Source organism: Podarcis tiliguerta, assembly GCF_965153285.1.
Source record: "Podarcis tiliguerta genome assembly, chromosome: 7".
In the NCBI taxonomy this organism is placed as follows: domain Eukaryota; kingdom Metazoa; phylum Chordata; class Lepidosauria; order Squamata; family Lacertidae; genus Podarcis; species Podarcis tiliguerta.
In genome coordinates, this window is record NC_139540.1 from 29,080,698 (window position 1) to 29,369,055 (window position 288,358).

The 288,358-nt window shown below is 42.4% G+C and overlaps 6 protein-coding genes and 2 long non-coding RNA genes across 19 annotated transcripts in view; 5 read left to right on the plus strand and 3 right to left on the minus strand.

The window, feature by feature from the left end:
* Window positions 1-1,063, minus strand: part of FABP5 (fatty acid binding protein 5) — an 8,862-nt gene extending 7,799 nt beyond the window's left edge. Inside the window, exon 1 of the mRNA XM_083450261.1 lies at window positions 903-1,063. Coding sequence (XP_083306387.1) covers window positions 903-981 — 79 coding nt within the window. The 5' untranslated portion in view covers window positions 982-1,063. The remainder of the gene's footprint in view (window positions 1-902) is intronic.
* A 2,415-nt stretch (window positions 1,064-3,478) lies between these two features.
* On the plus strand, window positions 3,479-48,039 carry LOC310682578. Its single transcript, XR_014514016.1, has 3 exons — window positions 3,479-3,855; window positions 40,706-40,993; window positions 47,894-48,039. It is a non-coding gene; the product is annotated as an uncharacterized lncRNA (long non-coding RNA).
* Window positions 16,070-20,907, minus strand: MRPL53 (mitochondrial ribosomal protein L53). Its single transcript, XM_083451456.1, has 3 exons — window positions 20,735-20,907; window positions 19,476-19,588; window positions 16,070-16,383 (listed from the first exon to the last, which is right to left on the minus strand). The coding sequence occupies exons 1-3, from the start codon at window positions 20,833-20,835 to the stop codon at window positions 16,256-16,258; spliced, it is 342 nt and encodes a 113-aa protein (XP_083307582.1). The 5' UTR covers window positions 20,836-20,907; the 3' UTR covers window positions 16,070-16,255.
* LOC310682570 lies at window positions 20,992-25,821 on the plus strand. Its single transcript, XR_014514006.1, has 3 exons — window positions 20,992-21,350; window positions 24,528-24,595; window positions 25,804-25,821. It is a non-coding gene; the product is annotated as an uncharacterized lncRNA (long non-coding RNA).
* Window positions 48,040-56,658: 8,619 nt separating the features above from the next.
* On the plus strand, window positions 56,659-160,376 carry PAG1 (phosphoprotein membrane anchor with glycosphingolipid microdomains 1). 8 transcript variants are annotated; one of them, XM_083451252.1, is made up of 9 exons: window positions 56,659-57,871; window positions 116,338-116,410; window positions 136,727-136,810; window positions 144,492-144,703; window positions 146,215-146,266; window positions 147,606-147,702; window positions 150,765-151,366; window positions 153,122-153,181; window positions 154,208-160,376. In XM_083451252.1, the coding sequence occupies exons 4-9, from the start codon at window positions 144,579-144,581 to the stop codon at window positions 154,556-154,558; spliced, it is 1,287 nt and encodes a 428-aa protein (XP_083307378.1). In that variant the 5' UTR covers window positions 56,659-57,871; window positions 116,338-116,410; window positions 136,727-136,810; window positions 144,492-144,578; the 3' UTR covers window positions 154,559-160,376. The 8 variants fall into 8 exon arrangements, with proteins under 8 accessions (XP_083307378.1, XP_083307381.1, XP_083307383.1 ...); XM_083451255.1 differs by having other exon boundaries at window positions 136,731-136,810; XM_083451251.1 differs by lacking the exon at window positions 56,659-57,871 and adding an exon at window positions 113,916-114,156.
* A 14,048-nt stretch (window positions 160,377-174,424) lies between these two features.
* Window positions 174,425-226,315, plus strand: ZNF704 (zinc finger protein 704). 4 transcript variants are annotated; one of them, XR_014513888.1, is made up of 10 exons: window positions 174,426-174,772; window positions 186,864-187,111; window positions 202,509-202,612; window positions 203,971-204,203; window positions 206,530-206,630; window positions 207,408-207,669; window positions 209,214-209,318; window positions 212,551-212,648; window positions 213,606-223,420; window positions 223,464-226,315. XR_014513888.1 is itself a non-coding variant. In XM_083451166.1 (9 exons), exons 1-9 carry the CDS (start codon window positions 174,461-174,463, stop codon window positions 213,715-213,717), a joined length of 1,575 nt encoding a protein of 524 aa, XP_083307292.1. In that variant the 5' UTR covers window positions 174,426-174,460; the 3' UTR covers window positions 213,718-226,315. The 4 variants fall into 4 exon arrangements, 2 of the variants coding, with proteins under 2 accessions (XP_083307293.1, XP_083307292.1); XR_014513889.1 differs by having other exon boundaries at window positions 213,606-218,180; window positions 218,595-226,315; XM_083451166.1 differs by having other exon boundaries at window positions 213,606-226,315.
* A 6,502-nt stretch (window positions 226,316-232,817) lies between these two features.
* Window positions 232,818-259,307, plus strand: LOC310682406 (uncharacterized protein). 2 transcript variants are annotated; one of them, XR_014513894.1, is made up of 11 exons: window positions 232,818-232,933; window positions 238,078-238,167; window positions 244,788-244,866; window positions 246,154-246,268; window positions 247,536-247,720; window positions 249,432-249,586; window positions 250,039-250,201; window positions 251,705-251,863; window positions 253,051-253,218; window positions 255,437-255,671; window positions 257,922-258,052. XR_014513894.1 is itself a non-coding variant. In XM_083451259.1 (10 exons), the coding sequence occupies exons 2-10, from the start codon at window positions 238,082-238,084 to the stop codon at window positions 258,087-258,089; spliced, it is 1,278 nt and encodes a 425-aa protein (XP_083307385.1). In that variant the 5' UTR covers window positions 232,835-232,933; window positions 238,078-238,081; the 3' UTR covers window positions 258,090-259,307. The 2 variants fall into 2 exon arrangements, 1 of the variants encoding a protein (XP_083307385.1); XM_083451259.1 differs by lacking the exon at window positions 255,437-255,671 and having other exon boundaries at window positions 232,835-232,933; window positions 257,922-259,307.
* On the minus strand, window positions 257,861-286,141 carry ZBTB10 (zinc finger and BTB domain containing 10). The gene is made up of 6 exons (XM_083451027.1): window positions 285,152-286,141; window positions 273,208-274,099; window positions 265,847-265,984; window positions 263,244-263,416; window positions 258,484-262,259; window positions 257,861-258,023 (listed from the first exon to the last, which is right to left on the minus strand). The coding sequence occupies exons 1-5, from the start codon at window positions 286,124-286,126 to the stop codon at window positions 261,954-261,956; spliced, it is 2,484 nt and encodes an 827-aa protein (XP_083307153.1). The 5' UTR covers window positions 286,127-286,141; the 3' UTR covers window positions 257,861-258,023; window positions 258,484-261,953.
* Between the last annotated feature and the right edge of the window lie 2,217 nt (window positions 286,142-288,358).

The window sequence follows — 288,358 nt, forward strand, 5'->3', positions numbered from 1 at the left end:
ATGTGCACGCGCGCACACACACACTGCAGCTCAATATCATATTTGAAACAATATTCATTTGTATTTGTGTGCCTGTTACTAAAGGCAAGCCTGGGAATGCCTCCACAGACCTTGGACAGAGCATTCAGCCTCTCAGGAGCTGAGAAAATGAGACACACAAAAGCTCCTAATCCCAGCTCCCCACAGGAGAGACAGATATGCGCTTCCAGGAAAGGAAAAATTAATTAATTCCTGTTCCCTCTTCATAATCCTCCACTCCTAATCAAGCCAGACACACCACATGTGCACAAAGTAGGAAGAAATAGGACTGTGTCTACTCCAGTATGACAGAATACGAGAAAGGCATGACAATTCACAAAACCCAAAGAATTGCAGTGCACAAAATGTGCATCACGCAGACACTGCTTCCCTTACACAAATCATAGAGAAGAACTTTTAAGTAAGTCACTTAATTCAAAGCAGCCATTTTAAAGACAATGCCACTATTTAAGCAGTGCTTTTTTGGGGTTGTTTTTTTTTTTAAGCTTCAGGCTGCAATGCTACATTTATTTTATTACAGATGCACAAAGTCACTGCATTCAGGAAGGCTACGTCCATGTAAATAGCTAGGTTGCAGTCGGCAAATTGGATGCAAAAATAAAAAATGCACACTCTACTAGCACTACTGTTCTTGTGATAGGATTTGCCCAACTCATTTATGGATTGGCTTACTTTTCAATCCTACTATCTGCCCTTCCGCCCCCTTTCTTTCCCCCCAAGTTTTGCCCAATGAAAGGAGGGAATCTCTAGTTCTGCTTCTCTGTTGTCATAAAATATCCTCATCATTTTAAACGGAATCCCCTAAAATTCTTACTCCCCTCCCCCCTCCCGCCCGTACTCCCCATCCATTCCCTGCTCCTTACCCAACTGCTTCATATACTCCTCAAAGCCGTCGCTGGAGACCAAGCGCCACCTGCCCAAGAAAGCCTCTGGGTTCGCCATTGCGCTGCGTTTGGATGGAGCTGTCCCGGCTGACGACCAAGAGAAAGAAGCTTTGGGAAGAGCAGCTGCAGGGGAGGGGGGAGGCCGGGGACGTCTTTATATAGATGTCCTGAGCATGTGCTGCCGCCAGGGGACCAATCGGGAGGGCTGACGTCACGGGTGCCGGCTCCCAACCGCGAGGACGCTGCCGGCGATGCGCTCCAGCTCCTCGCCGAATGATTGGGCTGCGCGGCCCAAGGGCGCCAGGCGGAGGGTCCTGTGCTTCAGCCCTCGCGCTGCGGGGCAAGGCCCTCGCGGCGGGAAAGCCGGGACGCCGGACGCGTCTACCTGCGTTTCTCTCACCCTCGTCTCGCTGCACAGCGCGGTGCCCGGATGGCGCGCGCCAGAAGCAGAAACCCCCGCGCGCCAAGGCTGCTCGCAAATAGGCAGCAAAGCGCCCTGAAGGAGTCGCCACCCCCAAAGCCACAGTGGAGTGACGCCTCTCCTTAGGAGGGTCCCCTCAGGTGGAGGAGCATTGTGCGCAGGGGCCGGGCATGGAGCGCCTTTCCCGCTCTGCGCAACTGCAGGGGGGCCGGGGCCCGTGTCGGCGGGGGCGGGCAGGACAAGTCTCCTCAGCCCAGCAATTCCCTCAGGACCGCGTTGAACGCCCACGCCGGCGTTGCCTCAACTCCTTCCTGGTTTTGTTCCTTGACTGTTGCATTTGCACCCCACTTGTCCTCCAAGCAGCTCAAGCCGAACTTTAGGGTTCCCCGTCTCCTCCTTTTGGCCTTGCAACAACCCTGTAAAGTAGGTCAGGCTGAGAGATGGCCCAAGGCTACTCAGGTAAGCTGCTGTGGGGATTTGAACCCTGGGCTCCCCTCCCAGGTTCCCCCGTCCAGCATTCTAACCATTACACCACCCTGACAATTGTGACATTTTTAGTCCATTTTGGTCCTGATAGTGCTGCCCCAGGGACACTGATGGCACTGTGGTCTAAACCACTGAGCCTCTTGGGTTTGCCGATTGGAAGGTCGGTGGTTCGAATCCCCACGACGGAGTGTGCTCCCGTTGCACTGTCCCACCTCCTGCCAACCTAGCAGTTCGAAAGCACGCCAGTGCAAGTAGATAAATAGGTACTGCTGCGGTGGGAAGGTAAACGGCATTTCCATGCGCTCTGGTTTCCATCACGGTGTTCCGTTGCACCAGAAGTGGTTTAGTCATGCTAGCCACTTGACGCGAAAAGCTGTCTTTGGACAAACACAGGCTTTCTCGCTCTGAGAGTTAGATGAGCACTGCAACCTCATAGTTGCCTTTGACTAGACTTAACTGTCCAGGGGTCCTTTACCTTTACTGCTGCCCTACTGCAACCTTTGGGAGTTTGTCTCATGATTACCAATGCAGCCACCTATTATTCTTATGTGTTTCTGAGTAATGAGCCTTCCAATGACTATCCAGGGACATTCTTTTTAGTTTGTCCCATCACTGGATTAAAGAAAAGATGGAGACCTTTTTTTTCTCAGCAGAGAGAAGGACGTGCTTTCCCCTCACGTCTTGTAATGGATATATGGAACCCATTGCTGCAAGATGTTGCCATAGTCACCACTTTAGATGTGTTGGAAATGGAACTAGACCTGCCAAGGGTGGGGGAAACAGGAAAGGCATTGCCTTCGGGTCTTCCTGTGGACTCCACAGACCATCTTACTGGCCATTGTGTGAGGCAGGATCCTAGGCTAGATGGATCCTTGGTCTGCATTCACATGACGGTTTGTTTTCCTGAGGTTTCCCTAACTGTTAATTTCCGCATTATATTTGAGCTTTTACGCAGCGTAAAAGCCACTTCCAGACTTTTTACTGGAATAGATGGCATGATAGATTTCCATGCTCTTTGTTAATTAAAAATAAATAAATCAGTTTGCAGCTCCCTTAACATGGAAAATCGTGGTAGTAAAGTGATGCAATTTGGGGCTGTATACCGACATACAGTTATTTTGCACAGTTTTCATGGGGGAAGTAGTGCTGTGTCCTACCACACTTCCTGATAGGAATGAAATTTAGCATGACATGCATTGCTCAAAAAGCCACCATTCCAATAACACAGCAGGCGCTGCAGTGAGAAAGGAATGTTGGAAAATGTGACACGAGTGCTATCCTTATCAGGAATAACTAACACAATATTCCCCACATCTGAATGCTCCCTTATCCAGCAGGGCTCTTTCTGTGTACTGATTATGCAATAGTCTCAGCCTATAGCCATCCACATGGTATTTATTCACTGTAAACACTCTTTACTGTACTTCCCCCATCCACCGTTAGTTCTACTGTTTACTAGGGGAGTATCCCTGTCAGGGTGTTTTAGCAGTCTTAAGTCAGAAGCGTACAAGTACTTAACATGGGAAAGTGGAAGAGTATGAATGCAGCTGAGTGGGCTACCCTCTATCCTGCTCTAAGGACCTACCATGATGAATGATACAAAATAACAACACAGTGACCAAATAAGCAACTTTCAGTTCACCTTTAAAACATGCTAAAAGAGCATGAGCGTGAGGAGTGTTGATCTTGCACAAATGTGCAGAGCTGACAGCACACAGCTCATGTGACCTCTCACATGGGCTGCTGCTCAAGATGGCTAGTTTCTTATCAGAATAAACTCCCCAAACCATCTCTAGGCCCATCACTGATTTCCTATAAAATGCGAAGCAGCCTCATGAATTTTCATACAGGAAATTGAATAACTACCATGTGATGGAGAAATACAGTGAAAGAAATGTCTGGGATTCTGACAAACATCCCACATGGGCAAAGGCACAGGATCTTGCAGCTGCCACCAACCAGCTGATCGGTGGTGCCTCCCAACCCTGCTTTCAGCAGGGACCCATGTTTTTACCTGCCATGCAGGTAGGCATGGCTTGGAGACAACAAAGGGAGGGGGGGTTATTGGTTTGTTTTGCTCTTGCTCTCGTTTTTAATTATGTATTATTATTTTTATCTTGTATTTTTAATGCTGTGAACTGCACGGAGATCTTTGGATGAAGGGTGGTATAAAAATAAAATAATAAAATAAAATAAACAGCCTCATGGGCTGGGCCTATTGAGGCTTGTGAACTAGAGGTTCTCCACTGCTGGTTGGGATACTCCAGCAAGGCATAGAGGCAGCAGCCCTGTTCAATTCCTGCTCCTGAACAACAAGCTTAACCGAATAGTCACTGTTTGTTGTGGCAGTGAATCCCACACAATCATTATGAGTTGTGTGTGGTACTTTGTATAAATCAAGGCCACATTCACACGATACATTTAAAGCACTATGATAAAGTCATTTAAAGTCATTGCTCCCCCCCCCCCCCGAATTCTTGAAGTTGTAGCTTGTTAAAGGTGCTGAAAGTTCTTAGGAGAGTTTTCTGTGAAGAGGGGTTGATTGTTAAGCTCTGTGAGGAGAATAGGGGTCTCCTAACAATTCTCAGCACTCTTAACAAACTACAGCTCCCAGAGTCCTTTGGGGGAACCATTGAAAGTCGTATTATAGGGCTTTAAATGTATGGTGTGAATGTGGCCATAGTCTGCTGCTGCCAGCTGCTGTGCAATAATGAATCCAGATCGGATTGTTTTGCTGAAACTGTATGTTTTTATAAGCACCTCTGCCTTGCTCCACCATTGGTGAAGTAAAGTAACAGGCATGAGGTTCCTTCTAATTGTTCCAAAGGGAGTAGAGATTAAAAATGTAAAAGGAAGAAGTACGATTGTTGCTTTGAGAAAATTCCACAGAGTTCTAGAGATTTGTGGTTGGATCCTGTGCCTGCTACACTTGTGCTGTGCTTTCCCTGTAATTTCTGAGTCACTCCTACCAACAAGGTGAACATAAACTTTCTGGTATTTTATGTTAATTTACAAAACACTACAAAGTGCAATAAACTCCAGATTAGGGATCACTCTTGCTTTTCTCTTGAACTGCTGTTGCCACCTACAGTTCCACCTGTAGTCACAGAAAGTAGTCTGCTAATGTGATAAAAGGCAACTGGAAATGTTTTCTTTAAAAGACGCTAAAAGGGGAAAGGGGGAATTGCACTGTTCAAAGCTACAATAAACTTGCATCAGAGCTTTGTTCCTTGCCCTGCCCTAATGACTCAATGGAAATTAGTCAGGCTTCTTCAGAATCTTCTGGATGTGCAATCATCTTTACTTGATTGGACCAAGGCAGCTATTCAGAAAGAAAAGGCCTTGGCTATATGTGGCAACCATTCATCTCACAGATTGCATCACTCCTTTACAGCCACGCTGTGTTTCAACTGGCAGAAATGGCAAAAATATTAGAAACAAAGTATTCTTGCGACAGCTACTTTTGATTCACTGTAAATGTAATCAGCAGCCCAGTGAGGAAAACGGACAGAGCTAGGTATTGTTAGCTTGGAGAAGAAAATGTTGTGGATGAACATGGTAAAAAGGTAAAGGGGTCTAATGGACCCCTGACCATTAGATCCAGTCGTGACCGACTCTGGGGTTGCGGCGCTCATCTCGCTTTATTGGCCGAGGGAGCCGGCGTACAGCTTCCGGGTCATGTGGCCAGCATGATTAAGCCGCTTCTGGTGAAACCAGAGCAGCGCATGGAAACGACATTTACCTTCCCGCCGGAGCGGTACCTATTTATCTACTTGCACTTTGATGTGCTTTCGAACTGCTAGGTTGGCAGGAGCAGGGATCGAGGAGCGGGAGCTCACCCCATCGTGGGGATTCAAACCGCTGACCTTCTGATCGGCAAGCCCTAGGCTCTGTGGTTTAACCCACAGCGCCACCCACGTCCCGGATGGACATGGTAGTGATCTTTAAATGTCTGAAGGAATGTCATATGGAAGATGGAAGGCCTGCTCTCTATTGCTCCAGGGCAGGATAAGAACCAATGGCTGGAAATTGCAAGGAAGCATATTTCAAATAAGCACTAGGATAAACTTCCTAATGATCCACAGCACGGAATTGCCTTCTTCATAACTGCTATACTCTGAACTGACATTTCCTTTGAGCAATCCACCACAACTTCCAAGACTTCTTTCTTTTCTAGGAAATCACCACCATTGCTAGCCACACTAATCAGTATATGTGAAGTTCATGGGTTTTGTCTCTATGTACTTCCCATCACACTGTAGTTTACCCCCTCACAGAGCTACAATTCTCAGCACCCTACATAAATTAAACTTCCCAGGATTCTCTGGGAGAAAGCTATGTGCTTTAAATGTACGGTGTGTGTGCAGACCTCATTTGGGAAAGGCTTTGATGTTTTTAAAGGAAACTCCTTGCCTTTTATAGCTTCCCTGACTCTTCTCGTTAACTACTACAGTATCACCTTGGTACCTTTCCTGAGCTGTGATATTCTAGCCAAACTTTTGTTAATCTGTTTTAAAACAAACAAACCCAACACTCCAAACTTCTTTGAGAGATTTCAGCCGGTTGGCTCCCATTTTCAGCTCCTTGTATTATTGAGAAGTTTCCTGTTTTGAAATCAGTATTACAGTGGTACCTCGGGTTAAGTACTTAATTCGTTCCGGAGGTCCATACTTAACCTGAAACTGTTCTTAACCTGAAGCACCACTTTAGCTGATGGGGCCTCCTGCTGCCAATGTGCCGCCAGAGCACGATTTCTGTTCTCATCCTGAAGCAAAGTTCTTAACCTGAAGCACTATTTCTGGGTTAGCGGAGTCTGTAACCTGAAGCGTATGTAACCTGAAAGTGTATTGCACTTTCTTGGAAAAAATTCCTCTTGTGTGTACATTGAATTCAATAGCACTGTGATCATTCTTGTTTGGTTCAACAACCCTCATATCTTTATCCAGGGCCAGGGAACTATTCAGGATTAATTCTCCTCCATGACCCAATTATTCTAAGGCAATTACGATACTGAGAACAACATGTTTTGTTTGCTATGACCCACATATTTATTTGCCCACATATTTATTTGCTCAAGTAGTATAAGCAATTGACACTGTCCATCATTACAACACTTTCCCCTAGGGCTGCCTCCCTGATTCCTTGATCTCAAGAGCACCTCCCTTTTATTCTGGTGGGAGGAATAATATGCAGCAGCATCTCATATGGTGACAGCAGGGCACCATCCCTCAGACAGCTGCTTATAGTTCACCACTGCTAACCGCCCTGGACCCCTTTTCTGGTACTCCAGTAAATATAATCAACCATTAGTGCAGTTATCCACAGTGCCTCAGAGCAAGGCTACAGCACTCTGGTAAATTGCACTGATGAATCTTATTAACTGCGCCCTTCCGTTGTCTTGAGGGTTCTGCGTGGGTTGCTGGTGTCCTTCAGGCTTTTGGTTCAGGAACATATTACTCTTTACAAAGTGCACTCAATGACTGTCACATGACAAGAGGGACTACAAGTCACACTAACTTCCCTTTTTGATGCTTTGTTCTGTGAAATAGCTCCTAGCAGAGTGCTAATATTAGTCCATTGACTTCAAAATCAAGAGGCATTTTTAGACCGCAAAATATAAGACATGACTGTGCTAGGCTGTCTTGCTGTAAATCCACTTGGGATTTACCTATTGCAACAAAACCTTCTCCTCAAGATAAAATGTACATTATAAAAGTTGGTTAACATAATCCCAAGAGCATTCGGCTCTATCAAAATGTGTTTTATCCTTAGCACAGTGCTCACAGTTGTCCTGATCTGCTGCCAGTCGCACAATATCTTGTCATTATATAAAGGGGGGGGGGGTACATCCACTGCTGCACCAGAAACCAGGTCTGCACAGCTCCCAATTGGACTGAGAACTGAGCATGCATGCAGTGCCAAACAAAGTGATCAGCAATGCTAGAGTTAAATAGTGGCAACCAAAAACCGTTCAGAACAAAACAAACAAAGCAAAGTGCATTGATGAAAACAAATGAACCTGCTTTATTTAAAACCTTTAAAAAAATGTCTCCCTTCACTAAAACTTCCAGGGTGCTTTACAGACAGTATAATTCAGCTTACATAGAAGTCGGTGCATTAAAACCATAAAACATACAGTATCCACAGTAGCTAAAAGCTCGGTATTGACATCCAGCAAATACTGCTGGATTACAGCCCCAGGAAACATGACTAATGGTCAGGAATGATGGGATTTATAGTCTGAAACATCTGGAAGGCACCAGATTAGGAAAGGCTGGTCTAATTACAATGTTGGAGTTGGAGCACAGAAATTATGCACTCTTAACACCATTATAACAGGGTGGTTATTCCATTATGTTAAGTACAAATTTAAACTGGGGGCTTATCCACACCTCTGTTTCCTCTGCCACTTTCTCCCCCGTGGAACCTGTGGTGTAGCACTGAATTGACACAAATGGTAATTGGGTTTTCTGTGTATTGTTGTTCCAATTTAGTGTTAAATTGGGGCAAAGTGGTGCGGCAAAGGCAAAACCATTCAGACCCATGCTTTCTAGACACGGGACAAAAAGAAGTGTGGATGAACCCTAAATCTGAACCAGTACAACAGTCATGGTTTCTGCCCTAGGAACCTGTAAATTATTTCAGGAAAAGGGATGCACATGAAGTACAATAAAAATCAAATTAAACAAAAATCCCAGGCCTTTCACTACAATTCCAAAGTTTCCTTAAGAGAAGCCACAATGGTTAATATGGTAGACATTTGAAGTATAGACATATCCTAACACTGTACTTGAATCCATTTGTAGAAATGGCAATCAATTAAATACCTGTCTGCTATGTGTGTTATCGTCGTCTGTCGTCCCCCCCCCCCACCGCTCGTGCTATTTAACATGCCTCTGAAACCACTAGGAGCTCTCATCAGGAAGGCTGGAATGAAGTGTCAACTATGTGTAAATTGTACACACACACCCTCTCTGTTCTATCTTAATTGGGAGAGGCAATTCATGTGCTGGACCAGTGCTTAGAAGTGGTGAAGGGCTGGTTGTTGACCAATAAATTGAATCTTTATCCTTTGAGGACAGAGGTATAATGTGCTCTGAGTTCTCAAGTCTAGAACGTACAGAGACAGACTGTTCTCAGTGGGAGTGAACACCCCTGAAACAACAGGGCGTGTTCCTGGATATACCATATTGTTGAAAAAAGCTGCATGGGCCCCAGCCGGCCAATGCCAGGTGAAATTGCCACAGCTCTCATATTGCGAGTTGAGGCATTTTTAACCCAGCGCCTCACTGGCTGTGGCCAATACAGCTGGCTCCAGCCTGCTGCTCAGCCAGGGGGGCAGGCGGAAAGGCTCCTGCCCAGGGCCTTGCAGAGCCAGGCACAGGCCTGGGCCAGGTAGATAATGTGCCCCCCCCCCTTTTTTTTTACCCTGGGGATAACTGAAGTCTTATAAGTAAGTATATAAATAATTTTCACAAAAGTTATGCTGACAAATAATTTTATTTCAAGGCTTGAACCATATCTGCATATAAAGACAAAATGGAAAATATAGATATACAATAGTGCTTAAAAAAAAAACATAGGGAATGCATGCTGACCGAGGCCCCCTTTGGAATCGGAGGCCCGGGCCAAGTGGCCCATATGCCCCCCCCCCCCACACCTCTGTCTGGGCCTGTTCCTGCCCCCAGTTGAGCGAGCCCCAAGGCCCCTTGGCCAGGTGCCGCTGGCCAGCGAAGCCAGCCCTGAGTCCTCTGCCACTCGCACGCAGGACACATGGGGCTCCCTGGCCAGGCTCTGCTTGTCAAGAGTGATGATTGTTTCACCAGCGATATACCACTGAGTGAAGCTGTCATTGCGGTCTGCCCCCACATATCTGGATATATCACCCAGGCCTACATCATAGAATTGTAGAGTTGGAAGGGACTCCAAGGCTCATCTAGTCCGACCCCCTGCAAATGCAGGAATCTCTAAGATATTAGCCAAGAAGCTTCTTCCTCAACCCATTGCTTGCAAACATGGCCTCCTGTTCCTGGGGGAGTATGGGGAGAGGGCAATACCTATCCATCTTGCCATGGCAGGTTACCCCCAAATCCTGGCACTAACAATCTCCTTGCACCCATCCCTCCTACTCCCCAGGTGGCCCTTCCCTGCAGTTTAGAAACCTAGGGAGTAACAGCTGAGCACAAACATGGCAAGATAAGAGCTCCACAAATCCCAGCAACAAGTCACGTACTATGACTGTACTCGTTCTGCAAGCTCGCTTATCATTGAGTGAAAAGACTTTCCCTTACATTGCACATTTCACATGCAATTGGGTCATGAAGAAGGTCCATGAAGCAAGGCCAACTGGCGGCAAGATCAGTCCAAATGTGGTCACTGTGACATTTCTTGCCAGTCCGGCTACATCAAGGGTGGAATGCTTTCAACATCATAATGGCTGGTGATCCCTGTTATTAGTGCATTCAAAACAGTTATTAAAAATGCCTCTGCACTGCATGTGGGAGGCACTTGGGTGCCCTTCCAATCTGATAGGAGCAGGTTTAGCATGGTGGCAATGAGGCTGAGCTATGGATCAAGGTGTCCTCCGCTCAAACCTTGCCTCTGCCACAAATTCAGTAGGTGCTCTTGGGCAAGTCAGTATCTCTCTGCCTCTGAACTATGGGCATAGTAATACAGTGGTGCCCCGCAAGACGAAATTAATTCGTTCTGCGAGTTTTTTCATTCTACGAGTTTTTTCGTCTTGCGAAGCACCAATGTGTATTGACTGTTTCCCATAGGAATGCATTGGCGGTTTTTTAAAAAAAGGCGCAAGACGTTTCGTCTTGCGAAGCAAGCCCATAGAGAAATTCGTCTTGCGAAGCAACTCAGAAAACGGAAAACTCTTTCATCTTGCGAGTTTTTCGTCTTCCGTGGCATTCGTCTTGCGGGGCACCACTGTACTGACTTACAGGATTGTTGTAAGGATCGCAGCTAGATACTGCATGTAAAGCACTGAACACATGAAAGATTATTAGATTCAAATGTCAGATTCCTAGTGATAATATAAGATGTGCTTTCTTACAGGTTTTGAACAGCTCTTACTCGAACTAATGATTTGCCTATATTTGCTTCGTTGCATTTCCCACTCATTGGGTCTAATTTTGTCCTCTGAGACAAGCAAGAATAAGTCTGCTCCAACTACATGATCACCCTTTAGATGCTGGAAGACAGTCATTGCATCTCCCATTCTCCTCCATGCTAAAACACACCAAGCTCTGCCAACTGTTCCTCATAATACCTGGTTTCCAGAAAGCCTTACCTGTCCCCTTATGAGAGGGAGATGCCCAGGAAGAAAGCCAGGCTACACATTCTAGGTGGTCCTCTTGATAGCTTCACTTCAGATTACTGTAACAAAGGCTTTGATGTCCTTTGTGATGAAATGCTATCCTTTGGCCCATTTATTATTACCAGGGCATCTTCAAAATATTAAACTTGGACCTCTTAAATTATTCTTTGTTTTCTCAGTAAGTAGGAAGGAGTTTACACAGCTGCATTCAAAAAATATTAGATCTTACTGAGAAAATATGTGCTCAGTTTTCTACCCACTTAAGTCAAAATACTTGGATTTAAAACTATTTGGGTTTGCAGTTCTAAATACACACTTCTAAGACATCCCAGAGAACTCAGTAGGACTTCCTTCTGAATAAACATGCATGAGCATCAGCCTGTTCCAAAGGAAGACATGCTTTTAAAAGATAATGCATTGAAGGCTATGGAAATAAAAGCTAGTTGTAAGCAATGGCAAGATACACATCTCAACAGGTGGCAAATGAGGGGGGAGAGATTTATGCACCCAGAAAGGTTTATAAAGTGTGTGGAGCTGACCCTTTATTTATGGCACTTCAAAGACTGAAGTTTTTTTACTTCCTGCACAATGAAGCCAAAAGTGAAAGAGCAAACCACGAGAGGCCTCGCTGAATTTGAACTAATGCTAATGAACTTTGATATAAGCTATTGAGGCCAAGTTAGCTATGGTTAGCAATGGATATGGGGAAATGACAGGGCATGTAACAGTATTGGGGAAAGGGCCTACAAAGACATTTATTGAAGTTGCCACTTCAACGAACAAGCTTTGGGACGGCACTGCAACATTACAGATGGAAATAAATTAATTTCAGTTTATGTTTAAATACTAGCTTCCCTGATGCAAGTGTTCCAGAATAAGGTGCAAACTGAAACACAAAATTCACGATTTTGCAGTTCTCCAGCCAAGACCTGTGTACAAAAAAATGCATATACTAGGGTACAGTGTGCACATAACTACATATATTAATGAAAACAGCATATTAAAGTCTGCTATTTGTGCTATATGGGGAAATTGCTATGTAAAAATGTGTGTACTAGGGGAAATTCCCTAACAACGTTATATGAGGAGACATTCAGAGTATAATGCTGATGCATTTTCAGGAGGGCTTAAAAAACCAATACATTGCAAACTGCTGTGGAAATGTGGAGAACTGACCTTAAAATTGGAAAAATGAGAAACCAAAATGGATATATTCAGCCATCCCTAACCAACACTCTCCATATCTACCCAGATCTGGGGAGCAATGCTAAAAGTTATCTATAGGTGGCATTACAAACCAGTAAAAATCTCTTGCATTTTTAAAGCATACTTGCACCTCTGGTGCCACCAGAACCTCAGGCAATAGCAGAGGAACCAGGAGTTCTTAGGAATGTCAGAGAAGCTGGCACAAAGGGTCCACTTGCTTATGTACAAAGCTCCCCAAAACAATCTGTTCAGTATGGTTTAATTTTATCAAGTTTACCTTGGCCGATAGGTGTTTTGAAAACTCCCAGCATGATACTGAGGGATTTGGGTATGTTTAGTCTGGAAAAGGAGGAGACTGGGAGGAGAGATGATAACCATCTTCAGATATCTCAAGGGCTGTCACATGAAGCAAGCATGTTTTCTCCTGCTTTTTGTGGAGTTGAGAGTAGTTCCTTATCCTAGACGGTTTGTTGGAAATTGAAATAATAAATGTCATAAGCAGTAAACTACGAACCTGTAGAAAGATCAGATTCATAAATATTTTTTTACTTTGCTTTGTAGCTTTACCTTTTGCTTTCTCATTTCGGGGGGGGGGGGGTTGTATTCGTATTTCTGTACTTTTGAAAATTCAATTTATTTAAAGACTGGAGTTTGAAGACTCCAGTGCCATTGCAAGGATAGTTATTGTGCACTTGAACCTTTTACTGTGTTTTCCCAAATCTTCCCTGCCAGTTTGACATGAATGTCACAAGTTTCCCAAGAAATCTTCGACCTCTGCCATTCCTCCAGAGAGGCTGCTAATCTAAGAAACATACTATTGCGATAATAACTCAGCTCGGATTCAGTAGTGTGGTGGAGCAGCAGAACCAGTCCCTTGTCTTCACAATGCTGTTTACTAGAAAACTGGAGGTGTCCCAACAGCTGGCATTGGTTAGGAGTATTGGAAACTGCTTTATACGAACTCACATGACACTCTTTCAGTATTGACTGGCAGCAGGTCACTCTTAAGTCTCTAAGCATTGTACCTCCAAGCTACACACTTGCTTTTTCAGAGGGCCTGAACCTCATGCAAAACAGACAACTGACCCATTTTCTGGAACAGGGAACCTCTCACCCACAGGGTCTCTGTCTTGCTGGGATTCAGCTTCAGCTTTTTGGCTGTCATCCAGCTCATTACTGAGTTTAGGCACTAGTGCAGGATCTGCACATCACCTTTTGCTTCAGATGCTACAGAGAATAGAGCTGTGTAAACTGCATACTGATGACACTCTGCTCCAAAGCTGCGAACCCAGCAGTTTCATACAGCTATTGGATAGCATTGGGGACAAAGTGGTGTCCTGCAACTCACAGAGGGTTAAAAGGCAATCAGTCACCCAATTGCTCCTCTATGTAGGTATAACACATTTCCCTGTTCACTCTCAGCTCTCAAAGCCGATCCAATAGGACAAATCAACTCCCCCTTCCATCTCCCTCCCAATGAAAGTTATCAGTCCAGAGCCGAATTGGTCTCCAAAACCTAGATTGAAAAGGGTCAGGAACATTGGTGTTATTCAAGAGTGCCAGCAGTTGTGCTGCCACTACCCTCTCAACTTCCCACAAAAGGGGTATTGGCAACTGGCAGGTAGTTTGTTTGTATGGATAGGGGTAGGTTTGGAATCCACCATAACCCATTATAATTATGTATAACAGGTCAGTGAAAATCTTATGAAAGCATTTTGTATGGCAAGATCCCTCTCAGCTCTCTGTAAAGCAGACCTCATGGCGGTAATACCTCGTCTAATTTCTCTGCTTTGTTGTTTATTATTTTTTCTTGCCCCCAAACCCAGTCACTGGGGTTTGTCAGTGTGTGCTTGCCAAATCCCCAAAATTCTTGCCCTATTTAGTTACGTATTGCACAATGAGTTTGCTGTAACACTTTGCTGATGTATAAAAGTCAACTGTCAAGCTTTATAAAGAACTTTTAAGAAGTTGAGCAAACCTCGTCTTTCAGAAACACAACATCATTTCTTTGTCCTAATTTACAAGTGTAGGGAAAGCAAATTAACAGAAAGAGGAGGATAGTAAGGCCAGGTGAGCACAAGTGATCAGAGGGAGAACAAGAAGCCTAAAACAGGGAGGTGCAAGTAAGATATTTGCCCTACTATAACAGAATCAGGGGAAGAGTGGGAAGCACTTGAACCCCGTATGCTTGCAATTTTTCAAGGGGCATATACACAGGCTCAAATCTCAGGTAACAACCATTTCCTGTATTTTACCTGTAGGCTATCAGAGGAAATCAGGAGGTCCAGGGGTCAAATGTGACCCTCTAAGCTTCTCTCTCCCTCTCTCTGACCCTCTACATTCTCTCCACAAATTGCACTCTGAAAAGGCAATCGTCTTTACCAGCCTTGCTTCACACCCTCCTTGAGTGTTTCTCCTTAGCTGGAATGTGTTCTTGAATACCAGTAATGCCTTTTGCTTGCCTGGATGGAGAAGAGAGAGAGGTGTCTGTGTAGAAGTTAGCTAACAGAACGAAAAGCAGTGTTTACATTTGTTGCTTCTCCCACTTTTGCTTCCGGCCCCACCCACCACTGGCCCATGGCACCCAGAAGGGGAACTGTCCAGAGGGAAACTACAACCCTCTGGCAGAAAACAGCTCCCCACTCCTGCTCTTGGCAGAAGCCAAAACACTCTCATGCATGCACACACTGTGGGGCAGAGATTACCAGGCCAGGTAGTATTTTGAACCTGAGTTTGGCAGTTCTCCAATTCCATGCAATTTTCTTCCTCTAGATATTTTTCCACTGAGCTGTATAATGCTGTGAAAACTGTACAAATCAATTTAGCTTTATATTGTGATCCTTAAAAGGAAAAAAAAAGCAACCAAAGAACACACTATTATTATTTTTTGGGTATGGTCAAATACCAAACACTTCCATGTGACCGAATTTTCTGAAGGTGCAGAATAGTGCCTATACAGTATTTTCAAAATACCCTAAATAAGCAGTGACTCTTGGCTTTGTGGACAGTCGCTCTATCAAAATTGGTTGTGATGTATGCAGAAAGAATAATCAGGGCACAATCCAAGCCCAAAAACTATCACACTGGGTGGGTGGGTGGGTGGGGAGAATGGGGTAAATCTACCTCTTTCCAGCCCACAGCAGCTCTGCAGGTGTGAAGCACCCCATCCTATCCAAAGGTTCAGGTAGGTGGAGGTAACGCTGTCAGCAGCCTGCAGAAAGTCCTGATCCAGCTCTGTTGCTGCCCCTTGACAGAATTGGGCCCAATCTGAGTCTGATTGCTACGCCAGGTTCAGGTTTCTTTCTGTTTCCCTGCTTTCTGCCCTGGTTGGCATGAACAATTGGGGGGACGGGACGTGTTGGTGGCTCCTGTCAGGTCATACTGCTGCCCAGCCTGACTCTTGATTGCTCTACATACCTTTATTGCTTTACCTAAAATTAATCACTCTGCAAATTGTGCAATTACTTCCTTTTGGTCCTGAAAGAGATTTCGTTCAATGGAAACAACATACATTCTCTGCTATAGCTGTAGGAGTCTTGAAGGAAACTAATTTTCTTAGCGACAACAAAATGTCAGGAAAAGGCTACTACAATTCCTATGTGCCACAGCAAATTTTCACTTTCTCACAGCTAATGTTATCATTCTTAAACCCCTTGCTCCAAGAAGTCTGAATAATACGAATAACACATGAGACTACTGCTTAATCAATTATTTTGCATGGAGTTTTATCTTTAGAGAAAAGGTCAAAGACACCATTCAGTAATTTGTCAGGACCAATCTGCACTCTGTCTGTATCCAACTTGGTAAAGTCCTGGCTGTCATTCCAAGGGAAGAAGTTACACCATAGTTTTCACAAGTTCATATGAAACATCTTAACTGTTCCTTGGTTGACTTTCAGGCACTCTTTTTCTGAGCCTTCTCTTGTGCCATATTCTCTTTGGCTTCACACCTAGAGTTGAAGGCGTTTAGCATTTCTCTAATGGTTAAGTTGGCTCCTTTCATGATCAGTCTGTCACCGTCAGCTGCAAAAGAATTAACATAGTTTAGAACAGAAAAAGCAATCGCCCAAGTTCTACATGACAACATCAAATGAATATTCTTGGTTAAATGTTCCAGATTTTTAGAAAACAACATTAGAGGTGTATTAAAACACCACAAGCACTACATATGTATACTGTGTGTGTACATATATAAGGCTGCAGATCATTCTTTGTACCATGCCCTTCAAAACGGAGTAGTGAGAGAACTTGGCTGGCACCACAGAACTCCCAAGTCTACACCTAAAGAACCTTGACAGGACTCAAAGCAGCAAACATTGGCGCTCTCCTGCTTTTTGACATTTGTTCCCCAGAAGTGCACAGACTCTCCTGAGTGATTTATCTGGGGTGGAGATGCTATAGGAATGTGGATCCCTTCTATATGGTCTATATGGAAATCACCTTGCAGTTTCTGGATCTTCCCTGGGTCTGCATCAAGTGTTTGACACGAAAATAGTCTAAATTTGCAAGTAAGATCATGGACATATGAAAAACTGGTGCACAGGTTTTAAGGGCTACAAACTTTGCGAATAGAGAACAGAGATAGAACTAAAGGGGGGGGGGAGGTAGAGCTTATTCATTAATTATGTTCCTGACCCCCCTGTATATCTTAGTATTATTTTATTGATTTGTTGCAGTATGTACTTGTCATGGCCTTTGACTGAAACAATAAAATATACTTATTGAAAATATAATGTGAGACAGTTAATGACAGAAATCGGCTGCCCCAATATTCCATTATCTGAAAGCTATTCTCACTGTTTCTGATAATGGAAGTCTCTGAGATAATGGAAGTTACAGATGGAAAGCTACAGTGACAACAGAGCTCATTAATTAAGGGTCTTGGAAAGGGGTGAAGAGCATACATAATTTTCTAAGAGTAAGCCCCACTGAACTCAGCAGACTTTTGAATAGACACACATTGTATGTAAGGGCAGAACTGCACATTTCAAGGAATAATAATGTGCAAACTACAACTCTGTGTCAAATGCTCCTTCTCCCTCACTAACCTTGCATGCCTATCTGTCAGTGACGTGGTTTTTTATGGTGTGTAGTTGCACACTAACCTTCCCATTAGAGCAGCTTAATTTGTAATAGAACTCTGGTCAGGTTTGAATGCAATGGCAAACCAGGCTTTGATCACATCATCACCATACATTTGGCGCCTACAGGTTCCCCCAAAGATGCCTGCAGGTTGTTAAGGGTGCTGAGAATTGATCTATGAAAGGAGTAAGCTACAGTTCCCACGATTATTGGAAGGAAGGAAGCCATGTGCTTTAACTGTATGGTATGGATGTGCTAGCTTACTGTGGTTCATCTTGAATGAGCAGCATCCAGTGAGGCTACTGTTTTTTTTCAAAAGCTACCATGAGCCATCTAGTGGAGTCAAAGCACACTGCCATTGGAACTATCCTTTTCTCAGTTCTTTTTATCTTCCTGGCTTAACTGACAATGCAGAGATACAGCAGATAGTAGTTCCAAACTTTGTTACAACCTTGCTGCCAGAAGCAACCTGCAGAACTTGAGTTCTTGCCATCTAGCACTGCTTAAGGAGTGGGGTGGGAATTTGCGGAAACCAAGGGAAAGAAAGTAATACTCTGATCACCAAGCCACTGTATTTACACATCAGAGGTACTTCCTAGAATAGCAACAGAAATGGTTAAAATAAAATAAAGAGGTTTTCAAGTAAAGGCATTTGAGGCAAGAGGCATAAATGGTCCAAAACGCTGGGTAAAATGTTGAATTCTTCTTCCATTAAGATCCCACAAGTAAAATAAGTACCGTATTTTTCGCTCTATAGGACACACTTTTTCCCCTTCAAAAATGAAGGGGAAATGTGTATGCGTCCTATGGAGCGAAGACGCCATAGCCCCGCGATCCTCTCCCGGCTGGAGATGTGAAACGCGGCTATTGCAGCAGCCTCTTTAGCCGCGCGCCACCACTCCAGCTGGGAGAGCGCGTGCGGGGCTAAAAAAGCCATAGCCCCGCGACCCTCTCCCAGCTGGAGAGGTGACGCGTGACTATGGCAGCAGCCTCTCCGCTGCACGCCTTTCTGCTGCTCCCCGACCTGCTCTTCGGGGCTGGTGGTGGGCTTCCCCCCGCCAGCCCCAAAGAGCAGGTCGATAGGAACCTGAAGCCTGGAAAGCGAGAGGGGTCGGTGCGCACCGACCCCTCTTGCTCTCCAGGCTTCTAAGGTAGCCGCCTGAAGGCAACTGAAACGGCACCTTGTTTTAGAGGGGGAAAACAAGAGGGGGGAAATTCTTCCCCTCTCTGCGCAGCGCCTCCTGCCGCTTTGCTGAAGGGGCGCTGGGCAAAGAGGGGGAGAATTTTTTTTCTTGTTCTCCCCCCTCTAAAACAACGTGCGTCCTATTGTCCGGTGCGTCCTATGGTGCGAAAAATACAGTAATTTTTCCTGAATTTGAAAGCCACAGAAGATCCCCAACTTCTTTAGGACAGGGGTGGCTAGCCTCTGTAGTTTTAGGAACTGAGAGTTATCAGTTCCATAATAATGTTTGCAGAATTATGCCAAAACCTTGCTAAACACTCCACACATTCACTTATCTGAACATCCAACTTCCTTGGTTTTTTTCCTGCTTGGTCAGCTGTAGCCACTTTTGGGCAGGGGAGTGAAAGCGGACAAGTCAGAATACAGGAAAGATCTGACAAATCAGACAGTGAGAGAGATCGGGCAAATCCATTTTTTTCCTTTGCCTCTCTTTTGCTGATTGGCTGCAGCCATTTCAGGAAGAAATTATGGAGAGTGTGGGGAAAGGGAGCAGACAAATCCTGCATTAGACAAGTTTCCGTGGGAAACAATGGAAACCATGGACTTGGTTATGCAAACACTTGCCTGACGAATGATTTCCAGAGAAGGCATTGGGTTTGTAAAGGGGGACCAGCTTGTATATCCAAAAAGGAGATGCCACATTAATAGTGGAAACTTTTTACAGCTTGACAGCTTTTTGAATAGGGAGGCTTCCAGGGAGCAGAAAATTATTTAGAGGGGGGTCATCTGGCCCAAAGGCTACCAGCTGACCATCTAGGCTTTAGTTTACAAATCAGGAATGCTTCCTTACCAAATGCGACGTCAATTACTGGTTCAGACCCATCATGTTTTACATCTGTTTTCACCTCACAGTTGCTGTTGGATAAAAAGGCTTTCTTTGTATACAGACACTGTAGGAAATTTCTGAAAAGGTTCAGAAATATAGATCAGAGCATGTTTTATCAACAACGTAGCAGTTAGAAGCATAAAATACAATGAACAATTTTTTTAGTCTAAAGATTTTATCTCAACAATCCACAAAGCACCTCATAGGAAGAATAAGAGTGGAACAATGTAATAATATCAGCTGCCAAAATCCAAAATATACATACAGCAAAGCTCTGAAACATAAGACAGACAATACAATCTTACAAGTTATAAAAACATCCTTGCAGTTTAGTAGCTTGCCATACCAATTGCTCAAAGCACTCCGGTGTAGAATTATTTACATTTTATTTATTGAATTTATATCCTGCCCTCCTTCTTGAAAGAGCTCAGGGTGAAGGAGGCAAATATCTAACTCAGTCATTTTGGATTAAGGCAGAGTGTGATTATTAGTACTAGACATGACTTAATCAGGATGCAAGCCATGTAAGGAAACATATCTGTATAGCATATCAAGCATGCACCTTGTTAAAAATGCATGTTCAGAGTCAACATACCAGGCATTAAGAGCCTGGACTGGGGCATGGAGTGGAGGGGTGGGATGCTAGCATGCCAACACTGCAGAAGCGGCAGCTTAAACAAGGTGTACAAAAGTTTACCTTCTATGCCCAACATCATACTTCCTAGGTCTAACAATAATTTAGGAGTGGCATGGCATGGCAGGGTTTTGTTTTGTTTGTTTTTTGTATAAACTATGCATGATCTCAGGTAGAAATTCAACAGAACAGTTCTCTTTCTCTCCTCCCTGCATTGCTTACTAGAAAAGGCCCTATCCCACACCAGATGAATTACTGCCTGCCATGCAGCAGGGCAAAGGCACAGCAGCAAAACAGTCAGAAATAAATGAGTCCTGCTAATCGTTTATTTAAAAAATCAAGCTAGGGCCCATTCTCAGCACGTAAAGGTATACAAAAGTACTTTGCACCCCCAGTACTAAGGAACCGCAGCCCAGCACTGGCAGCCAGATTCTACAATCAGAATGGGCAAAACCTGCCTATGATGCCACGTGTATTTCGTGCAGGTTGTGTGCATGGCTTGCCCATCAGTGCCCTGGGATGAATGGGTCCGGGGGTGGGGAGTCCTGTTTCGGATCCAGTGGATCCCAACCCCGTGGCCTCTCCTCACCTGGTGCTCTCCACGTTGGACTCGAAGGGGCAGAAGGCGACCAAGACGCTCTTCACCTGCTTGAGCGTCACCCCCGCCCTTTTCGGCACCACGAACGACATTTTCCTCCCTCCCTCCGGTAGGATCGGTAAAAGAGCGAGCGCCTTGCCCTCTGAGCGACCGGAAGGACTACAGTTCCCAGAAACCCTCTCGCCGCGTTCAGCACGAGGGCTCCTCCCCCCGCGCGCGGCCTGCCGGGAAATGTAGTCAAGCATCTCTTGGCTTTATAGTTTGTGCCATTCCGTGGGAATTCTGTTAGACTTCGCTCTTTGTTGCGCCGGGATAGCCCAGAATTGGCATTTCGGTTCTTTGAGAATAACTTTAAAGAGCGGGGTCAAGGGAGCATCATGACATAAAGAAAGCCTTGCTGGGTCCGGAGAGTATTTTATGCCTGGTTTGCACGCCGTGATCCTTACTTCTTGGAATTCTCTCACCTGTAGTCAGCAGGTGAGCGAAGACCACACACTGCAGAGTTTCTCCCCTGTGAAGCTAAGAAAATAAAAACGTACTGGCCCATCTAGCCCGGCATTTTGCTCTCGCAGTGGCCAACCCCATGCTTGAGATCTCCGAATGAAGGGTGGGATACAAAATTAATAAATAAAACAAAACAATATTAATACCAGTTTCTGGAAGGCATGGGCGGGGTGAGTGCTCTTGTGCTCGAATCCTGCTTTTGGAGTTTCCCACAGGAATCTGGTTGGTCACTGTGAGAGCAGGATGCCCTCCAGTATTGATAAGTTTCAGCTATTCTAGCCAACTTGTACATCAAGTTGGTGGTGGGGCATCTTTTTCTTCGTCTCAATCAGCTGAATCAGCTCTTCCCCTGGGAAGCGGGGGGGATGAAGAACTTTTCTTTTAAAAAACAAAACCCACAGACACGAATACGTTGTCATTTCCAGAGGGGTAGATTTGTTTGTCCATTGCAGCAAAAACCAACAAAGAATTGTTGAAATCTGACAATGTTATCAATATATAAACTTTTGTTGACTGGCATGGAGGGTGACATTCTTCAGGGCAAATCTATCTACTTATCAGGTTTCTTGTAGACGTAATGGTAGTGTTACTGAGGCTTGTGTGCATTCCGAAACAGGTTTACTCAAACGTAAATCCACTGAGTTCCATGAGACTTAATCCCCAGGAGTCACATTGAGGATTATAATAGAGAACAAATTTAAATGGCTGAACTGGGATTTGTAAAGTGTTTATTGTTATCATAGCATCAGAAGTGTACATAGCCATAGTCATAAATGCCTAGAAAACATAATTGGTTTTTAAGGATTTGAGAAATAGCTAATATGCAAAAAAACTAAGTACATTTCTATGGAAAAGGGAGGGTAGACAGGCTTTGATGAATGAAAACATGGATACTTGAGTGGGTTTTTTAAAAATAATAATATGTATGCTACCATTTTGCCAGAAAGCTTTTTGTAAAAAATAAAATAAAAATCAGGGCACTTCTAAATGTATGTAAGCAGTCACTTGAGGTAGCAGCACATTGCAAATGATGGAGGCCAGGACTCCCTCCAAAGTCCCAGAGTAAACCAGTCTGAGCAGCTCTTGGACTGTGTGAGGAACTGTGCAAATTGGTCAACTGTTGGATTGTGAGCTGTGCTCCATTATCCTATATTATAGCAGTCTTCAACTTCTTAAGACCTGGGACCCACCTTTAACCCATATGTGCAATTGTGGACTCATTTCATTTTCTACAATATATGTTGTATGGTGGCGGTGTGGTTTGTTTCAACCTGCCTTAGACAAGGCCACGGCCCAATAGGGAGTCCTGACCCACCAGTGGAAGACCAATGGTTTATTTCACTGCAAAGGATCCTGGGGTCAGCTTTGGAATCATGTACCACAGCTGCTTGTACCACCAAAAACAACAACAACCCCCCGGCACTCTGAACTTACTAAGCAATGGCTCCAGTTGAAATAGATGAGCATCTATTGAACACATGTAACCCTTCTGCCACAAGATGGCAGAAGACTCACTCTACATGTATTTGCTAAATGGTGAAGGCTCTTATGATGCATAGCTTTATTGTGACATAAGCTTCCTTGGACTATATCATAGAAAAATAGAGTTGGAAGGGACCCTGAGGATCATCTAGTCCAATGCCCTGAAATTCAGGAATATGCAGCTGTCCCTTATGGGGATCGAACTTGCAGCCTTGGTGTTAGGAGCCCACTTCATCAGGTGTATGAAGTGACTCTAGATCATGATAGCTTAGGCCACATTAAATCTATTGGCTTTTCTTGCTATAACAGATTAACATGGCTGCTACTCCACAAGTTATTAAAACAATGGCTCAATGTTCTTCAATAGTTTTTGTTTATTGGAGCAGGGGGCATTTCTGAGTGAGAAAAGCTTTACAGACTTTACTTCCTGAATATTGTATATGACCTATTGCAATTATTGTCATTCCCCCCCCCCCAAAAAAAAACAGTGGATGTTGTACTAGGTATTGTAGAATAAAAAATAATACAATTGATCACCACAATACATAAAAGCAGCAGCTTTCTGATATTTTATTCTGAAAGGCAGAATTATTTTTTTTAAGGAGGACGAATAATTAAATAGATAAAAAATGCATCTGAGATGGGAAGCTGTAATCTCTCTAGAGCATTGTAATGGTTCTAGGGGTTGCTCGTGCGTAAGCTGCCGTTACTCCTGGCTAGGTTGCCTGGTTGAACCCTTCTTGTCTGGACAGCCTCAAGTTCCGTGGCTGCCTCAGTCGCTGGCAGAATCCGTCAGTGGGCGTTTCTTGAACCTCTTCCAGCATAGAAGCTGTTTGACGCCCAGTCTCCTCCTACTCTGCCTGTGCGGAAGTCTTCTGCGCAAAGTGGGTGTGGGCAGCGGAGTACTTGTGCCCTCTCCGCTGGTCTCCGGCGAGGAGTCTTGGAGCCACCTCTCCAATTCCCCCATCTGCCCCCCTTCTCCACTGGTGTCACGCTGATTTCCTTCCCCAGCAGATGGGCTACCTCTCTCCCTACTGGGACCCTCTCCACCATCCCTCTGGAGCCTCCTCTCCGCCTCCAGCTCCGATGGCAGTTCCCTGACAAGCATTTATTATTTACAAAGTCATTTACTGCATCCCCAGTAGATTGCAGTGACCTGGAGGACTTAGACGAGAGAAGGTGGTCTGTTAATAAATTAACCTGTTAATCAGATAACCTGGTTCTGAGGTGTCTGGAGCAGGGTAGCCAGCTTTACAAGTAAAACAGGGATGGCCACAAAATTCACCAGAAGCTGTGCATGTAGTGTTGTGGACCCTATTTTAAGGAACTCCCCGTTTAATTCAGACAGGCCCTCTCCCCTCCTGAACTTCTGACACCTACTGAATACTTATTTATTCCAGCAGATATTTTAACTGATGCTTGATTTTGTTAAATGTTTTGACTGTTTTCTTTATTGTACCTTTGTAAACTGCTTAGAGACTGTTGTAGCTAAGTGGTACATAAATTGTTTGAATAAATAAAAAAATTAAGATGCTGCTGAACTCTAATCAGCCCCAGTCAGCATTGGCCAATGGCCAAGGATTATGGGAAGTTGTAGTCTAGCAACATCGGGATAGCACCCCTGGTGTAGGCCTTAAGGTTCCCATTTATGAAATGGAACAGTCCTCAGACTATATTTCCCCCATCCTTTTTCATGGAGAGTTGCCATTCCACTGGCAATCTTGCTTGTGTGTACAGGTGTGTCCCATTGAAGACCTGTGGTCCTCTTTCCTGGCTTTGCACTTTCTTTTTCTTTCAGAACTCCACAGGTGACGTGTGATGCTGCAATTAGCAAATCCTCATAATTGTTTCACACGCCCATGTCAGGTAAAGAGCCAGGGCTTTTTCATATATTAAATCCCAGCCTGTCTTATTATATCTTTGGGAACATCTTTTCTTGGCATCGCTGCCTTACTTTTCTCTCAGGTCTGCTTAATTAACCTACTACGCTTAAGAAGAGTGAGACTTCTCAGCTGACGTGTTTGGGAACGTTTTTGTGTTCCTGCAACACTGACAATCGATTTTGCTTTATGCTTGCTTCCAGTCCCCCATTTTTCATTTCGCTAAATTGTTGCCCTGCTGCTTGTTGCCGGTTCTGTTGATGACGAGTTGTGTTACAAGTGTCTCTCTCTCTGGCCTGAGATGTATCATTTGATATTACTTATTTATGACCTTGTTTGGCCCTTCTCTGAATAAGATATATGTCACCTTGGGACTCCAAGGTGCAAAGAGGCGAGGCGAGACATGGCCCAAAAGTTATGAATTCAGGTGAGATCTCCTGATGGTGTCAGAAAACAAGTCAGTGAGAATAATACGGAGCTAGATCAAAGCTCTCACTTGGTATATGGGCAGCTTCACGTATTCTCATCGGTTAGAAATGCCCATGTGCCTTATTTGCCCTTTCCCCTGAGTTCTAGAAATTCTCCGCATCACAGTCAGGCAAAAGATTTCCTAATCATAGATTCTACAACAAAGTAAGAAGAATATTGCCTTATTTTTGTTGGTTTTCATCCCCTTAAGCTGTACTTTGGAATCGGTGCTGCTAAATTTAGATATATGGACTGCTCTAAATCAAGGAATTGGAATTTGGGACTTTAGAAGAAAGCACTTTAGTGAGCAATGATTGCATTAAGGAAGTTGCACACAGCAGTCAGCAAAGTTGTGAGGCTGCAGTGCTAGGCACATTGGGTGGTGAGCTGTTGTGCCACTGAACTCAGGTGGACTTGCTTGCAAATCAATGTGCAGAGGATCAGGCTGCCTGTTCCAGTATTCTGTGGTCTGCGAGTGCAGGATTCCAAAAGGCATAATGGCAGAGAAATTCTGGAAATGATGATGACTTTCTTTTTGGTATGCAGCACTTTCAAAAATGTGCTCCTGGCATGAGCATGGATTCCAAAGTCTTTGGTCCATGGAACGTTGGGAAGGGACCAATAAATTCACTCCATGATGTTTTCCAGAATGCAAGAGCTTTAAAATGCTTCTGAATTCTTACGATAATGGATTTTCTTCCTTTCCTCCTTTTCGCGTGATTTCAGGGGAAATGCCACAGCTGTGTTGCACACCCCAAGCAAGCCTTTCTATGTGCACTTGATTAATGGGCACAGGGCCTTGGCTCCATGGCAGAACATCAGCTTTGAATGCAGTTTCGATCCATTGCATCTCCTGGTAGGGCTGTAAGAGACTCCTGTCCGAAATCCCCATAAAGCCCCTCCTAATCAGTGTAGCAAACACAAGCAAGATAGGACATTGATAAAGCCAGCTTCCTGTGTTCACAGACCGTAAGTAAATGGATCCCAGTTGAAGACCCAAGTTTCAGAGTACAGTGGTACTTCGGGTTACATACGCTTCAGGTTACATACGCTTCAGGTTACAGACTCCGCTAACCCAGAAATAGTGCTTCAGGTTAAGGACTTTGCTTCAGGATGAGAACAGAAATTGTGCTCCGGCGGCGCTGCAGCAGCAGGAGGCCCCATTAGCTAAAGTGGTGCTTCAGGTTAAGAACAGTTTCAGGTTGAGAACGGACCTCCGGAATGAATTAAGTACTTAACCCAAGGTACCACAGTACTGAGGCCACTTTGCATTTAACCAAAATCCTGTCCAGGATTTTGTGTACATCTATGCAGATGTGTACAGGATTTCCTGTCCAGTGTGTGTACCTCGGGTTAAGAACTTAATTTGTTCTGGAGGTCCGTACTTAACCTGAAACTGTTCTTAATCCGAAGCACCACTTTAGCTAATGGGGCCTCCCACTGCCACCGCGTGATTTCTTGTTCTCATCCTGAAGCAAAGTTCTTAACCTGAGGTACTATTTCTGGGTTAGTGGAGTCTGTAACCTGAAGCGTCTGTAACCTGAAGCGTCTGTGACCCGAGGTACCACTGTACAGAAGAGGACAACAGTTTTGTCAGTTTGAAGAAGATACCAGCTTTGCACATAGATGAATGGCTGTCTCCCTTTCTCCCAGCCACCCGGCCTTCCCACTGTAATATTTCTGTGATCAGCAGCAGCGGCTTCTGCATGTGACGGGAGCTGCAGCAGGTGGCAATGCAAGAACACCCTTTTTCATTGGCGGCTCCCTACTTGTGGGATGTCCTCTCCAGGGAAACATTGTCAGCTTTTAGGTGCCAGGCTAAAACATTTTTGTTTACCCACAACTTTGAACCATTAACCTGGGTCCTGCTATGTTTTAACTTAAGGCCCGTTTGGTGGCGGTTATCGTTCAGTGGTGTGGGGTAGGATTTGTGCTTTTTATAGTGATTGTTGGATGAGAATATTCAGGAACTTAGTTTTATTGTATTTTTATGTGTCTTTGGTTTTTAATTGATTATCAAGTTGTTTTGTATTTCATGGGCTTCTAAGTGGCTTTGAGACATCTTGTGGAAAGCAGTAAATAAATGTAGTTGTGGTTGGAGTAGAAATTTAAAAAAAAACACCAATGTTTTGTAGTGATTTTGCATGTTCAACGCATTTCAGCTGAATTACCAAGTTTACCCTGTAAAGTAAGTACAGTGGTATCTCAGGCTACATACGCTTCAGGTTACATATGCTTCAGGTTACAGACTCCGCTAACCCAGAAATAGTGCTTCAGGTTAAGAACTTTGCTTCAGGATGAGAACAGAAATTGTGCTCCGGCGGCATGGCGGCAGCAGGAGGCCCCATTAGCTAAAGTGGTGCTTCAGGTTAAGAACAGTTTCAGGTTAAGTACAGACCTCCGGAACGAATTAAGTACTTAACCCGAGGTACCACTGTATCATAACACTTGGTTCTACTTGCTAAATTTAGAATGGATGCAGCAACCACTGTCTATACCAGGGGTCAGCAAACTTTTTCAGCAGGGGGCCGGTCCACTGTCCCTCAGACCTTGTGGGGGGCCAGACTGTATTTTGGGGGGGGGGGAAATGAACAAATTCCTATGCCCCACTAATAACCCAGAGATGCATTTTAAATAAAAGCACACATTCTACTTATGTAAAAACACCAGGTAGGTCCCACAAATAACCCAGAGATGCATTTTAAACAAAAGGACACATTCTACTCATGTAAAAACACGCTGATTCCCCGACCGTCCGTGGGCTGGATTTAGAAGGCGATTGGGCCGGATCTGGCCCCCGCGCCTTAGTTTGCCTACCCATGGTCTATAAAAAGGTAAAGGACCCCTGACAGTTAAGTCGTGAACAACTCTAGGGTTGCAGCACTCATCTCGCTTTACTGGCCGAGGGAGCTGGCGTTTGCCCTCAGACAGTTTTTCTGGGTTTTGGCTTTTACTGTGGTGGCATCTACCCTATGGAATACTCTCTCATTATATGTCAGTTACAGGCTTCACTTTTACTGTTTTCGGGATGCCTGTTGAATATGTTCTTGTCCCAACAGGACTTTTAAGTGAAGGTTTTTCTCTGTATTGGACTTGAAATTGTTTTTATATATGTTTTTATTGCTAAATCGCTTTTATGGGAAGCGATTCACAAATGAAATTAATAAAATAAGCATCCCGTCTCCACTAGCTCTTATGCTTATATAACTGGAGGGGGGAAATGTAGAATTGCTGCATTGTGCAGCATTATAAGAAACTGCAGGAAACCTAAATGGTGCATTAATTGGTTGAATAAATTCCCCTTGAAATACAGTAGAAGAATTTTCAGTTGCATTAAATAAATGAAGGCCTTAATGGTTTTAGCTAATGCTCATGAGGAAAACGTGCCATGACTTCAATAATGCAGGCTGCAATAATAAAACAAACCACCCTGATATGTAACATACATATATATAGAGAGAGAGATCAGTAGCATATTTCAAAAGACTTTCATACTTTGTTTTCTAGTTACTAAAAGCCTTGGAAAGATGTTGATAGTGCTGAGCTCCCTGCTTTCTGATTTATTGAAGGTGACTATACAGTATTTCAAAAGTCTTACTGAAGCCATAGAAAATCAATACCAATTAAGCACATTTACCATTTTGCAATTTTAAGAAACCAATTTAACAGTTTTTGTGGTGCAGTGCTTTTGTTTGTGTGAGGTCATTTCCTTAGAGAAACACAATTTGAGGGTGGGGTCTAACCACTGAATGAGAGTGTAAGGAATCTTGTCATACTTGTAATTTCCCCTGTGAATACCCACCATTGCATTAGTGCTGATTCATTTAGGGCTTGGTACAGACCAGGGACGCGGGTGGCGCTGTGGTCTAAACCACTGAGCCTAGGGCTTGCCAATCGGAAGGTTGGCGGTTCGAATCCCCACGACAGGGTGAGCTCCCGTTGCTCGGTCCCAGCTCCTGCCAACCTAACAGTTCAAAAGCACACTCCGGCGGGAAGGTAAACGGCGCTTCCATGCGCTGCTCTGGTTTTTCCAGAAGCGGCTTAGTCAGGCTGGCCACATGACCCGGAAGATGTACGCCGGCTCCCTCGGCCAATAAAGTGAGATGAGCACCGCAACCCCAGAGTCAATCATGACTGGACCTAATGGTCAGGGGTCCCTTTACCTTTACCACTCTGTAAGTAAGTCAAGTTTCACTGTCTCTGCAGTTTTTCTGACTTACGTATGGAAAAGTGTATGAACCAGACCTTTGAAAAGTTTGCAAGTAAGCCATTTTTTAAAAACTTACCAAACATGTAGGTTCATTTTCCTATGCTGGGAGAAGAAGGGAACTTTGAAAGGAACTTAGAAGGGCATATTTTAAAGTTCTAACAGTCTATATTTCCATGCTTTACATTTGCAGCATATTTTGTGATGTTAAATCTTTGCTGGGGTTCTCTCACCAAAGAGTTCTTGCCTAAACTTGCATCTTGGCATCCAGGAATTCTCCTTTTCTACCTATCTTCTCTTGCACCAACATACAAAACATTTACCAGATGAAAATGGATATTCCCCCCACAAATTAAAATGCAAGCCTTCGTTTTGTCCATTATGAAATACCATGACTGAGGTTGATCACTTTTGCTCTTGCACACTCCATGGGATTTCTTTTTTAAGGTGCACACAGAAACAGGTACAGAAGTGTCCAGAACAGAACATGTCCAGAACAGAAAAAGTAGTGGAGAGCAAGGAAGGGGGTGATGTGGGGAGGGACAAAATTCGCTACCAAGGTATGTTCAGTCAAGCTCTGCCCACTGATGTGGACAGCAAGCAGCAGAATAGCAATGAATATTCCTGACTGAAAGAGGAGGAATGTGTGGGAGCGAGAATACAGGGGGAAAAATACCTTCCTGAATGCTTGTGATATAAGGCCCCTTTGGGAAGCACCCCGCTCTGAATTGTCTTTTGCAGCCTGAACATAAAATACACAGGAAGAAAACATACAAATCACTTCAGTCAGGTAGGATTTTCCTAATTGCAAACAATTATACATCCACAGTTGTAAGCCTCTCTGAATGAGTATTATATTTCTGAAGAATACCTAACAGTGTGCCTCCTAGATTCCTCTTAAGCATCAGAATAAATGATAGTGGCTCAGTCTATTGGGACCTCAGGCAGATCAACTGCAAATCAATGGGATGTTCTTCCAAGCAACTGTGTTTTAGGGCCAGGCTGTTGGGTCATATTTCACAGAGTACCCTGCCAGCATGGCAAACTCATTTATTTCAATAACTGCTTACAAAACTTTGGAGATTTGTCTCCAAAGCAAAGCGTTTACTCCTTTATTCATAGAACAGGTTTAAGCTTCTGCAGATGAATAAATCAGATCTGAGGGGGGAAATAAACAAAATGCAACAAACTATGCAGAGCAGGAGAGAGCAATTTTTAGCTCAGTAAAAATTTGATGCTTATGGAACTTGGCAGATGCTATTAGAAAGAATCAAACCCAGAGGGGTGATGTAACAAAGACCAACTGTGTGCCTGATCAGTCACTCCGTTCCATCTTGTAAGTCACCCAGTGTGCTGCAATCAAGGGGGGCAAGGGGGCATTGCCAGGTCAAAGGTCAAGTCCCCTTTGCCAATGATATCCAGATACAAATGGAGTATACAAATGGATTCGCTTCGATCTATCAATTCCTGCTGTTTGGTTATGGTAGGTCTAATTCAGGTGTTTCTCATTACCTTAATAAGTTCTTTCTGCCGGCTGTCCTCCTGGACCTTTGAGGGCTCAGTCAATATCCATAAATTTTACAACTGACAGGAGACCTCGTCTTAATAGAAGTCCCTGCAAATGGGCATTCTGTAGTCTCCCTTCTTCTGATGCTTAATTTGTGCCCACTGTTGTGTCTAGCTTTTAATAGAACTGTGGCCTGGATGAAATACTGTGCGGCTTAAGAGCTTGTCTAATCAAGTTCAGTGTAAGCCAAAACGTCTCTGAATGTTATCCATATTTTGCTTTCTTTCCACACTTCTTTCTATGACTGCACTCCTTCCATCATCTTATAACACCTTCATTCCCTAGATTATGACTGTGTGCATACCATACATTTAAAGGACATCTCTCCCCTGGCCAACAAAAAGAATCCTGGAAACTGCAGTTTATTAAGGGTGCTGGGAATTGTAGCTCTGTGGTGGGTAAACAGGTCCCAGGATATTTACTTGGGGTGGGGTGTGTGCAGTTTCAGTGGTACCACCTCTAATGTATATGTTATGGTTTTTCTTCCCCTTTTTCGAATGCTTGTGTGTTTTAAACTCTTCAGTAAAGCAAATATCCCAGGCACAATGATACAGCAAGTAATCACACTTATAAATACAGTTGCGACATAGTAATTATGCTGGACCACAACAAGCCTTTCTAAAGAAAATGTTTTCACATCATTGATGCTCCACTGGAAACATATAAACATCTCTGAGATGTGCTAAAATATGAACAAGATTACGACTTTAAAGAGCTACAGTATGTTAGCTGCACCCAATGTGTTACATTGTCTTGGTAGTTTCTATTTTACTCCCCACCACCTTTTGTACATGTTCCTATGACCCATCAAAAAACTGTTTTTCAAAACTCACTTAATTTGAAAGTTCTTTGCCATGTGGCACAGAGATCTGCTGTTTTGAAAAATCCACGCACACAGAGCTGGTTGGTTGCATTGTTCTTTGGAGCATAGCCTATAATTACAATTGTATTGTTTGAGCATGCAGTTAAATAAATGTAAAGACACCCAAATCTTCTGTAAGTATTAGCATTTAATAATAAGCCCAGATGCAGAAAAAGTAAGCATAGGCTATATGAGCAGGACTTCCAGACATAAACAAAGCAGCTAATTGCATACTTGTGCTAGCAAGCGTTGTGTACACTTCTCTTAAAAGAGCTGTACAAAGTAGAGACAGGAGGAGAACTGTGATTCGTTTTATATTTAAAGGCAATACACATTTTCTGAAACAAAAACAACCTGAGACCCTGCTCTCCTTTGAAATGTGCTCTTCTCTGAAGTCCTCCAGTCAAGTAGTGTGTACAAAAGCACATGTGTTAGGGCGAAGTGTGCATAAAATGCATACATTATTAAAAGGAACATCCAAAATGCATCAGGGGAAATTGCATACCAAATTTTGTATAGTAAAAATATTCACTGGTGAACTTTCCTGAGGTTTTAAAAACCCACTTGTAAATGTGGAGAACTGAACTTACATTAGGAAAAGACAGAAACCAAAAGAAACTTGAAGAGCATCATTGTTTAATAAGCATTCATCCTCCTTTCTTTGGGGGGGGGGGCGTTGATGACTGTTATGTCAAGCAACTGCTAGCCCATGCTTTTCCCCTGTCGCTTTCCTTATTGCAAAAGTCTGATCTTTGTGGGAGGTGGGTTTGTTGTGCGAGAGCTCCAAATCAGCTTTGATTGCACAAACTGAGTACGCTGGGATGTGATTGAATTCTGCCTGAAAATAGTGACAGACTGGAAGCACCCTAGGCAATTGGTTTGGCACTCAGCTATACCGCAGCAAATAAAATGTTTTAAGTGTGTTGTAAAGTGCAGTATACATATGTGACACTATATGGCAGTGGTGAGCTATGGCAAATTCAATATCTTTTTCAAAACTTTTTTTAAAAAAAGCATTTTTTTATATGTGTGTAGATTTCACCTTGGTTTATGCACCATCAGTGGCTTGCTCGAAAGCAGTAGCTGATGGCTGCTCCAGATGCACATTCTTTCTTTGGTTGTGTTTGTTTTAGGAAATGAAAAAGAGAGAGAGAAGTATGTATTACTGGGAGCAATGTACAAAATGAGAAGTTGCTTCAATTACTGTAAAGTGCAGTCATTGCACTACGAAGAAGAAATCAGTAACAAAAACCACCCGAAAATACTATAAAGTTGAACTCTCCACAACAAAAAGAAAAAAGAAGTGTGAACTGCTTACTTCATTGTTTTTTCTGTAATGAAGTTCCACCCAGAAGCTTACAGCCACTCAACGAAGTCTGGGAATCAGGAACAAACTCAGAATGACACAATATCTTATCATATGATTTTTGGGTGGTCATTCGGCTAACAGGCCCATTTGAGGAACTGCAGCTTGATATAATGAGAGGGGAGGGACAGTTTGGGGTTTGGGGGGTTCTCCTTTTTTAGCACACTTTTTAAAAGCTAGGTTATTGCTCTTTGGTTCCAGGGTTCCCATGGACTGGGTGGTGGTGGCTCCTCCCCCTCCTCTGACAGCTCCAAGGGTTCTTCAGCAGGTTTTTCTCCAGAGGGCCCTTCAAGGGGACTCTCAGACCTGGTTTCAAGGGATCTGCCTGCACCTCAAGTTCCTCAACCAGTGGATTGTCCGGTTCATCCTCTGTGAACATGTCTGGTACCACGTCAAGGCTAGGCATGGCACTTCTTCAGGGTTGCACTTTTCCTTCTATAGATAATATTGAAAATGTGGGCAGCCACATTAGGCAATTATCATTGTGAGTCAAGGACCCGCCACCTGCATAGGGATAAATAAGACACACGGACACATGTATTTAGGTTAATGGGCTAAATAAGGCCACAACTTTATTGGTTACATCATGTGAGAGGTATTGGCTTAGGCATTGGATCAAACAATCTATGCATGACTCCACCTGGCTCTGCGGGGGTCATTCGAGGGTTAACAGCAAGTGGGAGGAGCTTGTTGATGCAAATACAACTGGAAGCTTTCCCAGAGGTCACCAGGGGTTGTGCCATGGCCCTAGCCACCAGCAGGGCATCGGACAGGATCCATGACCGCCGGATTCCTTTAACGGAATACCCAAAAGGGGAGGGGTAGGTGATGGCCACAACCTGCCTTCCAACACACAACACATATTCCAATGCCTAACCCGGAAGTTGTGACGATTTGCTACAAGGTAGGCAAAAAACCAAGAGGCAGGTGCCAATTTGCCCAATGGATGAAAATTCCTACCAGGCCCCTTGGGCAACCAAGGCAACCAACCGAAGTCCGTAGCAAAGATCAAAAGCATAAAATTGACCTAAAGGGAGGGTGGGCAGGTGATCCGATGAAAACAGGAAGCCGAATGGGGCCCCAGTGCCGCTGCAGCCACTTAAACGTGGCTAAACCCCGCCCCCAAGCCAGCCCTATTGGCTGACTGAAGGACTTGGCACAGCATTTTGATCTAGCCCTTCCTCTATTCCCAGATATGTATATCTGGTGGTAATTTAGCATGAAAGAAAGGTACTCTGTACATGCCCCAATCACCCTTTTGATTATTACTTTACATTTCTGTGGCATGCAACCAGTTGTTAATTTAGTGGTCACTTACACATCTCCCCAAAAAGATAAAATACATCAACAAAAAAGGGGATGAGGACAAAAGAGGATACAGATTTGCATAAGTATAGGTGTAAATTTAGAAATAAGTACTATAATGTTAAGTAGGAAGACAGTATATCACACCACATCATCTGGGTGTGTGCTCAGTCTGTTGTCTAGGAGCTAACCATTGATGGGCAACTTTAAGGCTCCTGTTTTCTATCTCCTTATGCTTCTTTATTTTCAAATTGGACAGCACTTCAAAGAGAGGGTTGTCCTCTGTCAAGCAGGCCACACGACTGCCATACACTGATGCCAGGTTCTGCAGCATTGGCTGAAAAGAAGCTCTGGATTTAATCAATACTAATTGATGTGCCTGGTTGAGTATTTAAAGTGGCTTAGAATAGTGAGTACGCTCTAAAATTATGCACACTTGCAACCATTGGGAGGGATTCAAAGGGGATTAAATATTGTATTGTGATTAATTCTCATTATTTTCAAGCTTGCACAAAGAGGCTGTATGGTGCACTTCCTCTAGATTGCACACAGTGGACACAATCTTGCAAAGGCTGATCATGATGAACACAGCAACCCTAACCCTAACCTGGAGGAACAGGGCAAAGCTACAGATTGGCCACTGCATCCCAAGCCCTTTTGCTGGTGCTGGCTAGGGAAGAAGGTAGAGTTGTTGGGACTCCCCCCCCCCCCCCCCGTTGTGCTAGATCCATGGTGGCCTACCTGACTGCCCTGAAAATTGAGCCCCACAGGACTTTGGCTCTAGTGGAGCCCATGTTTCCTGTCCCCTTGCCCCAAAGTAGTCCATTTCAGGACTTTCTCCTGGCTACTAGCAGTGGATACCAGCTGACAGTGGCTTCCTACCTGCCAGGATGAATCTCAGGGTAGTCTTCTCTGCTGGTAGAGGTCAATGGAAAAGTGAACGACCATTCACCATCCTAAGCCCCAGCTCCACCACCAACAGTAAAGTGATTAGGGCTGTGCTCCAGTACAATTAAAATCAACCAAATTTATCCCGTGCACGCTTACTTTGAATGAAATGGAATTTGCTTATCATCTCATGATGAAGCTGGATGCTTTGCTCCATTGTTTCTAGTAGAAAAAGGGTTCTGGCTACCTTTTGTTTACTACCTACGAATTTTTGATTTAATCTATGGAAAGTGAGTCACAAGACTAACTGGTATTGAAACCATTGTATGTAGACTATTCTCCATCTCCATTATTGCTCCTGATAATAAGCACACTTGAACAAAAATTGCTGCTGGGAAGCCGTGAGTCTGTTCTGTGATCCTTTCCTGATACCATCTGTTCCTGAGCTTCATGTACTTAATTACATCACAACCTGTAATTAAATCAAACTCTCATGCGATCTGCATAGATGGCCAGTGCAGATCTTCCTTTTCTCATCTGGTGCTTGAGCAGGATGGCATAAGTGTCTTGTGCAGCTGTGGTTGAAAGGGAGCTGTGTCTGAACCAGGCAGGCTGTCATTCTGTATTTATCCATCTTTGCCCAAAGAGATAGGTTTCGGGATATGAAAAAAATTCCAAGTAGATTAAAAGCAAGAAACCATCGACTGAAACTGGGAGAGGAAACCCCCAAGAGGCTGTTAAATAAACCCAGTGCATATTTCAGAGCAGAATTATTTGGGTCAAGATTTATGCAGTTCAAGGATATCTCCCAAAAAGGAGAAACTGCTACTGCAGAGAGCCTTCCAATGGCTAAATTAGAGGCCTGGAGGGAATATGGACAGTGGCAAATGGAGAAATCCCAGTTGCTGTCTGGATAATGACAAATCCCTAGCTGGCAGATGTTGGAGCTTGCTGAACAGTAATGAAGGGAAGGGTGATTATTACATCCCTCCTTTGTACTGTTCTTTTGGCCAGTTATCAAGAATAGATTTCTTGGAATAAAGCAAGTTAATGCTATGTTCAGTGTAAAATCCCAAGGTCAAATCTTAATCTCAAGTTATGTTGCTGAGTGTCTAGAACAGTCAGACACAGATAAAGTTATTCCTGGCTAATGCTTTTGGAAAGATGCTCTTCCTCATCTGAAAACTATCATGGGCATTTTCCAATGTAAGTATGCAGGCAGGCAGGCAGGTAGGCAGGCTGGCAGGTAGGCAGGTAGGAAAGAAAGAAAGAAAGAAAGAAAGAAAGAAAGAAAGAAAGAAAGGAAGGAAGGAAGGAAGGAAGGAAGGAAGGAAGGAAGATTTTAGATAAATTGCTGCCTTCTTTAGAAAAAGGTTCAATTAATCTATGAGGGAAATGCTGTTAGTGTAGTAAACAATGACAGCTTGCATCTCCAGCAGCTGTAGGAAGGCGAAGGCCTTAGCTCAATGGTAGAGCATCTGCTTTGCATGCAGAAGGTCCCAGGTTCAGTCCCTAGCATCTCCAGGTAGAGCTTGGATAGATCCTGTCTGAAATCCTAGAGAGTTCCTGCTGCTCAGGGTACATGGACCAACCGCCTGGCTCTGTGAAGAAGCGGCTTCCTATGTTAGGAAGATGATGCATTTGTCTTCCACAAACAGGATTCAGAGAAATAGAACAGCTCTGCTACTTCTTACTAGACTTCAGTTCTGCTATCCTATTGCATCCTGTTTATTAGACTACCTGTCCAGACTGCTGGGCTAGAAGGGTTTCAGTCCTGATGTAGCCACCACTCAAAGACAACAGATGCTATGGCTTGGGCCAAGGTGGGAAATCCCTGATTTTGCAACCTGAACTTGTAATGCAGATTGGATCAGTATTTTGTGACACCTTTCCCACATTCCTCAGGAAGAGCTCAGAGCAGCTCACATATGGTTTCCAAGAGGTCCTGCTTCGAACCAGGCAACTTTCAAAACCTGACCTGCTTTGCTTCAGCAGTAGAGAGGCACCCTGTGACTTCAAGTCATGCTGCTCTGGATCAGCAGTGAAGCAGTTAACCATTTTTTAATATCAAAGTTGTAGTATTTAGTTGTTTTTAGGTTAAATCCTCCTTTCTCTCCCTTGGGATTAAATAGATTTCAGATCTTCCTAGTATGGTATGACAGGCTGTCTGCAGACAAAGGCTGGCCTTGCTTCTTGAGGTTTAACACTTTAGGGTGAGTTTTTAAACAGAGTGTTTTAAACAAAAATATCTAAGTATAAGATTTAAAATCTTTCTAAATCTTCTGGAATCATAGTATTATAGAGTGGGAAGGGACCCTCAGGGTCATCTAATCCAGGTTTCCTCAACCTCGGCCCTCCAGATGTTTTTGGCCTACAACTCCCATGGTCCCTAGCTAGCAGGACCAGTGGTCAGGGATGATGGGAATTGTAGTCTCAAAACATCTGGAGGGCCGAGGTTGAGGAAGCGTGACTAATCCAACCCCCTTCAACACAGGAATATACAGCTGGCCCATACGAGGATCAAACCTACAACCTGGACATTATCAGCGCCACACTCTAACCAACTGAACTATTCTACTCCCTTGCATGTTACCATACAGACGCAGTTTTAGGGCAATCACACTGGGATTTCGATATAATATAGGAGTTACTTAGCTGAGAAGGGAAGGTGAAGAGCAACCTTCTTAAAAATGCACTAGGTGCCCTCATCTTATGAAGGCTGGTGTCTTCATCTTAGCTGATGCTGATGCTCACATACAGAAGTGACGTCTTGAAGAATCAACAAAGTCCTGCAGTTTAAATCTGATGTGATTATACTTGATCCACAACATGTTTGTGGTATTTAAATATAAGGCCAGAGTCTATATTGCACATATGCTGAAAATTAATCTTAATGCTGAAGTGAAATGCTTTTATGGGTCGATGGCTGTCCTCGCCACCATATGCTAAAAGCCATATGTTCTAAAACACAAGCACTATAGCACCCAAAAGTGATCCATCTATAAAGATGTTTTAATTCATTGCTGCCCTTTGATCACCAGTTCTATAAAGGTGAAACCTGGAATAAGGTGGTTTTTGAAAATAATTTCACGAAGCCATGACAGTACAGTTTTCATAACTGCTAACTGGTCCACAATAATAACTAACTGTCCCATGCATCATGGTGACTTTTCCATGTTATTTAAAAAAAAAAAATCTGTTCCCATAGGATGCATTTAGAGAACTTCAGTTTAACTCCCAAATTATAACAAATGAAGGCCTTTCCACTCTTGCTGTCTCCACCCCTTGCCAGTTGCATGAGTAAATTATGCATTGATACAATGAGATGTCCCAAGCAAGAAACAGCCATTGGGAGAGCACAATGGGCCCTTGAGAAGAGCTCTTTTAGCACTTTTTCCAAGTCAGTCACAACCCAGCTGTTACCATCTGCCAACGAGAGAGTTTGGCAGGAGCATTTTTCAAATGTCTGCCAAAAACCAATCTGTTGGAAAGAGGGAGGGAGGGAGAGAGAGAAAGAATAGTCCTCAAGCTACATTTTCTTAAGATATGAGAAAGTTTGTATAACTGAGAACAATTGACAATATTGGCCATCAGGACAGAACATTAGGGCAGAAGTCTTTGGCCCCACTCAATATAATGTGGAGGAGTCCATCAAATGTTGTATACCACATACAGTATTTAAGTGAGTTAAATAATACACATTACTATCTGCTGGGAAGAACAATTGGGATGCACCCAGCTAAGTTTTTCTGAGAGCAGACCCATTTAAATCAATGCACCTAATTTAGTCATGCCCATTAATTTTATTGAGTCTGCTCTAGCTGGGGCTAACACTGCATAAAACTTATTAATTTCAGAGTCAAAAATGAGCTAAGTGCACTATTGAGGTTAGGTGCATTTTAATCACACAGCCCTTAGGCTGTTTGAAAATTATGAATTAAGGAACTAACAATATACTGTATAGAGATTATATTTCTCCACCTGTGTGCACACCAGCAAGGAAAAATAAGAAAACTGTAGGAAATGTTTTTAATTTGTCATAAATGTTACAGAACTCAAAATGTTCTTGATTTACTTCTATCTCTCCTCAATGCATGTGGACAGGTTCACCTCAGAGAAAGTCCAGTCCATTTTAATGTGCAAGCAGGCGTAAATGTGCAGTTCTACTGGTACAGTTCAAAAAATCAAGTACTGTAATGCAGAAGTTGCATTCCATTAGCTGATATAAAAAGTGACTGAACACTGTCTGAAAAGAGTATTACAGTGGTACCTCAGGTTAAGAACTTAATTCGTTCTGGAGGTCTGTTCTTAACCTGAAACTGTTCTTAACCTGAAGCACTGCTTTAGCTAATGGGGCCTCCCGCTGCTGCTGCGCTGCCGGAGCACGATTTCTGTTCTCATCCTGAAGCAAAGTTCTTAACCTGAAGCACTATTTCTGGGTTAGCGGAGTCTGTAACCTGAAGCGTATGTAACCTAAGGTACCACTGTATAGGCTTCTGTAGAACCCCAACTCTGAAGTTAGCCATTTCTCCTCTATCTACCTGATATACATATTTTGGTACACATTCTTGGGTTACAGAGCAGCATACAAGTGCTGGAATACCCATGCTAGAACCACAGGTTGTCCCCTATGTAAGGTTGGGTTACAGGGTCCCTGCATCTCTAATGGGCCGAAAGGACCAAGGAAGTCCATGACACTCCTGCAAATGTACCTTTGTTATGTGCTGCAAAAAGCACTGATACAAGAGCATTGACGCTTCCTGCTGCAATGCCACTTATAATACTGATTGCTATGAAAAGGCAACTTTTAGGGTTTCATTATTACTAATCAGCAGTCAAAAACGTTTCCGTTCCAAGTGGTTAGTGCTGTTCTATTTGCAGAAGAGAAACTGGGTATTTAAAGCATCTGATCTTGAAAGAAATTGCTTCCTTTCCCCACCCTTTCTTTATGCTGCCTTGGCTGCAGCTTGAGACCCCATTTAACAACAGCTTTGACTTATTTATAGCATTTCTTTGCATATTTAAATGGGGCTTTCCATATGGTGTGAGTACAGGCACCAAACAGTGTAGCAATTAACTGACAATGAGATTGATCTTCACAATGGCTCTCAAATAAAGGGAGAGACTACTTAATGATCTCAAATGCTCCGAAATACTGAACATTGCGTTTGAATTGTGGAGCCTCTGTCATTTCCTAGTCTGGTGTTTGATTGTTTGAAACCTCAGAATATTTGCTATGTACTTCTTGAAATTCAATTTATGTGAATGGAACGTTGGTGGTAAACCTGGATAAACAGTAGTTTTCTTCTAGACACACTATCCTATATGCCTAACAGAGCATGATCTACAGGCTGCATTTGCATCTTAATTCAATGAACCCTGGCAAAAATAGCTGCTTTCTTGTACAACTTGTATGTTTCTTTTTCTGCACAGAATGGACTCCCTGCAAGCAGTGGAAGTCCCGTCTTGCAAATGTCCAGCTTGGTCAACGGAGCTTGTGGAGATAAGGAACTTGGCCTACCAGGCTGAAAAGGTCTCTCCATCCCCAATCTAGGTGCCAGATTGGCTCTGCCAGTCTGTTTGCACTGTGCCAACCTCCTCACTGTTTCCCTCTCCTGGTATGGAATAGCAATCCACCTGTTGGGAAGGGAACCATAGCTCAGGAACAGAGCATCAGCTTTGCATGTAGAAGGTTCCAAAGTCCATTCTTGGCATCTCCAGGTAAGACAGAGAAAGGGTCTGAAACCCTGGAGAGCCACTATATGTCAGTGTCAACAACACTGAGCTAGATAGCCCAGGGGTCTCAGTATAAGTCAGCTTCCTATATTACCATACTCTGCCCCATCTGGCAAGCCATTTCCGGTTGTGCAGGTTCTAAGGTTCAACCTTTAGTTAATGTATGGCAAAAATAAGATCCAGTGCACCTCACCAGGGTGTCAAATGAACTCTGCACGCCCTGGAACATGCACCAGAATTTTCCTGCAACATGCAAGAGTTACATTATAGCTATGCAGAGGTTCAGTGCAGAAGGGTTTCCTGAAGATGTAGAGGTTGCTAGCCAGCAATATAATGTATTTCCTCTAGTAGGCTAACAAAGTTCATAATAATTCTATCCTCCTTAGCCTCTAGTCACTGTGACCACCAGTGTTCCTTGAAACATTGCATCCTAATCCTTGCTGAGATCTTTTCTTTGCCAGCTTGGAGATACATTAGATTAGAAAAAATATTGATAAATGTAAGAGTAATCATAGCCTATGCATTTGGGAGAGGCTCTAATGTAAGGCTAGGCTCATTATTCAGGCTGATCCTTAATAACATTTAATGGCTTGTATTTCATGGGCTCTGATAGTGCACAACAATGCTTGCCATATAAAAAAAAGTCTTCAAATTTCTCCTTGTAAGTTTAGAGCTTTACTACCACACAATTATGTATGCAAGCTGGGTCCTTTAAAGTATTTTATTTGCCATGCACACCAAAAATAGAATATTCTTCCCCAAAAAATGTACAGCTTGCCAAGATTTTTTTTCTTTCACAGGCTTATTCACTGGCAGGTGGCTAATTAGTACTAATTATTTCTCTATAGCATTTTCTGTTTTAATGTTTTGTAAGCTGCTTAGGCATGATGAGATGAGAAAGGATATACATTTTGAAATAAGCATATTAAGACATGCAAAGTGCTTTTCGGTCTTTTTAGTGCTGTCGCCTTCACGGCAAACTCATGTGGCACTTATATTATTCCCAAACTGCAAATAGGGAGGGGAAGATTGAGAGTGCATGACTTGCTGAAGATCACACAGTGGCCTTCTGAGCAGTAAGCCGTGCTCAGAAATAAACCGTGATGTACTGTTAATGAGCAGTGTGTATGCTGCTCAATTGCTCCTGCTCTGCTAGGACCAGCCCTACCATTAGGCAAAGAGAGGTGACTGCACTACAGACCCAAAATGTCTCCTGAAGAAACATAAGAAGAGCCTGCTGGACCAGGTTGATGGCCTATTTAGTCCATCACTCTCCTCTCATAGTAGACAACAGGAAGCCTATGGGAAGCCTACAGTCAGGATCTGAGCACAATAGGACTCTCCCCTCCTATGTTTTAAAGGGACCCGGGTGGCGCTGTGGTTAAAAGCCTCAGCGCCTAGGGCTTGCCGATCAAAAGGTCGGTGGTTCGAATCCCTGCAGCGGGGTGCGCTCCCGTCGCTCGGTCCCAGCGCCTGCCAACCTAGCAGTTCGAAAGCACCCCTGGGTGCAAGTAGATAAATAGGGACCGCTTACTAGCGGGAAGGTAAACGGCGTTTCCGTGTGCGGCTCTGGCTTGCCAGAGCAGCGATGTCACGCTGGCCACGTGACCCGGAAGTGTCTCCGGACAGCGCTGGCCCCCGGCCTCTTGAGTGAGATGGGCGCACAACCCTAGAGTCTGTCAAGACTGGCCCGTACGGGCAGGGGTACCTTTACCTTACTCCTATGTTTTCCATCAGCTGGTATTCAGAAGCATACAGCCTCTGACAGCATATAGCCACCAAACACAGCAGCCACTGATCACCTGATCCATAAATTTGTCTAAACCTCTCTTAAAGCCATCCAACATGGTGGCCATCACTGCCTCTAGTGGCAGCAGGTCTACTGTGTGAAGACATGCTATCTTTTGTCTGTGCTGTCTGCCACTATGCCAGACTTATCATCACGTGCAGAGCAGTCTTGGTGGCTTGTTCCTCCCAGACAACCACAAACAGTTAAAGCCAAGAACAAACCTTGCTGGCTTGCTCTTGTGGTTTGTTGAAGAGAGGAAGAGAGCATGAGCACCAGCTGACAGGTAACACTCGTCGTTCGTTTCTCCTGGAGGCAGGGCAGGGCAATGGATCAATGTGCACCAATTGTGGGAAGTGACTGTTTATTTCTGACTGTGATTTATCTTTATGCGCAAGCCAGGCTGAGGAGAGCAACGGCCACACATTATGCAACAAACACATCTGCTGCCTTTCCAACAGTGGAGAAGTGTTTCTTGCAGCAAACACACAAAGTGTGACAAAGGGCATATGCATATGTATTATTAAGCACTTGTGTGTATGGAATTAAAGGTAAAGGTAAAGGTACCCCTGACCGTTGGGTCCAGTCGCGCATGACTCTGGGGTTGCAGCGCTCATCTCGCTCTATAGGCTGAGGGAACCGCCGTTTGTCCGCAGACAGCTTCCAGGTCATGTAGCCAGCATGACTAAGGCGCTTCTGGCAAACCAGAGCGGCGCACGGAAACGTCGTTTACCTTCCGCCAGAGCAGTACCTATTTATCTACTTGCACTAGCGTGCTTTCGAACTGCTAGGTTGGCAGAAGCTGGGACCGAACAACAGGAGCTCACCCTGTGGTGGGGATTTGAACTGCTGAGCTTCTGATCGACAAGCCCTAGGCTCTGTGGTTTAGACCACAGCGCCACCGGCATCCCTGTGTATGGAACTGGGGACATGTTTATTTCTTTCATTCAAAGCCTGTGTTTTTTCAACAGAACTGAAGGGGGAATACATGGAGTGGCCAACTAGCCACCCTCAAGGCACTGAACAGACCCAGAACCTTCACAAGGGTGTGGTGTCACATGCCTGGAACCACACAGTTGCCATCTGAACATATTGCTGTGGAGCTAAGGTTAAGAGACTACATAGGTTAAGAGTCTACATAGGTTAAGAGTCTACCTTACGGTTAGAGTCTACATAGTATTTGAACCCAGTGTGTTTGCACTGGGCCTGCTGAACATCACAGGCAATGCTTTATTCCGCTGGGTGACACTGGTCCTGGTTAGAAGTGTGTGACCCCTTTTAGGACATGGTCAGATAACATGCTGGGGCAACATGGAATTTCTGTCTAGTCACTAAAGAAGAATGTATCCTAAGTAGAGTGAAGATTTGACAGACGTGCTGAAGCCACAAACCTTATAATCATGCCTGTCCATGATGCAAACTGATGCAGCTGCCTCGGGTGGCAGAATCCCATGGGCAGCTCCCCTGCAGGTGCACTGTTTGCCCCTTCTTCTTCTTCTTCTTCTTCTTCTTCTTCTGCTGCTGCTGCTGCTGCTGCTGCTGCTGCTGCTGCTGGAGGAAAAGCAGTGGTGGTGGCAGCTTCCGGTGATACCTTGTGAAAATGCAACAAGATCTCGCAAGATCTTGCCGGAAGTAGGGTTGCCGTATTTCAAAAGGTGAAGATCCAGACACAAAAGTTGTTGAGCTTTTCTCACCCCCCACCCCCAAAGTGATAGGCAAAACTAGTCTTTATTTATTTGAAGGAAAAGGTTGGCTAGGTGAGAATATTTGGCTTATTTATTTATTTACACAAATTAAAATTGCATTTTCATAATTTGCTTTCATAGAGCTTTGCAAATCCATATAGACACTCTCAGTTTTAAAAGACTACCAATATCTTCTTCGCTTGGGGTTCCAGTAGAAAGCCTTGACACTAGTTTTTTCCCCTTTAAAAGTCTTATTTTCATTCTTTCATTTCTGTGTTTCCAAAAAGGGAAAAACATTCAAGATGACTAATGAAAGTAAAAATCAGACAGCTTTGGGGTTGGCTTGAGACTAAGTCATGATTAGAATTGCTGTTGGCACCCGTCTGTCTCAGGAGATGAAGAGTGGTCATTCCTCTGCTGATCATTGCTGAGGATACACAACCTGGCTGAGTAAACCCAGTAAATTTCAGTGGATTAAGTAAGCATGACTAAGGCTAGACCTAACCTTTAAAATTCACCAGTAATGGCATCAAAACAATAAAACCCACAGTTAGACTGTTTTTAAGCAATCCAATCACCATAGATACCTTATGTATCTAAATGTGCCTTAGATACATTTAAATGTAGATACATTTCCTGTTCCTTAGATACATTTAAATACTTTATTTCTATGAAAGAAGGTCATTATGTCATTGTGAACTTTGAAGCCGAGTGTGTATATGTAAGCTGAGCTGTGAAATATGTAGACATACAAACCAGTAACACGCAGTCCACTGAACTGGGTCGTTTTTGGGACAGGAACAGAGAGGGCAAGGTAATCCGGCTACATCTCCGTCTTTTGTCTTGTCAAGCACTTAGACAGGAAAGAATAGGTTGCAATGCCTTTCCCCACCTGTTGGGTCTAAAACAGCCATCACACCTTGATGCCTTCCAGATGCAATTGTGCTTCCATCATCCCTGACTCTTGACCATGCTGACTGGAGCTAAAGGGAGCTAGTCCACAATATCTGGAGGGCACCATAAAGCTGTTTTAAATAGTTGGGTGCAAAACCCTTTAGAATTATACCTAGTCTGTGATTAGATAGCACAGCAGGTGAGTAGGAGAGTTGGTAAGTTTGCTCCAGCATTTTTTTTACTGCTTGACAGATCAGATGTTTGTGAGCAGGCTGTCTGGTTTTAATGGATTACTATTTATCATTCTCTGATAATAAAAAAAAACACCCCACTCTTACCCTGTCTGTAAGCAGGGTTGTTTCTTTCCATTGTTTGATAAGAACCAGCTCTTTAGGCTCAGCAAATGAGAGACCCAGGAGTGGGGTAGATGGCAGCATTACTGCTTTCTCCCCCTTTTAATGCTTTCTTTCTTTCTTGTCTTTCTCAGCAGAAAGCTACATCTGAACATTAATGGCCACAATCAGTTTGGGTTCATTTCACTTGGCAGGTGGGCCATTAATTGAAATATGAAATAGGAATTCTGAAGATCTATTTTTAATCTGCCCCTCAGGCAGACTTTGATGTGTTTCCAAGTATTCTGGCCAGACTGCTATAATGGACTCGCATCATAGCCATTTTCCTCTGTTGAAAGGCACACACAAACAAACACAAAAACCACACACACACATAAACAGACACAAAAACAAAACAGGCACACATCTTGTCAGCAATTCAGCATTCTCTACACAAGGTAATTCTGTGGTTTATTTTTAATTTGCCTTAAATGACAGCAGAAAATGTATAACTATATATAGGCTTAGTTTATTAGCCCATGCAACATCTCTGGAAAAAGGGTGTAGTCAAAAGAAGGAAACATTTGGAGGGATAAAGGAAAGGAACAAATGAAATCCTTCAGACAAAGTGGGATGCCAGTGATGGCTCCATAGAAAAATATTGAGTGAATGGAAGGCAAATGGGAAAGGAAAGGTAGAGCTCATCCTCTCAGAATCTCTTATTTTAAAGCTTCTCAAATATTATCTTAATACATCACAATAATATTCATAGCCTAAAAATATTTCCTTAGAAGTAACGCTGATATCAATAAGATTTCTATTCAGGTGAGTTTGTTATAGGATTATATCCTTGCAGCGTGATCCTGTGTGGGTCCACGCAGAAGCAAGCTGCACCAAGTTGAGTGGACTTATTCCTAAGTGCGTACAGAATTGTATCTTTCACTTAAATCCTAATTCAAGTTTCTAGGTTTTTCTGAGTAGTTTTATAAAATTTATGTATGTTCTCAATGTACAGTGGTACCTCGGGTTACATACGCTTCAGGTTACATACGCTTCAGGTTACATACTCCGCTAACCCAGAAATAGTGCTTCAGGTTAAGAACAGAAATCGGGCTCCGTCGGTGCAGCAGCAACAAGAGGCCCCATTAGCTAAAGTGGTGCATCAGATTAAGAACAGTTTCAGGTTAAGAACGGACCTCCGGAACGAATTAAGTACTTAACCCGAGGTACCACTGTACTGCTCAAGATTGATCCACTTACTCAGAAACACTGACCCTGAGTGGAGTAGTTTGGAACCCATTTCCCCCCAATTTTCTGTTTTATCTCTGTAATAGTTTAACCCAAATTTACAGTGGGGGAGAAGTGAAACTGGTGTTGTTTGAAAGTGATGTCATGTGGTCCATGCAAGTTAAATAGGAAGGCAAACAGATACAATCACGCAATAAACTCCAGTCTGGACAAGCCTTCAGATAATCCAGCCTGCAAATTAGGACAGACTTTTACAGCTTGCATGCCACATGCCACCACAAGCCAAGTGTGGTGGCCCATCAAACATTAATAAAACTAATGTTTTTGCTTCCCTTCTGACAGTTTTAAAAACAAGGTGTTACCCAGAAACTGGTGGATCACAGGAGATAGTTGGTAGGCTGCTTTCACCTTAGTGGATCTGGATTGTTTATTATTTATTTTAAAAATGTACACCCTGCTTTTCCCCTCCAACAAAGGAGTTGGTCAAAGTGGCTTACAAACAGAAATAATCTAACCATTAAAGCATTAAATACAGCAGCAAAACACAAATAGTAGCACCCACATTCAATTCTTTATGGAATTGCTGGCAGTATGCAAATAAAGAGGAAGATGATCTAATCTCTTGGGGAAGTGATATGAGGTGCCACCACTGAGAGGACCCTCTTGCCCACTGTCATCAAACCTTGCCTCAGAAGGTGCATACAAGAGGGGTGCAGCAGATATATATATATATATATATATATATATATATATATATATATATATATGTTTTATAATTAGGAACAGTAAAGAATAATACAAGCAATGATTTAAAATAAATGACATTAGTAAATAAGCACAGACCGTACATTCTGTATAGTTAGCATAAAAAGGAGTCACATCAAACCTGTAAAGAATTAAAAGACAATGCTAACACAAATAGCCTTTATTCATTTTGCAGGGGAAGTGAGCTGTTCAGTCAACAGACAGAAGCTTATGGAGCTTCATGAGTTTCTCCTTATTCTATTAACCACAACATTATAAAGGCTGTGGGAGGCAATCATTACCATATTCATAAGCAATAAAGTTGTCCTAGACTGACAGAAATTTGTCTTTACTCTTTCGACTTCCAGAAGATCTCAATTTATACATTACTTTTTGTAGTAAGGTTGCTTCCCATACATTTATATACCAGTAAAAAATAGCTGTCCCAACAGCTGATGTTTAATGAAAAGATGGGCTCTCTTAACTTCAGGTAACTCGGTCCCAAGCTGCTTAGGGTATTCTATTCAATGGTGAGGCTTCTCTGAAACTTAACTTTGATGCTAGAAGCTCTCAAGATAAATCTTGACAGTTGAAGGGCTTGGCCTCAAGGCAGGCCAGTTTTCAAATGGAAATACTAAATTTAGCAATCCATAAACACTTGGCATTAAAGAAGACAAAGAGCCAACAGTGATTGGTTCATTTAGATTGCCAGTCTTGTCTGGCAGAATTTATTTTGCACATATCAGCCATAATGCACTTTGTCATTGATTTGAGAAATGAATTGCCCTGCATGAAGCTATCCAGTTTTTCTGAAGTTCTTTTTTTTTTAAGGCTGCAAGAGAGCTATATAATATATATTTGCTAGTGGCAGTTTCATTCTGGTACAATGAAGCAGGTCCCTCCTAACAACTTGCACATTTTTGCCAAGGCCCATTGAGTTCACCAATCACTTGTATGGATGAACTTTAATAAAAATGGCCAAGAGTTTTCCCCTATTTCTCTAGCTCTAATCTTGCAGCGGTAGCATTATGGCATCAGCTGTCCAGACATAATAGATTTGGTGGGAACCTTGCTAGAGAAAGCAAAGGCCGTTGACCTTTGAAAATATTTGTTGATTTTGGAAATAGCAAAATGCTCATGCTGGTCACTTTTAAAGGAGTATCTGAGCACTTATGTGTTAAAGACCAACCTTTAAAGCAGATGTGGGAGAACCTTTGACCTTCCAGTTGTTGCAGAACTACAACTCCATCAGCCCTGGCAAGCATGGCCCATGGCCAGAGATGATGAGATTTATAGTTCAGCAACATCCAAAATGCCAAAGGATTTCCACACCTGCTTTAAAGAGTTTTTAAAAATAATAGAACTCCATGGTTTTGGTGATGATGGAAAATTGCATCCAGATACAACAACGTCATCATGGATATTGTTAATAAATAATCAATTACCAATCATGCAGCCGTCTTTAGTCACAGTGTATAAAGCTCAGTAAGATAAAGCAGTTGCAGACTTTATGTTGGATGGAAGGTCTTTTATTCTGGAAGGAATCTAACGTTGTGCAAGTTGACTTTTGCTTGCACAACGGGGCTTCACCTTCCTCTCCCCCACCCTGCCAAAATGCACCCCCAAATACTGCTTGGGGGGTCCCTCAAGCCTCTGGAGCAGATTTTGAGGGCATGTGTGTGTAGGTGGGTGCCCTGTGTTATACAACTCTGTCCTTAGCAAGCTGCAGAAAGGGGATGTCTCTTCCCCAATGCTTCCTGTCAGGAGTTTTGTTAGGGACCATGAGTCCTTGGTCTTTTGTCCTAAGCCCCAGATTACCTATTCCTTACCTCTTTTTTATTAAAAAAAATGCATAGGAGACCATTCCATCCTGTATCACTTCCCTAAACCACAAAGGTTTAAAAATCTTTAGGCCTATGTATAAGACCTCAAGACATTTAAGCCATAAGCTGAAAAAACACTTGTGGTTTGGTCTTTCATCAAACTCCTTAATTGTGATCATGGGACTTTTGACAGCTAGAATGCTATTGCCCATACTTTGATAAAAAATTTCATAACCCTTCACCACATACCAGTTTCCAGCTCTATGTTTACCCCGTCTTCTGCAGAGGAACATTGGACATCTCCTTGTGTGTAAACAAAAATGTGATCAAAATGTGCACCCTTGCTCCCCAGATTAGAGCCCTTCATGCAAAGGGATGTGAAAATCTTTCGATTTTGGTTCCTCACAGAATTGATTTACCGTTAGCTGTAAACCACAGGACAGATCTTGGCTACAGCCCATGGCTATCCGGGAGAGAGCTAAACCACAAAACCAGGTATGAATGACAGGCTAAACCAAACTATGGCTTAGATTAGCTCAACAGCAGAACAACTAGGGAGGGGGGGAAAGTCGCTGCAACTTCTTCTCCAGGAGCCTACATGTTGATGCTAATCAATGGATTTGGCTTAGTGTGATGTGCAAACCAGGCCACAACTCTGAAAAGAATCCTTAATCTGATGTCCCAGTCCTTGATATGTTTCACAACAACCACAGAAGAACCGCTAAAACAGAACACTGCTCTGGAATAAGCCTCTGCAGCATAGACAGAAGCACATGTGCTACTGCATTGTTGTGCTAGCAAGTCGTTTGGGAATTAACCACAAATTGAGAATAGCTGGGCTGCTAGAATATTCATAAGAACATTGAACAGCTTTTATGCAAGATGGGCCATATGGTAGGCTTCTGCACCTTCTACAGATATAAACACACACTTCCAACCTCATAAGCAAGCACGTGTTGTCGGTCGCTTTCCAGCAAAAGAACCTCAGAGAACTGCACAAATCTGTCCCTGCACTGTGTCATTTGGTAGCCTGTAGGCAGGAGTCAACTAAGGGTAGACCCACTCAGGGTAGACCCACTGAATTTAATGAGTATGACTAAGGTCCATTCATTTCATTGTATCTACTCTGAATGGAACTCCATTGACTACCACCCTTGCCATTGTGCTTCTAGATGTCGGAGGAGTCTAATACCTATTAGAGTATGTTGGAGATGGTAGCTGTCATCCAACAACATCTGGGAGACACAATGGTAGTGACCCTTGATGGATGGTAAAAAAAAGCCCACATACCTCCAAGTAGTGTTTATTTTAGCCCTATGTTGTCCACAGAGCTCAGAACTGGGAAGCAAAGATTTCTCCTTTCCTCACAGGGAGGTTTTTTGTTTTTGTTTATTTTGGCAAGGGTGAGGTGCTGGCCAAGTGCTTGCAAAGCCTTACATAACACAATAGTATGTGAGCTAACGCCATACAGGTGAACCTTGCCACTTCAGGCATGTTTCCGGCACACTGATTGTCACTGAGAGCCTTGCAAAGTGAGTCAGTGCATCTGATGAGTGCAAGAAGCACGTGCCCAATGGAACACACCAGCATGCAAATTTAATTTATTTTATCCATTGTATGCATATTATAATATTTATTTATTGCATCCATATACCACTTTTTTTCTCCAAGTTCAAGGTGGTATACATGGTTCTCTCCCTCCTCAATTTATCAGCACAACAACCCTGTGTGTTAGGTTAGGCTGAGAGGCAGTGACTAGCCCGAGGTCACCCAGTGAACTTCATGGCTGAGCAGAGATTTGAACCCTGGTCTCCCAAGTTCTAGTCCAACCACTATGCCACACTGCAGGGAGACTGCTTATAAGCAGTAATGATATAATTCAATGGTATGAAGTGAGTCAGGGTAAGCAGAGAGGACAGGCTGATCCCATATTTGCAGTTTAGTCTAACATTGCTATCCTTTGTTCACTGGAGCATCCAGACTACTCCATTGCCAATGAATTGCATTCCACAGCTTCTCCTCCCATGATTCAACCCATAGATCTGCCTTTATTTATTTCAAAGAACCTCAAGAGCTTTTTATTTGTGCTGGCATTTGGTAGTTGTGTTGATCCAAAATGCAGGGCATTAGCAGCTATGTCTAACTTCTCTCCATGCCTGCAGAGAAGATATATTTCGCTTGCTTCTTAGTGCCCTGAGCCATTGACATCTAGAAACTTAAAAACAAATAAATACATACATTATACATTTTCTTGTCTGTTCAGATGTGACAAGGAAGTGGCATGTAGGACACCACTAAAATCCCGTGCCTACAAAAAAAAATAAAAAAGCACTGAGAAGCCAATAAGAAGCAACATAATTACACTAGAAGTGATAAAGATTTTCCTAACTTACAACATAATTTGAAATGTGCATTTAAAACAGGACCTATCTTCTCCTTTAGGGTATTTCAATGATTGCTCGTTTCAGATTTGCCACATTAACTTTTCAGCATCATATAAGCCTGATAGGGTACATCTTTGTTTCCTTATTTCTTTTCTATTAGTCGGTATCATTCATCACCCTGATAAAAACTTGTAATGGCTGTTTCTCTCTTGCTTTTCTTTGTGTTATAAAAGCCCTAGGGCTAATTAAGGCACTGATCCTGAAACAAAGCTCTTTAAACTTTATTGCCAGGAACAGTCAGATTGAATTGGCAGTATAGTGAAGTGTGCATATACCTATTTACAAGGTCAGGTTGCTACCAAAAACTTTTTATTCTTTGTTATATAATAATGCATTAATCTGGAGGGGGGAAGTATATCCCCAACAGATAGATACAAAAACCCCTGCTCTTATTGCCCATCCTCATCCACCCTACCTCTCGCTGGGACTACCAGCTGCCATAGCACTGATATCTTATGAATCTGATATCCTTTGGCCTTAAGGTGGAAGGCAAAGAATGGATTGTGATGGGTAGCCATCATCATTTCCATTGGGGACGGGCCGTGGCTCAGTGGTAGAGCATCTGTTTTGCATGCAGAAGGTGCCAGGTTCGATCCCTGGCTTGGGAGAGAATCCTGCCTGAAACCCTGTAGAGCCATTCAGTGTAGACAATACTAAGTTAGATAGGCTAATGATCTCACTTGGTATAAGGCAGCTTCCTATGTTCCTGTGATTCACTGCCTTTGCTCCCCCCAGACATGCAGGGCTCCCTTCTTACTTGGGAAGCAGCAGTGAGGAATGCGTGGGGCTGATTCCCAGGCGCCCAAGGGAAATGACAGCGGATATTCCCCCACAATGACACTATCTCAGGCAGCACAATCAACTCTCTGTCTTTAATTCTAAGTTAAAGGGCCAGGGGGTCTGAAGATTAACCCAGAGAACCTGTCATAGCCTCTCTCTCATGCACGAGCTGCCTCAGTACAGTGGTACCTTGGGTTACAGACACCTCAGGTTACAAACACTTCAGGTTACAGACTCTGCTAACCCGGAAGTAGTACCTCGAGTTAAGAACTTTACCTCAGGATGAGAACAGAAATCGCGTGGCGGCGGAGCAGAAGCAGCGAGAGGCCCCATTAGCTAAAGTGGTACCTCAGGTTAAGAACGGACCTCCGGAACAAATTAAGTTCTTAACCTGAGGTGCCACTGTATTGTGTAGTTTCTTCTCAGGCTTTTATCTAGGAGCAATGGGGAAACCCCCAAGGGAGTGGAATGACCAGTGTTCTGGAAGGCAAGGCACAGGAAAGTGCTGCTCTGGGATGCTTTTCAGAGGAGGCATGATGGTGTCAGCTGCTGAAGCCTTGGGGTGATGACTGATCAACCCTCCTTGATCTGGCAGATGAGGGAGGTGAAAATGAAGCAGAGAGCATAGAATCATAGAATCATAGAATCATAGAATCATAGAATCATAGAGTTGGAAGAGACCACAAGGGTCATCGAGTCCAACCCCCTGCCAAGCAGGAAACACCATCAGAGCACTCCTGACATATGGTTGTCAAGCCTCTGCTTAAAGACCTCCAAAGAAGGAGACTCCACCACACTCCTTGGCAGCAAATTCCACTGTCGAACAGCTCTTACTGTCAGGAAGTTCTTCCTAATGTTTAGGTGGAATCTTCTTTCTTGTAGTTTGTATCCATTGCTCCGTGTCCGCTTCTCTGGAGCAGCAGAAAACAACCTTTCTCCCTCCTCTATGTGACATCCTTTTATATATTTGAACATGGCTATCATATCACCCCTTAACCTCCTCTTCTCCAGGCTAAACATGCCCAGCTCCCTTAGCCGATCCTCATAAGGCGTTGTTTCCAGGCCTTTGACCATTTTGGTTGCCCTCCTCTGTACACGTTCTAGTTTGTCAGTGTCCTTCTTGAACTGTGGTGCCCAGAACTGGACACAGTACTCCAGGTGAGGTCTGACCAGAGCAGAATACAGTGGCACTATAACTTCCCTTGATCTAGATGCTATACTCCTATTGATGCAGCCCAGAATTGCATTGGCTTTTTTAGCTGCCGCGTCACACTGTTGGCTCATGTTAAGTTTGTGGTCAACCAAGACTCCTAGATCCTTTGGTCCTCCAGATGTTGCTAAACTACAATTCCCATCCATCCCAGCAAGCCTGGGCAATGGCCCAGGATAATGGGCATTGTAGTTTAGCAAAATCTGGAGGCCAAAGCTTCCACACCCTGAGCACAGAGGAAACTGGAGAATGAGTAAGAAAAGCAAGCAGAGGCTGCATATGTCTTTTCTTTTAAGGTGTTCCTACTTTATGCTGTTTAAACGATAACACTTGCATTTGTTTTGTTTGCATTTGGTTGTTTGCATTTCTAATTTAAAAACTGAACTTGCATTTCATCTGGCTAAATATCTTTTGTTAAATCTCAGTATGTTTTGCAAGTTGAACCTATGCAGTTAATTCAAAGGTGAATTTATTTTGCTTGCTTGCTTCCAGGAAACTATATGCATAAGATTGCAGTCATGATGATCTTAATAAGTTGGGCATTATGCCACATGCTGCTGCTGTTGATGATATAATAATGGATCAACACAGACGTCTGCATTTTTGGATTCTCTTTGGGGGTATGACTGTGGGAGCTGTCACGATGAGTCCTGCACTTCAACATTTACCGTTACACCACTGGGAGTGACAAATTGCAGGCTGAGCTAAAGCTAGTTGGAGAAAAGCTTTGTGCATTTAAGTGAGTCCCAGTGCGGCTGCTGGTGTAGTTGCAGTGTCAGGCAAAAAAGTCATTAGATCTGCAACCCTGTGCCTACTTACCAGGGGGGAAGTGATCCACACTGAACTAAACCAAGCTTACTTCTGATGCTTGCAATGTATAGACTTGCAATGCTGGAGAGCCTAGTGATGCAATTGCTTTAAGAAAACACATGTGGAAATTCAATAACTATTTTAACTGTGCAAATGTGCACGCAGGATTAATTTTAGGGTACAGGATGGATGGATGGATGGCTTCTTTAATTCCATATAGTCGCTTGCATTTTATTGGAAATGTATTTAAAAATTGGAATGTAATAAACTTGAAACAAATTCTGCCAAAGTGCATGTACTTTAGATAACTCATTATTTTTATTGAGGCAGAATTCCAAACATTTGACAGTTGGCTCATGAAACAGGGCAGTTTTGCATTCAGTGTTGGGGGCTCATTTTCTCCCTGGTGGTGCTCTCTGCCATGCACAGAAGTGCCTAAGGGAAAGAAAATATCCAGTTCTATTTTTAGCCACACACCTTGGAATACCTTGCCAACAAAAAGCAGCCCAGTAGCATTTTCAAATCGTAGCCTCAGTTAAGCTAGAAAATAACAGGTCTCTTTCATTTTGCCGCCTGGCTTTTCTTCTGAATTAGAGCCAAAAGAGGTTTAACACAGAAATCCTTAGCATGATTACTCAGAATTACTAAGCCCCTCCGAGTTGTATGGCTGCTGATCCAACTGTCCATCCAGCTTTATTAAAATGTTACTTATTAAAGGCTATTAATTACACATTATTTATATGATTCATTTTGCAGGTCTGGGAATCACTCTCACATCTGCCTACAGATTGTATCTGTGTATAACTCTCTCACACCCTTGTGAATTCACTTTTGAGAAAGGCTCATGGCAAGTTCTTAAATCCACATCTGCTGTTTGATGGCTGCAAGATCAAGTAGCAAATATGCAGTGTAACATGGCTGGCGTAGTCCCATGGTACTATACTGGAGACCGAGAAGAAAAATGTACTAGAAGAAAGGGAAATCCGCTAGTGGCAGAGGCACATTGTTTTGCACATCAGTCTTCTGAACTCTGCTACTCTGAGCTGATGATTTTCTTATTTTCCAGCCTCACCTATCAATGATCAACAGAGACACAACCACGTTCCTCCTGTAGCCAGTTCTGAAACTCTGTAGTAATTACTCTGGGAGAATGCACCTTCTGCTTCCCATCATGGCAAGGGGATAGAGCAACATGGCCCCTAGCTATAGGCTATGGAAGGAACAACTGCTGTAATGCTTTCTTTCTTCTACTCTCTCTACTCGTTTTTAACATAGGTGCAACACTTCCAAAATGGTAGGTGCTTTGTGATGGCAATACGAATAAATGCGTCAGGAGGTTTGTCCATAACTATGAGAAAGCTTGCTGGGGACAGAGTTTGAACTTTTTCTTTTCACAGCGAGTTAAACCATCTCCCAGTTGGGGAACAGGGCCTCTCCACCGCTTGAGGAATGACAGGCAGTGCCTTTTCCATTTAGATTGCTGTTGTTGTTGTTTAGTCGTTTAGTCGTGTCGGACTCTTCGTGACCCTATGGACCAGAGCACACCAGACACTCTTGTCTTCCACTGCCCCCCGCAGTTTGATCAAACTCATGTTGGTAGCTTCAAGAACACTGTCCAACCATCTCGTCCTCTGTCGTCCCCTTCTCCTTGTGCCCTCCATCTTTCCCAACATCAGGGTCTTTTCCAGGGGGTCTTCTCTTCTCATGAGGTGGCCAAAGTATTGGAGCCTCAGCTTGAGGATCTGTCCTTCCAGTGAGCACTCAGGGCTAATTTCCTTAAGACTGGATAGGTTTGATCTTCTTGCAGTCCATGGGACTCTCAAGGGTCTCCTCCAGCACAATAATTCAAAAGCAATTTAGGTAGACTGCAGTAATCCATATGTTCTCTCGAGGCACGGTGCAATCTAGATCTCCATTGACTTCACGTCACTCGGGGACGCAGCACTGCCCGGCTGGGATCGCCCCCGCTCTATTTAATCACCTAAATGTACAGTATAAAGAGAATAATGCCTAAAAGCACGTGACCCTGGATTATCCGCAGGTCACCACGACGCCCCCGACGTCTCGCCCCACTGACCCACTAAATGCCGCCGCCGCTCTCGTCTGCCAGGCTGAGGACCTGGCAATCCCTTCGGTGTGCGTGTGTGTGCGTGTACCTGCCTCGCTCTCGTCAGACGAGCTCTATTTGCCCACCGCCCTCCCACAGCAACAGCAGCACGTCTCTGGCAAGCGTCGGGCATTGTGAACGTTGACCCGACTGAAAGTTGAGGAGAGGGTCAGCGCTCCTCCTCCTCCGCGCACGTCTGAACGCGGCGACTCGCGTTATCGAAGGCGACACGGTGCAGCGTGAGGGGGCCGGTGAGTGGAGAGGGAAACGAAAGCAGGCAGGACACCGGCGAGAGAGAGCGAGAGCGAGAGAGCAGGGGCTGGCTAAGCTGCGGGCCGGGGAATCGGACAGAATCCTCTCAGGGGGGCCAGAAAGGTGCCTGCAGCCTCGGCTGGAATGCCTCCTCCCTCGCCATTTGGCCGCCGCCAGCAGCGCCTGTGGTGTTGAGCCTCGCCGAGCTGGGCTCATGCGCATTGCCGGCGATGCTCGCGCGCTGCCCTCTCCGGCGCCACTTCTGCTCCTCCTCTCGCTGCTGCTGCTGTTTCTCTCTGTCTCCCCTCCTCGCCTGTGTGAGGGACTCCCTGAACTAGAAGCTGCTCGCTCTGGGGCTGCCTCTTTCTCCCTCAGCCCTGCGCCTCCCTTGCCACCGGGAAGCCTTTTTTGTGTTTGTTCTTTGCGACGTATTGCTTCCCCCCTCCCTCCCTCCATTGCGCTTTCCCACGCGCACCACCTCCCCGCCCGCGCTCCCCATTCTTCTCTTCTAAGCCAAGCTGAGGCGAGGGAAAGTGGGGCGCTGTGGGCTCGACGCTGCTGCTGCCAGGACCGGCTCGTTTGGACTCGGCGCCTCAGCCGGCTGCCTTTCGGAGCGTGGGGTCCTCACTCAGCCTTAGAGCTGCAGTGCGCGAAGCCGCCGGCGGGGGCGCGGCACCTGGAAGGATCAGAAAAAGCTCCAAAGAGAGGGAAGACTCTGCCGCCACTGCCTGGGGGACCTGCCTCTCTGGTAAGTGGAGAAAAAAAGGGTCGCAGCCTTGACTGTGTGATGCGGGAGAAACTGCAACGCTGAACTCTTCGTGAAAAGCCGAAAGTGTAGGGGAGAGAGGAGGTGGTGCTGGTGCCTAGCTGCGGATAGCCAGCAGTGTGGACAATGCACTCTGCAGATGCTCAGAGGCACTGCTTTTTTCCCTTACGATGGTTTGGCAGACGTGACTCTGTCGGTGAATATAGGGACCCAGGAATGGATCTCTGCTGAAATTAAAGCCCTAAAACAGGTGGAAGGGGAGATAATGTCAACTTTCAAGGGTGGGCTGAGCTCCTAAATGGAGGGTGGAAGGGATAAAGAGCAGTACTCTGAGAGGCAGGAGGAGAGCACAAATAGCCTGGGAATAACAGACTGATAAAAGATCCACAGTGTACTTCATTCCTAAGGAATCTCACGGATTTGCCATTTCTGCTGCGTGATAATGTTTCTAAACCAGTGTTTAGGGGACTGCAGCTTTTAGGCTGTGATTCAAAGAGCAGGTGCAGCCTTATCCTAGTTATACTTTTTGAGAAGCATCTCCCACGATATTAAGCGGCATTTGCGGTCCCAAGTCAGCCTGCCTAGGACTGCAGCAGCATTACTTGTACTGAAGAAAGTTCCATGGAAATAACTGCGACAGCTTGCAAGTTAGAAGTGTTTTAGGATTGTGGTGCTGGGTAATCGACATCAGCTAGCGTTTGTGGTAGCAGCAGGCTGTGTGTGACTATGTGTAGTGGTTTTATGTTCCATCTCAGCTCGCTGGGTGGTCTAGGGCAAATCTCAGTTTAAATTAAAGTGAAGGAAGGGATAAATGAGATAAGAATTGTAAACATACTTGTGGCTGAGAGGCACTTTGGAATGTGGAATAATAATATTGCAGTGAGCAGGGCAGCTGTAGTCAAGGGGAGAGAAACAGGCTGCAAAGCTATTTTCATTTACCAGGAATTCAACTCAGGGAGGCTTACTTTTGAGTAGGCATGTACAGGATTCCACTGGATGAGAGGCATGCATGGCACAATATCTACAGAAACTAGCTGACCAATCTCAGATCGCTTGATCTCATAGTCTCTGTTTTTGTTTAGGTGCCAAAAATTAACATCAAAATTCTAAAATCAGATTGCATCCTTTAAGCTTTCCAAGTTTGCATTCTTACTTGGAAGTAGCAACATGAGAGGTCTAGCAGTAGTGGTTATGCATTGGGCTGTCAGCTGTTTGATAGCAGTTTTTGTCTGTGATCTCATGCAATGCAATCAGCTTCAATGGAACTATCTCTGAGTAGTTTGTCGGTTGCGATACAAGCAGCCGGGGTCTGTAGTGACATTTAAACTGGGAAGTTGGGATGGGGCGGAGACTTCATTAGTAAGGACGAAAATCCATACTGAAGTGAGAAAAGGAGCATGTGATGAGAATAAGTGGGTGTACATAGCCAGTCTGTGCAATTTACTCTAGCACTGTGGGATTATTCACTTCCAGATTATCTGATCATAGATCATGTGGCACCTAATGGATTGCTGCCAAGTCTGAATAACCAGTTGCAAAGGAGCTCTCCTTGTTCGGGTGTTTTCTATACCAGTCTCTTCCATTTTACATTTTTGTTAACTAATCCCAAGTGTGCTCAGGATTTTGGGGTGGTGGAGAAATTTGATTCAGTTTGCATTCAAAGGCAAATTTGCCCAATTTCTAAAACAATATGCAAACTGAAACACAACAATCCTTCCAAATTTGTGTCATTTGTGTTTTGGGCTGGCCGAGTTCGAATGATGCGGAATGGGGTGCAGAGTTTGCTGAGGACCCAGGGGAAGGCTCCAGCAGGGATCAGAGATCTGCTGGAATTGGAGCAACTTGATAGTGAGGATTTTTTTTTTGGGGGGGGGGAGAGTCCCTTCAACTTGGTCATTCACCTTACCTGACTCCATGATGAGAGCCATGAACCCCACCTCCTTCTCCTTCTCCGTCCCCATCTTCCTCTTCACAGCCGTCAGCATTTTGGTGCCTGTTGTGCCACCTGCCCTGGTGCTGTCAGATGCTCACCCATTTCTCAGGGGGCAGAGACACCAAGAGGTACCAGAGAAGGAGAGAACAGATGGTTCCACCTACTAGGCATAGTGAGAAATTGTAGTAAGACTTGCTGCACTAAGTTTTGCCTGCCCCATTTCTCTATATGGGATAGCAAGGGTGTGTTTCAGTGCTGGATTAACATCTGAAACTCTGGGAGTTAGATATTTGTTGTTGAAATCAATTATGTGTGTTGCCTGAAGTGCCGTAAGCTAGTGATTTGCATATGTACTGCAGCAGTCTGAACATTACACAGAATCCTCCTTTGAGCCTTCATTCTTCAGCAAGGACAATTTGTACTTCTTTAAATTTTGCAACGCATCTCTCCAGCCATATACACAAAAACGTGTATGCTACAGTGTGCAAATAAATGCACAGCATTGTGAGTTTGAGGGATGGAGATAGGCTGTATGTCTGTCCAGTTTCTGGATTCAGCAGGGATTCAAATTGCCAAGTAAGTTTATTGGTAATGGCCCAAGTATGGGCCATTAAGGTAACAAAGGAAGTGGCTCTGTGCCAAAGGACAAATGGGGGGACTCTAATCCCTCAAACGTCTGTTAGTTCGAATGAAAGAGTTGAGTTGTGTGTGTGAACTAGAAGCTGCAGGCTGGGCAGCTGACAGAGCCATGCCTGATTTCTGCTTGAATCCAAGGTTGTGGCTATGGGAGAAGAAAGACCACAGTCTCTGCTGTCCCTCATTCTGAGGAAACCAAACCCTAGATAAGCCCCTGGAATCTCTCACCACTTGGAGATTGGGGCAGCATGCAACAATATATTAATGATTTATTTATTTTTAAAAAATGCATTATATTATGGAGAAATGCATATATAAAGATACATAGTAAAAAAACTTCTTGCAAAAATGCTGATAAAATTTCATTAAAAGTTTTTTGTTTTTTTTAAATTGAAGCTAATGAGGAAATCTGGAGAACTGGACTTAAGACTGGAAAAATGAGAATCTGAGAGAAACAGAAATTGACCTGTTTTGTCCCTCCCTAATTAGGATTTCCATTTCCTACTCAATCCAAATTAGTGTGCACACTTGGAACTTGACACAGATTAAAGCATCACATCATGGCTTGCACTTCTTTCTTTCCCCCCTCTTTCTATTTATTTATTATTAATGTTGCAATACATATATAAAATCTTTACATAATGATACATATACATTATATTTATAAATTCACATTTTCCCATTTCGTTATGTACCAACATTTATCCATTTATTATTTCTTGCCCTGTGTCTTCCCTCCACTGTGGTTGTGTGTGTTGTTTGCACTGAGCCAGTGAGTTGATGGAAAGATACATTTGCCATGTATTGACCATCATCTGTTTGTATCTAACCAGCACATACAGTTGCTGTTAGGAAACATTTCCACTTTCCCTCTCAGCTGCAATCCCTCACATGCTTTTTTCCAAGGTTAAGTTCCATGAGGCACAGGGGATTGCCACTGGAAGAATGTTGCTCCTCTCTGTGTGCACACGAGTAGAGCCACTTCCGCTTTCCATGTGGAGGCATATGTGTGCATGTGGAGGCCTCCATGGTAAATAATCCCACTGTTATTTGAGGGGCAAACCCTTAGCAATTCATGCAACGGAAAAGCTTTTCAGCTGCACAGCACTAATAGACCTAATTATCTATACACACAGCCAGTGATTTATAAGTAGTTGAACTGTAATGCTTTGAATAGTAGAGCTCTTTGACCTTTCATTCTGATCTGTCACCCAGGGATCTGGCTTTAAGCACAGTAATATATCATCAGTGATGCTGAATACTTGAACTGATTAAATATGTAACACTGAGCAACTGAACAACAAAAGCAGGAAAACACTTGTTTCTTGTTATATATATATTTAATTAAAAAAAAATACATTTTGTAGTTAATGCCATAGTATCATTTGATCTGCTTGGGCTTTCTCTCTCTCTGTGTGTTTTTTTAATCTTACAGAATATTATTTGCTATTTCCACTTGATAATGGTGAAATTCTTATGAGTACACCTTAATAACCTTGTATCACATTGGGATTCTGCCAATGCAAAGTGTTCTCAGGATAACAGCCCTGGGACCAAGCAAACACAGTGGTGAAGTAGTGATATAATACTATCATGAAACTGTACCTCTAAGGATGCATGAGGGTTCCTTTCATGTGTACCTCCTGCGGCCTAGTCTTTTGCAGCGACTTATGTGGTCCAGCAATTCAAAACATCACACTCGAAATAATGGTTTCATAGCATTTCAAGCAACTGTTCTTAGGATCAAGATAGTGTTCCCCTTTACTGTACAGTGGTACCTCTGGTTACGAACTTAATTCGTTCCAGAGGTCCGTTCTCAACTTGAAACCGTTATTAACCTGAGGCGCGCTTTCGCTAATGGGGCCTCCCTCTGTGCCCGCGCCTCTGGCACGCGATTTCCGCTTGCATCCCAGGGCAAAGTTCGCAACTAGGAGCATCTACTTCCGGGTTAGCGGAGCTCGTAAGCATTCACAAGGAGGACGGTTCGTAACCAGAGGTATTACTGTAATCAGCCGTAGACATGCTGTATCAAATTCTGCTGTGTTTTTGTTGTTGCCATAGTGTTCTAGCAATACCTTTTAAAGCTTCTCTTGCCTAGGCAAGGATATATTTTGGAGAATGTCCAATGTCTTTAACAACTCTCCATTTTACTTATTTAATTAGTGTTTGTCATTACGATTAATATGTGTATTACAAAAAGCTGCCCCGGAAGATTTTTATTCTAACAGTATAAAACCATACATACTTAGTTCTAGTCAGTAATGAAATAGAACTAAAAATGGAGGAAAGGAAACATTTTCCATGTGAAGCCAATTATTCCTATGGTTTACAAGTCCACGCACTTCAGGAAAACACAATATTAAACTGATAAAAGTCTTGGTTACTTTCAGCCCTGTAAGCAGAATTGGCTACACCTGAAGTTCTAGAATTTAAACACCTGAATCCTAAATGTCCCCATCAGAGCATTGCTGTGCAACCGGCTGTCAACAGATCTTGCAAAGAATGTGAGCCAAAGTAAGTCACAAGAACTGCTTGCATGACTAAAAAGCTAGAAAGATCTTTTTAATCCAAAAAATGCACATAAATGGTTTTCTCTAATTCCTTTTGTTAAAAAAAAATCATATAATGAAAAATTAATCTGCAGCCTAGTTCTTAATGCATCTCAAAACCCAGTGCTCTGCATAAATCTAATTGCAAGGCGTTTTAATGACAATGTGGGGGCAGGGGCAGGGTTAGTGCCTGCATCAGTTTCCAAAGGACTCCATTAAGTAACCTAAGCTCCACATTTAACCAGCCATTAAAATGATTTTAATTTGGTAGACGGCACCATCTGGAGTCTGCCTTTTAAGGGGAAAACAATTCATAATGTAAGGAGAAAATATTAAGAGAGTTGTGATTTTGTTTTGCTCAAACAAGAGGCTTCCACTGAAATCTCTTTATTGGCCGTGGGTGCTGTTTGTTCCCAGGAAATCACACCATTCACACATCAGAATGTTAAGAAAACCTGGACGCTAGAACGATTGGAAAATTGCAAGGAGAAATTTTATTTCTTGAATTTTTCAATTAGAAGTGGCAGACAACAGTTTCTTTAGGCCACATTTAAAATAAGCCAGTGCATCATTTTGCTCATTTCAGGGGAAGTTGCTTCAAACTTGGTGAATTTAGGACCATAGCTGATGATCAGTAGTCAAGTTTCCTTGAAGTCCACATAGCTATCATTGCAGGCATTTTTTCTGAGTGTTCTTTTTACTTGGCAATATGCTTACGATAATTGGTGTATGATTTATTTTAGTCAATAACAAAATAAAAGTTTGGAGAAAAGAGAGGAAAATATTTTGCATGTGAAGTTACAGTAATCCTTTTGTTTGTTTATGAGCCCATGCACTTCAGGACAACATGATAATAAACTGAGATAACTCTTGGTCACTTGTATCCCCGTAAGCTTACATTAACTGAAAGTCATTGACACAAGTGTTTCTTTTTAAATACATTGTTTAGAATTGAAATTCCTTCATTGACATATAGGAGTGCAGCCTGTAGAAAATGTGTTTGGTCTGTTGAGTACCTTTCGGATGATAAATTAGTAAAATAAGTGCACACAATGCAAATTCTCAGTCAAGTTTTGTTTCCTGAGGATCTGAAAAAAGGCACAAATAAAAAGAGACTGCTGGATCAGGCCAATGACCTATCTAGTCCAGAATCCTGTTCTCATAGCAGCCAACCAGATGCCTGTGGGAAACTTGCATTTTAAGCATAAGCAAATGTTACTGTCGCGGTCCAGAGGTTTCTCAGTATGGCTTCCTGTACTTATCACCCTCAGAAGTCTGTGAATATGCAACAGGGCTAGGGTGTATTTTTCACTCAGCAACCCAGACCTTCATCTCCCATCAACTCTGCAGGCCTGCTTGGATGGGTAGGCAGGGGTACACACTGGTCAATCATCTGATATTATGATGATGTCAGGTGATCGACACCTGTCAAAACTAGTTGTGGGTGCTTGGGAAGTATTGCGTAAGAGGCTTTGCTAGCCCTGTGCTTGGCACTTGGGAAGTGTTTAGAAAATAAAATCATTCATCTCTCTGCAGACCTTGATGTTTTGAGTGCAAATCCCACTTATAGGTGATGCAGACTGGTGGCAAGCTGGGCCAGAATGTTTCTGACCGTATGCCCTCTGGACCATAGCTGTCAACTGTTCCCTTTTTTAAAGGGAAATTCCCTTATTCCGAATAGGATTCCTCGCAAGAAAAAGGAAAAGTTGACAGCTATGTTCTGGACCCTTGCCCTTCTGGGCTGATTAAAGCTATCAGAGGTGGGGTTGGTGATTGACCAGACTAGTGGCCACTTGAGTAACTTCAGGTGAAAATCCACGAAGGCTAGAGGTTCAGTGTAAATATGGGTGTAATTATTGCTTTATTGTAAGAGCTTCCCTCCCTCTCACCAACCGTGCAGAAGATGTTGCTTTAAAAGTTGCCCGGGATTTATATTGTTGTAACAGAATGATTCGGGAAAGCACATTGTTTGCCTTTCAGGCTATGTGTATATACTGGAAGAAAATCTGTTTGTTTTATTTTAAGCTTTCTCCACTTCTTCATTCTGTGTATTGCAGGGCCTGTGTGTTCTTCAAGAGTCTCAAGTCTCAGACCTTACTTGTAGTCAGCTCCACTGATTAATTGGGATGCAAATTTTTAATCTGTGATTAAAACTTCAGTCAATTAATTAAACTGACTCAAGTTTGGAGGCCTGGTGATCTGTATAACAAGACAGCTCGTGCAAACTCCTTGTTCCAAGTATAGATATTTTACAAACCACTCTTTCTATTCTTAACTCTAGGAATTGGTGCCTCAGATCAGGAGTGAATGGGGGTTACAAGCTGATACTTAATCCAGACAAGATGGAGGTCCATACAAGAATGTTGTCGATCTAGGCGAGGTAGTACTTCTCAAAAAAAGCAGAAGAATACTCATTGATTCATCATGTTTCCTGAATGCTTAGATAGCTGCCGTGGTTAGGAGTGCATTTTATCAACTTTAGCTGATATGCCAGCTGCAGCCTTTGGAGAAGGCAGACTTTGCTTGAGCAAAGCATCCATGCTTTAGTTATATCCATGCTTGATTACTAATAATGCACTCTATGTGGGTCTGCTTTCGAAGATGGCATGGAGGCTTCTGTTGGTCCCAAAGATAGTTGTTATACTTTTGTCTGGTGCTTGCAGGTCAGAGAATATAACTCCAATCTTATATCCGGTCATACATCAGCTCCACTATTTGCTTCCAGGCCCAGTTCAAAATGCTGATTTAAAGCCCTAAACAGTTTAGGACTGGGTTATTTTGAGACCTCTTTCTCCTAGATAAACATGAAGGGCGAGCCCTTTATTTCTGGTAGTAGTGTGACAATGGAATGGTCTCCCACATGAAATTTGCCAGGTTGCCTCTTTTTGTGTCTTTCACCAGAAAGTAGCACACTTTTAATGAACTTTTATTCTTACTAGTTTTTTCATACCCTTACTGTTGGAAGGGTGTGTCTGTGTGTGTTGGTTGTATTATGTTCTTTGTTTTTAGAAGCTGGCTGCTGTACTTGCATTTTTATTGATTTTGCTGTATGCCAATCTGGGCAGCTTTTTGGTAGATGGGTGAGATATAACAAATTAATTTTATTTACTTCTTAATTTATTTTAAAAAATTAGAAGAATTTCATGCATAAAGGTTTTGAAAAAAAACAACCCCACACATCATAAAAATCTTGTACCATTACTGCAACAATTCTCGATGCCAAATTTGTTTTATTATAAAATAACTAGCAGCAGATGATTCTATCTTCTGATCAACTATCCTGAGTATTAACTAAGGAAGCTTCTTACGAAAGCTTGTTAAAAGTCTGTATGTGTCAGTAATTCCAATTATGCACACATTAGCCAGTTTAGAAATGGAGAAAGCACTTACAGCTCTATTCAGAATGTGAGCTTCTAAATTATGTATGGTCTATTATTTTTTCCCCCAAGGAAAAACTCAGGTTGCCTTGGGTGCTTTGCCTTGCCAGATAAGGGCTAGAAAAGACTTGGATCCCGACAACTTTGTGATACAGATAAGAATTTTTAGTGTCGGTGGCATTGTCAAATCCTATATAGGTTTTCCTGACAGCCTGAGACTGTATATAAAATGACACTTGTGTATGGTGATCCTTCAGCCTTTCATGTTTCTCTTTTGTGTAGATAAGCTTTCAAATCTCCATCCTCAGTGTCAGCCAATGATAGCTTTAAATATAATCTGACTTCCTGGAATAAAGATACAAACATGATTTAAAAACCCATTTGTTTGTGACAAAGGGAATACAGATATTTGTAACAAAATGCATAGACCGCAGCCTGCCATCCATTTAGTTTAAGAGCTTACTTGTAAGCGCCTTGGGTACCATTAATTTCAGTGGGACTATTTGGGCATAAATGCTTGTAGATGATGATGGCACTATAATGGTAATGGGAACATGTCACACTTCACAGTCAGTCAAGTCTTATAGTTCGACCATCGTAGTATGGCAGTGCTTGCAGAACCTATGATCCCCTAGCAAGTGGATTGTGGTGCATGTGTGTATGTCTGCAAAAGGCTGGAACTGGGGAGGAGGAGGAAACCATGTATGTGTAAAAAAAGGGGGTGTGAGTTAATGAGTTTAATCCCAAATGCAGCAGCATTTGAAAAGAACTCTAAGCCACTGGAATAGCCTCTAAAGTAAAATGTGCATTTTAGAGAAATCTTGGGGAGCACAGAAGAAAATAGAGGCAACGCCATAGGCTGTTTTTATGGGATACCCTTTATTTGATCTTGTTACATTTATATGACACCAATTCCATTGGCTCCCAGTTTGTTTCTGGAACCAGTTTTGATTCTCACCTTTTAAAGCTGTAAAAGATTTGCAATTTGGATACCTCCAGAACCACCTCCCGTCACATGAGCCTGTACCCTCTCGTTATGGTCGTTGGGGATGGTCTTGCTCCATGTGCTCCACTGTGTGAAGTGAGGAGCATAGAGACACATTGCCAGGCCCTTTCATTGGTGGTGCTTGGACTACAGCATTCTCTGTCCCATGAGGTCTCACAGACTACTTCTCTAAACACATTTAAAGCATCAAAGAAGACCTTGTTTAGAAAAGCTTTCTGAATTGAGTTATCTACAGGTTTAATGTCTGTTAACTTGGCTGCTTGTCTTTATTACTATACTGCTGTCCTGCTGATTTGTTTTATGGTTTGCTGGTTTTTATTGCTTTAGAATCTTATTGATAGCTGCTGCAATCTAGCATCTATATAGGATGTAAAGTATGGGGTATATAACCTTTTAAATAAAACTTTTTGCAAAACAACAAAGCATTCCCATTCTTTGATAAAAGAGAAATTTAGTACTTGGACAGATTCTCACATGCTTGCATCCAATATATATTCCACAGTTCATACATTTAGCAAGAAATGCTACTGTACTGAATGTGGATCTGCCTCTTTCTCTTCTGAGCCATATCTACTAGATGATCCATTTAAGACACGCATAACCCCTGAGTTATAACAGAGGCATTGGTTGCTAGTTTGCTTCTGTGCCCAGTTCAAGGTGCTCATGTTAGCGTTTACAGCTTTAGATAACCTAGGCCACAAATATCCGAAAGACTGTCTCCTCCTTTATGGACCCTCTAGGACATAGGAGGCCTTCTTGATAGTTTCACTGCTCCTAGAAACTTGAGAGCTAACAGCTCAGGACAGAACATTCTTTGTGGCAGCCCCTAAACTGTGAACATCTCTCCCCACACAGAGAGAGAAGATGCATCTAGCATCTTCATCATGTAGTCTTCCTTGTATGCTGAAGGCACACTTCTTTACCTTGACCTTTGATATCAATGATATATAGTTATAATTTGGGACCCACTTTATACTTTTGACCATAATTTGTTTTAACTGATTTTAATGCTGTAAAATCATTGTAAGCCACCTTGGCAAGGCATCCGTCTTATTCTCACCAGCCCTCCTGAGAACTTCAGTTACTACATCAGCACAGAAGTGGGGGAAATAATTCAACTGAATTGGTGAAATCTTGTGAGGGATCCCAGAAATGAAGTTCCTTAAGAAACCCGCATCCCATACCATTTAGTGCTTCAAAGGCTAAAACCTGCCCAGAACTGAACCCAGAAAACCTATTGAAGCTTGCACAAAACTGGCATAATATGATCTGTCATATGCCATGGTTGCAGACAGCAGTCTGGTGGTTGCTGCAGTCTGACTTGAGTGATAGAGAGTGGTGGAAAAAAATGGGAATTGCTCTTCTGGATATTTCATGATGGTATTTATAAAATATTCATGACTTTTGATTTGAGGCATGTTTCCTTCCTTCCCTATCTTGTGGAACTGAAGAGCGTGAGTTACCTTAAATTACCCATATGACTTGTCTCATGAGTCGCTGTGCAAATTCCTGTTTCTCTCCTTTGGTTTGGACCTTGCTGATAAATGTGATTGTTTGCAGAGACTTATTTTTGCAGACGCATATGTTCGAGCTGGGGGAAATAAATGTTATATCTTCTGGAAATGTTCCAGAGCAGGCATTCTGTCACGCTATTGATTATGGCACAGTTTTGTGGCATCTTCAAGAGTAGGACAGTTTTCTGCTTGCAATTGGTTCCAAATCTGGAAAGCCGTCTTATACAGTACCTACTTGGGATAATGAATAAATCCCCTATCATCTACATAAGCCTTCAAGACCAACAGATTTATTGTAACATCAACTTGTGTAGATCAGAGTTCAAGTGGACAAAAGCATGTGTAGAAATACCTATCTGTTGATTTTGGAGATGCTGCAATACTATGTTCTTTTTGTTTGTCTTTGTTTTCCTGTTGCAAGAGACTAATATAACTACCTCTCTGGAATGAACAGCTGTGGTATTTTCACCCTTTTAAACCCATTCTGTCCTTTAAAACTTCCACTAAAACGAACGCTTCAGAAATCTTGACTTTAGGGTACACACTGTTCACCCACTATCTGTATTATAAATAAACATGTGAGAGCAAAGCAGCAGATGTTGATTAGAAAAGGCTATTTTCCACTAGCCCTCCTCTTCAAGATGACGATACCTAAGGAAAATTACTGTGATGAAATCCCATGTGTGTGCAGATTGGATTATTCCCCTTCTCTAAATGAAAATTTTAAAGAATGACAGAAATCTGTCCTAGGAATGAAATATCATGCTGACAATCTAATCTAGGAACAAAATATCTCCATAGCTCCTGGGATAGTCAGAACTTTTGTATTTGCTCCCAAACATGTGCAAAGTGCTGGAAAGGTTGCAGTGATTTTTCATTCTGTTATTTAAATAGTTATCACAGAAACTTTATCTTAGCATTCAGCATAGTGTTGTCAAGTGCAGTTTTTGTAAGATTTACATAGTTCTGTAAGTACTCATGTGAGGGCTTCTCCTCCTCCTCCTCCCCCCCCCCTCTCTGTGTGTACACATACGTAGCTTAAACACTTTCACATGTAAGCATAATTTCCTCCCTCTCTTTAACCCTACCTTTGTTAGGTCAAATCCTAATTATAATTGTCAATACTAACATTTTTGGCCTTTCATGGCGATAGTATATTTACAGCAAACATAAGAGCAACACAAGTTTGTGCAACAGAACAACATTCAGTGGCAAAATGGCTGCCCTCAGTGCATGCCAAAAAATTCCACTATGTCCCGGAATCCTTATGTGTTCTGTGTGATGGTGACAGTGTTTTGATGAGACACATCTTATACTGGTGATAAAATGCAAACATTCCTGGATTCCCGCCCCCCCCCCCCAACGATTGCTAAGTCAGCTATTTTAATGACTACTTTCTAGGTCTCAGAAAGACAGAAATTATAGAGTAGCTTTGTCTCTGTAAGAGTCTGTTCTAGTGATGCAAGTCAGATAAGCTGCATTGAGAAACATTTATAAAGCTATCGCTATTCCTTTGTAACAGATAATAATTCAAGCTAGCTTTACCTCAGCACAGCTGAGACAGCTATAGATAGCTTAGGAATGAAATGTTATCAATAATAGATGGTGTATTTTATGTTCCCTGACACATGGTAGTTGGGGTGCTCCATGTATCATTCCTGGATGAAATGTAAATATTCACTTACTATCCAACTTCATTCCTTTTGCTGTTGCTGCATTCTTTTGCCATATTTGTCCATTTGCTTTTGCTAAGCTTTATGTAGCTGGGGATATAGTTCATTTTATTCTTGTGATGCCTTGAAGAAATTGCCTGTGAGCTAAGCAACTTGATTTTACTAAAGCAACTTTGTTTTGCTACTCTTTCTGGTTGATGATGCATTAATCTGTTACATTGTGGTGGTCCCCCCCCCTTTCTTTCCTTTCTCTACATTCTAGCAACTGTTTTTATTATTTCTATACCATGAGAAGCTAGAGCAATGGTATGTTGCATCCATCCCTGCTGATTACACGGAGTAGCTTATCTGTTAAATCCAAAACTGGTCTAATGGGAATATTGTGTGTTGCCACATTTCATTTTCAGAGAATTTTAATGCGGATTCTGTTTCACAATGCCAAACAGCTTTCTCTCATCCATTAGTTTGAGAAGATATGGGGGAGGAATGGGGACTCTGTCAGGAGGATTAAAAAGCAGCCTGAGGGTTGCAATATCTCCTAAAAGTTGTGTCTTCTTGAGTTCATTCAGTTGATAAATATGAGGGTCATCATTCTTCCATTGTGCTCATTTGTAGTGCAGGTGTCTAGGGATCAGAGTTACATGTAGCTGACCCCCTAGCATATTATTTTAGTAGAAAGTGGCTTTTGCAGCTGTGATTAGTAGTGGAGGAAGGGCAAATAAGAACAAACTGGCTGGTGCTGATGGGAAAACATTTGGAAGGCCCTACTTTGGTGAAGGCTGATATATAATGAAGTAATGGCACTTCTAAGGGACCTGGGTGATGCAGTGGTTTAAATCACTGTGCCACTTGGACTTGCCGATCGGAAGGTCGGCGGTTCGAATCCCCGCGACATGGTGAGCTCCCGTTGTTTGGTCCCAGCTCCTCGAAAGCATGTCAACGTGCAAGTAGATAAATAGGTACCGGTCTGGAGGGAAGGTAAACAGCGTTTCCTGTGGCTTAGTCATGCTGGTCACATGACCCAGAAAAACTATCTGCGGAAGTGGACAAACGCCGGCTCCCTTGGCCTGTAAAGCGAGATGAGCACCGCAACCCCAGAGTCGTGACTGGACTTAACTGTCAGGGGCCCCTTTACCTAATGGCACTTCTACTGATGTGACAGTCAAAGTTCTAGGGTGTAGTTACCCTGTAGCTGCCCAATGGATGTGGGATACTGTGAAAATATTTAATGATGTATTGTTCTTAATTCTGTCTGTAATCTGGTGTATGGAAAGGAAAGGAAGTTATTTCTGACTCCAAGCAAGTTTTCCAAAAGATAGTGGTGTACTTTCTGAGTTCAAATCATTCATGTATGATTTTGCGTAAAGGGGAGGTTTAAGAAAATCCTGTCATTTTCATGGAGGAATTGTTTTTCTCAAGCCAAAATATTGTACAGCAAGGACACGTGAGTCCTACTGAAACAACACAAGTGATCTTTCATGTATGTCAGAAACTGCTTGTTAAGTTAAAAATTTGCAGTTTTTGTTTTTTTTAGCTCTTTGAAATGTACTGGAATGACTTGCCTCCAATGTCTTGCCTTTTATATTTGCTGGAGGGAAAAGCACAAAATGGCAGTTTAATACGCATCTAAGATATGTGTTTGAACTACATCTAAGCAACAAACAGTAGAAGGGGAATGTTCATGGTGCTCCCATCTGGCTCAGGAGTTTTTATATTAGTTCTGTGTGATCTGTTTTGCAACAGATGGAGAGTCACACTAGGAGGAGTTATGAGACGCCTCTGAATGTAAAAGGCCTGAAATAATTACAGTGAGCTATTGCTCAAACACCTATTCCTTTCAGAATGGCAGGTGATGATGTTGATATGTGTGAAACAGCTGACTTCCCCAGCTCTAATCAAAACACACTTGCCAGGTTTTCTTTGCTGTTTAGATGTGATCCACCTTCCCCTGCCCCCAATATGATGATACAAAGGGGCAAAAGCAATCTGTGCTTCCTTAATAAAATAGCATAGCATTTGTGTCACAAACCCCCAATATCTGCACTTATGTGGTCTCACTCCACGTGAATAATTGTTACTAAGTATGCTTTTTCAGCTACAAATGGAGAACTGATCTGTATATACATGTCGCGTGGTAAGGAAATATAAGGTAATTAGTTGTGGTGTTGGCAGTATTGCTCTATTTTATAATGCAATTCCTAGACCATAGAAAGTAGATGTTGGAATAAAAGATTGATGCATGTCCTGTTGAGCTGCTATTGTTTAGAAGGATTTACTGCTTCTGTACTTAAGTTATTTAAAATAATGGGGGGTGGGGTGGGAGAGATCCTGAAGGAAATGTTGATAGGAAAAGCATCTCAGTGAGTGATTAAAAAACATGGTTCTTTAAACCAGTGGTAATCTCAGTATAAAAGAGAGAATTGTTAAAATACAATATACACATGTAAGATGAGTCTAGCTGAAGAGCTGCTGTGCTTTCAAAGCTCACTGAGAAAGCAGAACCTGTACTTCCGAAGCCTCATCTGTCTCCTAGGATGTGATCAGAATAGATGCCATTAAAGATCTAAACACAGACACACACACACAATCTCTTTCCCCCTGTTTATTCTGACACATTGCAGAATTGAAGCAGTACTTGAAAATTTTCCTATTACATAGATCAGGTCGGGGTTATTATTATTATTTATTAGACTTGCTAGTCGCTTGGTCATGCAGAGGTCTCCAGGCAACTTACAACATACTTAAATACTGAAAAGGAAACACAGATACCTTTGTAATATTAACATTGTAATACAGAAAATTCATAAAAGTATACACTGTAAATCAACCTGCCTCCAGTGACAGCATTATGGAGTTTTGGCACCATACTGTCTGCAAAAATAATTGTCTCAGTCCATCAAAAGCTTGATGGGGGAGAGGGGGAGAAATAGGCTTTTACCTGGTGCCAAAAAAATGTCAGTGAAAGTGCCAGAGGACTCCAGTGCAAAAACATTACATAGATGAGGAGCCACAACTAAAGAGTCCCCCTTCAAGCTTCCCTTAAAGAAGGGACCTGGAGTGAGCCTTAGACTCACCAAACTCTTTATGGCTCAGAACCCCAATATCTTCTGAATACCATTCCCAGTATGAAACTACCTTGACCTTTATACTGGGAGTGGTGTTCAGAAGATATTGGGGTTCTGAGCCATAAAGAGTTTTGGTGAGTGAAGCCAGCACTTTGAATTGGGCTTGAAAGCATTCGGGATACCTTATTTAGATAGTGTCACCAGAACAGAGTTCTAATGCTGTATCTGAGGTGGGGGAGCCTCAGATGGACTTAGAAGAAACCTGTGAGCTGTAATTGACCACTCTCATTCCTAACACTAAACCATCTTGTGATCCTCAGATGAAGGGCAGGTCCATTTGCCCTTCCCGGACGGGCAGCTTTGTGAGCAGGCCCAAAGCCACTCTTGCGTATTTTAGGCCAGATCGTTCCCGCCTGCCAAATTGACCAATGGTGGCAGGGCCTTATGGGTGTTCCCCTGGGTGTGGGTCAACTGCCCAATGAGTGGCAAGCTGGTGACAGCTCGATTGGTGGATAGGCATTGGGTAAGCTGAGATCTTGAGTGGAGGGGAGGTTGTAGCCTTCGCATTCCCCTCCATGGGTAAGGGTATCCTGTTGAAAGGATCCGTGAGGAGTGTCTCCTATCCGGAGCCCAGATAGGGGCCAGGACCATTCCACCTCTCTGACAGGAACCACTTGGGGGATGGCCCAATTTGACATAGGTCATAGGGCGTTCCCCATCAGATGGCTTCACCCTTAGAGACACTGCCAGTAGACGGGCTGGAATGAAATATGCAGTGGCTTATCCTATGGCCTATGGCCAAAGCCTACATATCTTTAACCAACAAAGTTGTGGCCTTATTTGATCCCATAAACCCAGCATACTGTGTACTGTCTAGTTATGTAATCCTCAAGGAACGGGATGGTCATGGGACCTCGACATGCAATATTGTGTAACCAAAAATATGGAAGCTCTCTGGAAAAGTCCAGAATGCATTAATATGACAGTATGGGGCTGTCCTGGATTCCAATGAAATATTAGAACTTTACAATCAGCTTTAACCTGGGCCAGAGTTGAAAGCAGGACTGATCTCTCACCCCAGATGCTGAGCTAAGTACTAGAACCTCCAGGAGGCTAGTCTATTTGTAGCCCTTTTCACATGGAAGGCTGAGCATGTTCCATCTACACTATTTGGAACCATTTCAAGTGGGTTTATTTTAAAATTTGATTTAATTTTGCAGAGTTGTTCATGTTTTATTGCAGTGCATAGCAAACGTAAGTGGAAGAGAAATGTAATTTTCATATGGGACTGAAGATAACACTCCAATCTGTCTAGAGTACTATATTTCATCAATACAGAAGGTGCATTAATTGCAAGTTTTATGAACTTATGCTAATGCAAGCTAGGGAGTTCTTGTTTTCTAAAAACATGGAGGGCACTATAAAATTCCATTGATTTCTAAAGGAAGGCTACACTTGCCCTTAAATATTTTCTATTGAAATCACTAGGACTTTAAAGGTGCTTAGCTTTTGGATGATTGGGAAAAAAACACCTTGTGGGAGAAAAAAACTTCACTGATGGAGTCTCAGGATGGAATGTGGGGTGATACAACGTACATTTAAATGAGACTCCATTAAGTGCTGCGGCTCTTCTACATTCCATCTTGATCAGATGCAGACTCCTTGGCTCCTAGAGAACTTGAACGCTTACCCACTATTGTGTTATATCTTGGTTGACCTAATAAAGGTATTGCCTTGATTTGGATTTTGAAAAAAAAAGACTTACTGTTTCTCCCCTTCTTCTTTCCCACTCCCACTTTCCCCATTTCTACTAATTCACGTGCCAAGGTTTGTAAGAACCTCCCACTCTCCTGCCAGGAAGAAACATTTTTCAGTATTATAGATCAATTTCAACATCACAACAACTTACAGAGACTGCTCTGTGATTATTTATATAATTGCTTTTTTACTTTCTCTGGAGGTCAACCTGGGGGTCTGTTATATAGACATTCACAATTTATGGAGGCTCCTATTCTGAGCAATTAAATGCAGCAACAAAATTACATGTGGCTTTTATCGAACCTATCTTATGATTTAATATTCCTTCATGTGCTGTGTTAACTTACACTAAAAAGAAAGAAAGAAAGAAAGAAAGAAAGAAAGAAAGAAAGAAAGAAAGAAAAAACACCATGAAAGCTTAACATCAGCCTTTGAACACCACCACCAAGCCCTTTCACAAACACTTTAATCCTAAATATTTTGGTGGTAGTGCAATGAAAATGATACATGTGCTTGCAAGAAATTGGACATATCACACACACCATAAATCAGGTCAAAAAGTCTGACCAGTTATAATCAAAAACAGTATGCAGTGCAGTACGGTACTGAGCAAAACGTTTTGGTGGAGTAGCTCTACTGCCATGCAAAGTTGTTCCATAGTTGTCTTGATCATCACAAGTATTACATGGTGTCACAATGGAAACAATAGAACACATTTCCACAAAAAAAGCTTAAATTGAAAGAATCACACAAGTATTAATATGGGTCCGAGGGGATTTCAGACACTCCTCTCCTCCCAATGTCCTGGACGATGTCAGATTAGCCACCCTTGGTATGAGAATTAGAGATGAACAGGGTAAGGATATGTGGATGAGGTCATTTCCTTACCACTCAGTATTCCTCAGTACTTTCACTATTTGTATCACATTTAAACAATTAACGTGTTTAGCTAGCAAACATTAGTCCTAGGGGTATCAATATTCTGCATTTGCATTTTAATCATGTTTCCCCCCCCTTCCTCTGGGGAGAAATATAGAAAGGTGTTGACCTCTGCATTAGTACATCATTTACCCATGGAGGAGACCACGACCTGCGCTTTTCTCTGGGTTTTGATCTGAGGCTCAAATAAAGCTCTTGGTTTGCTAATTGAAAAAAAATGAAATTAACGCATGGTTTTGTTATCAGAAACTAAAAAGCATTGTTGATGAAAGGAGCTTTTTTGTCTCCCACAAGGAGCTTAGCAGAAATCGCATTACAACCAAGAAGAAATGAATGCCTCTTATTTTCTGTTGAGATTTTGGGCAGGATTTCAGTGAAATGTGCTGAGTGTAAGAATGGCAAATATCATTTCATTTTGTGATATAGATATTGGGTTCTGACTTCGGAGCTGGTTGAAACCAGCCACCTTTATCAAAATGACACATAGCTGTAGAGAAATTGCCTTGTACTTCACATCTTTCAATAAACGTGAAGGAAGAGTAAATAGCAAGGCCGGAAGGAAGTTGTTATGGGGCGCAGCTGCAATAGCATCTGTCTGGAAGTGGGGAAAAGAAGAAATGACCAGATTTTGGAAAGATGTGTGCACTTCATTATTCAAAATATATGAAATACAGTAGCTGAAAATCAAATTTGTTGGTACAGTACTTGTGTCTCTTATATACAGTGAGCACAGCATGACAGCTTCCCCTCCACACACGAAAGGTCAACGTGCATTGATTTTATTTTTACAGGTTTTGCCTTTAAGGTGGTGGCTGGGACTTAATAAGAGGTTCTGAAGTTGGTTGAGAGAAGACAACAGGGATTGTTCTGTGCCTGTCCCTAAGATGTCAGGATGCCACATAGGTGAGGAATAATAGGGCATTGGAGGCAGGTTGGATTATGGACGTAGGCAGCTGCTGTCTTCTCCACCCACATCTTGATTATACATGCCAGGTTAGCTTCCACAGCCTCAGTTAAATAATCAGTAAGAGATATGTTATTCTGCATTAACCTAGAATTCAAAAGCAGCACCCAGAGACTGGTAGGGCGGCCACCAAACCAGAGAGTGGGAGAAACTGAAACATGGCATATAGACATTAACCGTCTGAGCCGGGGTCCCTTTCCTGGACTACTTTCTATCAATACTCCCCTATTCATGACCACACTAATTCAGACCCACCAGCTTCCCCCATTTGATCCCATATACCAGGCCTTTGGCTCTCCAGATGTTTTGGACTACAGTTCCCATCATCCCTGACCACTGGTCCTGTTAGCTAGGGATCATGGGAGTTGTAGGCCAAAACATCTGGAGGGCCGCAGGTTGGGGATGCCTGCCATATACTCAGAGCAGGGCATAACCTACCAAAGCCTGTCTCCAGACATTCCACTCCCCCTCCAATAAAACACAAATCCAGGCAAACTTCAAAACATCCAATCCCAGCAAAAATGTTGGAAGGGTGGCCTTTGAGTCAGCTTCCTCAAGTGGCTCCCCTTTGGTGCTGCCACTTTGGAGGCAGTACATTCTGGACTGGGTCTAGGAGATCAGGATACACCCCCTGGAAATAAGGTCCAGCCAGTCGCAGTTGTTAGTTGGTCTGTGGGCAGGCTCTGGCTAATAACATCAACATCTAAGTTCCGGACACGATGGAAAAGTTTGTCCCATTGTAATCATTCAGTTTTCTTTGTTTAGAAACAAGTCTCACATGTTATCATATCAGTTGCCTGATCTTGCCAAGTAGATCTAAGCAATCATTGCCACATAGAATCATAGAATCATAGAATCATAGAGTTGGAAGAGACCACAAGGGTCATCGAGTCCAACCCCCTGCCAAGCAGGAAACACCATCAGAGCACTCCTGACATATGGTTGTCAAGCCTCTGCTTAAAGACCTCCAAAGAAGGAGACTCCACCACACTCCTTGGCAGCAAATTCCACTGTCGAACAGCTCTTACTGTCAGGAAGTTCTTCCTAATGTTTAGGTGGAATCTTCTTTCTTGTAGTTTGTATCCATTGCTCCGTGTCCGCTTCTCTGGAGCAGCAGAAAACAACCTTTCTCCCTCCTCTATGTGACATCCTTTTATATATTTGAACATGGCTATCATATCACCCCTTAACCTCCTCTTCTCCAGGCTAAACATGCCCAGCTCCCTTAGCCGATCCTCATAAGGCATTGTTTCCAGGCCTTTGACCATTTTGGTTGCCCTCCTCTGTACACGTTCTAGTTTGTCAGTGTCCTTCTTGAACTGTGGTGCCCAGAACTGGACACAGTACTCCAGGTGAGGTCTGACCAGAGCAGAATACAGTGGCACTATAACTTCCCTTGATCTAGATGCTATACTCCTATTGATGCAGCCCAGAATTGCATTGGCTTTTTTAGCTGCCGCGTCACACTGTTGACTCATGTTAAGTTTGTGGTCAACCAAGACTCCTAGATCCTTTTCACATGTACTGCTCTCAAGCCAGGTGTCACCCATCTTGTATTTGTGCCTCTCATTTTTTTTGCCCAAGTGCAATACTTTACATTTCTCCCTGTTAAAATTCATCTTGTTTGTTTTGGCCCAGTTCTCTAATCTGTCAAGGTCGTTTTGAAGTGTGATCCTGTCTTCTGGGGTGTTAGCCACCCCTCCCAGTTTGGTGTCATCTGCAAATTTGATCAGGATGCCCTTGAGTCCATCCTCCAAGTCGTTGATAAAGATGTTGAATAAGACCGGGCCCAAGACAGAACCCTGTGGCACCCCACTAGTCACTCTTCTCCAGGATGAAGAGGAACCATTGATGAGCACCCTTTGGGTCCGGTCAGTCAGCCAGTTACAAATCCACTGAGTGGTAGCATAGTCAAGACCGCATTTTACCAGCTTCTTTACAAGAATATCATGGGGCACCTTGTCAAATGCCTTGCTGAAATCAAGGTAGACTACATCCACTGCGTTCCCTTCATCTACCAGGCTTGTAATTCTGTCAAAAAATGAGATCAGGTTAGTCTGACATGACTTATTTTTCAGAAATCCATGCTGACTATTGGTGATCACAGCATTCCTTTCTAGGTGCTCACTGATTGTTTGCTTTATGATCTGCTCCAGAATCTTCCCTGGTATTGATGTTAGACTGACTGGGCGGTAATTATTTGGGTCCTCTCTTTTCCCCTTTTTGAAAATAGGGACAACATTTGCCCTCCTCCAGTCTGCCGGGACTTCGCCTGTTCTCCAGGAATTCTCAAAGATGACTGCCAGTGGTTCTGAGATCACATCTGCCAGTTCTATTAATACTCTTGGATGCAGTTCATCTGGCCCTGGAGACTTGAATACATCTAAACTAGCCAAGTATTCTTGTACTATCTCCTTAGTTATTCTGGGCTGTGTTTCCTCTGCTGAATCATTTCCTCCAAATTCTTCAGGTCGGGCATTGTTTTCTTTATCGGAGAAGACTGAGGCAAAGAAGGCATTGAGGAGTTCAGCCCTTTCTGTGTCCCCTGTTTGCATTTCACCATCTTCTCCTCTGAGTGACCCCACTGTTTCTTTGTTCTTCCTTTTGCTACGAACATACCCATAGAAGCCTTTTTTGTTGCTTTTAACCTCTCTAGCAAGCCTGAGTTCATTCTGTGCTTTAGCTTTTCTGACTTTGTGTCTACACGTGCTGGCTATTTGTTTGAATTCCTCTTTGGTGGTTTCCCCCCTTTTCCATTTTTTGTACACATCCTTTTTTAATCTTAACTCAGTTAAAAGTTCTTTAGATAGCCACCCTGGCTTCTTTAGGCACCTTCCATGTTTCCGTCTCATTGGTATTGCCTGAAGTTGTGCTTTTACTATCTCCCTCTTAACAAACTCCCAGCCATCATGAACTCCCTTTCCTTTTAGTATTACTGTCCATGGGATCTCACCCAGCACTTCCCTAAGTTTTATGAAGTCGGCTTTCTTAAAGTCAAGAAATTGAGTCCTAGTATGCTTGGCTGCTCCTTTCCGTTGTATAGTAAACTTCAGAAGAGCATGATCACTTGCGCCTAATGATCCTTCCACTTCTACCCCATTAACCAGGTCATCGACATTGGTTAGGACCAGATCTAAAATGGCTGTTCCTCTTGTTGCTTCTCCCACTTTCTGGACAATGAAGTTGTCTGCAAGGCCAGTGAGGAATCTGTTTGACCTTATGCTCTTGGCTGAGTTTGACATCCAACAAATATCTGGGTAATTGAAGTCCCCCATTACTACTATCTCCCTTCCTTTTGCATGCTTGGCCATCTGTTCCAGGAAGGCATCATCTATGTCCTCCGTTTGGCTTGGGGATCTATAGTAAACTCCCACAATGAGGTCACTATTATTCTTCTCTCCCTTAATTTTGACCCAAATGCTCTCACTTTGGCTTTGAGGTTCTAAATCTTGGATCTCTTCACAGGTATACACATCCCTGACATATAACGCCACTCCTCCTCCTTTCTTGTTTGGTCTGTTTCTCTGAAATAGATTGTATCCCTCCATTTTTACATTCCAATCGTGGGACTTATCCCACCATGTTTCAGTGATGCCTATTATGTCATATTTAGTTTGCTGTACCAAGAGCTCAAGCTCATCTTGTTTATTTCCCATGCTTTGTGCATTAGTGTACAGACATTGAAGTCCATTAGTCATTCCCCCGTGTCTCTTATTTAAGGATTTTTTCCTCCCACCACTAGGTCTGCTTGCTGTTTGCTCCATTTGGTCTATGACATTTGGATGATCATCTTCATCAATTAATAGACTCCTACCTTCAGGAGCACTGTCTCCCTCCCCCACATTAGTCAGTTTAAAGCCCTCCTGATGAGGTTTCTTAGTTTTTTGGCAAAAACATTCCTCCCAACCGTTGTGAGGTGCAGCCCATCGCTTGCCAGAAGTCCATCCTCAAGAAACTGCAGTCCGTGATCTAAGAATCCAAACCGTTCCTGTTTACACCATTTGCGAAGCCAGCTGTTTACTTCCACTATTTTCCTCTCTCTCCCTGGGCCACGTCGTTCAACTGGGAGGACAGATGAGATGACGATTTGTGCATTTAATTGCTTCAATTTCCTGCCCAGAGCCTCGTAGTCTCTTTTGATCTTCTGGAGGCTATTGCTTGCAGTGTCATTGGTTCCCACATGAACCAAGAGGAAGGGGTATTTGTCAGTGGGTTTTATGATTCCTTGCAGTCGTTCAGTTACATCTTGGATCTTAGCCCCGGGGAGACAGCACACTTCCCGAGACATCTTGTCAGGCCCACAGATCACTGCTTCTGTTCCCCTCAGTAGGGAATCCCCTATCACCACTACACGCCTTCTCTTAGGTTTGGTCAGGGTTCTTCCGTGAGCGGTCCGTTCCAAGGTCGCCTGCACATTCCCTGAGGACTGACTTTGCTGCTCATCTTCATATACGTGATCGACTGTAATGAGGGAGAGATCCTCAAATGGAGTCTGCTCTTCGTCTTCCATGCTAGGGGAGAGGACCTCAAAGCGATTGTGTATTTCTAGACAATCAGAGCGAACCCTGGGCCTCCTACTTCTTTGAGTCACGTTTCTCCACATATCGGGCTCCTGTGTTGGTGAACTAGCCTCCTTCTCAGGGGAGTCCCTTGTCTCCTCCTTGGTGGAGACGGTGTGCTCTGTTGCTTCCAAGAAGAGCTCCAGCTCTCTAATTCTTTGGAGCGTAGCTACACGTTCCTCCAGTTGCTGGACTTTGTCTTTTAGGAGGGCAATCAACATGCAATTGCTGCACGTAAAGCTGCCTGCAACCTTTGGCAAGATGGCAAACATTGCGCAGGAACCGCAGGCGACTGCAGCTGTTCCCTCCCCCTCCATCTTGAGAATGTGTCGTTGGGCTTGAGACTAGCTCCCCTAAATCTGAAAGATGGTTCAAACTGCGCGCGCCACAGCTAATCACCTGCCTCAACAGAAACCCTGCCCCCTCTGACCTTTGACCAGGGAAAGCAGCTAATCAGCCACAAGAATCACACACACAAGAAACCCCTTTTGGCTCCTTCTTCAGCCGCTGCCCTGCAAACATCAGCAGAACTGCTTCAGTAATTGGGGAAAAAATCTCCCCAATCTCTTACAGTCTGTTTGCTTGAGCTGCTGTAGCATGTCAGCTAATGTTTTCTGCCTGCTTCTTGATAACACTTTTTTCCAGGGTGTAAGGCTTTATGTTAGAGGTGCTTGTCAGGGAGCTCTATGGCAGTAGATATATTTTGAGATGGGAGTACTGTGACATGTTCTAGTTGTAATCATAGGACCATTTATGTGCTTTGCTTTTTACCTGTTCTTTAGAAACATTGCACTTACATCTCTTAGCGATCATGTTATATATCACTCATTAGCCCCAGCCAGCATTGCTAACGGTCATGGATGATGGGAATTCTAGTCCAATATCTGTAGGGCCACAGGTTCTCCACTCTTGCTCTAAAGAGTTGCTGTGGTGCATGCATTAGAAGGAGAAGGTCTGCCACGTGTTCTCACAAGCACATCTCTACCCCTCCCCCTTACCCATTACCATCGCCATATTCATTTACAAACTTGCTCTAGCTTTAGTTGCACACATGTGTGCTGCCTAGTTAAAGCCTATCTCTTTATCCCTCTCTGCCAGGCCGGTGCTTGTGCTGTTAAAATAGCTGTCGAGATTGGCAACAAGAGATGCATCTGGAAGGCTGTGCCAGGTGCTGCATCATTAACGCAACACCTGTATATGCACCATGTGGAAGGAAGGGAGAAAGATAATTGGGCAATTCATTTCCTAAGATGATGCTTGCAAGCATAATATAGTGGCATCCAGAGAGCCATCTTGAAAGAGGCAGGATTTGCTGCTGGTGAAGAATTTTAGAAATGCTGGAGTACATGTAAGTTTAAATACAGTGGTACCTCGGGTTACATACGCTTCAGGTTACAGACTCCGCTAACCCAGAAATATTACCTCAGGTTAAGAACTTTGCTTCAGGATGAGAACAGAAATCGTGCTCCGGCGGCGTGGGGGCAGCTGGAGGCCCCATTAGCTAAAGTGGTGCTTCATGTTAAGAACAGTTTCAGGTTAAGAACAGACCTCCGGAACGAATTAAGTACTTAACCCGAGGTACCACTGTGATATATAGATATAGATAATTTTAAAAATATGAATCTGATACCCTTCACTTTCTGTCATCTCAGGTGGGCTTGTTTCACCTTATTGAAGGGACAGACCTTTCACTTAAAAATTACAACATTTTAGCATTAGCTGGCAGATTTAGTTTTCAACCGAGCCATATGCAGTGACAATCAGCTTATTACATTGATGTTCACTGAAACAAATCCAAGAGTCAAGAGAATTTACTATCCATTTACTATCACTTACTTTGTGCTAAGTATTAGAAATCTATCCACCAGTTATTCACAGACTACTCTGCAATCAGTGTACCTATTCACTTTGAAAATAATAATTATTCTAGCAGATAGTGCAGCCCCAGCAGCAGGCTTTTAAAGCATCCCTTTTAAAGTGTTGGGTTTTTTTTCTTGTTTTGTCATTAAAATTGGTCTATAAATTTTAGACAGACTTCAGCTGAATGAAAGTCTATCACATGCCAGACACACATTGATTTCCCCCATTAGATCAATGCTTTCCAGAGCACCATATTATTTATTCATAAGACAGAAAAGATGCCTGAGAGGCTTTTACAGAGGTGTAAATCTGTAATCCAGATAACATTGTAGAAGGTTTATTCCAGAACCCCAAGAAATCTGTGCAGGCAAATCTCCCTACCTCCTTCACTCTAAACATACACTCCTTTCTGCAATCATTCATTCCTTTGGAGAAAGAACCAGCTATTATTAAAGCTTGAATTGTAACATTTCTAGCTTGTTTTTCTTATTGGTATTCAGGTGAAGCAAGAGTTTTCCATCCTCCTCTCAGTTTCTGAGACAGCTCCTCTTTTATTTCTAATAGGATAATCGTGTTCATGACCCCCTTAAGGGGGGAAATTGTTTTCTGCAAATCAAATTTTTAAACTTTCTCCATTGTCGTTCAGTCAGCCTAAACACATTTTCAGTATGCATGCTGTGTACTTCCCTTGACCGTAAGAATATTTCATTTGACGCTAATGTCTGTGCATATATCCACACTATTAACACAGTGTCTACTGACTGTACACCATGTAAGCAGAAGTGTTTTTGAGGACTTGGTCATTCTGCAGGATGCATCAACGTATGCAGAATATATTGCTAACCATCTTGAGTAGTTTCTTCAGAGTGCTATTGTGGTGCCTGTTTATACGACATACCCACATATAGGTTTGCATGATTGTTACCCATCCATGTGCAATTAGATGTACTAGTATCTGTGTTCTGATTAGTACATGTCTGAGGTCTCCTTTGAATGTTATCGCAGTGGCATGATAGTTAGCAGTGTCCAGATATGTTGCTCCAGACCTTCACAGTCTCCACTGATGCTGGTTGATCTGTATAGCTAAGCCCTTGATAAAAACCAGGACCTTAATTTTTCAGTCAACGAAACATGTTTCCGCTCACAAAATGTACTTTCAGCTTGTCATATGTTATGTGGTGGAAGCAGCAGTTTGGTAGAAAATCTGTGGTAAAATAAAAAATTAGTAATAGCAAAAGGAATTTATTTAGAGATCATTTAATTTATAGCCAGTTACAGCATTAAGTGTATTTGCTTGCTGAGAATTAAGTATAATTCTTATTAACACGTGTATTTTCTGAACTGCTAAGCTGTACTTATCTGCGGCACTCATTTATTCGTTTAATACTCTGTGCTCTACTAATTGATGGAAACTGATGATTTCTGCATCCTTCCTCAAACGTATTCTCACTGATCACCCTGTGACTGCTATAAAGTATACAAATGCAGCTCTTTCAGCAGCAAATTTTCCTTACAAATAGAATCTTTCATGTGGAGAATGTGGAAATCTCTTTCCATTAGCACTTGAAAAATTGCCTTAATCCAAGTTTAGTTCAGACATTTGCCTACTTAAAACTTATATTCTAACCATTATCTCCTCTCTTCCTGATTACAGTAATTTTCTCTGCTCTATCCCCACTTAGAAATTTGAATACTGCTTTCTTGACTGTAGCAAGATAGTGACAGCCTTATTTCCTCTATAGTACTTGGTAACAAGAACACATCTTGCGCTGACATCTCCACTGCCCCCACTGATTGGTACATTTGCAATTGCAAAAGAAGGGGCTGCCTCTATCCTATGAATAAATCAGATTGTTTGGCAGCAGACCCACACATCATAGTTTACCTGTGTTGTCTCTACCCCAGGCACACATTAGTTATGATTATCTTATTATATTACTAATTACTGAACTGAGCCTGGGTAAGCTGAGAGGATAATGTATAGGACTTGATTTTTGCAACTGGGAACCATTCCACATCCCCCCTCCCCACAGTATGGTAGGAGGTGCTACTTAGACCCTCCTGCCTTTTCGCCCGCTTCCCAATATGCTTTCTCGCACATGGATGCAAAGATAGGGCATATCTTTTTGCCCTGGGGGTGGGAAATTAGCATTTGACCCTGTATCTCTTCTCTACTTTCAAACAGGAATGCTAGAGGTGGGAGTTAGGAACAATGTGTAAATAGCATTGTTCTCATCTTCCATTTTAACGTATTAGCTACCCATGGCTACATCTCCCTGAACGCATGATCGCTGGAACTGGGGTGGCATCAACCATGTCCCTCCTTCCTCAAAACTCTTATAAAACGCAGTATGCAAACTACAGTGGTACCTTGGTTGTCGAACTTAATCCATTCCGTTCGACTTCCGGCATGGTTCGAAAACCAAGGCACGGCTTCCAATTATCTTCAGGAGCTTGCTGCACTCAGTCGGAAGCTGCGGAAGCTGCTTTGGATGTTTGGCTTCCAAAAAACATTCGCAAACTGAAACACTCACTTCTGGGTTTGCGGTGTTCAGGAGACAAAACGTCCGAGTACCAAGGCGTTCAACAACCAAGGTACAACTGTACATTGAATGGTCACAGGACAATCTGAAAGTTTACTTCCTCCATGTGGCATGCATCAAATGGCACATTTTATTTGTCTTGCATTGTCACGCAGAAATCTTATATATGGCTTTGGATATACATGGAAAAATGTTAGGCTTCAGGGCAGGATACAGAGAAGAAGAAACAAAACATGTATTCTAGCATGGTTGATAACGACTTTATCTATATTAGTCTTTTCTATTTCAAGCTTAATTTATTGTAAATACATGCTTGAAGAGTTATTAAAGAATAATTAGTTCATGAAAATGAACTACCGAGATAACAGTGCCCTGGGATTTGAAATTAAACACAGAAAGATGCCTTCATGCATTTCATTAAATAGATCTCTTCCTTTGGACAATACAGAGAAGAGGAGGAGAAGAGGATCATTAAGATATCTTGTGGATGTAAATGTTTCATGTGTGCATGCATAAAATGAGTGAAAACTTGTGTTATGCAGTAGGATTTTAGCGCAGCGTGCTTGTTGCATGGTTACTCCTGACAGAATGCATGGGTGATGACATTAGCATCACATTATTCATTTGAATGAGCAGGGAGTCCCAGCTCTTCGAATTATCCAGCATTTCGATAACAATATTAGACTTCAACTTGATGATGCCACATCTCCTTAAGTAAGTGGTAACCAGTAGAAAATAGAATTAATATTCTAAAAGATTGGTGCAGAATATTTTCATATATTTGAGGGTAGTTGAGGCTTTACAATGCTGGATTAAACATTCCACAAGGGGAGTAAGGCAATCTGTGTTGATCTATTTGTACATCCTAGCCCCCTACCGTACTAAATTTTCTCTTAAAACAGCTGAATTTGAGGATCACAAGACAATTTACAATATAAAAACACAAAGATACATACAATAACAACAAACAAAAGAGCAACCCCCCCCCCTGCAACTAAGGATACGTAATGAAGGCATTAGGTGTGCCTCCCTGGGGAAAGCATTCCACTAATGGGGAGCCACAACAGACAAGGCCTCTTGTCATGTTGCAACCCTCTGGAGCTCTTGTGGATGGGGGAAAACAAAGAAGGGTATCAGATGATGTTTACAGATCTTGGAGCAGTTCATATGGAGAGAGGTGCGTTAACAATGGCAGCAACTGCAGTGGATTGGATCCAGACATAGTCATGTTTAGAACAGACTAAACATGACTAAGTCAGGATCCAAGCCAATGCTGTAAGCTGCCTGTTTGGTTCAAAAGGCAGAATGGTGTGTGATACCTTGTTTGTAAATACTATTAATTGATATAATCAGAGGGGTTTTAAATCTTTAAATCATAGCCTATCCATCACCCTGGATATTTTAAACACTATCTAAACTGTATTACTCTTATTGACATTTGTTTAAAAATATTATTTTAAAAATGTAAACTGAAGCACAGTAATTTTTCAATAGTTTACTTATTTACGTTTGTCCAGTGTCATTGCAATGGTAACAGCACAGTTTCACCCCTTATTTAAAACCATACAGGCATAATTACTTTCCACCACTGTTAGCTATGCTGAAACCGTCTTCCTTATTTCTGTCTAATGGAATTTATCTGCACAGCAGCTTTACATTTGATTGTTTGGAGAGCAGCCTTTGAAAAGTGCTATTCCAATGCTGTCACTACATGCATTTGTAAGTCTTTGATTATGGCTTAGAACTCCTGATGTGCCAACGATATCTGAAAGATATATAAATGACTACATATGTGGATACTACCTGCAGTAGAACAATTGATTGTTTATCTGTTGTAATGTAGTTATTTTCCAAGCGGGACGCGGGTGGCGCTGTGGTTTAAACCACTGTGCCATTTGGACTTGCCAATCGGAAGGTCGGCGGTTCGAGGCCCCACGACGGGGTGAGCTCCCATTGTTCGGTCCCAGCTCCTGCCAACCTAGCAATTCGAAAGCACATCAAAGTGCAAGTAGATAAGAAGGTACTGCTCTGGCGGGAAGGTAAATGGCGTTTCTGTGCACTGCTCTGGTTGTGGTGTTCTGATGCGCTAGAAGCAGCTTAGTCATGCTGGTCATATGACCCGGAAAAACTCGCTTTACAGGCCAGCTCCCTTGGCCTGTAAAGCGAGATGAGCACCACAATCCCAGAGTCGTTCGCGACTGGACTTAACTGTCGGGGTCCCTTTACCTTTACTAATTATTTTCCACTTCAGCATATTTGGGTAGTATGGTACAGTAACAGTTATGACTTCATTTTAATTACATTGTTCATCTTATTACTACAAACTGTTCTTTGCAATGCAGTGGAAATGTCCACACATGTACTTTCTTTTCTTTTCTTCTTTTGAAAATGTGCAATTGCAAATACAGTCGTACCTTGGAAGTCGAACGGAATCTGTTCCGGAAGTCTGTTTGACTTCCAAAACATTAGGAAACCAAAGTGCGGCTTCTGATTGGGCCAATCAGAAGCAATGGAAGCCCCGTCGGATGTTTGGCTTCCAAAAATAGTTTGCAAACCGGAACACTCGCTTCCGGTTTTGCTGCGTTCGCAAGCCAAAACGTTTGAGAACTAAACTGTTTGAAAACCAAGCTATGACTGTACAAGATTTGGCTACCTTGGAATTCAGTATATTTACAGTCCCACTGAACTCCATTCCAAGGGGATTTCCTGTAGATTTCACTCCTTAAAAAAGAGAGCTTGCTCAGTTTACTGTTTGATGTAGTACAGTATTTTAATATTTTTTTTGGAAGCCGCCCAGAGTGGCTGGGGAAGCCCAGCCAGATGGGTGGGGTATAAATAATAAATTATTATTATTATTATTAACTCTTGATTGTAGGCGGGTGCTGGAGTGATTCTTTTCCAGCTGACCCTGCCATCAGGAAAAGAAATTTCTGAAAATACAACACAAACCCATGCAAAATAAAGAGAAGGCAATGAAAGCATACCCCCTTCTGTTTCTCCAAATATAATTGGAAGTATATAAGCTAATTAAATTTCCACCTTAATCCTATACATCACCCTTAATGTGATGATATATCCATTTCTTAAAGGCATTTTATTTAATTGTTCTATTTTTCATGCCCCATTTCTGTGTCTCTGTGGACTACTGTTAGTATGAATTCTAGTAGGACCTGGAGAATTAGTTAGCTTTGTGGCAGCTGGCACAATAGGATTTTTGGTCAAATAATGAAATGCAGTTGATGGGTGGTCTCCTGGTTTTAAAGCACTTGTGATTCAATGCAACTCTTCCTTATTTACCTAAGAAAATGCACATAAATCACACAAAGATGAAAATGCTTAATGGAAGTGCAATGAAAATGAAGTGTAAGCCTAGAAAATTGCCATAGAAATAAAGAAAAAGCACTTCAAAATCATTGCATTCATATTCCTAATTTGCTACACTTTGCAGAAAATGACCTCTGATTTCTAGATATGTTAATGATTGATTGTTGCAGATGCTGTCTATATTTTTGTATATTGTAGCTGCTGGTTTTTTTTAAAAAAAAATCATTATTAACTCTCTTCCATTGTCACTAGCAACTGGAATTCCATTCCTGTTATATAATAATCTCTGTGCCCGCAACTGTACCTTGACAGTGGTGCTAAAACAAGATTAGATTAGAAATTAACTTGAAACACTCCTGCAGTCATAATTGTTTATAATTCTGAAGAATAACATTTCAGTGTTTGAAATCCAATTGTGTAAGATGGTAATGATTTTCTGCATATGCAGCATCTTACTGACAGCTTCATTTTTGAAGCTTGGTTGCTTATTTTCTCAATATTTTCTCAGTATGGAAGTGGTGTGAGCAAGTAACTGTTGTGTACTTTGTAAATTCTTATTTTTATCTTTTAAGACACATTCTTATTCCTAACACCATTACAGAATAAGAAAGAAAGGTAGCAAGGATGTTGATTATATTCAGCATAACGCTATTAGATACTTCTGGTATTGACTATCTCTGGTTAGTATGTACCATTATGTCAAAGAGTCTTTCAGTGCCCATTAGTGAAAGCCAAGACAGCAATTCCCATTTTTTTGAAACAGCGGGAAGATTTCAGTGGCATATTCTTCTGACTGTTCCATTAGCTGAAGCATTCATCTTGCTAAATAGAACAGTCTCACTCCCTTTGCTCCCCCCTGTGTACACTTTCAAGGTTTCTCCTGACTCTCCGGAGCAGGTTTGGGGGAGGTATGTGGGGAGGAGATGGGAGAAAACCCTGTTGTGCTAATAGGATCCCTTGAGATGGCTTCTGCAAACACCAGGTTAGTTGAATCTGAGTCACTGGGTGGTATTCTACAAAGTTTTATTGAGAGTAGACCCATTGAAATTAATGAACATGATTACATTAGATCCATTAATTTCAGTGGGTCTATTGTGAGTAAAACATCGTTGGCTACCACCCAATATACTGGATTCAGTTTCTCCTAAGCTTATCCAGGGTTTCTTCTTTAATAAGAAAATCAGTAATGGCAGGAAAGGTCCTTTGCTGTATAATGCTCAGCCTCAAATGTGTGTTATTTAGAGATCCGCAAATATCAGCTTAGCATACTAGCCATTCTCCTGGCCCATGTCTTCTAATGCGCAGTGGACGCTGGCTGGTGGCAATAGTCCAGGGAAGTGGTTGGATGACAAGGGACCCAAAGGTGTGCTAAAGGAGGAAAAAGAGATTACAGAGAAGCCGGAGAAATTCCTTTCATCTGTCTTCACAGCAGATGATATAAGGCAGATCCTAGTGCCTGAACTAACTTTGGCAGGAAAAGAGTCTGGGGAACTGAGACAGATAATGGTGGCACTATTTTCACTATTTCTTACCTCAAAAGTGCTGTGTAAGTGAGGGAGAGCATGAATATTTCCCCTTGGCATGCTAAAAATTGAAATTGTAGGTGCCTGATGATCGAATGCAGGGACAGAAAACTTGTGGCCCTCCAGATTTTGCTGGACTCCCAGTTCTCACCAGCTCCATCCAATGTGAATAATGGCCAGGGATGATGGGAGTTGTAGCCCAACAACATCTGGAGGGCCATAAGTTCTACATCCCTGAAGTTGTGTCTGTGCACAATACATGAGGAGGGATTGTGTGATCTAAAAGGAAAGATGCTGGTGTAGAAAACATTCCCTGAAAGGTGGAGGGTTTTGAAAACCACGTTAATGTATTACCACATTGTGGCCTGATTTAAAAACCTCCTTGAGGCATCTGGTGAAGAGTAACAGCTAAGCTAGATGGATGACGTTTTCTCATTCAGCAGCAACAACAAAAAGTCTGTCAAGGCCTGAGGGCCACCTTCCCATGAGACTGGCTCTCATCTCCCCAATTAAGATATGCTTCAGATGACCTGCTCCACGTTACATCAGTCAGGGAGGTCAAGACAGCCTCAGAAAGGATCATGGCCTCTCTGGTAATCAGCCCAGAATTGTTAAATGGCTTTATGAAGGATGTTCACTTTTGCTGGTGTCCTTGAGCACTGCCTGAAAGACTTAATTCCATCAGTTCCCAAATGCCTTCTTGGATAAAGTCCTATTGATGCTGCTGGTTTGGGATGTTGTTGTTTTTTGTTATCGAAGTAAGTGTTAGCCTTGTTGTGGTTTTCATTATAGTTGTGAGCTGCTATGAGTGTAAGATGAAGCAGATATAAATGTTTTAAACAAGTAGTCAAGTAAGATAAGCTTCCTTTTTCTCTATTTTTTCTCTGATTTTGTAGATTCAACGTCCACTCTCAACACCCATGTCCACAACATTATAAAGTCATTCTTTAGATAGAGATATATAGATTGACAGATGATACGATAGATACAGAAACAATTTTATTTATAAGATTTCTTGCCTGCCCTTCCACCATAAGGTCTCAGGATGGGTTACAACAATATACAATTGTAAAAAAAACAAACCCATTACAAGTATCAAACAAGTAAACTGTTTCAAATGAAACAGAACAGTATAAAATTTGATATTCACCTTTTTATGTTTAGTACCCCCATTTGAGTTAACTGTTTTTACTCCTTTTTATGAATAACTACATTTTTTTGGAGAAGCAGCTGTTGTTCCTTATATAAAATGTGGGGAAGAAATCAGAGAACAGAGCAGAGCTTCTGCCAACCTCATCAACATCTCAAAATTCCACCTAGGCAGCCTTCATGCATGCACCCCTTTGTGTGTCTAATGTCTTCTTGCTTCCTCCGATTTCATCTATCCTCCCAGCCTTGGTCTCAACTCCATGGAAGGGTGGTGGAAGTGGAGAAAATGAACCAGAGACCAGGGCAGCTATGAGTGACATCCTTTGATCTACAAAGGAAACTACCGTATTTTTCGCCCTATAGGACGCACCGTCCCATAAGGCGCACCTAGTTTTTTGGGGGGGAAATAAAGGAAAAAAATTATTTCCCCCCCAGGCGCGGGGTTGGGGAAGCCCGAGCTTCCCCCGACCCCAGCCCCCAAACAGGCAGCTCTCTGCAAGCCGTGGGAGCCCAGTGCTGGCTCCCGCTGCTAGCGGAGAGGTCCGCGAAGCCTGGGCGCGCTGAGCTCAGCGCGCGCAGGCTTCGGCATGCAGGCACCTCTCCGCCAGCAGCGGGAGCGCTCCCACTGCTAGCGGAGAGGTCCGCGAAGCCTGGGCGCGCTGAGCTCAGCGCGCGCAGGCTTCGGCATGCAGGCACCTCTCCGCCAGCAGCGGGAGCGTTCCCGCTGCTAGCGGAGAGGTCCGCGAAGCCTGGGCGCGCTGAGCTCAGCGCGCGCAGGCTTCGGCATGCAGGCACGTCTCCGCCAGCAGCGGGAGCGCTCCCGCTGCTAGCGGAGAGGTCCGCGAAGCCTGGGCGCGCTGAGCTCAGCGCGCGCAGGCTTCCGCATGCAGGCACCTCTCCGCCAGCAGCGGGAGCGCTCCCGCTGCTAGCGGAGAGGTCCGCGAAGCCTGGGCGCGCTGAGCTCAGCACGCGCAGGCTTCGGCATGCAGGCACCTCTCCGCCAGCAGCGGGAGCGCTCCCGCTGCTAGCGGAGAGGTCCGCGAAGCCTGGGCGCGCTGAGCTCAGCGCGCGCAGGCTTCGGCATGCAGGCACGTCTCCGCCAGCAGCGGGAGCGTTCCCGCTGCTAGCGGAGAGGTCCGCGAAGCCTGGGCGCGCTGAGCTCAGCGCGCGCAGGCTTCGGCATGCAGGCACCTCTCCGCCAGCAGCGGGAGCGCTCCCGCTGCTAGCGGAGAGGTCCGCGAAGCCTGGGCGCGCTGAGCTCAGCGCGCGCAGGCTTCGGCATGCAGGCACCTCTCCGCCAGCAGCGGGAGCGTTCCCGCTGCTAGCGGAGAGGTCCGCGAAACCTGGGCGCGCTGAGCTCAGCGCGCGCAGGCTTCGGCATGCAGGCACGTCTCCGCCAGCAGCGGGAGCGTTCCCGCTGCTAGCGGAGAGGTCCGCGAAGCCTGGGCGCGCTGAGCTCAGCGCGCGCAGGCTTCAGCATGCAGGCACCTCTCCGCCAGCAGCGGGAGCGCTCCTGCTGTTTGCGGAGAGGTCCGCGAAGCCTGCATTCGCCCCATGGGACGCACCCAGATTTCCCCTTCATTTTTGGAGGGGAAAAAGTGCGTCCTATAGGGCAAAAAATACGGTAAATACACGGGGATACATTCAAACAGGCTGTGCAGAATGGGGTTCTTTTACTCCTTAGAAATAGCAGACTGGATTGTTTCAAAATAACTAAACCTTAAAAATGTAGCCATTTGCCAACAATTTGTGGTTTTAATATAGCTGGTTTAGAAAACAGATTTGTGTGTTTATCCTGAAATTCTCAGCTGTGCTGTACATTTAATGGGGAGGTTTTGCTGCTGTGAACTCTTGTGATCTTTGAGCAAGAATGAAAACACTCAGTTTGTGCCTTATGTGCTTTATCTGTGGGAGCTATGCAATTAAATGTGGTGAGAAGGTTGTAGTATAGGGCATGCACTGACATTCTGCTAACCCTTCAGGAGATACCCAACCATGAGAACGAGTTAATAAAGATATATCTTAGAACTACAAGTTTATTTTCTGTCTTTGGGTTGTATCTATATACCCAGCATATATTAAGCAGGAAGATTTCAGGGACACTGAATAAATTGCACTATAGGGGAAGAATTTATTTGACAGGGTGATGGATTTAGGCTTGCAAAACTATTTTTAAATTATTAAAACATATGTTGGCTGCTTCACAACTGGGAGGCCCTCTTGCAGATGTACAAACTTCCAAGCTTGAACGTTTTTCTAAAGCTTTCTGTAAAATGTTCCCATTTAGATCAGCTTTTAGCTGCTCTTGTTAAAACCGATATGGTAATTTTACTTTTTGAATGCCCTTTATTTTATCCCATTGGGGCTCTTGGTTGTTTGTTTTAAACGTTGTTATTCATCAACCATCCAGAAGTTCTCAAGATGAGAGAGGCTAAAAATCTGAACATCAATTACATCATGAGTGCCAGGAGAAACAGCTGCTGTTATAATTCATAATAATTTCAAAACACACAACTGTTTCTCCAGACTTCTTCCAATTCCATTAATAAAATCATTTTTCATCATTTCTCTGTAGTACAACTTTATTAGTGTGCATCTTAAATTTCTATAGTCTGTTAAAGAAAGTATATTGATGGCTACAACTTTAAACACTGAAAAGCTTTGAGGTATATTTATTTAAATTCCAGGTCCCCTCCCAAAAAAGGTTCACGATGTTGACTCTATTGGTTGCCAGGTCAGAAACTTCTCAGACCTGGGATTGGGAATGTCTCAATCCAGCATCTATTTTCTTCTGTCTCAGAAGCAGCCCTACCACACTCCACCCACTTCCCCACTCCACTTCAAATGAAAATAATAAAACACCTCCTTTAGACTCTCCAGTATTCATTCCTGTCTCTCAGCACTCCAGTCTCCTTCAGTCCATTTTCATCCTCGTCTCCTCAAGAAGATCATAAGGCCATCCAGGACTTGCTGCAGAACATGAAGAAAGCAGGACTTGGCTCCTCCTTCACATGTTCTGATTGTTTCTGCAGCCTTACACCTTGTGCCAGAGGTGCATGCACACTCCTTGGGCTGCCATATTTCTAGAAGTAAAATTCAGGACACAGAAATGGTTGAGCTTTTTTTTAGGCAATCGGCCTCAAATTCCAGGACATTTTGCTGACTTTCCGAAATTCCCGCCGGACGCTGGATGTATGTATGGCAACCCCATCATAGTCCCATCCTCCTCCTTTTGAGCCCAGCCCAGTTCTTTTACTTACTCTGTGTTCCTTCCCACCACTCAGTCTTGGAGACAGAGGTTAATGGGGAGAGGAGAAGAGGGCAGATTATGTTGAAAGTCTATACAATAATTTGCAGTGATGGAGGTTAATTGGTAGATAGATGAAGGGAATAGAGAAAGGCAGGCCCTGCCTGAGTGTCTGTGCAATAATTTGCACCTGGCTTCTGTTGAGCTGCATACACAATATTCTTAATAAAAAATATAAACACATAAAGGTGCTCTCTCCTACCTGGAGACTCGAGCCCTCCACCTGTCACCTGGAGGGAATAGGCAAACCTGGGAACATGGTGGAAACATGAAAGCAAATTATATGAATAATTCATATTCTGATTCAAATCCAGTTCCTTTTTGTGCCTATCCATGGGTGTTTAATATGAAAAAGTTTAAAAAATTGCTTGGTTCAGATAAGTCTGCAGACTTGCATTTTGTAATATTTGCTATCTGCATCTTCTCAGATTTTATAAGGTAATTTCTGTTTGCTTATAAGGGTAATTTGACTTTTATTTCTGTTCAAGTAAGTGTGGTAGATTACATATGCATTTCTTCCACTTAATTGTTTTTCATTTGTTTGTTTTAAAGAGGTGATTTCATTTGGTAGTAGTGACCACTAAGTCCATTAAGGCTAGTTTTATGGTTCCATTATCTAACTCTAGATTGATTGTATAGCATGACTGGTAGCCACAAAACTGCTAGGAATTAAAGGTTGTTGTGCTAGTGCAGATAAACTTCAATAATCAAAATGAGCTCATTAGTGAGCTTTCTTTTCTTTTTTAAAGCAGCTAATAGCAATTCCAACAGAAGTTGTGCATTCTTCCAAATTATTAATCTTGTTAAACCACTCTTGATGGCTATTTTTAGATCCTTTAAAGCTCTTGGGGAAAGTGCAATATGGTTTGACATGGAATGTAACATTGCCACAGAGCAATTAAGCAAGCTGAAAGGCAATTAGAAACTGTGGTTTGTGGAAAGTTATTGAAGCCTTAATGAAAAATAAGTATAAAATGCTAATGGTAGGAAGAAATACTCTAATCAGAAATCTGTTTGGACTTCAACTGAAAATGCCAAGATAAGAGATTTTATAGGTGAACTCCATTGATTTTAATGGGACTACTCTGAATAAAAAATGCAATAAGAATATTACTTGTTTGGATATTTGCCCTAAAACATTTTGGAGATTAATTAATAGTAGATGTGCAATGAACATGAATCTTGTCAAAACATGTATTAACAAATACATGGGAAGATTGTCACTGTCAATCCCCCAAATAGCTAGGATAGTAAAGAAATACAGTGGTGCCCCGCAAGACGAATGCCTCGCAAGACGGAAAACCCGCTAGACGAAAGGGTTTTCTGTTTTGGAGGTGCTTCGCAGGACGAATTTCTCTATGGGCTTGCTTCGCAAGACGAAAATGTCTTGCGATTCCTGGGGTTTTTTTCCTGCTCCCAACTCCCTTTTTCTAAGGCACTAAGCTGCTAATAGCCTTTTAGCAGCTAATCCGCTAATCCCTTAAGCCTTTAATAGCCGCTAATAGCGCTAATCCGCTAATCCGCTAATGGGCTTGCTTCGCAAGACGAAAAAACCGCAAGACGAAGAGACTCACGGAACGGATTCTTTTCGTCTTGCGAGGCACCACTGTACTGATCTTAATTCTGCAGTTTATGGTTAATACTGTCCATAATCTAGCCCAGGGGTCGGCAAGGTTTACTGGCAATGGGCCGGATCACTCCCACGGAGATCGTCCGTCAGCCAGACTGGCACAGCGTTATGCCGGAAATTGTATCTGTGCATTTCTGCGGCACCGGAAATCGCTTCTGTGCAAGCCCAGATGCTGAAAATCGTGCCTGCGCAGAAGCGATTTTCAGCATCTGGACATGCACAGACGCGATTTCCGGTATCTGTGCATGTGCAGACGTGAGTTCCGGCACCGCTCGGCGAGTCCCTGCGCCGCACTGCGCTGGTTTAGCGCAGCAAGCAAGGGACTCGCCAAGCAGGCAGCTCTGTTCATGGGCAGCTTGTGGGCCAGCATCCGGCCCATGGGCCGCACGTTGCCGACCCCTGATCTAGCCCCAGGAGAAGATGGGATCTAAATTGAATTATTCAAAAACAGCATTCGATGACTGGTTCCTGCGAACTAGTTCCTGTGAATTATTCTGGATGCGTACCAGATGTTGTTCTTAATTTCAAGAAAGGTAAAAGAAACAGTCCAGCAACCATAATCCATAAATGGCTAAAATGAGATCTTTGCTAAGGTTTATGCCAAGCATAGGAGCCATATCCTAGGGGTCAAAGTCCCTTCTCCCCGCCCCCTAAAATATTTGAGGGGGCTGGGCCTGTACTGTGTACCCTTAAATAACCCCAGAAAAAAAAACTGCTACAAATTGTTGAGGCTGAATTATACCTGCAGGTCCTTTTGCGAAGGTGAAATTTGGTGGTTTCCGACACCATATTTAGGAATTGCACTGATTGCCGCGTTCTTGAAGGTACAATGTACCGTATTTTTCGCCCTATAGGACGCACCGTCCCATAAGGCGCACCTAGTTTTTTTTTGGGGGGGGGGAAATAAAGGGAAAATATATTTCCCCCCCCAGGCGCAGGGTTGGGGAAGCTTGAGCTTCCCTCGACCCCAGCCCCCAAACAGGCAGCTCTCTGCAAGCCTTGGGAGCCCAGCACTGGCTCCCGCTGCTTGCGGAGAGGTCCGCGGAGCCTGGACGTGCTGAGCTCAGCGCGCGCAGGCTTCAGCATGCAGGCAGCTCTCCGCAAGCAGCGGGAGCACTCCCGCTGCTTGCGGAGAGGTCCGCGAAGCCTGGACGCGCTGAGCTCAGCGCGCGCAGGCTTCAGCTTGCAGGGAGCGCTCCCGCTGCTTGCGGAGAGGTCCGCGAAGCCTGCATTCGCCCCATAGGACGCACACACATTTCCCCTTCATTTTTGGAGGGGAAAAAGTGCGTCCTATAGGGCGAAAAATACGGTAATTTCAGCAACCAAGTTTAGAGAAACTGTTCATTCAAGATCTGCTCACAGGGGGCAATGCCTGTAATTGCCCACATAAATCAGTACTTTAAAAATAGAACTGAAAAGTCTTGCCCAAGACCAATTTATTAGAATTTCAGTACAGCTAAATATCAGTATAACTAGGGATCACTCCTATTTGCTCTTGCACACTTGGGAGGAAAAGAAATTAAAGGTTCACAAACAGAAGTACAAAAACAACTTCCTAGAGTGGAAAAGGGTAGCAGAGTAATTGAGGAGAGTGGTTGAGGGGAAGGATAAAATAATGCAGCACAAATACTATATTCTGTTGAGAACTGCCCTCTGGCATAGATGGGAAAGTGAAGAATGCCCTATGAAAAATTAAGATGAAAAGGATTGTGTGGACAGTTGTGTTCACATGAGGCAGGGGAGGGGGGATAATAAACAGCATAAAGCCCCCACCCAGAAGCATCCTAAATTAGTTTGCAATCTCCTTCATCAGAATAAGTCCAAATGCAGACCTCAAGGTTTGGAGATCCAACCTATTTTCCCCTCCCCCTCCACCCCACCCTGCTTTACAGAACATCTCACTTGATACAGAGGTCTTGATAACTTGAAACACTATTTTGTGACATTTTGGTTGGACCTGAATGTTTTTTGTTCTTAAAGTAATTCAAGAACGAAGCAGTCTGTGAAAGTGGATTACCTCCGTAGAGAACCAAAGAATAATTGTGAAGCTGAAGGCTTTACACATGTATAGCTCATTGAAAGTCCACTCCACAGTCACTGAAATGTAAACACAGGCACCAAAGAGTAATAGATACTTAATCCATAGCAATGTTTGTATTTCTAATGAGGTGTGACATATTTCTTGATACTGGAGGGTGGGAGGCAAATTGTATTTACATGAGGATGTCTTTAATAGACCCCTGATGTCTCTTTTTTAGAAAAAGAAAAATGAAAAGCAGTTTCTGAAGGGAAAGGGAATAACTCTTCTCCTTCTGTAAAGCAGCTTCTCCCCATGGAAGGTTCAAAATTTGCATTTTGAATCCTGTATGGTGGGGGACTGAGGGATATTTTGAGAAGAAAAACACCCCAAATAACCCCCCTCCAGATTGCTTTAAAAATAGCGTTGGGATGTGTTTCTGTGCTTCTGAATGTAATACAGTGGTACCTCTAGTTACAATTTAATTCATTCTGGAGGTCCGTTCTTAACCTGAAACTGTTCTTAAATAGAGGCATGCTTTCGCTAATGGGGCCTCTTGCTGCCGCTGCACCGCAGTCACACAATTTCCGTTCTCATCCTGGGGCAAAGTTCTCAACTCGAAGTAACTTCCAGGTTAGCAGAATTTGTAACCTGAAGCATTTGTAACTCGAGGTACCACTGTATGCAGTTAATTGTGCTGAATTCTACAGCAATTTGAGCATGTTTTCTGTCCCCTCGTTACTCCCGTACAAGATCAAAGTTGCACTAGAAGAGTTAGGTCTAATTTGTTTGTGTTGTCTGTAATGCAACATTATTGGGTGCTAAGGAGAACATGCAGGACGATGAGGAGTCAACGTGGTCAGAAATAATACTTTCGCCCAGTGGTTCCCAACTGATGGTCCGTGAACCCCAGGGGGTCTGTGCCACCATTCACATAACAAAAACTACCATAGATATATCAACATTTTCAAAAGTAGGGAGTCCATGGCTTGGCTTTTGAAAAATGGGGGGGGGGGTTTCCATGGTACTTATCTAATTGGGAACCACTGCTTTAGCCTTCTGCAAAGGCAGAAGGTAGTTTCACAACCGAAAGATGTGTAACAGAACACATGTCTTAGATAAATGTGTGCATTAAAATGCATATGAAAATAGCATTCAACTGCATTTTGTTAGGAGAAATTGCTTCCTAAGATGTGCATATTAGGCAGGATTCCTTGCAAGCATGTGTGGGCACTATTTTAAAAAAATAAACAGATGGAGAAATGAGACGAACTGATTTTAAGACTGGAAGAATGAGAAACTGAGGGGAACCAAAACTGATTTGTTCATCCCTAGCTGTGAGGCAGGTTATGTTAGGAGATAGTGATTGGGTCCAGGGCCATCCGGTGAGTTTTATGGCAGTGAGACTTTGAATACAAGGCTGAAGAGTTATCTGCAGAGCAGATTTTGGGGGCAAAGTGGGAAAAGAGAGAATGGGGAAGCTATATTGCACAGCTAAAAGTCATTGCTCTGATGTAGCTATTTATTTGGATACCACCCTGAAGTTCCCAATAGTTCCCACTTAACTATAGAGGGAACTAAGTGAACAGTTTGCCTAACCTTACACCAATAAAAGTTGGTCCACTGAAATATATTCCTTTACCCATTTTGTAATTCAAAATGCAGCAGCAGCTACACCTAAGCATTTGTTTTGAATTATGTAACTTGCTGTGAATTTCCTTTGGCAGAAATGAGAAGAAAGTCTTAAGAGCTTGCTTAGATATCACTTTCCACTAATTTAGCCACATTTATTCAGAACATCAAAAAGGAAATGATAAAGTTCTTCTCCTTTATTCATAAAGGCCAGGAAAACATTTTTCAGACATACTAATGTCTGATGGAGAGTGATGCTTATCCTCTTAAATTGAACTCATACTCCTAAAGAAGCAGCTAAATAAAAAGCTCAGTTCTCATTTTTTGGCAACTTTTTAATGGATTGTTAAATAAATGCTTCTTTTTTATTGCAGAAAATAATGGAATTTTTGCCCTTTCACATCAGAAGTTGAAAGAAGCTCTTGGATTGTGACACAGAGGCCATTCTTTATGATTAGGGCATAAGATACTAATACATTTTCTTCTTTTTAATGAGTTTGCGTTTATAACAGTTGCTTCAGGCCACAGTAATTTCAAACTCTTAATGGCCTTCAAAGGAGACTTGAATACTTACTTTCATATCGCTAAAGGCCTGTGTAAGCTGTCCAATATATTGATTTCAAAATAATCTAAGAGAATAAGGTTTGTAAGATAAAAGTCTGTTCTTTCACAACTTCAAGCAACGTCTACATCAATGTTTTATACAGAGACTAATTAGGAAAACAACACCATATAATCATAGCCAAGGCTGTTTTTTAGAGGTCAGTAGTTTGAGGGGAAAATATAATATGTAACCAGAAGGCATAAAACATATACCTTTTTATAAAAATATTTCAAAATTATTTAGTGTACTTAAACATATCCCACCTAGCCATTGTAGTGACTGTCCACTGATGGAAGGGAATTCTGATGGAAGGAAAAAGGGAGGGGGACAGTTTTCAATTATCCTATTTTGTATCTGATCCAGAGGGTTAGGGGACACCACCCCAAGAGCTGATTCAAATATGGGAGGGTGTTGTGCAGAGGGTGCAGAAGAGAGTCATCAAAAGTTGCGTTGCTCTGCGTTCTACTGATCGATTCTTTTCCATCAGTAGACAGTAACCACTGGATTGTCACTCATTAATTTAGAATGCTGCATGTTCTGACCTCAGCAAACCACTTAGAGTTTTCCTAAGAAGAGAGTTTAGCCCATGGGTAGGCAAACTAAGGCCCGGGGGCCGGATCTGGCCCAATCGCCTTCTAAATCCGGCCCATGGACAGTCCAGGAATCAGCGTGTTTTTACATGGGTAGAATATGTGCTTTTATTTAAAATGCATCTCTGGGTTATTTGTGGGGCATAGGAATTCATTAACCCCCCCCCAAAAAAAATAGTCCGGCCCCCCCACAAAGTCTGAGGGACAGTGGACCGGCCCCCTGCTGAAAAAGTTTGCTGACCCCTGCCACACATGATGTGTCCCCTAGAAGCTAGTAAACTACAGTGTATATAATGTGACACGACCTACCCTGCAATCATGTAGCTCCTTTAGATTCACACTTTCTCAAGTCCACCATTCTGCCAAGGCAGCCAGGTCATGTAGCACTTGCCACTTCTGAATCACAGGGACTGAATCTCTGAGACCTCTTTTTGAATTATGCCGCCTTGACAAGAAAGACCAGTGAGTCTGCTTTGTAAATAACACCTTGATTGCCCCATCTTTTTGCTCCCAAATGGTGTTAACAAATGCTCTCCTGCCTATGACTTTGCCAGTTCACCTGACAATCAAAGCAACCTGGCTGAAAAGACCATAAATGTCAAGTGTGGTTCCTATAGCCCTTGATCCCCAGAACTGATCATCTAACAGTTGATCTCCAACAGTCTTACATTGGTTAGCTAGCTCTTAAAAAACCACACACACATTAAAGTACTATTCTCCTTTTTTTAATGTCTGTTGGTCCTGGAATACATAAAGAGTTTTTCAGATTTAGTTTTAACTGGAAGTGCTGGAGAATACCTTCAGCAACAGAAAGGGCCTTTGCTGAAACCCTGGAGAGCTGCTGCCAGAGTAGATAGTTTGGGGCAGATAGACCAGTGGTCCAAACCATTATAAAGTGGCTTTTTATCTCTGTAATTAATTTATTTAGACCATATGTTCACTGGTCAATCAATAAAAGTCCTCTCGGCAGTTCACACAGTTCAAACAATTAAAATACTTAATTGGAACATTTACATTAAAATACTTAATTGGAACATTTACATTAATCAATCCATTTCCTGCCTAAAGACCAGAACAAGGAGCATTGAAACCACAGCATAAATAATGTATTCCAAGGGCAAACATTCTAAAAGGTCTAAGACTTTGCAAAGTCCTCACCAGGCGTGGAAAAGTTCTGGAATGTCTCATTGTGGAGGGCATTCAACCCTTCTTGTTAATAAACACATACCTGGTGGCAATACCAAGAGGTGGGAATCAGGGAGGGCACAGAAAGAGCAAAATACAGTGGTAGCTCGGGTTACAGACACTTCAGGTTACAGACGCTTCAGGTTACAGACTCTGCTAACCCAGAAATAGTATCTCGGGTTAAGAACTTTGCTTCAGGATGAGAACAGAAATTGTGTGGCGGCGGTGTGGTAGCAGCGGGGGCCGCATTAGCTAGTGGTACCTCAGGTTAAGAACAGTTTCAGGTTAAGAACGGACCTCCAGAACGAATTAAGTTCTTAACCCGAGGTACCACTGGCGTGCTCTGGTCCATGGGGTCACGAAGAGTCGGACACGACTAAACAACAACACCACCACCACTGTATATTTCTAGGTTGGTGAGAAAGAAAAGTAGCCAATGTTAATGACAAGAGTTCAGAAATAGGAGGGGACAAGGGAGTGCTCCCCACCCCCCAGCACCCACCTCACCTCTCTAGGCAGAAGAGCCTGGAGAAGGTCCTTCAGTCACGATCTCAAGGTTTGAGCAGGTATATAAAGCCAATAGATAATCTGTGTAAGGCAGCTAGATGATTTTCACAATTCAGAAGCAATTTGGTGGATTCAGCCCCTGAGGCAATAAGGGTTAAGAGAAGCATTGCTTACAGCTCTATATCAAACTGCATTATGAGGGAGCATAACATTCAACTCGGATAGCTTTGGATATAATTCCTGTTCCTGAAGCCTTTCAGCTCTGTTTTCTTATGAGTTGGCACCAAGGAACGTGTGTGTGGGGGGGGGGGGGTCAAAGCATGATTAGGCTGTGTGTTTTGCTTAGAAATAACTGGTTTGTTTTTTTCCCTTTTGTGAATTTACTTCCAGGCCTGTGTGTGCCGATTGTTAAGATCTGAGTCCTAATAATGGCAATATGGCAACTTTTGTTTTAAATGGAGAGGGAAATGCCACTGACAAAAGGCAAATCCTATAGGCATTGGGTTTTGTGTTTGTTTCTTTGTTTGCTCATCAATAACACTGTGTTAAAGAGCAAACTATGACAAATGAAAACAAATACATTATTGATACAGTCGTGGAAATGCTTCTTGGGCAATGGCAGTTACCAAAGCAGTACAGTGGTACCTCGGGTTACATACGCTTCAGGTTACAGATGCTTCAGGTTACAGACTCCGTTAACCCAGAAATAGTACCTCGGGTTAAGAACTTTGCTTCAGGATGAGAACAGAAATTGTGCTCTGGCAGCGCGGCTGCAGCAGGAGGCCCCCATTAGCTAAAGTGGTGCTTCAGGTTAAGAACCGTTTCAGGTTAAGAACAGACCTCCAGAATGAATTAAGTACTTAACCCGAGGTACCACTGTATTACGGAAAGCACTAAAATAAAAATCTAATGAAGTCTCACCCCAAACTTTAAAACATCCTATGACATACTCTGTTGGGGTGGTAGCCGACTACCGGTAACTCATAATCATTGAATTCAATGGGCTTTATGATTGTGTTCAACTGACTGTTACTTAGGTCTGTTAATTTCAGTGAGCGAACGCCCAGAACAGCACACAAAGGAAGGGGGAATCATTTCATGTGCCATAGCACAACTTTGAATTCCACCCAAAGGGTCTACTTTGAGTAAAAGTTAGTTGACTTACTATATGTATATTTGTAAGTACTCCTGTGCTGATACTTAAATGCTTTTAGATTTATGCCAGTAAGAAATGACCCTGAATAGTTATGACAACAGAGGTGTAGCTTTGCTAATGGTTTAGGAAAGCAGTATCAGCATTTTGGCCTTTCCCTAATGGAGGGCAAAACTGTGGCTCAGCTGAATCAGTTTAAAAGCCATTTTTCAAAAACCAGGGGTTTCTGCTAATGCATTCTCTCCCTTTTTTGATAGTTGGCAGAGGGGATTTATGCTGTTTTAATTCAGTGGTGCTTCAAACAGAGGAGATATGATCAGCTGATATGCATGGGTCATATTAACACTTCACTTGCTGGGAACATTGAATGAAAAAAACAGGATCAGCTCTTGGAGAGGAAATGCTGGTGAGACGCAGCTGGAATATATATATAAATAAGAGGCTGAAGGGAGGAGGAAGTTGGATACAGAGCTGTAAATGGATGGGGGACCCAAGCAGTGAAGGGTGCTCATTCATGGGAGACATTTATGAGGTCATAAATTATGTCTTGGGCTATTACTGAGTATGTTTGTTTGATGGTCCTAATATAGTGGTGGTGTTTGGAAGCTCTTGTATTGATTTAGTTTAGCCCATTAAAAAAGGGGCCTTTTATTTCCTGGCTTCTTCTCCACAGCTTCAGAATTAGTATGGCTTGAAAAGCACACAAAATAACTAGGAAGAGGCATGCATGGGCTCTGGCGCTTCCCATCTGCCACTTCTTTCCCCCCTCTACCCCAATTCTTATTTTGCTCTGCCTGGCCCTTTTACTCTCTCTACATTTTCTCCTCCAACTTCTACCATTTGCCATTGTAAGAGGAGGAGGAGGAAGAATGAGTGTCCTGTACATGAGAGGTCTATTCTTCTCCCCCACAGCCTTGCTTGTAACCAACAGCTTGCAAAGTCAGGTCTCTTGTAATAGTAAGGGTGCCAAAGAAAAACAAGTGGCCTTTTTAGCTCCTTAGGTTGACTGAGTCTTGCTGAAAAGAAACTTGACAGAACCAGCATGTTGCAGAATTCTATATTTGGAGTTCTATATTTTTAATCACTTAGGTTCTAATCCAATTTACTACACCTGTTTGCATGGGAAATGGGTGGTGGTGATTTTCTTCTTAAATGTGGTGCCTGAAAATGTCCTAACAGTTTAAAGGTGATGGGGTTGTTTACCACGGCAGCTAGTAGTATTTTTATTTTATTTGAATGCATGTATTAGTGAAAACAACATACACAAATGCATTATATAAAAAAATTGTCCAGTAGCACCTTAGAGACCAACTAAGTTTGTTCTTGATATAAGCATGCACACAAAAGCTTATACCAAGAACAACTTGCATGTCATACTGCAAAGGTTCTGAAGATGTCCAGGTTTCTATTGTTCCTGAAGACTGAAAATTCACTTTAGGTGTAAGTGCAGAATTGAATGCATTCCTTTTCATAGTGCTTGATGTCACAGCAAATCCTTCACCACAAATAATTATGAAACTTGATATATATTTAGGAACATTTCATAATATTCAGTATTTTATATTCATCTGCTTAATTGTTTGACTAGGAAGAAAGGATGAAGATGAGATGACTTTTACAAGGACCCATAGATTCTTTTGAAACTTTCCATTTCAAGAGCCAGAAATATTTTGCATAATTCATCTTATTTCCCTCCCCCCACATTGTTTCTAGTCAATTGCTTTCCCGATATTAATTTACACTCTTTGCATTGAATACATGTAATAGCAGTTTTGCTGCCTGAGTTCCCACAATACCAGCAAATGATCTTATTTCAGGGGTAGCTAAGTTCTTTTCACCATCATCATAGAACCATCATTGATTTATCAGAAGCAGAAGCAGCTGCATGCCCCTTGGGAAAGTTCACAGCTGTCTGCAGCTGCTGCGGTAAATTTCTCTCATAAGGATCCAATGCGAGAAAGGAAAGAAACTTCAGGAAATAATGTTAACTCTGTGTTTTGTGCATGGCTGTAGTGATGAAAAGCATTACAGGCAACTGATTAAAATATTGGTCTCCTTCCCTCTCCCTCCCCCCGCCACTGCAATTTTCACTTTATTCATTACAGTAATATATTCCAACAAATGATCAAACTGCACCATACATAGTAATGAATACCGTATTAGTATTTAGCTTTTCCCTGAATAAGTGATATTTCTCTTCAGTCATAGTTTTAATTAAAGAGCAAAGGCGATTTGCGTTGAGCGTCCAAAATGATAAATAAAATCTCATTGTTTCAGTAAACAATCCAATTGTAAGATTAAGCATTCCTCATTTGCCCATATTTCATAGCAGGTCCTGTCTCTTTGCTCATACTGTTTACATATATAACAAAGTCGTACCAAGTTATTGTTTTTTAAAATTTAGATACCATATTTTTTGCTCTATAAGACTCACTTTTTCCCTCCTAAAAAGGGGAAATGTGTGTGCGTCTTATGGAGCGAATGCAGGCTGCCCAGCTATCCCAGAAGCCAGAACAGCAAGAGGGACTGCTGCTTTCACTGCGCAGTGATCCCTCTTGCTGTTCTGGCTTCTGAGATTCAGAATATTTTTTTTCTTGTTTTCCTCCTCCCAAAACTAGGTGCGTCTTGTGGTCTGGTGTGTCTTATAGAGCGAAAAATACGGTGCATTTATTTTATACCTATAGCTCTGCTAGCCACTAGCTGCATATAAGTCGTTCCACCCAAGTTGCTACATAATTTTACTAGCACAGCAGCCTGTCTGACCTCCATGGCCAAAAGTATTCCACTCAATTCTCTTGCGTATCATAGGCGTTTCCCCCACTACCGTCCTGACCTAGAGAGAGGGGCTGGATCCCAGCACTAGGAGCAAATGTAACTGGAGCTTGATCCAAGATATCAGGAAGTTAGGAATGCTGATAGTAGTGGACCAAGAATAGTTCACAGCCTAAAATCAAAGAGCTGCTCATTATAGCTAACAAATGAAAATGTTAATTCGGGTGAGACTGGAGATTTCCCTCTTCAGCCCTTCCTTAAAACAGATAACAGGTTGATCCAAATGGGGATTGGTGCTCCTCATGCATGCATTTTTTTCCCAGTGCCTACATAACTTGCCAGCTCATATTCCTCCCACCCAACTGAATCTGTAAGTACCTTTTGTGTGAGGGGGAATCTGGTATTATAATATATATATATTTTTTACCTGTTGCCATTGTCCCATTTGTGATATCTCAATAACCCCCATCCAAAAGCAGCCATTTTTGTTGTGTGTTCTGTTTCCAGTTCTTGGCTGTTAAGGAAAACTATAACTACCTTAACACCATGATTTTTGTGGCAGGGCAGTAGCTCAGTGCTAAAGCATCTGCTTTGCATTCAGAAAATTCCAGGTTCACTCTTTCAATCTCCATCATTTCCAGGTATAGCTGGGAAGAGATTCTGATCGGAAATTCTTGAGTGGTGCTGCCAATCAGTGCAGTCAATTCTGAACTAGAATTGGTTTGACTCAGTATAAGGCTGAGTCTACCAGTATAAGGCATTAGACTACCATAGTCTAATGTACGAATGGGGAATCTGTAGCCCTCCAATATGTTATCGAACTCCCAACTCCTATTAGCCCAGTCAGCATGACCAATGGTCAAGAAAGCCTCTCCTCCTCCCAGAGGGGAGGTATTGTGAGCGGGAGCCATTCCCGCATTGGCAGGGGGGCGTGTTCGGCCCCCTGCATCATCAACCTGCTGCCGCACTGCCCTCCGGCTGGCCAGCCAGTAGGGTTGGCCCGGGGGTGGGGCTTTGCCTCATTCAAGCGGCCGCGGCAGCCTCCACCCCTCATTCAGCTGCTCGGAGGAGATCGGATCACCCACCCACCCTCTAGGATAAGTTTATGCTGTTGACATTGCTATGGACTTTGGTTGGTTGCCCTGGTTGCCATGGGGGCCTGGTAGGAGTTTTTATCCATTTGGCAAATTGGCACCAGCCTCTTGGTTTTTTGCCTACCTTGTAGCAAATCATCACAACTTTTCTGGTTTTGGTGGTTAGGCATTGGAATATGTGTTGTGTGTTGGTGGGCGGGGTGTGGCCATCACCTACTCCACCCCATGTTGGGTATTCCGTTAAAGGAAGGCAGTCATGGATCCTGTCCGATGCCCTGCTGGTGGCTAGGGCCTTGGCACGACCCCCGGTGACATCAGGGGAAGTATTTGCATCAACATTTGACCCCCCGCTGCGTGGTCGGATACATGTACAGTGGTACCTTGGGTTAAGAACTTAATTCGTTCTGGAGGTCTGTTCTTAACCTGAAACTGTTCTTAACCTGAAGCACCACTTTAGCTAATGGGGCCTCCTGCTGCCGCTGCTCTGCCACTACACAATTTCTGTTCTTATCCTGAAGCAAAGTTCTTAACCCGAGGTACTATTTCTGGGTTAGCGGAGTCTGTAACCTGAAGTGTATGTAACCTGAAGCGTATGTAACCCGAGGTACCACTGTATAGGTTGTGTGATCCAATGCCTAAGCCAATACCACTCACATGCTGTAATCAATAAAAGTTGTGGCCTTTTCAGCCCATTAACCTAAATACTTGTGTCCTTGTCTCTTATCCACCACTACGCGGGTGCGGATCCTCGACTCACAATAGAGGGAGTTGTGAGACAACAACATCTGGAGAGACATAGGTTCCTCATCCCTAGTCTAATGCTGAATATTTCATTAATCAGTTCCAAAACAGATGTCAACACCTTTGAAGTTCAAGAGCTAAGGTTTTCTACAGCAAGTACATTTTGAAATTCAGCAGTTTCCAGACATTAATGGAACACAGGCCACTTTCAAAAGGTGGACAGAAAACAGTGCTGCTGTTTCACAAAAAGAACACCAGATTGGTGATTTTTAATTTTTTTTAAAGCTCTTTTTCCTAATTACTTTGCCTAGTGTTGTCACTGGAATGGCAACAAGATGTCAGTCTTTCCTCTTTGTATTTTTATAGGGGAAATCTTAAGATTAATTATCTGTTAATGTGCAGTCATATTGCATGGTTTCCCTTTCTGGTGGATGGGCATAATTTTAGTTTCATGAATATTTAATTTCCAAAGTCCTCCATTATGCTGACATCCAGTGACTTGGCATATTATTTGACATGCTTTTTAATCAGATTTGGCATGTCAGAAAAGTGTTTTTATTACGATTCCCTTGTGTTTTGAGAGCTTAGCAATTTCATTTAGCTAAATTAAATATTCTGCATAATTCAAACTATATCTAGGGATTTCTTATTACTCGGTCATGACAACATGGTAAAATGATTGGTTTTTGTCATTTTCCTAGCCATATTACTTTAAATGCATGTGAAAGTCACAAGTATGGAGGCGGGGGGAAAGGCATGATTGGAAATCTAATTAAGAAATGAAAATAACAGCATGAAAGACCACTAAGCCTGTCAGTTATTTCATCTTCTTAAATGAGGCACAGAATAGACTCATGAAATGGTATGACAGCCAGTTCAAGATGTCCAACAACTGAAATACTTACTAGAAACGTGCATATTTATTCTACTTTTCATTGCATTTCCCCCCATATGTAGACATTAACAAGTGGTGTGGGATGAATACAGCTAGAGGAGCAATAGTCAGTGGTGCATCTAAGGCTCTGTTGCATTGGCCACCTTTGGCTTCTATGGGAGGGAGGACATAAAATAAATTTAATAAATAATATGCAATTTATTTGTCCCTTTCATAAAAAAGGAAAACAAATGTTTAAAAGCCTGTTTTCAATAAGTATGCACTTGGAATTTTTTATTCAGTGGCCTGATAGGCTCCAGTTTTGAACCCTTCCTTCAAATGCCTATCCAGAATATGCACAAGCAATAGGATTTCATGCATGCTTCGGGTGGGCAGTGGGTGCAATCGGTGGGACTCCTCAATTTATCTTGGAGGAACTTGTGAGGGGTAATACTGAAATGAGTGTGGGGGACACACAATATTGCTATGAGGTTAATCAGACCTTGCTATCAATGAAACATCAGGTGTATTTCCAATATTTTGCTGGCTATCATCACTGCAAGTCAAAACTTAACAGTGGCTATCATTCTGTTGAGACTTTCATCAGCTACAAATTGCTTCATGCAAATCACAAGAGGCATGCATATCAAAGCAAGGAATAAAATAAAGGCCTAGGATTGAGGATACAATACTCTAATTTGGTTTCTGGGTTGACACTTTTTCGGTTCAGCTCCATGTATTCTTGTGTCCACATCACAACACCTCTATATTCAACCAAATTATCAAAGCTATTTCAGGGCACATAGTCGTTTGCATGATCAGGACATGTGTTTAAGAGTCTACAAGATTAGCTGAGTGTATGAAAAACCATTGAGAGTTTGATTGCTTTCAAGTTTCAGCTCTGCTCAAGGGAAGACAATTGTAATTTGCATGAGACTTCCTCATGCAACCACCTCTGCACCTGATGTTGCAGGAAAAGGAATCACTGGTATTGGCTTTAGAGCTACAGCAGGGTGGTTGTATGAATCTACTCTATCCCCTGAGTTTGCTCTTGGCCTGTTACTATCAATATCTGAAAAATATATATTTGGGTTGAAAAGACTGAGAGTCAACTTGGGCAGGACTTTTATTGCTACCTGGGCCTCCATGAACATTCCAGTACAGTCATACCTGAGAAGCTGAATGCCTTGCGAGTTGAACGCTTTGGCTCCCAAATGCCGCAAACCCAGAAGTGAGTGTTCCAGTTTGCAAACGTTCTTTGGAACCTGAATGTCCGACACAGGTTCTGCTTGGCTGCAGGAGCTTCCTGCAGTCAATCGGAAGCCACACCTTGGTTTCCAAATGTTTTGGAAGTCAAACAGTCTTCTGGAACGCATTCCATTCTATTTCCGAGGTACGACCGTAATTGTTCCTAAACAGCATACTTCTTTGAGAGGCAGGGTAGCCCCCTGCTAGATACAGGCAAAATCTCCAGTTCTCAGAACTAGGAGCTACTCGTCAGCAGTGTGTCTGTCTTAGGAGAATTCAGCTCCACTTTATTGTTCATCATCTGGGCCACTTCTATGTCCATATGGATATATTCAATAATGCTTAGTTGAATTAAAGGTTATTCTAGGTCTGAACTCATGGTAGTTCACTGTACCTATGTGAAGTAAGATTTCATTTTAATAGGTAATCTTTCATTTTTATGTTATTAACTGCAATAAGATGGATCCAAAACAGCTGGTGTTCTGCAGTCTCCAAGACCACGTCAGCCGCTCTGGCACATTAAACCTTGAGCTACATTTGAGAATAAAGTGCTGCACTACCTTGATGCAGTTTGACCTTAAAAAAAGAAAAACTAGCTCTGCTTTGCCTCAAGCAATAAATGTTTTTAAAAACCTCCATAAGATTTATGTGTTATTTCCCTTTTGCCATTTATTGGATCGTACAAGCAGCATTACATGTACTGAATGTACATACAGTGCTGGCCTTGTAGCATTACTTGGTTTTATTCATTTTTAGAATAAATTTTGAAGCAGGCTTTTAAAGGAGTAAAAAGACCCACAATCTTCTATCAGTCAGGCAGCACAGGCCATTTCCTCTAGGCCACAGCTCTTCATTTTTATATAGTTAATATGTTGTTATAATGAGTAGGAACATGACAAAATTTCATCATGGACATTGTCAGCCTCAATCTGTTCAAAACTCATTTGGGGAAAATAAAAGGGCCTCCATTTAGCTTGTGAGTGAGTTGCCATTTAATAAGTGTGCCAAACATAATTACTGCATTGGGACGCGTCATCTGGGAATTGTATTGACTGTGTCGTTCTGTCAGACTTGTGCAGTTGTGGGGATCCTGCAAAATTAATGTATATGGCACTCAACTCATCTGTTTCATATTAAGGGTGCATTCAGTTGTCTGAAGTTACACTTGGAAGAACTTTGGCTGATTTCCTGTGACCCTTGCTGGATACAGCCAATGGTCCACCTGATACAACATTCTGTCTATACAAGTGGCTAGCCAAATGCCCCTGGGAAACACTCAAGTAGGGCATGATGGCGAATAGCCATCGCCTATTTATCTGTAGCATCTGGTGACTCTCAATCAGCCTCTGGCAATCTTTGAAGGAAAATGTAGGAGGATGTCCAGATATGGTCAAGTAGCCGCCACTGCATGGGTTTAATCAAATACATGTGCTACCAGACAGCATAAAATCAGAATGGGCTATGTACAGAAAGATTTGGTTTCTTTAAAACATTCCTTTCATTGGAAGACCCACTGGTATCTTTCCAGCACTGTCTGGAAGGATATTTAATTTAATAGTGTACTATATGGTGAAATGTTATTGATAGCAGAGGAACTGCTTAGCCTTTAAACCACAAGTTTATATCATTTCAATATTTTTATCATTTAGGTGCTCTAATGCACGAAAGATCATTGCACCAATATGATCACTGCACAGCAAGCATTCAGTATCCGCAGAATCATTTTGCATTTTCTTGAAATTAGTCTCCTTGCTTTGAAGGAGCAAAGTGAGCCCCCAGTCACCCAAAGATTTATTCATCCGCTATCATCACACAAATCCCACTTCAAACTCTTGCTCTATCATTCATAATACAAGTTCTCAATTCCCAAAGCCCGGTCTCTGTTCAAAGACCAAATCTGTTTCAAAACAGAGAGTAGCCGGAAGATTTATCCACACTCAGCTGACAATCTGTGAGATTTTCTTCTTGCTCTTTTGTTTTGCTCTTGATGGCTTGAAGCAGACTTTCCATACCCAGAAAATGGATGTTCCAGATGTTTGCTTTCACATCCAGTCACTTAGAAAGTATAAAGCCAGTTGATGCATTCCATTGTTAAATCTATGCTATTGAATAATAATTAAAAAATCATATTCTTTTGCTGCCATTTTAATAATGATGACTGGCAGTGAGGAAGGGGACACACTAAAATATACCAGCGATTTCCTGTCATCCGTTCTCACCCTAGTTAGATTGCTTTGAAAGGAGGAGGAGGGAAAAGTCCAGAGCTGTACATGAGAGGAGTGTCTTTGTGATACTATTCATTCTCTGTTCTGACAGAGAAGGCATTGTTTGCTCACTGTAATAGGCTTGGCAGCCAAATAAGGTAGGGATCTGTGCTGCGCATACAGATTCAGAAAGTAGCAGAGCGGGCAAGAATCTGAAAATTCCAAGAACCAGATCACTGGGAAGGACTTCATAGCATGCTGTGCATATAGCGTGTTTGGTATTGCCTTTGCATGACAATCTGTACAGTTCTGAATGAAGAAGCATGTAAGAATAAAGGTAATTTTTTAAAAATTGTTTTGCTTTTATAGTGATTAATTAAAACTGCTAATAAGCCATCACCTTAACACAGAAATTTAAACATTGAACATCTGCAGCCTTATTTTGACTCTGAGGATCATTTAAGTTAAACGCTGGTGCCTCCCCACTGTGCTTATGTCGACTGGATTAACATTTAATGAGAGAACTTGTGTAAAGAAGAAAAGGCCATTTAGGCTGCTTTAGCTGTTGCATTCTAGCCAGCAGCTAATGTTTATATGCAGTGTGGTTTGGGGATCTGGCTAATAGAAATGCATTTCTGCAAAGCCACTAGATGAGGTTAAATAGCTTTGCACACTTATATAGTTCCTTGCCTCTTGGTCACTTCCTGTAGCAAAAGCTGGTGTGAACAATATTGTGAAGCTAATATTATTTCCACACCATACAACAAAATGGAAAAAAGCATGCATTATTAAATATTATTAAGCAGTATTTATTAAAGCATTATGAGTAATGGATTGCAAGCTGTGTCAAAGCTGACATTTAAGTAGTCATTTGTGTGTTTGCCCTGGTCACCTCAGCGATTATTCCTTCATAACATCAATCTCCTCTATTTTGTCTCATTTCTTTTTTCTTTTCTTTTTTAAAAAGGAAAATCACAAATGTTTCACACATGCACAAACAGGCGCACATTTGAGTGCTTATCAGTCTTCTGGCTGTTTTAATTGCTGCTGTGCTCTGAAAAAATATTCAGGGTTCAGCAGCCATTATTAGTGAACTATAAACAAGAGGGTTTTATTTCTGAGAAGTAGTCTAAAAATATCTAATCTTTTGAGGAGGGAGCTGGGTGGCTTTGCTTGTTTAACTTCTCCCAAGTTGTGGTCTTTTTTGGGAGGTGGGGGGGCTGAAAATGGTACGTTTTAGAAACCATGCTCACAATTTACCTAAAGGGAAGCAGAAATTGGAGCGATACATAGCATCAAAGTAGCACCCAGGCTTTTATTCCAGAGAACCCTGCTCATGCTTCCTGTGGATCTGCTCACAAGTTCTGATCTTGCGGGGCTTTTGCTACTTTGTACTCCTGAGGTGTCTTAATCCCCAGGGAGCAACTGCTCTAAGAAGCAAAACACACTGTGTTGTGTATGTGACTCTGGAAACATGCTGCATGACAACAGCAGCTCTCGCCTATCTCATTTAAAAACTGCTATCTGATTAAGAGCAGCAGCAAGCATTTCAACTGTCATTGTTGGTGAACAAGTAAAAGATGTTTCCTGGCCTAAATCAATCGGTTCAGATCTGTGTTATGGGCTGCTTAGAGATTACTTTGTGCCAGAAGACATTTAAAGCCTATTTACATGTTACCTTTGTAGCATTACATGAGATGTGCGTTGTTGTTTTTTAAATTCACCTAAATGCTAAAGCCTCCTATTCTCACAGTGGCCGACCAGATGCCATGGGGAAGCCTGCAAGCTGGAGATGAGTTGCAGCAGTATTTCCCCAGCAACTGGTGTTCAGAGGCAGAACAGTGGAGGCAGACCATAGCCATCGCGGCTAATAGCCATTGATAGCCTTGCCCTCCATGATTTTGTCTGATCCTCTTTAAAAGCCAACCACGTTAGCAGCCATCAATGCCTTCTGTGGGAGCAAGCTTCTTTTATCTGCCCCAAACCTGCCAACACTCAGCTTCAATTGGATGTACAGTGGTACCTCGGTTTACATACGCTTCAGGTTACATACGCTTCAGGTTACAGACTCTGCTAACCCAGAAATATTACCTCAAGTTAAGAACTTTGCTTCAGGATGAGAACAGAAATTGTGCTTTGGCGGTGCAGCAGCAGCAGGAGGACCCTTAGCTAAAGTGGTGCTTCAGGTTAAGAACAGTTTCAGGTTAAGGACGGACCTCTGGAACGAATTAAGTACTTAACCCGAGGTACCACTGTACACTAGTTCTAGTGTTACAAAAGAGGGAAGAAAATGTTTGCACCATTTTATTGTGTCCCTTCTTAACTTGCCGTTTCCTCACAGGACAGTTGATTCGTTCCCTTTATTATTTTCATTGCCCTTTTCTGAGCGTTTTCCAACTTGTTTGAGGTGACCAGAACTATACACAATATTCCAAATGTGGTTGCACCATAGATTTGTATACAACGGCGTTCTGATACCGGCAGTTTTATTTTCAATTCCTTTCCTACTGATCTCTAGGACCATGCCTTTTTCACAGCTGGGTCTACATCTTCATCGAGCTATCCAGTACAACCCCAAGGTCTTTTTCCAGGTCAGTCACCAACAATTCATACCCCATGGGTATATATGTGAAAGTAAAAAAAATTGTTTCAGCATGCATCACTTTTTTAGAAGGCTGAGTTAGAGGCATTAAACCCACTGGCTTTATCCCATCCCCACCTGTGAATTTCAGAGCAGCAAATTCTAAATTGTATTAATTTCAGTCCCCTGTTAGCTCTCAAAACAGGGGAGGGGTATTATGGGGCATATACACAGTGGGATACATATGGCTTCTGAGCTATCTGAATTTTGTCTAATAGAGCACCTTCATTTTGAATTAAAGCAAGAGCTTGTTGCCTTTTGAGAGCTGGTGAAGGTGAAATAGAAACCTCACCAAGACTTTATTGCCTTTGCATTCATATGGGGAGAAGTGATCAAAATATACAGTGGTACCTCAGGTTAAGTACTTAATTTGTTCCAGAGGTCCGTTCTTAAACTGAAACTGTTCTTAACCTGAAGCACCACTTTAGCTAATGGGGCCTCCTGCTGCCGCCGCGCCGCCACCGCACGATTTCTGTTCTCATCCTGAAGCAAAGTTCTTAACCCAAGGTATTATTTCAGGGTTAGCAGAGTCTGTAACCTGAAGCGTATGTAACCCAAGGTACCACTGTACTAATGTAAGTTGAGAGTAGCTGTGCACATGCCCTAGATATATGTTCAGCTAGTCAGTTTCTGGTAAACTCTCTAAGCGCACATCTGATTATCTGAGATTACAAAACCACTTCCTTCTTGTATCTTTCTCTCTTATGTTTACTTGAAATGTAATAAGAGTCTCACTGACTCAGTCAACTTCCCTGTGCTTAAGAAGATTTAAAAATGTGAGTTGTTAAGATGCTACGTGTGTTTCATGTAAGCTCTTGTACCCTAAGGGTGAGGTGTCCTGGAAATACCCCGAATGCCTGATTAAACATTTCCATAGATATGCTGCTTTATTTATTAAAACACATGGGCCGCAATTCGGCATACAGCTGTTTCCGCAGAGTCTCCACTGAAATTAATGTAACTTCTACAAGGGCAACTGTAGGAGGGATTGCAAGCCATATGACCTACAATATGTATTTTAGCTGTTAACAGTTGAACTACGCATGTTATGATATCTAAAATAATTGGAAGAATTGGGCATGCAGGTTGTGATGTAAAAGCAGAAATATATTATATGCAGCAGAGGTGGAATTCTAAAACCCTTCTTTGCTACTCAATACTAAAGTGGCAGGGGGAGCAATCAACTGCAGGGGGGATCAGCAGGACATTTAGGGGATAAAAGACCATTGGGGGCAGTGATGTAATCACCCAAGATGGATGCCTAATTGATCTTGCCCCTTAACCTAGATAATTCTCCCACACACAACCACTCATTTTTATGTCTACATTTGAATTCCCCCCTAACAATGAGTGGGATATGATCCAGAGCCCTTGTGGATTAAGAAAAGCTGTCATTTAATAAATATTTTGACACCAGACACTAACTTCTAACACTGGTGACAGCCATGAAGGGCCCACAATTTAGTTCTTAAACCATTTGGGCAAAAAATATGTTTGTTGTGCTGTTGCTGCACTAGCTTCTTCAAATTCCTATGAACTCTCAAATGGCATTACTTTCCATTTTTAGTGGAGAAGGACTTGAATTAACTCAATAGGGATCTGCTTCTGTTTCTACTTACAGCTTTAAGATTGGCTATTGCCAGGTTTTCGGAAGCCCCAACTTCCAATATGTTTGAAAACTGGTACCAAAAAATTGGTTCTTGGCACTAATGGGACAGTTGATTGCCCAAAGGACCATACAAATATATAATGCTCAGACAGAGAATTTTAATGAGGTTTGGTATAGTTTTATTATATAGAGAGCTACAAAGGAACACAATTACCAATCTCCCTCCACACATGGATTTTTATGGCAGGACACTGAGATATGATATTCTTCAGAACTGGTATCCTCATGTCAGAGTCTTGAAAAACAGACCTTTCCTCAGTCACGTATTTCCCTTGTTTTTGTATTTGTTTTGTTACATATAAATATCAATAAAATACATATCATAAAAAGGCTATCAGGAACCTGGGTCAAGGTTAAGCTTGCTGCCTCCCACCTATTGTTCAGCTCTGCAAATGACTTCCAAATAGGTAAAGGTAAAGGACTGGACAGTTAAGTCCAGTCGCGAACGACTCTGGGGTTGTGGCGCTCATCTCACTTTACTGGCTGAGGGAGCTGGCGTTTGCCCGCACACAGTTTTTCCGGGTCATGTAGTCAGCATGACTAAGCCGCTTCTGGCAAAACCAGAGCAGCGCACGGAAATGCTATTTACCTTCCCGCCGGAGTGGTATCTATTTATCTACTTGCACTTTTGATGTGCTTTTGAACTGCTAGGTTGGCAGGAGCTGGGACAGAACAGTGGGAGCTCACCCTGTCGCGGGTATTCGAACCGCCGACCTTCTGATCGGCAAGCCCAAAGCTCAGTGGTTTACACCACAGCGCAACCCGCGTCCCATGACTTCCAAATACCACACTACTATTTGCAAAGTAACTTGTAGCTACACCTTAATCTTCTGCTTTGAAGTTACCAGACTGCCTTTCTCATCACAAGGTCTGCTTAATTTTACCCTGCTTTTCACATCTTCTTTGTATTTAAGGTGCAATTGAGGTGGAACGCGTGAAGCCCTCTTGATCCTATTTCATTCATAAAATTGTTCCAATACATTGCTTAAATTTGGTCAATCAAATGCATATATACTTTTCTTTACTACTTTTTGGTAAATGGCACAGTTCGGTTTTAAAACGTGTTATGTTAAATCTAATTGCTAGATGCTGGATCTGCCACATTCATATATGTTACATTAAATACAGAGTTTGATGAATGGTGCTTTCTGAGGTTATAAAATCGAGGGCATTTCCTTGTAAAATTAGTGGTTTGCGCTGATATATCAGGTGCAAAATGCGTGTCTCTGGCATTCTTTAGGCTAGGAAGCACATGTTATTTGCCTGTCGTCCATGTTCCCTTTTTAAAAATGCATGCATCTTGCTGCTTCCTCACTGAAACTGCATGACATCAGCTAATGGGTAAAGAAGGAAGCCTCTTTCACTATTTAAGTTGGCAGTTCATTTATGGTGTGCAAAACAGTAGCTCCTAATTCCACATCATAGAATCATAGAATTGGAAGGGACCCTGAGGGTCATCTAGTACAACCCTCCGCAATGCAGGAATCCTGCTCCAACCACCAACTTTCTGGTTAACACCCAGCCCAGGTATATAATATCTGTTCTGTTACTTTTCTCGAATGCTCACATGAAATGATGTTGTACTACAACTAGTATTGCCCATTAAATATTTCCTAATGAGTAATTAACTAATGCAAACTCAAGATGCGCTGATGACCACTCCTTTAGCTTTACAAAACAGTAGATCAAGACTCAGCTAAATAAACGGAGTGGGATTTCTGGGTCAGCCTTGTAAAAAGTCTGTGAACATTATTACCTGCAAAAGTGTTTCTTAGCCTCCTGAGGGCTGGCAGTAGAGCACAGCTGGCCATACAGTGAAGTCGAGCGAGGGGAGCTATAATGCAACAGGTCCTGCTCCCTCTAAGCAAGCGGTTCTCAACCTGTGGGTCCCCAGATGTTGTTGGACTACAACTCCCATCATCCCTGAGCTCTGGCCTTGCTAGCTAGGGGTGATGGGAGTTGTAGTTCAACAACATCTGGGGACCCACAGGTTGAGAAAGGCTGCTCTAAGCTAACCCTTGAGTGCAGTGGAAATCTCTCTTCTATTACCTGTGTCGAGGTAAGATTCAGATGGCAGTCTGCACACTTTTGTTCATGGAGCTATCTTGTACTTCACCTCAGACAGCAAAATGTCTTGGGCTGACCATGCTACAGAAAGACAAAGAGCTCTTTCCTCCCTGCTTCAGCACCCTGCTGCATTTCTGTTCTGGATGTGGAGGAAGGTTCTTATCTCCCCTGGAAACCAGCTTGTTTTCTGGTCAGGTATATCCATCTGTCTTCTGCAATCCGACTCATTCACTCATATGGAATTCCATGCACTCACCTGCATGCAGTCCCTTTTTGCCTATGGATTCCAGGCGAACGATTACATCCAAAGCTGCTCTGTGTGCAAAAACAATGCAATTTTGATTTATAGAGAAGGACAAATCTGTCTGTTCCAGTTTCTCAGTTTCCCATACACTTTCCACATTTGCCACATCCTCTTGAAAATTCTTTTTGTACACATTTCTCATAATATACACATTTAGATGCAGTTTTGCATTTGAAAGCAATTGACCTGTCCACCTGCCATTTGCATAGAATGCCACTTCTATGCAATATTTCCCTAAACATTTCCACACAGTAGCATTGTCTATTGCTATTGTTACATCACTCTATTTTTGCAAGTAGCTATTAAAAAGAAAAGAAAAATAACCAAAGATCACAGGTGATGTTTTTGTGTTTCATCAACTGCTACATATGGCTGTGATCCAAAGGACTCCTTGCATAGGACTAACGTTCTTTTGTCCATTGATAGGCTCTGATGATCTTTCCTTCTGGCTGCAGTGTATCATCCTCTATCAGATGCTGCTTGGGAATGTTCCCTAACCTTCAAAGAGTTCTATTTTGGAAATGTCCCAGTCGGTGTGTTTGGATCCCATCCGTACTGCACAGTTTCTCACTTGCTTCTCTCTCTTCCACTTTGATGGATCTTTAAATTCTCAGCAGTGTTAATTGATTCTCCAGGTTTTCTGTCCTTTCATTTCCAAATAGGTTGGTCCATCTTATTATTACGGTCTTGAAAGCAGGAGAACTCAAAACAAATAGCTTCCTGAAAATACTCTTTTGCTGTTCCTTTGACCTTGTCTTCTAATGCTGGTATATTTCGGCGCTTGGCGAACTGCAAGGCAACAGCATTAAATAACTTTTTTAGCTGCACTCATCATTCTTTTCCCCACTGTCCTCCAGCCAGTTGGCATGCTAGAATCTCTTCATTTTCAGAAAGAAGCATGGTTCAGATAGTGTAGTTTTCCTCCAAGTCCCCTGTTACCTGATCACCCACTTTGGCAGATTGTAAAGAACACTAAATATACTGTGGAATGTCTGCATTTCCCACTTTTCCAACTTTCCTACTTAACTCCATTCGGAGTCATGAGAGCTGCTAAGTCAATTCTTCTATACCACTTTTAAAGCAATTAATTTACAAAATGTTAGGGCTAAAATACATTCCCCAAAGACTCCAGGGGTTGCAAAGCTTTCATTTCTTTATTTAAACCATGCTTGCTCTGCCTAGTTTTCAGTGTCGTATCAGTGTAGCTCGAAGTGTTCACAGAGGATAATCAAATGTAAGAGAACATTCATTGCACCAGAATCAACGTCTTGATTCCTCAGTTTGCTGGGCTCCCAAATGAATGCTTAGAACTGGCCGCACCCTGACAGCTGCGTTAACACTGTGTGACAAACATAAATCTGCACGGTCTGTGATGTCGTTGATACAAGTGGATATGCTACTGCACATTTTTAGGATTAAATTATGTGACAATTTTTGAATTGTCAAAGCCAATGGGGATTTCTAAGTTGATTTTCTATTCACTATTACAATATGTACAAACATCTGAATCTTCCGCAGTAGTAGTTCTAGGCTGGGTGACTTCAAGTGCTCTAAATAAGAAAGCAAAGAAGGGGTTCAAAAACTTTGGGTTGCTTATTTCAGTGTCTAGTTAGTGAGAACACTCTTGGCTAAGACCCTCTGTCTCCCTACAAGGGCCTAAGATGACCCACACATCATGCTCATTATTATTAATCAATTTGTATACACAACTATGCCATAACTGAAATAAATTTAAAAAATGTCCAGTAGCACCTTAGAGAGCAACTAAGTTTGTTCTGGGTATAAGCTTTTGTGTGCATGCACACTTCTTCAGAGCCGTCAACCTCACAATTTTTTAATTTATTTTGATTGTGTCAGACCAACACGGCTACCTACCTGAATCTATGCCATAACCATCACACTTACCCTGGGCTGAAAATCTAGGTAATCCAAAGGAATAACATATGACCCAGTGTGTGTGTGTGTGTGTGTGTGTGTGTGTGTCATTGACTTGATTTGTATTCTGGAATTCATTGCCTTTGTATACTAGGTAGGCAGGCACTCTTTGTGTTTAGTTTTAGATGACAGCTTAAAGCACTTCTATTTACACAAGCTTACCCAAATTAATGGGCTCTGATCTTTGCCTTTTATGTGCACTGCTTTGAGAATGTTTTTCTTGATTTAGTAGTATAGAAATTGAAGTACAAAACAAATATGTTCAGATTAGTATTGATAGAATTGCAAGACTTGTGTCCCCTGCCCCCCCCCAATTACTAACAATTAGATTAAATATTTCACTATTCAGGTAATGTGCAAGAGACAGTGTGGGATAGTTGACAGTGTTGGACTTGGATCAGGGAAATCCAAGTTCAGATCAGCCATATAATTTGCTGAGTGATCTTACATCAATTCCAACATAGCTTCCCTCACATATTTGTTATAAAGTTAAGATTGATGAGAGATAACATACCGTATTTTTCGCCCTATAGGACGCACCGGCCCATAGGACGCACCTAGATTTGGGGGGGGGGGAATAAAGGGGAAAAAATTTTTCCCCCCAGGCGCGGGGCTGGGGCGGGGGAAGCCCGAGCTTCCCCCTCCCCCAGCCCCCAGAACGGGACCCAGAGCGATGCCGAAGCTGCGTGCAGCTTTGGCCTCGCTCTGGGAGCTTGCGGGGCTGGAGGAGGGGGAAGCCCTCCGCCAGCCTTCTAACCAAGTCGGGGGACCGCGGGAAAGGCGCGCCGCGCCTCTCCCGCTGTCCCCCGAGTTTGCGGGGCTGGCGACGGAGAGGAGCAGGCTTCTCCCCCCGCCAGCCTTCTAACCAAGTCGGGGGACAGCGGGAAAGGCGTGCTGCGCCTCTCCCGCTGTCCCCCGAGTTTGCGGGGCTGGCGACGGGGAGGAGCAGGCTTCTCCCCCCGCCAGCCTTCTAACCCAGTCGGGGGACAGCGGGAAAGGCGTGCTGCGCCTCTCCCGCTGTCCCCCGAGTTTGCGAGGCTGGCGACGGGGAGGAGCAGGCTTCTCCCCCCGCCAGCCTTCTAACCAAGTTGGGGGACAGCGGGAAAGGCGGGCTGCGCCTCTCCCGCTGTCCCCCGAGTTTGCGGGGCTGGCGACGGGGAGGAGCAGGCTTCTCCCCCCGCCAGCCTTCTAACCAAGTCGGGGGACAGAGGGAAAGGCGCGCCGCGCCTCTCCCGCTGTCCCCCGAGTTTGCGGGGCTGGCGACGGGGAGGAGCAGGCTTCTCCCCCCCGCCAGCCTTCTAACCAAGTCAGGCTTCTCTCCCCCCCCCCCCAGTTTGTGGGGCTGGCGGTGGGGCTCTCCTGAAGCCTGGAGAGCGAGAGGGGTCGGTGCGCACCGACTCCTCTCGCTCTCCAGGCTTCAGCGAAAGCCTGCATTCGCCCCATAGGACGCACACACATTTCCCCTTCATTTTTGGAGGTGAAAAAGTGTGTCCTATAGGGCGAAAAATACGGTACATGCCACTCTGAGCAACTTGGAAGATAAAAATTAAATAAATACATATTGCAAGATTATGTTAAGAACAAGAACTTTAAGGTGTTTGCTATTAATCTCCTTGTCCCAAGGAAATTCAACTTACAAAGAAAGCCTATGAATGTTTCCTTGAAAGTCCCACTTTGTTCAGTGAGGCATACTCTCCAGTAAATGTGCTTAGAGTTTTATTCACAGGGTGTTCTGGTTTTGCTGTGTTTGTGATTCCATTATACTTTAATGGAATTGCACCTCAGTTGTTGAAACTTATCCAGAGGTTACTGGAATATCTCTATCATCTGGTTAGAATTTCATTACAAAAGAGCAGGAATGGACAAACCTGTCAATTTTCTACTCTTAAGTTCAATTGTCCACAGCAGTTTGTAATTAAAAAAAAAAATCATTATGAAATTTCTCCCAATTCTCTTGTATGTAGTTTTGCCTAATATGCCTATTTTTGCAAATCTATTTTTACACTTTACCCTAGAATATACATTTTTATACACAATGTTATACCCTTTGCTTGGAAGCAGAACTGTATTGCAAAAGTCAGAGAAATACAAATTTCAAAGGATGGCTGTGTTTTTGTCCACCTATTGTTTTGGAAAATATAGGTAGGTCTACCTTTAAATGAAAACTTAATTGAAAATCTTCCCCATATATAAGTGTTAGTAAAGAAAATGGCATCGGGATATATTCCTCCCCCTGCTCCCCGTTAATATATAAATAGGGCAATTTCATTTCTGCCATGCTTCTCAAATTTATTGCCAAGTACATATAACTTGGCTGAAATAACTAAGGGAAATCAGAATGGAGATCTTGCTCTTATTACCCAAGAGAGACACTGCCGTCTGCCTGGGTTTTGATAGCTGTAGTTGTTTGTATTCACTTAATCAAAAACAAGAAATTCCCAGGGAAAAGAAATACCAGGTTTTGTCATTCTCCTTGTAGGAGAAGGGAAGAGTTAAAGTTGGTGAACATGGGACAAAAGAAAGATTAGTCTTCTTTGATAAATGTCAGGTTTTTCATACTTACAGCCAGTTTTAAAATGATTGATTGATTTTATTTATTATATTTCTATGCCTCTTTTCATTCACACAAATTGCAAAGTGGATTACAAACAATAAATAACAATAACATAATTGTTGTTGTTTAGTTGTTTAGTCGTGTCCGACTCTTCGTGACCCCATGGACCAGAGCACGCCAGGCACTCCTGTCTTCCACTGCCTCCCGCAGTTTGATCAAACTCATGTTCGTAGTTTCGAGAACACTGTCCAACCATCTCAATAACATAATAGAACATTACAAATACAACATAAATTGTATAGAATAAGTAACAAATTATTAGTAAAACAATTATAGGCTACAAAACACTATTAACAAAACAAATAAGCTAAACAGCGCAATTACAATTCACAAAGTACTGCAGCAGTCATAATTTATAAAACAACATTAACAACATTAACAAAATAGCAACCAAAAAATAAACTAAGCACTGTTGAATTCATGCGCACATTCTCCCCATCCCCATAACTCATGATCTTCTTTTAAATGAACATGATTGCTAACGGGGGGGGGGGGGGGAGCTACACTAAACTAAAAGGATTGCTTAATATATGATAATTCTGTGCCCTGGGTTACTCCGATGTCTTATATACCCCAGGGGATAGTAATGTAAAACAAAGATGGGGAAAAGGGAAACTTTTGAAACAATCCTTCCTCTATTTTACACAAGGGAAAGTTTTAAAGGAAGTTTCAGAGAGATCTGATTCTAAAATAACATAAAATTGCACAATTGATGACACAATCTGTAAATTTAGCGGCTTTGAAATTCTATTAGTACATCATATAGGAAATACTGGGAGCAAGGCAGCCTGTATAGTCAAAATGGTGCCATCCATGCACAAGAGAGGTATTAGCAGGCATGCTAGAGGGGAGTCCCAAGGTTTTCAGGGGTAACAAGCAATTTTAGGGTAGGAAAGCCCAAAGGTGAGGGGCAATACAGTGGTACCTTGGGTTACAGACACTTCAGGTTACAGACTCCGCTAACCCAGAAATAGTACCTCGGGTTAAGAACTTTGCTTCAGGATGAGAACAGAAATCACGCAGCAGGCGGCAGTGGGAGGCCCCATTAGCTAAAGTGGTACCTCAGGTTAAGAACAGTTTCAGGTTAAGAATGGACCTCCATAACGAATTAAGTTCTTAACCCGAGGTACCACTGTACCCAAACCAGCCCAATGTGTACTAAGCATGCTCAGTGGGTGTGGAATGACTTTGTGGGGCAGGGGGCGGGGACAGGAAAACAGAGATACAGGGGGAATGAGTTGGAGTATTCTGGAAGAAGGTATGGCTGGCTGGCTGGCTGGCTGGCTGGAACTCGAACAGGAACACTTAGCAGTGAGCACTTCGTTATGGGTCCCAGGGGTATTATATTAATCTTTAGAAAGGTTGCCAGGAAATATCACTGCAAAACAAATGTGAACCTTCATTTCCTCTGTGAAGCATGATTAGCTACATGAAAACCCGTTTTGTCCAGTGTAATTCAAGTACAAATTTCAGCTGATAAATTTGGCCAAATTGGAAAGACGGTAAGTTTCGTGATGCAAATAAGTGATCCAGAGGATAAATTCAGGGACATGTAGGAGCGTCCATGAACTCAGCTGAACTTGCACCATTTATTTGCTTGTTGTTTTTTTTATTCATGGAACAGCTGCTCCCTTATGTGCTGCATGAGCTGCTTTGGAATCTCTCTTGTGCTTCAAAGGTGACTTACAATCTAACATGACGCACTGCTGACTTGCGAGGGCCATAGCATCTGCTCTGCATGCAGAATGCCCCAAGTTCAATTCCTGGGCAACACCAGACAGGGCTGAAAAGGACTCTTTTCATGAACCCTGGCAAATCACTACCTGTGCTGGTCCCGTGAGCTAACCAAGAGGTGAGGTCCAAGTCCAGTCCAAGGTCGAAGGTGCAGTATGGTGGCCGTCCATAAAAGTTGAAGCTGGATGCAGGGCAGGTAGTCTGGTGAGGTCAGGAGCTCCGGCAGGACAGAGTTCAGGCAGGAACTGTCAACCAACGAAGTTGCTCTCGCAACTTGGGACTGGGGCTGGCTGGCTTTTATCTGCCCCGAGGCACAGGGTGGCTCCGATCCTCAGGTGACTTGCCTCTCCTGGCCTAGAGGTGAGCACTCCTCCTGCAGGAACTTAGTTCCCTCCGCATCTCTGCCCTGAGCCTCTGCAGCTCAGGAGAGGCTGGAGGGTTACCGGACCCAGAGGCAACCTCAGCTTCCTTTGCCAGGGCTGAGAGTGGAGCACCTGCAGGCAATGGGTCCTCCACCCCCTGAGGAGCCCGAGCAGACTCAGCTGGTGCCTGCACCTGAGGATCCAGCACAGGTGAGGACCCTTCAGGCTCATGCCCCAGCCCCGGTTCAGCTGGTTCTGGAGGCGGGGAATCCTGTGCAGGCTGGGATTCTTCAGGTTCAGCATCTGAATCCAAATCCCAGGCCATCACACTACTAGTTAGTGCACACAGTACACAGACTAATCTTCTGACTTGGCATAAGACAGGCTCTCGTGTTTCTATGATTTGATGAAAGGAAACAAAGCAGTGTAGCTAGCCGCTCGGGTGCCAAGTGCAGTGTGCATGTCCTGCAGCCGGGGTGGGGTGAGCTACCCATGGGCACAGGGCGCGCTGCGTGGAGCCTCCTCCTCAGCTGTAGGGCAGCTGAGGGAGAGGTGGAGGCCAGACGCAAGTCCCAGACTGCCGTTTTAGGCAGCGCAGAGCCTGCAGGCGCTCAAGCCACCACATCACTCTCAGGAGAGACGCGTGGTTCATGCACCCTTCAGGTCACACGGTAAGTGCCGGCTTCTGCAGTGTGGTGCCCAGTGCCAGCCGCATTTTGTTACATTTGTTGACTGAACTAAAAGGTTTCGTGAGCCCATTTTTTAAAAAAACCTCATATTTTTGTCATTTTGTCAGCCCCCTCAGGGATGACACCTGGGGTGGACTGCACCCCCCGCTCCCCCTTCCTCCGCCACTGAGGAAGCTTACCAATTTATTCACAGGGTCTTCTTTTCTTTTTGAAAGGCTTCTCACTTTGCAGTAAATAAATTACTTTACAATCTCCTGTTCAAGAAAGAGATGCTGCTCAGTAGTGATGCAGGAAAGGTCCCCCCCAAAAAACTTTTGACTACTCTTTCTTGTTTTGTTGCGGTCCAGAAACAATTGCACATGTTTAAACTCTTTTACGATCACTGTGACTTAAGTGTATTGGATGGACTGTACTGTGTGTTTAAGAAGATTAATGGAAGATATTCCGTTCAGAAATTACGATAGAGGATTTGGGGTTTTTTTAAAAAATGCAACTGAAAGCAGGAAGGGTGGAGGAGGGTAGTAGTAGTAGCAAAATAACCACAAACAGATGTGAAGCCATCATCCTGCATATTTTGCACACAGTTAAATGATGTGTGTTACATGAGTCACATTGTAAGCTACTTGACAATAAGCAGACAGTCTTTATTATTATTATTTTGTGTGTGTGCAGATATAGTTAATTACAAAGTCAGGGAATAGAACAGTTGGGGAGCTTTAAAAATAAACAAATAAATAAATAAAGCCACAAACTGGCTTTATCCTTTATAAAAGGATAATCCTCTTATTCCTGTGAGTTGCTTTTATTATACGTTACAGTGGAATAATAAAAATGGGATGGCAATCTCTCTAGATATTTGCTCTTGGAAGACTTAAAAACACTGTTGGTATTTCTATAGAGGCCTTTGACAGTGTTGTTCGGATTACTAACCACACATAAGTATTTTAAAGGCAGGAATCAAGTGTGCATTTTATATTTATTTTGTCCACTGTTAGGAGTACTGCTAGACTTCATTTAAATTCATAATCCATTTTATGCATGTCTGAGGCTCAAGACATGGTAATGGGAGGTCTAGACAGGGATTTAACAATATTTTGAGTAACTGGCAGCATAGTTATAAGTGAAGAGATCTCTCTTTCTAAAATATCCATACTTCAAAGGCATTCTTCAATACACAGATCACAATAATGGTGAGATTTACAACAATAGAAGTATGGTTGTTATCTGTGAGGTTATTTAGGGATACGCAGAAACCTCTAGCTAAAGCAGCTGCCAGTGCCTCAGGCTTTGAAGTTAGTGCTTTGGGTTTGCTCATCCTGAAAAAGCAGCATTCGGAAGGCTGCTAGCTATCTCGTGCAAGTATACAGGGCTGAGGTTTCTTAGGGTGAATGTTATCCGACAGAAACTTTAATGCAGGTCTCCTAGTGCCTTAGGAGTGCCTTAGTTCTAAGCCCCTAATCCTGAAGTAAGGCACTCTGAATGAAGGCCTTTGACTAACCATATGTTTTTGCTAATGGAAGTGGATCAGTGGAGAGTGTTTGTTTCAGAGCTCCAATGATGGAATTCAAACCCCGTAACAGCTATGACTGCAAGGCAGGTTCGCTTCCCCTTTTCACCCACTCCACAAATTGATTTATTCATATGACTGTGGATAGTAAAGCACTTTGCATGCAGGAGTTCTATTATAGTTCTATTAAAGTCAGACCATTGGGCCATCTAGCTCAGAATTGTCTATACTGACTGGAAGTGGCTCTCCAGGGTTTTTCGGGTAAGCATCTTTCCCAGCCCTTCCTTGAGATCACTTCCTTGTCACACTTGGGATCTTGCAAGGCAAATACTCTACCGCTGAGCTGTGACCCTTTTCAATATAATGGATCCATGTTTGTAAGCTTGGGTGTTCACTTTCGCCTTCAGAATGGTTTTACTGCTCTTTGTGGGAAGGGTACTCTCAAAGGTCAAGCGGTGGAGAGTCCAATAGCCTGATTTGGTCCATCTACAAGTTTTTCAGCAAAGAAGCCCCACCAAGTGCTTCTTCCCCATGGGAACTCCTGAGGAGAAAAGCACAGCAAATTGCATGATGACTTAAGTGTTCACGAGCCATTAAGCCAGTCCTTGTACCTGATTACAACTTCCCCAGTTGACAAGCTGCTGCTGTGTATTACGTTCTGCTAAACAAAAAGGTTGCTTGGCAACCAGGTTGCTCTAATCTTAGTGCAAGTTACTTGAGTATGCTGCAGTCTTTGGCCAGTTTTGCAGCACTTGTAAAACCGCAAGCATTGGGGTGATATATATATAGTTGGGTATATAACCAATCTGAGTTGATGGGGCTGTCAGTGGCCCGTTGTGTCTCATCACTGCACAATGAGACCAGAACCTGAGCAGAATCGCCAATTCTAACCACTAGAAAACCCCTTAGAGCTTTCAGGAATCCATCAGATTCCATTTGTTTCCAGGACTACCTGAATTCCCCACCACCATCTGCAGAGGTGAGGAGTTGTTGTTGTGAGTCCAAATCTCACCAGAAACTGGTATGTCATAGAACTGAATCAAAGAACTATACAGTTGGAGGCATCCCAAGGCTCATCTAGTCCAACAGTCTGCAATGCAGGAATCTCAGCTAAAGAATCCCTGACAGAGGACCATCTGACCTCTGTTTAAAAACCTCCAAGGTAGCGAACTGGATTGTACAACTCTTCCATCCCCCCCCCATCAGAACACCCATCTCTGCTCTTGGAACAAATATGAAAGGCTTGGTATGGCTTGCTGAATGTGGTGGACTAATAACCACCCAAGTTAGCCCCATGGAAACCATGATGTCCCAAGCCAGCTGTTCAGAGAGGCTCAGCATGAACATGGAAATCACCCAAGTCTACTTCCCTGGGTGACCTTCCTGGGGTGCAAGCCTGGGCAGTATGTATGGAAGTCCTAGGCTGCCTGCCCCAGACCACAAGACCTCCTCTCAGCCTTGCTGAAGTGGTCCAAAGGAAAGCAGAGCAATACATTTAGCACTAGCTGTCTTAGGGATTCCACTCTGGATTTGTGTAGGGTTTCCTCCTTAGCCTATTATTCTCCAGAAGATATCTCACAAGGCAGCAGAGGTTTAGGATCAGAAACTTAGCAGGAATCTAAGAACACTGGATGTTTCCATTGGTTCACCTAGCTTAACATTGTCTACATTGACTGGTAATGGCACTCCAGGGTTTCAGACGGGATTCTTTCCCAGCCCTACCTAGAGGTGCCTGGGACTGAACCTGGGACCTTCTGCATGCAAAGCAGCTGTTCTACCGCTGTGCTACATCCCTTCCCCTTAGGAAAGCCTGCCTTAGCATTATTCCTGGCAGAGTCTTCCTGACTGGGTTTCCCCACATTCTGTAGCACCTACAAATAATAGCAATCATTTATTATTTATATCTGGGTTGCCCCAGACACTCTGGGCGGCTTCCAGCATAATATAAAAACACAACGAGACATCAAACATTTAAAACTTCCCTATACAGGGTGCCTTCAGATGTCTTCTAAGTGTCTTATAGTAGTTTATCTGTTTTACATCTGACTGGAGGGTGTTCCACAGTGCAGGCTCCACTACCAAGAAGACTCTCACTGCCTGGTTCCCTGTAACTTCACTTCTCACAGGAAACCTCCAGAAGGCCCTCAGAGGTGAACCTCAGTGTCCAGGCTCAACAATGGGGTTGAATACGCTTCTTCAGGTATACAGGGTCGATGCCGTTTAGGGCTTTAAAGGACAGCACTGACACTTTGAATTGTGCTCAGAAACGTACTGGGAGCCAGTGTAGATCCTTTAGGGCTGGTGTCATATGGTTCCAGCGGTCACTCCCAGCCAGCAGTCTAGCAGCCACATTCTAGATTAGTTGAGTTTCTGAGTCACCTTCTGAGTTCTTCCTTATGAAGAACACATTACAGTAGTTCAAAGATGGGTGCAGCGATGTAGCAAGAGCTAGATGAGCATCTGAGGCAGATTTGACTCTGACAAGAAGTCAGCATGATTCTTCCTGAGTAATAGACGTTTGGCAAAGGGTTTCTCAGAAAGCAGATTTCTTGTCACTCAGTATTTGGAACAGGAACATTGTGTAGCTGCCAAGTTCTTCCCAGCTTTCTTCAGCAGACTGAAATGGACTAGGAGTGACAAATTCAGGGTTGACCTCACCACGATGTAATGTGAAGCAGTCTACCTCAGGTGGCAAATTCTAAGCAATATGTGTGTGTTTTTTCTTTATATGGGATGTATGTGGGTGTAATTTGTAAAAAGAATTCCAGTCTAGAGCAGAGGAGTGTAATTTATATTTTTTTTTTTTTTGCTTGAGGTGTTAAAAAATAGAAAAGAAAACCCTTCAGGACCCACCTCTAATCCCAGTTTCATGTGTGCAACTAGTGTTGTCTCTGTTTCAACCTTCTCACATTCAGATCCAAAAAAAAAGCAGTCTTTTATTCTCCCAGCAAAATCATGGTGAACCTTAATTAGCCAGTATTTATACAGCACCATGTAAATATAAAATGCTTTTGACATCTCAATTATTATAATTACCATGTGAAATTTGTTTGAAGCTCAGATTTGGAAAAGAGCAAAGCTTTCAAACTGCATTTTCCTTGAAATGTGTTCAGAGCTTATCTCTTTTCTCCCTTGAAAATAGAAAATGTTAAGTTTCTGCCACGCAGCCCTGGAAAGGTCAAATCCAACTGTCTGGAGGAGTTCCTCCCCCCCCTCCCCAAAAAATCTTGAGTTCTGTGGGTGTGTTTAGTCACAGTGGGTAAATCTGCAAGCGAAGCAGGACACACAGACTCTGAGATCGATTCTGCCTGTTCAGCAGATGGCTTGACACAATATGCTGCACTGCACGCCTGCTGAGTCCTAAAGGCAAATGTGCCATAAGTAACCTTGCCATAAGCCTGTTAATGCAAAGGCAATTTTCTATTTTAAACTCTGTAAAGCTCCCCCTTTGTTTGCCGCCTGTCTGTTTACAGAGGCTGCTGTACAAGAGCATAGCAGATTGTTTGCTCTAATAATACGACTAAGCCCTAAGGTCAAACTGCACTTCCATTTATCCCACACAAAATAGTGATACTTGTTGCTTATCACATGACGAGTGTGCTGAGTTGTACTGAAAATGTCTGAAAGCAGCACATGAGCGCTCAGGCAGATGCGGGGGGGGGGGGGAGACTACTGCCTGCCTTTTATTACAGGATGGGTTTGTGTGCCACTTGTGTGCACAAGAGGCTTCTAAGTGGGTTAACAAAATTAAAAAGTCAGTTACACAAAGATTAAAACAGAAACATCCATAATTAAAACACTGCGAACAAGTCATGTCTCCAGGCACCTGCAGAAGCAACTAGTGATTCAGTCCTGAGCATCTTTGACATACAGTTCAGGTTGCTGGACTGCTTTAGATAGCTAGAGTCACTACAGTGGAGCCAGCTTGCCATCCAATTAAAATACTTCAAGAGAAGCAAATTTACCATAAAGGTACCTTGCAGGTACCATAAAGTAAAATGGCCATGAAACTAATCACAGCAGACAGAAGGATATTTTAACTGTCAAGATGATGTTTGAAGTGTCGCTTGCAAAATGACTAGTGTTCCAGCTATATAGTGTCGCTGTGGATTCCAAGCCTTGCATGCACATTATTTAATAAAGATGAGCCAAATTTCTGTAAGTTTCCTGTTGCATCTCAAACTTTGGGCAGGATCTTCTGCTAGCAGGTTATGTGTGTTGCGATACACTTGGAAGAGTGTCCTCTAACTTTTGTCCAAATATTGGGTACTAGGCAGTCGAAAGAGATCTATATAATGCAAGCTGTGCACTCCCTGAGCTAGTCTAAAAGGACCAAGCTTAGTAGAGCTTCCCAACCATACTGAGAAAAGGTTAACATAAGAAGGTAAGACCATAATAGGAACAGCCTGCTGAATCAGGCCAATGGCTCATCTCATCCAGCATTCTGTTTTCACAGTAGCCAATCAGACACACTTGGGAAGTCTGCAAGCAGGACATGAGCTAAGCAGCACTCTGCCCACCTATGATTCAACAACTGGTATAGTGGAGGTAGAACACAGCCACTATGCCTAGTAATTCAAGTAGTTCTTTATACATTCTGTGTAAACCAGCATCTTCCTTTTTCCTCCCTCAAGTTTTGTGGGGATATCTTTTAAATGTTTGATTGCAAAATTCCAGACCCTTCTCATCTTGGGCCATGTGAGTCTGACTGTGAGCTAGCATATGATGTGCATTACTTGGTGATGTGCATACTTATCAGGAGACCTTATCCAAACAGAAGTCTTAAGTGCAGTTCCATGTAAGATTCGATCAGCTTCTAAGAAAGTATGACAGGATATGTGTGTGGCTGCTATTTTGGGTTTATCAGATTTGGAAACTCACTTGCCATGCAAAATGTTATGAAAAGTCTCTCCATGTCCCCTCTTCATAATTATTAAGAAAAGTTACCCAGTTATGTTTGGAAGGAGTGATGCTTTAGCTGTGAAGATTTCCAACATTATATTAGTAGCAGATTATTAGTAGTAGATTATTAGTAGCAGATTATAATTATATTTATCCTGCCAGATTAAAGGGAAAGGAAACCTACTAATTTCAAATGGTTCTCCGAGGGCCATGGGATAGTTCTCATTGCTTCAATGCCTTGGGCAGAATATGTGATTTTATATTTCTGCTTGTGCAGGAGGAAGGAAGGCCAGTAAACTGAACATAGTGCAAATTTAAACAGTTTAACACAAATTCAGTTTGTGTTTTATTTATTATAAATGGGTGTTCCAGAAGAAAAACAAGTCATAATGTACCTGTGACATGCATATGCTAGCGGAAAGCAATGTGTTTCAAAATGCATCTGGAAGAATACCTGAAGTGATTGTAAACTGCTGCTTTCAGTTGTGCTGAGTTCATAAGAATTGAAATCTTCAGTTGTTTGTTTTTCTAAATATTGGAATGCTCACACCCAGTCATTCTGGCCAACTATCAGGGATGAATGAAGCTGTAGTCCAGCAACATATGGAGGGATTAAATGAAATTTCTGAGTCTTTTGTTTCTTTAAATTCCATCTGTTTGTAATTCAGATGTTCAACATCTTTATAAACAACATCTTCCTTTGATGAAGGAATTGAGGGGATGCTCATCACATTTGCAGAAGACACCAAAGTGGGAGGGATAGCTAATGCCACTAAAGACAGAATCGAGATTCAAGAGGACCTTAACAAATTGGAGAATTCTGCACAAACTAACAAAATGAGTTTAAATAGGGACAAATGTAAGGTTCTACACTTAGGCAGGAAGAACTAGATGCACAAATATAAGATGGAGGACACCTGATTTACTAGTAGTCCATGTGAAAAGGATCTAGGGGTCTTAGTGGACCCCTTAGTGGACCATAAGCTTAACATGAGTTAACAGTGTGATGCAGCAGCAAAAAAAAAAGCTAATGCTATTCTAGGCTGCATCAACAAAAGTATAGTCTCCAGGTCAGTAATAGGAATAGGTGTGGCCAGACCACACCTGGAATACTATGTCCAGTTCTGGACACCACAACTTAAGAAGCATGTTGACAAGATGGAATGTGTGCAGAGGAGGGCAACTAAGGTGATAAAGGGTCTGGAAACCAAACCTTATGAAGAGCAGTTGAAGGAGCAGGGTATGTTTAGCCTAGAAAAGAGGAGTCTGAGAGGAGATATGATATCCATCTTCAAATATCTCAAGGGCTGTCACATGAAAGAGTGAACAAGCTGGAGGGGAGGACTTGAACCAATGGCTTCAAGTTACGAGAAAGGAGATTCTGACTAAACATCAGGAAGAACTTTCCGACAGTAAGAACTGTTCAACAGTGGATCAGACTCCTCCTAGAGGTTGTGGACTCTCCTTCCTTGGAGGTTTTTAAGCAGTGGTTGCATGGTCATCTGTCATAGGTGCTTTAGCTGCGATCCCTGCATTGGGGCTGGACTAAATGACCCTCAGGGTCCCTTCCAACTCTACAACTCTATTATTATTCTAAGATGCCTGGTGTGGTGATCATGGTTTCAGTTGTTCTGCTCATATACAGACACTTTCCGCAAAAGTATTCTACAGCTACAGGTATTACACAGTTTCCTCTAGGAAACTGCCCAAGACTATGCTGTGTCTACTGGCATGAGATGTCCCAAGGGGAAAATGGGGAAATTGGTCAGAGAAACAGATGCAATCTTGAGAATGGATGGCATCTGTAGTCAAGATGAAGTGAAAAATATTGTCAAGGACAGCAAGGGCTGGAGCACTGACACATTAAAAACCTTTTCAACTGCTTTAATTAGCAAGGTAAAATTATGTACAGTCAAAGTGCTTCTGCAAACAACGTTTTTAAAATTGAATTAGCTCTGCCTCTCTTGGAACTGTCAGCTGTCACAAATTTATGGTGTCACAACTGAAAAACGCATTTCATGAAGAGAGCTTTAATTTCTGGGCTTTTTATTGCTTCTCCACACATACATCAAGCTAAAAAGCTATCAGCGTGCATTTTCCCTGCCTAAGTGGCACTGGCCTTACACCGTGTGTCAAAAAATAAGTAAATGTAAGGGTAAAAAAAAATGCTTCCAAATTCATTCTGCTTTTATGACTGGTTTGGTTGCCGGACTTCAGAACACAGTTTACCTTCTTGCTAGGAAATCAATCCTCAGCTGTTTCTTTTCTTTTTCTTGTTTGAAACCATTTGAATTGAAATTTTGCCATATACCGCTTGCAGATACATTTTGGAATTACATCACTCCAATAAAAACAAACTAAAAAAACCAACAAATATAGTACGTCAAAAGTCATTGCACACAAATTCACAGACAAAGTACATGACATATATACACAATAATTTTAACATTGCATATGTTTTTTTCTCTCTCTCTCTTTGACAGGCAGATGCCAAAGCTCACATATTCCAGGCTCAGATCACCCTTTTCTAATCCTGGTGGAGGTCTAAACAATTGAATTCTTTAAGTGTAAGTGATCATGGCTGTATATTATATCCAGGAAACCATCGAGAATTTGGAACTAGGGGAGGCATTGCATCAGTAAGCTCTTAATGCATAAGCACTGTAATTACATTCCTGAAACTCATATGTGTGTGTGTGTGTGAGAGAGAGAGAGAGAGAGAGAGAGAGAATGATATACCATAATTAGGCAATAATGTATGCTGTGGTCATTTATTAGGTAAGGCTGCATTCCCTAAGTACCACACTATAGACATTAATTAAGTAGTTAGCGAAGCCCATAGGAAACAACGTATCACGTTATTACTATTCATGAACACTTCCGTGATGCCTCTGCTATCAATTTTTAGGTTCCCTTGGCATGCAAGATAGGTGCTGTGCAATTTGAACTACTGTTCCATTTAATTTCCATCTGAAGCGTGGCTAACTCAGGCTGCAATCCAAGTTCACCTTATGCCAGGCTGTGGGGGGTTTCGATTGTGTGGCCACATCCCTCCACTCGCTTTGCAGCCTCCTCTTGGCTGCTGTCAGAGTAACACTTGCATCCCTCTGCTGGGATGTAGACACCCGCCCCCTTCCACCCACCAAATGGGGCATACCTGCCAGCAGAGCCTGATGAAAGTTCCCAAATTAGGTTGCTCCAAGGGTGGGGCTGAGCTGGTCAATGGTCTTCTGTATCCTGAGGTGCTCTCGCAGCCATCATCAGGCCTGAGTGGGGCTCAATTATTTATTTCCTTATTTAAACTGTAGCTGTCCCAGGGATTTGGGCCCAGTCTGCCTGCCTCCAACTTTCTGCAACCACCTTTGTGGGTGGGCGGGCTGCAAATGGGGTGGTAGCTCTGCTGCTTCAGAGAGCCTCAGTGGGGGCAGCAAGCAGTTTGGATTTTTCTGTCTACAGCTTTGCAGGTCAATAGTTTTGAAGTCATGATGAGTCAGGATGAAACATAAGGCCTAGTTTTCAGAGCACAGGAGACCTTGCATGGACCCATGGCCTTTCTTTTCTGTGTGGAAATATGGTCACAATAGGTTTCTTTTTATTTGGCAAAAAGCCGTAGACACCTTCATCAGAAAACTCTCTTTAAGCAATGTATGTAATAAAATGCAGGTTACAATCTGCACAACTTTATATATACAGTGGTACCTCAAGTTATAAGTACTTAATTCGTTCTGGAGGTCCGTTCTTAACCTGACACTTTAGCTAATGGGGCCTCCTGCTGCCACCACAGCGCGATTTCTGTTCTCATCCTGAAGCAAAGTTCTTAACCCGAGGTACTATTTCTGGGTTAGCGGAGTCTGTAACCTGAAGTGTGTGTAACCTGAAGCGTATGTAACCCGAGGCACCAGTGTATTCTGTCTGGGTAGGGTGGCTGAAATCTCTCCCAGAACATCTCAACTACTTAGGGACCCCGCATTTCCTAGGGTCTTTCCTCAGAGTGGGGGACTGTCAGTTTGGAGACCCAGGACTTGAGGCACTTCTGTATGGGGGGGGGGAGCAAATGAGGGGGAGGCCAGTACACAGAGGCAGCGTTTGGAGAAAAAGCAGTGGCAATTCTGTTTCAGGTGGCAATAAATCTTGCACCATCCCTGGTGGGCAATGCAACAGTCGAAGGATATTTGAGGGGCAAAGGTTGGGATTTTCAGTTGAGCTATAAGGAGATGGTGGTAAAATGGGTGGCATTTGAAGTGCTGCCTCAGGACTAATGGAATCTGATGAGGACATTTTGTACTTCCAGTGCAGAAGTGTATGCCTGGCAGTTGTGGCATAGTGTGGGGGGTGCAGGGGGGGCCGGCCGCACCGGGCGCAACATCTGGGGGTTAGGGTTAGGGGGCGCAAATCCACGGGTTAGGGGGTGCAAATTACTTGCCTTGCCCCGGGTGCTGACAACCCACGCTACGCCACTGCCTGGCAGTCATGAGACTGGATTTCCAGTGTAGACAAGAAAGCGGCTGCCCTGAAGGAGAAGCAGAGGGATATGGAGGGGAAGTCCTAGAAAGAGAGATCTTGGGGTACAACAAGGACCAGAAGTCCTGCCAAACGGCACCCAGAGAAGCAAGAGGAAAGGGAGGAGAATGGGGAAGAAATCAAACAATTCTCCAAAAGCAAAATGTCTCAGAGCATGAGAAGGGACTGATTGACACTGTCAAAGGTGGAACAAAGTTCATCCGTGACAAATGGGCACAGGAAAGAGCTCTGAGCTTAGCTGCCAGAAATCTTCAAGAGGGGAGGGCAAATCCAATGGAATGATAAGAATATGTACCAGGTTGCAGAGGTCAAAGGGATAATTTAGGAATTTGAGGCAACAAGAGGAAATTCCTTGTCTGAAACAGATTGTTGGATGATAAAATAACTAAAGAGGCTAAATAAGAAAAGGGCACCATTTGTTCTTATTTAAATGCCTATTAATGATCAGCTTTATTTTTCCTGGAGACCCAATTACATATTCAAAAAGAAATAAAAAGCAGCTCACTGATTGTGTATTCCTTGTAAAAGATAAAAATGAAAAGATGGTAACCTACCAGCATGTTTGCATTTGAAAAGTATATGTCTGTGTGCATATGTGTTCACATACCCATATTCAATGTAATTGGCTATGCATACGCGCCTCATTTACCTTGGTATCAAGCAAGGGGGTGTTGAAAAAGATGGAATTTATAGCATCTTTGTAGCTACAGTTCACACATGTTCACTGAACATTGTAAATTGGATTAGAAATAACGGCAACACCCTAATAAACAGAAAAGGTGTTAAAACTGAGCTTTGACAGCTTGAGTGCATCTGCATCTCTGATTATCTCATGCATGCTTTTTGCAATAATCTTTTGGACTGACTGATCCTGTTTTAGCACATCTCCTGTGCTTATCTGTGGCTTTATGGTGGAGTCCTTCCTTTGTATGGATTTTCCTGACACATATTAAAAAAAACATTATCCTTTTGCAGTACAGTTTTTTCATATTTTGACAGGGCAGAAACAGTGGTGAGAGCAAGCTCCTCTCAAGATCAGACAATCACAATGACACTAGCTTTGAAAGATGTAAGTGTGGAATGCTTATGACTTCGCAGCTTCCACTGGAGTCAAGTATTATTGTTAAGTTAGTCCAAAATAATAAGAAGCAAAACAGCCAGCAAAATTCCATTCCTTAAGATGAGTTCACATTCTCATGTGGACCTTCTGACAAGCTCTAAACACTCCTTCTGGAAAAAAACATTCCCTTTCCCTTGTAGGGTATCAGGAGTGGATTAAAATCAGATACCCAAGACTCACACAGCCACCTTCTAGATCTCTTTGTAAACTTGTATATTTATTTACTTGCATGTGAAAAGTGCAATCTAAATAGTGTTCAATGTATTAAATGCCTTTTCATTATATTTAGGATTTTTATCATGACTCTAAAACTTTGCTGTGGCAATTAATATGCAAGCAATCTCTCTCTATATTGTTATGTGTTTGGGAAGGGGGTGCCGGCCTTCTCCATTCCCTGGATCCAGGAAGTGTTAAAAGCTAATCAAGCTTTCTAATTCCAAGAAATAGCCTTGGTGAGGTGATGGGGGATTAAAGAACTCAGTGCCAGACGAAGCCCCCCTCTTCCTCAACAGATAAAGCCAGAGCAGAGAGCGGGGAATTGATACAGCTTAGAAGTACAGTCACACCTCGAAAGTTGAACAGAATCCATTCTGTAAGTCCGTTCGACTTCTAAAATGTTCAACTTCCAAAGCGCAGCTTCTGACTGGATTCAGGAAGCTCTTGCAGCCAGTCGGAAACCGTGGAAGGCCTGTCAGACGTTCATCTTCCAAAAGAATGTTCAGAAACCAGAACACTCACTTCTGGTTTTCAGTCGTTCGGGAGCTGGAACATTTGACTCCCAAGGCATTCAGGAGCCAAGGTACGACTGTAATAATAATAATAATAATAATAATAATAATAATAAAATTTATTTATATCCCGCCCTCCCCAGCCAAAGCTGGGCTCAGGGCGGCTAACAACAATCAAATAATCAAACAATCAAATAATCCAACATTTGAATGCAATCTTCGATTTCTGTTTGAATGCAAGGCTGCGGCTATGGGAGAAACAAGACCCTTTTGAGGTACTAATGCTGTGAGGGCCTCCATTGTAGGCTCAGGATATATATGTGTGTGTAAATAAGCCATATATCATGAAGATAACACAGTCTCTGCTATGCCTCGTTCCAAAAGGAATCCTGGGTAAGTGCCGGGAACCCCTGGAATCTTGCACTGCTCGTAGACTGAGGTGGCATACAACAATATGCATTTGTGAGCAGACTGGATAGCATTAAAAGTTGTCAATACATTCCTGTAGGGTAGTTACTGGTAGTGAAATGAATTTTTAGAGAAGTAAGCATCAGTGTTAAAAACTGCAGATCCAGAATCTGCAAATTAGCCATCTTATCATAATCCGTCCACTTATATGGCAAATGCCGGGGGGGGGGGGATAAAGCATCAGATATGGACAATAATCCACTAAAATGTAGATAATATTGGTTTTATAAGACAATACCAAACACCCCATCCTGTGTAGAAGTGCTGGACTGGGACTCCACTGTAAGTCAACTAGGTTAAGCTAAGCTCTGGCATTTTCACACATAGATTTTCTCGCGTTAACAGCATTTACGTGTGCACAAGTTACATTTGAGACACAAATATGTGCTTGTTAATATCACATGCAGAACTCTGTGCAAAAAAACACAATTAAATTGTACTAAAATTTCTGTGAAATGTTAATCAGAGGTGCAAAAAGTGGCTTGTGTTACAATGCATTGGGAGTCTACAAAAATGTGATTGCTTTGGAGCACTCAAAGGGAACAGTGGTTTAATGCTGCCACCTTGTGCCCAAGAGTTGAACAAGCACATCTACAGGCAATAACTGCTCCAACGTCACAACAGAATTGTTCTTTAACAGAATTGCTCAAACTTTTAGTTTTAAAATTTAACAAGCTTGTGAACTATTAAAAACTTTTGTTACCTTGAGAGTAGAAAATTCTGTATGCTTGAGCTCAGAATAATTACTTAAGAGTGAAGCTCACTCTAAATCAAACATCCCTGTCTCTTCATGAATTTCAGATCAGTTAATTTCAAATAGGCAGAGCTTGGTGCAAATTAATATTTATGCCACAAGGCTTTTTTTCTTCAATAGCAAAGATGGAGAATTTTCAGTTCCCTTGGTTATTTAGAACTTCTGAGCCATCCCCCCCCCCCCCATGGACATCTGCAAGGTGAGAGCCTGCTTCCAAAGGAGCAGACCTGCTCGTTGAGGTGTAGGGTCATAAGGTTACTCTCTGCCATATGAAGAATGTAAAGGTAAAGGTAAAGGGACCCCTGACCGTTAGGTCCAGTCGTGGCCAACTCTGGGGTTGCAGCGCTCATCTCGCTTTATTGGCCGAGGAAGCCGGCGTACAGCTTCCGGGTCATGTGGCCAGCATGACTAAGCCGCTTCTGGTGAACCAGAGCAGTGCGCAGTAACGCCGTTTACCTTCCCACCAGAGTGGTACCTATTTATCTACTTGCACTTCGTGCTTTCAAACTGCTAGGTTCGCAGGAGATGAAGAATGTAAGAGCCTGCAAAAGGCCCATCCAGTTCAGCAACGTGTTCTTAGAGTAGCCAACCAAATGCCTCTATAAGAGGCCTGAAAGCAGGACATGAGCATTATAGCACTTTCCCCACTTGTGATTCCCAGCACCTGGAATTCAGAGACATGCTGTTTCTGACAGTGAAGGTACAGTGTAACCATTGCGGCTGGTAGCCGCTGATAGCTTTTATTCTCCATGAATTTGTCTCTTTGGAAGTCATCCATGTTATTGCTTAGTGCACGAGTGATGGGGCTCAGGTAACCACAAGACCTTGGGATGCAGACAGCAGCACATTCCTTCTGCTACTTTAACTGCATAGAATCCCTTCACGCATGTGGCAAATGAAGGCAAATCCAGGCCTTTTGGACAAACGAATCACTTTTGTAGTATTGTAAACTTGTGTAGTAGTCTCAGTTACTTTTGTCATATTCCTAAAAGCTTTGAGTGAGATCATATTGTGCCAGCACTCTTGAACTTTAACTGACCTGAAACAGGTATTGTATTTTTAAAAAGCAGAACAGAACAGAACATTTGTTTCACTATCCAGAGAGCCAGTGTGGTGTAGTGGTTAAGAGCGGTAGTCACGTAATCTGGGTAACCGGGTTCGCGTCTCCGCTCCTCCACATGCAGCTGCTTGGGCCAGTTACACTTCTCTCAGCCCCACTCACCTCACAGAGTGTTTGTTGTATGGGAGGAAGGGAAAGGAGAATGTTAGCCGCTTTGAGACTCCTTAAAGGGAGTGAAAGGCGGGATATCAAATCCAAACTTTTCTTCTTCTTCTTCTTCTTCTTCTTCTTCTTCTGTTGTATGAAAATGCTGCCAAGCTTTTCAGGATCACCACAGATGCCCCTGGCTAACATGAAGCTATTTCAAATGGGTATATCTCATTTTTCCATGGTGTGGTTCAGCACCCAACCTGAATATCTGCTTTTAAAGCTCCCTTGCTGATAAATACAGTACTGCAGCACAATTTGGCTTTTTAAAATGAGTATTTCTGAGTTTGACTATCAAACTGGGACATCTGCACCTTTAAAAATTGGCTGTTGCATAGACAATAAATACAAATTAGTAGACAAATAGGTGTGTCAATTCATCTTCATCAATGTTATACTTACAACTTTTCCCTTTCTTGCTTTTATCCAGAGTTGTTAAAATATATTTATTTCCAGTTCTAGGGTTTAGCCAACTGAATGCACTGGAATTAATGGGTCTAAGTTGGTCATACCCGTTAATTTCAATGGGCCTCCTATAAGTAGAACTACTGTTTGATTCAAGCCCCATAATCCTATTGGTTTCCCTCTTTTTGATTAGTCAGACTATGGGGGGGGGGATCCAGACTGTAGTTGCAGTCCTCTGCCTAGAAATAAGTCCCACTGAAATTACGGGGGCTTGCTTTTGAGTAGATATGCATAGGATTGCACTGTTAAGTTAGCTGCAATAGGGTCCCACTGAAATCCACATGAAAAACTTGGTGTGGTGACTTGGTTCCTACTGGGGCTTAAGTGTAGTCTGGATTCATTGCTATGAAATACCATCATTTCCCTCTCTAAACTTGTTCACATGCAGACATTCTCCCTTGCTAGGGGTAGTATAGTAGGCTAAAAGATGTAGCTACTAATCAGGAAGTGACTAGTTTTTCTTATTGACTCTGCCATGAACTCATCAGGTGCTATGTTGTGATACAGCGTCATTCCAGGCACATTGGTGAGGAGAAATAGTGGTCAAGATAGCTGCCAGTCCAATCCCACAGCAACGCACCTGTGCAACCTCAAACAAACTCTCCCATTTTTCCATTAGCTTCATAATGGTGCCTCCAATTACCTCATGACGGTTAACATAGCTGAAATGTTAGTAGTTCTGAAAATATAAAAAAGCAGGATTAAAATTGTAACTTCCGTCATGCCATATATTTAAAACACATGATTTCCCTCCTAGGAAATGTAACTTGATAAGGATGCTGGGAACCGTAGCTCTGTGAGGGATAAACAACAGTTTACATGATTCTTTGGGGAAAGTAATGTGCTATAAATGTGGAGTTTGAACACACACAGCCTTTAAACCGGACTTCTTTGTAATGTCTCTCCCCCCTTTTTTGCTCCACAGAAAGAAGAACTCTTATCAGCACAAATGCCAACATCTTGTGAGGACTAGCTGCCCTCCATCCAAAAGCACCCCCCCCCCTTCTGTATCATGGGGCCTGGTGATAGCTTCCTAAGTACAGGGCTGCTTCACATCGTCATATGGGGAAGCCTGGCAGCCATGGCAATGCTCCTGGTCTTCAGTTTTCTGCTCTTCCTATGCTCTAGCTGTGATAGGTAAGGTCTTGCTCAGGATACAAGGTTAGGGTGCAGTAAAGGCACGAACAGGAACTGTGTTGTTGGACCCCTTAGACAGTGACAGCATCAGTTTCTGTGTGCGTGTGTGTGTGTAAAATCAATAGCGTGTGACCTCCACAAAATCAGGACCAGCAGAACATAGCTAACTCCTCATGGTAAGTGTAAGATTGTCAGGGGTGGCTGTCTAATTTTGTGTTATGCCACAAACCCCATGGCAGCCATTTTGTGTTCTGCCATCCTCCTTCTGCCCCCAATAGCAGCTGTTTTGTGACTGGCTGTTTCAGCACACACTCCAAATTCAAAATGTGCCCCCCCCCAAAGGATGGAAACCCTCAGCTTGGGCATCAGGCAGCAACCACACCAAATAAATATTGTGGTTATAATTTCATAAGACACAAGTGTTTATGTTTAATATTGGATGCTGGGGGTCTAAAATGAGTGTCTTAAAATCAAGGAATGATTATGTTTTCGTGAACAAATCCAAGAGACAAAGTTCAGTTTTGCTGTACGTTTGAATTTGAACCAGAATTAATATCAATCAATCTTGCCTGTTAATGAGACCAGCATATAGTTCATCATGCATATTAATTATGGCTGCCCACTTTGCATTGCTGATTATTCAAACAACAGAGGCTATGTTCAGCTAGAAATATCCATTAAAATAAATAGCTTTGCCCTTTCCCTTGTTGTTTACATAAAATAGCAAGGGGGGGGGGGGAGACTCTGAAGCTGCTGTTGAATTGGAACTGACTAAAATAACCCCGAAGAATGCTTACCAAAGTTTGTGACTGCTAACTCCTGCCCTCATTTGCATGCTCTATCCCTGAAGTCTCTAAGACACTTCCAAGAGGATGAAAACTAAAGACATTTTTGTAAGAATTGGTCTGCTGGGTATTTCTAACAAGCTATGCAAATTCTAATGCCAGACATTATCTGGCAATCATACTTTAATAATTTAGCATGTTGTTAGGCTGGATTTGGTGTCAGGATATTTGTGGAGCAGGTACTTGCTGAGAAGTGCAATTAAACTAAATCCCTTCCTTCCTAGAAAAGTTACACTGATGCTATTGATATAATAATGGGTGACATTAAAAGCAGATGCTTTGTCAGAAAAGCTTCAGGGAGCAAATTAGTTACTGCGTACATGAATCATATTGTGTATTGCATGGGCAGCATCGTGGATTTTAAATGGCATAATTAGTCTGCTTTCAGCGAAATAAATTTTTAGAAGTGCAGCTACAGTTGAGGTGGGATTTGCCGCTGAGTTCAGAAGGGTGGTGAAATGTAAATATCTTGCTTCTGAAACTCTCATGGAAGGGAACTTTGTGCCCTGTATGTTTGCAGCAACTTCCTTTGGTATTTATATGCATGTCCAGTTGATTTCAGGAAGGTGTTAGTTGGATTGGGACCAGCAAGTAGTCATCACCAACACTATTGTTTGAACTGCTATTTTATTTTAACAATGTACTTAATCTTTGTTTACATTAAAGGGAGAAGAGACCCAAACACCAGAATGGGGACCATGAGAATCTGATGAATGTGGTAAAAATGAATCTGTCACTTATTATTGAAAGTGTTTTTTCTGTAGTTCATAACATATAAGAGGAAGACTAACATAGGAGACCATTAGCTAAAATAGCAGTGAACCTTAAGACTAATAATCCATTCATTTGCTGATCATTGTTTGAACAAACAATAGTTTAGTGTTACTGCATAAAGGTAAAGGTAAAGGTACCCCTGCCCATACAGGCCAGTCTTGACAGACTCTAGGGTTGTGTGCCCATCTCACTCAAGAGGCCGGGGGCCAGCGCTGTCCGGAGACACTTCCGGGTCACGTGGCCAGCATGACATCGCTGCTCTGGCGAGCCAGAGCCACACACGGAAACGCCGTTTACCTTCCCGCTAGTAAGCGGTCCTTATTTATCTACTTGCACCCGGGAGTGCTTTCGAACTGCTAGGTTGGCAGGCGCTGGGACCGAGCAACAGGAGCACACCCCGCTGCGGGGATTCGAACCGCCGACCTTTCGATCGGCAAGCCCTAGGCACTGAGGCTTTTACCCAAAGCGCCACCCGCGTCCCTTGTAGTGTTACTGCATATGTGAACCTTATTTACCATATTGGCCTGAATATAAGCCACACATTTTTACAAATTCTGGCTGTGAAAAGTTAAAGTGCGGCAAAGCAGCTCAGCTTCCCCCCGCCCCCGTTGCAGGACAGGAGCGCAGGGCAGCAGTGCGCCACCTGCCCGCCGCTCCCAGCCACCAGAAAGAAGGAGAAAGGGAAGGAAGCCGCTGGCAAAGTGGTGTGGCTCCTCCCCTCAGGAAGCAGCCCGGGTGTGTGGGGGGGGGGCAATGGCACACAGCCTGCCCTCCGCTCCCAAGCCTCCCCCGGCGCCGGCCTGGGGAGGTGGTGCCAGGAATGCCGTAGTGCCAGGAGGCGGGCCACATCCACAAATAAGCCTTGATTTTTAAAGGTGCGGATTATTTGCGGTGTGGTTTATATTCTGGCCAATACGGTACTTACCTCAGAAGATTTATAAACCTCTTGATCAAAGAAATCTCCAAGCAGTGTATAAATAAAATTGTAAATAAAACACTGCTAAAATCCACAAACCAATTAAAAACAAATATACCTAAAACCACAACCATTACAAAGAAATGTAGGCAACTAAATTTTTCACAGGTGTCTAAAACAGTATAGAAGGCATGAAAATTAGAACTTATTCCATAACAGTCTTCTTCTTCGGCGATCCTTCGTAGCCAAGTAAGATTGTCTTCCATAAACACAGTTTTAACAGTGATCCATAACAGTAATTGCTGAACAATAACTCTTCCCATAGCTGGTTCAAATGATATGCTAATCCATTCATTTTGCTTTGCAGCCTTCAGATAAGGAGGCATTTAGCCACTCCGTCACAAGTCTGGCTACAGATCCACTTGCCAGCAGTGAACAAAATGGAGGACTCAGTAATGGTGATGGTAAGAACTGACTTATCATTTATTTGATTTCACAGCACTCACAACAGCAAACGGGCACCATGCTTAGTGCGAGAAAATGTGGAGGTAACATAAAAGTTCTATCTGTGTTGTTCAGTCTGTTATTTAGGTTATCACTTGGTGCTTCCATTATCAATCAAGGAACATGAATATGTGAATTAGCCAAGAGAGATTAACAGATAGTTGAAATAAATAAATGAACCAACTATGCTTAAAAAGATAGGGATTTTGTTGGTAATTGTGTTGTGATTGGGTATGGGAAAACAATATTCAGGGAGACATCTATTTGTTTGCATAACCTGTATACATTTCATTGGCAATTGTAGTAATTTATCATATGCTTTTTAAATTAGTACCTCTAGGTCATATGTTTTAAAATAAGAAATGCCAGCGTACACAAGTGCTCTTACATTTCAGTCTCTGAAACATACTACTAAATTATAATTGCAGTGCTATCCTGAGGTAAAATTAACACATTTATATTCTTGGTGAACTAGATAGCTATAAAAATCCTTAATGATTCAGTTAAATCATTGTGAAGGTAATTGAAAAGTGAGTGAGTCTTCCTGCTTGGCTAAACATTTGAAATGAGTCTAACTTAAAAAAAAAAAAAGCTGAAAGCTTGTATAAGCTGGAAACTCAAAATAAATACATTCATATTCTGTGTGTCTTCCACAGCCTGGTATATTGGACCGACCTCCCTCTAACTGTTAAATTTTAAAGATACATGATAGCTTGAAAGAAAGGAGGAACAGGTGTCAGACAGTGAAATCAGTGGCATGCACAAGGCCTGCCAAGAGTTTGTTTTTCAGAAAGAGAACTGCACACTGGTAACTCTTTTTAGTTACTTGTTGTCTTCTCAGGTTCCACAACCATTGCTGGAAACTCAACACTTCCATGCCATTGAAGATCTCTTGTAGAAGGATATTCTCCCTCTGCACCAGTAATTAATCACATGAATGAGCTCCACAAACTGAAAGGGACGGTGGAACTGAGCAAGTGGCCCCACCACTGAGCTCACACAGCACTAGACCCCTTATGTCTACAAGCTGCAATGGATGTCTACGTAGGCTTCCATGGGAGCTGTACAATCAAGAGTTTCAGATTTTGTGGAAGCCTACATTTGTGGGTATCCCCAGCTTAGATAACTATACTTGGTGCATATTCTCAGGATATTGGGGTAGGGAGCCAGGGAGCCTCATTGCTACTTTCAACATGTGACTCAACAAGTGATGTGATTGTGTGATTATTTCTTCACATTGTATTCATTTCAAGGGCTCGTTCCTCAGCTCTCAAACACACGTCCTTCCCGCCAATGCAGTTCACAAAATAATACAAGGCAACTAAAAATAATAATACATTAACAACAAAGTTCAGGCCAAACAGCAAATAAAAACAGAAGTAGCAATTAAAACATTAAATATATGCCTAAAAGAATAAAATTACCTTGAGAAAACAAAGTCACCCCTGATTTATGGTTACATTTGCACTATACATTTAAAGTAGTATCATACCACTTTAAACAATCATGGCTTCCCTCAAATAATCTCGGGAACTGTAGTTTGTTAAGCGTGCTGAGAGTTGTTAGGAGACCTCTGTTCCCCTCACAGAGCTACAATTCCCAAACGTACAAGTGGTACACTTGTTAATTGCAGTAGCATGGCCAACTAGGTGATGGTAGTTGCATAGAAGTCACAATAACTTCGAATTCTATAATATCCGAACACAAAAGGTTCCCTTATTTAGGTAATAAACCATTGTCTTCTGACAATTTTATGCACATTTCTTGCCAAGTGATGCTGTATCTAAATTGCAAAGCCTAAAGACGATTAAGATGTCTAGGAAGGGGTGTTTCTTCAGCCTTGCCTCTTCTCTTTCCTGAGGGTTCTTTTTGACGAGAAAATCACCACCTTTAGTTAATCAAGACATTATCTAATACATGCTTCAAAGAGATCCAACTTTCTGTGCATAATCCCTATTAAAGGGGCTTACTTTGTTGTAGGTAGGAGTAAGAGAGGATCTTGTATAGTTGTTGCTTTCATCTTTGCTTGACTTAAATACTAGACTGAAAGATACCACAGGTTAAGCACCAGTGGAGGCAGGCCCATTAGGGCAAATGGGGCACCAGCCCACCAACTTTAGCCTGCTCTCAGCCAGTCCCCATCTGCCTCCCTTCTAATATATAGCCAGATCTTAGCTTTGTACTTCTGGAACTCAGCAGGGAGGAAGATGGAGTGCAGCTGGTGCAGAATTTGGCAGCTAGGTTGCACAAGACAGTTTGAGTATATTATACCAATCCTGGCCTGACTTGTACTGGCTGCCAATTAGTTTCTGGGCCCAATTCAAAGTGCTGGTTTTGTCCTATGAAGCCTTCAATGGCTCAGGACCGCAGTACCTCAAGGACCACCTCTCTCCATATGAACCAGCCCAGACCCTACTATCATAATCTGAGGCCCGTCTTCGTGTGCCTCCTCTACGAGAGCTTTAGAGGGCGGCAACATCATAACGGGCCTTTTCTGCAGTGGCTCCCTGTTTGTGGAATGCTCTCCCCAGAGAGGTTCATCTGGTGCCTTCATTATACACCTTTTGGAGCCAGGCGAAAATGTTCCTCTTCAACCAGCCCTTGGGCTGATTAATATTCTACAGCCTTTTAAATGTGTTTGTGAGAGGTATTGTTTTGTTGTTTCTGTTGTAATTATTTTTTTGTGCTTTTATCTTGTATTTTTATCTTGTGAACTGCCCTGAGAGCTTTACATGAAAGGCAGTATATAAATCTAATAAACAACAACAACAACTAGAATCAGTTGATTCCAGGTTCTGTTAGTCTCCTTCCCTTCCACCCTAGTAGCCCCAGTGAGCACCAGTCACTGCTGGCTAGCAGACATAATCCAGTGCATCTGAGGACCTTGGTGGATATTTTTTTTCCTGGAACAGGATATTCTTTTTTCAGGTGTGACCCTTCTGGTTTCTACAATGGATGTTATATTCTGCACTTACATTAAAGGCTCATGTTGCTCATATTATGTATATTCCCCCCTCCTTAGTTCTCTCAGAAGATAGCACAACTGCTTGCATCCAGCCTTATGAAGAAGTGCAAACCTCTGCTACTGACCTCCTGGATCAACAGGACAGTCAGGGAAGATCCTTAAAATGTCATCAAAGCAGGGAGCTACCCAGAATTCCTCCCAACAATGCCATAGAAACTATTCTGTCTACAAGAAATACAGAAAACGATCAGGGTCTAGGTATGGAGGGCCCCTACGAAGTGCTGAAAGACAGCTCCTCCCAAGAAAATATAGTTGAGGACTGTTTGTATGAGACTGTGAAGGAGATAAAGGAGCTGGCAGCAACAGCTAGCACAGAGAAGAGCTGCGACAGCAAGCCCAAAGCTACTGTGATGGTTAACGGGAACCTCGATCATGTTGCCGAGCGTAAAGTTGAATCAGCTGAGTATGCCTCCGTGGACAGGAATAAAAAAAGCCGCCAGAGTGTTAATTCGGAGAGTCCTCTTAGCAACACCCCAGACCTGGAAGATGAAGCTCCGCCTCCAGTGCCTGCGAAACTCCTTGATGAGAATGAGAATGAGCAGGAGAAAGGAGCCAAGGAAGAGGAAGAGGTGGCAGAAGGGCCTAGTGAACCTGACAAGGTATACCTTACGTTGCTTAATCATTTGCAGAAGAGCATGCCACTGTATTGAGACCTGCTCATGATGTCTATGTGTTTGTCATAGGACATGCTGTCCTATATTAATAAATAATGGAAATAAGGGTGAAATATGTTCATTAGTCATAGGAGTCATAGGAGTTTTCAGGTGTTTCCTGCTGACCTTCTAATCGGACTTCCCAGCAAACAGGACCATTCAATAAATTTCTGGCATTTACTGTAACTTTTGATTCAATATTGTGTTTGTGCGCATGCATGGATGTTCATGCATGTACACAAGAGTGAAATAGTGCTGTAATGTAGGTGACTGTATGCATTTTGTGGTTATTTTGCTAGTTTGAAAACAACCATTCGTAAATGTGTTTGCAGAAATGTAAATGGTTATTTTTCATCAAGGTCTGCTACATCCGATGCATTATTCTACACAAAAAGTAGAATAAAAACAACAACAATCCAGGCCTCCAAACCCCTGATCCAAGAAAGCCCTAGCTTCATTCTGATTTTGAGAAAAACCAAAGGTTTTTCTCCACTTCCACCCAGAAAAGCCCAGCTGCATTTTATGACATCATTTAAAATTAAATAGATTTTTTTATTTTCCCATCTTCCAAATCTTCTCTCAGGCCTGTCAGCCTGTGTTCCTTTCAGATGTTGTTCATAAAACCACTTCCTTGAAACTGACTTCAGTGGGGCTTCCTGTAACCTCTGAATGGCACACAGCACTTTTGAAGCTGCATTCTCTGGGTGCTTGTCAGCTGATTGGCAGTGAAGGTGTGCATTCAAATGAGGTTACTTTCTTTGAACTTTGACAGCTATCAACCATCTGCTGTCAGGTGATTCCCAGATGAGTGCTCACACCCACCAGTCAAAGTTTGCCCACAGGGTTGGGGGAATTACGGTAATTTGGGCTCTGACCTACCAGCTCTTCCCCATCCCTGGAATATATATCCCATGAGAAGTGGTAGGTACTCACTCTCTTTATGTAAAAATGTCTTTGGTTGTTGTTGTTTTTCCAAATTTGCCAGTTTTGAGTATTGTATGTTGCCTGTCTCAAAGTACTGAAATTTAAATTATGTCGACCCATCCTCAAAGTTTTAACTGAACATTTATAATAGCTTAGTGACAACATATTTTTAAGGCCTTTTTTGAATGGCTGGTTTTATATTTATGCTGCACAAGGTAGAAATCCTAAATAAAACTGTGGTAAATTATGGTGAGATAAATTAGTTGTTGCAGTAAACAACTAATTATTTCTTCAGAGTTTTTTATGTGTTGCCTTGTAGGCCTCAGTAACTGAACTGAACCGATCTTTCTAAAACTAAAAAATATATATTAATTATCCAGTTATGGAATGTAGGTGTATTGGTATGATGCATTGAAAAATCCAAAGGAAAATATTCTGATTGGCCAATCAGCTTCATTTTAATTGTGTACATACATGGACTTCTGCTGACATAGTCATATTTCAGTAAAAGTTTTTTAAAAATCTAGTAGAACTGGGCTGATAATGTTGCTGATCATTCACCCCTCCTTATGCCGCTCAAGCTCATAACAAACGTTTTGCCGCATCTAAAAGCTCTACTTACCTTAAGGCTGTTTATCTCTGAAACTGCAGTGTGGGTTTTAGCTAATGTTGAAATGCATGAGTATGAAAATGACCATTTATGATGTACTAATTCCTAGAGGCAGGGTGCCTATCACTGCTATCTGTTAATAAAGCTTATTTTCCTGTCTCTCTCAGAGGCTTAGTTCACTGTCCTACAAATCTCGAGAAGAAGACCCATCTCTTACAGAAGACGAGGTGAGTTTCTTTTTGCATGAAATTTAATAATTCTGCATAAGTGCTGCATCATTAAGAAGGTCTGAGAATGGTGGGCAAATCTGTGCAGTAAAAGATGCCCCCCCCCTCCAATGCAAAGGATTATTTTTGTTGGGCGCACATGGAAATCTGAAATCTGTAGCATTTTCCGTGTTTTATAGTGAAGCAAGGCATTCTCTGTAAGAGGGGCTCACCTCTGGCAATTTAAGAAGCATCAGCCTGGTACAGAATCATAGAATTGTAAAGTTGGAAGGGACATCTAATCCAGCCCCCCCCCCCTGCAATGCAGGAATCACAACTACAGCATCCCTGACAGATGGCCACCCAGCCTCTGTTTACAAGCTTCCAATGAAAGAGTCTACCACTTTACCAGGAAACTGTGGTTTAATCTCTTGACTTCAAACCATGATATCAAAACTTGGAGGAAGCCCACAAACATGGTGCTCATCCTTAATCCAACAAACCATGGTTTATTGGGCCATAAATGTTTATGACTGATTCAGCCTATATACTACAGCCTATATACCACAGCATAAGGGAGCTGGGCATGTTTAGCCTGGAGAAGAGGAGGTTAAGGGGTGATATGATAGCCATGTTCAAATATATAAAAGGATGTCACATAGAGGAGGGAGAAAGGTTGTTTTCTGCTGCTCCAGAGAAGCGGACATGGAGCAATGGATCCAAACTACAAGAAAGAAGATTCCACCTAAACATTAGGAAGAACTTCCTGACAGTAAGAGCTGTTTGACAGTGGAATTTGCTGCCAAAGAGTGTGGTGGAATCTCCTTCTTTGGAGGTCTTTAAGCAGAGGCTTGACAACCATATGTCAGGAGTGCTCTGATGGTGTTTCCTGCTTGGCAGGGGGTTGGACTCGATGGCCCTTGTGGTCTCTTCCAACTCTATGATTCTATGATTCTATATTTCTCAGTGAATAATGAAGCCATAGTATGAACAATCGGTTTGCTATTTTCATGTATTTAATTCTTCCCCTTTCCCACCCTCCTCTAGATTTCAGCAATGTACTCTTCTGTAAACAAACCAGGCCAGGCCACCAGAGCACTGGAGTCTACATACACCTGCATTCCTGAAATTGTACCTCAGAAGTCGCCATCTATTTGCAGTGGTCTTTATGCCAGTGTGAAGGACTTGGAAAATACCCCAAACCTTACCACCATGCCTCAGTCAACAGACAGACTAAATGGGGAATTAGAGCCAGACTATGAAGCGATTCAGACTATAAACCGTGAGGAAGACAGAAATGTTTTGGTACTGAACAACAGCCAATCAATCCTCCCACAAGAGAATGACTATGAGAGTATTGGGGATTTGCAACAGACCAAGGACATCACGAGGCTTTAACTATGTAAGATGCAAGACTCTGGGAACTGATGATTGGCTGTATTTCAGAAGACCCAAGGTGGATTCACAGTCAACATTTTATCACTTACAAGCTTGACTGACAGCTTAGCATACAAAATTATCTCCACTGAAAACAAAAAGTATTTCACGTCAAGTGAAATGAAAGCTCTGCCTGAAATGTTTGATAAGCTATTGTCTGCTTTACACATGGAAATCACCTTCTAGATGTAACCTCACTATGGGGAGAAAGCAAGGGATATTGCTCCTTCTGAAGAACAGTGAAAGGCAAAGGGGAAGAAAAGAGGTTTTTTTAAAAAAAACAAAAAACCTAAAAACACAACACTTAGAATGCTTTGCCAAGATATGTGATGCCATTTGACTGCTCTTGTAGGTACTGGTTACCACCATAAAGTATAGATATGATCAAAGCTGATGGTATTGGAAAGGCTTCCATAGAGAGAGCTAGTATTTGGTAAAAAGAGTTTAATGTTTGCCACTTGCTCTGTGTGTGTGTGTGTGTCCATGCCTGTGTTATATGCATGCATGCACGCACACGCACACACACACACACAATTTTATTTTTCTTTAAAAGGGTATTTTGTCATCTATTGCGGGGGGGAGTGGACAAGTTGTAAATTCTCTTAGGATATTTTCACACATGCACCATTTGTAGTGTTTGGCATGCATCGTATTGTTTCACTGTGTATACATGCCAGCTTCCAAACAGCTAATTTGCAGCAACATGCTTAATGCAACCATGGAGACTTTTGTCATTGTAAGTCAACAAGGAAGCCTGACCTTAATCTTATGCTTCAGCTTTTGTCTTGCTCTGCAGAGGTGGGAAAATGCTAGGAGAGGGCAGGGAGATGGTATTTTGGGAAATCTGCACATCACGTTTTGAGGAACTACAGTTAAATATTGTTGAACGTGGTTTTCACTTTTGTTTGCTGTACTGCATACAGCATGTGGCCCTTTAGTTGGTGATGGACTGGAAAATCCCATCATCCCTAATCATTTTCCACGCTGGCTGGAGTCCACAACATTGGGAAATGGGGAGTGTCCCTGGACTATAATATGGTACTGTCGTTCACAAGTGATCTATTCCCACAATGATTGAATAAAACTTGTAGAAACCATTTCTTATCCCCTGTAAAAGTACACTATGATTTATTTGCATTTAGAACCTCTATTTTCTTAATGGAGATACAACTATAATGCTTTAAAGTTTAGGATTTAATACACGTACACATCCTACCTTTCACTCACAATCACTTTGCTTTTGAAACGTACTGCATTTCATTGTTTCCCCAAATAGGTGGCAACATTTGCATCAAGTGTGCATCCCACATAGAAAGGTACTAGATGCAATCTTAAGAAATATCATTTTTTTAACAAATGAAAGGGGGTAAGTAAAACATTAGACATGGAGTTAATTAGTGAGCAGGTTCAGAGATGATTTCAGAGTATTCAGTATACTGAAGTGTAAAGCAAACTGTAAACACTAAGATGTTTAATTAAGATGAATGTTAATGCACACAAGGAAAAATAATCCTTACAGATTCAAGATTACTCTCACTAATTTACAGTTTCCATTATTCTCAGAATTACTCTGGACAACATTCACACTTGCTAAACCAATTTAAAGCGGAAGCCAACTTCTTTATATTCAGGCAAGACTGGAAAGTTTTGAAGTAGCAACCAAAGCACACGGCAAGAAGTTTTTTGTTTTTTTAAACAGGCTGCTGAGAGTCATTTGTTTTTCACATGTGTTGCTGCTTATGTTTCTGCCCCCCCCAGACCCATATAGGAAAAATACAATGTGTGAAGTGTCTGTCCATGAGAAAACATGCTTTGTATAAACAAACAGATGTCAACTTCCAAAATGTTGCATGTCTTGCTTGCTGATCCTCTTTCTACCACCCCCTCTCTATTACCTTACCACTACGCTTAACTTTTGTATACATACAGCATCCTCCCTAATGCTTTGTTCACTTGATTCATTCAGTTTGCAAAAGGAGTAGCTGCAAATGTATTGTTGCATTTATAATAGTATTTGTGGTGCTATGCTGTAAAATGTGAAGGAGAGTCACACATCTCCAAACATTCAGACGCGTGTGGTGGACTTGGTTTAGACAGCTGCAACTGGGTGAAATAGCCCTAAGTAATTAGTGTTTCCAGGCACTTGGAAAGATTTGCTTTTTTTTAATGCATATCCATTATTTAGATTGTTTTGGACATCTGGTTCAAATTTCCAGAAGATGCCTTGTAGCTGACTTGCAGCCTTAGCCTTAGCACCCATTCAAGTTTTTGTGTAAGAACTAATGATAACATCAATTGCCATGTGATAGCTTAGCTGCATTAACCTGCTATCACAAGTTGTTGCTATATGAATTGGGTACCCATTCAAGTAGAGGCCATTTCAAATGCTTTATGCAGCAGCAGTAATTGTCCCCATGGAGTAAAGAGTTTTCATACTGCTATCATATTTCTGGTATCAGCTACAGTGGCATGCCATTAAGTGGACTTTCTCTGCTTTGGTGGTGATCTATGTGCTAAGCCAACACTACATGTCATCACTATTGTCTAGATTACCTCTTATGTGGAGGCTGTTTCATGTGGCAGTCATAATATTTATACCAGCCTTTAAACAAAACTTGAAGTACAAGCACACAAGCCCTTAGGGTGGTATTCAGTGAAGTTTTACTCAGAGAAGGCCCACTGAAATTAAGGAACACGACTTATCCACACTTACTTTTTGCCCTATCCTTTCCAGGCACACTTTAAAGCTCTGCTTTTCATATAAGAATAGACCTGTAGAGTTAGAAGGGACCCTGAGGATCATCTAGTCCAACCCCCTGCAATGCAGGAATATGCAGCTGTCCCATACGGGGATCAAACCTGCAACCTTGGCGTTATCAGCACTGTGCTCTAACCAACTGCACTATCCAGGCTTGTTAACTAATTGACCTATCCAGACTGCACACTCGTTCCAGAGCTTTCCCTGTGGAAACCTGCTCTTTTAAGCTGTAGTGCCACAAACAGCAATTCGAGTTTTCTGTGGATTGCTGTTTGCTCTGATTCAGCATTAGAGAGCAGGTTTTCATAGGGAAAGCCCTGGGGGTGGGAGGAAACAGAGCACTCATGTGGAGCTTTAAAGCATGGGCTGTGCCTGGAAATTGCAGAGGAAAGGTAAGTGTGGGTAAGCCCTAAATTAGGTCCCCTAATTTCTATGGGTTTACCCTGAGTAAAATTTATTTGAATACCAATGCCTGGTATTAGCATCACTCAACCAATTACTGTGGCATTCCAGATAGATATGCCTGTTTATCTATTTGGAATTTAAGAATCTTTGTTTGTGAATGATTAGAACAATATTTTCCTGGAAGCCCTAATAAGGTATGTGCAAAAAAGCTGACAGTGAAGAAGATCCCTGCTGTGGGGATTGTAATACCAGGTTCCAGGATTCAAACTTCTCTTTTGTTAAGGCTAGCTCTTCTCTGGTGGCAAGTAGGTGTATTTCAGCCACCGTGTTGCTCAGGACATAAAACACCGTGCCTTTAGAAATCCACCTTCTATGAAGTCTTCTGGTTTCCTGGACAGTTTCTCTTCATCAAAAGTATACGAGGTGCTTTCTCTTTAATTTTTCTAAGGTGCTTAATTAAATATCCTGAAAAGCTACTTCCTTGTATATGTTGCTGGAAGCTAATGTTTCTAGAAGGAACACTTTGTTTCCTCTAGAAATGTCTACTTTGCTTAAGCTTGGAATCCCATATGCTCAAGATGGACTCAACAGGCTGGAATGACTGACTTGAACCAATTGAGGCAGATTTTTTGTGTTGAAAACTGACTACTGTATCTCTCTCCACCTGATGTTGAGTTGTATATTGCCAATGTGTCATTCTGTGTTTGTATTAATTGTGTGGAGTAATGTTTTGGTGTAAGAGAAAGATAGAACAAGCCACCTAACTAACCTTTGAATAGGCAGGCGCGCACACACACACACACTTACTTACACAAGCTATATCTGTGCAAAAGTTTTTTCAAGGACTTAGATCTACTCAATTCCATTTGATGCTCTGAATTGAGACCATGTTAGTTTTGCCAGCTGCATGCCAAAAGCCAGCTTTAGCAGTATATGTAGTACTTGCTGCATTTTCCATAATATATCAGGAATTTGCTCCTCTACAGAAACATTTCTGAATGAGCACTTTTTAAACACAATGTTAAAGTTGTATCTTCTAGCATGAATGGGTATAATTAACATATATAGTCTCATAAGAAGTACCACATTTATCTTAGCAAAAATACAGAAGGGTTAACTTGTTGCTACATACAGAGTTAAGGTTAAGTTAATCACTCAAGAATCTCATCATATTAGCAGTCATCAAGAAGTCGTCTGTGTGCGTACACATTTCGTCCCCAGTATTCTATGACTTTTTAATACTATCTTACAGTGAGATAGCATGGAAATAATGGTCTGTTCTTTGCTTTTGAAAGGTGCTATGCCAAATAAGGTACAGTTTTTAAAAATAGTGCATTTATGTATTTTAAATTGTGTTGTGCATCTACAGCCACAGGTGATGCTTTAGAGTTCGGTAACCAGTTTTATTGAGAATAATTTTCCAGCAATCTCCTGAACTGGTCAATGAACTCAGTCTTGTCTACAGTTCTTTGTGCATGTTGATACACACAAGGATTTGCTGAATGAGCAGTCTACCTTTCGTTATGATGGATGGGATAGAAATGCATGTCCAAAGGAATGCATGCATTATCAGCTTCCTCCATTCAAATGAATGGTGGACAATGGTTTACAACCCAAGAAGTGGTTTTACAGCTGAGCTTTTGGGATTGCAAACAATTGCTCACTTGCATCACTGACTGTAATGGGGTCTAAGTGCTAAATCGCAGCTGCTGTGAATAGAAATCACTAATCATTTTTACTACTGTAGCAATTTCTTATACAATAGGTGAGGCTTTTTTCACAGCCTGTCTGGTTATGGTTTTATAATCTATGGAGTTTTATACACTGAGCAAGCAGGCAGTAAAGTAGTTTCATTTTCAGAAATTATACACCACAAATTGCAGCTTGGAATAATTCTAGGTCTTGTTCTACTTTTAAAATAATTCATCATCATGACTAAGGTATGGTTATATCAGTGGATAAATGCAATGAAGTTCCCTTAAATATTTCTTGTAATTGTATGTACAGTCTGATGTAATTTAGCGATTCTGTTTTCCTAATATTGTTCATTTAGTATTCCTAGCCAATTTAACATTTGGCTGCTGAAAGCACAGTAGGCAATTATGTTTATTGACTGTAAATAAGGACAAACTTCTGTATAACTGCATTGGAACAAGCAAGTGTGGCTTAAGAAATACAGTTCAGTGATATATATATATATAACACTTTATTTATGTATTGCAGTACCCTCGCCCTATCGTATCAGTGGATAAATCCCTTCATTTTCTTACTTTGCAAAAGGTCTTTGTGTGTTCCCATTTCAAAAGGCAGATCATAAGGCATATGGAGTGCTATTTTTCCAGAAAAAGAGGCACCGGAACTCACCATGAATGTCTTGTTCTCTTATAATTGCAATAGCGCCTACCAGAGAGGTCCCAGAACTGAGTTCCACTGAGTTCCAGCTGGAAAAAAAGCCCTAGGCATATGACTTGTGGATTGTTAGAGATCTATGTAAATAGTGTTTAAAGGGATAAAGGTTTTGTACAGAGATGAAACACATATCCAAAACCCCACTATGGAAACTATATTTAAAACCCACTTAATAGTGTGGAATAAAGTACAATGAAAATTGCTTAAGGGAATGCATGCATCTTTTTCTTTTTCTAGGAGTTTTCACAATTCTTTTGACTCCTTTTTATAGAACATGAATAAGAGCATTCATAAATACATTTTCATGAGTTTGTTTATTTAAAAGTTTAATAGTTCATCTGCACTAATAAAAGCAAGAAGTATTATGCTCTTAATCGAGAACGAAAGGTAAGTGGTGAGGTAACAAAGTTTGCTGATGATTGTAAATTGTTCAGGGTAGTTATAGCAAAAAAAAGAGATGTAAGGCGCTCCAAAAAGATCTCTCCGAACTGGGTGAATGGGGAGTAAAATGGAAAATGCAATTCAATGTAGTATTAGAACTCGGGGCCATCCAATGAAACTGAACGTTGGAAAATTCAGGACAGCCAAAAAAACAAAGTACCTCTTCGCATAGTGCATAGTTAAACTTTGGAATTCACTCCCATAAGCCATAGCGATGGCCCCAAATTCATGGAGAATAAAAACTATCAGTGACTGCTAATCACAATGTTTATGTTGTCCCTTCATTGTGCCTCTGAACACTAGTTGCTGGGATTCATTATTGCACTCGGGTCCTGCTTGCTTCCTACAGGCATCCTGTGACAACGGGATGCTGGACTAGATTGGCTTTTGGCCTAATTCAGCAGGGTTCTTATGTTCCTAAGCTCAGTTGATGGATGCAAGTATATCTGGGCTGCACTGCACTGTAATGCCTTGAGCATATGTATTTTAGGAGGACATAAAGCTTGGACAATGCATCCCATTGGGACTTTTCCCCACCCACCCCCACTCCAGTACCTACATAGCAGAGAGAATATATTGTGATCTTCTTTTGTAGGGAAGAACTTTCAGCCTACTTCTTATAGTAAGGGGAAAGATAGGAGCTACCTGGGTTGGCTGCTCAAGCTTATCATTTCATAGGCGTGGGGTGCCAGTTACCAGGAAGCACATACTGTATTACATGCACTGCAATCCCATGCACTTCTCAACAACTTTGGCAAAAAAAACAAAAAATAAAAAAGCTCCACAACTTTTGTGTCACTTTTTGAAATAGGGCAACCCTAGCGTAGGATTACAGACTTAATGGGACAAAGCTATTTCCCCCTCTTAAATGGCACCCAAGACACCCAGAGGAAAATCATTTCAGAACGGAAAGTGACAAAAAGTGAACTAAAACAAAGATGGTGCTCGATCATTAAAAATCAGCCTAGTAATCTGCCTAGCAAAATCAAACTTCACAGGCTGTAAAATGAGCTTGGTCTTCTGCTGGCTAAAATCCAAATATGTCTGATGGTGGGCATCAGTAATAATAATAATAATAACTAATAATAATAATAATAATAATACCCCCCCATCTGGCTGGGTTTCCCCAGCCACTCTGGGCAGCTTCCAGCAGAATATTAAAATACAATGATTCATCAAATGTTAAAAGCTTCCCTAAACAGCCTTCAGATGTCATGGCACATAAACAGATACATTTTAAAATGTGTTGAGAGTGACTTCCCATTTTGTTAATTTTGTGTAGGATTTTAGACATGACTCCATTTCTTATTACATTGGTACAAACTGAAGTCAGCGTAGCCCTTTCCCTATAACGTAGATTTTAAATGATTTCCAACACCAATCAACAATATTTGCTCTCAAAAGTCAATGCACATTATGAAAGTTTCAATGTCTATTTTACCAAAGTCAACCCAATCCTAAAATTAAGTGTTGTCTATCAATTATGTCTATAATACATGCTTGACTTGCTTACATAGAATTACAACTGCGCCCATAAACAGCAAGTATATTGTGATAGGCACTGTTTCTCAGATGCATTTTTGTACAATCACATTCTTGTACAATCATGATTGAAATATTCATCATTAAACATGGACACAACATTCCACAGTACAGTGGTACCTCGGGTTAAGTACTTAATTCATTCCGGAGGTCCGTTCTTAACCTGAAACTGTTCTTAACCTGAAGCACCACTTTAGCTAATGGGGCCTCCTGCTGCTGCCGCGCCGCCGGAGTACGATTTCTGTTCTCATCCTGAAGCAAAGTTCTTAACCTGAGGTATTATTTCTGGGTTAGTGGAGTCTGTAACGTGAAGCGTATGTAACCTGAAGCGTCTGTAACCCGAGGTACCACTGTATTGTGTCTTTATATATACACATACTCCCATCATATCTGACCATAGGTCATGCTTGCTGGGGCTGCAGGAAGTTGGTTATGCATCTCCATGATCTCCTTTATTCCAGCAGTTTCCCTTTCTATATAAAGTCCAATTCCTCAGAAGAGACCAGGGGCTTACACAGTCACTGCCCATACCTGGTCTTCTGCTGGGTAACTGTTCTAAAGCCGAGACTTAGTCCACACCCATGTAGATCCCTACCAATAGAGCTGTCTGGGAACCAAAGAGGTGTTCCGACTGTGTCTCTCGGCTTTGGGCCCCTGAAGCCCAAGAGGGAGGATGGGGAGAATTGGGGACCAAGAAAGGACTTGGGATGGGGTCATTGCAGTGCTTAGGCAAAAATCCCCAAGATGGGGCTCTTCAGGCTGCCCTCAAGCTCATGCATTTTTCACCATGTCTCCAGTGAAAGCAGGGTTCTGCATGGGCCCTAGGCCATCCTCCTCCAAAGAGCTTTCTCCAGAGTCTGAGCCAGCAACAACCCTGCCATCAAGAGCCCTGTATCATGCCCATTCATATTGTGCCAAAGTGCCTGCCATCTGTTTGGCTCTTCCAAATAAAAGTTTTATTGTACAGGCAGAGCTTTAAACTTTTATTCCCTTTTTTACGAATTCACTTGGCACTTTGTGAAAAAGGGAACAGCAGCAAATTCTTTGAGCTTGCTCGGTGAAAGGAGCTGGGCAAGGGGCCCAGGCTCTTCCTCTGCATTAAGCAGTGTTTGTGTTTGAAGGTTCTGGAGATTTCTGAAGAGAATATCTCCTTCTGAATAAAACCTTGACACCTAAGGGTTGCTTCATATGTCACTCAGGAATACACTGTACTAAACGGGCATGGATTGTTTGTATCCCCTCATTCATTTATGGTACAGACGTCTATGTTGTTGTTGCTAGAACAACGGGGGGGGGGGGTGAACGGTTTTATCTTATATGGTGAGTGCAATAAGTGGTTCTATACAGATCCAGGATAAAGTTCCACTCACCAACCCCAACCCTTCCTTTGCCCCCACAACCCTTCTGCGCTCCCAGCCCAGTGATCACACAAACACACGGGACCTTCTCTTTCTCTCCTTTTGCTTCCCTTCACCAGATGACTAAGACTATCATTCACACATACAGGTGCATGCCTCTCCCCCACCCACAACTTCCCTTAACTCCCTTATCCACATACCCCGTGCCATCCTTGCATATAACCTCTCTCACTTTCTGCTACTGCCACCTAACTCAGACTGACTCTTCATCTTGCATGTGTTGCTGCTGCTGCCACAGCCAAGCAGAAGCAGTGTGGGGAGTAGGAAGGAAGCCAGAAGCTGCTGTGGCCAGTTTAGGGATCCACTGGTGCAGTTTCTGCCATGCCATTTGGTCTGTGCACCCTCCCTTCCTACCCCTAGCCTCTTCTACAGTGGTGCTTCATTGTCATTACCTCCTCCTCCTCCTCCTAACAGTCATCATGCTGTGGTTTGCCTAACTAGTACCATCTGTTGGTGGCCATACGAACTACACCGTGATGACAATCTTTTATCTTTATTATATGTGTAGGTAAGCATGGCATCCGTGGAAGACATCTACATTTAGAACATCAAGTACAACAGTTCAGCAAAGTCACAACACGAGGACAAATAATTCAATATATTACTTCAGATCTACTTGGAAAGGAAAACAAAAATGGAAATGGTCCATTCTGATTTGAATTGGCGGCCATGGAACTCTGAATTCTTCTGTACGTTAAACTTTAGACAGAGGGGACAACAACAGATAATTTGCATGTCTGTGTGCCCAACTTTAGCTTCAAACACTTGAGAAATGTTTCTGCATTATTAAGCAGATATCCTAGTTTCCCCTGGGGCTTTTAAAACAGAAGATTTTAATTATTATATTTCATTTCTGGAAATAACAAGTGAGCTAACCTGTGTTTGTATTTTTTTTAATATTAATGCTACATCTTAAGAAGTTAGTTGCATGTTTTCTCCCAAAATAGAAAGCATTTTGTGACTCCTTTATGTTTAAGCAGTTGTTTTAAATCTGATCTGACAAGCTTCCCCACCAGAGTCATCTCAGAACCTCTCCACATGTCACACTTCAAGCAGGTCCATTATGGAAACCTACTACAACAGTAATGTCTGTGCATCTGCCTCTAAATTACCAAAGCAGTGAGGTTTCCTCTGTGCAACTTTCAACAACTTTTATGAACTTTCACATTTATAAGCAAAGTACCTAGACCAAATCTGGTATTTTAATTCAGAGCCAGATCAAAGTATAGAGAATATTGTTCCTAACTAGAGATAGAAGGATCTGTCAATCTCTCTTCTCTCCATTTCTTTTTCCCCCAATCTAAAATCTATCTCTCCAAATTTCTGCAGTAATTTGCAATCACCTCATGAACATTTATCAGCATTTTAGTGCAGATTTCTCCTAATAAACTGGGTTTTTAAACTGTTTTGAAAACGTGCAATAATACATTCATTTTTATGCACACTTTCCCCTAATATATGCACTTATGTAAACACTGGTTGGTTGGAGAAGTGCATCACAAAGTTCAGATAAGTTTTTGGCACTACAAATAGATTATTTGGGTGGCTTTCAATATATTAGCTAGGGTTTCTGTCTCCTGGTTGTTTTAGTGCAGCAACAAAAAGACTTTTGCCATCACAAATTGTGTGTGTGTGTGTGTGTGTGTGTGTGTGAAAGGACCATGAGCTCAGTTGAGTTCTGGTCCTAAAAACAAATTCCTAGATTCAGCATGTGCTCAGAGGCACACTGTATCTACCAGACTGTGGTTGGGTTCTACTAAAAAAACCAAGCAGCTCCGACAAGCTTGATGTCTGCACAACATTATTCTACCTGACAGACCAGAATATTCCAGGATATTAATGCTCCTGTGTCAAGACTTTGACTCTGGTCAGGAATTGCCTCAAAACAACCCACAGTAAAATTCACAGAAGTTTCCAAGCACCTCAAAAAACAGTGCCTTTCAGTGAAACAGCTGATACTTTGAGCTGCCAATCATCAACTTCACTGTAATCAGCTGAGGGCAAACTGAGTTATGTATGAGTTTGAGCTATGTTTGAACTTTCCCCCGATTATAACAGTTTCACTATGGGGCAGGGGAGGAAGCATGGAAACTACACAGCAAAATTGCTACAGTGAGGAAATACGATGCAATGATTTGTACCATATAAAATCATTTCCCCATATGATGCAGAGAAATGTCTGATTATAGCCAATAGAAAGGGACAGGTGCCTAAATTCAAAATAGATATAAATGGTACCTACTGACATGCAGGATAATATTGTTACTAAGGTTGCATGCCACCCACAATCTCTGCTAACCGGTAGCAAGATTCCAGGGGGTTCCAGGCATTTACCCAGGGTTGTGTTTCCATTGGGAATCAAGACATGGCAGAGACTGTCATATCCTTAAGAAATATGGTTTATGAAAACATATTTACACCCTGGGTGCAGATGGAGGGAGTGCAAAGTTCACAGTATTCGTATCTCCTTCACAGCAGCCCAGCATTGCATTCAGAGGTTTTCTAAGTGCCTCTGCCCTAGTTTGTCTCCAGCCAACCCTCATGGTGTCTGCCCTTCCACCCCCTGCATGGAGCTTTCCCCACTTCCTGCCTCCCAGAAACCCCCTTGCCAAGCAGCTCCTCCTTTTCTGTCCTTGCCCCTCCTTCTCCCCACTATTCCAAGCCTAGTTTTTAAATGGGGATAATTTTCCTGTAACCGTCATTTACCCTCACTAGATTCAACGTGCTGCCATCTGCCTTATTGCAGGGCAGATTCGAGGGTAAACCATACATGAAACTAGTCTGCCCCTGCAGCTTGATGGAGGTAGAAACTGTCTCTCATGCCTTGTTACGCTGCCGTTTCTACGGGGATATACACTTGGTATTTATTACCCCTGCTATGCAAAAATCTCCAAATGAATCTGAACTTCAATGTCTAAAATCCCTGGTAGAGGACAAGGATCCTGAGATCACATTAAGGGTAGCCAAATTCTGTGCGACTGCCATAAAACTTAGGGAACAAGCTGTGCTATCATAATGACTAAGGCTTTAACTAATAATTTTAGGCTATATTTTAGTGACTAAGTTTTAATTTATATATATTTATAACAGTTGCTATATCTGTATTCTCCCTGTTATACCTAATTGAAAATTCAAATGTATCCCTATCGTGTTTTATGACTTCCTTGATATTGTATGTGGGCTGGAAGTGGTCTGTGACCGAAATAATAATAAATATAATTTTTCCTGTAACCTACCGTCATCGGTCAGTGTAAACTTGGCAACCTCCATTGGCACAGACCCCAGAATTCTCGTGTGATGGGCCATCAACACTTTTTGTCATGCTATCCCAGATGAGACCCTCTCCTGGAAAGGGAGCTTAGCCTGTATTTCTCTACTGGCCTAGCATCTTCCCTTCAACACTCCAAAAATCAGCTAAATTCAACCCCTTAACATTCTCTAGCTCTAGCAGCTACTGGCTGCCCTTGCACCCGCAAATTCTGTTACCCCAGATCTGTAACAATACTAAGTGGCACAGCCACTAAAATCCTAACACTGACTAAAACAGTACTACTTTTTTTAAGGGAGGGGAAGCCAAATAAAGAATGCTGCATGCATTGATTTCACAAATAACTTCTGAGTTGAGTGGAGCAGCTATACTTAGTGAGTTGGCACTGCTCAAATCAACTAATCTCCATGACCAGGCTGAGATTAAAAGGCAACCAGAGAGCTGCTCTCTGTGAATCACAATAAAGAATTTGCTGTATTCAAAAAGTTACAGCTATGTGGATGAATGCCAGTGAGCTACCAGTGTTCCAGAGTGAATAGATGCCAGCTGGAAAACCTAGTGTCTTCACCGCAGAATAAAATGGCAAAATCCCTGTAGAAAGCGCATCTCTTAAACCAATCAAAGTGATGGGTTTTGTGCTAACTGACCTAAATTAGAACTTATGATGCTCTCCCTCTCCCATTTCAATTGAAATAATTAGTTAGGAACCCATCCTCTCCCACAAAGTGGGCCTTAAGGTGGAGAGACAAGCCATTCCCTGGGAAGTCTCACAGAAATTCAAACAGGGATGTTTAACAACCCTGCCCCTATGCATACACAGAAGTATCTGCAAGAGAGATGGACTCTGTCATAGGTTTGCCAGCAGAATTAATATTAAAGTAAGAGTGACCCATCAGGTGACATTTATAGGAAATGAAACACCTTATTTGTTGGAAAAGTTTGATGATTTTAAAGCAGAATACCATTCTAAGTTTCTGGAAGGCTGCAGGAGGCTCAATTCGAACCAGGTACTCTGAAGATGGAACATTTTGTTCCTTGTGCCATAAAGGCAACTTGCAAACTGCTGGCTAAAGTTCTGCTGCACCTCCGCATTGCCATTTTAAAAGGTTAGAGGATGGGACTGTATTTAATTAAGTGATTAAGTGACATGTGGGATTAAATTATATAAGAAGCCAATAGTGGCCCATTGCAACCTACAAAGCTGCTGACTGTGGCCTGTGGTCAGTTTATTGTGACAGGAAGGAACAATAGTGTATTGTGACAGGAACAAAGCTCAGACTTGCACACTTCCTTTCTCCCTATTTGTGGCTGATATCCAAAGTTTCTGCTTCATATCAGCTGCAGTTTAGTCAAACCCCAAACCGTTAATCTTAACTATGGTTTGTTGAAATAAGCTGGCTTCATGAACTATGTTTTGAAGATGGTTTGTTTCAAATAAGCCAGGGTTAAAATTAACCACTTATTGTCTGATACAGTCTAAAAACAGCTACAATGCACCTGCTCTCCTCTTTGCAGCCATGCTGCAAGAAAAGGCTAAGGGAGTACACAAGCTTGACACTTGCTGTAGCTACTTCCCATCACAGCAACCATGTCATGATGAACCATGATTACCATGGTGTCCAAACCAGCTCAGAGTTTACTTCAAGTATCGAATGCACTGCTCACAAACTGCATGGCTCTGTTTATTTATTTCAGTATTGCCTTTCAACACAAATGTTCCCAAGCGGATTACATAAAACATGTATTTTAAATGCATATACAATTATAAAAAAATTCCCTTCCCACATACCTAGTGGAATAAAAATATTTCCCATTGTGTCCACAACAAGACCAAGAAAGAATCAAAGGGTATATAAATTTTATGAAACGAATAATAAACAAGCAATTGCCATAGCTCAAAGCTTGTTTAGAAATTGTAGCTTCCAGTTTAGGAGCCTTTCATTCAGTGAGTGACAACTAGTTAAAACAAGAGACCAAAGGAAGCAAAAAGTAGCCAGATCACAGCAACACAATTGCCTTGTTGTCATCTAACCTCAGTTACTATATAGCAAACTGGAGTAAGGCTCATAGGGAGAAATAGCACCCACAAACATACTTTAGCAACACATCACAATTCTGAGAATTGCTTTCACTTCTCAGTGAGTTATGTATGCACAGCAAGGTAGAAAAGCAGGTGTAATCTAGCAGGACTAAAGATGGGGTACAGAAAAGGGGTCTAATAAAGTATTATTGCCAGGGATTAAGTACACATTGTTGCTTGGAATATGTTTTTTAAAACCCTCTGGCAACAATTCCTAACGCTGATTGGGAAATACAGTGGTACCTCGGGTTACATACGCTTCACGTTACAGACTCCACTAACCCAGAAATAGTGCTTCAGGTTAAGAACTTTGCTTCAGGATGAGAACAGATTTTGTGCTCCGGTGGCACGGTGGCTGCAGGAGGCCCCATTAGCTAAAGTGGTGCTTCAGGTTAAGAACAGTTTCAGGTTAAGAACGGACCTCTGGAACGAATTAAGTACTTAACCCAAGGTACCACTGTAGTCTAAAAATAGCTGAACCAGAATGTATTACAGTGCACACTCAGGTTGCGAACGTGATCCATGCGGGAAGCACGTTTGCAACCTGCAGCGTCCACAACCCTCAGTGCCGTGTCTGCACATGCACGGGTTGCAATTTGGCACTTCTGTGCATGCGCCGAAACCCGGAAGTAACCCGTTCCGAGGTATGACTGTATGTTGCAACTCTGCAAACTTGCATCAAGGGGAACAATACCAGTCCAATTCACACACACACAAAAAGGACAAATCGTATTGATTTCAGCCAGATAAATAAATAAATGAATACGAACAGTCATGTGAATTGTCACCTACAATTCAATCCTGTGCAGGTGCTTACTAACAAACAGGTCTCAATGATTTCAACAGGACTCCCAAATAAGCCCATAGCCTTAGGTTGCAACCCTAAACACACTAGGGAGGAAGTCTCACCAACCTCAGTGGGATTTAAGCACACATGCACAGGACTGCATTTTTCATCACGAACAAGATCTTGTCTTCATCACCTTCATGGGGTTACAGAACTAGTTATAAGACTGTGCAACACTGAGGCTCATTATTTTTCATTTTTACCCTAACACATTTAATGACTGAGAATACAAACAAAACATACTAAGTTAATCCGAATGCTCTCTCTGAAAACCCAAAAGCTCCCCTGACAGCATTCAGGCTCTCTCCAAGCGTCTGCCTTCCTCTCCTCTGCGCACTGCCATTCAGGCTCATGTTTTTGTTATGGAACAAAAACCTCACTTCCAGCTGTGGCGCCAAAATCTAGTGCACACTATAAAAGTAACTGACAGCTCAGATGTGTAGCTTAGTGGAGGCCTGGAGTAGTTCTACCAATGAGAGGCTGACTTTTTAACAGAGCCACACATGTTTACAGACTGCATTCTGCCGGTAGGAGGAACAGTCTGATGCAAAAGCCGTAATGGATTTTTCAGCAGAAGCTTAGATTAATTCAGTTCAAGGTATCGGCCCACAAGCCATTGAGTGAGCTAGCGTTTAACTGAAACAGAGATTCACTGGAACAGAAGTCTTGAAACCACATGAAATGCAACAGCTATGTCCCATTAAATTATGAAGCAGGACAATTTGGGGGCGGGGCAGGAGATTCCAGGCTCGTCCTAGCCCCTGAACCTTTTTGCAGACTAAGTAACAAACTACAAGGCCTACAAGAATTAAACTTTGTGACCTTGCATCACACCAGCTCTAGATATTGCCTAATACCCTGTGTTCTCTCACAACCACAGTATTATTTCTATTCTACTTCTAATACTTTCAAATGCAAAGTGTTTTACAGTTCATACTTTGTGCAGCCTTCTAACAATCCTATAAAGTGGGTGACTTTGAGTTCATCCAGCAGTTGGAACTCCTCAAGACTATTTGTTTAGTTGATATGATACTTTTTAATCTCTCTGCAATCATTATCACACACTTTCCAGTCCCTTTTCTTGCCACATATGCACGGGCATGCGCACACACAAATCCAGAGGTGGACTGTTATTATGCAAGTGCACCAAATCCACTTTATTTGTGCAACCAGAATTTGCCTGAATTCCACCTGCAAAATGGCAACAGTCTGAAAGCAATCAACATCTGGTGTGGTAGACCATATTTACAGGCACTGCTTCCCTTGAGGCGATTCTTTGAGAATAGGAGTGCATTTTGCAGCCCCTACTCTAATGGGAAGCTGCACCTACAGGGATAGGCTGGCTGGCTCAAAAACATACTTTATCCATTCTGTCTATGTTGAAAGGGGTGTGCCACATCAAAGATGATCCACCACATCCCTTCCCTTTTACAAATACAGTGGTACCTCGGGTTACATACGCTTCAGGTTACAGACTCTGCTAACCCAGAAATAGTACCTCGGCTTAAGAACTTTGCTTCAGGATGAGAACAGAAATCGTGCTCCAGCAGTGCGACAGCAGCAGGAGGCCCCATTAGCTAAAGTGGTGCTTCAGGTTAAGAACGGACCTCCGGAACGAATTAAGTACTTAATTCTGAAAAGTAGTGGGAGGTGACTGTGTGGCTAGTTAGATATTTTGACAATCATAATCATAATAATTCATTATTTATATGCTGCCCATCTGACTGGGTTGCTCCAGACACTCTGAGTGTCTCCCAACCAAAAATACGGTACTAAAAGCGCAATACAACATTACACACTAAAAACTTCCCTGAATAGGGCTGACTTCGGGATAATCAACCACAAAATCAGGAAAGCACCAACAGCAGGAGGGGTGGAGGGCTCCAGGTGCTTGAAATAAGATTTATTCCAGACCCAACATGTTTAGGAATAAATCCTTCCTTGGGGGGACATTTTTTGGCAGCTGTGTTCTACATTACTTGCATTTGAGAAATGCTGCTAAAAATGAAGGATTTATTTTGTTCCAAAATAGATAAAGCTAAAATCTTATTTCAAGCACCTGGAGCTCCTCCGCTCTTTCTTCCAGTTAGAGATTAGACCTCAGCTTTACATCCAGTGCCATCTTAACCAACAATCCTCCAAGGTTGTCAGCAATATTGCTCATCTTGTAGATAATTTGTCAAACATGACAAATGACTAAGGATGTTATAGAGTTAAGCTTGCTTGGTCTTGAAGGCATCTCAGAGTGACAAGCCTCTTAACAGGTGGAAGACATTTTGTGCACTGTGTAAAAGGGAACAATCTTAAACTCATTTTGATTTGTAGGTCACCGATTCCCAAATGGAAAGTTCCTAAAACATTGTGAAAACAAGTTGCCTTGATGCTGCTACTGAGCTGATAAAGGTCTGAAGGCCCCAATGATCTGAAAACAAAGGAGGCTTCTGTGTGGTTGTTTCCCAAGGTTTTGTTTTGGTGCTCTAGTGCTTGAGCAAAAGCAGGCAGGAAGAAGCCTTGAGTAAGAACAATATGGTTTGGATAACCATGCCAACGCTGTTCCTATTAAGTACAGAGATGGTGGCTCTGAGCCAGCAGAAATTTCCCTCTGTGCTATGAATGGGCACAGGGTTAGAAGGAGCTAATGATGGGTGCCAGGTGAATTTTGTCCCTAAACATTGGCTTCTGGGTATCATCAACACCCTCTGCCAAAACTCAGAATTGCAAACTGAATGCTGTTCCATTTATCTGACTTTGGAAACTTAGGTCTGCGCCTGTAAATACACTGAACAGGGTGTGTGTTTTGCAGCGAATATATCTACATGGTGTACAAATAAATAATTATTGTATTCATGCTACATTGTTTTCCTTCCTTTATCCATTCCACTTGGCACAAAAGGTAATTATGTAGCAGAGGAGATTATTCTGGTCTCTGTTCTGGGTTGTTGTCACATTAGCCTGCATTCTCGATCATGCTTCTTCTGTGTAGAACACATGGTCTCTGAGATTTTAAAAAAATAGTTCTGAAAGGTTAATCTGAAAATTACTGCAACATGGTGGGCTTCTACCCTAATACCACACTGATATCAGTCTGAAGAGCAGGTCTGTCTGTTTTTTAAAAATATTGGTTATTTTTCATTTTTATGGTTATACATTTCTCAGAACTTTTTATGGTGTGCTTAATACTTACTTATTGATTAGTGGACCTCAGGGCTCTGGGGCATAGACTGATTAACTGCTCTATCAATTAACACAAGGATCACCTTTAGCAACAACTAAGAGAAAGGGGCAGAGGGCCCTTCCCCCAGGAAAGCCACCACTAAGGGGCAAGTTTGAGCAAATGCACAACAAAGCTTCAGAAAAAGGCAATGAAAAACCAGGTGCTGAAATAAGGACAAACAGCATTAATACCAAACAACATCCAGAGTAGCTAAGTTTCCCTAAACCCATTTATTTCAATGAGCTTAGGAGCAGCTCAGCTCCTAGGATTAGGCTGTTCAGATGCAATTCTACACAGACTTACTTCAGAATAAGACCCATTTAACAGCAGGGTCTGCATAAACCAACACTGGATTGGGCTGAAAAGGTTAGGAACATAGGAAGCGACATTCTACCAAGTTACCCTGTCACTCTGCCTGGTTCAGCATCAACCACACTAATTAACACCAGCTCTCCTAATCTCAGAGTCGCGGGTTCGAGCCCCCCACGTGGGGGGGGGGAGGAATCCTGCATTGCATGTGGTTGGACTAGATCAGGCACCTCCAAGTCGGCCCTCCAGATGTTTTGGGACTACAACTCCCATCATGCCTAGGTAACAGGACCAGTGGTCAGGGATGCTGGGAACTGTAGTCCCGAAACATCTGGATGGTCGAGTTTGGGGGGTGCCTGGACTAGATGCTTGTCCCTTCCAACTCTACAATTATATGATTCTGACAGGAAGAAGTCTTTGCAGCCCTACCTGCTTGCGGGCTTACCACAATCATCCGGAGAACTGCCGGAGGTCTTAGGGCTCTTCTGGCGACGTTTCCCCCGAGGATGCTCTCTCCGCCTCTTCACTTTTGCCCCTTCCCAAAGAGCAATCAGGCGCGCGCCATCCTCCACCTGCTGCTTCTTTTTGCACCTCCAGCGTCTCTTCCTCGCGCGAGGTCCGGACGGGGTGGCGTGGTGGGGAAAGCTCCCCTTTCCGCCGGGCCTTGGCTTTGCCGCCCTGCCCACCTCACCTCGGACTACCGCCAGTTATTGCTTGCTAGGTGAAGCAGGAGGGAGCAGAGAGCGTCCCGAGCCCCGCAGCAGCAGCTCCTCGGCGGCGGCGGCGGCTGCCTGTGCAGCACAGGAAGGCGATTCCAGTCCGGGTTTTGAGGCTGGGGCGAGCGCGCCGCGCGGAGAGAGACTAGCAAAAGAGCCTCGGCCCGTCCCTCCCCGCAGCTGGGGAGCGCCACCGCCGGGCCTGCGGGAAGGCAAGCAGCCGGGGCCCCGGAGCCGCTTGCCCTCGGCGCGGGTCGCCCTCATGGCCGCAGCGCGGCGGCCGGCCTTCCTTCCGAGCGGTGGTGGCGGCGGCGGCGGCAGCAGCTGCCCTCTCGCCTGCTCGCCGTGAGTGCCTCCTCAGCCGCCGCCCCCTAGCCGAGCCCCGCCGCCGCCGAGCGAGCGAGCCCGCTGCTGTTTCCCGCGCGCCGCGCTGAGGCGAGCTGGGCGCGGCCAGCCATGCAAGCGCGGCGCCTGGCCAAGCGCTCCAGCCTGGGGAGCCGGCGCCTCAGCGCCTCGCCGTCGGCCGCGCAGCCTTTGCCCAAGCTCGACAACTCGTGGAGGCCGCCCCGGCGGGAGGGCTCGGCGGCCGCCCTCGAGGAGGAGGACGAAGAGGAAGACGTGGTGGTCGACGTGGAGGAGGACGACGACGCCGACGAGGCGGAGGCGGGCGGCGGAGGAGCGGGAGGTAGCGGCAGCCCGCCGCCGCCGCCGCCGGTGGAGCACGCCGGGCCGGGCAAGGGCCACGCGGCCGCCCGGGGGAGCCTCAAGGTGCGTCGGCGTCGCTGGGCGGGAAAAGCGCCGTCGAAGCCGCCGCCTGCCTGGGCCGGCGGGGTCGTCGTTCGTTGCTCTAGTCTCCGGGCTGCGTTCCGGAGGGGCTTCATAGGGCGACCTCTGGGAAGTTGCGCGGGAGGCGGGCCTCGCTTGCGCCCCCCGCCCCGAACTTGCTTGCAACCCCGAATTCCAGCCCTGGGTAGGAAGAGAATGGGCGGTTAAGAAAGGGGAAGGGGGCATCGGGGCATACGCAGAGTGCCTTCCCAGCGCGAGGCTGGGGGGACGGGGCACCGACTCCATTGCAAGGCAGGCTTGCACATCTGACTGCCCTGCCAAGCTGGACGGGAGAACCGCCGCATATCATCCCCGCTGCATAACTGTCCCCCCACCCACCCACCTACCCACGTTTATTGCGAGGGAAATCTAGCTGTCTGCAGGGAAGGGTTTGGGTGCATGTAATGTGTGACAAAGGCATCAGGTGTACGTCTACCGTATTGGGTGGAAAGGGTATAAGGGTGGGGAGGTAGAGTGCATTTTAAAAAACCAAAATATTGTGGATTTAAACAAGGAAATGTAGCATAATCTACTGGTTTGTAAGGGCCCTTCGGGATTGCTGTTACCCATCTCAGACAGTTAGCTCATAGTGTAAATAAAGATGGCTGTTGTTTACATTTTTTTAATAAAAGCATCAACAGCGATCCTTTTGCACGGTCTGTTGTGCTGTGTTGCCGAACTTTTTGCTGTTGCAGGGTTAGGGATGGTGTGCTGTGCTAGAAGGAATAACATGAAACGAAGTGCCCTCTGACAGTAGAGGGCAATGCTGGAATGACCATCGATAATAGGGATCAGTGTTGTTGGCTTCTAGGGTGTGCGTGTAGGCTTTGAAATGCATGCATCTGAACCACGCTGCTGCAAAAGAATGGAGCCGGCTTAGCAGCAACAGTGAAACGGGAGATAATGGTAAAACATAATGAGGCAGTGAAGAGAGCCATGGGGATATTAAGTGTTTGGGGTGTGTGTGAATGGGTAATGGGCAGGTATATTGGGATAGTAGTTGGAGCAATTAAGGCTGCATCCCTGTACACACTTTCTTGGGAGTAACCCCCACTGAATTCTGAGTAGATGAGCATAACGACTGCACTGCAAAGCACGATCTTTGCACTGTGTGTGACCAGAGTCCCCTGTGACCAGTGAAGAAATGGTTCTAAAATTTCTGAAACAAGCATGTGTGACTCTACTACAGGATGCTTCATAGGTGATCTTCAGTTTTGCAGTGGGATTTAGGGGAGGCAGGCAGTATGTACCTAAGGCTATTTTGGATCTTAAAGGTCAACTTTTATTTTGTTGTTATGCATTTACTTTATCGTCAATGCATTCATATACAAGTTTCAATATTACAAAGAATGTTCATAATGCAGGGTAATGGCATTTCATAATTTATATTTTTCTATTGCCCATCAATTTTTTAAAAAATTTGCAAGGTGCATTGTATACAAAGAAACTTAGTAACAGAAGTGACAAAGAAACAATTAAAACAAAAAAACATGAAAATGCATCAAGATCTAAAGAGCCAGAGGGAAGCTAACAATCAGACCAAAAATCAGGGAAAAGGTTTTTGGGAAAACAAAGGATAAAAGTTGACTGAAGGAGGTACTGTTTGGGGAACCATAAATTGGGGTGCCACCACTAAGAAGTCCTCCCTGGTAGCCCCACTTCCTCTCTTGTGCCCAGAAGATGAATAGGAAATCAGTCCAGGTGGTCTTTCACTGTTTTATTTCTTATACTTCTATTCTGCTTGCCCACGTAGAGGTTTACATAAAGTTTTCTATGCTTCATAAGCTCCTTACCATTGTCACTGTTGTAGAACTAGGCCCGTGTTCTGGTAAAGCTAAAACTTCTGAATGGTTCTATGTGGGGCTATCCTATATGACATCTTGCAGTTGTCCAGATTACAAAGGTACCTGATAGATTCCCTGAGTTAACAGGGAGATATGTAACCCTATGAAGTCTATGCTGTAAATGTATTCTCTGCTGCCCAGTGAAATACAGTATGAAGTGTATGCAAGGCTTATTATTAATCATTATCAGTATTTACCATGTCCAATTTTACATAACCACACCACAGCCAATTGTGATTTGGCTGAGAAAGCGTGGAGAAATGTTACATTGCCCAACAGGTTGACAGGAGGATGTATCTTTTGATGTATCATCTCCCTTAAAATTGTATTCAGCCACTTCCAAACTGTTGCCATTTTGCAGGTAGGATTGAGTCTCGTACTATGAAATGCAGGTGGCACTATTTAAATGGATTTGGCACACTGGTACAACAAACCTATGCAAACATTTTTTTTTTGGACTTGCGGTAAGGAAAGTGATGGGAAAATGTACTGGAAAGTGCGGAAATTGCTTGACATGATGTTGTATGAGCTCACTGCAAACAAATTGGGATGAATGCTCTGATATACACGTATTGTAAAAGTGACCTTAGCTTGGATTTTCCCTTCTGCAATCTTAACACCACCACTAATGCAAGCCATGTTCAAGGATATATGTTGTGCATATGTATGTGTCTCGCTTTCTTGATTATGGTTGACATGGAAAACTGAGATTTTCAACACTGGTGCTTTGGCTCCTGAATTGGTAGATGTGCCAGTGATGGAACCAGTGGCTGCAGTGCTGTGAGTGTTTGTAGGCAATGGGATGATAAGTGGTGATTGGAGACCTACAGTTTAAAAGTATTCAAAAGAATATATATTTGTCATTTTTCATGTTCACTGTCGAAATATGGCAGCCTGAGAACTGTGCTGCATGCTTGGAAATGTTTTTGGCTGTACAGTGAAGGACACATGCTAGTTTAACCCAATATCTGCTAGAGAAGAGAGCATGATAGGGTAAAGTAGAAATGGGAACCTGTGGCCTTTTGATGTTGTTAGACAGCATAGACCATGCAATTAATAGTAAAGAAATTTAGCTGCTGAGCCAAATTCAAGGTGCCCTAAACAACTTGGGATCTGGTTCCCTGTAGGAATATCTTTTCTCATATAGACCCGCCTTTGTGTTAAGATCTTTAAGGGAGACCCTCCTGCCTGTGCTGCAGGCAGCCATATTGTAGGTGCTGGCTCCTGGGGTGCCCGGGCACCCACAAAACTCCATTGTGGGGGCTGGGCACCCACAAATTTCAGTACCAAGGCCATGCACAATGCATGGCACCCAAGGCTCCAGGCACCCACAGTCTCAGGGCCAAGCTGGCACTCCTTCAGGCAGCTGAAATAAAGCATGTGTCAATACAGTGCTACCTTGGTTTGCATACATCTTGGTTTGCATATGTTTTGGATTACAAACATGTCAAACCTGGAAGTGCATGTCCTGGTTTGCAACCTATTATTATTATTATTACTACTACGACCCATTTCTTTTTATTACAAACAATTTTGGGGGGGAAGGCCCCATTGGCAAAAGCACACCTTATTTACACCCTGTTTTGATTTACAAACGCACCTCCGGAACAGATTATGGTTGTAAACCAAGGTACCACTATACAGAGGAAGGGCCTTCTTAGTGGTGGTACCTGGACTGTGGAATTCATTCACGACTGAGGTACAGCTGACACTGACTCTTCTGAGTTTCCTCTTCAGCTGAACACTCATTTGTTCACTCAGGCTTTCACAGAACATTAGTTCCTGATCTTGATGGCTTAATATTGTATCATGTTTCCTCCTGGTGATTAAGTTGTAGCAATTTTAGTGCTATGCTTTTTGTTATGTTGTTGCCTTGGTTTTAATGTACTATACTGTTGGATTCTTTGGAAATGAAAAGTAGATAGTAAATATTTTAAATAAATAAGTAACAGCCACTATAGTTAGTTCAAACAATTCAGCTTCATAATTGGTGGTTTGAAATTGGAATGTTTTGAAAATGACTACAGCTAGCATTCAACCACAATTTCTAGTTTGGATAAAACAAAACAACTAAAAGGGGGAGGGGGCATTCCAAACACCTCGAGGAAAAGAATTAGGGAGGTTGCAAACTCAGGAGAACGCGTCTTTCATGAAGTGCTAAATCATGGAGTAGCATTGCATCTGAATGTAGCCCCATATCTAAAACTGTATAATGCTTACTTAACAACATTGCTAAAGGTGTGGAATGGACAAGTTGAAACCACATTGTGTACTGACTGCTCCAGAAAGGCTTTTCTCAAAGATCCAACTGTGTTGATGGTTAATGTGATATGTTTTTATAACGGTGATGGAGGCTGACAAACACTTGACACACGATAGTTGGCTTGGAATGCAAAGAGTTATAACCTGTTGCTGATGCCAGAAATAAACTCAGCTTGGTTAAGACAAGAAACATCAAACACGTTTGCTGTGTATGACAAGAACACTTCTGTTCAGAAACATGCAGCATAAGGGGAAGTATTATGGTATATTTCTTTTATATGGGGGAAGGAAGCTGTTGAGGAGTACAGTTTTGCATTGTTAACATTTGGGCCTGAAAAATGCTTACACTGAGAATTTTAAAACCTGACTTTTTATCATCAGGTGATATGCATTGATATAATGTAAATAATAATAATCTGCTGGTAAACCCAAGAATGATGTACTATGACTAATACTGAAAGTAGTTGTACTATAAACACATTGGTCTGAGGGTTAAAAAGTAACTATGCTATCAAGCCAAAAGCTGCACCATCAGTTAATGTTACACATTTTTGAAACTCTGGCCAAAACTATGGAGAAACTTTTAAAAAAGACTATTCCTGGCAATGTCCCAGTTTGGATACTGTACTTCTCTTCTGATATGCTGGGTCATAATTTGAAGGACTGGGAGCATGTTACAAATCTGTGGCCTCCCTGCTCTCCTCTCATGCACCCAATCTCTCACTTAGGCATTGTATGCTTTGATAAAGCAGATCATAGGTGGTGCTGACATACTGTACAAACAATGGTCTGCAAACCTACTCCCAGCCATGGTTTTGAAGATTTAGTAGTAAAAAGAGTTTCCAGTTATAGGCATCACAACAAACTACAGCTGGGGGAGGGGAATCTGAGGCTGGAGGAGAGAATGGACATGCAAGTGAAGGGAGTTGTGCGGAAAAAATGTAAAGGGCAATGGCATGTTCCTGCTTCTTAAAATTATTGTTTGAAAAATTACCTGAATTGAGCCATTGCTGCTTTTCTTTTTTTAAAGAAAAGCATGGAGCAGAGAGGAGCTGCTGTGTTGGTCCTATCAAATGAAAAGTACACAAATTTACATAAATATGCCCGCTTCAGTCGGCAAAAAGAATATGCAGTTACTGGGACTAACAGCCATATGTGTTGTTAATATAAAAATGTATATCCTTCCCTTCTGGTGACTATGCACCATTCTGTGGTAGCCAATGACGTGCCCTCCAGATGTTTTGAATGACAACTCCCATCCTATTCCAGCATGATTCAGGAATAATAGAAGCTGTAGTCCAAACACCTGGGGGCGCCATGTTGGCCAGCCCTGCTGTATATGCACAGAAGTGCCAAAAAAGGTGCACCAGTCTCTTCCATTTATTCTTTCACTGTTTGTTAGTTTACACATGCAAAAACAAACAAACAAACAATCTTTTTGCTTCTTGTAACTTTAAATATAGTATACTGTTTGGGCAGCAGAAGATTAGTATCCCGTTATGTTGTATTTCATGCAATATGGTAGGGAGGGAGAATAGGGAGGGTAAGCTAAGTATAGCTAAATGTGACTTGTTTCTGTGTTGAGCTGACTGGCTAGCCTTTGAATTGTCAAGAGTTATGCAGGAAAACTGTTCTTTTTTGGCCCTTTTGGATGAAACTGTGCAACTAGTAGTCATGTAATTTCTTGACCACAATAAAACCATTCACATTTCTGTTCTGGAGAAACTGATATTTGAGTGGAATATTAGTTCTTCATCTGTTGAATAGCAAAGCTATGAATTCTCTTTCTTTGTACTTTTTTTTAAATATAATGCTGATTTAGAAGAAGTGATGCTTATAATGGCATTCCTGATGCATTATTTCAGGTAGTGTTCTTCAGCACAGCTATTTCCAGACACTTTGAATGATTAGGCTTAACTAGCATAAGTTATTTATAATAAGCAGGCATTGGCAAGGTGAGTGAGTAGATAAATGCAAAGAGTAGCCTAGAATGTAACAATACATTGAAATTCAGAGCAAGACCTTTCCAAATATTGATAGAAGAATCTTTCTTACCTCATTGTGCTCCTCCGTGAATATTATTCTTGCTGAATAGATTGTGCAATATAATTCTTCTTTTTCAAATTGATTTATCCTCAGGCTAGCACAAAAAAAATGTTTAAGAGAACTTGAGGTTGGAGTTGTATGTTAAGAATACAAATCAATTAGATTTGTTTTTAAATAGCCTTTTAGATGTTTGATATTTTAACAGCATGAGGTGTAGTCTGGCCCCTGTTGCTTCCAGTGATGGTGTGCTATTAAGCATATTTCAGACTTACGGGAAGGGTTTATTGGTTCTAGTAAAAGCTTTGAGGAAGAATTTGCACCCTAAGCATTCCTGTAAGTCTCCTTTTATTATCATTGTAAGTATTTCTAAAAAGGTTTTGCCTAATGTTTCTACATCCAGAAGTCTCCTATTCCATATATCTTGTCCTGCATCTCTAACTAACTTCCTGGTATATTTTTTTCATGGATGTATCATTGTCATCTTAAATATGGTACATGCATGATTGAACTGCTTCTCCTAAGTCTCCTTCTCTTTGGCTACATTCAGACAATAATATTTTGGCCTAATAAGCTGAGGTATGAATGAGCCTTGTGCCCCTGCAGGAAAGCCAGGAAACAAACCAAGAAGTCTTCAGTTAACTACAGTTCCATGTTGTATCCAAACTGGGAAGCCATGGTTAGCAGCTTGAGAATAAGGTAGGATATCAAACCATGGTTTGAGGTTGGCTTCATATCCTGGCTTCTTCTGAAGCCATTAACTAGCTTCCCAGTTGCACATAGTGCAAAATTATGGTTAACTGGAGACTTCTTAATGTGGCTTTTGACTAGGGTCCATAAGATACTACATCCCTGTTAACCAGGCATTAATTCTTCTTATGTCACTAGAGGCTAAAATAACCTTGGTGATTAGGAGCACCTATTACCAACTAGTGTAGCAATGATGTCCTGGAATTGGGCAGTCCTTATATTTGGGTTACTGTGATGCACTCTTTGTGGGGCTGCCCTTGGAATTATTTCAGAAGCTGCAGCTAGTGCAGAAGACATCAGCGAAGGTACCGAGTGGAGAGCTAAAAGTGCTCAAACAGGCTGGCAGCTGTTAGCTACCAAGCAATGTTCAGAGTTTTGTTTCTGGTGTATAAAGCCCAAAACAACTTGGGACCAGAATACGTAAAAGATTGCCTTCCCCTCACTATGCAGACATGTTAGGGCATTAAGATAATCAGAGAAATCCTTGCTAGTGGTACCACATTTTCTAAGTATGTCACTTGGGGTGGGGGAATGAAAAAGGGCCTTCTCTATAGTGGTGCCCACTTGTTGGAGCACTCTGTTATTGGCATTGCTCATTACTGATTTTATTTAGATTTTATGTATATTTTAATATTCATTTTAAAAACATTTTAGTGTTGGATTTTATTTTGTAAGCTGTTTCAGGACCCCTGTATGGGAAGCTGTGTTTAAATAATTTTAATAAAATCTAGGTTTTGTTTCAGAATCCCCTCTCTATCTCCCACACACACAGTCTTAGTCACCAAGTCATGTCACCAAGTGAGAGCCAGTGTGGTGTAGTGGTTAAGAGCAGTGGACTCGTAATCTGGTGAACCAGGTTCGATTCCCTGTTCCTCCACATGTAGCTGCTGGGTGACCTTGGGCTAGTCACACTTCTCTTAAGTCTCTCAGCCTCACTCACCTCACAGTGTGTTTGTTGTGAGGGAGGAAGGGAAAGGAGATTGTTAGCCACTTTGAGACTCCTTAGGGTAGTGATAAAGCGGGATATCAAATCCAAACTCCTCCTCTTCTTCTGCATAGCATAGCAAAAACCAAAACAACAACAACAACAACCCAGTAGCTGTTTTTTCAGACTCCACAAGTCATGTTCTGGTTATCTCTTTTCTTGGCTACTGCAAATTTCCATCCTTCCCTTTATGCACCTTAGTCCTTTCATTTATGTCTAGAACTCTTCTACCAAAATCATTAATCTCTCCACTGAAGTTGGGCGGCGGAAGGTGCATCCCATAATAGTACCACTTCAAATTAAGTCATAGATTGAAACTTAATTTGGTCTAATAAAGCAAATTTTGCTACAGACTAGGCTTCTGTCCACATATCTATTGAATTACTGGAAATCCCTATCACGGGTCTGTGAAGAAGAGCAGATAAGTAGAGTTGAGTCATAGTGGGTTGCAGCAAAGCAAACTTACATTATCTGTACCATTCTGCCTTGTAAGCCGCCAGCCGAGTCAGAGGCATCATGTGACAGACTGGAGAAGCAACTAGCACAATGGCAGCATAGAGTTGTTAATTTTTTTGACTTAGGAAGGGTCTCTGTGCAGAGCAATGAGGCTAAGAGAGAATATGTGTCAAACTTGGAACATTGCATTTCTATTTTTTACCCAAGTCTAAAATTCCCCCACCTTGTAGAAAAGCCTGCAAAAGCTGCGCACCCTTTAAAGAGCGTGTGGCTTTTGCACGCTTTTGCGGGAGGTGGGGGAATTCCCCCACCTCCCACAAAAGCCCACAGGTACCCATCCCCTTTCCTTACCCTTTATAAAGAGCAGGTTAGCCAGACAAAATTGGAAGGCTGTGTAAAAAAAATCTGGTCTTTGATACATGGTAACTTGATGGGGGGGATAGTAACACAAAGTTAATTGAACCTGTTGATTAGAATTTGAATCCAATTTTGCATGAACCCCATACATGTTGTTGCATGTGCAGATTGGAAGTGCTGTGCGTCTGTTCTCTTAAACTGAACTTGCAAAGGGGAAATTTCCATCACCCATAGGCCTGCAGCGTGGACCGTGAGAACTTGCTGCATCTCCTCAAATGCCTGCACAGGCTTCAACAGATCTAGCAAGAACTCCTGACCATCACTTCTGCTGCATTTCATTTCATCACTCTTTTCTCTGCTGCCTTTATCCCTATTTACTCACCATATACAGTATTACCCATTATTGTTACCCATATTATCACTCCCCATGTATTCAGCAGATGCAAAGTCTTATGCATTCCTTAGGACAGTGTTCCCCAACCTTGGGCCTCCAGCTGTTTTTGGACTACAACTCCTATCATCCCTCGCTAGCAAGACCAGTGGTCAAGGATGATGGGAGTTGTAGTCCAAAAACAGCTGGAGGCCCAAGCAGACCCATCCATTTGTACCATCAAAAGGGACATTGTGGGAGATTTTCAGTACACCACCTTACCCTCCTCCCACAAACACTTTTAAAAGGGTGTGAGATATTAATTGTCCAAAGGCCTGGTTGAAGTGGGAACATTTTTGCCTGGCACCTAAAGGTGTATAATGAAGGCGCCAGCCAAACCTCCCTGGGGAGAGCATTCCACAAACAGGGAGCCACTGCAGAAAAGGCCCGTTATGATGTTGTCACCCTCTAAAGCTCTTGTAGAGTAGGCAGACGAAGAAAGGCCTCAGATGATGATAGTAGGGTCTGGGTCAGTTCATATGGGGAGAGGCCGCCCTTGAGGTATTGTGGTCCTGAGCCATTTAAGGCTTTATAGGTAAAAAACAACAACAACCCAGGACTTTGAATTGGGCTTGGAAACTAATTGGCAGCCAGTGCAGTTGGACCAGGATTGGTATAATATGCTCAAGCCGTCATGCCCCAGTAAGCAACCTGGCCACTAAATTCTGCACCATGGTTGGACAGCTGACCTATGCACATACATGTCAGGTATGTGCCATGCACACAGTGGTTCTCTGAATTGTCCCAGAATTAGTATTCGATTTCTTCAGGATGATTGGTTAAAAACCAACTTTCAAAACAGGAAATCTCATCTGTCTTTCAAACATGACCTTTATTACTAAAGTGAAAAGTATACTTGCTTACAATTGTTGGTTGTGTTGTGTTGTGAGCTTTATGCTTTGCAAAACAGAGGGGAAACATATTTTCTTGGCAATATGTCATTTGGCTGCATGTCGAGAAGTATAATATGACTAATGCTTTCAGCTTGGATACCATTTGTGTTCTTAAAGTAATCATTCTGGTTTTACTCTTGAAACAAGTGCCAGAAGGCTTTCCAAGGAAACTACAAAATGGGAAATGTGTTTAAATATTTTGCCTCTAATCATTTTAAGTGTGTGCATGGGCTTGCACTGTAATTTTTCATTGTATTTTACAGTAACCTTATACCAGCATAATTATTTTTACAGTTAAAAAATAAATAAACTGGCACTGGGCAACAGCCAGCAGTGTTTCCCGATAATACCCATTTTGAACTCCCCTCCCCATCCATGTATTCAAACTACTATGCATCTGTTGCGTTTATTTTATTTTTTATTATTGATAAGCTCTCTTGGAAACATAAATATTTTAACCAAAACCTTCATGTTTCACAAAAGGTCTTCAGGACTGAAGACTCTTTTTTTGCACAGTGGGTGGCGCTGTGGTCTAAACCACAGAGCCTAGGGCTTGCCAATCGGAAGGTCAGCAGTTCAAATCCCCATGACGGGGTGAGCTCCCGTCGCTCAGTCCCTGCTCCTGCCAACCTAGCAGTTCGAAAGCATGTCTAAGTGCAAGTAGATAAATAGGTACAGCTCCGACGGAAAGGTAAACGGTGTTTCCATGCGCTGCTCTGGTTTCGCCAGAAGCAGCTTAGTCATGCTGGCCACATGACCCGGAAAAACTGTCTGTGGACAAACATCGGCTCCCTTGGCCAGAAAACGAGATGAGCGCTGCAAACGCAGATTCGTCCGTGACTGGACCTAACGGTCAGGGGTCTTTTACCTTCCACACACACACACATGGTCATGGTGTGGCTAGATGCAAGCAAAGTTGTACGAAGCTACTCATTTCTGTTTCAGTTACTCATTTTTCCTGTTTTAAATTCATTTCAGTACATTTCCATGTCAGTTTGTGATTTTTTATTTATTAAAAAAATAACAAAATTAGTTCCTAATATAACATTTTCTGAGAGCAGTTTCCCCTAATATAACACATTTTATATGCTATTTTCACTAATATATTTGTTGTTTGTTTATTAATTCAATTTCTGTCCTAGCCTTCCTCCCCAAGAGGCCAGAGTAGCAAACAACAAAGCAGTAAAACATGACAACTGCAATTTAAAATAAGTTTGGACGCTTAAACACATCTAAGAATTTGTAAGTCATGCTCAAGGCGGCTTGCAACCTGCCTAATTACAAACATTAACAAAAGTAATCATAGGCAATAAGTGAAACATCAGAAAGTGCACATATTGAACAATTTCCACATAAATCATAATAAGATATAAAATAAAGATACAAAAAATAATAAGCAACATTCGCAAACCATCCCCCTCTCAACAATACCCTAGCCCAAGAGTCTGTTCAGCCTCAGCTTTTGTAGCTGGAGATAGCCCAGGTGGGAAAAGGCCTTCAAGGCAGAGAGCAAGTCTTCCAGGATTCACAGCCAAGATGGTCCTGCTGTGAGAGCATGCTGGGTCTTCCTTCCTCTTTGTCAAGGGTGGGGAACCTATGGCCCTCCAGAGGTTGTTGGACTCCAGCTCCCAGGATGACCAGTGGTCAGGAGTGATGGAAGCTGAGGTCCAATAAGCATCTGGAAACCACAAGTTCCCTTCCCCTGACACACAGAGCAAGGCAGTTCTAGAACTGAGGCTGGGTGCTGCCCACCAAGAGCACCTTTCTGTTTGCCCTTGCTGCTCTTATTTGATATGTAGATGGCCCTCTCAATAGGGTGCTCATGACAATTTGCAGATACCTCTAGTAAAGGAAATGAAGAGGTTTCTGTCTGAAGCCTGCCAAGCAAAGTGCTTGGTAATGTGAGTCGGAGCTGCTAAATAGAATTGGATGCCTGGAGGCGATGTCTGCCCCCTCTTTTTAAAATGATGCAAATGAATTGCAAGAAATCTAATAATCCCTTTTAATTTTTCAGGCAACCAGCATAAAGCGTGAAATGACCTTCGCAGCATTTCAGCAGGAGGAGCTAAAAAGTGATCTGAATCAAAAACTGTCAGACCAACATTTTTTTCTGTTGGCGATGAAGGAAGAGGATTCGAAAACAGCAGACACCAAAAAACCTGGCAGAGCCCATGAGCACGAGAAAGAAAGCACCCGCTCCATCTGCCTTCTCGAGCAGAAACGCAAAGTTGTGTCTTCAAATATTGATGTGCCTCCTGCAAGGTAGGGAAGCCTGAAAAGCAGGAAAGGGTGGCAAAATGACTAGCCTTCCAAGTTCAGCAAGTTGGGCTTTTCTGATATAAACTATATAGCGCTTCCTACAGGTTGAATGTGTATGTGCGCATGTTGTGGAGGTTAGTGGTCATTGTTTGACATGGACCACTTGGGTTATAAGATTCACTGGGCAGCCTTGGGCCAGTTGCTACTACTTCAGTCCTATCATTGTAAAATAGGTATCAATAATAGTAAATTGTTTAAAATGAAATATATACTATGTGAGCAATGCCAGCAAGGAATATACTAAAGCAGAGATCCTTCCACACATAGGACAGGTGAGACAATTTCATAGCTGGTGTAAGTTCTGATCCAAAACATCAGGAGGGCATCAGGTTAGGTAAGGCTGCCCTAAACTATACACAGAGGCCTGGTTCAGCTATAATAATTTCAGTCTGGTTTAGTCTGATAAACCATGATTTCATTAAACGAAGAATGAGCATTGTGCCTTTGCTTCCATCTTCCCTTCTTTGTCATGCTGCAGTGGAATAGAATAGAAACTGAATTTGAAGGATGGGTATAAAACCAAGAGGCAGAGCAATCAAACCCACAACCCCTATGGGCAGTGTTAGAAAGCTAGAAGCTAAATGGCACCTTAAACCTAGGTTATGGGCGCAACAACGGAATGGCTAGGTGTGCTTTTTTAACAACAAGAATACAAAGCTGAAGATGAATGAACTGCAGCTAAAGTATTATGTACATTTTTCACATGGTCTAGTCCTTCCCCTGCCCACCCTCCCTCATATTCTTAAGAGGGTCTCTTCTCCAGTCTTCAGAGAATCGTTGGAAGTGGGGAGGCAGAAAAAGGTCCTCCTTTCCTTCCACTCTGCAGTTTTAATCTGAAATCTTAGGCGCAGTCCTGCGCCCAGAGCTCAGCAACTGCTTCACTAATGAAATTCCCTGCCGCAAATGCACCTAGAACAACCAGAGTTTCGAACACTGCCTGGGGGAGGGGTTGGATGGAGCCAGTCACCACTGACCTGCCCCTTCTGGGCACAGATCAGCCATGTGGGCAGAAAGCCTGCTACTGGTATACCTGGTAGTGGAAAACTGCAAAATGGGGGGCATTCTGGGGAGGGGGGCAGAGCGGGGCTGAACAGCCTGAGATTCACTGGATAGTGAGCCTGATTCAGGCTGTTGCTGGCCAGCGTCATGCTTGATTCATACAGGATTACTGCAAAAGCCTGGAGGTGGTGCAGGGATCAGCCCCAATCATTCACTTGTTCCTTCCACCATAGTCACCATAAGTGGCTGGGCTGTGGACTCAGCAGTAGCTCTCCAAAGTCCCTGCAGTGGCTGGTAGGGTTTGGATTTCAGATTTCATTCTAGTGCAGTACATAGGAAATCAGTGCTGGCAGCCTTCTCGGAGTCATTACAAAATACCTAGATTCTGGAACACCTTAAATCCTCTTTTGATTCCCCAGAAGACACCCCCCCCCCCCGCATCTTTACTGACTGCTGCAAGTTTCATTCAGGAGACTTACCTTTCCCTCCCTTATCCTCAATGGCAGGACTGTGTGTTTTCCCCCATTTCCCTCCTTCCTTCTCCTTCTTTCCCTCAATGCTTGCCTTGCGGCATTAACAAAAGACTCATAAAGTATATTTACCATAAGTGTGCTTGCATTATTATGGAAGCCATTCTGTGTAATACAAACCTTCCCCAGAGTTTGAGGTAGTTGGCACCCATGATTTTGTTCTGGGCACTTACTGGACTTCCTGTGGAAATTTGTCGGAAGTTATGGCACTGGGTTGTAGCTTTGATTCTGCCTCCATCCACTCTCAGTTTATTAGACCTCTTGGGAAAGCTTTAGAATTTGATATCCTGAACCCTTTCACTAATTGCTTGGTGCTGCAGCCATTAGGGAGCTTACAATGAAATAGCAAAATGAAATAAGGAAGAAAGGGAGCTGAAGGCATAAGGAGGGAGGTAAGACTCTTTTTTTATATTTATTTATGTGGTGCTGTTGAATGGGCATCGTAAGAACAGGGGTAGTAATGGCTATTTCTTCAGGGCAAGTTCCATACCGTAACTACAATGATGCTGAATAAAAAATGGGGTATCAACTAAAGATCCTCAACTGCAATTTTGTGGGAAATTACAGAAAGCAAAGGACATACACTAAATGGTTGTTTGTTTATTGAAAGGAGATAGATTTGTTTGTTTTTAAAATGGTCAAGACCATAATCTAGCTGTGTAGTATGATCTGCCATATCAGGGTTCAATTGTGGCAACTTTTAATGCCATCAAATCCAAACTCCTCCTCCTCCTCCTCTTCTTCTTCTTCTTGTTACCCCTCTGGTCCCTTGACAATAGAAGGGAACCTTGAGAGCAGCAAATCATGAGCTAGGCAATCACACCTGCAGTCACTGTTGTCTAATACAATGACAGGGAGCATCAAAGCTGAAGTGCCCCAGGTGCTCGTTTTCAGGCTAGTATGCCATGGCTTATTAAATCTGAATCAAGCTGTACCCTAAACCTAATCAAAGATTGCAGCAGATGTAATAACCAGCCAACATCATGTCTCACATTCTCCTTGCTAACATTGCCCAGTAATATTCTTGGTAGCTTAGCATGATAAAAGTCTTTTCAGACATAGGACTCAAGTTCAACTCCAATGTGGTATTTACTCTTAGTGTATTTTAACACTACTTTTAGTGAATTTATATTTTTGCTCTCTTTTTCTGCTGCTTCTACAGCCTAACACAAGACTTTTTCATGCTGGCTCCTGCTACACAAATGCCCTTTGGCTTCCCTTTCATTTTTCGGCGCCCCCCCAACTTTTTTGCACCCCAGTTCCATTGGCAAAGCACACAAAAGGGGGAATAGAATTTTTATCAAAATTGTGGTAGCCACAGCATGCCTTAATTGAGCTTGCGTGAGCCACCAGTTGAAGCTCAGTGGTCTTGTACAAAGGCACAAACACAGTGGTGTTTTCAATGTGTATCTCATATCACTCCAGGACTCAATGCACTAGGCCATGCCTGATGGTGGTTTTTTTGGTTTTGTTTTGTTTTTTTGCATATCAGCCCATGAACAGAAGGATTTGTTTGAATCTGTGATGTGTCTTGTTGAATTTGCTTTTTGACACTCCTACATAAAACCTATTTTTCTCTTTGGGTATTTGCTTCTTAAAATGTAGGTGAAATATTTGTGGGTGAATAAAAATAATACAGTTTTCTCATCTACAAATATATGAATATAACAGAACTTGATAGAAAATTCTGCAATATAAATAATATCCATCAAGTGGGGGGGGGGGTTTAACAGCTTTAAAAAATTCCTACATGTTTTAGGAATATCTTAGGATAGCCATGACTAACTCAAGTCTACAGAGTATGTCTTAGTTGGATACAATCCATTGTCTTCAATCTGGTATTAGCTTAGGAGCATATTAACATGCACAATTAATAAAAATTAATTAATACATCTTGAGGATATTAACATGCACAATTAGTAAAAATAACTATTATTTACATTTTTTGTTTAATTCTAATGACACAGCAGTGCTTAATTGTGTGCTTAACCTTATTAATTCCATTGGCCCTAAATTTATCAAGATTGTGCCTATAACCTCGGAGTTCATGTGCAACCAACACAATCCAGTCACCATAAAAATACAGCATAAGAGCATGTTTGCATCACAGCCACTAGGTGTCACTAGAGAGTGCTTGCAGCCTTGATATAGGAAAATGGGTGAGAATTGTCCCAGGCGATTAAAAAAACCCCTCCAAATATTGTTTAATATAATTGTATTATTTACAAGGTTGAATTTGCAGTCTCTTGAGTTTCAAAATACTTTACAAAGAAAATGAATAAGAATAAAGGTGCTGCATAGAATAGGATGGCGATCCTGACAAACATCATCACAGCAAAACAAACTCTCTTAATTTTTATTTAGTTTTACTAAATGATATTAAAAATGCATCAGCGCTTCTGGACAATCGTTAAGGTTAATGCTGCTATTTCTTCTGTACTTTTGAATTACTTCAAAGTGGAGATCACTTTGTTGAAGGTCAAAATACTCACCTTAGTGAAAATCAAATGTATTAGTTGTCAAAAAATGCATTTGCCTCAATTCCTTGCATGGATCAGAGCATGGGTAGGCAAACTAAGGCCCAGGGGCCAGATCTGGGCCAATTGCCTTCTAAATCCGGCCCGTGGACGGTCCAGGACACATGAGTAGAATGTGTCCTTTTATTTAAAATGCATCTCTGAGTTATTTGTGGGGCATAGGAATTCGTTCATTTCCCCCCCAAAAAATATAGTCTGGCCCCCCACAAGGTCTGAGGGACAGTGGACTGGCCCCCTGCTAAAAAAGTTTGCTGACCCCTGGCTCAGAGCAATACAAATCCCCATATAAAGAGGAGTCGGCCGATTTTAAAAAATAAATTGTACTTGACAAATTGTCTCAGAATGAAATTCTGCTTATTCTTGTATTCCTCAGTGATGATGCTGTTGGCCGTCCTTTCTCTTTGATCCGAAGCCCAATGGGACTGGCCCATTAAGTTCCAATTAGGAACAGGCATATCACCAACTCTCTTTAATTTATTTATCCGTGTGTTTATAATCTGCATATTCATTAAGAAACATGTAGCAAGGTGGATTGCAGCATATAAAATTAAAGTGAACAAAGATATCCATAACAATATCAATTTAAAAAATCCATAAATGCTGATGGGTTTAAACGAGAAAATTCAAATTGCAAATGCATTCCTAAACAATATAGTTTTCAAAAGACATCTCAAAGGAGGGAGAGAACTTCCTGCCCAAAGTTCTGCTAGCAGGGAGTTCCACAGGCCAGTGCCTGTCAAACTAAAGGTTTTGTCTCTTGTGAAGGCCAGCCAAACTTCAGAGGCATGAGATCCACCAGAGGTGCCCCCCTCAAAGGATCTTGGTGATTGAGGTGAGTCGAATCTGAGTATAGCTTAGTTGGATACCCTCTTTATTTCTGGGACTGGCTCTGGAGCAGCCATGCAATGGAACGTGGCATAGATCCTGCTTATTGGCAAGGAAGTAGTGCTATGAGTCCCCAATAGAAATATGAGTAAGGGTTGCAAGACGAAATGTGCATTCTGGCTGGCCAATGTACAACAGAGCTGTTAAGTTTACTTTCAGAACAGTTGGTCCCAGTTGTCTGCACAGTTAAATCAGTCACCTAGAGAGCTGTATTGTGACTAGATTTGTCTGTTTCACCTAGACAGGTTAGATAACATTCATTGTCAAGCACTAATTAGGGATATGGAAATAAGAGTGAGCACCTGTGTAGAAAGGAACTGATATGAATTATGCACAGTGCTGATGATATCTGCAATTACCGAAGCAAAACTAACTCATGACAATGCAGCACTTAATGCCATTAGATACTATGCTGTGTTAAATATGCACAAGCCCCTTCCTTCAAAACGTTCAGGTGCTGTTCAGGGACATAAGAAATGAGTAAGTGTAATAATTTGTCTAAAAGAAGTCAGATGCTTAGTATCCCATGAACCATGCTTGTGGAAAAACTAATGCAGTGAATTGTGTGCTGGCACCACATCTACAGTGCAGGTATAATACAGACATAACACGACTGACACTGAAAGCTTCAGATCTGCTTCAAGACTGTAGTTCAGCTGCAGTTCATCTCACTGGATTTTATCCAAGTCTGCAGCCTGACTTTGTTGCAATTCATCCTTGTTTCAGATAAGTGTGTGGTTTAAGAAAAAATAGTGAAGTTACATATGTTGCTTATAAATAGGTAGCCTCCCACTGATTTCTCCAAAATCAGGGGAAAGAAAGAAAAAGAAAACTATTTAGCTCAATTAGGGTTTGTCAGATCACCAGTTTGTTTGAGCATCTTTAATCCTTTTATACTGTCTCCATAGGTAGTCTCTGGCAATTACAAATTCAGTGGAAATCAGAGAGATGTATTAATACAAACTGAATCTCTATATGTGTACATATATGTCAAGGGTGGGGAACAGTTAAACCAGAAGCTACTGCTGGGCTCCGTTCCCATCATCCCCAGGCAGCATGACCAGTGGTCAGAAATTGCAGCTCTGTTTTAAATGTATTATTTATTTGGTTTTTATAATGCCCTCAGAGCAGTGAGACATGATTTTTTCCAAAATTGCTATCAAATTTTAGTAGAGGAGAATACAACAAAAGAAACTGAGGAAAAGAGGGAGCAAGGATAACAAGAAGAGAAGAGAAAGGAAAGGAAAGGAAAGTGTGAGGCTAACCAGGAGCAAATAATATGTGTTAACATCTTCTAGTTTCAAGGCACTGTATATTCCCAACCATCCTTTTAACGGAATACTGAATGTTCAGAGTTGCATTGCACACTTCCCGGCATGTGTGATGCACGAAAGAGACAGGAGACTGTAAAACAGTCAAGTTTTTGGATCATTGTTAATGTAAGAAACGGAAAAGTGACTAGAGTAAAGGGCTTCAATCAATGATGGAACACCCCGCTCCCCGCTGTATTCTTTTTTTTTAAAGGCGAATTATTAGCCTGAGAAACAAATAGATGGATCATTTTCATAGTGTGTGTTCACTCTCCTGTCTTCTTTACACCATTCTAAATGGGTGATTGGATGAAAAATAGTCTAGATACTGCTTTTAAAGGAGATGGAGTGCTTAGCATGTGCATACATAAAGCCTCAGAGAATATGTCTGTTATTTTGAGATTTGTATCCTGCCAAATGGAACATGGGTGGCGCTGTGGGTAAAACCTCAGCGCCTAGGACTTGCCGATCGCATGGTTGCCGGTTCGAATCCCCACGGCGGGGTGAGCTCCCGTCATTCGGTCCCAGCTCCTGCCCACCTAGCAGTTCGAAAGCACCCTTAAGTGCAAGTAGATAAATAGGTACCGCTTTATAGCGGGGAGGTAAACGGCGTTTCCATGTGCTGCTCTGGTGCCGGTTCGCCAGAGCAGCTTCGTCACGCTGGCCATGTGACCCGGAAGTGTCTGCGGACAGCGCTGGCTCCCGGCCTCTAGAGTGAGATGAGCGCACAACCCTAGAGTCTGTCAAGACTGGTACCTTTACCTTTTTATCCTGCCAAACATGGAGCACTTAGCATGGCTAATTAACAGATAACAGTTCTAGTTTTATTCAAGTTAATGACTGAATGCACTGTTGTAAATGGTCAAGTCCAATCAAAGACAACTATGGGGTTGTGGCGCTAATCTCGCTTTCAGACTGAGGTAGCCGCCGTTTGTCCACAGACAGCTTTCTGGGTCATGTGGCCAGCATGCCTAAACCACTTCTGGTGCAATGGGACACTGTAATGGAAGCCAGAACGCACAGAAACACCTTTTATCTTCCCACCACAGTGGTATTTATTTATCTACGTGCACCGGCATGCAAGTGTAAATGGTAATTGGGCATGCAAAGGTGCATTTGTACTGCTGTTGTCTCCTTTTGTCGCTTGTGTAAAAAGGATAAGGGTAATGAGAAAGAAGAGCCTTGCTGAATCAGACCACCTAGTCTAGCACCCTGTTTCTCGCAGTAGGGAACCAGATGGGGTCACTGGCCAGGGATGATGGAAGTTGTAGTTCAACATCTGGAGAGCCACTTACTTACCTACCTACTTACTTACTGCTTTATCTTGCCAAGGGCAACCCAAAGTAGCTTACAACCAACCAAACAAACAAACAGACAGAAACACACACATAGTTACATTAAAACTGGGGGTGGGGGATAAATTAAAAACTTCTCACCCACATGATGTGTGCCCCAATCCAAGGTTTTGACCACAGTGCGAAGAAGTAGAGGAAAGTCCTATGTGAACGTTCCCAGTTGTGCATAGAACATGGTGCTAGACATTTTGGGTTTATGCTATTATTATTGTGGCTGGGCTTATACCTGTTGAAAATGCCAATGGTAGTGTTGTTGCTTGTACGTAGCTTTTCTGTATCCTGTTAATTTATGTTCTGCCCCCTTCCTTGTGGGAACAAAACTAAGAGCTCATAAATCCTCAATTAAATAAGCATATATTTATATGATACTGCCACTAATAAAGCTTATATATACTGTAGAGTGATTAAGCCAATAGCCTTTGCTTGAAGAGCTGTACTGCATACCCATTGTAAATGATCGTGAAGTAAGGATATGCCTTATTTTCTAGCCAAGGGGCTCAAGAAATAGCTGTGAAATTTCAGGAAACTGTTAACCAGCAGGCAGCATCCTCTGTAAAAGTAGCAGCTTTGTAGCTTGTGTTAAGTAACGTACAAAAATATCTGTTGAAGTGCCAGACATCTGTGCTTACTAAAGCAAGGCTGAGAAAAGCTGGCATCTTTGTGTATGTGTTTAATTTGTTTGGTCTTCCCAAAAATTAAAATAAATCATTGGGGGGGGGGTACGGATGTTAGCGATTTGATTTTGACAGAGTACCTGCAGTTAAGGCATCCTTTATATCTGTTTTCATCTCAGGCTAGCTTTGGCTGCTGTTGCAGTGTTGTGTTAATTTAGAGGAGGCCATGAATTGCCGTATGACTTCCCCTGAATGCAAGGAAAGTAGGACTAGGCCTCGGTATATCAATAAACAAAACAGGCCCACCCCGTCACAAAGTGTGGCTTGTTCTGCTCCTGCTTCTGCCCATGGAGCCAGTCTGGTTAGATGTCGCAGCACCATGGAGAGGTCCTTATGATCAACATCCTTCAGTGAGGGCCTAAAGTGAATAGAGGCCTTTTGAGCCTCTGCGTCCAGTCCAGTCCTCCTTTACTGGAGCCCTAGAGATTCTTAAAGAACCAGCTGACTGGGCTGCTTCTCCTTTTTTATGTGCCTTTCCGCTTGGTGCTGGACTGGCAAGGTGGCGTGGGCAATACTCAGTTCATCAGGCCCAAGGACAGCACCTATGAGGGTCCTGCCTCTGGTTCTGTGGGCCTAGTTGCTGTGCCTCTCTTGGGCCCCTGATCAGGTAACACCAGGCACAGAGCCAGGAATCTGGTCCAGCTCCCTAGCCAGTAGCTCTGCAGCCTTTTCATTCAGTATCCATCATCCCAAGCTACCAGGATTGTTGGTCAGGGAAGGTTGGCCAGAAAGGAATGTGCCCCTTGGACTGCAAAAGGTATGTGTGCATGTCTCACTGTGCAGGTGTTTTGGTGACTTTCCTCAAGGTGTTAAGACTGAACATCCTGCTCCTTTCCTTTCAAATGTCCTTATGTATTGAGCGGTTTGTCTCGACCAGGTATCGTTGGCAGCTTCAGCCAGGGCAGATTGGTTGGCCATTGACGGAAGCCAGCTTCTCTGTGGGGATGGCTTGAATGTTTGGCTCCTGCATCAGAGATGTGTGGATCCCGACTAGAGATCCCACTCACTCTGTGCTCACATACTCAGGTGCTTCCGTATAAAGGAACTTGAAGGGATTCTGTGTACAGGCAACTCCCCACTTACACCCATTCGAAAATATCCGCAACTTGAATGGGATACAGTATTTCTGGTCTAGATTGGAGAGAGAGTGGCAAGGAGGCTGTTTAGAGGGTGCTCCCCACTTTACACGATTTTACCCAGAACGTAACCCTTGCATTAAGTGGGAGTTGTCTGTATTGAAAACATTTTGACTAATAAGATACCAGCACTTATTTTTAAACATCACACAAACAAACCTGTTATAGGAAGTAGAAGGAGGCCGACAGATTTCAACAGAGGAAAATGAATGAGGATAAATTCCCTGTCCTCCATAACTCTGTTTCCTCGTCCTTGCTTCTGCCCTCTCCAGAAATACATAGCTTCCATTGATTTTACAGAAGAAGAAGGAGGAATGGCAGTGCTGGTGGTATTATTGACCTAAAAATTGGTGGGAGTGAAAGGAGGGGGGAACAGGCTAATCTGATGATGCTGAAGCACTGCATTTGTTTTTCCTATCCCCTTCCACCCTGAAGCTTTAATGATGTCCTCCTCATAATGAATGATCTTGGGAGGGGAGAAAGCTGTATTGGAGAGGAGAGCGGCTGCGGCTTGAGAAATTAGTTTTACGCGTGTCAGGCTTCGGAGAAACATTATGTCATTCTCATTTGCACTGCTTGAGGATGAGCTCATTGGGGAGGAGCCTCCGTGATTCGCAGCTGTGCCAGTTCAGCCTGTGGTGATTAGCATTCTCTGCGCTCACCAGCAGAACAGAATAAAGAGGAGGAGGTGGAGGAAAAGGGAGGCTGCATTATAAATTATTTAAAAACCTACAGATAAGTGTGTGTGTATTTTAAGTAATCATAAAACCCAGAAGAGATTCAAATTTCCAATCAAAAGAACATGATTCGAGCAACTATTTTTCTTGTTACTGTAGGCTGGAAGGGATTGAGTTCTGTCACTAAGAGGAAGAAAGCTGAGCCCTGTATATTGCACCCAACTTTTTCTTGGTACAGTGAGACCTATCATTTATATTGCTCTTCTTCCCCCTCCCCTTCCCTCCCCCCAGATCGATATGCTAATTTTACTGGATAGATATCCTGAACTTTTTTAATTACCTTACTTTTTCCCCCTTTTAGAAGGAAAAAAATAGATTACATTTTGGATTTTGTAACCAGTGAATCTTGGCACCAGTGCATCTGAAATATGGTGTGGGCTGTGAATATGGGTGTCTCAGGATCCCCCAAATATCTTAGTGTTAAAAGCTATATAATGGAAGGTAATAGTGCGCTGAGCATTAAAAAAAAAAAAAACGGATTTGGATTGGGGCAAAAGAGGTAACAGAATCTGAAAATGAGGAGTGTTTCAAGGAAGTAGGAGAGGGGGGAATCAGGAACTAGAAATAAGAAAGGGAAGTTGAAATGGACGGAGAAGTACTATATTGAAGGATGATTGTAAGGGCTTTTGGGAGAGGCTGAGGACCCCTCTAGACTGGTGGGGGTTGGAGTGTCTTCCACAACATGTCACTGATGCAATAATAGTGCATTCATGGTGAATTTACACTGGACCATCCTGCTTTGTAGTTGTTCTGCAATGCTTCTCCAATTTTGCACACGGTATTCAAAGTGGAATTACTTATAACTTCCCAGATACCATCATCAAAATGAAACACCAAGAATGCACATTAAAAAGGATGTTTGGAGGGTCCAGGGGGGTTGTCCAGGGGTAAATCTGGAGAAGTGGCTTCAGCTTGTAATGGTACCACAGCAAGAGAAACAGAGAAGAAACTGGTGTTCACAGAGCAGCAGAAGTCAGTGAAAATTGATTTATTCACAAATTCGGATGCTGTTTATAAACTCCTAGAGGGCAGATACATTCATCCTAGAGACACTGTTTCCAGAAAAAGCATAATTTACTTTTCAAATAATTGTCCCTTTGCTTGTTTTATTTATGATCTTTATCGAAATGGAACTATTGAGGTTTTTTAGGGTCGGCAGGGGGATAGAACGTTGTAGTTTTCTGATATCTCTGTCAGGAAGGTAGACTTTTTCCAGTCTGGTAGTGAGGGAGGTTCCACATTTTAGATAGTAAACATCATGTACGCTTAGGCTTCCCTCAACAAACTTGTAAAGTGTGAATGACAGACATAGTAGCATCTTAAACAACCATATACACCTGTATTGGAACCTAGCCTAAACAGTGTATGTTACAGTTTGCATGTTTCCTGAGTGAACTAGTGATGTCATATTATTTTATTTACCACAAAGCAGTAAGAGAGCCAGTATGGTGTAGTGGTTAAGAGCGGTAGTCACGTAATCTGGGGAACCGGGTTCACGACTGGGTGACCTTGGGCCAGTCACAGCCCCACTCACCTCACAGAGTGTTTGTTGTGGGGGAGGAAGGGAAAGGAGAATGTTAGCCCTTTGAGACTCCTTAAAAGGGAGTGAAATGCGGGATATCAAATCCAAACTCTTCTTCTTCTTCTTCTTCTTCTTCTTCTTCTTCTTCTTCTTCTTCTTCAGCATGTTGACGAGGGCCAAACTACACATTACACACACAACAGCAACCTAATTGTACATTTTATAGGGAAGGGAAAAGGCAATTTGGAGCAAAGAAATTGTGGTCAGAATATTAACCTTAACCCCCCCCCCTTGCTGTTTCCCTTCTTCCTAACATGAAATATGAATTTTGAGCCCTGGGATAGGGTAAGCTGCTGATGACAGGGTCATGTGGAGTGCAGGAAAGTGATAGGAAAGGGTTGAGCATGCACACATACCCATGCTGTTTTTACTTTAGTTTTTTTGTTTTTGTTTTTAGGGGTAAAGCAGTGGGTGGGAGGGTGAGGTGCTTAGTCTTTCCTGAACATGTGCAAGTCTCCTTTGAAATGTGCCTCTCTTTTTAACACCAACCCAGCCTGCTTCTGGATTTAAAGCTCAGCTGGAGAACATGAATTAAAGCTGCAATCTTATATAAAGCCTTCCTTGGAGTAAGCCCCATCTAACGCTCTTCTCCTGCCCTGTTCCTTCACCACCACCAGTTCCCCTTGAAAGTATTTCTTCCCCATCCCTGCATTTGTTTTCTGAGGAAAGCTCAGGATAGAGTGGGAGCCCCGTTTTCTATTCATAATATCTACTTCCACCCCAAACCGGAGGATGCAGAGGTCCCTTTTCTGTTAAGAATTTTAATTTATTTGAACTGATATAGATCAGTGCCTTGGTGCTGGAGGAGACTCTTGAGAGTCCCATGGACTGCAAGAAGATCAAACGTATCCATTCTTAAGGAAATCAGCCCTGAGTGCTCACTGGAAGGACAGATCGTGAAGTTGAGGCTCCAATACTTTGGCCACCTCATGAGAAGAGAAGACTCCCTGGAAAAGACCCTGATGTTGGGAAAGATGGAGGGCACAAGGAGAAGGGGACGACAGAGGATGAGATGGTTGGACAGTGTTCTCAAAGCTACGAACATGAGTTTGAGCAAACTGTGGGAGGCAGTGGAAGACAGGAGTGTCTGGCGTTCGCTGGTCCATGGGCTCACAAAAAGTCGGACACAACTAAACGACTAAACAAAAACAAAAAAAGATCAGCGCCTGCTAGGTCAAGGCAGTGACCTATCTAGTCTAGCGTCCTGTTTCACAGTGGCCAGCCAAACACCTAAAAAAGCAGAATTTGAGCACGAGCCTTTTCCCCACCTGCAGTTCCCATCAACTGGCATTCAGACACACACTGCCTCTCACTGCGAAGGGATGACAAAGCCATTATGCTAGTATCCATTTTAATAGCTATAATACTATTGTCATTTTCAACAGTAGGCAAGTATTTTTTTTAAAAAAAAGAAAATATTTTTAAATGGAAAAAACCAGCTTTTTATAGATGATCCTTTCCTCCATCCTTAAAAAAAAAAAGGAACAAGCTAGTGTTCTGGAGCAAAATTATAATCCAGGCTACTGGGCTAAAGGCATCTTTTTCTAGGAACACTAATATTTGTTTTGATTCAAAGTGTGAGCCGCATTTTTTAAAAACAGTAGAAACAAAATCTGTTTGCAACCTTCTGTTGCTGTTCTGTCTGGATTTTAGTTATCTTTAAAAGTAAATTATATAAAACCAGCAGTCTTTGCTCGCCTATGGGCGTGCAAACTTTTTGGGGTCAAGCTCCACATTTGCTCAGGGTGAAGTGGTTGAGGGCTGCATGGCCAGAGTAAGATGGGGCACTGTCCCCTCTCCCTCTTTCTTTCTTACACACACACACACACACACACACACACACACAGACACTTCTCTCCTCCTGTTGATAAGCAGATTCATGTGGAAGTCAATAGTCCTTCATATACCCACATCCCATCCCATATAGGGCTTTGAATGTTACACGCTTTGAACTGTGCCCAGAAACAGACAGGGAAGCAGTGAATCTGCGCTAAAGATGTTTTCTGGCCGACTACTCTGGCTTTGCAATCTGAGCCAATAGTACTTCAAGTCTTCAAAGGCAGTCCCAATGCGCAATACATTGCAGTAGCCTAATCCCAACTCCTATTGAGATTGTAAACAGCTTTTCCAGCCTTGTCTTAATACCCCCACTATGAATTTTCCTGCCACTCAGCAGATTTGCATACAATGTTTGCCGCATTGTGAGCCAACTCAGTATTGATAATTCAGTAAATGTTAATGGGAAGGGTATACTGAAAGCAACCATCAACCTTGACTTAAGTACATTATCAAGCATTGTGTCTGAAAGGCATTAGTCCCGTAGGGATCTTCTTTTAAACTCTCGGGCTTTGGAAAGATAGAAGCTTCACTACATCGTAACACTGAGTGAAGCAAGTTTTCCTTTCTCTACCCTATGCTTAAAATGATTACCATTCATTAATCAACTTCGTGTTAAAGGGCACTATGTTTGCCTTGAGGCTACTATGTCTAATTAGCTTCATGGGAAATTAAGAAGGTGCTGCTGTGTTTTTTTGCATTTCCCCCTATGAATTTCATGTTGTTTCAACTCTTCAGCTACAGAGTAAATACTGCTACTGCTTTAACAGATACTTAAGGGTAAAACCTGCTGCCTATTTGTAATGTTCTTTATGCTGAAATCAGGACTGAACTCTGTGCTATTCAGGAAGTCTGTTAACAATCTCCTCCTTCTGTTCTAATCAAACCTGATGCTTTTTGTTCCTCCTTTTCAATTAAAACCCAAAATTATTAGGTGATGTATTCATGTATCTGCAGTGCATCATGTAATCTGGTCTTGATTGAGAGGCTGCCTGTTTTTTCTTCTTCTGAGCACTTCACAGGAACATAGAAAGCTGCCTTACAGTGAGCCAGACTATTGTTTTATTTAGTTTAGTACTGTCAACACTGGCTGGCAGCTGATCTCCAAAGTCTCAGGTGGGTGCCTTTCCCTACCAGGAGATGCCAGTATTACTGAACCTTGGAATTTTCTGTATGCAAGACAGATGCTCTGCCACTGAGCAATGACCATAGAGACACCATAGCACCTTGAGACCTCAAGCAGACATAAAAGGCACCCTTCAGTGTGTTAATGCATAAAAACTTCAGTCCATGTCTGCTAAGTCCCTTTGATGCCTAACTGTGTTGGATTGCCACCCAGAATGTTCTTGGTGATGGTCCTACATCTTTGGTACTCTTTTGCACTGGAAACACATCTAAGTCGGAGTCAATAGAAGCTTTCAAAGGTATTGCAAGACTTTCTGTTTATTTAAGTCGGCATTCCCTGGATCAAGTGGATGCTAATGAGGCCTTGGCTTATCTGTTGTATCCACTTTTGTCAAAACAGTTTAGGTAAGGTTACAGTCCCCGGATTTACAAATCAGTGCCCATACAAAATCAATTGAAGTTGAAAAGTGTCCCTGGATTCATTGAAAAAAATCTGGTAAGCTTAAGTTTAGGTTTCTGCTCTTTACAGAGTTTCTGAGCAGGAAGAATTTGAAATATCAACATTATTGTTTCCCTCACCAGCCTGCGTTTGCTGCTGATGTAGATCTTTCTTTTCCTTCACTTTCCATTTCAGAAAATCTTTGGAAGAACTGGATATGGATAAAGTCACAGCAGCTATGGTCCTAACCAGTTTATCCACCAGCCCTTTGGTCCGCAGCCCTCCTGTCCGACCCAATGGTAAGCACTGTATTCCTACTCACAAGAGATTGTGAAAAGTAGTAGGGATCTTGAACTTAAATTTCATCAGTGGTTGCGATTCATTAAGCATGTATGTCTAACTATAGTAAGTATCCATCTTTTACACTGGGAACATATAGGGGGGGGGGAAATCCTATAAACCATTATGCTATTAGGGGACCTGCCACTAGTTACGGGACCTTGTGATCAATGCATTGTTCATGAGTCACTTTTTCTGAAAAAGGGGATGGGGACTAATTTTGAGCAGACAAACAGCAGAGAGGGAGAAATTTAGGTACTCCTTTCCTTCCCCGATTCTTCCTCTCTGGGCAGAAGCATCTAGGCAGTTTTTAATTTACAAACAAAAACAAACAAAAAAAGAGAAGAGGGACATGAAACTTGCTGCTGTGTGTAACAGGTAGCGCATAAGATCAAACTGACGTTCTTCTTTAAATAAGACAAAGAATAACAAAGAAGATGGCAGGAAAACAAGAATCAGACTTACTCTCTCTTTGTTTGTTTCAGCCTCATTCCATCAGGCTTTCTTCTCTTTTCAAAATTTTGTTCATGTATAAATCTTTTCTTTTTTAAAAAGAAAGATAAAGAGAAGTTAAAAAGCCAGAGAACACAGAAATGCCGTAATTATGACTGAACATTACATTTGAATGATAGGTGCTTTTTTCACCCCTTTAGCTTCTGTGAACAAACAGCATTTAAAACTATGCTTGACTTACTTATTTATTACATAAAATTTACATGCTGCTTGATTGTAAAAAAAACCCACACAACTCTGATACCAGGTGTGCTATGTGTGTATAAATTAGTGAAAGCATTGCTGTACTACCAGGTACAAACTCTTCACACATTTATATCTGCAGGACTGTTGCCAACATTCTCTTCTAAAAAACACAGTAACTGATACAGTGGTACCTCGGTTCTTGAATGTAATCCATTCCGGAAGACCGTTTGACTTCCAAAATGTTCAAAAACCAAGGCACAAAGGGCTGGCTGCAAGTTAAATTGAGAAAATTGAAAACATGCAGTGGAAGCTGTTCAACTTCCAAGGCGCGTTTGAAAACAGAAGCATTTACTTCCAGGTTTTCAACGTTCGAAAACTGAAATATTCGGCCTCTGAGACGCTCGAAAACCGAGGTACCACTGTATTGAGTTGCTTTGGTCCAGGGTAAAAAGCATATTATCCTCCAGATGTTGTTGAACTACAGTTCCCATCATCCCTGAGTTGTTGCCCAACACATCCGTGGGGAGGTGGGGTCTACCATGTTGGCTGCCCCTGCTTTGTCCAGTGCTGTTCAACTTTAATTCACTTTCCTTTCCTTTTTGGTCTTCCGAATTTCTAGAGTCCTTAAATGGATCTTGGAAAGAAGGAGGATTCGTGCCTTCGAGTACCAGCAGCAGCGGGTATTGGAGCTGGAGTGCTCCAAGCGACCAGTCAAACCCATCCACCCCCTCGCCCCCTCTTTCTGCCGACAGCTTCAAACCATTTCGACTGCCGTCCCAGACTGATGACGGCATTGACGAAGCTGAAACTAGTAGTCTCCTCTTTGATGAGCCCATTCCTAGAAAGAGGAAGGTGAGCCCAATATTGACTTCATAGGAGACTCAAGCTTGTGTGGTCCCCTTGGGGTTCATTTTCAAACCTGAGGGGTGCATTGTTTCTTACGGGATAGTACATTCGCTGTTTGCTCCAGGATGTTGGCATGCTTTTTAAGTGTCCAACCCTGGGGCTTATTGACAAAGTGCCACAGTCAACTTGTCATGGTTTATCCTCTCTCTTTTGCCACATTGACGTAGGTCTCTTACCATCTAGTTCAAAGATAACCAATCAAAGGCAGTATCAAATTTAAATTATGTTACAGTGAAAAGTTTGAGCACAGAAAATAACTTGTCTTTTTGAGATTCCACACTGGAGTGGAGTGGAATATTACATCTCTCCCTTTTCACTTTGCAAGTTACATATATATATATATATATATATATATATATATGTATATATGTAACTGGGACGCGGGTGGCGCTGTGGGTAAAAGCCTCAGTGCCTAGGGCTTGCCGATCAAAAGGTCGGCAGTTCGAATCCCCGCGGCGGGGTGCGCTCCCATTGCTCGGTCCCAGCGCCTGCCAACCTAGCAGTTCGAAAGCACTCCCGGGTGCAAGTAGATAAATAGGGACCGCTTACTAGCGGGAAGGTAAACGGCGTTTCTGTGTGCGGCTCTGGCTCACTAGAGCAGCGATGTCACGCTGGCCACGTGACCTGGAAGTGTCTCCGGACAGCACTGGCCCCCGGCCTCTTGAGTGAGATGGGCGCACAACCCTAGAGTCTGTCAAGACTGGCCCGTACGGGCAGGGGTACCTTTACCTTTACCTTTTATGTATATGTAACTGCATGTAATACCAATAGGGATGTCATCTTATTTTAAACAATCTTTGGCTGCATTCCTGTAAACTCCCTAGTGAAGCTGTGGGGGCTTCCTTCAAACAAAGTGTATTCCCGCCGCCCCCCCCCCCCCCGCCCCCCCGCAGAAGATAACTCGGAAAAAGTGTTTTGACTCCAAACTGTTTCCTCCAAATGGACTTCAAAGGGCTCATTGTAAACACTGATAATCGAATCAGAGGTTATAGTAAGCTCCTTACAAGGTGCACTCCCGGCACCAGTCATCTGATAGGCAGTGAAAGTACACCTTCAAAGGTGGTTAGCAGTTGAACATGTCTAATTCCCCAGCCCTTTGCTCAGTTGTTTGCTTTTTTTTTAAAAAAATGCCTGATTAATCAGGAGCACCAGAAGCACTTATCTATCATCATCATTATCATCACAATTATTATTTATTAAATAGCTGTCTGCCCAATGTAACCATTTTACATTATAGAAGTAACAATACAGATAAAAGCACGAATTAAAAACACCCATTAAAATGGGAAGGGAGACAATCAAAAGCCATATGGAACAGAAGAGTTTTACAGCTAGGTAATGAGCAGTCCAGCCTAATCTCTCTTGGACATGGGACATCCATATCAAGGCCACTGAGAGTCAGAGATTAGTCTTGCCTCCAAACTGTTTAGGGCTTTATAGGTAAGAAGAAGCACCTTGAATTGTGATTGAAAACAAACTGGAAGACAGTGCAATTGCTGTAGGACTAGTGTTATATGATCCATAAAGCACTCAGCAGACAAATGGCTGCCATATTTTAGTTGATTAGAAAAAGATCTAATAAGTTAATTAAACATTGCAGGCCTACAGTGGATCAAGACTCCAAGCGGGGGGAGCACACACACACTATAAATAAGTCAGAAATAAGTCAGATTGTTGTAACAAAAGAAAGAAATCTCTATGGAAAACCTTATTTTAAAATTTTGAGTTCTCTAGCGCCATCTGGTGTTGCATGTTTATAGTGCATTCAAATAGCTGTGTCTTTACTAATGGAGCTGAGTCCCTAGTGTGCTCCTTAACCCTTGGTGCTAGATAGCCCTGACATCATGATGCAGCCTAATGTTTTTTGGGGGGAGCGTTTATGTGGCAACATACCCCAAACTGGCTGTCCCAGTTTTACTTCACTACAAAAATGAATAAATTATCCACACTGCCATGATAGACTATTATGAAACTTTAAAAGGTACTTTTTCTGCTTCCCTAGGAGTGCCTTTTTTGGTCAAGCAATAGAACAGTTCTACAATGAAAAACCACAAAGATTGCACTCTGTGCAGTACACATAATTTACCTAAAAACCAGTAAAAGTGCAAACATGGGAACAGTCACTTGAAAGATGTCATACTAATTACTGCTGTATTAGCGTTAAGCAGAAATTTACAAAATGGTCCAATTTATGATTCATAGAAGTCAAGCAGATGTGTGAACAAATTAATTAATCTGTATTCTCTCTTGTTGATTTCCCCCCCCCCCCCAGAATTCCATGAAGGTGATGTTTAAATGCCTTTGGAAAAACTGTGGAAAAGTACTGAGCACAGCTGTCGGTATTCAGAAACACATCCGGACCATTCACCTTGGGTAAGAAAACTACTGTCCCTTCTGTCTGGCAAAAGACTGATATCCAAATCCATTTTACTCAGAAATAACCCTAATTGATTTCACTAGGATTTATATCCCTAAGCAACAGAGCCTGCTTAGAATCAACTGCTTATCTGTGGTATCTCAATTCTCTACTTTCAGGTTGATAAAGATTTTGAAAAAAAATTCTATGGCTGGTTCCCACATTATATCAGGATGTATTTTCACCTGTATCAAAGTTGTTTAAAAGTGATTATGGAGATGACATGCAGGTCTAGCACTCGAGTAACGCTAAAGCTAAACAGTGGGTTAACATGAATAAGCAAATGTGAGCTAAGCCACGCTTTGGCTTAGTGTGCTATCTGAATCTGTGCTCGTGGTTTGCTCTTTCCAGAAAAATCACGAGCTGTAACCAAGGTTTGTCCTATGGTTTAAAATCTGTGGTTTGTCTAGGGGAGCCTCACTGTGACTCATAATAAGTCACTATTTATTGTGACCCCTTAGCTTTTTAATTCTAGTGCCCCTTTATTCTGCCTCTGAGGCATATGTGCCTTGCATGCACACATCAACAAAATGGCACAAAAAGCCTACAACCAAATGAAGAAGGTATCTTAATATTGGTCCAACTGTCAGTTATAAAAGTTGTATGTCACATCAGTTATAAAAGTTGAGAGATGTAACTTCTTTGCATCTGCCCATATACTAACATCACAATTCTCCTTTACTGCAGTTAATTTAATATGCTACAAATAACTTCTTGGTCTGCACTTGATTTAGGCGTGCAGGAGAGTCTGACTACAGTGATGGAGAGGAAGATTTTTACTACACAGAGATACGCCTCAACACTGATTCCGTAGCTGATGGGTTAAGTAGCTTGTCTCCCGTCTCCCCGTCTCTAGCATCTCCTCCTCCTTTTCCATCACAAGATGTGAGCAAAAGTGACCTGTCATGTGCCAAAACAGATGTGAAAGGGATGACACCTCTAAGCCGCTCGGCTCCTACCAACCTCTACCTCGTTCACTCTGACCATGCTTACCAGGTAAGATTCTTTTCCCCATAAGTGTTACTGGCTCAGTGTAATGGGAAGCCCATAGTTTCTAATGTGAATGAACCATGGCAAACATCAGTCTTGTGTGTTCCCCTTCCCCTCCTTTTCTATTCTTTCACGGACAAGAAGCTTTTGATTATTAAGCAAACCACAGTTCATTGTGATGTCTGAATTTTAGGAACTGTGGTTTGTTCAAACTGTGGCTTCCTTCTACTGATCTGGTTTTTTTGGGGGGGGGGGAAATCCATAATGTTTATTAGAATCTATTCTTTTCTAATGTAACCATTCCTTTCTTTATAAATGAATTCAAGGCAGCTGAAATCAATTAAAACATTCAAATTGTCAATGACACAGTCTACCAACCCCCAAACAAGCACAACATCAGAAACAAGCAGAGAGAAAATATAAGCACCTAGCAACACAAAAGAACAAAGGCTGGTCTGAAAAGTGGGTGGGTTGCCTGGGGTCTGAAGGCATAAAGTAATGGAACTCTATCCCTCCCTCTAGGATAATATTTCAGAAACTTTACGCCATGATTGAAGGACCTGTTTCTGATGTACTCTTGCCAAACCTCAGTCTACAAGGGCACCCAGAGTAGGATACTAGCTATGCAAGGTTATATATATATATATATATATATATATATATATATATGAGAGAATCGGTCCATCACCGTTTGCTCCCGTACACGTGCTTCCCATCCCTGTGAAAGTCTTGCAGAGGAAAGATCTGCAGCCTCTCAGAGAATTAAACTGCAAGTCAAACACAAGACGATAGTGTTACTGATATTTATTTTAACTTCATTTTTCCTTTCTTTCAGCAATTGCAATTAAATTCTGAAAGATCGCTGCATACTGCCTCCCCTCTTTTCCCCTCCCCATTCTTGCCTTGCAGTTGCTGCATAAGCCCTGGCTTTTTGACTTGTTTCAAAATGATGACAGATAGCACCCTGTGCTTGCTCATGTTCATTAACTGTTCTTTTCACCATTTCATGATAGTTTCTGTGAGAAACTAGTTAATGTCATTTTCTCTCCCACCCATTCTGGTGTTTGTTGCCCCCTAAAGTGCTGCTTCTGTAAGATCTGATTTTTTAAAAAAAAAAAACATTATTGGGTCTGCATATATTGGAAAACCGTTCATTGCTCATGAATTATTGTGAATGCAGTTCTTCTTTCTGCTTGCAATACATATCATTAGACATCCTCCCTGTACCCCTCAGAGAACTGCATGAAAAGTACAGTGGACAGGGAAGGGCCATAGCTCAGTAGCAAGAACATCTGCTTGGCATGCAGAAGGTCACAGGTTTAGTGCCCATCTAGGACTGGGAGACGCCTCCACCTGAAACCCTCTGCCAGTCACTGTTGGCAGTACTAACCTAGATGGACCAGTGCTCTGACTCCTGTACTCCTATGTTCAAAATAATCTCTTTCCAAAACTTGATGCCCAATTTACGGTCCTTAGTATAAGACAGTTTGCAACATAATTCTGTAGAACAGAGATGTTCCTCCTTAACTGACTGGTGTTTTTTAAAACAGGCCACAGCTCCTGTGAACATTCCAGGAACAACAAAGTTCACTCCCAATGGAAATAGCTTTAGCATCTCCTGGCAATCGCCCCCAGTTACCTTCACTGGCATTCCAGTAAGTAGAAAACCAACAAAATAGAACAACGGGAGGTTTTCTTTATACCAGGGATTCAGAATCATTGTCCCGTCAGATGTTGCTGGACTCCAACTCCCAACAGCCCTAGCCAGCATATGGACCATTGTTGTGGAAGAAGGGAGCTACAGTCCAGCAACATCTGGAGGGCCACAGGTTCACTATCCCTGCTTTTATATTGCGGTACATGCCTGGAAGCAGGCGCTGTTGTCCTTTGTCCAGGTGAACATTCCTTTGTAGCAGTGCTCTGTCCTCTTCCACCTGCCCTGCCCAGATCTGTAATTTGTGGGTGCATTGTTGAGATCAAGAGAGTCTAGTGGGAGCTGAGTAGAAAGACTGGCAAACAAACACAGTATTCCAGCTGTGAATCAACTAGTCCCCGCTGCCAACTGCTTGCATTTTGGACCTTACATTGATGCTTCTTACTGTAACATGCAGTATCAAAGTGTTTCTCCTCTGGCACCACGCCCCTGAATAGGTGATACTCCCTAAAGTTACAACAGTTAATTCTGACGTCCTCCAGTCCATTGGATTTGTAAGCCTCATAGGACACTGGCTGGATGGTTTCTCCTCTTCCCTTCCCTGCATTATTTTTGTTGACATGTGATCCATTGTAATCCCATATTGCTTTCTGTCATTCTTCTGCCCAGCTGCTTATAGCCTCTTTGTTTGCCATTTCTCCCTGCCTTGCATTTCTCCAACACAAATGGCTCCTATAAGTAAATTATGTTCTAATTTTTATTAAAATGATTGTTCCGCCATTTAAATGATTGCCATCAGAGCATAACCCTCCTTTTCCATATCAAAGTGTTTTACCTAAGGCCACACGTTCCAAATTTTCCATTTCCTGCAAATGCACGCAGGCTGTACAAAGCCTCTGCTTACTGACAGTGTGAATTAGGCACCGATAAGGTACTGCCCGCTTCTTCCCTCTCTTCACCAAGTGAATCACAAAAGCCTCTTACTGTCAACCTTTGGCATGTCTTGGAGGTTTTCTGTGGAGTCTGTGGTCTCCTGCTGAGCTGATAAAAAATGAAAGTAGCTGAATCAATTACATTGCTTTCTGCCAATGAATATTTATTAAATTCTATCAAGGAACAGCTAGCGGTGAAAGGCATCATGCTGGTAGCAATTTGAACGAGAGACTCTTAACAGAACATGCTGCGCATAAAATACTCCCAAAATTTGATTTCATGACAATACGGTTGATCTAGAATAATTATAAAGGTGGCTTGTTCTCTGTGGCGCTGCAGAAAATTGGCTGAAGTAGCACAAGAAATCCAAGAATCTTATTAGTCACTCTATAAACCAGAGATTGAAGGCAGCTGGATTAGGTGTGTAGGTATTCACAGAGCTTCAAGCAATGCCAGTGATCTTTTGCCTATAATGACTTACCATTCCCAACAAAATTAAACCAAGTAAATAGTTCAAGTGAATTAGAAAGTGCATGATTTTTACAATTAAAAATACAACAAAACAGTTTAATATAAAGGATTTTCCAGCTTTCATAGCAATACTAAAATGCACATTTAGATGAACATAATTCAGTGTGTTTCAAAGCATTTGCATTGTTTCAAAGTACTTTTTAAAATCACAGCTATGTGATTTTGACATGTGTTACACTTAACTCCTAGGAAGGTGCCATAGCTTTCACTAGCATAACAATTTAGTTGAATACGGCCAAAAGATTATAAGGAATCAATATCATTGTCTGGAGCATTTTCGCATTTCACTGTAGTTCTCTAGACGAGTCCATATATTAGCCCAGAAGCTAATAAAATGTTGAAGCTGAATAATGAAAGCATTAATCTTGAATTTCTCTTGGAATATACAGGTGTGCCTTCCATGGCTTTTCTAGAGTGTCTGATAGCAGTCAATTCTTTTGCACTAACTTTATATACCAGAATGGTTGCTGGCAGAAATCTCTTTGCATGGTGCATTAAAATTTCACTGCATTGGCCAAACATTGATGAAGTCTTGATGAAGCTATGTAGGTTTTTCTTGGAACAGGCTCATTAATGGTCTATCACTTGAGTAGCAGCCTCCTTGATTATTATGTGTTGAATGTCTTGTCCTTCTCACCCTGTGATTTGGAATGTCATAGGACCAAGTGCCAAAGGGATGCGGGGGCACTGTGGTCTAAACCACTGAGCCTAGGGCTTGCCGATCAGAAGGTCGGCGGTTCGAATCCCTGCAATGGGGTGAGCTCCCATTGCTCAGTCCCTGCTCCTGCCAACCTAGCAGTTTGAAAGCATGTCAAAGTGCAAGTAGATAAATAGGTACTGCTTCAGCAGGAAGGTAAATGGTGTTTCCGTGTGCTGCTCTGGTTTTGCCAGAAGCAGCTCAGTCATGTGGGCCACATGAACGAGAAAAACTGTCTGCGGACAAACGCCGGCTCCCTCGGCCTGTAAAGCGAGATGAGCGCCACAACCCCAGAGTCTTTCGCAACTGGACTTAACTGTCAGGGGTCCTTTACCTTTACCTTTAGGACCAAGTGCCAGAGATTCAGTGCCCTGATGGAAGATTAAAGTGTGTTTTGCTTCTGTTGCAACTAGATATTGGTACTAAGAGAGTGCAGGAAGCAGCGTCTTTGAATTACAGGAAGGTTCTGATTAAACCTAGGGAAGACATAACAGTTGTGCATAAGTCACGAAGTCTTCCTTGAACATTTTAAAGGGAAGTCCAAATAGTCACCTGCTAGGGATGGGTAGTGCTGGCTCATTTAAACTGCAAAGTCTACTATTAGACTTCCCCTTGGCCCCACAGCTGCTGGTTCTGGTGGGTATCCCAGTCCCCATCTCTTCTCCCGCACCACTATTCATTTCTTTATGATATTGGATATGCTAGAGAATTTGAGACAAATGCAGTAGAAGAGGGATGAGGCAGAGGAATTGGAATAAATGTTCAGCAATGCAATGTAGCATAGTCCTACATGGAACCCGGCTAGATCAGATATTTGGCGAGGGACACTGCATGTTCAGATGTTCCCTGTCACTTAACATTTCTTTCCATGCATATGCGGGTTGGCTGAATCTTATTTTTTTTTAACATGGGACGCATTCAGTTCTGCCATGTGCTCCACTGAATGCTTGGCTTGGCTGTTGGAGAGCCAATGGGATGGAGCAGCCTTTAGGAAATGCAGTACATATAATCCATTGTGTCCCTTCCCATTGAAATTCTGTAATCAGAATTGTATTTTCATCTCTGCTTCTAGATTTCACCAACTCACACACGTCCTGCAGGGAGCGGAGAGCAGAAGCAGCAGATTCAGACCGTTCTGTCATCCCCTCCTAGACTGTCAGTTGGCCTAAGGTAAGAGACGTTTTGCTTTTGATAGCAAATCACTAAATTAATTGAGGGCGTGACAGTAAATTATTTGCTTCCTCTCCATTACATATGTTTCAATGAAATTCTTTTCAATATAACTAGACAGCAAAATAATATTGAAAATGATTTTTAAATCATTATTGATACATTTTTCTGTTTACAAATCCCATTAAATTCTTTCTCAGTCCAGAAAAATAAGTACAAAGCCCATCTTCCACCTCTTCTTAAAGAAAAGTTTGCGTCCACTGATTTGCTCCTTGGCTAGGAAATGAGAGGGGAAAGGGGGGTGGGAATCCCTGAAATATCAGAGAATATAACTTTGCTCCTTTCTTGGAGTTGAAAGGAGATGGATAAAGGACATATGAAGAGGGTTTTTTTTTTTAATGAAATGGGTCTGAAGGAGTGACTTTTTGTTCTACTGAATGAGGATGAAGGATTCTTGCTAACTTCACTTGTAAAGATTTAGGTTGCCATCCTATATTCACTTACCGTGGGAGTAAGCCCCACTGAACTTATTGGACTTACTTCTGTGTAAACATGCATAGAATTGCACTCCTAGCAGAATAGTTGCCTCATATTTGACCCTTCAAAGAAAATTTATGGAGTAGTAGAACAGTTGGTTATTCATGTTAAAATAGCTATAGAAAGAAAACCAAGTGTTCCATTCTGTTGAAAATTTTCATTGGTTTACAAAAAAACCCTCCTTCCATTCATCACAACCACCACAAAACTAGTCTCAATTGGATAGACTTCTCCTGATTCTGTGCTCCTTGCAGCACTTTTCCATTTTGGTTGTCTTTTACATCCTTTTTCAACTCCAGACTGAGACAACTGGGCTCAAAGTAATCTTTGGATTTCCAGTAACACTTATATCAAATTCTCCATGTCAGTGTTTTAGATGAAATAACCATAAACCAGCTTTCCTTCCCATTATTCTGGCAGAAAACCGAGAGGAGAGGGGAAGAAATGTCGCAAAGTGTATGGGATGGAGAACAGAGATATGTGGTGCACAGCTTGTCGTTGGAAGAAGGCCTGCCAGAGGTTCATTGACTAAAGCGTGGGGGAAAACAATGGAGGGGTATGGAGTGATTTATGGCAGGATTTTCTCGCTACAGCCAGGCTGTGTGATTTTCTTCTTCTTTTTCTGTCCACTTCCTTCAGTGCTGGCTTCTACTTTGCACTCTTAAGGTGAAGTAGGTATACCCCAAGAGAAGGACTTCTTTGAAGCCAACATGCAGCAATATAGTGGGAAACAAACAAAAACAAAACCTTCAAAAAGTTTTGAAGCAGGAGCAGCTATATGTCTTTTTTTTTTCTTTAAAAGAAAAGAAAAGAACTCTCTTTAATAACCTTGAACAATTTGCCTGCCGGGACCATGTGTTTTTTCACACTGCATTATTGTCTGTGTTGTGAACTTTGGGATGGGGGGGGGGTGGGGAATCAAGTGATACTTAAAATGTTTATGCACCACACAAATGCATAACATAAGCTACAGTTTTCTCAAGAGCAGCTCTCCCGGGAGTGGTGAACAATTATAATGTGAGCAAGTCTTGATTCAGAGGTGGGAAGTGTCCTTTAGAGGTACTAGGATGCAGCTTTGCTGGAAAGACAAGCATCCTTGTGAAGAATCTTTTGTGAGAGGTCTCAAACCTGAAGCCCAAGCACGAGTCTTGTTTCTGTGCTAAAGGAGGATACCTGGAGAGGGCAGGGGAATCACCAGCACACCCAAACTAAAAAGTACAACCACAAGTGGGAAGGGAGTCAGTAACATTAAATGACCTTCGGTTGAAATAAGAATAAGAACTTGGGTTCCAATATGATCTTCCTAGAAGTGATTGCAGGAAAATTCTTTGTGCTAAAGGTCCCGTTAAGAAGGAGCATGGGCAGCCCTGTGGACTTTTGTCAGCATTTATTCAGGGATGTGACGATCCAAACCAGCAGCTTCCTTCCCTGCCTTTTTATATGACATTCTGAAATGAACAGATCATTTAAAATACAAGGCATTATTTCTGGGGGTAAAGGCTACATGGAGGAAAACAGCTCAACAACAACAACTTAAATGCTTTCCAATAAGTAAAATATGAGTGTAGCATAGCAGTTATATGTGTATATAAAAAAAATCTGTAGAGGGTAAAGTTGTTTCAAGGTCAGAAATAAAAGGTCTTCAAGCTGCCTTGCACTTTGATAGGTCTTGGTGCTTTAGTATAATTTAGTATTGGGGTGGGGTCCATTAGAAGGCACAGATTATATTAGTGGGGTGGTGGCTGAGCGATCTTTTAAAAATCAGTGGAAAAAATGCATACAGGTAGATAGAAATTGTTTGTCTGAGCAGGCCCTACTAAAGCAAATGAGATTGGTGCAATAGCACAATGGGGTGCTTGTTCTTAAAACATCCTGGTGGATTTTGTCCTGTGATATTAACTCAGGTGGAAAAAGAATGGTATCCCAAGTTGGGAAAACAAGAGCAAGAAAGGGAGCCTATGTGGATGTTAGTCCAACTATTGCATGACTACAAGTCATAGGCAAATTTTATTTTTTGTAAGACCACAGATACTGGTGTCTACCGATGGCTATGGGGGGCAGCACAACATTTAATTGGAGCACAGAATCTATAGCTAGGGTTGGTCCTCATGCAAACTTTAAAAAAATAGCTTTAATAATAGGCCTCTTCCTTTGTAGAGTTCTGTACAGGTAAGCCTAAGATTCCAAAACAAGCGTATTTGGAAAACGACTGGGTTGCATCAATAGGGTTCTCCCGTGTAAGCAGTCCCAAAAGAAATTCAAGCAGTTTTCTCTAACACCTCCAAAGAACACAATCCTACAGATCTTGAGCTGATGCAGTCAGTCTTAACAGCGGCGGGATACGGATCATGCCCTCCTGGAGAGGTGGCAGTGAAATAACAAAAGGCATGAGTTTGAAACAAAATGACAAACAAATAGTGTTGTTACTACATGGCAACTGTTTAGATCTAGCCTGACCATTAAAGTTAAAGAAAAAGTAATATTTGAGAGGCAAGGGAGTGAAACGTTTTTAGTTGCATCTTCATCTTTAGTTGCGGTGTTTGGCAAGACTACCAGCAATGCCTAGTGTTTACATGATCGGGAAGCTAACTGCTAATTCCAGAGTTGTATACCTAATGTAACAGTCCCACCCTGTGTTCATGCTTTAACGTGTAATGTGTTAGGTTGCAGTCATTCTTTTGTGTTGCCGTATATCTCTTGAGTGTTCACAATGATCTGTTTGAGGTTCACTCAATAGGGATCACCCATAACTTCTGTTTGGACCTGTTGCTTGGAGATGAGTACAAACATTAACCTACTTCCTTAATGTTCAGGGGGAGAAAAGGTAAGGCACAGTTTCATTCCTAATGTTGCATAGGCAATGTTTGTAGAAAGCATGCTTGCTAAAAGACCCAGGTCCAATTCCTGGTATTTCCATTAAAAAACCTTAAACAGGACTATGAAAGACCTCTGCATGAGGCCTTAGAGAGCCACTACCATTTGGAATAGATGTTATTGGCATCGATAGACCAAGAGTTTGACTTTGCAATCACACGTTTTAAGAAGAATGAAGTACTGCAGAAATATTTTGCACTCTGAGCAAATTCTTTACCATTTAAATGTTCCAGTTGAAGTTTACATGGTCCTGTTCTAGTTCTGTGGCATTTTCACAGGACAATATTGACATACAAGTTGCAGGATGATAACTCACATTCAAATAAACCATTAATATGACTCAAGATCACAAAACCAGAAAGTGTAAGGGCAGAGGTTGGTAAATATTTAGGCTGTTGGCGGGCGGGGCGGGGGCAGGTATTGGAAATGCATAATAAACTAGAAACCCACAGCTGGTATTTTGTTGCATGTATTTATAGATATGATTGGAAATTCTGTTTCAGGATGGTTGCATATGATAGGGACTGTGCCAATTTATTATTGGTGCTCTCAAAAGTTCAGAGCTGAAGTCAGCCCTTGACATATCTAAATATTCACAAGAGTTGAAAACCAATGTTTGAACCTTGAACGTTTTAGCATTTTTGTCAGGCATTTTCAACTTAACTCTGCATTCATGAGGGCTAGAAACACTAAAACATGATCTTCCCAGGATAGTGCCTGCTGAATATTGCCCACGACACTCTGTCTTAATGCGATAGTGTTCATAAAAATTAATCAGCATCGACAACTTATTTCTCCCATCTCCATTTCTCTGCTCTGTGAAGCTTTCTTATACTGTGTATGGTTCAAGTCTTGAACGGTGAGAGTGTTCCATGCGGCAACACTGAGATAGGCTTTGTCTGAACTACTGTTTGCCATAGCTAGGTTTAAGGCCAAGCTGCCCTAAAATAGGATTTGGTTGCTTACTCAATGACTGAACCACCTTATAAGTGATTCTACTAGACCTCTGATAGGAAGAGAAGAGCATAATTTTACAATAGAACTGCTTGAGCTTGCCTTGTTGTACATAGTAACTGCTTGTTCTAAAATTGCTTACAAAATACCTTTTTTATTGTTGTAGAATTTCAATAGGGTTTTGAAACCCAGGAAAACCACAGAAAGTAGGTCGTTAGCTAGAATTGTAATTACTCCAGCTTGTCAGGTGAGAAAAAGGCTACACTGAACCACAGGTGGCTGCAGTGAACTATTTAAAGGCTGTTTTTTTATAATAAAAAAAATACTTGCTGAAGTCCATTCATTTCAGTGGGTCTACTCTGAGTGAAATTTATATGGATACAGCCCAGTTTTGAATGTCTGACCATGTCAGAGTTAGCCATCAGAGGCCTAGAGTCTCTTGGATGAACCTATTGATAGTGTCTTGTGGTTAGTGTTATATATGAAAATTACACCACCACAAAAAAAAAAAAAAACATGCAGGGGACTTGTAGCTCAGTGAAAGTTTTTATTTTACTCCCCCTTTGAAAAACTGCCTCTTGCATTTCAAAAGAAGTTGAGGATGCAGAGGGAGAAAACAAATCTGAGGCTTCTTAGACTCACACAATTGTTTCTGGTTCTTTGGTTCTTTGTCACTGATTCTAGTTGAAATGTAGAATATGCTGTTCTTGACCTGATCCCTATTCTAAAGATCCACCCCATCCTAAACTGTGAATCTTACCATAGGCTTGCCCCCTAATTGTTATCTCCCCACCCCGCCCTATTGACTCTTAAAATTATGTAAATAAATTATTTTCCCTCAGGGAAGGAAAACAAAAAGAATTGCAATATAGTTTTGTTTCAGATAGAATTGGTTGAGCACAGAGAGAGATGTAAAGTATAAAAAGTTTTGTTTTCTAGCCAGATTTATTCAATAAAATTTGAAAAATTAGTCCCTTGAAATTGTTTATAGAAACAAGCATTTATCTTAATCTTGTGTATATTCAGTAAGGCGGGTTTTGAAAGGTGACATTTGTTTATATTAGGAATTGAATTCCAGTGGACCCTAATTCAATTGGCTGTTGACCATTCTTTCTACAATCGCACTGCTCAAGTATCTGCAACAGAATGACCGCTCATTAAAAAAAAGTAAGTTTATTATGGGCAAATAGTGTGTCTTTCAAAGACAAAAAGGTATTTGGACATTGTCAAGCCAGTCAGTCCTATGCCCTGTATTAGAGTGGATCAACATGGGACGTCCACTTGCCCCCCCAGTGATCCTCTCCCAAAGGAGAAATTAAATTCCTTCCCAGGCAATACCGGTCTTATCTGTACCTAAGGTGTTGCATAATCCCCTTTCAGGCATCTTTTCAATCCCAAAATGGACAGCAGATTCAAGGGGGTGCCAGGGTTATGAAAACTCAGTCTTGTGCTGGGGGGGGGGGGACAGGCAAGGAAGAGGCTGTAAGACAGCTTGAGGTTTGTTTCCCTTCTGATCTGTGTTCAGATGGGAACTTACCAGAGCTTTTTAAAAATTGATTGTTTTTTCCTTTTTCTTTGTAGATTTGTTTTAATGAAGCTCCCTCTGTGTTTACTTCATCTCAGCAAAATAGAATTTTAAATAAAAATGAGACCTATTCATATTCCTGCATATGAAAACATGGTCTTAATTGGCCTTTTTGTGGCTACACATACAAGAAACCCAACACTCCCCCCTCCTTTTTTTTATAAAAAAGGCAGTAGTTTTGTATGTGAATGAGGGGCCACCCATCCTTTATCTGAGCATAATGTAATACTGTTTTTGCATGATTCCTTTTCGTGATCAGAGCTCTCATAGGGATGCTGATCTTGCGAGAACTTTAACTTTTGCAAAAGTTTTGTGGAAAATGAATACTAAAGTCTGCCCAAAGAAACAGAGAGAGAGGGGTGTTGTTCTGTATATTAAGAACATAAAAAGAGCCTGCAGGATCAGGCCTATGACCCATCTAATTCAGAGTCTTTTTTTAAAAAAATAAAAATTCGCCAACCAGATGCCAACGAGAAACTGATTATAATCAGTTTGCAAGGGTGTTCTTTGGAAATTTGGGGTGCCCCAGTGTGAATATAGTAATGGCCAGTAAGCTGCTAGGCATTGCAGGTGTTCCAGAATCTATTGCACCAGACAAAGAGTAGGAGTTGATTGGCAGACAAATTAGAGTCAGGTGGATTGTCTGAGGAAAAGAGGTTTTTGAGCGGCGGCGTTCTATGTGATTTTCTGTCTTAGGAGTCCCTGGTTCAGCAAAACATTTAAGAACATGTTTAATTTAACTTGCTTATGTTTTTTGAATTAGGACTACTTAGCAATGAAGCTGAGTCCCTCACACTATTAGGATGCTAGAATGTGACTTATTATATTTCTAATATTGTATTTATACATTTACATTGCACGACAATCTGGATTTTTTGAGGTGCCATGCCATTTGTTGTATAGATCCAGAAAGCTTTTTTTCTCTCCCACAATTTATATATAAAAGGGAGCAGTAATTAAAGATATGCCAAGAAATAGCAAGCTTAATTGGCTCTTTACAAAATATTGTAAAATTAACCTGCCTCGTGGTGGTCTTAGTGTCTGAGATATGCAGTAGTTATAGCAAAAAATAAAAAAGGAAAGCAACAACAGCATTGCTGAAGGTGCAGTATTGCTTTTCTATTAAACAAAGGGCTATCTTGTTGAAGAAAAGTATAAGCCACTGTGAAGAATAATTTTGCAGCATCTTACTAGCAAGTCTGTATAGCCAGAACTTTTAGCCAATCTAATAGGTTTCCAAAATGTGTTGAGGCTACATAAATTTGAATAGGGATGTAATTTGAAAATCCATTTCAGAGAGGGATTTTTCTTCTCATTGTCAGTTTCAATCCTATTCTCAGGGCCATATGTCCCACAGGAAAGGAAGGTTAACTAGTATTCTAGTCCTGAAAAAGTCTTGTCTTGTATGTCATAAACTGGTCTCTGCCTAGTTCCGGCATTTAGACAACATTAAGGTAGCTTAAAATTTGCTGGTTTCAAATCTGCTGGTTTCAAAACATACTTTGAATTGACCCACAGTCCTAGATAATGATTATTTGTTTTTAACCACAAGACTGAAGGCTTTTCAAACATCATAAGGAATTATCTCTCCCCCCCCCCCTTACATTCTTCAAAAGAAAAAGAAAAATTGCTATCTAAAACCCCTAAAGTTAGCCAAAGATTAAAGATCCAGGGAGCAGGTTATCTTGTCGTTTGCTTTTTCATTTCTTTTTCAACCATTGATGTTCTATTGTTATGGATCTGGAGGAAGCTCAGTGTGAAGACAAAAATTCAAGCTATATCAGAAGGCCCTGTTTAGGGATACAGTAGTCATGCAATTCAGGTTATCAATATCATATACCTTAAAATGCACTCAAATTGTACAAAGGTGGCAGTACTTTGCATCAGGTGAACAGATTTCTGGTGGGGGTGGAGAACAGAGGCTAACGTAAATTAAAAATCCACTTCATTTAGCAAAGCATTAGTATTATCACAGTCTCCATTCATTTCATTGGGGCTTGTGCAGGGGTCCGACACAATCGAACATTGAAATTAATACAGCAGTGGTAGATGGCAGATTGTTCCTGCCTTCCCCTACGTCTTCTCATGTCAAAATAATTGAACTTTTTATCTTCTGTTGAATGATCCTTGTGGTATTTGTTTATTTGTGTTTATGTGATATAAAATGAGAACCTGGAAGAAATGCATTGAATTATTTCACTCTTAGCTTCTGCGGGCTGTATATATTAGATCTAGTAGACACTTTGACAGAAGCCTCTTTGATCCAGTAAAGGTTTTCCTCAGCATGTCCGAAAGGAAGGATAGTTTCACAATTCCTTCTCCCTCCCTGCAACCTACCCCCAAATCTGCTCCTGGGGGTTGTGAGACACCGCTTCCCCTCAGAACGGCCTGGGAGGTGGAACCTGGGATCTGCTGGATGTAATTGGCAAAAACTGCCTCCCTCTCCTGTTCCACTAGTAGAAGCCAGTGCTGGATCCAAGGGGTTTCTGTCAATGAAAAATCACCACTGAATACAACACTAAATATTTCATGCCAATCACTATGGGTGGTGGTCAACTCAATAACTGCACAAGCAGAAGAACTTGCACAAGATGACTTTCCCCTTTTCTTCCCCACAGGCCCCCTAAATCTGTTTGGGGAGTTCTCCCAACCCACTGGAGCAGATTTGGGAATGACACGAAGGTCACACAGAGGGACAGAGGTGGGTTTAGGGGAGAGCAACTGGGTTGGTTACACTGGAGGCAGAGTTGGAGGCGGTGCCACAACTCTGATGTAGAATGGAAAATGAGAGGTGGGGCACCTAATATTGGTGTTGCACAGGGACCCACTGAAATTTGAGACCCCAAGGTCCACTATTGAGGGGGAAGACGAGAAGTCATTCCACTTGCACAGCTATTTAGCTGAATACCACCCTATCTTCCGTGTACTTAGTCAAGCTTGTGGCTTAATTACACAGGTAGAGCAAATTAATGAACACGATCTGTTGTAATTGTCAAGCTCTGATTAAATATTTGGATTAATATAATAAAAGCTTCCTTGGGTTGCAATAATGGCACCAGTCCATCTTGACAAAGAGTAGCACGGCTAATTATAATTTACAGTGGATTCCCCACCCCCTCCATAAAAAAGGGAACTTTGTTTTGCTCCAGAAAGGTGGTCACTTTCTTTTAAAAGTGGAGGGTAGGGGAGAAACCATTTTGTTCTTAGCAAATAATATGTATCTGAAGTCTGGGATCCTAAGTTCATATTTGGAAATAAGTTTCAAATGAAATAGTAGAGCTGATTTTCAGACACAATTGGTAAGGGCTGCAGCTCCTGTCATTTGTTGGGAATAAGTATTTAAATATATGCTTTAATGTCAACAAGACAAACTATAGACTGTTAGAAGTTGAGGCTAAGAACCTGAACTGCAAGCTTTCCGTTTTCTTAATCGAGATTCTCTTTAAATGTTTAAATGTAGATGTTTTAATCAGATTCTGATGTTGTGGAAATATCTTGGTTCTGCCCAAGGTGGTATAGGCCCAGTTTGAATGCAACATCGCCTGTTTCACAAACCATAGTTTCTGAAGACAGGAACAAGGGTCAGGCCTACGTACTCTTCCCTGTCCCCTCCTCTTGAGCATTGGCTTCAGTGTGGAGATCTTGGTTTGCTTTTAAATCAGAGCTCCTTGTGGTGTCCAAAACAGGAAACTGCTTTAATATCAGTTTACTAACAGAGGTGTTAAATCATAAGACAACCCTGGGCGACCTGTCTGAATCCGACCTACTTTTTGGTTTTTGACAGACGTGGCAAAGTTGCCAGCTGTACAAATGTTCAACCTCTCTCAAGGCCAGCTCAGTGTGTAAACCTCACTAAACAAATCAAGGTTAGCCTGTGAGGGGGAAGTTTGCCTGGCTCTCTACAAGCTTGGAAACCTAGGCTGTAGTCCACAGAACTACTTTTCTGAAGTTCTCTTACAGATTTTTTGCTGAACTTTTCTAAGATTTTCTGGAGTAAAGGATATCTAGCAGAGATTTATAGCTCCAATCACTGTTGAATGTCTATGCTAATTCAACTTTTATCTCCTGTTTCTGTCTCGTGTCCATCTTTGAGCTACGTTGCAGCTTATAGAAGCTTTGACTTATTTGCGAATTATGCTCCTAGCCTTCACGTGTGAGAAGTTATGTTTTAATATGCATGTTCGTCAGGTTCAGAGCTTTCTAGAAGAGAAGTGTAAGAGATTTCCATACCCTTTTTCTCCCTGTCAAGATTGTATTGCTGCTGAAAATGTATAATTTTAGTGAATGTTGGAGAGGCACATGGTACAATAATAAGCTTTCTTTTTTCGGGGGAAAAGCTAAGTTCCAAAGTGTACATGGAATACATGTTATCAAGCACACTTGGTAAGCGCAAAAGCACTAGTTTATATTTAAGAAATTGACAGTACAATCCTAACCATGTCTACTCAGAAGTAAAACTTACTGAATTCCATGGGGCCTATTCCCAGGTTAGGATTGCAGCCTAATATGTCAATCTTAAATATTTAATTCATGTGTTGAGTTTGGTTTTCTAGGGATTACTTGCTCTATAAAACTGCAGCATATTTATACTAAAGAAAAAAAACAACCTGTTAACAAAAGGCTCATTGGGAATCCCCTAGTTTGGGGAATATCACTTTAAATTGAACTAGTGGATTCTGATAACAAAAAAAGGTTTCAAGAAGGAAATGTAGTTAATATTATTCAGTTACTACAGGGGTGAGGGAACCTTTTCCAGACCCATGACCACGTCCCCCTTCTGGGAAAGTTCCCAGGGGAGAATGGGATCTGAGGCAAAAAGCAGGCAGAGCAACAAATGTGAATTTTAGCTTTGTACAATAGGCTAGTTTCTACACAGACACTCCTCATCCTATAGTCTCAATCCAGACAAACTAGAAGCACTATCAGAGTTCAAGGATGCATTCAAGGCAGAAAGAAACACTCAGAGGTAGGGCCAGCGAGGGGGTGTAGCCTGTGGAAAGTCCTGAAGGCCACATTTGGCTCCCACACCTGAGGTTCCCTGCCCCAGAATTACTGCTTCCACAGTTAACATTTGCAGGAAAACTGTGTTTTGATTTATGTCTGCTCCCAGAAGAATATGGATTTTAATGAATGTATCTGTAACTGTAAAACTATGCATTTTTCATAAGAACATGTGTTACGTTATACCTTTTCAGAAATCTTCCTAAAGGTCTACTAAAATGGTTAAATGCCGCCCATGGTGAATTGCTCGAATTTCCATTCTTGGCGACGAAAAGGAATGGCGTCGCAGAATAAATGTGTATTTCTCTCCCTCTAGGTCAGGCTTCCTCAACGTCGGCCCTCCAGATGTTTGAGACTACAATTCCCATCATCCCTGACACTGGTCCTGCTAGCTAGGGAACATGGGAGTTGTAGGCCAAAAACAACTGGAGGCCCAAGGTTGGGAAATGCTGCTGTAGGTAATGCAGTTTTAAGACAAAGGGAAAGCAATTGAACTGCTTTCATTTCCCATTTATTTTTAGGCAGGAGACATGGGTGTTTGTCGGTGGGCCTTAACTCTGAGGAGGTTAAGTGGTGCTTGCAGTGGGCTGTCCATTCTACATCCTGCTCTATCAGTGACTGTGTACATTCAGCCCTGTGAGTGGTTACTTGAAACTGGTTGCCATAGAGAGTCGGGCCAGTCTTCCCCACACTGATGCCTTCAATATATTTTAGACTATGACCACCTCCGTCAACTCCAGCTAGTCTTGCTGTGCTGGGTAGGATTGTTTGGGGAGTAATAGTTCAAAATACCTGGATGGGCATGAAGTTGAGGAAGTCTGGGTTAGGTGGTTTTGATCTTTTCAAATACCACCAGCCAACTTAAGAAGTAACTTTTGAAAACCTAGTCAAGATTCTGAATATGCCGTTGTAACGGAGCAGAGTTGCAGAGTAAAAATGGTGTTGTTAAATTTTATTTTTTACTGTAGTGCTAATGAGTTAAAAATCCTGCCATGTTTTATTGTAAACACAGTGCCAAATATTTCCTTTTGCCTGATTAACAATACAATTTTAGGAAAACTAGCATCCGTCCAAAACAGGATGAAAGTCTCTTGCTAGTCTCCTAGGACTCCAGTTATACAATATGATGTTCTTACAACTGGGGATCTATGCAGATTTGGAGGAATCTGCCTGCAAACATCATACTGAAGGGCTGAGCCTTGAACAATGCGCAGATAGAGCTACAATTACTACATTACTAGAGGGCTTTTTCACAGTAGTATATTGTGCTCCCTGTGCCAAGGAGGTGACTTTAGGTTAGCCTCAGATTAGAGTCAAGCATACCTCGGAGCAGGGAGTGGAATTTCATCCACCAAAATTTAGCACGAGTCTATCTGGGGAATAACTGCAGCCTACCTCTAGTCTGACACGGGGACAGGAGGCAACTTATCCCTAGGTGAATGCTGCAAAAATTACTAACGTGTTTCAGAACCTGTAAGACGATGTCATATGCCTGCGGTTTCACTTCCACTGGAATCAGTGGAGCTCCTTCCAAAGAATGCAATGAGAGTGAGTCATCCTTTGGTTTTCAGGAGGAGTTTCTTTTATTGTCTGTTTTAATATGGGGAAATCACTTTATAAATATTTGACAAAGAGAGCTTCCAATTTTGGCACTAATGGAAATACTGGATACTTTTAATATATATTTAGAAGGTTATTTGAAAAGCAAAATGTTCTGTCTTTTTATATAATTTTTAGCCAGATACATATACTCTGATTACTACTTCTGTGGATTCCTATCAGACTGTAAGTGCAAAAAAACAAAACAAAAAACTAGTTCAGGTTTCAAAACCCAGGGGGTAGAGGACAGGGGAACTGACTGTTTTGAAGTGCTTTGCTAGTTTTTGGTATATTGTGTGTTTGTATATAAATATATCTATATACATTATAAAGATATATAAAAATAGGTCTGTAAGGTTAAATGTTTTGTGTTTTTATCGCTGTACTCTAAGGAAATAAAAATGTGTTTTGTATTACTTTATGAATTAATTACAAAAGGCTTTATGCATTGATCAAAATGTTTTCTAGCTATTTTACACCAGAAGTTTATAAATAACTCTAATCCTATGTAAATTCACAACATTGAGTTTAGAAGTGGAATTTGAGATTTTTAAGCTGGCTCTAATGGATGGCACCAGATAAAATGCACTTTCTTTGTGGCATGTAATGTATTTTGCTCTCAATGGGCTTTAAAACAAAAGACCACAACATGTTTACATCTTTTCTTGTGCCCTCCTCTACCCCCCTTCCTTTATAATAATTGCAAAAAAAATAAAATATTTCCTCTTGGAGGGGGGGAAGCAAACAAATATCTGAGTTACTGAAGTAACATTGTTCAAGAACGGATTGTTTGGAATAGATTAGTATGTTGGTTTTAAAAAACAAATCATTTTAGTGATAGTCTTCAGTATGTGAGCTCTGCTTTGTGATGTTTGGTTGTGACAAATATGCTGTTGCTTATCTAGTCTAAATATCATTGTTTTCTTGTATTTTACTGTTAATGGCTATTCCATTAGTTGCACTTGCTTGAACTGAGTCAGAAGACTCAGAAGAAGTCTTGCAGAACTATTGAGACTGTTATGATGTCCAGAAACATTACTTAAATGCACTTATAATTGATTTACTACCATGCAGTATGTTGAACTGTTTCATGTAATAAAGGCATTTGTTGTATAAACTTTGTTGTGGGGACAATTTTCCTTGGGCTACTTTTTGTGCTGAAACAAAAAGATGGGGGGGGGGGGACACCAGCAAAGGCAGGGGAACACACAGCCAAATCTAATGTACTAATCCACTTATTGGAACATGGAATTTAAGCAATTGAAAGGGTTCAAAAGTCCAACACATGTGATGGCTCTTCTTCGGAACAGATTACAAAACGATGGATGGATATAAAGACAAGACCAAAAAAGCAAACAAACCCCAATGTCTTTAAATAATTTTAAACACCAATATTTGTCCATATGTTATAATGATTTGAGATAACTCTGATTTATATACGCTAGACCCATTTCACTAGTGGAAGGGAAGCGAGACTTTAATATTTTGATACACACTTTTCCTTCATGTTTGGATAGTCCTAAGAAGCAAACATTCTTGCGTAAGTACAGCTATGCTGAAGACCACTATTGTAATAAAAACCCCATTTGCTCAACCGTGTACACCATGGGTAGGCAAACTAAGGCCTGGGGGCCGGATCCAGGCCAATCGCCTTCTAAATCCGGCCTGCAGCCAATCCAGGAATCAGCGTGTTTTTACACAAGTAGAATGTGTCCTTTTATTTAAAATGCATCTCTGGGTTATTTGTGGGGCATAATAATTCATTCCATTTTTTTCTTCAGAATGTAGTCCGGCCCCCCACAAGGTCTGAGGGACATTGGACCGGCCCCCTGCTGAAAAAGTTTGCTGACCCGTGGCGTACACCATGCAGGAGTGCTGGCTTGGCCCCACAGCTGTGGATGCATGGCCCTAACACCTAAATTTGTGCATGCCTGGCACCTATGACACCATGAGATGCTAAGCCCTGTGTACCCTATTCAAAATGGTACCCAAATATTGGAATAAAATATACCTGCAAGAATATTCTCCATCACAAGACTTTTGCACCTTTGCCAGTCCAGCATGGATTCCCTGCAACCGGCTCCTCTATATCCAGCACAACAGCACCTAGAACAGAAAGACATCAAAACTAGCTGGAAAACCCATCTTATTAGATATATGTCTTCGTTGAGCAAATCTTTATCATAGGTTGCCCTCTTGTGGTGAGAAAGTGTGTTTGCAGCTTTAAAATCCCTAAAACTGCTCTTTACAAAGCAGCTAACGCCTGTCTTCTTTCCAAATAGTCGATACAACTGGCAGTGCTGGTGTCGCTGATAGGAACTGCAGCTTAGTAACATCTGCATCCATTCTCACTAAATTAAATGTTATTAAATGCCACAATCTCACTAAATTAATTGGAGCAAAAGCGCAGAAGGATTCTGCCTCAGAATCTGTTTGGACGGTTGGAGCTCAGCTCCAGGGCCTGTGACGTCATAATGAAAGCGAGTGTCTCAGATGTTGATGCCTTTGGGCTGTAGGAGGCAGGAATACCACATCAGAAGATGCCAATTCCAGAAAGGATTGAGATTGTGCCTCTCTCTCTCTCTCTTTAAGATAAAGGTAAAGGGACCCCTGACTGTTAGGTCAAGATGCGGACGACTCGGGTTACGCGTACATCTCGCTGTATAAGCCGAGGAAGCCGGCGTTTGTCCACAGACTGCTTCCGGGTCATGTGGCCAGCATGGCGAAACCAGAGCAGTGCACAGAAACGCTGTTTACCTTCCCACCAGAGCTGTACCTATTTATCTACTTGCACTTTGACGTGCTTTTGAACTGCTAGGCTGGCAGTTTAAGGTAAAAGGTAAAGGTACCCCTGCCCGTACGGGCCAGTCTTGACAGACTCTAGGGTTGTGCGCCCATCTCACTCAAGAGGCCGGGGGCCAGCGCTGTCCAAAGACACTTCCGGGTCACGTGGCCAGCGTGACATCGCTGCTCTGGCGAGCCAGAGCCGCACACGGAAACGCCGTTTACCTTCCCGCTAGTAAGCGGTCCCTATTTATCTACTTGCACCCGGGAGTGCTTTTGAACTGCTAGGTTGGCAGGCGCTGGGACCGAACAACGGGAGCGCACCCCGCCACGGGGATTCGAACCGCCGACCTTTCGATCTGCAAGCCCTAGGCGCTGAGGCTTTTACCCACAGCGCCACCCGCGTCCCTGGCAGTTAAAAGTAGGAATGGCCAAAATTGGCCCTCCCCCTGTTTTGGGACTACAACTCCCATCATCCCTAGCTAACAAGACCAGTGGCAGTTTAAGGTAGGCATGGCCAAAATTGGCCCTCCAGCTGTTTTGGAACTACAACTCCCATCCCAGTGGTCAGGGATGATGGGAATTGTAGTCCCAAAACAGCTGGAGGGCCAAGTTTGGCCATGCCTGTTTTAAGGCAATGGAACAGTTCAGCAGTTCAATGATGCAAGGGATTCAGAGAGGGAAAGCTATACTTTTTAATTAATTTGTATGCTGTTATTGACTGGGGTTTTTTCCCCTTCTTCTTAACAAAACAGGATCAACTGACCTATTCTCCCTTTCCCCTTCCTAGTGCATAAAAATCCAAATTAAAAGAAAAAGATAACGAAGAAATATGATGCAAGGGGGGTTAAGATATTGCACAGGTGATGTAGACCTCTCCAATTGTCCCACTAGCACCTGGGTTGGGGGCCACAGAAGGATGTGTCTCTGTTTATGATAGGGATAGCCAGCTGTACAGACCTGTACAGAAATATTTTTTAAAAAATCATGAAACAATAGCTTTTACAACTCAGTTCTTACTATCTTGGTTTGAGGGAATGAGTACGCATATCAGGATAAAAGGCCTATTGAAGTCAGACACTAGTGGCAACAAGATTATCCATCATGCAAAAACATATGTACAATTTGTGCACCCAATGTTTGAGCTGTACAACTCCGTAAGTAACACTTTTTCACAATAACACTTACATGTGTGGAGATACACTGGGCACAGATACAAGCTAATGGGTGAGCAAGCTTTTTTTGCATTCCACCACTGATTCCAGTTTTTTGAGTTGCACATCTTGACTTCTAGACTGGCAGCTGCACACTGACAGCCAATGCCTCGAAGGGGGTCAATATACATATCTGGTGTGAGGAGAAGATGTAAATCACAACAAATTGTCCTGCTTTGTTGGGTAGGCAGTGCCTTTCTCCTTGCCCTGCTACCATTGCCTTCCCAGAAACTTTTATGTGCTACTTTCCCTGTGAGATTAGAAGCCCTGCAGCTAAAAGTGATTTCTTTGTTTAAATATTTATCAACCACAGTGTCATTAAAAAACCCCCACAACATACAAAAATTATAATAAGATCAATGAAAACATTGGTAAAAACATCAATAAATACTGGTTGGCAAGAATAAATTAACATTTCAAAGACCTGCCTGAATAACACTATTTTAGGAGGAGCCTAAAAGAATTGTTGCCCTAAGGCTATGTACCGGTCTCCCCTTTGAGATTCTCCCACCTGTGGTAAGATTTTTAGATGGGGTGTAACTCATGTCTTTTCAGATTAGGATGGCTGCATAGTTTTAATATGTAAAACACCTTGAATCTTGGGAAGGGCTGCTAACTAATGCAAAACAGAAAACAAAAAAGGGAAAGCTTGCAGGGGGAAATGTTAACAATATAACAAAAGGTCAGGTCTCCTCCTCCCCCCACCCTGTCCCATTGGCCCTTTAGCTCTGCCCTGTAAGCAGAGAACAAGTCCCAAAACTCCCAGGGGCTGCCTTGATCCACGGGGGAAAGGTGCAGAAAGAAAGATGCACCACTTTTTGAAGATGGGTCACATATTCCTGCTTAGACTGGATGGCTCAAGTAGAGGCTCCAATGGGGAAATTCTCAGCACTCAGCTCTTGAAACATTGCAGCCATTGCTGTAGTGGCCCATCTAGACAGATGGAAGGAATTAGTAGATTCTCACTGCAGGGGTCACAGCTGCAGATGTCACTGGGAAATTCAGTGCTGCTGCAGCAGCAGCAGCCTCCAAAGCAGCAAAGACGTAAAATGGAGAAGAGGAGCCAAAATCCCCCGAAGTCATGTGAGGGGTTAGGTAACCTGGGCTGGAATTCAAACCACTAATCACTTCAGAAAAGTGGAAGAGTATGCTCCCGTTTGCACTGCAGCCTAGCAGACCAATCCTATCTAGAGCTTTACCGCAGCTAAAGCAGAGTGAGATCAGCACTGCCCTGCCTGCTGCTGAGACCTATATTTAACCCAGTTGCTGTATCTCCTTGTGCTGTGCTGTACAAAGGGAAAACGGGGCCCCTTTTTCTACTACCCACAAAGCTCCTTTATAGGCCAGCCTAGTGCCTTGCGGACAATAAACTTGCTGAAGCCTTGGCCCCAGGTTTCTTCTGGGTCTTCCTTCCAGCAGGAGAGGAAGGGAGTGAGAGGCGCATGGTGCTATGTTCCACAGCATTAGAAGGTTTTTCATTTTACTTCCATTATTCTTAGATACCTTGGGCACCTTTCGACACAAACGCTCACCAGAAGAGGAATGTGAAGCTGGAAACAGATGCAGCACTTTCAAAACGCTTTTCAACAGCAATGCATTTGCTTATGTTTATGACAAACCTAGACAGCATCTTAAAAAGCAGAGAAATCACATTGCCGACAAAGGTCCATACAGTTAAAGCTATGGTTTACCCAGTAGAGATGTATGGAAGTGAGAGCTGGACCATAAAGGCGGCTGATCGCTGAAGAATTGATGCTTTGGAATTGTGGTGCTGGAGGAGACTCTTGAGAGTCCCATGGACTGCAAGAAGATCAAACGTATCCATTCTTAAGGAAATCAGCCCTGAGTGCTCACTGGAAGGACAGATCGTGAAGCTGAGGCTCCAATACTTTGGCCACCTCATGAGAAGAGAAGACTCCCTGGAAAAGACCCTGATGTTGGGAAAGATGGAGGGCACAAGGAGAAGGGGAAGACAAAGGACGAGATGGTTGGACAGTGTTCTCGAAGCTACCAGCATGAGTTTGACCAAACTGCGGGAGGCAGTGGAAGACAGAAGTGCCTGGCGTGCTCTGGTCCAGGGGGTCACGAAGAGCTGGACATGACTAAACAACAACAGCTTGGGGAACAATGGGTAGGAACAGGGTTTTCTGGGCCTGGAACCCTATTGTGGATGGAATACTCCACCCCACTTGCAAAAAGAAGACATACCATGTGCAAATTTATGGCCTCTTTTACAAGTGAGGTGGAGGGGTCACACACAAATAATAATATGTGTGACAGAGTATCAACAAAGAAAGGTTTTCCCCTTAATTGAGTTTCCATACCGAAACAGGATTAACCTATTGAATTTCCGCCTGCCACACAGCAGGTGGAAGGTGCAAGAATCCTGCTTGCCACCCTATGCCAATGTAAACCATACAAACAACTTGATCAGTTGGAAACAACTTGTGTTCCTGCAGGCCTTTTGTCACTGATCTTAAGTGGGCAATTCAGCATCTCTTTTGCATGCAGAGGGCCGCAGGTTTGATCCCTGCCATCCCCAGGGCAGGCCAAGGTTCCCTGGAGAGGAGCTGTCAATCAGTTTAGACAATACTGAGTTGGGCAGTCCAATGGTCTAATTTTGTGTAGGGCGGCTTGCTTTTCCCAACTCCCAAAGAAAGTTCCTCTTATAGAAAAATGTTACCGAGTTGCACATCACAATTTAAAAATAGCATAAAATTCCACTGTCATATTCTAAAGTGAGGCCTCTTGAATGTTTTTGGCTTTTATTTCGTTTCACCTTAATATGGGCTTTTATTTTTGTATTACATTGTAAGTCGCTTTGAGCTTACTTTTCATTTTAAAATGACTAATAAGTATATTTTTTAACAATTAAAATATGCACATTATTCTAGTAATAAAAGCAGTTAATGCTTTTATTTGGCGTAATTAAACAGTCACAAAAAACTATGCAAGCTGTCAAGTGCATCAAAGCTCTTAACCAGTCTGGAAGAAAAAACAAAGGATGATAAACATGATGGAAATCTCAAGCCAGATGTTTGCAAGCTTATTTCCAGGTAATGTTCATATGATTGCATCTTTTTACAGCAATCATAAGCATGTATTATTATTATTATCATCCTCATCATCATTTATTAAATTTGCATACCATCCTTCATGAGCAGGTATCAGGGCAGCTCACAAGGTAAGAATATAAAAACACAAAATATATGAGAAAAACAAGAACAAAAAAAACCTAACCAATAACCCGCCTCTCTTTTTTCAGTTATATTTCTATCCTTATCTTGAATTTAAAAAAAACAACTGGTATCGCTAGGTCAAGTTCATCTGTTCTGTTGAATAACACTAGTTTTAATTGGATTTTGAATAAATGTGCAATTGATAGTTCCTGTTTTGTATTTCATTGTATTATTATCTTCTTTAGTGAGTCGTGCAACCCGCTATTCTGAATAATGGTGGTTTCTTTATAGGGAAGGGTTGCGGGCTGTTTGTGTAACGGGGGGAGGGGGTGGCTTGAAAAGTTTGGGAACCAGAGAGTTAGAAGAGGACAGCGTCTGCATTGACGAGCCTCTCAAAGAGTCTGCGTAGGAGAAGGAGGAGAAGGAGGAGGAGGAGGAGAGAAGGTTTCTATAGCAGCGGCAGAAGCCAAGCAAGCAAACAGCGCTGAACTTGGACCAAGAGTTGGGCTTCACAGTGTTTAGTAGCTTCGCCCTCGTAGGAGTCATCGATGTGAGCAGGTAAGTGTATCTGGCAGGGCTGATCTGCATTATCTGAATACTCTGCATATAGAGAGGATTAGCTCTAAGGAAGCGACCTCCCCGCGGGGCAAGGAGTTTGGATGGGTTTTCCAGAGACTGGCCAGCAGAAAGCGAAGCTGAAAGGTCCACACGCCTCCTTAACTCCTTGAGGGTCGTTTTCCCATCCCCCTCAAGTCGGACATGAGAGAAATCTTCTAAATCATTTCTTTAGCTTGCTGCCTCAGTTTCCCAGCTGTAAAACTGACATCACCAACCCACCTAGCCAGTAGCATTGTTGGCAAGGCTGAAATGGTTTTTAAGGCACATCTTGTGGATAAATGATGAATAGTGCAATCCAATGCCTGTCTACTCAGCCACGAGTCCCTGTGGGTTCAGTTGGAGCAGGTAAAGTGGGCACAGTGGCTCTTGCCTAACACATTAAACTTTTATTCAGTTGGTCTTTTTAGCAGACCGTGTTTTAAATACATTTTTAATTAAAACAAAACAGTCATTTCAGCTTCTACGCCCAACAGTAATTATAATCGCATCAACAATGCTTCCTAATTGCAAGGTAAGAGCAAATTCTAAAGGAATGGTCATGCAGTCATAATAATACCTTCATCCCTCCCCCCCCCCCAATATAGATTATAGGATTTGCTTCTAACCAGTTCTCCAATCATGCTGAGTGGAGAATTTGCACAGCAGGTAGAAGCAAAGGTGTCCCAAAACACACACACACACACACACACACACACACATTTTACCCATTACATTATACAGGACTTGGACTAGCTTTAAATAATTACAGTGGACATGATATCGCTTAATGCCTACAACTGATCTCAATATTTATACAATATTGGTCTAATAACTTGTTTCAGTGTGAATAATATATACACATGGAGACGAGGGAGGTGAGAATAGGGGTTCCTTTGTGTTAGACATTTTATCTGTATTTAGTATTGAAAATGCTTAAATATACTTGCAACATTTCAGTCTCTGACAAAGAAGCTGATTTCTACCTGATTCTATGTGAGTATAAAATAAAGCAGTTACCTTGAGGCCTATGAGGGAAGCCTCAGGCTAGTAGTGACTGGAACCCTGCATTTTGGAGCATCATTAATACATTAAAGATTGTTATCCACCCTACCTGGAATATAAAGATAAGACAACGCTTCAACAAGATAACATGAACATTCTACCCAAATCTATTTTTGATCTGGCTCATTTATAGTTCAGCAAAATGCCCACTGTAGCACTCTGAAAACAATTACTGGCTATTACTACAATATCAGCTTTGCTACAACAAGCATATGTTGTTGCCACTGAATGGGAAATCTGCTGAATATTAGGATCCCAATCCACATTGAAAGATGGGGATGGCCTCATTATACAACATGCAACATGTCATTATTTTTTTCTTGCATGACCTGCAGTCATCTCTTTCAACTTGATTAACAAACACACAAATACACATCACTCTTCTTCCCATTAGTTTGATTGGTAATTTTTGTATATTGGTCTTTGGTATCCTCTCCTTATTGTTAACCACTTTGGTTTCTTTTTGAAGATAAAGTGGGATGTAAACTTACTAAAATAGATAAAATCAAACAAACAACAGACCTGTCTCTTGGCTTCAATTTTTTTTATTAAAAAAAAACCCCACCTTGAATTTTGTTACCTTTCTTCCTGGAAGTAAGTTTTTCCCCCCAACAATAATGCAAGGTGGTATACAAATTTTAATTTAATTTAATTAATTAATTAATTAATAATACCTTTGACATTTGGCTTGCCATTTTTTAATGTGACACTGGGGGCTGGGGGAAGAAAGGCAATATAAATTGATTTGGAAGCTTTTACAAAACTCCTAAGATTGCAGAAGGTGTAAAAATTAATAAAAAGCGGGTTGCATCTAAAGGAAGCCTCCTGTCAGCACAAGGACTTCTGCTTGCACATGGGGACTCCCTCTGCATTCCCCCAATTTCAAGCCTTTATAAAATGAAATGTCACTGGCAGGAATCAACTCCAAAGGAGGAGGAGGAAGAGGAAGAAGAAGAATTTGGATTTGATATCCCGCTTTATCACTACCCAAAGGAGTCTCAAAGCGGCTAACATTCTCCTTTCCCTTCCTCCCCCACAACAAACACTCTGTGAGGTGAGTGGGGCTGAGAGACTTCAAAGAAGTGTGACTGGCCCAAGGTCACCCAGCAGCTGCATGTGGAGGAGGGGAGACACGAACCCAGTTCACCCGATTATCTATTGCTCTTAACCACTACACCATGCTGGCTCTCAGCATGGACACTATAGAATAACGTAGAAGGGGATTCTGAATCTTCATTAAATTAATGCCATGAAGCATGTACTTTAATAGTGAATTATTGCAACGTAAAGAAACTTGGCATTTAAAATCTAACTAAAAATATATATATATTTTTTTAATAATATTTATTAAGATTTTTCAACAACGTAACATCAAAACAAAACATACCCACAAAAAACAAAGAAAAGAAAAAAGAACAGCAAAAGAAAAAAAGGAAAAAGGAAAAACAAAAATCAAAAAACCCTCTTCCCCTTCCCCCTACACAAAAATCCCAAAAAACAAAACACAAAAGTACCCCACACAACACAAAGTCTCACATTCCCTTTTTTCCTTTAACTTGTTTCCATGACTTCCTCCCACCTCCCTCTTTATATTCCTGATTTTAATCTAATCGGCAAATTCCCTCCGACTTTTGATACTTTTTCCCTTATTTACCTTTACCTCTTTTTTTTAAAAAAAAAGAAACAATAATAATATAAAGAAAAAGAATTTATCTTAAAACTTCTGATCTTAGATTCTATAATTATATACCCTTATATCTTAATTTTTCATTTTCTTTATCTTACTCCTGGAACCAGTTAACTTCCTTCCGTCATCCCCTCAAAATACTTATTAAAACCATATTTTATCAATTTTACTTAATAATCTCCAATTTTTCCCCCATCTCATCCCCCCGGTTTTAGGTGCTGCCAATCCTTTTTACAAATTTTTAAAGTCTTTCCAATCGATAAATTCAGTCCATCAGCCAGGCTGCCTGGTGTCCGAGGCCTTTAAATCATCTTTCTGGCCTGTCTGGAGAGTCTTTTTTGAGCTTAAAATTGTGTCCCAAACCACATTCCCCTCAACCTCTCCATTAACCTTTATGAACAAGCTTGCCCGAACTCTGTAATTCCTCTTGTAGACCAAAGAATTGTCCAAAGTTTGCTCCACACACTCTTTAAGGTTGTTGAAATTCACCTCTTCAAACTTTCTCAGAGTGCCAATTTCCAAGATATATCTTATCAAACCTGTGTCTCTTAGTCCATACATGGCACTCCTTATCCAGATCTGTCCTTTAAACTCTTTGCTCTCATAATCCACTTTTTGTCCATCAACTTGAGGCTCTATTACTGTATTTTCCACCAGGGGTTCCTCTTGTAAAGACGGAACCTGTTCTGTTTGATCCATATTCTTCTCAGTTGTCCTTCCTTGTTGATTTAATTCCAATCCTTGGGCCGAGTTTAGTAATTTTTTCCCTTCTTGAGCCAGGCTGTGAACATTTTCCTTCAAATCAGAAATGCCAAATTCCAAAATAGACAATTTTTTTTGAAATTGCTCAAACAGAGCTGCTATTCTTCCCTCCATGTTCCCAAGTCTGTTCTTTCAATGTTATCTTGCTGTCAAGGTCGAATGCTTATTTAGTCTGTAAAGTTGCAGCCTGTGTGAAAGTTTCTATCCAAAGGTATAACAATTGTAACATTCCAACATGAGTTTCTGTAGCTTTCCACAGCCACAAGAACAGTTGTCATTTAACTCCTTTTTTCCTTTCCCAAACAGTAAACAACAGATTGAGTTCTCTCTTAATCCTTTTCTTCTTAATAATTCTTAATAATTTATTTCTTGTTATAAAGATTCTTTTTCTTGTTTTGGCCGCCCGGTCCCGGGCTCGAGATGGTAAAGATAAGTTCAAAGTACCCTGCTCTGCAGGACTATAAACTGTTAAAAGCAATCTCCCCCTCTTCCCTGCTTCCGAGGGGGGGTTTAAAGGGCTTAGGTGACAGATTTATTACCTTGTGAAGTACTTTTTAAAGGCTCCAGTTCTCACACTTTTGCCTTGATCTTTCTACAAAGTGGAAGGCAGGCTTCCTGTTTTAACCTTCCATCTGATGCCGAGTTTCAGTAATTTATAATCCAATTTCCATTACTTACGAGAGTTTCTTTAATCCAAATGTCCACAGGAAAAGTTAGCGCTTCCTGACAGCAGCTGTGCGGCTTCACTCCCTGAAAACAGCGATCAATCCAAAGTGCCGCGCCGCTCACCCCACATCGCTCCGGAGCCCGTAGCCGGGTCTCCCCGCGAGTAAGGGAGGCGCTACTGGCACCAGCCGGATCCCAAGTCCACGGTCTTCCTCCGACCGTGGTTTTTAGCGGGTCTCCGCCTCGCCGTAGGCGGTCAGACCCTTCTTTTCAGAGAGCAGTCTCCTCCGAGACGAAGGAGGTCTGCTGCAGCCAGGAGCGCCAACCCGGAAGCCCTCTGCCTAAAATCTAACTAAAAATATAAAGAACTCCAAAAGTCCTGCTTAACATAAATCTCTGGAACAGGCTGACGTTGTCTCCTGTCCCTGGTTGGAAAAAAAGTGGACAACAGCAGGCCAGGGATCATAATAGGCTGGACCGATCCTATTCAGAGCGATGTTTAGCTGTGCTTTAACTAGCTGTGCTGTAACTGTCTGTGTTGTAATATTTATCTGTATGTCATCCAGTATAAAATAATGCAGGGTCACAATCACTTCATTGAAGAATGATTCCGATTTGCCTTACCAGGTCTTCAAAGCCAATGCCCAGCCTCCCCTCCTCCCACCCAAGTCCATACCCAAGAGCCTGAATGCTTGAATCTTCCCCCCCACCCTTGTATGTTAAAAATGTGCTGTCCTGTGTGCCCCCTAAATCTGTTCTGGGAGTTCCCTTAAACCTCTGGACCAGATTTGAGGAGCATGGGTGGGGAGGAGTCTCATTACTCAAATGGAAATTCTTGCACTGATGGGATGATACCACCCATTGCTTTTTCCTTACCTGTGCTGTTTCAAATTATGCTTTGTTTCACCTTTATACCCCCCACCACCAGCACAATGGACTCTCTGGGCGCGATTGAAGCAGAGTACATAAAGAATTTGCAAAAACAAGTCTGCTTACTGGAATGTGAGACGTCATATCTATATCCTTTGAAGTAATACTGTTTTAGTAGAAGTAGCTATGAAAACTCTGAACTGTTCACACACACTCACCCCACAAACAATATTTAGGAAACTGGAATATTGTGAATCGCAGTCTTTCTTGTTTTGGAAAACTGTCATTCATTGGTTTTATTTATACATCAGTAAGCCTTTTTGTTTTTTTACTTGTTCAAAAATATTTGCATGTTCCTTTATTTAGAAAACACGTGTCATATCTTCTATTAATAGGACAGTATACAAATTTGCAATTTTCCTTGCTGTAACTTGAACACGATTTTTGTTGTATGTTTGGAGAGGCAGCGGCTTCAGCTAGGTAGAGTTAGGAACATTGGAAGCTGTCTTGGACTAAGTCGTACCATTGGTCCATCCATTCTTGTGTATGAATAGCCACGGTGTCTATTTGTTGTGAGAAGAATGGAAAAGACAACTTCCTGCTGGATTGTAACTCACATGGTATGTGGGATTGTGGAAAGGTGGTCTGCTTGGATTTCCCACCTCAAGCAGCACAGTTCTTTGGTTCAGCCCCAATATTATATAGAGCAGGCTTCCTCAACCTTGGCCCTCCAGATGTTTTGAGACTACAATTCCCATCATCCCTGACCACTGGTCCTGCTAGCTAGGGATCATGGGAGTTGTAAGCCAAAAACATCTGGAGGGCAGAGGTTGAGGAAGCCTGATATAGAGCCACTCCAGAAAGCATGTTCTCCTCTGAAATCTAGTAATCAGGAAATGAAAAGAAAGCTGAATAGGGCTCAGAATCAGCTGAGAATACAAGATCCCTCATTGTGGATGTTGTAAAGTGGCAATACGGAAGAGTGCCTCGGGCTGCTGAAATTTGGACATGGGGTTTTTAAGTAATACAGGCATGTCCGAAGTCAGTTCTGGGGCCCAATCCGGACCGCCGGTCGGTTCAATCCAGCCCCTGAGGCAGTTTATTCCCTGGGGTAAAATCCTAAAAAACCCCTCAACAACTTTGGGGTAAAATCCTAAAAAAGCGCAACAACTTCAATCCTTAAAAAAGGTCAACAACTTTGGTTGGCCCTTTGGTCAGCCCTCACGGCCCTTCACTTCATCAAATCTGGCCCTCTTTGAAAAAAGTTTGGACACCACTGAAGTAATACCTTTGAGGAAAGCTTGAGCCGCCATCCTTCCATTTTTAGGCTTTGACTACTTTTGAATGAGATGTGTGCAGGGCAGATAAAAATCAAAGATATTTTAAAAAATCAATAAAATCAGATTTTTCATTTAAATCTTTTTTTATTTAAATGGGATTTTTTGTGTGTGATGCAAATTTAATCTCTCTCTCTCTCTCTAATTTTTTTAAACAAAATCTCATATTCCCAAATATAAAATATTAAGAAGAAGATGCCCACTGCTGCTCATTCTCATCATAGAAGTTCATGGTTTCTCATTATGTCTGAACTGAGCTTAAAAATAGTAACAGTTTGGTGGTTTTTAGCGCAGTTGATTTGATAGATCTTGTTAAAAATGATACTGGAAAATAATTTTATATTCAACATTTGGAAAGGCAGGTACGTTTAAAACCTAAAGACAAATGTTTGCTAGTTCTGAATGGCTTGTATCTGCAAACAAACGCCTGCCTTTAAAAATTTGAGCAACAATTTTTAGAGGGAATCTCAAAACAATTTCATTTGTAGTCTCCTGTAGTCAAACCAAGTATACAAAAAGAACAGGCTCCATATGCTCATCACCCTTGACAAATGCCTGAAACCAAACTACATTTGAACACAGTAATATGAAAAATAGAATCACATTTCCACCACACAAGCTCTTGTTTTGTTTCCAATATGAAGTCATCATCAAAAACTTAAAAACAGAGATCAGAGTTTTACACATTTTTCCTATTTGTCATCTAATCTCAACAGGATTTAAAATGAATGGGGATCTTCAGTCATCTAAAACTTTGCATCCAAGGAGAGCACTTTCAGAACATTTATCTTTATTAATTGCGGGTGATAATTATTTTCCCCACTCCCCAGCTACATGTACAGGGTGCCAATACTGTACCGTATTCTCAGTGATCTGCTATTTTAAAAGTGTGTAGAATCAGGAAAGCCAGCGTATCCAAATAAGTACTGGAACACCCAAAGATTGGGGCATTTAGAAAACTGGGAGCTAAAAATTATAAGCATTCATACCGCTAATTCTAAAGGTCATTGTGTATTTAATAGGAACCACATGTTTGTACCTGCTTACACTTACGGACTTCAAACACTGACAAGCAAAGATATAATGTAAGACAGCTGCTCAGTTCAGCAGGCTCTTGGCAACTTATGGACACATGCACACAGTTTGGACAGCAGCAGATATGAACATATGTTTTTAAAGATGATCATCTAATGTTGCTTTTAATGAAACACCTCAAAAACAGACTGATATCTCAATAGGGTAATGCATACATATTCATTTGAATGCTGCCTGCAGTTACTTTGAAGCACAGGATAACTGAGGTTTAGAGGTTACCCTACATAGATGCTTTTACAAATGAGTTAAAGATGTCTCCGCTTCCTCGTCACTGCCTGCAACGCTGCTGTCTGTGGATGCTGTGACATCTTCGTTGGTACCCTTGCCATTATCTCCTCTCTCAGCTGCTTCACCCTTTGGGCCACCCTCAGATGCACTGTCAACTTTAGATGGCTAAACGCCTTCTGGAAGCTGGACACCAGAATCTGCATCAGATGCTGTTTTCAACATTTCTGAATTTGGATCACCTAAAAACTTCTGCCAACCCTTCAGTCTCTCTTCCCTTTCTCTTGAAGTCTCCTCAGCCTGGTAATCTGTTACACCATCCCAGGTCTCCACAGAGAGCTGACGTCCACCAAACCATCGCCCGTTGAGTGCCTGTTTGCAGACATCTCCTTCTTCTGCTTCTTTAAATGACACAGAAGCAACACCATCTGGGTGCCTATCAAATAGAAAGACTTTCTTTACATGTCCAAACTTTTCACATTCTGTCCGAAGATCTTCTCTTATTTCATTCAGCACTAAAGGATCTTCCTCAAAATTGCTTGGGTGGAACATGTTCCTGATAATGATAACACGCTCGTGCCGCATTCGAAGGCTGCCATCTTTCTTCTCCGGTCTCCAATCCAGCAGTTTTTGTTGTTGAGACAGCTTCTTCTTGTAGTCTTTGCATTTCTTCTTCTTCTTGCTGGCATCGTACTCCCCCTTCAGTTGAAACTGTGCAACTTCCACACGCAATTTGTAGCCTCTAATTTCATTTTCATCCAAAAGTTGCAATGCTAGTTCAACAGATTCTCTCTTTAAGTAGCAGCAGAGCCCATCTCCTTTGAGATTTCCTTCTTTGTCTTTGTAAAGCTTAATTTTAGGCTCCTCTGTTTGCGGATCACGCATAACAATACCACATTTTGACATAACCTGCACAAACTCCTCTTTTGTAATGTCTGGTGGTAAACCTGTCACATAGACATTCGTGTTTCTCTGTTCTTCAACATGAAACCATCCTGCGTCCGGTTTCATTCTCTTTCCTTTCGGTTGAAGATCTGTTGCCTGAGATGCTTTTAGAGCTGTTGGCTGCTGGACCTTGGTAGTCTTTGAGTCTGCAGGAGTTTTAGATTCAGTGTTTGCAACAGATGCAGGTGAATTATCTGAACTTTTTGTGGGAAAGCTGTAGATAGCATGGTATGTTGCCAGGAAATCTTCAGTAACCTTTGGGAACCAGGCCTTCTTGTCGCAATCCCACTCATACTGCGTCCCGTCCGCCGGGTCCGTGTACGTGAAAGGGTCCTCACGGCCTTCCTCGTTCTTCTTGCCATACAGCTCCGGCAGCCACAGTTGCTGGTAGAACTCCTCATTCTGATCCAAGCCGCCAATACTCATCTTGTTGCCGGGGCCCAGGCTGACAAGGCAGAAAACACGGGGCGACTCAGCAGCTAGGCCTCGCCTCAGGTGCCGCCACCGCCTCCAACTCGGGTGTCGCCAGACCTCACGAAGCCTTAAATCAGATTTTTAAAATAAAATGCTTTTTAAGGAAAAATCTAAAGATAGTTTTCTATTTAAGTTACATTGTAGTCCAAAGGCTATTCATCAGGAAAGAAGGATTTGCTTTAAGTTTTTCATGTGTGCTAAAACTCCGTCTAAGGTTTTTTTTAATTGTTTAACCACATCAGTTAACAAACATGGATACATGTGCTATAACGTTATTGTTTTAGTGAAATAAATCATTTAAATTGTTATTAAGGAAATGATCACTTTTCTCCTTCCAATAAAGTACAGCAGAAAAGTTGTCCAAATATAAGCAGTTAACTTATTAAACAATAATTTCATAATTATCTGTCTATGTATTTCTAATAGTATAACCAAATCAGTAACTTTTGATATAAGTGTAAAAAACTACTCTGAAAATTTAATATTCCAAAAATGAAACCTCCATCTGGTTGTAAATATTAAGGTTGTACCAGCAAGAATGAGTCTTTCTGTAAAAAAAAATGATTTAAATCAAGTCTTACTGACTAGTGATTTGAATCGTGATTTAAATTGATTTGATTTAAATCAAATTCACTCTGGATGTGTGTGCAGGGAAAAGCCCAACTATGATTCTGAGTCCTTTCCAACTCTACAATTCTATGACACTGCAATCCTATACATGTCTACTCAGAATTAAGTCCCTCTGACTTCCAGGTAAATTGGCACAGGTTTCCAGCCTAAATTATTCAAAATAAATATCCACATTTCAAATAACCCTTGGTAAATTTAAAAGTGTTATTTCCCATACTCTTTTGAATATGGTTAATGCCACAATCAGTAAATGGTGGCATTTACCATATTTAAAAGTGTATTACCAGAGGGTGGAGTAATGCCTACCACAATTTGATGATGCATGTGAAATGTACCCTGCTTTTGGGCCCTTGATCCCATAAGTGAATGCATCCAAAAACATATGCAGGGATGACTGTAGTAACAGACTTTTCCCTCTGTGAGAGGCAAATTGCGACCAGCTGTGTGTGCTTTTGGCTTCACAGAGACTGTGAAACCCTTTCTCTTAACATCAGTTTATCTCAGACAAGAAATTTAGCTGTAAGCTTAGCTGGCAGCATATTAAATCTCTGGCAACCAGAGCTTAGTCTTTCATCTCTACTTTACCTCAGGAATATGGAAGGCCATCCTTTGAGGGGCAAAGTACTGCATTCCTTTTATGTTCTTTATACTGACAGCTTGAAGTCAGGTCACTGTCTGCCTAGTCAGAAACAGGCCACAACGTATCTGCCAGAATTATTTTCAGTGCCACTGGAAAGCCATGCAAGGAGAGAGAAGGCAGTTCCTTTATGTTTAACTTTATCCTACAGGGAACCTTTTTCATTATCCTAATAAAAGAATGACTGAAATTTGCACACCTCTCAAGCGCCAACTGCAAAGCAGCAGCATGCCACATTCCTGGGAACTGTAGCTTGTGAAGGGTGCAGAGAGTAGTTAGGAAAACCCTGTTCCCCTCACAGAACTACAGTTTCCAGAGCTCCCTGGGAAGAGGAATTGGCCAGTCACCCCCTTTGAAAATTGTAGCTCTTTTATTGTTTTGTAATTTGAATTCAAACTGTAATGCAGCAAAATGAAGTATAAAAGCAATAAAATATGATTTAAAATATGTACTGCTTTTTAATGCAGACATAATAATAATTTTATTATTTTTACTTCCGCACATCTGGCTGGGTTTCACCAGCCACTCTGGGCGGCTCACAGCATATATCAGAACTTACTAAAACATCAAACATTGAAAACTTCCCGATACAGGGCTGCATTCAGATGTCTTCTAAAAGTCAGATAGTTGTTTACTTCCTTGACATCTGAAGAGAAGGTGTTTCACAGGGAGGGCACCACTACCACATACTGTGGACCAGCTGAATGAAGCTCACAGACCACCATTTGGGAACCTCTCCTCTAGTGAAAACTAGGCACAGAACAGGCCTGGAATATACCAGTGCATCATATGCATGAAGTGTTATTGTCAGTAGTTATGTCTTCTATACTCCTTTATATGTGTGTCTGCTATTCTGAGGCTAACACTTTATGTACCTGCTAAAGTAGGCATCAGCCAGGAAAGGCTTCTAACACAAATATGTCAATTATGCTAGTTGAGGCACAAAAGCAATTTCCTGCTTTTACCAGTCAGGACACCCATGAGTCACTCTTTGTTGACTTATTCAAGGCCACATGTCATGACTAACATCTATTTCACGATACCCAACTCTCCTTTCGCTCAGGGTTATATGTAACTTTTAATACCTGTTAAGTAAACTAGGCAAATAGCAAGACATTTATGTGAGTGATTAGAGTGGGAGATATGTTTAACTCTCCCATTGGGCTCAGTGCAGTTTACTTTAGGATTGTACCCATTCCCCGGCTACTCTCCTCAAATTTCTTAAAATCTGAATTGGAAAGCAGCTATTTTCTGTTGTGGGGGAGGGGTGCATTCATTAGCCCTGCAGAAATTATTAGAGAGTATCTCAAACCGATAGCAAATTTGCATACAGCGTGGGATTGTTAATGTGATTGGTATTTCCAAAACATATGAACTGACCTTCCAACATCTCAAACAAATGCTCCTTAATTATCCATCGTAAACTAGGGAGAGGGCTAAAAAGGCTACAAGCGTCCAACCCCAAGTTACCAGAGAAGCTGAAAAAATGCTGCAAAAAATAAAGGTAACTCCCAAAGTTTTCTTGCCTTTGGATGAATTCTATTTGTAAACAACTGTTAATTTGTAATCTGTCAACTGTCATTGGGACTCAAGGAGCTAATCTACAGGCCTGGACAGCTTTAACAGAAACACCCTTCCTAGAGAAAGTCCCTGTGTCCTCCAGAAAGCCACTTTATGTAGACCCAGTGGCGTAGCGTGGGGGGTGCAGGGGGGGCCGGGCGCACCAGGCGCAACATCTGGGGGTTAGGGTTAGAGGGCGCAAATCCATGGGTTAGGGGGCGCAAATTACTTGCCTTGCCCCGGGTGCTGACAACCCACGCTACGCCACTGTGTAGACCCTTCCAGTGTGAGATCTAGGAAGGCATGAGGTGCTGCCCAGCTGGAAGTAAAATGATATGGGAAGTCTCTGTGCATGTACAGAAGCACTTCATGCATGCATACATGGTTCTTTGAATCAGTGTCTTTTTCAGTCCATTTTACTACAAAGAGTAATTGGTTTTGATGCATGGTCAGGCTCACATTTGTTTCACAGAAATTTGTTCTCACAGTTGCATAGTCACTGCATTTATATAGGAAACGTCACTTAGGAATAGGTATTAACTGTACACTAATAGTATACAGTACAGAGGTGTTAGATGTAAGTTTAAAACCTCCCGTTATGGACCAAATTCCCTATTAAAAATAAACCTAGCAGTCTCAACATAACCCATCTTCCAGTCAAACCTTCTAAATGCTCCTAGCCATTTTCACTTTGGCAAGGCAGCATAGCTGGCTCTTAGGAATAAAATGCAGAATACTTCTACCAGTATTTAAAACAAGTAGATATTGACTAGACGGAGAGACAATCAGAAATCACCTAACTGAAACTTAAAAGTTCACTTACGGATTAGATGCAGTGCAAGTTTCAGTGCAGTCAGTATGCTCAACGCAACAGCATTTGAACTACTTTGAACATGTACCATTTGTCCACTGACGTGCAATCTCAGTCTTTCAGAGCACCACTGTGCATAAAAATTCATTAAAAATACATAAATACCTCCAGCCTCATTACCTCAGTCCAGACAGAGCAATGCATATGCTGGATTGGAAGTCACAAGCACAACAAATGTATTAAAGGCAGAGCTGAATCTTTGCATCTAGCTCTCTAGATTATATGCACATTTGTAGATTCATTGTGGATCCCCAAATGATATTGTAATATCTTAACTATATATTTTTTGTTATTTGGCTTCAACATTTGTCTTCCACATTTGTTTTTGCATGATGCTAACCTACAGCATATATTTTAAAGGAACTAGAGACTGCAATAAACACAGCCCAAATAGAAACTGTACAGAAGGAAAACAGCACCAAGATAGTTGAAGCTGAAATCCGTGCAATATACAGACGACTTCAAACACTATCGGGTAATAATGAAATGTTCCAAGAGTAGTTGTTCTTACAATCAAGATACATTCATAAATAATGAACTGATGCTAGCTTGGCTTTTGTATACAGCTAGGATACTTCTCTTATGGAAGAGGCTAACATCCAACTATACCAAAGATGGATACATCTTCAGTTCATCCACCTTAAGCACTATCCATTAGGTAAAATGGCAGGTGGAATGGACAAAGTCTTATTTGCTGGATGCCTGCTCCCTTTCCATTTTTATTTTTATTTTTAAGTTGCCAAGCATGTAAAACAGTATGTGCACAAGTTAAATGTGTGCAAGTTGCAGGCTTACTGTACACATCTTGAGTGCAGATGCTGCATTGCTTTCCAACACAGTGTGGCACTACCCTTTCCCCATGCAACCTGTGCTGGATCAAGGCACAAATGTCTGTCTCTTTCACTGGTAACTTCACTCCAGAATGAGTTTCTAGAATATGGGCCCCTTGCAAAATTTACCCCTGCCCTCAACACTTTTTCACAATGAAACTGATACATGACCCAACACTGACTTACAGTCCTGGCTTAAATCTTCCTAGCTCTCTTTCAAGAACTAGGGATATTGAAAGCTTACACAAATATTTAAGGTTTTGCATGTAGAAATAGGCATAACTTGTATATGGCTTCCTTGTTATCAGGCTGTAAACTTCTTGCTGGGCTTCTTCAGCTGCCATAACCTGAAATACTGCTTGTTCTGACATTATATGCCAAGCTGTGAATTGGGCTATACATCAGAGTATCTCACAGCCCAATCATAAGCATGCTTTGTTTGGAAATAAGCCCCCCTTAGCTCAAAGGGACATGTTTCCTGTTAGTATGGTCAGAGCCAGCCTAGCCATTAGGCAGAGTGAGACTGCTGCCTCAGGTGGCAGAAAACCCCTAGATGGAACACCTGTTGGTGCCCTGCCCTGTCCATCTCCACCAGAGGCCAAAATCAGTGCAATATTGCCTGTAATTGCCTGTGACAGGGTGTGCTGCAGTGGCAGAGCAAGCGGTGGCAGTAGCAGGAGGAGATAGGTGGTGGCAGCAGTGACAAGGCAAGTGGGCACTTCCTGTTTCACCTCAAGTGCCAAAATGGGACATACCCCGCTGAGCATGGTTCTTAGAAAAACTACCTTAGGAATATCTGGATGTCTTTTAAAACATACATCACCTGAAAAGTTATCTGCAAAAAGAAACTGAAGTTTATGGGGAGATAGTAAAGATTTTAAATGCTGGAGTGAACCTGATAATTTCCTGCAGATGCAAATGCTAAAGAAAAGATGGCCTTAATAGAGGATGCTACAAAGCTGAAGCAACTGGCTGACATCTCCACTCAGAATGTTTCACACAAGGCAGAAGAACTGCTAAAAATTCAGAGAAACATACAGCTCACTGCAAATTCAGTGAAGGAAAAAGAGCACAAGGCCCATCTTTTGGAAACTCAGGTGAGCTATTCTAACTTCATAATAAACCCATCTTTCATAAATGTTCTGGATATGAGTAATTGCTGCCACATTAAGCTGTTAAGCCAGCATAGTGTAGTGGTTAAGAGGGGTGGACTCATAGTCTGGTGAACTGGGTTCGCTTCCCCGCTCCTCCACATGCAGCTGCTGGGTGACCTTGGGCTAGTCACACTTCTCTCTGAAGTCTCTCAGCCTCACTCACCTCACAGAGTGTTTGTTGGGGGGGAGGAAGGGAAAGGAGATTGTTAGCTGCTTTGAGACTCCTGAAGGGGAGTGAAAGGCAGGATATCAAGTCCAAACTCCTCCTCCTCATCTGAATGATCAAGAGATAAAACACTGGACCCAGCTAAATCAAGTGACACCCCTGAACACATCCTGTTTTCTTTACCACAAACTCCAACGCAAAGTGGCGTCCAGTGATGTCCGTCAACTGGGACAAAAGGAATTTACTTGTTCAATGGGTCTTTCAGTTTCTCTCCTCCTCACTGCAGTCCCCTATGTCCCCCCCCCAATTTCTGCTTCAGAGAGTCCTCCAGCCCTTTGGGGCAGGTTTTGTGGGTGTGCTGGGAGAGCAAGCCGAAGCCCTGTTGTCATGCCAGCAGGCCCCTGTCTGTACTATTGCTGGATCTCACTCAAACCGTATTCTGAAAGCCGTATTCACTTCAAGGGCTTTTTCATATACCTTTTTAGCTTGCACATAACAAAAGCGCTAAATTAATGCCAGATGAGCACTGTACTGATGTAGCAGAAGAGCTGCATCCTCATTATTTTTATTCCAAGAGCTCAAAATTACTGCAAGCATAGAGGGGACATACCTATGTACCATCACTATAATGGCACATCACATCAACTAGTCAATAGGTGCACTAAATCCCCATAAGCAAAGAGCTTTTCAAGTATGTTGCTAATGCAGGTCAAGATGCAGCTCAACTTCCGCTCATCCGAGACCCACGGGAGGAGACTTTTGGTGTGGAGGAGAGATGTGCAACCACATCCAAGGCTGCAAGTTGTTACCTGTCACTCCAGCAGGAAGCTAATGAAGAATTGCATGCTCCCAAGGCACAAGATGGGGGACACGGGTGGCGCTGTGGGTTAAACCACTGAGCCTCGGACTTGCCGATCAGAAGGTTGGCAGTTCAAATCCCTGCAACGGGGTGAGCTCCCATTGCTTGGTCCCAGCTCCTGCCCAACCTAGCAGTTCGAAAGTATGTCAAAGTGCAAGTAGATAAATAGGTACCGCTCCGGCGGGAAGGTAAACAGCATTTCCGTGCGCTGCTCTGGTTCGCCAGAAGCGGCTTAGTCATGCTGGCCACATGACCCGGAAGCTGTACGCCGGCTCCTTCGGCCAATAAAGTGAGATGAGCGCCGCAACCCCAGAGTCATCCGCAACTGGACCCAACAGTCAGGGGTCCCTTTACCTTTACCTTTAAGGCACAAAATAAACAAATCCAGTGCTAGGAAAATGCAATATCCCAGTTACCAGCGTGTTGCTTGGAAGAAGTCATCTCAACACTGTAACCAGTGGGTAGCAACTGTGAATTTATTGTACTATAAACAGATCACTTAGAAAACCCTTCTGTATTTGAACCTTTTTCTCACTAGAAGTAGTAATTAATTCTAATGATCAGAGTAATAAAACATGGTGGGGGCAGAGAATGTACGGCGTTTATCTTTCACAGTCTGCTTTATTCAGCTTCAGCTGCAGATTCAGCAGCACCAAGCTACAGAACAAAAACTCACAGAAAGCAGATCAGAATGCCTACAGCTGCAGGCATTACTTCATCAACTAGAGGAGAAATTACTTATCGGCTCCCAGTCCATACAGCAGAAAATTGCAAAAGAACTTAGGTAGGCAGACAACAACTCCCTGTCTTTTAATATTTTCATAACTATTGAGCCTCTGCAATTCTCACTTGGGTGACCAATGACTTGTGTATGAAAACGTGCTGTGCAACTTATTAAAGAGTGGTTCATCTTCGCAGGATTTACTGATGTGCTTGAGATGCTGAACCATTAGAACTTTTGGCCAATATATCAGAAGACTAGATACTGAAGATCTACTAAATTGAAGGGTGGGATTTTCCCTAGAGCTCATAATAATCTACAGCTATGAATGGCTAGCATTTTTTGTTTAGTACAAGCAGACTTCGCTTATAGTTCTGGTGTGCATGAAATGGCCATACAACTCCCCAGATTTGTCTTCAGCAAGGGCATTATAAGATTGTCATATATAATTTTTAAAAAGATATTGTATTGAGAATACCCCATATGAACCAATATTTATAATTATGTGCATTTAGTGAGGAGAGTGAAAAATTAAGGCAAGTCCTCAAGGAAAAAGAGCTTTCAGCTGATGAGGACAAATATTTACGTGACAAGATGTCAGAAGATTGTGGGCATCTGACAAGGGAAAATGGCCTCTTACAAGCTCAAGTGCTGAAAGCGACTAGGCAGCTGAGCAGAGTAAGTATTTTTCTAGTATCCAGTTATAGTATCTAGTTAGTTCTTGGTCTTCAATTTCTATCTAGAAAAAGATTTGAAAAGCTAACAAGATTTTCAATATTAGCTATTTATGTTGTTGTTTTTGGTTGGGTGGGGAAGGCACAGATCAAAAACAAATAAAATAGATGCAAATAGTTTTGCTAGAATGCATTCACTACAGAAGCTAAACAACCAGAACAAGGCAGTAGCTCATTGAACATGATGTACAAGTCCCATGGCCAGTGCAGCCTATACCTGGATTTCTGCCATGGCCCAAGATTGGCATTGTAGCAGCTTTCCCTTACTATACATCAGGCATCCCCAACCTGCAGCCCTCCAGATGTTTTGGCCTACAATTCCCATGATCCCTAGCTAACAGGACCAGTAGTCAGGGATGATGGGAATTGTAGTCCAAAACATCTTGAGGGCCGAAGGTTGGGGAGGCATGCTATACATCTTATTATGGCCAAGTAGCTGGAAATAGCAGCAGAACTCTGTGCTATCTCTCATAGCAAAGAAATATTTCAACAAGTTGGCTAGAGGATGATCTGGCAACTAACTGATGCTTCTGCAATGGCAGTGAAGCAGATGACTTGCTTGCACAGCAGCAGAGAAAATGTCAGAAAACAAAGCTGGTCATACACAAAGCAGTTGCGTGGCTGTAGTCTTCTTGAATGCAAAGTCTCTGTATCAACAGATCAATGAGTTTATACTGCAGAACCAGAGAACCTATTGCAGCTCCCTAAGACAGGGCATAAGTGTGCCCAGACTGGTAAGTCCTAAAAGCAGATAGCATGGGACTTCTCCCATAACGTGCAACTATAGCACAAAACACCCAAAAGGCTATGTCCCATATATCTTCAGATTGTACCAATTCACACAGGCATGCAATTTGCTGCTGTTGTTGAGAGCTTAACAATTGCCCTGAACTGAACAACAGCAAACTGCATCTGTTTTGTATACAGCATGCTCTTCCCCCTTCTCACAAAAGATGGCAAAATGGAGCCTCAGTGGCACTACTATAAATCATGATGCCCCTGCATGGGTGGCACCCTAGCCTTAAAGAGCTTGCAGCTCCTTTAGACTGGAACCCTGGCAGGCACCTATAGTCCTCCAGATGTCGTTGAACCCTTAACTCCCAACTATTCTAGCCAGCATGGCCAACAGCCAGATGGGAGTTGTAGTCACAGATCTGGAGGGGGACAGATTCCCCACCCCTGGGTTAGAATATAAGGAAAGCTATTTCTGCACTCTACCCCTGGAGCTGTTCTATATTCACCAGTGTGATGTGGCGCACTCTTAGCTTTAAGGAATCAGTAGGTCTTTGAGGCTAGGAAAAGGAACAAGAATGTGACATGTTTACTGAAGCAATGCTGTAAGGTGGGAGAGAAATAGCAGGCAAAAGGATGTGTACCATGTCCCTCGTTTATTACCTGCATGACTGTTTTGGCTAATGTACACTCTTAACTTGTATCAATGCTATAGGACAAACAGCTGAGAGAGGATGAGAGCACCTCCCATTCAAGAAGAGCGTTTGAGCTAGCATCAGGGAGAGAGAGAGAATGGCATTTAGAGAGGGAGCTTACCTACTTGAAGACACAACTACAGAACGAAAGACAGAGAGTTTCCAAGGTCCAGGAGCAGGTCTCTGCACTCATATATATTTTAAGTCAACTGCATTGGTAGAATGTAAAGCTTGCTGCAATTAGAGCACTTCACACATTTTTGAAGGTGAAAAGAAAGGACCTGACTATCGATATAACAACAACTTTCCAAATAGAATTGTGTTGGATGCAGCAATTTAGAGCGATATTTGTCCAAATATTGTCCAGGGATCAAACTTTGTGCTCATGGTGTTGGATCTGACACAAAATTTGCAATGAATCCATCACCAGTCATTTCCCTTTTATCCCAAAGGGCTACTTTGCTCCTTTTAAATATAAATATACACAGTCAACGGCTTACTGCCACAGTTTTTAATACTGTTTTTCTAAATTGTTGTAACCCCGCCTGGGACTCTCTGGTGAAGGACAGGCAAGAAATCTCACAGTGATGGTGATGATGCAGTCTTACTAGAGAGCGTTTTGCACTAGTAAATCTGGTGACTGACTATAGATTGGCAACACCTGCTTGTGCCTTCCTGGGTAAGGAACCTGGTTCTTGAAATCCCATGCAGATTTCTACCAGGAGGCAAGTGGCCCAAAATGCCTCATCACAAAAGATACGCTTTAGCTTGTAAAACATCTTAATTTCCAAACGGTGCCTAGCATGTTTCCTGCATTAACTACAGAAAGGAAATTTAAGGAGAACGGGAGATGCATGAAAACAGTGCTTCAGACCACATGCACTTATCCCTCTAGAGCAACTGAGTATCTGGTCAGCTTATTGGGTCTACATACTAAGTAATGGTTACACAGTTAAATGGGCTGTATAGTCCAAAACTAAGGATTGTATCCACTGTTAACCCTACTTAGAGTAGGCGCATTGAAATTAATGGTTATGACTTAGGTTCATTGGTTTCCATGGATCTACTCCAAGTAAAACTTAGTTGAGTACAACCCTAAGAGAAAAGCAACTTTCCTAATGTTACAATAGGCTGAAAGAACACCCCATTGCTAAGAAAAAAGGTTGGCATTATAGCAGTAGCTGTGAATGCCCCAGCTCTCTTCTAAACACACTTGCTTAATCCCATGCACAGGAAGCCTGTGATGCTACAGTGAGTTATCAGGGCAGGGGGAATTAAAATAGAGCAATTAAAATAGAGAATTAAAATAGGGAATTAAAATAGAGCAATGCATTAATCAATGCTAATAGAAGCCATTGGTAAATAGGTACTTCACCTCCAGCAAGAAAGGAAATCTATGGATCAGAATGGGCAGCTGCTTCAGTCGCAGCTAATAGATTTGGAAAAGAGACGCGGCAAAGTTCAACTGGAAAATTCCAAGCTGCAAAGAGAAAAGACTCATTTGGTAGAGCACATTGCTCACTTGCATAAAGAGGTAAGTTTATCTGTGCACTTCTCAAACAGCATTTCTTTTTTAGCCTGCACTCCCAGTACAAGTGAGCTTCCACCTCCATCTCCATCTAATTCTTCATGCAACACATGCACTGGCAAAAAAATATGGGAATGGCCATTTACCTCAGGCCACAACCGAGGCCATTTTGTGAGGTGTGTGATTGTATTTCCTAGCAGCTGGAGGGGGGGAGGGGGCGGGGTAGAATCAGAATTGAGACTGTGGTGCATCACAGAGTGTTTAATAACCCTTTCTCTGCTGCACTCCTAACAAAATCTCCCACCTGTTTTTGCCAGAGAAGGAAAGCTACTATTGATACCACTGCAACTGCATCATATCAGGGGCAGGGAGAGCATCTATTATGTCCCTTTAAAAAATCCACATTTGTATACCACCCTTAAAGAAGGTACCAAACTTTTCAAAGCAATTTACAAAATAAAAATATAAAACAGCATGGGAGTAGGGGGCCCCTGGACTTTTGTTGGGGGGGGGGGACAGAACCAACATGATTGGTCAGTTAGTTATTTCTATTGTTTTACTTGATGGGGGGCAGCTGCTCCCTGCCCCCCTTTGGCTACACCCATGTGAAACAGTGCTATAAATCAGCATTAGGTACATTCTAAATAAAAATATAGGTGAGAGTTAAAACTAGAAGCGTGGAATATAAAACTAGCAGGCAGACCAGACATCTGAGAGCTCTCCTTGCTTTGAGTATAGAATTTGCCAACATCATCATTATTTTTATTTATTAAATTTGTATACTGCCCTTCATCTGAAGATCCCAGGGTGGTTCACAACAGAAAAAATACAAAATGAAAGCCCCCAGTACATAAAACAAAAACAAACCAATAACCACTGCCCCCACACATTTAAAAAGCCATAAGATATTAATGTAATTTATACTTACAGTTGCAAAATGTAAGTGAACCTTTGGTGGAAATGCAAAATAAAAGGACAAAACCAATCCCATTGTGGAGGAGAGGCAAGGAGCTGACATGTGACTTTATTAAGTATTCTCCCAGCCTACTGATAATGTAACAACCTCCAGGTGTGAGTGCTTGTGTTAGGAAGCTGCTGTAATTTATTCACTTTGGAGGACATTTACCAAATTGTGAGACTGTGTGCAAGCAAAGGAGCAGGATAAGAACTTGCCAAGTCACGGCTTGCTGCTGTTATTAAAGCACTGCATTTGTATTTGTGCACTTGCCAGGACAACTTATTTTAGCCATATAAAACCAGCATCAATTAAAGGGCTCCAACCACTTTAACTCCTTCTCTACCAAAGTATGGCATCCAAGTCAGAATGAATACAAGTGATCTTGCCTACCAAATGTTACGCCAATTGGTCACAGCTGGCCTTTTGCTGGTTCTGGCTGATGCCACAAGCCTAGAAAGCAGGCTTCTCACCCCTCATCAAAACCTCTGCTGGCTTCCTTTCCTGGTGACCAGGAAGTAAGATATCTTTGCCACCATCACAGAGTAAGTTTCTTACCTGAGCTTAATCATACTTTTTTATTTTTTGCCACCTGTGCTCTAGTTGTCAACCCAATTGCTTCATATCCCTCAGCTGCACCACTACAATTTGGGTGAATATACTTAGGAGTGATTGTTGATCACCTGGGTTACCTCTCCATTCCCAGAGGTCCGGCCTCAGCAGAACTACCAGCTAAACTGCAAGAAACCCATCTAAATCCTTGCAAGGGCTAGGAGTGCCTCATAGGTCAAATGTTCAGATAATCTGTGATTACTGAGCCGTTTCTAGCTCCTCCCATCATTGTCCCCTAAACCAGTACAGAAGATAAAAGTTCAGTTCATGTCCCGATGCATGCGCTGGTCTATATATTGAGTTGTGTGGCATTCATTTTATGCCATCCAGGACAAGGCAGCCTCAGCATGTATGTTCCAAGTCCCAAGACTAAAGCCTTAGAAGTCCTCAACATCTCAAAGACCATGCCCATCAGTTTGGGCAGGAAGACTTGATAGCAGCATGGACAGTACGCCAAGAAAATCCCCATCCTATCTAGAGCCCCCAACCCCAGGTTCGAAACTGACTGTTGGCACAGGGCATCTGGCAAGGGTAGTGGAATCCTTATGGACCAGAAAGAATCAAAACTGTAGAGTTGGACAGGACCAAATCTTTTTTCCCCAACAGGGGGCTTGAACCACCAACCCTGAGATGACAAGTCTCATGCTCTACAGACAGCTATCCCACGGATGTGGGCAACCTGTGGCCTTCCAGATGTTGCTGAACAAGAACTCCCATTATCACTGCCCGTTGGCTGTTTGCTAGCGCTGATGGGACACCTGGAGGAGCAAAAGGTTACCCATACCTGTCACAGGCCAAAGCCACTCTTGACTTCCCCGCTCTCAGCTGCACCTGACCACGTCGATGAGATTTTACACTGATCACTTTATCCCACCAGATCAGTTAACCATAGGTTTGGCAAATTCTTCCAGGATTACGTTACAGTTGGTTTATTGCCTTTCCATTGGCCAACCTGGCATGCCCCAGCAGCATCTTAAGGCCAGAGGGACTGCGGTTGAGCCACTAGTTATCAAGGCTGGGAGAGAGGATGAAAGTGGAGGAAGTAGAGATGTAGGACTTACCATTCCTGCACTGCCACAGCACCCTCTGTCCCTTATAACCCTAGTGGGAACCACACCTTCTCCCTTGAACTAAACTCCAATATATCAGCATATTGAGTAGAAGCCTGTTTTTGAAGGAGCTGTCTTACTTCATTTCTACTTACAGGTTTTGATTTTCCCTATCAATGGCAACTGAGAGAGAACCTGTTATTTGAAGAACTCTCTCAGCTCTCACACAAGTTTTAGCTCCTCTTAGCCATCTTTAATTTGCCCATCAGGAGACAAAGGTGTATGTATTTCCTTACTCAGAGAAAGCCCAACACCCCTCAAATGGCTGTTCAACAGAAAATATGCAAAATGTGGCCATCTATTCATATATATCTCTGGCCCCAAAATGGTTTGTCAAGGAATCACATCAAGTTTATAATAGGCACTTAGTCATGATGGTTCTATGAGCCTGGAAGTTCCACAGAAAGGATGCCACTCAGCACCAGATATTGGGAAAGACATGGGAGAAGCCTTCATGTCACAGAAGTGGCCATTCCAGTGGTGGCTTCCCAGGCAACATTGCTGTCTACTTTAAAGCCACCAGGCAAAAACATTATTTAGCCAGGCCTTTGGCCATTAATTTGGCAGGTAACTTTGTGGCTCATCCTTTTATGGCTGATCCTTTTAAGTGGTTTGGATGGCATTTATTCTTTTTATATATATCTTGCCTGAGCACTTTAGGACTTGTTTTATTGCTTTTTTATTTAGTTGTAATATTCTTTTATCCTGTAAGTTGCTTTGAGACACTTAACTTTAGTGCCCAATATATCTAGTTGTTGACATCTTGGGAGACATGCAGGACAGCACCTTTGGGGGTGAAGTCAAACCATTGGGAGTGGTACATATAGTAAATCATAAAAATGTCATGCTGCGGGCTTCCCAAAGGTATCTGGTACACCATTATGGGAAACTATGCTGCATTACATGGACCTGCAAACTGAACCAGTTTTGAAGTATGTAAGCAACACTTGGTTAAAACTCAGAAACCAGATAATCAACAGGACATCCAGGTCTTAGAGGTATCCACGTCAGTGCTCTACCTAACTTTTCCACTCCCCATGATTAGGAAAATCCGGATAAAATTTAATTGGCATAGCTTATAGCCACAGAATTCAGCATTCCTTGATAGAGATTTACCTTTGTGAAGTGACTGTTAAGGCTCATTTTCCTGCTGATAGAAGTTCCCTAGGTTAGCCTTACTGGCCTTGTTTGCAAGGAATCCAGACCTATGTCATTACACAGTAGAGCATGAGACCCTTAACACCAACCAGGGTGATGGCTTCCAGCCCTACATTGGGCAAAGATTTCTGCACTGCGGGGGATTGGACTAGATAAGTGCCTCATTGCCCTTTCCAACTCTACAATTCTACTCAATATGAGAAGTCTGATGCAAGTCTCTCCCCACCCCCCACCCCCCCAGTTCACACCCTTATGTCACAAAGTTGTTGGGAGGCTAAAAGTTATCTGGAGATATGTCCAAATTACTAACTCCATTGTTGGTAAGTTCTCTCCCACCCCAAAAGAAAATCTGAAGTCCATAACTACAACAATGGCAATAAATTCCAGAGGCATAGCTATGTTGGTCAGCAACAACTCTGGTAGTGTCTTAAAAAGGAACACATTTATTGTGGCGTAAGTTTTCAAAGGCGAGAGCAATCTTCTTCTGATACATTGTATGCCACAAATTGGTGTTGTGTTTAAGGTGCCACATTGCAGTAAGCGACAAGATACTTAGTGGAGAAGAAGGTATGTGTCTCCTGTGGAACCACCAATTACTTACCCGTAACGCTTTAGGAAGAACGCCATTTGGATTGACCACTCAATATACATGATTGTGTAGTGTAATCTTGTGCAAGACTGTAAACATCCCCACCACCACCTAATGGGCTAGAACTACTGCATGTTTTTTGCAAAAGCAAACTTTTCAGTGAGTCAAATGCTCATCAACCATTTTATACATACTTATATGCAGTCAGCAGTCAAAAATGAAGACTGATTTTTGAGCAGAGTTTTATTGCTGTTTCAAAATTAACATGTCTTTTCCCATTATCCAGATTGCTGAAAAGGAAAAGGAATTCAGTTTTCTGCACAGCCATGTTAACAGCTTGTCCTGTGACCTCAACAGTTTGCAATCTCAAGTCGATACGGCATCTATTCTGCAGAAAGAAAAATGGAAAGAATTCTCCAATATATTAACAGCAAACAGAGCATCAATGAGCTAACTTTGGGAAGCAGTCATTCTTTTCTGCTGTTACTTTAACTCATATTTGTAGAAGATTTGCTCAAATTGAAAAGCTGCATGTTGTGCCACTTGATAAATTTTGTTTAGGCCATATTCTTACCAAGGTAATATTCAGATATGAATAAAAATAGACCTCAGTCGCAGTCTAAAAAGAAAGTAGTCATTAGCATATCCTCAGCTAATCAGTGAATGGCATCAAGGTATTTTTTAAAGCCCTTTGGGTAATTCAGTGACCAACATTCAACAAGTGGACAGGAAATGTTTTATGAATTCATTAGTCCTAAGTGAACAAATGGAATCTGCATTGTATCCTTATTGGCAGTAAGAAATGGAATCTGCATTGTATCCTTATTGGCAGTAAGAACTTCCATTACCATTGTAAAATTAGAAACCCCCTTCATCCAGATTATGATTCCACACTGAATTGCCTTAGACAAAGGGACAGCAGTTGATAAATTAATGACACCCTGCTCTAGAGGGAGGAAGCAAAAAGTTAGATATCCAAGTTGTCTTCACATAATAGTTCCTGGAAAACATGTAAAATGGGGTAAAGGGGAGTTGCAGCTCTTGGGACACTAACTCTTCTGCAAATTTCAAATGACTCAGGAGAGGGTAGATTTTGTCAGGGTACTCAATGGAATTAATCTATACGCTGAATCAAATTCTTTCATTTTCTAGAGAAGCTGTAGAGGGTTAGTTTTAACCAGGCCTTTGGTTATGTGGTATGTGCTAACATATAACTGCACTGAGGGGAGGGGAGCATGGATGGCACCCTTTAGCAATGCTAGTTCTAGACTATATTCTACACAGGATCTTTCAACAGCACAAACAAGAATTGTATACATGTACCCACCATTTAGTGGCCATCAGAAATTTTCTTCAAATGGCTTATAATCATGGACAAAGAAATACAAGACTTGAGTGTAATACCATGTACAAGAGCATAGAAATTTTAGAAAAAGTGGCCATTAGGTTATGTTTTAAGCACACGCATAGAATTTCAGGATACACAAACTTCTCTAACAAAAAGTGCTAATGACATACATGACTGAAAGGTGTTTAGCTTGTCTATTGTTAAACCAAGATGTCTATACATGATCAGAGCCAAAAGTATTTGGAGGATTTGTACCTTACTCTAAATGTATAATCACTTTCCAAAAAAGCAATTAAAAAATTAAAATTGACTTCAAAACAAAAAGTGTGAGGAGGACTGCTGCGCTGGTTTATAAAAATAGTAAGAAAACCTTTTTCAGAAGTCAAATGATCAGACATATTCTAAATGACTTTTTGATTAACATTTCACTTGACCAAGAGAATTATAGATTCTAGCACAGAGGTCTGAGATACTCAGGTTTTGGCTGCTTATTCCAATAAAATAATCCTGACAATGCTACAGAGACAGCGTATTTCGAAACAAGCAACAACATAAGACAACACTTTGAGACACGCTATTAAAAGACTTGACCAAAGATCCAAATAATTAATCTGAGGCCAACATAAGTTTAAATATGTCTACTGTAAAATTTTGTCCAAAAAATATAACCCGAACAAAAAGCACAACAATTCTGTAGTGTACCAAGTGTATATTTCAATTTACTGTATGCAATCTAACAACAAATTTGGTCATAATTTACCAGATATACATAAATGATTTAAGTAGCAAAAGGAGATTCGTTTTCAAGAGAATAAGTAAAATACATTAAGAATGTAAAGCCAGGTCCAGTTTAAGCATTAAGTGAGTAGTATGCGCTAATAAAGCAGATTTAGGTGGATTTTGGATATATATATATATATATATCTTTTTATATATATATAGATCTACCAATTGTAAACTATTTTAAGGGGAATAAATGGGGAGGAAGAATCTTTATACTATAACTTACATATTCACATAGCAGAACATTTACTTAACGTTTAAAATACTTCCCATTCATATTATCTTTGCCCACTATTTTCTACTTTGGACCCCACCAGAATTACACATTACTCATTTCAGTCTAGAACGAGACTAAGATGTATTCAGTTTTTTAAAAGTAAAACGCAAGAGCTACCCATCTGTCAGGTTTACAGTGATGTGGATTCTACCAATGAAGGTTTTGGATAGAAAAGGTTATACATTTTAATACCCATATAATCTCTGTTTCATCCTGCAGAAACAGTGTCTAACATTAAGCCATTGTTGTATTGAAAGAAGGGATAATAAAGCCGTCTCTTTAAATATATATATATATATATATCTACTTCAATCAGATGGAGCACCATTAAGATTCCATCTGTCAAAGCAATTAAGTTTACCACACAACTACCATAATTTAGTTATCAGATATAAAATAGGAAAATATACTCATTTTAAAGTTAAACTCAAATATGGTGACCCCTCAACTTATATAATACAGTACTATCACACTGGCCTAGCTATGTGTTATGGTAAATGCTGTGCATATTTATTCATTGTGACATAGAAATATATTGAATGCAGGTAGCATTCAGGTAGCTCACTTGCATTCAGGCTAGTTGAAATTGAGAATTCTAAGCATAAAAAGGTGCAATACCCTCCCTTCCCTCAGAAAAAGGCCTGAAATCATTGGTACAATATAACAAGTTTAGAAAAGATTTATGGCTACAAAAATTCAAGTTTCAATATCTCATCCAAAAACAGAAGCAAAGAGCATTGGGGATAAATAGCTCTAGAAGTTATACTAACAAATACCAATTTTTTTTAAAAAAAAGTTCCAGCAAATTAAGCTGCCAATTAAAATGTAGTTTGGTATATAAAAGAACCCCCAAAATAGGAGAGAAGCAAAAGTTCATTTTGTGTTCACTTTAATGAAGAGCAATGGGGCACAAAAAAGAAAGAAAAATGACAGCCTCATGTCTAATTTTCCACATAACAAAAATAGACAAAAGCAGACAAATTGGGTTGAACTATTTAAACCAAAAAAAAAAAAAAAAGCCAATTACATTTACTTCTGTGACACTCCTCAGATTCTAGGACTCTATGCTTTGTGATGGACTGAGGTATACAGTAGTGAATAAAAATGATAGCCAATAGGAATAGTGCTAAGAAAACATAAATTAAAACATGGGTAGCCATGCCAGAAAGTGTCTAATATAAAGTTATTTAAGTGACAAGGAGAAATTTACTTCATTCCAATCACAATCCTCCTTGTAGCTTTAAGTCATTATTGTATTTTTGGTGAAAAGTAGCTTTATGCAAACTCAAGATATCAAAAACCAGAAAGTCAGTAAATTAAATATCAATGATTAAGTTCTCCAGGACTTGTCAGCTAAATCACATCCTGACAAAACTAAAAGACTTAGCTTCATGTCATCAAGATGCTGATATTTAAACCATTGAGGGGAAGGCAAGGGAGGTGCAGCAAAATCCCCTTTCAGGAAACATGAGCCGCTAGCCCAAATTAGCTGCATTTTGTTCACAAACTATGATTGGAATCTCAATGGAGTCAACTCCAAAGATTGCAATTTGCTTCATTCGTGTTAAAGAACACATGGATGTGTAACACAAGCACAGTTATTACTATGCTTGATTAGGACCCAAATAGCTATATCCTATAAATAATAAAAAATACATTTCTTTTGATAATTGACTGTAGATGTGAGGACTCTATAATTCAACCAAATGGCTGTATGCTTTACAGTCCTGTGCAAATATCTTAAAAAAATTAATAATCCTTTTTTTGCTATAAGGCTTTGACCCTACGATTTTCACAGCAACATAACTTCCATCCAGCCTGTACCATGTTTCCAAGCCTTCAGTCCAAAAATTCAACATGGTCAATCCATGTGACGTCCAAATAAAGCATCTTAAGAAGATCAAGCCACCTCAGTCTTCTAAAGGCACAGAGACTTCCCCAGATTCATCCCATCGAGTCTGGTCGTTCTGTTCTTCTACATCATCAGGCAGCTCTTCGTCAGCCTCCCCCACTTCATTTTCTTCAAACTCTTCATCTCTAGGAAAATCTGTGTCCTGTACCTGGTCTACTCCTTCTTGCCCTCCTGGTTGAGATTTATCTGCACAGTCAACGCAAACACCGTAACGTCGAGATCCATGTCTTATTCCAACACTGGCTGCTAGCATGAAAATCTTCTTACACACCATACATTTGTACTTTTTATCCTTTTTGTGAACCTGCACAAGAAGAATCAGTGTCAATAAGTCACTTATGTTTCATATCAATCACAATTTGCTTTGACCACTGCTATTAATCCAAATTATAGTTGCACACATTGTGTATTAACTCTTTCAAAGCATGAACTCGAACTATTAACAGTTGACCCAAAATATTGAATTTCACAAGACGTCAGAAATACACCAGTGTTTCTGTAGTACAGTTAACTCACAACTTACATGCATTTAACATTCAAGCATTCCGCTTTAAGTGTCTGGCAATTTAAAAAAAAAAAAATTAAAAGGGGGGGTGGTTTATGGGGAAAAGACTTTGGCAATCTCACCCACCTTTGAACCCAATGTGCCTTGACTGTACATAATTTTGGCTTTGCGTACCATCCCCGGAACGTAACTCCCATGTAAGCTGAGAGCCGCCTCTATAACTACAATAGCTATTGACATTGTTATACTAGATACCTAACTTAAACTACAAAAACACTTCTATTCCTTACTGAATCCAGAGTTTATGTTTAACTACACTATTCCTGGGCAGTGTTTTAGAACAGTGTCAAAACCAGAAAGCAACCTGCTGGAAATACAAGTAATTAAAAAATCAGACAGTTTTAGACAAGTAACACAAGCCTGAGCCTTCCTTCCAGCCCCAGAGCTGAAGAAAGAAAGACAATTCCCTCCCCCCAACCCTGCATGACAACCCTATGACACTACTCTCTAAAACATTATGACAGGGTAATGACCTGAAAGTTCAAGGTCCCAGAAAGTGAATGTTGCAACTGTGCGTGAATTTGGCAGAAGTCTGCAACCCTAACCCCATTTACTGTGGAGTAAGCCCCACTGAATTCAACAGGACTTGCTTTTGAGCAGATATGGTTAGGATTACACTGTTAAACACATTTGATTGAAGAATTATAGACAAGGAAAAATTATTATCCACCACACCAAGCTCTCCTCAGCAGTTCACTATAGTAATTTAAAGCTGTTACATACCAAGGAATGCCTTTTTACATGCTCTCTACGAGTAAATAGCTTTCCACAAATGTCACAGCTGAAAGATCTCACTCCTGTATGAATGAGCAAATGTCTCTTTAGTGTTCTTCTGTATTTGGCTACGTAGTTACAGTGTGGACACTTCAGTTTGTTCATGATTAAAGAAGAGTCACCTAAAAATCCAAACACAACCAAATTTAATAAGTAGCAATTTGACACTCAGCAGTCAGTCATGTCCACTGATTTAACATGTCTTCCCAGAGTACATCTTGTTGAGGACAGTCCTATAAACGCAGAAGAATCATATATGAGGGGGGGGGGGGACATGGTGACCATACAAATATCAACCAATAATATAGCAACACACAAAAAGTGCTTCATGACCAATATGCAGATGTTACTGAAATCTTTTGTAGTTGGTTATTATTATCACTATTCCTGTAAGAGAGCAGATGGGAAAGGAATAAGTCAGAAGGCAAGGTCAAAAATCTTCAAGACCTATCCAGAGAAGAGAACCATCTCAAATTCAGCCTGAATATCTACCCTTAGGTAAAAAGTTGGGTTTCTCTGGAGCTCTCTGGCTTCTTCTCCTCTTCCCCCTTCTCTAAATAGAAGAGTTTCACACTTCAGGCCCTCTTTGTCCACCATCAATTCTGGATGCAATAACAACACTTGTTTTTTGGTGCCTCAGTGACACTGGAGATGGAGTTTATCCAACTTGATTACTAAGAGTAAGTATGAGTTTCTCAAAAACAAGTCACACCAGATGAGTCTCATTTCTTTTTCTTATACAGAGTGTTACAGGCTTGAAGGATCAAGGTAATGCTTTGGACATAGTATATCTTGATTTCTGACAAAGTCCCCCATAATGTTCTTGCACAGAATATCATGGTAAAATGGGCTGTTAAGCCGATTTCTAGCTGGTTGACAGACTGAACCCAAAGAGTGCTCATTAATGATTCCTTATGAACCTGGAAAAAAAGGGGCAAGTGAGGTGTCACGGGGTTCTGTCCTGGGCCTGTTGTTGTTCAATATCTTTATAAATGACTCGGACAAAGGAATTGAAAGGATGCTCATCAAATTTGCAGATGACACCAAACTCGGAAGAGTAGCTAATGCTGCTGAAGACAGAATCAAGATTCAAGATGACAACAGATTGGAGAACTGGGCACAAACCAACAAAATGAATGTCAGTAGGGACAAATGTAAGGTTCTGCACTTAGGCAGGAACAACCAGGTGCACAAATATAAAGTGGGTGACACATGGCTTACTAGCAGTACATGTGAAAAGGATCTAGGGGTCTTGGTGGACCACAAGCTTAACGTGAGTCAACAGTGTGATGCAGCAGCAAAAAAACAAAAAAACAACTAATGCTATTCTAGGCTGCATCAACAGAATTATAGAGTCCAGATCAAGGCAAGTAATAGTGCCACTTTATTCTGCCTTGGTCACACCACACCTGGAATACTGTGTCCAGTTCTGGGCACCACAATTTAAGAAGGATGTTGACAAACTAGAATGTGCAGAGGAGGGCAATCAAGATGATCAAGAGTTCTGGAAACCAAACCTTATGAGGAGCGGTTGAAGGAGTTGGGTATGTTTAGCCTGGAAAAAGAGACGGGGAGGAGATATGATAGCCATCTTCAAATATCTCAAGGGCTGTCACAAGAGTGAACAAGCAGGTTTTCTCCTGCACTGGAACTAATGGCTTAAAGTTACAAGAAAGGAGATTCCAACTAAACATCAGGAAGAACTTTCTGACAGTGAGAGCTGTTCGGCAGTGGAACAGACGCCTTCCAGAGGTTGTGGATTCTCCTTCCTTGGAAGTTTTTAAGCAAATATTGCATGGTCATCTGTCATAGATGCTTTAGCCAAGATTCCTGCCTTGCAAGGGGTTGGACTAGATGACCTTCAGGGTCACTTCCAACTCTACAATTCTATGAACTTGGAGACTTAATAATATCTGTTGACCCTGTTTTAGTTCTGGTTTGCATATCAGATGAAAGAGTGCCAATGCAATGCTCTTCCCTTGGGATTTACCTGCACCTTCCTAAAAACTGAATGGAATATGTGTATCAGGCATGGCTGACCCTTTTCAGCCTGAGAGCAGCATTACACATGCATACCACATACATAGGGACACAACACACAGGCATGTAGTCTCCAAGCTCACCATTGCTCCATCTCAGATCCTATAAGCAAGGGGAGATCTACATCCCCACTGTCTCACTTGTCTGGTCAGAGACTGAAACCTTTCTACTCACCACTAGCCATCTCTATCTGCTCTTTCACTATTAATCAATTATTAACTGCAAGTGTTAGCTGTTTCTGCAAGCAGTGACTACTTCCAAATATTATTGTGAGAGACCATATTTCAGAGCTGGTGGTCACCAGTGCCACCTAGTGACTTCAAATGGAGAACAAAATTAAAGCAACATTGTAGTTCATCAACAGACAGAAAAAAGTTCCCAAGTACCATAGATACCGTCTATGAGCAAATAGTTTATGAGAAAGCTAATAGTAAGACAGTTATTTTGCTTCCTGGTGAAAGTTAGAAATCACAAATATAAGAAGAGTAATCGCATAGATACTTAATACTTGCCATTTTCCCAGGTTTCTTTTGGCCAGGATTCAGGCAACAAGCCATACTTGAAATCGTTTGAAGAACCTGGTAACAATCCAAACTTGAAATCACTTGAGATACCTGGAAACATTCCAAACTTGAAATCATTTGAGGTACCTGTTGAAAGATGTTATAGGGGGAAATTATATAAAAAACATTAAGTACACATGATTGCTTTATCTATACAGTAGCCTGTAAAGAATGCAGACATTTTTAAAAAATTCTATCTTTGGCAGAAGCCACTGTGAAGTAGTGAGACTTGTATACTGCTGCACAGGCACAGTGGTCATGCACTGGCATTTAGCTAAGCCTGAATACAAACCCTGCAACAGGTGAAGGTGGGTGGGTAGTGAAACAAACTGTACATCACTGTCACTGGCTAGACAGATTTCTTTACCCGCTCAGAGGAACAGCCTGACATCCTGTACTGGCACAATATTGTGGCAGGCAAGCACAGATTAATGCAAAACAAAAACAAAGTGACTTTCCACAATCCATTTTTTATGGTAGGGTTGCAAGGACAAAGAACTCCCTATAGCTTTTCATTTGTTATGTTTTCATGCTGATCTTCCTCCTAAAGGCATGCCAGGTTGCATACAGGCAATCAAATAAAATAAAGACTCATAAAAATTGTAGCAAGTGAGGAAGTAGTAACAGTTTCGGAAGGACCTGCATTTACCCAACATTTCTTCCCCAAAGCTGGTAGCAGAAGAGGTACTATCAAAAAGGATCTAAAATATGGCAAGAACAACAGAGACTCTCTCCTGAAGTCCTCACCACACTAAGCACTTGTGGTTTTACATTACAGGCACACTATTGAATAAAACTGCTTAATAGTCATTCCCACCTACCACATTCAAGAGAAAATCCAAACAGTAAACAAACAGTAGATCTGCAACTGAAACTAATTCATCCTGGGAGATAAGTGAAACTCAGCCTCCACAGATGAACTTGGACCTAAACAGCCACACCTATTAAATGGTTGTACACAATGTGCAAAGCAAACGCACAAGGGGGGAAAGACTGCAATGGGAAAGGGGGTGCACTTGAGCATTCAGTTAAAGTACCTGAAGTCATTTGTGCACAGCCCAATGAGCTGCATTTCAGGATCTAACCGCATTAACTGCAGCCCAAGCAATATCACTATAGTCAATACCTTCCCTCACCACAAGCTACTGTAAACTTCCCACAATGCTCTCAATGTACCTAGAACCAATCAGGATGCAGCTGACTACAACAGCATGGGAGCATCTTCTCTCCATAAGCTGCTGCCCTAACATATTGCCACCAGCGGTCAAAACTCCCACTGTTCTCTAGCAGAGTTTGTGACACAGAATTTCATTAATGTTAGCAGTTTCTGAGCTCTGGGTGCAGTACTGCATCTAAGATGTCAGACTGAAACTGCCACTGCTGGAAAGAAAGGAGGACCTTTTTCTGCCTCCCACTTCCAGCCACTCCCTGAAGACTGGAGAAGGGACCCTCATAAAAATATTAGGGGAATGGGTAGGGGAAGTATGGCTTTGTTTTTTGCAGTCTTCAGAGGAAGACTAGACCTTGTGAAAAATGAACATAAGACTTTATCTGCAGTTCATTCATTTTCAGATTTGCAATCTTGTTATAAAAAAGTGCGCCGAGACACTCTGTTATGGCGCCCATAACCTAGATTTAATGTGCCATTTAGCTCCTAGCTTTCATACCTCAGTTTCTAACACTGATTGCTACTAGTAAGCGTCAATAAAAGTCTTACCATATATGAAATCCTCTTACTCCCACAGGCACACCTACTTGACTTATTGGCCAGTACAAGTAAGATCTTGAGCAGAAAGCATAATTCTATGGTAAAGCTAATCCTCTACAAGTCAAAGTCACAAGTTTGATTTCCACTGTCTCTGGCAACTGAGGCCTGTTCCAGGAACATTCAATACTGTATAATGGATTAGCTTTGCTTTCCTCGGCTATTTCTATCAGCAATCTAAGCTTGTAACTGTCATTGTTAGCTACCCTGGGATGATTTTTACCTGCCCTAGGCTTCCTTTATAGTATGGACATAAAGAAATAGTAGTAGTAAGTAACAACTATATTTTAACCCTTTCATCCTGGCAACATCATTCCAATGGCAATCATGCATGAGGATCCTGAGGTGCTGGTCTGGGGACTACAATTGACTACAATAGAGTATACTTCTATTCAGTGGTAAACCAAATCAAGTGGGAAAATACTGTTAAAAGAGTAGACCCACTTAAATCAATACTTAAGTCTTAGGTTCGCCAATTTCAATGGCTTAATACTGCTCAGGCTTTACTGCAGCAGTGTACTTTTTTATATAAAAAATGTTCATATTATTGCATTCTCAGAGTTAATGCCACATGCAGTTTGGCCTTGAGAAGGAATAATGCTTCTTAAAGATGGTGCTTGCCATCCAAAGCTTTTATAAGTACTTATATTTTTAAAAAAATCTGCTGCTGATTCATTAAGGCACTTTTAGTTGATTAAACTTTTAAAAATGATTAACACTGCAAGTCTAGATTTTACCCAAACAGTATAAATCAAAAGTTTCTGCCAATTTGAAATATATTTATTTTAGCCTTTCCAAGATTGATGCAACAATTCTTTAATAATTAAAAGAGCTACAGCAGATGGTACTTTGCTGCCACAACAGTAACAGAAATACTTACCGTATATACTCGAGTATAAGCCGACCCAAATAAAAGCCGAGGCACCTAATTTTAGCACAAAAAACTGGAAAAACCTATTGACTCAAGTATAAGCCGGTTCACCACACCACAAACCTGGTGGTGGTGGCAGCGGTGGTGGAAGAACAAGCAACCTGAAAGGACCCTCACTCAAGTATAAGTCAAGGGGGGCTTTTTCAGCATAAAAAATGTGCTGAAAAAGTCAGCTTATACTCGAGTATATATGGAATTTTATTGTCTTGCAATGCAGAAACCACAGGTCTTCAAATTGGCTCTTTGGAGTGCATGACCTGCAGTTTGCACGCCAGTTGTCACCTATGTTGCTTCACTATGAGTATGCATCTTGTAAGCCAGTGGGCTGCCTGGATCTGCAAATGTAGGAGAAAGCATCTCCATGCAATCATGTCAATATCCCACATCAAATTCACTGTCCCACAGGCTTACCAGATGAGCTACAAGGCCACTAAAAATTGTTTATAAAAGCTAACAGAAACTCCTTAGAACAATAAGTTTCCAAGGTAGGATGGTTTAAATTGAGCCACAACCATCGGGAGGGAAATTGTGTCCAAGATGCAAATCTTGACCGAGTAGCATTCTGTCTATAACAAAGACATTACTCTTACATCCCTGTCTCCCCAGACACACCCCCCCCCATTTATATAAATGAATGGAAAATCCAATACAAACTCAGCAATATGCAACACCACACTCGTTTGCTATGGCAGGCAGGCATCAAGTCTTTGAGAGTCAATCTAAGCCTGATGAAATCCTATATCATATTGAAATCACTGAGGCTTTCAACAAAGGCCTTCAACAATTTAGCCAAGAAGCCTGTTAGGCAGCAAACGCACCAGCAGCTGGTATCAGGCCAACAGTCCAAATATTCCAAGTCTTCATATCATTTAACCCATCCTTCAACATTAGCTCCACACAAATCTATAACTGGCATAGGTTTGACCCTGCCATCTCTCCACCACAGAATTAGATTCCAATTAATGTATTAGCTTTCATACAAAAATACATCTTAGTAGGAATTATCCAGCCAGGGCTTAATAACTGTTAAGAACAGGTCATCCCTGTTTAGAAACACCAGAAAAAGTAGGTGTCCAGAAATTTCAGCTGTGGATCAGTCCTTGCTTTCAGGTCAGCACTGTCCTGCCAATTTTTCTTCGGAAAAAAATGTGTGGGTTTCTCACATATAAAATGAGATGCTGCTATTTCCCTTCTTCTAAAGAATTCTTCTCTCTATGTGCTAAGATATGTAGAAAGTCTGATGGAATGCAATTCTCTTACTGCTACCAAACACTTGTAACAAAACAAATTACAGACAACCCCCAATTTGTACAGGGGTTGAGTTCCTGGCCCCCCCCCCCACGTAAGCCCCCCCTCACCCCACCCCTTTGCCCAGCCATTTCTGGGTTGCAGCAATGCATGTGTGCACTGAACAAGCGTAGAATGGCCCTTGCCTGAACACTCTCGCATTTTGCACCAGATACAAAGACTAAAAGTAGAAGAAACTGTTTCAGACTTTCTCCAAAGCAGAATGAGACACAAGATCCCATTCCTCCTCTAAATACCAGTTGTCTCCTGTGCTCAACATGATATATATATATTTTTAAAAAGCAACCTACACCTCCATATTTCATGCTGGAAATCTGGATTAGTAGGCGTTATTTTCCTCAGTAGATGTGGTCACTGATAGAATTCAGTTTATGGTCACTATTGGTGGCGATATGCAAATGTTTGCAGGCCCAGTGGGTAAAAATGTTTAAATCTTCTCATAGATTTTTGATGTGTTCTGGAATCTATAAACATTTTAACCTACCCTAAGGACAGATACCACGGAAAGAATGATGGTACCGATATTACCATGGGATGTTGCATATTAAGCTAATCTCTGAACAAGAAAGTACAAGACCATGGATTATTTGAGTTAAAAGTAACAGCAACATGGAAAGTAATCTTACATGTCAATTGCTTAATTTTCTCACAGAATCCCTTAAAGACCTACATCATTGTATATATCCATGTGAACGTACAAATGAAAATGATTTAAACATTTAAATGCACAGAACACTCAAGGCACAGCTGCATGAGCTTTGCAATTTTCAGAACAAGAGAAGCAAAAGTTTGCAAAAAAAAATGTTAAAAAATTAGCACACATTTAGTCTGAATAAATAAGTCAGCATGTAATAGCCATAGAAAATGGGTAGGGTATCAAATGCCTGTCCACTAAAAACCCGACTGAACCCTTCTGGCTATGAATATTTCATCAGCCTGAATAACAAAATTTAAAACAGATAGATTTAATTTTATCTTAATTTTGCAGGCAATGCATCTTTGTTTTGCAGGCATGCAAAATAAACATTGGTTTGTTGCAATACTACAAATAGCTACTGACAGATACTATACAAATAGATACTGATATTCTGATAGACTATTCCGATAGGTCATACTCCAACGTAAAGGGGACAGAAGAATGTAGTCTCATTCTTGAGGACTGTTTGTATCATGGCCTGAATATATACTCACGCAGTTAAGTCAGCAAGTCAACCTAGGATTTAGCAAGAGTAAATATTTTGAGTGTGTACTGAGAAGCACTATATGAGCAAATGTGTTGTACAGATGACTCACAATTTGCATGGGGGGTAGGTTCCAGGAACTGCATGAAAAGCCAAAATCGCCTACTGCCAGAACCAACCCAGAACTGCCTCCACACGACCATCGCTACCTGTGTGAGACCTTCTCAGAGCCCAGTAAGCAAGGAAGAGGTCTTAAAACAGAACTTTCCAAACCTTTTACGTTGGTGACACACAATGTAGACATGCATCATTTTGTAACACAGTAATTCAGTGTTACTAGCAAATTGGAGGTTAACTAACCCCTTTCCAGCCCGAGGAGGAGGGCGGGGAGCATTTGCATGACAGTGCAGCCAACACACTTAATGTTTCAGGACAGTTTGGAAAGCTTTGCCTTAAAAGCTCTTTCTAAGACAGAAAAACCTGGCTCAGGGAAGATTTCACATGAGCTCTAGAGATCATTGCAAGATATCAGATGGCTAATAAGCTAGTTTCAACACACTCACATATCCTCCATTCAGACAAGGAAGAAGTATTATCAGAGTGCAAGGACTCATGCAAGCTAGGCAAGAACACTTAAAGAAGGTGAGAAGCAGGGTGAATGAGGGGTGTGGCTGGGCAGACTCAAGAGCTACATACAGAGACCTGGAAGGCTGCATTTGTCCCTGTGGCCCAAGGTTCCCCACTCTGGCCCTAGAGAATTATTCTAATTTAGCATGTTTAATGTTGAACTGGGGAGCTTGACTAATACAGTGGTACCTTGGTACTCGAAAAGCTTGGCTCCCAATGCCATAAACCTGTAAGTGTTCTGGTTTGCGAATGTTTTTCAGAAACCGAATGTCAGACGTGGATTCCACTTGAGTACAGGAAGCTCCTGCAGCCAACTGGAAGCCGCGGCTTTGTTTTCGAACAGTTTCGGGAATCGAATGGACTCCCAGAATGAATTAAGTTCGAGAACCAAGGTACCACTGTACTGGACTTGCAACTGACAGACAATCAATGTTACTAATGAATTTATAACACAGAACCTTTTCCATGAGAAAAAGATACAGGAAACTTTTCTACAAATTTTTCTACTCCACTGCTCCAAATGCTTCCTGATAATTGTTATATAAAACAATGTACTCCTGAGTGTTTCAGACTCTTCCATCTTCTGCTGGACATGAAAGTAACTGGTCTAATGCAGAAATATACACCAAATCAATGAACGTGCTAACATGAGCCAAAAGTTACTTCTTAGAAACTGGTTCTGATTGGTGAAAAAATGAAAAATATATATTTAAGAAAAAGGCTGCCGCACCCCAGCAGATAAAAAGGTCTTTGGTGGTAATGTGAACCCTGTCAGGAGCTATAATGCCAGGAACCCATATGATGAAATAGTAGCCTATTCAGAACAAAGTGCAAACACAATAGGACTGGAAAGCTAGAACGTTTAAAATTGCTGCATCCACAATCTTGGTCATGTCATTAAGTCAAAATCTTCACCATTATTATAATTTAAAACACAGAAATGGTGTTAAGATGCCTATTCAGTAATTTCTCCTTAAATATGTGATCTTGGAAAATTTAATAACCAATATAAAATAATTACCTATGTGACTTAAGAACGCTGAAGCAGTGGGCAACTATGAAAGGAAGAAGCCTTTCAGAAGCAAACAACATCTACACCTTTTGTGGCACTGAAAAGTCAGATTGCCCCACCATCTCCCTTTAAGGGTTGGCCCATTTTAAATCAAATTATAAAACCAACTGCCATTCCTGCTTTTACTTATAAAAGGCTCGAGTGTCTCAGAACAGCACAGCAAAGGAAGCATTATTTAAGAGTCCTTGGCACCCCTACCTTAAATGTATCACTTCTAAGACACAGAACAAAGCGGTTGCTACAATAAAGTAAATCTAATTTTAAAATTAAACTAGCCTAAATTGGAAAAGTGTGTTATAGAGGAACAAGTTTACACCCAGACAGCACATTTTACTCCACGTGAGAGGTTGTTCTAAACAGATTTACGACAAGTCAATGAATATAACAAACCATGGTGCTTAGGATAACTATGCTACTAGTATTTACCTGCTTCTTCTTTGATAAACTGCAAGTCTTCTTCTGGATATTGGACCGATGATTGAGTAGCTGCACATTCTTCTAATGTTTCTTCATTATTGGGTGGTATATTGTAAACAAACCTTTTAGCAGTTTGGTTTTTCCTTCTTGCTTTTCCAGGTTCTTGAAGCGATTGTCCCTGTGAGCTCATATCATTCCATACGAACACCTTTCCCTCACCTTGAGATTCATTTTCAGCCATTTCAGGTGAGCTGTCCTGGACCCAATCATGCATTTGGTAATTTTCAGATTGGCTCTCATCTATGCAGTAGCCATCATTTTCAGTTTTTATACTGCTTGCCAAGTTAGTAAGATTTCGTGTGGCCCAAAAACTAGCAACTTTCTGATCCCTTGAAGACAATCCATCCCTGCTAACAGACCTTCTATTGTAATCCACAACGACAGCTTCTGGGGCTTCTGATTTTATACTTATATTTAAGGCATCTTTGATAAAATTGCGACAGGATTGGACAACCTCTGTCATTTGAAGGTAGCTGGCCACTGACATTACTTCAATTGCATTCTGGCTTGTAAGCACAAGGTTGCCAGAATATAGGAAGTCCAAGATGACAGAGAAGCCTTGAACAGCAACAACATCTAAGTAGGTAACAGTGGTTTGGTTACGGCTTTCTTTGTTTGTAAAGCAATATAGAGTCTTGAAGAAACGGCTGCCTGCAACCAGGATGTTTTTGTGAGCCCTGAAGACCTTTCCACTCACTACAATATGAACATCACAAAGAATGCCCTTTTTTCTCTGCTCATTTAGTTCTTGTAATAGTTGATAGCAGTAAGAGTTCTCATTTGGCCTAATGTTGTAATCACAATCTCTCTCATTAGCCAATTCCGATGTTACTTCAGATTCCTGTAATTGAGAATGGAGAAATTAAGAAGTTAGCATCTAAGTACTGACTTTTTGGTTTTAAGTTCCAAATGAATAAGGCTATTTTTTAAAAATTTCTAACTTCCCAATTAAATAAGTATTTTGCTTACTGCTCAGCCCACAGCCGCCCCATCATTCAGTTCAACAAAACATACACTTAAAAAGTGGTATCATGCAGCCTACACAAATCAAGGGTTCTCAACTATTTCAACTCATTATTTCTTGACTCTATGGTAAACTTTACTACCAAATGGATTAGAAATGCCTTTTTGATAACAAGCAGATAAGCTATATTAAGGATACAACCTCATGCTGTTTCCAGCTGCTTAGGAGAAACAGGCACTGTTCCCTCACTGAAGAATGCAACTGCATTTAGAATCACGAGTTGGAAGGGACCACCAAGGGTCATCTAGTCCAACCCCCTGCAATGCAGGAATCTCAACTAAAGCACCCATGACAGATGGCCATCCAAGCTCTGCTTAAAAGCCTCCAAGGAAGGGGAGTCCACAACCTCTCAAGGGGAGTCCACCAGCTCTTACTGTCAGAATGTTCTTCCTGATGTTTGGTTGGAATCTCCTTTCTTGTAACTTGAAGCCATTGGTTTGAGTTCTACCCTCCAGAGCAGGAGAAAAAAAGCTTGCTCCATCTTCCACCATGTGACAGCTCTTTAGATATTTGAAGATGGCTATCATATCTCCTCTCAGTCTCCCCTTTTCCAGGCTAAACATACTCAACTCCTTTAACAGCTCCTCAGAAGACTTGGTTTCCAGAACCCTTGATCATCTTGACTGCCCTCCTCTGCACATTCTAGTTTGTCAACATCCTACTTAAATTGTGGTGCCCAGAACTGGACACGGTATTCCAGGTGTGGTGTGACCAAGGCAGAATAAAGAGGGATTATTACTTGCCTTGATCTGGACTCTAAACTTCTGTTGATGCAGCCTAGAACAGCATTAGCTTTTTTTGCTGCTGCATCACACTGTTGACTCATGTTAAGTTTGTGGTCCACAAGACACCTAGATCCTTTTCTCACGTACTGCTAGTAAGCCAAGTCTCCCCCTACCTTATATTTGTGCTACTGATTCTGCCTTCCTAAGTGCAGAACCTTACTTTTGTCCCTACTGAAATTCACATTGTTGGTTTGGGCCCAGTTCTCCATTCACTCTGCTAAGGTCATATTGAATCCCAATTCTGTATTCAACACCGTTAGCTACCCCTCCAAGTTTGGTGTCATCTGCAAATTTGATGAGCATTATCTCAGTTCTTTCATCCAACGATCTCAAAATAAGGTGATTAATCCTTTGCTATAGAAATAAAACTCAGCCAAGCACACACTGCAAGGAGTGTCTACTCATCCCTGCTTCACTTCTAGATAGTCCCAGCATAAGTCCACTGGCCATTCTTTACTCCTCATGATACAGCCTACAATATTTCCCTTTCAAGCCAGGAACTATGGATTCAAATCAGGAACACCAAGAAGAGCCCAAAATGGGCCTCTCATAAGCCTCATTCACTTGCACTAACAAGGCAATTCTCACATATGCTAGCTAACAGAACTACTAAAAGGGGAGAGCAATATTCCCAGGTGTTCTAAATCAATATTTTTTCCTATCTCTTTCCAGCCTCCTATTCTCTCCTTTCCTAGCTAGCACAGTGAACAAATATATATTCCCTGTTCTCTCTGCACCCAAGGTTTTTCACAAGCTTTCCTCCAAAATTTATGGGCTGAGTTTTTAGCTGGCCTGCCACCTTAGTCCTATCTAACAAATTGAAGGGGAAATATTTATATAAATATAAATAGGACAATTTTTTATCTTGATTAACAAAACTGTTATAATAAGGAGCCAGGAAGGAGTGGAGAAGCAGTTCCACTGGCATATTCAAAGCCCTGCTGACCCACATCGGCCAGGGTGCACATGTGCTGCTGTTTTAAAATTAATTTCTGCTATACTAGCTCCAGGCTAGAGTAACCAAGGATGAAGCCCTTGAAGTGATCCATGGAGCTTTTGATCCTGTGAATCCAAAGTTGAAGGTGCGCCTGTTTCAGAGTTTACTGACACAGCAGAGCCCCCTCACAAGAGGAGTTCCTCTCACCCTCAGCCAAAACACCCTCATCCTCCATATTAATAGTCAGTGGTGCCTTTCTTCCTTGCACAAGTTACACACCCAGAAAAAGTATAGATGATTCCACTGTCTTTGCCTACCAAACCAATAATCTCAGTTAACACAATTGTGGGTATCAACTAACACTCCCTCCAAAGCAATGGGACTAGAACTCTTTGTATCCTAGGCAGAAAGAGGGCGGGGGGGGGAGCAACAGTAGCACACACATACGCCTTTGATACTCACGTGAAGGCAACTGTTAGTTGCTGCAAAATGCTACATCAAATTCACCTTTGTCATGCACACTTTCAACCTAATCTGTCCTGTGCAGCAGCTCTACACACCAGAAGTTGGTGGTTGCTCTAGCAACACAAACCCATGTTGATATATGGGTATAAAGCCAGAGGCTGGGATGTGAACCCAGTTACAGTAACTGCTGTATCATCTAATAACTTGATACAGCTGGTAATGGGATATAGCTGAAAACGTATGACAATGTAAGCAATGCATTTGTTAATTGGAGCACAATTAATTCAGGATTCAGCAACCAAAACCTGACTTTGGCTTGTTCCCAAAGTGCCCCATGCTTGAGCAATAGATATTTAGTGGTTTTATTATTCATTATCATTCAAGTTAAGTCTTTATGATTACCTTATTTCTTTTTTAAAAATCTCAGTATACATATTGGAGAACATGTGACAAAAATACAAGACCTGATGTCAGAGTCAATATAGCACCTGAAAAAAGTTACTATTAATGTAAGAACTATCCCCATATGGGACAGTTGCATATTCCTGCATTGCAGAGGGTTGGACTTGATGATCCTCAGGGTCCTTTCCAACTCTGCAATTCTATGATACTTTGTAATAAGTGATTCTAAACCAATATAATGCTAAACAATTCTTCTATGTATCATGCTAAACAATTCTTCTATGATACTTTGTAATAAGTGATTCTAAACCAGTATCATGCTAAACAATTCTTCTTTAAAAACTCATGTGCCAAAGGTATTTTCTAGAAATTTAGTTACCAATTACCAATTTGTGGAGTGTGACAAGAGCAGTAGCAGATCTTGATTGCACCTGGAAAGGGGTGGACTATACCTTGTGGTAAGAGTGGCTCAGAACCCTGCCCAGCTGCCAAATAAGATTAGAAACTCGCTCAATCTCTGTATTAAAACAAGCTATGATTACCAGTAACTACCACTATGCCATTGCAGCTCTAATGCTGAACTATAATGAATGCTAACTAGTGAAGATGCAGGCAAGCCTAATGGTGAGTAACAAGAAGACCGCTCAGGGCACCCCAAATTGTCAACTCATGTCTGAACTTGGATCAATTACCAAAAGACTGCCTAATACCAGAATTCTTTGTAAGAATCTAGCAAGCAGTAAGTAATTATATTATTATTATTATTATTATTATTATTATTATTATTATTATTATTATTATTTCTTATTTGTATCCTGCCCTCCCCGGTCAAAGCCAGGCTCAGAGCGGCTAACAGCAAGTAAAAATAGCACAGTGCACATAAAATCACATAGTCAATTAATTAAAATACATTCTAAAATCAATTCAGAATCAAATTAATGGCAACCATTGTGTTAGGGTTCTATGAGGATTACAGAAGGAGAGAGGGGGTCAGACTGTGCCTTGGCCAAAGGTCTGGCAGAACAGCTCCGTCTTGCAGGCCCTGCAGAAAGATGTCAAGTCCTGCAGGGCCCTAGTCTCTTGTGACAGAACGTGCCACCAGATCGGGGCCACAGCAGAAAAAGCTGTGGCTCTGGTTGAGGCCAGCCTAACCTTCCTGTGGCCCGGGATCTCCAAGATGTTTATATTGGAAGACTGTAAGGTCCTCTGTGGGACATGCAGCCATACCACAGGTTATGAACGCTGTGGGTTGTGCATTTTTCGGGTAACTGACTGCACCGAACCCGGACGTACCAGAACGGGTTACTTCCGGGTTTCGGTGCTCACGCATGTGCAGAAACACAAAATGATGCCACGTGCATGTGCAGAAGCGTCGAATCGCATCACGCCCATGCACAGTGCTGCGGGTTGCAAACGTGCCTCCCGCACGGATCATGTTCACAACCCGAGGTATGACTATACCAGGAGAGGCGGTTGCATAGGTACAAGGGTCCTAGACAGTATAGGGCTTTAAAGGTTAAAACCAGCACCTTAAACCTGATCCTGTACTCCACCGGCAGCCAGTGCAGCTGGGTATAGCACCGGGTGAATGTGATCCCGTGGCAAGGACTCTGTAAGGAGTCTCGCCATGGCATTCTGCACCTGCTGGAGTTTCTGGGTCAGTCTCAAGGGCAGCCCCACGTAGAGTGAGTTACAATAATCAAGCTTGGAGGTGACCGTCGTGAGGATCACAGCGGCTAGGTCAGGGCGAGAGAGGTAAGGAGCCAACCGCTTAGCTTGGCGGAGATGAAAAATGCCGCCTTTGTTATAGCTGCAACCTGTGCCTCCATAGAAAGGGAGGTGTCAAAGATTACACCTAAACTCTTAACAGACAGCCCTGGCACTAATTGCGCCCCTGAAAGAGATGGGAGTTGGCCCCTCAATCCCATATCGTCCCAACCCAGCCAAAGGACCCCTGTCTTTGAAGGATTTAACTTCAACTGGCTCCCACGTAACAATCCAACCACAGCTGGAAATATTCACTGGTGGTTGATTTGTATCAACTTGCTGGAAAAAAACCTGAAAAACTGTGTGAGGGGGCACATAAAGATGTTGAAAAGCATCGGGGAGAGTATCGCACCCTGCGGCACTCCACACACCAAGGAGTGGCGCAATGACAGTCCCCCCCCCCCCAAAGTGCCACCCTCTGTCCCTGACCAGAGAGAAACGAGCACAGCCATTAAGGGCTGCGCCCTGGATCCCCACATCGGCGAGGCGGTGGTACTAGGTTAATGTGCAGACAAATCAACAGCGAGCCAAAACCACTGAGCTACCATTTACTGCCTAATCCTATGGTCTTGGGAAGACCTGTATTTACTCATTTCTTCTGCAAGCTGACCTACATTTGTTCATTTCTTATGCAACTTAATCAATTGAAAGGCAAGGTAGAAATCTATAATTGGTAGCAGGGTTAGAAACTCAAGATGACACCTTAAATCTAGGTTACAGTTGCCACAATGGAATGTCTAGGTACCATTTTTTCATGCAATGAAATTTATTATTATTATTATTATTATTACTACTACTACTACTACTACTACTACTAACTACTACTACTTTCATTTCTATACCACTTTATATTTTAATGTAAAAATTTCAAAGCGGTTTACAACACATTAAAACATCAAATCAAACAATCCAGAATAAAACAAATTCAAGCTTCAAAAAAAGTATTTCAGATCCTTCTCTAAGTGACATTTTGTTTAATTTATATAGCTGCCCCATAGCAGTAGTACCCTAGGAAGCCAGGGGGTGTAGCGGTTAAAGTGCTGGACTAAGACATGGGAGCTTAGGATTCAAATCCCCACTCAGTCATGAAGCTCACTGGGTGACCTTTGGTCAGTCACAGCCTCTTAACCTACCTCACAGGGTTGTCATACAGATTAGCGGGGGGGGGGGGTTTGAACCATGCACTCCTTCGAGAAAAAGGTGGGATATAAATACAATAAATAAGCTCTTCTGGTTTACCTGCTTAAGAAAGCTGGAGAGGCCAGCCAGATGGAGATGTCGGTCGCCAACCTGGCGTCCAGAGATCTCCACGTGGTCACAGATAGACCTGCTACAATCACAAAATGCACCTGGTGGATTTCTAACTCTGATTGGTAGAATAGGTTACTGTCCACATTGCAACTTTTTATAGAAAAATATTAAGTACAGCCTTTCCCTCCAAGACAAAATGCTCCTTTTCATTCAGAATCCTCAAGTCAACATACGTTTTAAAAAGAAAAAGGTAAACAGTCAACAAGGCTGATAGGATCATTTTCTTTCCAAGCAAAGAGCTGACACTTAAAACGATGGCAGATTTTGAAATATTTTCTTCATGCCCAATTATATAGAAACAATATAAATAATTTCATGTCACTGCTGGTCTTTAGCTGTGATTTCCACATTTCTAATTTTTCTTAAAATCTATTTTTTATTTATGAAGTTAGCAGTTATACCACACTGTTGACCACTACAGTTTACATTTTAACTTTTTAATATGTGATACAGTTACTTATATCACAATCCTATATGTGTCTTGGAGGAAAGTCCCAGTAAATTCAATGGGGCTTACTTCCCAGCGACAGAGTACAAGAATGGAGCCCTAGCATTTCAGCTAAACAGGAGAGGTACACCCCACTGCACCTCTCCAGATATGTATGCCAAGACATCTAGATAAAACATAGAAAATATTAAAACACAGGTGTACAATTTCATTAGAAATGCACAGGGTGTAAATACACTACATCTCTATTTTCCAGCCACTAACAAGACTTCGACTATTGTGACTCAGTCATATTTGGGCTAGAAAACTGGGGTTGGGTTTTTTTGCTGTATTTTATTAATTACTGACATTTTTAATTATTACATATTTTAGTTTAATTTTTTTTGTAAGCCAGCCAGGAAATATTTAATGATGGATGACAATAGAATAGAACATACAAATAAATAAAACACAGCTATGTTTAGTGCACCCAAAGGTCAACATTTAATTGTCAGTCTGCAAACAGAGGGTGGTATCCAACAAAGTTTCATTAGCCATAGAATTTCTGGCTGCGCAATGAAACTTCCTCTCCTTCTCCTCTCCATGTGCACCCAAATCTGTCCTGGGAGTTCCCCCAATATTCCAGAACAGATCTGGAGAATGCATGGGGGGAAGGAGAGGGAGGTTTTTCTGCACAGCCAGAAATCCACTTCACTGGATACTGCCCACAGCAATAGGACTTACCCTTTCTCTCCCCTGCAGCCCCACAAAACTGATACAGAATTGGGGGCTCTCCAGAGCAGGAAGGGCTGTTGTGTGTGTAGGCTAGAGAGGAGGAAGGGAAAGTTCATCCATGCAACATTGGATTTCACCCAAGCAGTTTCACAAGTATTGTTGTTATTGTGTGTCTGATTTCTGAAGTGGTTTACAATGCATGGACAGGGAAGGGGTTTGGTCTGTTCTTTACACTAAGCTAACTAAGCACACAGCTTCATGAACCCTAGGCACTAGAAATTTAGAAGCAAAGATGATAGTAACAGAAGCTGAAGATCATTTAGTTTTCAAGTTAAAGAACTTTAGCTCCTGCTGAGCAGTGTGCCATGCGCTTTTCCAAGTGCTACACTGGAAAAAGAACAGAAATCCTACTTGTCTTACTTCTCATAACTGAAAATCATCATTAAAAAAAAGCATAATGAAATTTTCTTTGTAATGTGCTGTTGTGATAATCACACATCACCTTTTCTAGACAAGGCAAAGTTTTTACCTAGACATTTGACAAAGGGAAACAAGTGAATGGATTCCATACATTCTACAAGAAAATTCAGATTGCTATTTTATACTGCTGCTCCCTCAAATGTCTGTGAAATGCAAGGTGAAATATAAGATGTGCAAACGGGAGGATTTTAATTAGCTTAACAACCTAATCCTCAAACAGATCTTCAGACACAAGCCCAAGAGATTTGGAGACTAACGCCCTACATCTATTTTCGGGATCCTTAAACTGAAGAGAGATCAGCTTCCTGTGCCTATTTAAAATATTATACCCCATATACTCCACTGCATGAGTCTAAACCAGCTTTCTCAATCTGTTGCCCTCACAATGCCTTGGAGTACAACTCCCATCAGCCCAACTGGCATGGCTATGAGGAAAACTTCTGCATTTTACATAATTAAGTATGGAATAAGGAAAGCAACAACTACACTAATTGGAGCTGCTCATGTTTTACTATGAGGGGGAAATTATTTGTTAGGCTTCCCAGATATGCTACCTACAGCGGAAAATATAACCACTAAAGTTCAAATAGAAAGAAAGAGATATAAGACTTATGGAAAATATCTCCCAAGCAAAATGTATTCAAGTCATTTAGAAGGAATCAGAACAATGACTTCCCATATCTTGAGACTCCTGTAAACTTGAAACTACAGCTGTTACCCACCACTATCTCAGTGCTGAAATACAATAGCTGTTATAAAGAAATTAGAATACGTTAACTATTGAAATGCTAATGTTTAAGGACATACTCTGTAGGACACATTGCTTTCACTAGTCTCCAACACTCTATTCATTAAGATCAGTACTGCTACAGATGAGAAACAGTTTTTCAGCTGTTTTTCAGCAGGTTGATACAAATACAGCCACCAGTGAATATTTCCTTTCCTTTAATCACAGGGAAGAATTTTATAGTTAAAAGACTGAAAAGATGCACAGTGCATAGAAAGCACCAAACCAAGCTCTGGGTGTTTGAAAGGCATACTGTCCTTTTTCCAGCACAAAAGTTTCAAACAGGAAAACCTAGAAGTTTATAAAATTGAAAAGGCATTTATTCAATAGTGCTTCAAGCCTAAGTGACTATCCATGCTAAAAGAAGTAGGAACATGTAGCACACGAAGACAGAAGTCAATAGAGAAGGTCACAAATTTAAGCTGGCCTTCAAAGCCAATCATCATTACTATGACCTTGCCCCTTAAGTACCAAATATTGTACTGTTCTGAGGCAAGCACCTTCAAAAACAAAGCACAAACGCAGTGAAAATGATCCTTATTTCCAGCTCCAAGCTCAGGAAAGCAGAGGTGTCTACATTCTGCTTCATAAATTACCTCCTAGGCACCTGCACAGAGATTTCCCTGCCCTAATCCTGAGACTGGAGTTGTAAATGAACTGCCAGTATTGCTTCCTCTATTTTTCCCTCCCATCCCTCCACCAATGGGGGGGGGGGCAGACACAACAACCACCTCCATTCCCAGCACCTGTCAACAACAGGTAATGTGCTGCCCATTCCCCAGCTCCCTCTTCAATTGCAATTGGTTCAGAAGAGAAGAGGCAGGAGTGTGTTGATAAAGGTCAGATGCAGCTCATCTGTCCAGCACTCACTGGTTCTGGCAAGGAGGCAAGAACATACCAGTGATTTTTTTGGGGGGGGTGCTGGCCTACCATGCTTAGGGTGAAAGTCTATTTATGGGGCCCCCAGATGAGAATGTTTTGGAGCCTGCCTATGCACAGGCCCTATACCCATTCCAGCCTCTCTAGTACTGCCCTACTAACCCAAATGAGGTAAGAGGCACACTCACACCAAGACATGAAATGGTGGGAAAAGACTGTGTTGTGGTTACATATATTCTGTAATATGCACGCAAGTTTTAGGGGAACTGTCATAACTTTGAACACTGTCTTCCACATGGCCAATTTCAGTTTCTCAGTTATGAAGATCCTTGTGCTGTCTTATGCCAGGAATGGAAGACCTGTGGCCCTCAGACATTGATTGCTGAGCTGTTTAACTTCCATTCTACTAGTCATACTGACTGGGAGCAACAAAATCTGGAGGCCCCGGGGCTCCTACGCTTACCTTAGGCCAAGTCACTAGCCATAAGCTAGCTCCAGTCCCGTCTAATAAAGGGACTTTGAATGTGCACAACCATCAGATGACCGCATGATTCAGATGTACATGGGCATCTGTTTCATTCACATATCCCTGATTCTCCTAACCAATCTTAAGTTATTTTTATGAAACTAGAAACGCTATTCTAAATTCCTAGAAATGTAAAAAATTCTACTTCACCACTATTTTAATAAATGTATAACCAAACATACTATGTAGATATTTAATCATCTATATCCAGGCTTGCAGATGCAAAAGTGTCATGTGCAACTAATTTCAGTATCAGTTTTACATCCGGAAAGCTGAGGGAATTTCTAAAGTTTGATAGTATCTAGGAATACAGAATATTCCTATTGGAGCAGGCTAAACAACTAATGTAATATTGCAAACCTGCACAAAAGCTTCTACGCAACTCACTTGGTTTCATCAATATTCTACACATAACTATTGCACTGAAGATAATGAAAGCCACTCAAAGCATCCTTCAGAACTATTTATAAACTATCTGCTGTCTTTGTGGGGAGGGAAATTACACCTTTCACAAAAGAGTTCTTAGCTCTTCAAAGTTTCATTTCAGCCAATTAGACCTAGTGTGGTGTAGTGGTCAGAGTTACACTAGGATCTGGGGGACCAGGGTTCAAATCCCCACTCTGCCATGAAGCTCACTAAGTGACCATGAGCCAGTCACTGCCTCTCAGCCTAACCTACTTCACAGGGTTGTTGTGGGGATTAAATGAGGACAGAAAGAACAATATACATCATATTGAGCTCCTTGGAGATAAAGGTGGGATATAGTGCAATAAATAAATTTCAGTATTATTTACAGATTTTTCCAACAATGGTTATTTGTGTTTTTGAAGCATAGGGCGCTCTGTGTTAAAGAATCATATATGCATCTTGATCCAGGGCCTATGTGGTGGTACAAAGACAAATGTGCACTTTACATTTGCACAGGGATCAACTGCAGAGGTTACTGCCTGCCAGGAAAACCTTACTTGTGTCTTCCCCATCTTTTACATTGGAGAAATAGATTGGAGAAACAAGTAATTACCATACAGGAAGCTATTATACAAGGTAAATATTATGGCAGCTCACAATGTTAAAAGGTTATGTGGCAGTCGGCAAAGCTTCTAAACAAAACTAACAGACAAGTCAGCTTGAAAACAGAAGGCAGAATAATCTGCTTACTGGAGACAGAAGGTGAACAGAGTACAATGTGCCCTCAAACCCAGGCTATAGGGGAGAGGAGAATCCATTTAAAGCAGCTCGCACACGTGGGCACGCTGCCTCGCACGAGACTCCCCAAAGGAGAGATGCCCCCCCCCCAGCCCTGACCCCCACATCAGCCGCCGCCCCCCGTAGAACACACTGCCCCCCCCCCGCCCTGATTCTACTGACCTGCTCAGCAGTGACAGGCTCGTTGAGGCGGTGCTCGGTGGAGATGTGGTGCCTGAGAAGCAGGGCGCGCTTGTAGTTGCGAGTGCCCTTGCTGAGCTCGTCGTGCCCTCCGCCGCCGTTGCTGCCGCCGTCCGCGGAGGTGTTCGTGGAGGCGGCGGCGGCGGCGCACCAGGCACAGGACACGAGTCCGGTCTGCTGGCAGTACTGCAGCCACGGGAACTCCTTGAGCCAGGCGCTCTGGAAGGAGACGTGCAGCTTCTGCAGGAGGGACTTGGGCCGGGCCGCCAGCGGGAAGTGCTGGATGCTTTCCCCCTCCCCCGCGCCCACGCTGCTGACCTCCGCCTCGTCTCCCCCGGACCGCCTGCTGCTGCTGCAGCTGCCGCCCTCGGCGCCGCTGCCATCGCCCAGGCTGCCCCCCTCGCCGTCCTCCTCGTCCTCGCTGCTGTCGCTCAGCGACCCCCCGTCCTGCACCAGGTCTTTCCCCTCCAGCACGCCCACGAGCTCCAGGTCCTCCTCCTCGCCGCCGCCGCCGCCGGCCCCCCGCCCGTTCAACGGCCGCCGCGTCCAGGCCGCCCCCTCGCAGCCATTGTTCGCCGACGCCGAGCCCCCGCCGCGGAAGGCCAAGGTCCGGCGGTTCCTCTCGGCGAACATGGGGCCCACCGGGGCGGCGGCAGCGACCGGCGCGTCGGCGCCCACCGAGTTCGGAGGAGTGGTGGGCAAGAGCAGGAGGTCCTTCCCGGCGGCGTCCGTGGCCTCCAGCTCAGGCACATCGAACTCCACCGTCTCCAGCTCCACTTCCTCCTCCACCCCCTGGCCGTTCAGCTGCTCGGCCTCCTGGCGGACCCAGGCCTCGCTCGCGCCGCCGCCCCCGTTAGCCGTCGGGACGCCGCCTCCCGCAACAGCGGCGGCGGCGGCCGCGCTGACCAGGCCGCCCCCCCGGAACGCCAAGGTCCTGCGGTTCATCTCGGCGAACATGGCGGGCGAGCGCGCGCGCGCCCCCCGCCCGCCTGCCTCCCCACCGCCCTCGCACCCCCTCCCTCTCTCTTCCCGTCGCGCGCCCAACTGTCGCCCGCCCCCCCCTCCTAACCGACCGCGGTGACGGGTAAAGACGACGGAGGCAGCGAGCCTTCGCGGTTAGGTTCCAGTCAGCCTTCCCGAGTAATTAAAAAAAAGGAATAAGGGCGAGGGGGGGAGGCTGAAATCTTATCCCGGCGCTCTCTAGCCCGTGTGGCCGCCGCCGCCGCCTCCTCCTTCTCCTCAAGCGCTCGCTCTCCCCCACAATGGATCCGACTCCGCCAGCCCCAGCAGCAGCAGCAGCCCTTCCGCCCCAGCAGGCCCCGGCCCAGGTCGAATGGCAAATGAACAACGGACTGCGCCCACAATGCACTGGGGCGGCGGCGGCAGCAGCAGCCGCCGACGCCGCGGGGGAGGGGAGGAGAAAGAGGGAGAAGGAAGGGGGGCAGGGAGGGGGGCGAGGAGGAGCCCGAACAGCTGGCGAGTGTCAGGTTTTAGTGCGCGCTCGCGTCATGCGCGCCCGCCCCGCCTCGCCACGAGTTGGCAGGACTTTCCGTGCGCGGCGTCCCCCGCTCGTCGTCGTCAAAGCGCCCCCTCCCACTCCCTTCCACACAAAACACCTTTCCGTCCCCAAAGACACGGCGCGGCTGTGCCCGCCCCTTCGCTGAGGGAGGGCCCTCCACCCTCCTGAGGCGAAACTCCCACCCCTTTGACATCATCGCCCTACAGCGCCCAGAAGTGGACATCTTGACTCGCCCACCACACCGTGGGCCGCGCCGCGCCCAGATTCCCCTTCCCTCCCTCCCCACACACCCCGCCCTGAGGACACCGAAACCTTTCTCGGTTACGGCTCGCTGGAGAGCCATCTCGGCACCCCGCCCTGAGCGATAAGCGAAAACGACGCTCCCCCCTCAGAAGCGCTCACACAACAAGGCGCCACGCACACACACACAGAGTGCATAACAGGCTCTGCTAATCTCCTTCCCTCAGAGCGCACGCAACGGCGTGGCTTCTCCCGTCCAGCAGCACCCAGTGGGAGAGCCTCGCTGCGCCCTTGAACCCGGCGCCCGCCTCTGAAAGCCGCTCTGCCGGGGCTGTGTGGGAGGGTGTGAACGCGCGCAGTGTTTTGGAAACGCTGCCCGTGGGCTACGACGCCTCGGCTGCTCAGCGAGCTCCGGTGCAAGGCCCCGGCATAATTACTTTTTGCAAATGCACCGCCCCGAGTGCCTTTATTGCGCTTATTGTGAAACGGGGAATTTAATTATAAAGGTCATGCACGTGCTACTGCGAGTCAGGGTTGCTCTATTGACACACGCGCGCGCGCGGTCGTTGCGTCACTCGCCGCCAACCGAAGCGCTTCTCTCCCGGGCATGTTGCGACCTGCGCAGCCTTCGAAACCGGAGTTGACACACTCCAGCGACCCGAGAGGTTGCGACGGGGTTGCTAAGCCAGCGCGGGGGAGGGAGAGCCGGAAGGAGCGCCTCCTCGGCTGCTGCCGCAGCCGGGTCCCCGGCAGGGCTGCGAGCGCCGAAACCCGTGGAAATGAAGAAGTTTCGGTGAAAATAAAAGTTTGGGATAAGGCTGAGGCTGCCAGAAGCCGGATAAAAAAGTTACAAAGCGCGCGCCGCTCCGTTGTGTTGTAATGTTTCAAAGCATCAGCCGCCCGTTTTCCAAAGTTTCCCGCTAGGCGGAAAGGAAAACAGAAGCGGGCCATTCAGTAGCTAACCAAATACTGCTTTGCTGGTTATTCTAATGAGACTTTTCTTTCTCCGACCAAGGCATTGCTCAATGAAACACAGACTTAGGTTTTTTTAAAAAATAATAATAACACATTTCTAAGGAAGATACGCATCCAAAAATATTTTCTCTGCTTTATGGATGGTTATAACTGGCATATTATTAATAAATTAAATTAGGTTAGATAAATACAAATATTGGCAATTGTAATGGGGGGCTTCCGGACAAGGTATAGTCTCTTACAAGGCGGGGGGGGGGGAGGTGTGATCTTGTATCACCTTTGGGGAGCCACGCTGTTTTCAAATAGTCGTTGTTAATATGCACTTATGAAGCACCGGTGCAGTTATGGAAAGATAAGGCAGTCCCTGCCCACAGTCTCACAATCTAATAGATACAACACCGAAGGGAAAAGGAAAGAGCAAAACAAGCACAGGATAAGCTGCTTCAACAGAAGTA

What these genes read in the sequence shown, in the direction of transcription:
- MRPL53 (XM_083451456.1), bottom strand. Translation starts at nt 20,835, where the DNA reads ATGTCGTTCGTGGTGCCGAAAAGGGCGGGGGTGACGCTCAAGCAGGTG. An exon ending in TCCAACGTGGAGAGCACCAG is followed by an intron (nt 19,589 to 20,734) that starts GTGAGGAGAGGC and finishes GAACCTTTTCAG; the next exon opens with AAATTTCCTACAGTGTCTGT. An exon ending in AGTAATTGACGTCGCATTTG is followed by an intron (nt 16,384 to 19,475) that starts GTAAGGAAGCAT and finishes ATTCTTTTGCAG; the next exon opens with CTGACGGTGACAGACTGATC.
- PAG1 (XM_083451252.1), top strand. Translation starts at nt 144,579, where the DNA reads ATGGGGCCTGGTGATAGCTTCCTAAGTACAGGGCTGCTTCACATCGTC. An exon ending in ATGAGAATCTGATGAATGTG is followed by an intron (nt 146,267 to 147,605) that starts GTAAAAATGAAT and finishes TTTGCTTTGCAG; the next exon opens with CCTTCAGATAAGGAGGCATT. An exon ending in AGGACTCAGTAATGGTGATG is followed by an intron (nt 147,703 to 150,764) that starts GTAAGAACTGAC and finishes CCCCCTCCTTAG; the next exon opens with TTCTCTCAGAAGATAGCACA.
- ZNF704 (XM_083451166.1), top strand. Translation starts at nt 174,461, where the DNA reads ATGCAAGCGCGGCGCCTGGCCAAGCGCTCCAGCCTGGGGAGCCGGCGC. An exon ending in CCGCCCGGGGGAGCCTCAAG is followed by an intron (nt 174,773 to 186,863) that starts GTGCGTCGGCGT and finishes TTAATTTTTCAG; the next exon opens with GCAACCAGCATAAAGCGTGA. An exon ending in CCATTCCTAGAAAGAGGAAG is followed by an intron (nt 204,204 to 206,529) that starts GTGAGCCCAATA and finishes CCCCCCCCCCAG; the next exon opens with AATTCCATGAAGGTGATGTT.
- LOC310682406 (XM_083451259.1), top strand. Translation starts at nt 238,082, where the DNA reads ATGGACTCTCTGGGCGCGATTGAAGCAGAGTACATAAAGAATTTGCAA. An exon ending in CGACTAGGCAGCTGAGCAGA is followed by an intron (nt 250,202 to 251,704) that starts GTAAGTATTTTT and finishes TCAATGCTATAG; the next exon opens with GACAAACAGCTGAGAGAGGA. An exon ending in TTTCCAAGGTCCAGGAGCAG is followed by an intron (nt 251,864 to 253,050) that starts GTCTCTGCACTC and finishes ATTGGTAAATAG; the next exon opens with GTACTTCACCTCCAGCAAGA.
- ZBTB10 (XM_083451027.1), bottom strand. Translation starts at nt 286,126, where the DNA reads ATGTTCGCCGAGATGAACCGCAGGACCTTGGCGTTCCGGGGGGGCGGC. An exon ending in GTTTATCAAAGAAGAAGCAG is followed by an intron (nt 265,985 to 273,207) that starts GTAAATACTAGT and finishes ATCTTTCAACAG; the next exon opens with GTACCTCAAATGATTTCAAG. An exon ending in ATGTAAAAAGGCATTCCTTG is followed by an intron (nt 262,260 to 263,243) that starts GTATGTAACAGC and finishes CTTCTTGTGCAG; the next exon opens with GTTCACAAAAAGGATAAAAA.